Source organism: Pongo pygmaeus, chromosome 4 (assembly GCF_028885625.2).
Source record: "Pongo pygmaeus isolate AG05252 chromosome 4, NHGRI_mPonPyg2-v2.0_pri, whole genome shotgun sequence".
Lineage (NCBI taxonomy): Eukaryota > Metazoa > Chordata > Mammalia > Primates > Hominidae > Pongo > Pongo pygmaeus.
The window spans coordinates 91019129-91307486 of record NC_072377.2 but is presented as its reverse complement, the minus strand read 5'-3'; the positions used below and the strand labels follow the sequence as shown (position 1 = coordinate 91307486).

At 36.4% G+C, this 288358-nt stretch overlaps 2 protein-coding genes, 1 long non-coding RNA gene, 2 other non-coding genes and 1 pseudogene across 9 annotated transcripts; 4 read left to right on the top strand and 2 right to left on the bottom strand.

The window, feature by feature from the left end:
* Positions 1-22358: 22358 nt before the first annotated feature.
* On the bottom strand, positions 22359-22469 carry LOC129037770 (small nucleolar RNA U3; annotated as a pseudogene).
* Positions 22470-109873: 87404 nt separating this feature from the next.
* LOC129037615 (U6 spliceosomal RNA) lies at positions 109874-109980 on the top strand. The gene has a single exon (XR_008502860.1). It is a non-coding gene; the product is annotated as a U6 spliceosomal RNA (small nuclear RNA).
* A 7456-nt stretch (positions 109981-117436) lies between these two features.
* Positions 117437-144312, top strand: CCNH (cyclin H). 3 transcript variants are annotated; one of them, XM_054489781.2, is made up of 9 exons: positions 117437-117792; positions 119121-119243; positions 121104-121177; positions 122272-122482; positions 125452-125615; positions 128720-128790; positions 130969-131080; positions 135324-135384; positions 137544-144312. In XM_054489781.2, the coding sequence occupies exons 1-9, from the start codon at positions 117676-117678 to the stop codon at positions 137586-137588; spliced, it is 978 nt and encodes a 325-aa protein (XP_054345756.1). In that variant the 5' UTR covers positions 117437-117675; the 3' UTR covers positions 137589-144312. The 3 variants fall into 3 exon arrangements, with proteins under 3 accessions (XP_054345756.1, XP_054345757.1, XP_054345755.1); XM_054489782.2 differs by lacking the exon at positions 137544-144312 and adding an exon at positions 135948-136158; XM_054489780.2 differs by lacking the exon at positions 137544-144312 and having other exon boundaries at positions 135324-135572.
* Positions 138532-262370, bottom strand: RASA1 (RAS p21 protein activator 1). Of its 3 annotated transcripts, none has more exons than XM_054489777.2 (25): positions 258226-262370; positions 199383-199535; positions 198234-198373; positions 197573-197639; positions 192832-192949; positions 189626-189657; positions 184192-184244; positions 181557-181707; positions 177707-177785; positions 168088-168208; positions 167262-167418; positions 160608-160695; positions 158277-158354; positions 156142-156299; positions 155551-155627; positions 153930-154102; positions 153452-153611; positions 151947-152089; positions 150634-150749; positions 149884-149970; positions 146702-146769; positions 145074-145162; positions 143571-143648; positions 140934-141068; positions 138532-139658 (listed from the first exon to the last, which is right to left on the bottom strand). In XM_054489777.2, the coding sequence occupies exons 1-25, from the start codon at positions 258762-258764 to the stop codon at positions 139575-139577; spliced, it is 3144 nt and encodes a 1047-aa protein (XP_054345752.1). In that variant the 5' UTR covers positions 258765-262370; the 3' UTR covers positions 138532-139574. The 3 variants fall into 3 exon arrangements, with proteins under 3 accessions (XP_054345752.1, XP_054345751.1, XP_054345754.1); XM_054489776.2 differs by having other exon boundaries at positions 197573-197643; positions 198238-198373; XM_054489779.2 differs by having other exon boundaries at positions 197573-197643; positions 198238-198373; positions 258161-258951.
* LOC134739596 (uncharacterized) lies at positions 156295-161159 on the top strand. Its single transcript, XR_010126411.1, has 2 exons — positions 156295-156923; positions 158084-161159. It is a non-coding gene; the product is annotated as an uncharacterized LOC134739596 (long non-coding RNA).
* LOC129037651 (U6 spliceosomal RNA) lies at positions 228331-228441 on the top strand. Its single transcript, XR_008502889.1, has one exon. It is a non-coding gene; the product is annotated as a U6 spliceosomal RNA (small nuclear RNA).
* Positions 262371-288358: the final 25988 nt, after the last annotated feature.

The window sequence follows — 288358 nt, the reverse complement described above, 5'->3', positions numbered from 1 at the left end:
AAAGGAAAAGAAAAATCGTTGGCATACCAAAACATGAAGCAAAATAATCTCTGCTTCTATTATTAAAAGCAGGGTTAGGATGAATTTCATACTAAAATCTCCTCACCTCTAAAGAAAATGGCATTTTTCAAGAGACAAGAGAGCATCAGGACGATATTTAATAAAATATTCTTTTCTTTTTCTTTTTTCTTTTTTTTTTTTTTTTTTTTGAGATGGAGTCTGGTGCGATCTTACCTCCCTGCAGCCTCCACTTCCTGGGTTCAAGCAATTCTCCTCCAGGCCTCTGGAGGCCTAAGCCTCCAGAGTAGCTAGGATTACAGGCATGCACCACCAAGCCCAGCTAATTTTTGTATTTTTAGTAGAGACAGGATTTCACCATGTTGGCCAGGCTGGTCACGAACTCCTGACCTCAGATGATTTGCCTGCCTTAGCCTCCCAAAGTGTTAGGATTACAGGCGTAAGCCACCGCCCCCAGCCTTTTTTTCCTTTTGATTGACTATCCAGGGCTTTGAGAATCCAGGTATCCCTTTATATATTGCAAGCCAATATGTTAAATTTGTCTACCAAAAAACATTATGAAATAGGAATTAATTCAGCTAAATTAACATTCATGGATTTTTAATGGCCATGTGATACTTTTCTATGCTACTGTGAAGTGCCATTCTCATGCTCTTTTTCCATTGATTGTTCTTTGCCAGAAAAAAACAACACAATTTTCCACTTGCTTGCTTGATCTCTGCCAAATATCAAGGAAGAAATCATCAATTAAAAACTGATAAATGGTAAGAAACTTCCAACTGTCAGTTATAAAAGCAGCAAGTCTCTTTCCTCAGAAAAATGGCAGAGGCTCCACTTTGAATAGAATGCTATGTTTCTAAAGGATTATTTTTAACAGAAGATTTACTTCCCCATTTTGTAGAATATAAAAGACAAACATATGAAAAAATCATGAGACTTTCCTCTTGTTTTTGCATGTTTTAGTGACATGCTGACCTGAGTCCAAAGACAGAGATAAAAAGCTTTGATTAAGGTTCTAGGTAATAAAGACCTCTCCTGTTTTCCTCCTACTTACTTTCTCCTTACTGAGAGAAATGAAAGGATTATGGCTATATGTATCAGCTCTGAGCGAAGTTATTCATTAAAAGAAATTTCCCACTGGGGCTTCCCAGCTATCCTTTCATCACCCCTCCCTTGGTAGTGGGATACACGTTTGGTACAGCCTTTTGGGAATATCTTTAAAATTTAAAATACACATACTCCTTGATCCTGACACTTGTATTAATATTTCTGTAGGATTGATTTTGAGAAAGAGAAATCAGCTCCTGACATCCAAGAACTGGCCTGACACTTACAGTTAGGCCTTGATCTTGCTTGTCTGATGCCCATAGAGATGTTCTGTTGGACATAACGGTCTCCTAGAACACCAACATCAGACAGGGTCACTTTGTGACTGTGAAGAAATGAGATCAAAGCAAAGCAAAACAACACTAGCAAACAAAGACCACTTCTTTGAACCTTATCCAGAATTACCTAGCCACAATGCAAATTTTATAAGTCCTTCCTAACACACTCTTAGGTGAGATGGCCCTGTGGCTCCTCATGATGTGTGTGGTCTCCATTACTGCAACAAGCAATAAGCTCAACTTGCTTTCTGGTGGTCTTTGGCAAGAGGGCAAGAACAGTTATTAGAGGCAGAATTTTTTTACAACAATATTCATAATCACAAAAACTGGAGACACCAATTTGCTCAGAAATATGAAAATGATTAAATTTGTTATGGCTCATTTACTTTATGAAACAACCCAAAAAAAAGTAAGGCAGATGCTTGAGTATTATAATGGGGAACTGTTAAGGTATACGTTGGAAGGTAGAGCAAGAAAGTTAAATGTCAATTACAAAGAATAGGATACTAGCCTATCTTTAAGAAAAAACAAACTGTGTGTGTGAGTGTGTGTGTGTGTGTGTGCAGAAAAAAGTTTGGGAAGAATACACATCAAGCTCTTAACAGTGACATGGGGAAGAAACAACTTCCACATTTTAACATATACATCTTGTATTTTTCTAAATTTCATAAGATTTCATAGTTACATTTATAATTTTTAGAATGGATTATATTATTAAAAATTGGCTTCTCAGTAAATATATGTCCATATAATTAAATAATGTGTGTGTATATATATTGTACAGACTGAGTTTCCCTTATCTGAAATGCTTGGGGTTAGAAGTGTTTCAGATTTAGAATTTTTTTTATTTTAGAATATTTGCATATACATAATGAGATATCTTGGGTATGAAACCAAGTCTAAACATAACATTCATTTATGTTTTACATATGCCTTATACATATTACCTGAAGGTAATTTAATGCAATATTTTTAATAATTTTGTGCATGTTGCAAAGTTTTGACTGCATTTTGACTGCGATGGTTATTGATTTTGTGAAATAATTTTTACCATATTAGGTATAGTTCCTTTGGTTTTCTGATTCAAAAAGTCTCCTTTGAAACTTTTGTGCAGCCTCAATTAGTAGAGAACTATAAATCACAATCTGATATGGATTCCTTGCACAAGGAAGAAACAATCTCATGAACCTGAGGATACTTTTGTTTATTCAGAAGCTTTGCCATAGTCTTTCTCTATCCTGAAAAGGCAGATATAAATTTTTTACAAGTCTGTGAACTTGAAAATAAAGCCTTACCATCTGACTAATCACGCTAAAACAAATAAGATGAGATTCGACCATGCTCTGGCTTGGCATAGTGGCTCATGCATGTAATCCCAGCATTTTGGGAGGCTGAGGCAGGCAGATCACTTGAGGCCAGGAGTTCAAGACCAGCCTGGCCAATATGGTGAAAGCCCATCTCTACAAAAAATACAAAAAAAAATTAGCCAGGTGTGGTGGTGTGTGCCATCCCAACTGAGAGGGAGGATGAGGCATGAGAATCACATGAACCCAGGAGGCAGAGGTTGCAGTGAGCTGAGATCGTGCCACTGCACCCCAACCTGCATGACAGAGTGAGACTCTGTCCCAAAAAGAAAAAAAAAAGAAAAGAAATTGACCATGCTCTGTTCATAATTGTAAATTACAGATCTTCTATATTGTGTTTCCTAACACTAGCGTCAGCCACATAATTTGTAGGGCCAAGTGCAAAATGGAAATGTGGGGTCCTTTGTTCAAAATGCGAGAAAAATGTACCATTAATGGTACTAAAATAAAAACATTCTCCTTCTACAACTTTCTCTTTCTTGGCCTGTTGTAGTTTTTAATTTGCTCTTTAATTTCACACTCTCTGGAGCATGGCAATGTTCTTGAGCAAGTATAGACATTCACCAGGCACTCAGGAACTGGACTGTGATTTGGCCTGTTTGGAGCCCACTGGCTGCCAAGTCCAACAGCTGGCCAGCAGCCAGACAGAGGCTTCATATCCTCCTTCCTTAGGAGAAGGGAAGGAAAGCTAGGAATTTCCCTTTACCATAAGGCTGCTGCTCTAATCAATCACAGATGAATGAACCTGAGGATTGCAACGCTTGCCTCTAACAGATCTAACTCAAAACTGGATGGGGTGGAAAAAAGCTTTCTTCCAGGAGTCATGTGCCCCAAAGCACTATGATATTGCCAACCAGCTGCCAAGCCCTGCCCCAAGATGCCATGGGGCTCAGGTATCCAGACCCAGCCCTTCTTGTCCGGTTCCTAAACCCATGCCAAGGAGAGGGTTGTAGCAGTCTCTGACGGAGAACAGAGAGCTGGAAAACAGGCAGGGTCTGGAGAGCTGGGAGTCGGAGAGCTGGGAGTCAGAGGGCAGGCAGCTGAGAATCCATCCAAGGAGGCAGAGAGGTGGCAGGAGGCAGGGACTACATGTGACTCCAGGCTCCAAGTTCTCCTCTTCCTCTCACCACCATGCATACTCCATTATCCCATTGGACTTCACTTTTAAAATAGAAATTCAAAGAAAAATTATTATGATTGTCAAGACAGTGACTGCAGACCATTCAACCTCAAGCTTGGGGCCCTTCTGAGCACAGGACCCTGTATAACTAAACTAGTCTTCTGCCCGTGAAGCTGGCCCTGCATGGCCCTTAACACTAAATATAAAGAGATAGATATAGATATATCCACTGGGCATGGTGGCTCACACCTGAAATCCTAGCACTCTGGGAGGCTGAGGCAGGTGGGTTGCCTGAGTTCAGGAGTTTGAGACCAGTCCGGGCAACATGGTGAAACTCCATCTCTACCAAAAAAAAGCAAAAAACAAAAAATTAGCCTGGTGTGATGGCATGTACCAGTGGTTCCAGTTACTCCGGAGGCTAAGGTGAAGGGATCACTAGAGTCTGGGAGGTAGAAGCTGCAGTGAGCCAAGATTGCACCATTGCACTCCAACCTGGGTGCAGAGTCAGACTCCATCTCAAAAACAAAAAATGATATATCATGATCACGGAGATACCAAATTATTTTACAACAGAGAATATCATCACCTTAACATCGAGTCTTTTATGAAATCTGAAACTTGAAAAAAAGTGTTTTAAAGAATGCCATGTAATCCTAAAACCTGCTATTCAGGAGTATCATTAGTTCATGAAACATATTATGTAAATAGTCACTTGAATTGTACATGCCATCCTTACTTTGGAGGAATTTTTCCTTTTTTCCTTTCGTGATTCCTTAACTGAGCTGAGATAAAAACATTTATGTTAGCTTGTGTCCCTGCAGCTGCTGATATCAAACCAGTACTAAAAGTATGCAGTCGCTTTTCTGAATCTAAACACAAAAACAAATCTTTGTTTCTACCACAATTTCTCACACTTAGATTTTTATTTTTCTTAGGGCTTTTTAAAATTAGGTATAGCTGCTGAATTTTATCAAATGCCTTTCCAGCATCTCTTATGAAAATTTTTTCCCTTAATTCCTTTTCCTTTAATTTCTTCATGCATTAATTTATTTTGTTACACTTTCCTGATATGATTTTTTTTTCTGTAGTTTTTCTTTACCATCATTTTCAGGTTTTATTATTAAATTTAATGCTTTATTTATAAAATGAAATAGAAAGTTTAAAGAGTATTTTGATACCTATTATTTAAAGGTAAGATAGGATTTAGTGGTAGTGTTACAGTGGGTAGCTAGTTAGGCATGAGCAGGGCAGAAGAGGGCTTTACATACACACACATCAGGAATGTCAGGTGACCATCAGGTGATGGTCAGACGTTTATTAACTGTCTCTCTAAAAGAATCATTGGTCACAGCTGGTGCCAGAGAAAGGCTGTCTCCTGATAGATACAAAACACCTGAAAGTGGTGATCAGCAGCTTCCTGATAAGATCTCAAAAGCTGGGTAAGTGGGCTCAACCATGTGAGTGTCGACAGCCCACCCCAAGGCAAGAATCAAGAGAGAAGTGACGCAATACCCCAGAAGTTTGCTGACGTAATAAATTTCACTCCTGCTCTAAAACTTGCCTCGGTGGCTCCTTCTGCCTTATGCTCCTCAGTCAAATTCTTTCTCATGAGGAAGCAAGAATTGAGATTGTGCAGACCCATATGGATTTGCCACTGCTAACAGTGGAGCATTTAGTACCGGTATGTTTTGTAGTGGCAGGTCTTAATCACTTTTCCAGGATCTTCTGCAGTTACTGATTTATTAGTTACTTCTGTTTGGATCTGTCTTAGAGAGAAAGAGAGAGACACATACATACATACATACTAGAATTTCAAATGTTTTACAATAGAATTGCACACTTTTTTACCATTTTAATATCTTGTAAATATGTATTATATCTTACAATATTTTTTATTCATCCTTGCTTTAATTTCATAGTTGTTTTCTATTCTTTAAAGTCAACTTTTGCTTTTATTAGTTTCCCCAGAAAACTTTGCTTTTTTGCCTAATGCCTTATGATGAGTAGTAGTTTCCATTATTTTATTATTTGTGCTTTAATAATTAAGCTATTTAAGGCTAAAAAGTTTTCTTTAAGTTCACCTTTCACTGGGTTGTATTGATTTTGATATGGCTTCTTCTCTTCTTAATTTCAAGATAATTTATAATATCACTTTTGATTTCCTTTTGGATCCAAAGATTTTATGTAAGAGTATTAACTACTTTCCATGTAGTTAAGATTTTTGGTCATTTTAAAGTGTATTGATTTCTAATTTTATTTTATTTTGATCAGCAACTGAGACCTATATATAATATTCCTACCATCTTTAAGTATTGCTTTCTGATCAAGAACATGATCAAATTCTGTGAATGTTTAGGAGACATACAAAACAGTGTATTCTCTATTCAAGTAGTACAAATTTATATGCACACATAAAATCAAGTTATTGAGTATATTGATACATTCCCCTGTAATCTTAATTACTATATCTACTAGAACCTTATTATTTAGAAATATTGAAGTGCATTATTTTCCTCAACAATGGTATTTTAATCAAATTATCACTTTTGATTTATCTCTTTTTTTAAATTTAGTTTTTCCTTACTATACATGATAGCTATATTGACTAATCATAGAGTTTGATGACTCTTAAGCTGAACTTTTAAAATCACTTCCTTATGTATCTTTCTCTTCCTTAATGCTTGTAATGTTAAATTCTACCCTCTTTGATGTTAATATTGCCAGTATGCTTTCTGAAAATTATTGTTAGCCTTGTCTTTTTTACCCATTCTTTTATTTTCAGCCTTTCTTCATATTTTAAGTGTGTTTGTTTTAAACAGTATGGAATGGATTTCATGTTTAACTCAGTCTGATAGTTTCTGCTTCAAATAATGTTATACAGCTTCTTGATATTTCATATAACGTATATTACTGTATTACTTTTTTTACTTCTTGTTCTTAATTTTTACTGTTTTTTCCCTAGTTTCTATTCATTCCCTTTTTTCCCTCTTTTAATATGGAAGTTCTACTGTATTTTCTTACTCTACAAGTGGTTACTTGTCTTTCCTTGACAGTCAAACACATATTTTTCTACTATTGTAAGAAAACAAGATGTAACGTATTTTCATCACCATTGTTTCTATTTCCTTTTCTGTGTAATATGGCATGATTTTAGATTCAGTGTTCTCACTTCTCACTCTCTTCACTCCCTTTGAGAACTTTGATGGCTTTTACTTCTCAGCCTCTTCCTCTTTCCCAGCCTTATCTCAACTGTTAAACTTTGCTGAGATAATTCAGTATTTTAATTTCCAAAAATTACAAAGTTATTTTCATACAATGTATATTTTCTTTTCTTTCTCTTTTTCTTTTCTTTTTTTGTTTTATTTTGAGATAGAGTCTCACTCTGTCACCCAGGCTAGAGTACAGCGGCACAATCTCAGCTCACTGCAACCTCTACCTCTCCTGGGTTCAAGCCATTATCATGCCTCACCCTCCCAAGTAGCTAGGATTACAGGCATGCACCACCACGCCCAGTTAATTTTTGTATTTTTAGTAGAGACAGGGTTTCTCCATCTTGGCCAGGCTGGTCTTCAACTCCTGACTGCAGGTGATCCACCCATTTCAGCCTCCCAAAGTGCTGGGATTACATGTGTGAGCCACTGCACCCAGCCTTCTGTTTTAAGAGTTGGTTTTTAACACTTAGATTACACATTGCCAGTCATCCTCTCATTAACCACTTAAATATAATTTCATGTAGCATACATGTAAATATATAATATAAAATTTTATACATAATAATTTATGTTGTATGTATATACCATATACATATACATACACACACATACATACATATATAGATTTTGCTCATCACTTTTTCTCATCTCATCTTCCCCTATTTTGAAGTCTGTTCTGATTCATTTGTTGGTTAGAACCTGCATATATTCTTTAGAGAGGGTATACTAAAAGCATACTCTCTGAATCCTTGCACATTTGCAAATACCTATTTACTTTAAGTAAACAATATGTGGACTGTATATAGGATACTCAGGTGGCAGCTCTCTTCTCCCTGTAATACTTTATGTTTCTAGTATTCACTCTCACAAATAAGAGGTTTAATATCAGTTTGGTTTTCCTTATATAAAATTTCTGTTTGGAAACTTGCATAATTTTCTCTTTATCTTTAGAGTTGGAAATTTTAGTTATATATGTCTTCTTTAAGTTCTGCCTGGAAACTGAATTTTCAAAATGAAAATTTAGACTTTTTTGGTTTAAGTTTTTTCTAGCATTTATTAATTATTGATTCTCTTTCTTCTTCTGGACCTCCTAGTGGGTCTTCTTGATAGTTCCTCATAGTCCCCCTTTTTTCCCCTCATGACTTCTGTACTTTGGAATTTCTACTCTGTGTTTTGAGATATTATTTCCATTTCATCTTCAAGATCACTATCAGTCTCTTAATGGAAACCACTGTCTCAGTCAATTCATTTACCAATTTATAATTTTAAAAATCTTTGAACTTTTTTCTTAATTTCAATTTTGGGAAAATAAAATTACTATGATATATTGGAATCTCCTTAAGAGCTCTGCTTTTATCATGTTTGTCTGTTTAATAATTTTTCAAGGTAAAATTCATGTAAAAGATTTCATAGTGAACAATAGACAATTAGTACATTTACAGTGTTGTATAAGCACCTCTATGTAGTTTCAAAACATTTCCATCAATCCAAAGTAAAACTCCCCTCAGTTCCTAATAATGACCAAAATGCATTCTAACTCTGGATTTATCTATTCTAGATGCTTCATATAAATGGAATCATACAATATGTGATCTTTTGAGCCAGAATCTTTCACTTAACCTAATGTTTTGAAGCTCACCTACCTTGCAGCATATATCAGTACTTTATTCTTTTTAATGACTGAATGACATCTCATTTTAAATACATATCAAAATTTGCACATTCATTGGTTGATGGACATTTACACTGTTTCTACATTTTTACTGTCATGAATATCAAATATATGGTTTGCAAATATTGTCTTTCATTCTGTGTGTTGTATTTTCACTTAAACTGTCCTGTGATGCATGAAAGTTTTTAATTTTGGTAGAGACAAACTTATTCTATTTTTTCTTTTGTTGCTTAGCTTCTGGTGACATATCTAAGAATCCATTACTAAATCCAAGGTTATGAAGATTTACTTCTTTGTTTTTTCCTAAGAGTTTTATGGTTTTAACCCCTACATTTAGATTGTTTGTCTATTTTGAATTCATTTTTGTATGTGGTGTGAGGTAGGAGTCTACCTTAATTATTTTGTATATGATGTAAGAAAGGGGTTCAGTTTTAATCTTCTGCATATGGCTAGCCAGTGATCTCAGCACCATTTATTGAATAGGGAATCCTTAACCCCATTGCTTGTTTTTGTCAGGTTTGTCAAAGATCAGAGAGTTGTAGGTGTGAGGTCTTATTTCTGGGTTCTGTATTCTGTTCCATTGGTCTATGTATCTATTCTGATAGCAACACCATGCTGTTTTGGTTACCACCAAGACCAGCTCGGTTGTGGAGACCCTAAACCAGTGGTGCTAGAGGAATTAAAGACACACACACAGAAATTTAGAGGTGTGAAGTGGGAAATCAGGGGTCTCACAGACTTCAGAGCTCAGAGCCCTGAACAGAGATTTACCCACATATTTATTAACAGCAAGCCAGTCATTAGCATTGTTTCTATTGACATTCAGTTAACTAAAAGTATCCCTTATGGGAAACAAAGGGATGGGCTGAATTAAAGGAATAGCTTGGGCTAGTTAACTGCAGCAGGAGCATGTCCTTAAGGCACAGATCACTCATGCTATTGTTTGTGGCTTAAGAATGCCTTTAAGCGGTTTTCTGCCCTGTGGGGGCCAGGCGTTCTTTGCCCTCATTCCTGTAAACCCACAACCTTCCAGCTTGGGTGTTAGGGCCATTATGAACATGTTACAGTGCTGCAGAGATTTTGTTTATGGCCAGTTTTGAGGCCAGTTTATGGCCAGATTTTGGGGGGCCTGCTCCCAACATATCCCCCTTCTCTTATTTGCAAATTGATAATAGCAAAGGCAGCTTTGTCATGGTGAGCTACTTCTCACAGGAGTCAGGATCCACATCTGTAGACTATACTAAGACAAACAACACAGATTAAAAGCACAATCATCATTGAAATCACAGAGCTTCCAAGTGTTTTTATCCATTTTCAGCTCCTTTACATAATCCAGTTCCTGGCATTAAGGCCAGGTGTGCCTGGGATGCTTTAAATATTTGTTCTTTTAATTTTAAATCCTTATGTTAAGCTCCTAGAGTGGGCCATATCATTTGAGGTTGAGGTGCCACTATACTGCCATGGTTCTAGATAAGAAGAACTTTTGCCATACTTCTTATCATTTCTACCATCTGACCATTTTGTTCAGATCATCTGAACATAGTGTGGCTGTGGCATGCAGACTGAGAGGTGCAATTCAAACTAAACATCCCCTTAGGGGACCAATTAATAACGATTCCATAGGAATTGTTGTGCAGCACCTCTGCCTGTTCTGCAATGCAATCTTCCTAGACAAGTACATTCATTTTTTCTAACTGGGTCCAATCTTGTTTACAAATAGGTTTTTGAGAGCAGTGTGCCTCAATTATAGGAGCAGATTATTTTATGTTTTTTATTATTATACTTTAAATTCTAGGGTACATGTGTACAATGTGCAGGTTTGTTACATATGTATACATGTGCCATGTTGGTGTGCTGCACCCATTAACTTGTCATTTACATTAGGTATATCTCCTAATGCTATCCCTCCCCACTCCCCCCACCCCACAACAGGCCCCGGTGTGTGATGTTCCCCTTCCTGTATCCAAGTGTTCTCATTGTTCAATTCCCACCTATGAGTGAGAACATGCGATGTTCGGTTTTCTGTCCTTATGATAGTTTGCTGAGAATGATGGTTTCCAACTTCAACCATGTCCCTACAAAGGACATGAACTCATCCTTTTTTTATGGCTGCATAGAATTCCATGGTGTATATGTGCCACGTTTTCTTAATCCAGTCTATCATTGATGGACATTTGGGTTGGTTCCAAGTCTCTGCTATTGTGAATAGTGCCGCAATAAACATATGTGTGCATGTGTCTTTATAGCAGCATGATTTATAATCCTTTGGGTGTATACCCAGTAATGGGGTGGCTGGGTCAAATGGTATTTCTGGTTCTAGATCCTTGAGGAATCACCACACTGTCTTCCACAATGGTTGAACTAGTTTACACTACCTCCAACAGTGTAAAAGTGTTCTTATTTCTCCACATCCTCTCCAGCACCTGTTGTTTCCTGACTTTTTAATGATCTCCATTCTAACTGGTGTGAGATGGCATCTCATTGTGGATTTGATTTGCATTTCTCTGATGGCCAGTGATAATGAGCATTTTTTCATGTGTCTGTTGGCTGCATAAATGTCTTCTTTTGAGAAGTGTCTGTTCATATCCTTCACCCACTTTTTGATGGGGTTGTTTGTTTTTTTCTTGTAAATTTGTTTGAGTTCTTTGTAGATTCGGGATATAGCCCTTTGTCAGATGAATAGATGGCAAAAATTTTCTCCCATTCTGTAGGTTGCCTGCTCACTCTGATGGTAGTTTCTTTTGCTGTGCAGGAGCTCTTTAGTTTAATTAGATCCCATTTGTCAATTTTGGCTTTTGTTGCCATTGCTTTTGGTGTTTTAGACATGAAGTCCTTGCCCATGCCTATGATGCCTATGTCCTGAATGGTATTGCCTGTGTTTTCTTCTAGGGTTTTTATGGTTTTAGGTCTAACACTTAAGTCTTTAATCCATCTTGAATTAATTTTTGTATAAGGTGTAAGGAAGAGATCCAGTTTCAGCTTTCTACATATGGCTAGCCAGTTTTCCCAGCACTATTTGTTAAATGGGGAATCCTTTCCCCATTTCTTGTTTTTGTCAGGTTTGTCAAAGATCAGATGGTTGTAGATGTGTGGTATTATTTCTGAGGGCTCTGTTCTGTTCCATTGGTCTATATCTCTGTTTTGCTACCAGTACCATGCTGTTTTGGTTACTGTAGCCTTGTAGTATAGTTTGAAGTCAGGTAGCGTGATGCCTCCAGCTTTGTTCTTTTGGCTTAGGATTGTCTTGGCAATGTGGGCCATATGAACTTTTTTTTGGTTCCATATGAACTTTAAAGTAGTTTTTTCCAATTCTGTAAAGAAAGTCATTGGTAGCTTGATGGGGATGGCATTGAATCTATAAACTACCTTGGGCAGTATAGCCATTTTCATGATATTGATTCTTCCTATCCATGAGCATGGAATGTTCTTCCATTTGTTTGTGTCCTCTTTTATTTTGTTGAGCAGTGGTTTGTAGTTCTCCTTGTAGAGGTCCTTCACATCCCTTGTAAGTTGGATTCCTAGGTATTTTATTCTCTTGAAGCAATTGTGAATGGGAGTTCACTCATGATTTGGCTCTCTGTTTGTCTGTTATTGGTGTGTAAGAATGCTTGTGATTTTTGCACATTGATTTTGTATCCTGAGACTTTGCTGAAGTTGCTTATCAGCTTAAGGAGATTTTGGGCTGAGACAATGGGGTTTTCTAAATATACAATCATGTCATCTGCAAACAGGGACAATTTGACTTCCTCTTTTCCTAACTGAATACCATTTATTTCTTTCTCCTGCCTGATTTCCCTGGCCAGAAGTTCCAACACTATGTTGTATAGGAGTGGTGAGAGAGGGCATCCCTGTCTTGTGCCAGTTTTCAAAGGGAATGCTTCCAGTTTTTGCCCATTCAGTATGATATTGCCTGTGGGTTTATCATAAATAGCTCTTATTATTTTGAGATATGTCCCATCAATACCTAATTTATTGAGAGTTTTTAGCATGAAGTGCTGTTGAATTTTGTTGAAGGCCTTTTCTGCATCTATTGAGCTAATAGTAGTTTTTGTCTTTGGTTCTGTTTATATGCTGGATTACATTTATTGATTTGTGTATGTTGAACCATCCTTCCATCCCAGGGATGAAGCCCACTTGATCATGGTGGATAAGCTTTTTGATGTGCTGCTGGATTTGGTTTGCCAGTATTTTATTGAGGATTTTTTCATCAATGTTCACCAGGGATATTGGTCTAAAATTCTCTTTTTTTGTTGTGTCTCTGCCAGGCTTTGATATCAGGATGATGTTGGCCTCATAAAATGAGTTAGGGAGGATTCCCTCTTTTCTATTGATTGGAATAGTTTCAGAAGGAATGGTACCAGCTCATCCTTGTACCTGTGGTAGAATTTGGCTGTGAATCCATCTGGTCCTGGACTTTTTTTTGTTGGTAGGCTATTAATTATTGCCTCAATTTCAGAGCCTGTTATTGGTCTATTCAGGGATTCAACCTCTTCCTGGTTTAGTCTTGGGAGAGTGTATGTGTCCAGGAATTTATCCATTTCTTCTAGATTTTCTAGTTTATTTGCATAGAGGTATTTATAGTATTATCTGATGGTAGTTTGTATATCTGTGGGATCGGTGGTGATATCCCCTTTATCATTTTTTATTGCATCTGTTTGATTGTTTTCTTCTTTATTGGTCTTGTTAGTGGTCTATCAATTTTGTTGATCTTTTCAAAAAACCAGCTTATAGGAGCAGATTTATCATGGTAAATACTGAGATCAGAAAGCATATGTAATTGTGTTATAAAGTGATTATATCCAGGCATTTTTGCCAGCCAAGATTGATAAGTATGCCCAATAATTATATTTGTTCTCTGTTTCAGCCCTTGTTGAAGGAATACTCATGGCAGTGGTGATAACCACTATCATAGCTATCATTAAATTACTTGTTGTGACTGGTCGTCCTGCTTTCCTCAGATTTTCTTCTGCCATCTGTGACAGCTTCTTGATCTGTCCCCAGGTGGGTGGCTGTGTTCGATGGGTGTTGCTTGTGACAGTTGGGGTCCTCCTCAGCATCAGTCTCAACATGATTGCAACTGGGGGTCCTCAGGATCCTCCCAGAATGTCTTCCTCAGCATCTGGCTCATGTTAAGGTTTCAAATGTCTTGATGATATCCAAATTGGCTGTTGATTTTGGCCTGGAGAAATACAAGCATAACCTCTACCCCAAGTTATTATTTTACCTATTTCTGAACTTTTTGTTATTGGATCTCTCCACCAAATCAGTTGTTCTGCTTCTGTCTTTGCAACTGGTTTCTGTAGATGCTGTTCAGCTGCTGATAACATCTGGCCTTTCGGCAGCCTCAAAAAATTTAAAGTTAATAATGCTAGGTTCACTTGCATCTGTGGGGTTCCATATTCTCTGTCTCCCCCTTTCTGCTTTTGCAACTGCTGTTTTAGGGAGAGATTCATTCTTTCCACTATGGCTTGTCCTTGAGAATTGTATGGGATACCAGTAATGTATTTAATATTCCACATAGAGAAAAATGTAACTAGAGCTTGGCTAGTATAGCCTGAGGCATTATCTGTTTTAATAGAAGCTGGAATGTCCATCACCACAAAACACTGCAAAAGGTGACATTTAACACAGGCATGAGACTCTCCTGTTTGGCATGTAGCCCAGACAAAGTGAGAAAAGGTGTCCACACATACATGTAAATAAGCTAGTGTCCCAAATGAGGGAACATGTGTGACATCCATTTGCCAAAGAGAGTTAGATTCCAATCCTCAAGGATTAACTCCTCCTTAAAAGATGAGGAATGTACCATTTGGCAAGTTGGGCATCGCTGGATAATAGCTTTAGCTTCTTTCCAGGTAATGCTGTATCTGCATTTGAGACCAGAAGCATTAACATGGGTTAAATTGTGAAAGTGTCTAGCATTAGATATGGCATTAGCAACTAGGCAATCAGCCTTTTGATTACCTTCAGTTAAAAATCCTGGTAAGGATGTATGAGCCCTAATGTGTGTGATGTAAAAGGGGTGCATTCTACTTCTAACTGCTGTTTGCAATTGGGTAAATAAAGTCATCAGTTGTTCATCTGTATGAAATCATAACTGAGCATTTTCAATTAACTGTGTGGAATGAACCACGTATGAAAAATCAGAAATCACATTAATAGGCATATCAAAAGCAGTCAGTACCTCAATTACCACTACAAGCTCCACTTTTTGAGCTGAAGTATAGGACATCTGGAAAACTTTACTTTTTGAGCCGAAATAAGAAGCGTTACCATTACTAGATCAATCTGTAAAGACATTCTCAGCAGCTTCAATTGGTTTAAATTTAGATATTTTAGGGAGAATCCAATTAGTTAATTTCAAAAATGGAAACAGCTTCATATTAGGAAACTGATTATCAAGAATACTCACAAAGTCAGCTAAATGCGTTTACCAAGTAAGACTATTTATAAAAGCTTGCTGTATTTGTGCCTTCATGAGAGGGACAATAATTTTTCCAGGATCATATCCATGTAATTTAACAATCCGAGTTCTCCCAATCCCTATCATAGTAGCGATTTGATCTAAATAAGGAGTTAGAGTCCACGAATTAGTATGTGGAAGAAAAAGCCACTCTACTAAGTCCTGTTCTTGGACAATAACACCAGTAGGTGAATGCTGAGTTGAAAAAATTAACAAATCTAGAGTCTTCTCTGAATCTATTCTATTTATTTGAGCCTTATGGACTTGCTTTTCAATCAGCTGTAACTGAATCTCAGCCTCTTTTGTTAATTGGCGAGGGCTAGTAAGACTAGGATTTCCTCTAAGGATAGAAAACAGATCACTCATGGCATAGGTAGGAATGCCTAGAGCAGGTCATATCCAATTAATGTCCCCTAGTAATTTCTGAAAGTCATTTAATGTTTTTAGTTTATCCCTATGTATGGTTACTTTCTGTGGCACAATGGTAGTACCATTTACTAAGGTCCCCAAGTAGGAGTAAGGAGTAGTAGTCTGAATTTTGTCAGGAGCTATAATTAAACCAGCATGAGAAATTGAATTTTGCAAGTGATCATAACATTGGAGTAATATTTCTCGAGTGGGGGCAGCACAAAGTATATCATCCGTATAGTGAATAATGTAATACTGTGAAAATTTTTTACGAGTAGGTTCAATTGCTTGCCCCACATATGTCTGGCAAATTGTGGGACTGTTTAACATGCCTTGTGGCAACACTTTCCAGTGATAACACTTAGCAGGCTGCAGGTTGTTTACTGCAGGAATTGTAAATGCAAACCATTCACAGTCTTGCTTTGCTAAAGGGATAGTAAAGAAACAGTCTTTTAAATCTATGACTATTAAAGGCTAATTTTTTGGAATTATAGCAGGAGAAGGCAATCCTGGCTGTAATGCTCCCATAGGTTGTATAACTGAATTGATAGCTCTTAAGTCAGTTAACATTCTCCATTTGCCTGATTTTTTCTTAATTATGAAAACTGGAGAATTCCAAGGGGAAAATGTTGGAGATATGTGCCCATTTTCTAATTGTTCAATAACTAATTTCTCTAAAGCCTCCAGTTTCTCTTTACTTAGCAGCCATTGTTCTATCCAAATTGGCTTATCTGTTAACCATTTTAAAGGTATAGGTTCTGGAGGCTTAACAATGGCCACCATCAAAAATTATTTCCTAATCATTGGCAGGAATTTTGTTTTTCCATTTGAAGTGGTTTTTTCAAAATTTGCAAATTCTTTTCTAGTCCTATACTAGAGACATACCCCATTTCATGCATTGTAGGTTGACTTTGAGGGCTACATAATTGTTCTGGAATTAGAACTTGTGCTCCCCATTGTTATAATAAATCTCTTCCCCATAAATTTATAGGTACAGAAGTTATAATTGGTTGAATAGTCCCAGGTTGTCCATCAGGCCCTTCACAACGCAAAATATAACTACATTGTTATACTTCAGGGGCTTTACCAACCCCAACTATGTTAAATTGAGCTGGTTGAATTGGACACGTGGATGGCCAGTGCTGTAGAGAAATGATTGAAATGTCCACTCCTATATCTGCCAAACCTTTAAATTTCTTTCCCTGAATAGTTATTTCACAGGTAGGATGTTTATCAGTAATTTGACTTACCCAGTAAGCTGCTTTGCCTTGTTTATTTGTGCTTCCAAATCCTCCTGTTCATTTAATTTCACTTTTCCCCATTTCCACATATGGCACAATCAGGAGCTGTGCTATGCACACTCCTGGCTCTGTTTTCCAGGGAACAGAAGTAGATATAACAATTTGAATTTTCCCATTGTAATCTGAATCAATGACTCCTGTATGTATTTGTATCCCTTTTAAACCTAAACTAGAACTTCCTAAAAGTAATCCTATTGTCCCCGCTGGCAAGGGTCCACAGACTCCTGTTGGGACCTTTTGCGGGGGTTCCCCAGGCAGAAGGCTCGCAGCTTTTGTGCAGCATAAATCTACTGTGGCACTACTGGCTGTGGTGGGGGACAGACATTGTACAGGGGTGAGGTAATGGCCTGAGCTGGAAATGCCCCAGTTTAGAATGGGGCCCGGGACGGGGCCCGGGACAGGCCCCTCATGGTGTTTCCCGAAACTGGGTTCCCAGCTTTATCAAACTTAGAGTGACATTGATTAGCCCAATGTTTTCCTTTTTTACATTTTGGACATATTTCAAGCTCAACAGTTTTCTTTTTTTCCCCTATCTGGTGGCCTGACTGCATGATTTTTTCTACATTCTTTTTTAGTATGACATACTTCCCACAGTTAAAACAAGCTCCAGGAAATGGAGTATTTCCTTTATCCACTCTCAGTCCTGCCATTGCCTGTGCTAGCAGAGTAGCTTTATGCAGATTACCTCTGATATCATCACAGGCCTTGATATAATCAACTAAATGTGCTTTCCCTCTGATAGGTCACAGAGCAGCCTGGCAATCAGGATTAGCATTTTCAAAAGCTAATAACTGCAACACTATATCCTGAGCAGCTGAATCTGCAATCATCTTTTTAAGAGACTCCTGTAACTGAGCTATAAAATCAACATATGGTTCCCTTGGTCCCTGTTTTATAGCACTAAAGGAAAGGTATTTTTCCCCACTTGAAGTGATTTTTTCCCAAGCTCTAATGCACACTCTGCTAAGCTGTTCTATGGCATCATCCTGTATGACCAGTTGTGCATCTAAACCAGCCCAGCCACCAACCCCCAAAAGTTGGTCTGCAGTTATATTAATTTGAGGTTGGGCCTGGGCTTTGCAAGCAGCCTGAATGGAAGCTTCATCTGCCCACCAAGTTTTAAATTGTAAGAACTGAGCAGGAGTTAGACAAGCTCAAGTAAGAGCATCCCAGTCAGTAGGTATCATCTGACTGGGAACAGCAACATTCTTTAACAGTCCCATTACAAAAGGAGAACCTGGTCCATACTGATTTATAGCTTGTTTAAATTCTTTGAGTAATTTAAAAGGAAAAGGCTCAAATGTAGCTATAATATTTCCCTCTTGATCTGGGGGATGTATTCTAACAGGGAATTGCCAAGCCTCTAAAACACCCTCTCATCTAGCTTGCTGAATTCCTGCCTGAATAGAACTAAGAGCAGTTGCTCAAGGTGCTGCTTGAACAGTCACTGGGGCGACTACTTTTTGCCCAGTGTTCTCTGGAAAAGAAAGATCTGGAGGGTCTTTTTCTTCAAAATAATAATGAGGGGGTGCAGAAAGGTAGTGATGAACCTCTCCCTCCTTTGCCGCTTTAGCTTTAGCTGACAAATAAACATGCTCTGTAACCTCTTCTGTTACTTTGCTATACTCTTGTTCCTCCTCATCATCAGTGTGAAAAAGTTCCAAGGTGAAATGAACCAGACCCCACACTTGTCCCATTGTTACCCTGACACTTCCGAGCTCCACTTCTTACTCACCATGGGATTACTTTAAGAGTACTCAGGTGTCCTCCAGCTAGTTTTCCATTCCAACCATTGCTCCAGTGACCCTTCAACCTGGATTCGAGCCCCCATGATGGACGCCACTTGCCAAGACCAGTTTGGTCAGGGAAACCCTAACCCAATGGCACTAGAGGAATTAAAGACACACACACAGAAATATAGAGATGTGAAGTGGGAAATCAGGGGTCTCACAGCCTTCAGAGCTCAGAGCCTCGAACAGAGATTTACCCATATATTTATTAACAGCAAGCCAGTCATTAGCATTGTTTCTATAGATATTTGATTAACTAAAAGTATCCCTTATGGGAAATGAAGGGATGGGCTAAATTAAAGGAATAGGTTGGGTTAGTTAACTGCAGCAGGAGCATGTCCTTAAGGCACAGATCGCTCATGCTATTGTTTGTGGCTTAAGAAGGCCTTTAAGTGGTTTTCTGCCCTGGGTGGGCCAGGTTTTCCTTGCCCTCATTCCTGTAAACCCACAACCTTCCAGCTTGGGCATTAAGGCCATTATGAACATGTTATAGTGCTGCAGAGATTTTGTTTATGGCCAGTTTGGGGACCAGTTTCTGGCCAGATTTTGGGGGGCCTGCTCCCAACAGGTTACTGTAGCCCTGTAGTATAGTTTGAAGTCAGATAGCATGATTCCTCCAGCTTCATTCTTTTTTTTTTTATTATTTTTTAGACAAAATCTCACTCTGTCATCAGGATGGAGTGCAGTGGGGTGATCTTAGCTCACTACAACCTGACTCCTGGGTTCAAGTGGTTTTCCTGCCTCAGCCTCCTGAGTAGCTGGGACTACAGGCACATGCCACCACACCCAGCTAATTTTTGTATTTTTAGTAGAGATGGGGCTTCACCATGTTGGCCAGGATGGTCTTGATCTCCTGACCTTGTGATCTGCCTGCCTCAGCCTGCCAAAGTGCTGGGATTACAGGCATGAGCCACCATGCCTGGCCTGCTTTGTTCTTTTTGCTTAGGATTGCCTTGGCTATTTGGGCTCTTTTTTTGGTTCTATATGAGTTTTAAAATAGTTTTCTCTAGTTCTGTGAAGGATGTCAATGGTAGTTTAATAGAAATGGCATTGAATCCATAAATTGTTTTGAGCAGTATGGCCATTTTCACAATATTGATTCCTCCTATCCGTGAGTATGGAATGTTTTTCCATTTGTTTGTGTAATCTCTGATTTCTTGTAGTGGTGGTTCATAGTTCTCCTCATAGTGGTCTTTCACCTCCCTAACTAGCTGTATTCCTAGATATTTTATTCTTCTTGTGGCAATTGTGAATGAGAGTTTGTTCCTGATTTTCTTCTTGGCTTGACTGTTGTTGGTGTATAGAAATGCTAGTGATTTTTGCACATTGATTTTGTATCCTGAGACTTTGCTGAAGTTGTTTATCAGCTTAAGAAGCTTTTGGGCTGAGACCATAGTGTTTTCTCAATATAAGATCATGTCATCAGCAAACAGAGATAGTTTGACTTTCTCTCTTCCTATTTGAATGCTATTTATTTTTTTAACCTTGCCTGATTGCCCTGGCCAGAACTTCCAATACTATCTTTAATAAGAGTGGTGAGAAAGGACATCTTGTCTTGTGCAAGTTTTCAAGGGGAATTCTTCCAGCTTTTGCCTATTCAGTGATGTTGGCTGTGAGTTTTTCATAGATGGCTCTTATTATTTTGAGGTATGTTCCTTCAATATCTAGTTTATTGGGAATTTTAAACATGAATGGATGTTGAATTTTATCAAAAGCCTTTTATCCATCTGTTAAGATAATCATGTGATCTTTGTCTTTAATTCTGTTTATGTGGTGAATCACATTTATTGATTTGCATAGGTTAACCAACCTTGCATCCTGAGGATAAAGCCAACTTGATTATGGTGGATAAGCTTTTTAATGTGCTGTTGGATGCAGTTTGCAATTATTTTGTCGAGAGTTTTCACGTCAATGTTCATCAAGGATATTGGCCTAAAGTTTTCTCTTTTGTTGTATCTCTGCCAGGTTTTGGTATCAGGATGATTCTGGCCTCATATAATGAGTTAGAGATGAGTTCCTTCTCTTCAATTTTTTGGAATAGTTTCAGTAGGAGTGGTACCAACTCTTCTTTGTACATCTGATAGACTACAGCTGTGAATCTATCTGGTCCTGGGCTTTTTTTTTTTTTTTTTTTTTTGATTTGTGGGCCATTTATTACTGCCTCAGTTTCATAACTTTTTATTGGTCTATTCAGGATTCAATTTTTTTCTGGGTTAGTCCTGGGAGGATGTATGTGTCCAGGAATTTATCCATTTCTTCTAGATTTTCTAGTTTATGAGCACAGAGGTGTTCATAATATTCTCTAATGGTTTTTTGTATTTCTATGGGGTCAGTGCAATATCATCCTTGTTCTTCTGATTGTGTTTATTTGAATCTTGTCTCTTTTCTTCTCTACTAGTCTAGCTAGTGGTCTATTTTATTAATTTTAAAAAAATCAGCTCCCAGATTTGTTGATATTTTGAATGGTTTTTCATGTCTCTATCTCCTTCAGTTCAGCTCTGATTTTGGTTATTTCTTGTTTTCTGCTACCTTTTGGATTTCTTTGCTCTTGATTCTCTGCTATAATATCTTTTGGATTTCTTTGCTTTTGATTCTCTAGTTCTTTAGTTGTTTAGGTTGTTAACTTGAGCTCTTTCTAACTTTTCAATGTGGGCTTTTAGTGCTATACTTGTGTCCTAGAGATTCTGGTATGCTGTATCTTTGTTCTCATTAGTTTCAAAGAAGTTCTTGATTTCTGCCTTACTTTCATTATTTACCCAAAAGTCATTTGGGAGCAGATTATTTAATTTCCATGTAATTGTATGGTTTTGAGTAAACTTGTTAGTCTGGATTTCACATTTGATTGTGCTGTGGTCTGAGAGACTGTTTGTTATGATTTCAGTTATTTTGCATTTGCTGAACAGTATTTTACTTCTGATTGTGTAATTGATTTCAGAGTAAATTCCATGTGATGATAAGAAGAACGTATATTCTGTTGTTTTGGGGTGGAAAGTTCTATATATTTCTATAAGGTCCATTTGATCTACTCCCAAGTTCAAGTCCTGAATATCTTTGTTAATTTTTTGTCTTGATGATCTGTCTAATATTGCCAGTGGGATGTAAAAGTCTCCCATTATTAGTGTGTGGGAGTCTAAGTATCTTTGAAGGCCTCTAAGAACTTGCTTTTATGAATCCGAGTGCTCATGTGTTGGGTGCATATATATTTATGATAGTAAGTTCTTCTTGTTGAGTTGAACCCTTTAGCATTATATAATGCCCTTCTTTGTCTTTTATGATATTCATTGGTTTAAAGTCTGTTTTGTCAGAAACTAGTATTGCATCCCTTGCTTTTTTCTGTTGTCCATTTACTTGGTAAATTTTCCTCCATCCTTTTATATTGAGCCTATGTGTGTCATGGCATGTGAGATAAGTCTCTTGAAGACAGCATATAAATTTGTCTTCATTCTTTTTCCAGCTTGCCATGCTGTGTTTTTTAATTGGGGCATTTAGCCCATTTACATTTAAAGTTAGTATTTATATGTTTGGATTTGATCCTGTCATCATGATGTTAGCTGGTTATTTTGCAAACTTGTTTATGTGGTTGCTTTATTGTGTAACTTGTCTGTGTACTTCATTGTGTTTTTGTACTGGCTGAGTAATGGTCTTCCCTTTCCATATTTAGTTTTTCATGCTCCACGTATCCAGAGAAATTTCTCTAGGAATGAACTATAGAAATGATCCCTGAAAGTTTAGTCTTTGTAAAAAGTTTTCAAATCAGAAAATGTGAGTCCTCCAACATTATTCTTCTTTTTCAAGATTGGTTTGGCAATTAGGGGGCACTCACAATTCCATATGAGTTTGAAAATTAGCTTTTTCTTTTTAAAAAAATAGGTCATTGGAATTTTCCTGGAGATTGCATTGAATATATAGATTTATTTGGGTAGTATGACATCATAGCAACATTAAGTTTTCAAATTTATTAACACTAATATATTTCAATTCATTTAAGTATTCTTAAATTTATTTCAGTAATGTGTTGTAGTTTTCAGTGTACAAGTCTCTCACACCTGTATTAATCAGGGTTCTCCAGAGAGACAGAACCAATAGGATATACATATATAGAAATATATAGAAAAAGATTTATTATGTAGCATTGGCTCACACAATTACTGAGGCTGAGAAGTCTCATGATCTGCCATTTTCTAGCTGAAGACACCAGAAAGCTGATGATATAGTTTCATTCCAAATTTGAAAGCCTGAGAACTGGAGGGCTGATAGTGTAAGTCCCAGTCTAAGTCTGAAAGCCTGAGAACAAAGACCACTGATGTCGAGTGCAGGAGAAAATGGATGCCCCAGCCCAAGCATAGAGCCAATTTACTCGTCCTCTGCCTTTTTTTCTGTTCAGCCTTCAGTGGATTGGATGTTCACCCACACCAGTGAGGATAATCTTCTTCACTCAGCCTACCACTTCAAATACTAATCTCTTCTGAAAACATCCTCACAGACACATCCAGAAATATTTTATCAACTATATGGGCATTGCTTAGCCCAGTAAAGTTGACACATAAAATTAACCATCATAATCTACTTGGGTAATTTTCAGGGGGCACTTTATTCCTTTGGATGCTACCATAAATTTAACTAATTTCTTAATTTCCTTATCAGATTGTTTATTGGTGCTGTATAAGAGCACAATTGGTTTCTATGCATTGATCTTGTACTCAAAAACTTTGCTGAATTTGTTTATTAGATTTAGTAGCTTTTTTATGGATTATTGGGATTTTCTATTATGTCATCTGGAAACAGATAGTTTTACTCTTTTACTTCAACTTCAATACATTTTGTTTCTTTTTCTTGCCCAATTACTCTGGCTAGAACTTCCAGTACAATTTTGAATAGCAATGGTCAAGGCAGCCTCCTTGTTTTGCTCCTGACCTTAGAGAAAATGCTTTTATTCTTTGATCATTGCATAATGTGCATAGCTGTGGGTTTTCCACAATACCCTGTATCATATTGAGGAAGTACCCTTTCATCTTTTGACTTAGTTTGCTCTTTGTTTTTTCTAATTTTTAAGATGTACATTTAGGTTATTGATCTTTACTTACATTTTAAATTTAAGTTTTCATTTGTTTCTTCCAGCAGTTCTTTTCTTCTAGTTTTTTCTTTCTTTTTTCTTTTTTTTTTTTTCTCACGAGTGCTGTATCCCCTTAAGTGATTTGGTATTCTTCTTTGACTACTCACCAGGATTCAGCCAGCCACAGGGCTACCTTAGGCAGTGTCAATTCTAAGAGTGGTGGTAATTTCAGTGGCCTTTACCTCAGTGAGCTTAGCTGCAGAGCAGCCAGCAAGTTACCAGTATTCTATCTGACAATGTAAAGAAATCTCTCTGCTTCTAGACTCTTCTGTTTGAAAGACAAGTTTTCTAGCCATTCTATCTACAAGGTAGAGAAAACTCACTAGCCCACTTAATAAGATTCCCTGTATCTTCTCAGATCCATCAGGCTTGAATACATCCCCTAGAGATAGTCACAAGAGTCTCCATGAGCCAAAATTAGTCTAAACATTCTCCCCACTTGTTGCTTCAGGGTTCTTTGCTACTGGTGCACAATCTATTGTCTATTCCAGGAGGACAATTTCAATATGTCCTCTCTTTCCAGACCTGGAAAACCTCAAGGCTTCTAGCGTCACATTTCCCCATACCTCTGCCTATCAACATAGCAGCTGCTGGATCAGGAAATGGATTTATCTAAACTGTAATTAAGAACATACATAGGACAACAGTGGTATATTTTAGCTGCCATCTTCCCAGTAATTTTAAAAATTTTATATATAGGGGCCAGGCTTGGTAGCTCATGCTTATAATCCCAGCACTTTGGGAGGCTGAGGCAGGTGGATCACTTGAGGTAAGGAGTTTGAGACCAGCCTGGCCAACATGGTGAAACCCCCTTTCTACTGAAAATACAAAAATTAGCTGGGCATGGTGGTACATGCCTGTAATCCCAGCTACTCAGGAGGCTGAGGCAGGAGAATTGCATGAACCCAGGAGATGGAGTTTGCAGTGAGCTGAGATCACACCCCTGTACTCCAGCCTGAGCAACAAAGCGAGACTCCATCTAAAAAATATATAAATATAAATATAAATATAAAATGTATAAATAGGTAATTATTTTTTAATTCTAAAAGACAGTTTTGTTATGTCTTGTAGCCATCATTTATACATTGGAATAGATCTTAGAATTTTAAATGGGAAATATGATTAACATACAAAAATTTCATATATGGATAAATTTTCATGTATTCATCTCAATTATTCATCTACCTTATGTAAATAATCACCATGATCCATAAAGAAATAGATATTAGTATTTGTTCCAGGAAAATAAATTTCATTTTGTGCTGTAGCCAAATTATTTCTTTTAACCTATGAGTAAACAAGCATACTATACTTTGGAAGGCTGATTTGCTTTAGAGTTTTCAAATACTTGTTTTTATTTTCTTAGTATGCTCATTTTTTGACAAATAAGAGAAATGAAACTATTCTTTAATTATACTAGTGAACCATGACAAGAAATAAGTGGGAAATTTTGCTTGCACAATTACATGATGTTCAAATTAACTGATTCTATATTTTAAAAGGAAAAGATACTATCAGTTTTATATCTTTGTCATTATCTATACATACTTTTAATAGCTTTTTAAAATACCAGTTTTATTTCTTATTTGAATAGCTTGCCAATACTTACCATCTGAACAACATTTCTCTGCTTGCAGCTGGTTTTTGCTTACAACACTGTAAGGTAACATATTGTGATTTGGAAGTGCAGCTGTGACTAAAATTTCCAGTGCACTACTCATGCCACATTTCACAATGAATATAGTGCAGATAGTTGCACAGGATTCAAACTTCATTCAAAGATTTATCCAAACTGTGTATCAGCCACACATATTCATAACCCATGGACAATTTTATTTTTAATAACTTTTAACATAATAATAGTATTTTTTTGAAATTTTGGGAAACAAGAAAAATTATGAAGAAGCAGCTAATGTTCATGAGTTACATCTACCACTAACTTTACATTTCAGTGTGTATCTTTTTATAAATATATACTTAAAGTCTCCCCCTAGTTGAGATCATACTATACATATTATTTTGAAGACTACTTTCCATACTAAGTATAATACACAATGTTTAAACATACTGGGGATTTATCTTTAAATTGCAATTCTTCTGAGGTATAATTGTAACTAGACCATCATTCCATGCTCTGAATAGTAAATTTGTTTCTTACAGATACCCAACTACTCCTTGAATTTTGCCTGGGTACTTATAAGAATCTACCCTCTCTTTTAAATAATTAATAAAAATGAGTACCCTGATGGCTAAAATTCATAATAGGTATGGCTTATACAACATAAAAAGTCTCTTAGTAGTTGTATTTTAATTATTAAACTCTAAATTGTATTAGCATTTTCCCTTTTTTATTTTTTATTTTTTCTTATAACTTCAATATTTTTTTAAGATTCAGGGAGCACATGTGCAGGTTGTTACATGGATATATTGCATGATGCTGAGGTTTGGGATACAAGTGATCCTGTCACCTAGAGGGTGAGCCTAGTATCCAATAGTTAGTTTTTCAGCCCTTGCCCCCCTCTCTTCCTCTCCTGTCTAGTAGTCCCCAGTATCTATTGTTGTCATCTTTCTGTCCTTGAGTGCCCAAGGTATAGCTCCCACTTATAACTGGTGGTTATCTGTTCTTGCATTAATGCTCTTAGGATAATGGCTTCCAGCTGCATCCATGTTCCTGCAAAGGACATCATTTCATTCTTTTTTCATGGCTGTGAGTATTAGCATTTTAAAAAATGTAAGAGTCTGTGAAAAAGCTGAGTCGAGCTACTGTGTATGTGAGATTTTTGTTGTTGGTAGGTTTTTTTTTTATTAAGACACATTTAGGAATGTTATTCTAAATGATGAAAAGTATTTAATACTTTAGTAATTTATGAAAGTTAAAAAGCACCATTCCTAAGTAGATAATTTTTTTGTTTTGCATCCAATTTACTCAAACACATTCTTTTGGAAAGGTCACTTAGAAATTAACTATGAACCCATTAAGGGGCTGACCTGTGTGTTTCTCTTCATCCTCAGTGCCTAACACAAAAATTTTTGTTTGTTGCTGCTACTACTGCTTCTACTGGTATTGATAAAATTGGTAAGAAAATTATATTGCTTTCTGCTTTACTCTATTGCTCATCAATAATTTGAGAGAGTTAATGAATACTTAGGTAACCTCCAAGACGGAGTTCAACAAATATGAAATAACAAGGCAAAAGAAATCTAAGCTTTATCTCTTGGTAGAAGTATTAAAAAGACTTTGAAACTGGGGTATAAAAATGGATTTGGGAGGATCAATTATGTGCCCTGATCCATAGGCAAAGATCTTGCAGTGAAGAACTCACATCTCCCTTATTACTCTGGCCTTTCTCTCCATTCTTGCACACTAAATAATGCCCTCGGTCCTTTGCCCTTTACAGATAATGTATTTTATGACAATTACTACTGCTCTTTAAGCACCCTGCATTTTTAGCAATAAACTATATTCTTAAGATTTAACATATCAGCTACAAGGCACCAAAATATTCTGGTGTTCAACTTATTTATTGGTGTTTGACATTAGGGAAAACAAATATGATCTGAATGGTATCCCTGGAGCCTAGATACGGAAGTCCTCCAACATTTAAGTGTGGATTGGCTGGAGCTATCAGAGGTCACCATCTACAATTCCTCAGAGGATGGGGCTGCTAAAAACAATATCTCTAAATTGGAAATAAAGTTTTTATTTGCAGGCTTTCTGTTTGAATGCTTGATAATGATGAGAAGGCTACACTGGGTGGCAAAGTGAAGACTGCTTCAATAGGGAAAGAGCCTTAGTCATTAAAATGTTTTGTGAAACTCTTGAGTGCTCAGCTTCTTACAATTACATAGTATATTTGCCATGATTCCATTGTATGTCATGAGGTCAGTAGGTTTTATCAGATTCTGTAAATCTAACACTTAAGGCTTTATCGGATTATCCCTATGACTTCATAAATTCTAAGTTTACATGAGTAGAGAAGTCTCAATACCAATAATACTGTACTTACCTTAAATTTCTATTTAAATTTTTAATACTTATAAATAGATTGATGCTTAAAATAAATTTATTTCCTTATTTTTAATGTTTGCATTAAAAACAAATAAGCTCATAACAATTCCTGCAGTCTAGTGTGTGGTCTATCTCTTCTTACAACAGATTTAGATAATGCGGTCTGGAGAAACATGGAGGTGATGACAGAAGGAAAATGTCATAGATGGAGGAAAAAAGATAACTAAAACTGATTGAAAGAACTCCATAAACATAAAACTTCTCTGTATATTCACTTTCTTATACCATTTATGATTTAAATCAATGATTTACTACAAAATATTTTTATTGACTACTTGAAATTTACTTCATTGGCATTTTTTCATTAAGGTTTTGACAGTGAACTGTAAACCCTAAAAATAGCCTGTCTTCATTTGCTTCATTCTTAGAAACTCTCGTAATGTAAGAGTTTTGCTTTCTTGCCCCATTCCAGCTCCATCAGCATTTCTGTCTATATCAAGCACATTTATGCATATAGTCACTTACTATTATCTTCTCTATCTCTTTTTGGTTTGCATGAATACAGCTTAAGTAATTTAAAGATCCCAGATATGTGCTAATTAGAGTGTCCACCCTAAAGGTATCAGTAAATCAGACTGCTGCTAATCTAGCTTCTCAATGTATTACTTTTAAATGCCCTAGGATGCATAAGGGTATTGAAAAATATCAACCCCAGAGAACAAAATTTATCACCTCTGTCAAATAATACTCACACTGATGAATTCTGACATTCACCTCAATATAAGTCAGAATCCACTTATTATTTAATTAGCCAATTCTATGTAATGTTTGCCATTATGTTTGACAACATATGCAGCTTCTTTCTTTTCTCATATTATGGTACAACGTAACATGAACTAAAGAGGAATCTAAAATTGAGAGTTCAATCTTCAAAGTCGTGTATTCTTTGACCTGCAGTTTGACATTCTTTCAGTGATATTAGTTTTTGTGAAGAATTAAACCCTGTTGTAGCATTGTAAGTTCTGTGACATTTTTAAAATGCAACTTCTTGACATCAAATTGAGAATTATTTCTGGGTGTAGCTTATGGGTAACATAATGACCCATATGTTTTATCTGAAATATGATTGTTGTTATTCAAGTAGTCTTCGTCCCAAATATACATTTATTGAAAAACTGAGCCAGATTTTCTAATCATATGGAAATAGTGGTATTTGCCTATACAATCAAACGTGCGTCTAATTCCACTTCTTGTATAGGTGGTGTAGCTAGATCTCTAAGACTAGCGGGAAGCTGGATGATCATTCAATTAAGCACCTCATTGCCCTAATCCTCATTCAAGAAAAAAAAAAAACCTCACCAAAATCCTAGTGTCTGGGAATGCTTGCATGATATAGTGTATAGAAACTGTTCTGTTAACCAGCACTCTGCCCCTCATTACGTTATTCTAATAACAATATCCTCTTCTTTTGTGGAATTTCTCCTTCCCCATTCCATCCATGTGTTTCTAGTGGGGACTGTCATTAGTATACCACTTCACTAATCAGAAGTTGGGTGAGTCCCTGACTCATACTGAGACCAACTTATTGCCTCATTCCCAAGGCCACAGTGATCTTCCTAACACCAAATGGGTGACTCAGGCTGAACCAGAGGACATCTTAGTGATACAGGATTTTTCTTGGCTTCCTTATCAGACTTGCAACAGGGGTGAGCCTTTACTCTGCCCACGGCCCTCAACCCCATGCAGAAACGAGCACGTGAGTGAGTGAGTGTGGGACCCGGATGGCCACTCTGGGTGCTGTCACAGGAATAGGCTCCATGCAGGGCCCATAGCAGGCCAGACCAGGCATGAGAGAGTGAGTGCAGGATCTGGCCAGCCAGCCACTCCCGGTGCCAGAAGAGCAAGCTCCCTGTGGGGCCTACGACCAGACCAGGTGTGACTGAACAAGTGTGGGATCCGGCCAGCTGCTCCAGGCACCAGCAGAAGCAAACTCTGGGTGTGAACTGAGCCGGTGCCTAGGTGGGGGTGCCTGCAACTCTGAAGCCCCACAGGGCGTGTTACAGTGCTCTCTTAGCTCCACTGTCTGTGGATGCTTGTGTGTTAACAACTCAGTTGGGCTCTTGCCTCCTCATGTGGGGCAACTGCCCTCCACCAGTGAGGGCGAAGTGCCAGTGTGACAGCCTTTATGAGTACCTGCACTTGGTGGGCCCCGAGCTGTTGTCAGAATACAAGAAGAATAAGGTCAGGCAGACACTTGAAGGATAGTGAAGGTGGAGAATTTTATTGAGCTATGGAAATGGCTCTCAGTAGAGAGGAGAGGGGAGCTAGAGAGGGGAATGAATGGCAGGTAGTCTTCCCTGATGTCAGCTTGTCTTCTCCCTGAAGTTTGGCTGCCTCATCCCCAAAGATAAGCCATCTCTCTTCCCCAGAATTTGGCAGTCTCTCTTCTCTGCTGACTGTGTCTGGGATCTTTGAAGACACAGGATCAGGGTGGGGCAGGCCATAGGTAGTTTTGGAAAAGGCAACATTCAGTTTGCTCTTTCTGAATAATGCCTTTTTACCAATCAGGAGAGAGTGGGCAAACAGAAATAGAAGTTCTCACTTTGGGCTGCAGGTTTCAGACTTTTCGGCTTGAAGGTAGGATTCACTGGGAACTGCTCCTGTCTGCCTAGAATTTCTCTACCTCTATCTTTAGTAGGATATAACTGGAAATTCTAAGAATCTCCTTTTTGCCTCTTGAGCTAAATAGATGGGAGGTTTTTAGTCTGGAGTGGTCTAGAGCCATAGTCCCAATTCTGGAGAAATTTATCTGGAATAGGAAAATCTGATATGCAGAAAAAGATCAGAGATAAGAATCAGTGAAAGGAAATAACTGGGTGAAGTTTATAAATTCTGTCATCTCTGAGTCCAATTCTACACTTGGATTTGTTGTAGATGTTTATATTAGACAATAAATTTCTCATATTTGCCTAAGTTAGTTGAGTTGAGGTTTTGTCACTTGCAACTATAAGAAATTTAAATATACTGGAATACCTGGAAGTCTTAGTGGTATTTTTCAGGATGTCTAGCAGCTTCTGATAAGCCTTAAAAGTGTTTAAAAGAAAAGCAAAGTTGCATCTAAACAGATATGATATGCAATATACACAAGATACATAGTGTTATGGAAACATAATAACTGCTTTTAATAATCTGTCTCAAGGAGGAAGCACATTTATAAAGATTTTTAGATCATGAGGTCTTCTTAGATAATCTGAATCCTGGTTATGCTACATCCCAGCTGTGTGGATTGGGCAATTTATATAAAGTCTTCAGTCTCTGTTTTCTTATCTGTAAAACAAAGATGATAATACATATCTCATTTGATTGTTACAGTGTCTGGCACATATAAGGTGCTCAGAAATAGTATCTATGATTAATATCTCATCTATACTATTTTAGGCACTTAAGGTATTCTAACCAAATATCTTATTTAGCATAATGAGTCCAAAAACTTTAAGTTATAGTATTTACTACCTGTAGAGATAAATAAGGCTTATAGCTTTCACTTATAGAAGTTACTGTTTTATGCGAGAGAGCATAAATATGCATATGTTGTAGAATTCCACCGAGTGGGACACTTAGTAGTGTCTTGGGAAACAACACACATTATAGAATTATTGTGTCTAGAAATTCACCTTGACAGAGTTACCTAAGCAAACTGTTGTGAGTGCTCTTTAGGATAGGTTTACAGACAGATTTCTAATCAGAAACTGTAAAAGCCAGAAGATGAAAGAACATCTTTCTTTCTTTTTTAAAAAATATATTTGGAGGGCATAAGTGCAGATGCTTTACATGCATATATTGCATAGTGGTGAAGTCTGTGTTTTTGGTGTACCCAACACCAAAATAGCATCATATCCAATAGGCAATTGTTGAACCCTCACCCCTACCTTTTGTTGTCTTCCATGTCTATTTTTCCACTCCATATATCCACGTGTACCCATTGTTTAGCTCTCACTTGTGAAAACATGCAGTATTTGACTATTTGTGAGTTACTTCACTTAGTATAATGGCCTTCATTTCCATCCATGTTGCTGCAAAAGACAAGATTTTATTTTTTATGGCTGAGTAGTATTCCATAGTGTGTGTGTGTGTGTATGTGTGTGTGTTTAGCTCACATTTCCTTTATCCAATCCTCTACTGATGGACACGTAGGTTGATTCTATATCTTTAATATTGTGAATAGTACTGTGATGAATATATGAGTGCAGGTACCTTTTTGATATAATGGTTTCTTTCCATTATATAACCAGTAGATAACCAGTAGTGGGATTGTTGGGTCAAATGGTAGTTCTATTTTTAATTCTTTGTGAAATCTCCATACCGTTTTTCATAAAGGCTGTACAAACTTACATTCCCACCAACAGTGTATAAACATTCCCTTTTCTCTGCATCTTCACCAACATCTGTGGTTTTTTGACTTTTTGGTCATAGCCATTCCAACTGATAAAAGATGGTATCTAATTGCAGTTTAGATTTGCATTTATTTAATGACTAGTGATAATAAACACTTTTTCATATTTTTGCTGCTTATATGTCTCCTTTTGAAAAATATATGTTCATATCTTTTGCCACTTTTAATGAGGTTATTTGTTCTTTTTTTCTGATTGAATTGAGTTCCTTATAGATTCCGGGTATTAGCCCATTTTCAGATACATAGATTGCAAATATTTTTTCCCCAATCTGTAGGCTGTCTGTTTACTCTATTGATTGTTTCTTTTGCTGTGCAGAAGCATTTTAAATTAAGTCTCATGTGTTTTTGTTTCGTTGTGTTTGCTTTTGAGGACTTGGTCATAAATTCTTTGCTTAGCCAATGTCCAAAAGACTTTTTCCTAAGTTTTCTCCTTTGATTTTTGTAATTTCAGGTCTTACGTGTAGGACTTTAATCCATCTTGAGTTAATGTTTGTAGGTGGTGAGAGGCAGTGGGTCCAGTTTCATTCTTTTGCATATGGCTATTCAGTTTCCCCAGCACCCTTATTGAAAACAGTGTTTTTTCCCCAGTGTATATTTTTGTTAACTTTATTGAAGATCAGTTGGCTTTAGGCATGTGGCTTTGTGGGTTCTCTATTCTGTTCAATTGGTCCATGTGTCTATTTTTGTACCACTACCATGCTGTTCTGGTTACTATAGCTTATAGAATAATTTGAAGTTAGGAAATGTGATACATCCAGCTTTGTTCCTTTCTTCTTTTTGCTTAGGATTTCTTTGACTATTTGAGTTCTTTGTTGGTTCCAGGTGAATTTTAGGATTTTTAAAAATTCTATGAAAATTTACATTGGTAATTTGATAGGGATTGAATTGAATCTGTAAATTCCTTTGGATAGTATGGTCATTTAAATGACGTTGATTCTTCCAACCCATGAGTATGGAATGTTTTTTCATTTGTTTGTGTCATCTATGCTACTTTGTACTTCTCCTTGTAAACATATCTTACCTCTTTGGTTAAATATATTGTAAGGGTTTTTTGTAGCTATTGTAAATGAAATTGAGTTCTTCATTTGGTCCTCAACTAGATCATTATTGGTGTATAGAAATGTTACTGACTTCTGTACATTAATTTTGCATCCTGAAACTTTACTGAATTCATTTACCAAATCTAAGAGTTTTTTTGGCAGAGTCTTTAGGGTTTTCTAGATAGAAGATTAGTGCATCAACAAACAGGGATAACTTGACTTCCTCCTTTCCAAGTTGAATGTCTTTTTTTTTTCCCCTGGTCTGATTGCTCTGGCAAGAACTTCCAGACTATGTTGAATAAGAGCAGTAAAAGTAGGTATCTTTGTCTTTCTTCAGTGCTTAGAAATGCTTTTAACTTTTCCCTGATAAACATGATGCTGCCTATGGGTTTGTCATATATGACCTTTATTATGTTGGAGTATGTCATCCATTCACATTCAAGGTTAATATTGATATGTGAAGCTTTGTTCCTATCATATTGTTGTTTCCAATTTTTAAAATAACTTCTTTGTTTCTTTATCTGTCTTTTTGTCTTCATAATTTCATGAAATTCTGTCATGTTACCATTTGATTGCTTTCTCTTACTCCTACTCCATTGTGTGATTGTTTTATAAGAACTGTTAGTTTTATATTTCCATGTGTTTTCATAATAGTGAATATCAACCTATCATTTTTTCCATGTTAAAACTCTTTTGAGCATTTCATGTAGGACTGGTCTAATGGTGACAAATTCCCTCAGTGTTTACTTATCTGGGAAAAAAATGATTTCTCCTTCATTTAAAAAGCCCATTCTGGCAGGTTATAAAATTCTTGATTGACAGTTTTTTTCTTTCAGCTTTTTGAAAATGCCATCCCATTATCTTTTGGCTTGTAAAGTTTCTGCTGAAAATTCCACTGTTAGTATGATGGGGTTTTCTTCATAGGTGACTATATACTTATCTTTGATTTCTCCCATAGGGGAAAGAGAGAACAAAGTGAGCATCCAACTTACCTATCCTTTTGAGATGTTGCCAAGAAAGCTGCCTCTCACCTCACCCAGAACACTGAGGGAATCTACACAACTATATCAGCTAATCTGTCTGTGGCCTGTTGGGCCAGCTGACCCCAGTAGCCAGACAACCCATGGACTTTGACAGCTGGTGTTCCACATACCACCACAGCTGGAACCAGTACATTTCCACAGTGGGCATGCAGACCTCAGCATCGAGCAAAGCCCTCAGCAGATGTCTCAATTTTGCAGGATTGAAAGAAGGTATGCAACCCTGATACTGTTTCATCAGGAGGGAGGGAGAGAAATGGAGCTTGAACTCATCATTCCAGCATCTTGGCATACTACCCTACAAAAAGGAGGCAGATTAATCTTAGGGCTTAGTATGGGTCTTCAAGTGAGCAGAAGGTATGGAATCCTAATAAGTCTCTTTCAGAAGAAAGAGAGAGAAACGAAGCTTTTTCCAATACCCAGGTGTATTAGTCTGTTCCCTTGCTGCTAATAATGACATACTCATGAATGGGTAATTTATAAAAGAAAGAGGTTTAATTGACTCACAGTTCCATATGGCTGTGGAGGCCTCACAATCATGGTGGAAGGAGAATGAGGTGCAAAGTCACATCTTACATGGTAGCAGGCAAGAGAGAGTTTGTGTAGGGGAACTCCCCTTTATAAAACCATCAGATCTTGTGAGACTTACTCACTTTCACTAGAATGGAACAGGAAAGACCCACCCCTATGATTCAATTACCTCCCATCAGGTCCCTCCCACAACACATGGAGATTATTACAATTCAGGATAAGATTTTGGGGGACACATAGAGTCAAACCATATCACCAGGCATTGCAGAACACTGCCCTAGGGAAAGGAAGGAGCATCCAGGATGGTTCTAGCATGGATAAAAATCACATAATCCTAAATCTTTTCCCTCAGAAGAGAATGAAAAAAGTAGAACAGATGCATCCAATAAAAAGTTTGAGAGGCTCCCCCATAATCCTCAGCTTGGCTGACTAATGAAGGCCTTTCATTGCTAAAGCTAGTCTAAAGACTGAAACAGATAATAAACAGCAACACAAAAGCATATTTAAGGCAGAATTAGGTAGTACTATAATGGTGATACATAAATAACTTTTAACCCTAATACAAGTGCTACAAGATAAAAGTATTAAGAGTAATTATAGTTGCTGGGTGTGGTGGCATGTGCCTGTAATTCCAGCTACTGAAGAGTCTGAGGCAGGAGAATCATTTGAGCTCAAGAGTTTGAGACCAGCCTGGGAATATAGTGAGAACCTGATTAAAAAAAAAAAAAAGGAAAGAAAAGAGAAAAAGCAAAATTCTAGCCAAAAATATTTGTTAATAAATACAGAATATAAAAAGAAGTAAATTCAGACATTAATAACATAAAAGTGTGTAGTTTTTATATGCAATTGAAGTTAAGTTGTTGTCAGTTTTAAAAAGACTTAAACTGTAAGATATTTTAAGGGAACCTTAAGGTAACATCAAAAAAAGAAAAAAACAACCCTATAATAGAAACCAAAAGGATAAAGAAAAAAAAAGTATATATATAATCACAAAAATTATTAAGTCACAAATGAATACAGTGAGAGACAAAGAGAAGAACAAAAGAGCCACAAAATAGACACAAAACAATTAACGAAATGGCAATGGTATGTCTTTACCTATCAATAATTAATTAAATAGTGGTTAAAGTCACTAATCAAAAGATATAGAGTGGCTGAGTGAACAAAAAACTATGATGCAACTACATGTTGTCTATAACTCACTTTATATTTAAGGACACACATGTCTAAAGTAAAAGGATGAAACAAGATATTCTATGCCAGTGGTAAATAAAAGAAAGCAGGTAGCTATACATATATCAGAGAAAATAGACTAAGTCAAAAACTGTCAGAAGAGACAAAGTAGGTGATTATATAATGATAAAAAGTCAATTCAGGAAAAAGACATAAAAAGTATAAATGTATGTGGATCCACCATTGGAGTACATAAATATATAAAGCAAACATTGATTGATGTGAAGAGAGATATACAAAGCAACACAATAATAGTACACACTTCAATATGCACTTTTCACATGGATAGATAATCCAGAGAAATAACAATAAAGGAAGCAGCATGCTTCAACCATACTATAGAGCAAATGTACTTAAGTCAGATGCATGAAAAGTCCACCCAAAACCAGAAAAATACACATTCTTTTCAAGTATACATGGAACATTCTTCAAGATACATTACATAGATCACAAAACAGGCCTTAGAAAATTTAAGAAGATTGAAATAATATTACATTTCCTTTCCAACCACATACAATGAAACAAGAAATCAATAGCAGAAGGCCCAGGCCTGATAGATCACACCTGTAATTTTAGCACTTTGGGAGGCCAAGGTGGGCGAATTACCTGAGGTCAGGAGTTTGAGGCCAGCCTGGCCAACATGGCAAAACCCTGTCTCTACTAAAAATACAAAAATTAGTTGGGGCATTGGTGGCTCATGCCTGTAGTCCCAGCTACTCAAGAGGCTGAGGTGGGAGAATTGCTTGAGCCCAGGAGGTGGAGGATTCAGTGAGCCAAGATCCTGCCACTGCATTCCAACCTGGGCAACAGAGTGAGACCTCCAATCTCAAAAAATAAAAAAAGTAAATAACAGAAGGAAAACTAGAAAATTCATAAATATATAAAAATTAAACAACACACTCTTTAAACAACTATTGTATCAAAGAAGAAATAGAAAGGGAAATTAGAAGATATCTTAAGACTGGCCAGGCACAGTGGCTCTCGCCTATAATTCCAGCACTTTGGGAGGCTGAGGTGGGCGGATCACCTGAGGTTGGGAGTTCGAGACCAGCCTGACCAACATGGAGAAACGCCATCTCTACTAAAAGTACAAAATTAGATGGGCATGCTGGTGGGCACCTATAATCCCAGCTACATGGGAGGCTGAGGCAAGAGAATTGCTTCAACCCAGGAGGTGGAGGTTGCAGTGAACCAAGATTGTGCCATTGCACTCCAGCCTGCGCAACAAGAGCGAAACTCCATCTAAAAAAAAAAAAAACTTCAGACAAACAAAAATGAAAATGCAACATACCAAAACTTATGTGATGCAGCAAAGCAGTGCTAAGAGGGAAGTTTATAGAAATAAAGGCCAACATTAAATGGAGAAGAAGGATCTCAAATAAACAAACTACATTTCAAGGAATTCAAAAAAAAATAACTAAAACTAAAGAGAGCAGAAGGAAGGAAATAAATATTGGAGAATAAATAAATGAAATAGACAATAGAAAAACAATAGACAAAAATTGAGAAAACTAAAAGTAGGTGTTTTGAAATGATAAACCAAATCAACAAACCTTTAGCTAGACTACTAAGAAAAAGAGAGAGGAAAAAACTCAAAAAGATAAACTGAGAAATGAAAGAGAAGACATTACAACTGATATAATGGAAATTAACAAGATAATAAGAGACAATTATGAACAATAATAACCAACAAATTGGCCAACCTAGAAAAAAAAAATAGATAACTTCCTAGAAACATACAACCTTCTAAGATGGAATCAAAAAGTAGTTTAATGCCTGAAAAGACCAATAACAAATCCTTATTTAAACTAGTAATCAAAAACTTTCCAACAAACAAAAGCCCAGGACCAGGTGGCTCCATAGGCAAATTCTACCAAATATTTAAAGGAGAATTAGTACCAATCCTTTTTAAACTCTTTCAAAACATAGAAAAAAAAAGACTTCTGAACTCATGTTAGGAAGCCAGTATTACCCTTATACTAAAACCAGACAAAGACACCACAAGAAGAGAACACTGCAGGCCAATATCTCAGGTTAATATAGATGCAAAAATTCTCAACAAAATATTAGAAAATCAAATTAATCAATACATTAAAAGGATAATACATCATGATCAAGTGGGATTTATAATAACCCTGGGATGCAAGGATGATTCAACATATGCAAATCAATCAATATGACACATATTAATAGAATGAAGGACCAAAATCATATAATCATCACAATAGATGCTGAAAAAGCATTTGACAAAATCTAACATCATTTCATAATAAAAACTCTCAAAAAAGTAGGTATAGAAGAACTCTACCTCAACAAAATAGAGGCCATATGACAAACCCATAGCTAAAATCATACTCAACAGTGACAGTTGAAAGCTTCTCCTCTAAGATCAAGAATAAGATAAGGATGCGCCCTCTGAGCATTTTTGTTCAACATACTACGGGAAGTCCTAGTCAGGCCAATCAGGCAAGAGAAAGAAATAAAAGTCATCCAGACTGGAAAGAAAGAAGTTAAATTTCCCTGTTGGCAGACAACATAATCTTACACGTAGAAAACCTTAAAGACTCCACCAGAAATTTATTGGAACTAATAAATAAACTTAGTAATGTTGCAGGATACAAAATTAACACACAAAACTCAATTGTTTTCTATATATTAACAACAAACTATTTAAATATAAAATTAAGAAAACAATACCTTTAGAATAGCATCAAAAAGAATAAAATACCTAAGAATAAACATAATCAAAGGAGTGAAAGCCACAAGACAGGAGACACTAAAAAAATTAAAGAGGGCAAGGATAAATGGAAAGATAGTCTGTGTTCATGAATTATGTCTTAATATTGTTAAATGTCCCTGCTACACAAAGTGATCTACAAAGTGATCAATGCAATTTATATCAAAATCCCAGTGGCATATTTTACAGACATAGAAAAACCAATTGTAACATTTATTTGAAAACACAAAAAGTCCTCAAGTAGCCAAAGCTATTTTGAGTAAGAAGAAAAAGCTGGTGACATACACTTTCTGATTTCAAAATATAGCACAAAGCTACAGTATCAAAACAGTATGGTATTGGCATAGAAACAGATATAGAGACCAATGGAACAGAATAAGGAGACCAGAAATAAGAATATAAAATAAGAAGAATAAAGAAATAAGAAATAATGTAGAGTCAACTAATCTTTGACATGGAAGCCAAGAATACACAATGGGAAAAGGATAGTCTCTTTATTGGAAAACTGAATATTCACATGCAAAAGAATGAAGTTGGACCCTTATCTTACATTGCAGAACCCCCGACCAAAAATAAATCCAAAATGAATTAAAGACTTAAATGTAAAACCTGAAACTGTAAAACTCCTTGAAGAAAACATAGAGAAAAATCTTGACATTGGCTTTGGTAATGCCTTCTTGGAAGTGACACCAAAAGCACAACCAATAAAAGTAAAAATAGACCAGTAGGATTACATCAAGCAAAAAAGCTGCTGCAAAGAAAAGGAAACAATCACCCTAATGTGAAAACAATCTATGGAATGGAAAAAAATTTGCCAACCATATATTTGATAAAAGGTTAATATCCAAAATACATGAAGAACCCTTACAACTCATTAGCAAAAACCAACCAAGCAAATAACCTAATTAAAAATGGTCAAAGGACCTGAATAGACATTTCTCCAAAGAACACAAAAAAAAGTCTAATGGAGATGCTCACCATAGACATCATTAGGGAAATATAAATCAAAACCACAATGAGATATCACTTCATATCACTTTGAATGGCTGTTATTTTAAAGATGATAAATGGTGGCAACAGGTATAGAGAAAGGAGAACTCTTGTGTATTGTTGGTTGGAATATAGATTACTACAGCCATTATGAAAACAGCATGTAGCTACTTCCAAATATTAAAAATAGAACCATGATATGATCCAGTAACCCCATTTCTTGGTTCGTATTGAAAGGAATTGATAATATCCTAAAGAGTGTATTCCAACATGGTTCCATTCTCCCCATCACTTTCAGGTACACCAATCAAACATAGATTTGGTCTTTTCACATAGTCTCATATTTCTTGGAGGCTTCATTCATTCCTTTTCACTCTTTTTTCTCTAATCTTGTCTTCATGCTTTATTTCATTAAGTTAATCTTCGTTCTCTGATATCTTTTCTTCTGCTTATCGATTTGGTTATTGATGCTTGTGCTGCTTCACAAAGTTCTTGTGCTGTGTTTTTCAGCTCCCTCAGGTAATTTATGTTCTTCTCTAAACTGGTTATTCTACTTAGCAATTCCTCTAACCTTTTTTCAAGGTTCTTAGCTTCCTTGCATTGGGTTAGAACATGCTCCTTTAGCTTGCAAGAGTTTGTTATTATCCACCCTCTGAAGCCTACTTCTGTCAGTTCGTCAAACTCATTCTCCATCCAGTTTTGTTCCTTGCTGGTGAGGAGTTGTGATCCTTTGGAGGAGAACTGCCATTCTGTTTTTTAAAATTTTCAGCCTTTTTGAGTTGGTCTTTCCTCATCTTCATGGATTTGACTACCTTTGGTCTTTGATGTTGGTGACCTTTCGATGGGGTTTTTGAGTGGACGTCCTTTTTGTTGATGTTGGTGCTATTCCTTTCTGTTTGTTAGTTTTTCTTCTAACAGTTCCCTCTGCTGCAAGTCTGCTGGAGTTTGCTGGAGTTCCACTCCAGGCCCTGTTTGCCTGGGTATTACCAGCGGAGACTGCAGAACAGCAAACATTGCTGCCTGTTTCTTCCTCTGGAAGCTTCGTCCCAGAGAGGTACCCACCAGATAACAGCCGGAGCTCTCCTGTATGAGGGGTCTCTTGGCCCCTGCTAGGAGGTGTCTCCCAGTCAGGAGGCATGGGTGTCAGAGACCCACTTAAGGAGGCAGTCTATCCCTTAGCAGAGCTCAAGTGCTATGCTGGGGGATCAGCTGCTCTCTTCAGAGCCAGCAGGCAGGAATGTTTAAGTTTGCTGAAGCTGTGCCCACAGCCGCCCCTTCTCCCAGGTGCTCTGTCCCAGGGAGATGGGAGTTTGATCTATAAGCCCCTGACTGGGGCTGCTGCCTTTCTTTCAGAGATGCCCTGCCCAGAAAGAAGGAATCTAGAGAGGCAGTCTGGCTACAGCAGCTTTGCAGAGCTATGGTGGGCTCCGCCCAATTCAAACTTCCTTGTAGGAGAACTTCTCCAACCTAGCAAGACAGGCCAACATTCAAATTCGGGAAATGAAAATGACAACACAAAGATTCTCCTCGAGAAGAGCAATCCCAAAACACATAATCATCAGATTCACGAAGGTTGAAATGAAGGAAAAAATATTAAGGGCAGCCAGTGAGAAAGGTCAGGTTACCTACAAAGGGAAGCCCATCAGACTAACATTGGATCTCTCTGCAGAAACCCTACAAGACAGAGAAGAGTGAGGGCCAATATTCAACATTCTTAGAAAAAAAAAGAATTTTGAATCCAGAATTTCATATCCAGCCAAACTAAGCTTCATAAGTGAAGGAGAAATAAAATCCTTCACAGACAAGCAAATGCTGAGATATTTTGCCACCACCAGGCCTGCCTTACAAGGGCTGCTAAAAGGAAGCATTAAATATGGAAAAGAAAATCCGGTACCAACCACTGCAAAAACATACCAAATTGTAAAGACCATCAACACTATGAAGAAACTGGATCAACTAATGGGCAAAATAACCAACTAGCATCATAATGACAGGATCAAATTCACACATAACAATATTAACCTTAAGTATAAATGGGCTAAATGCCCCCAGTTAAAAGACACAGACTGGCAAATTGGATAAAAAGTCAAGATCCATCACTGTGCTGTATTTACAAGACCCATCTCACCTGCAAAGACACACATAGGCTCAAAATAAAGGGATGGAGGAATATTTACCAAGCAAATGGAAAGCAAAAAAAAGCAGGGGTTGCAATCCTAGTCACTGATAAAATAGACTTTAAACCAACAAAGATCAAAAGAGACAAAGAAGGGCATTACATGATTGTAGAGGTATCAACACAACAAGAAGAGCTATCTATCCTAAATATATATGTACCCAATACAGGAGCACCCAGATTCATAAAGCAAGTTCTTAGAGATGTACAAAGAGACTTAGACTCCCATACAATAAAAGTGGGAGACTTTAACACCCCACTGTCAATATTAGACAGATCAACAATACAGAAAATTAACAAGGATATTCAGGACTTGAACTCAGCTCTGGACCAAGTGGACCTAATAGACATCTACAGAACTCTCCACCCCAAATCAACAGAATATACATTGTTCTCAGCACTACATTGCACTTATTCTAAAATTGACCACATAATTAAAAGTAAAACACTCCTCAGCAAATACAAAATAACAGAAATCATAACAAACAGTCTCTCAGACCACAGGGCAATCTAATTAGAACTCAGGATTCAGAAACTCATTCAAAATGGCACAACTACATGGAAACTGACCAACTTGCTCCTGAATACTACTGGGTAAATAACAAAATTAAGGCAGAAGTAAATAAGTTCTTTGAAACCAATGAGAACAAACAGACAGTGTACCAGAATCTCTGGGACACAGCTAAAGCAGTGTTTAGAGGGAAATTTATAGCACTAAATGCCCACAGGAGAAAGCAGGAAAGACCTAAATTTGACACACTAACATCACAATTAGAAGAACTAGAGAAGCATGAGAAAACACATTCAAAAGCTAGCAGAAGACAAGAAATAACTAAGATCAGAGCAGAACTGAAGGAGATAGAGACAAGAAAACCCCTTCAAAAAAAATCAGTGAATCCAGGAGCTGCCTTCTTGAAAAGGTTAACAAAATAGACTGATAGCCAGACTAATAAAGAAGAAAGGAGAGAAGAAGCAAATAAAAACAATAAAAAATGATAAAGTGGATATCACCACTGATCCCACAGAAATACAAACTACCATCAGATAATACCATAAACACCTCTATGCAAATAAACTAGAAAATCTAGAATAAATTGATGAATTCCTGGACACATACACCCTCCCAAGACTAAGCCGGGAAGAATTCGAATCCCTGAATAGACCAATAACAAGTTCTGAAGTTGAGGCAGTAATTAATAGCCTACCAACCAAAAAAAAAGCTCAGGACCAGACAGATACAAAGCTGAATTCCACTAGAGTTAAGAAGAGGAGCTGGTACCATTCTTTCTGAAACTGTTCAGAACAATAGAAAAAGAGGGACTCCTCCCTAACTCGTTTTATGAGGCCACCATCATCCTGATACCAAAACCTGACACAACAAAAAATAAAATTTCAGGTCAATATCCCTGATGAACATTGATGCAAAAATCCTCAATAAAATACTGGCAAACAGAATCCAGCAGCACATCAAAAAGCTTATCCACCATGATCAAGTCAGCTTCATCACTGAGATGCAAGGCTGGTTCAACATGCGCAAATAAATAAATGTGATCCATCACATAAACAGAACCAATGACAAAAACCACATTATTATCTCAATAGATGCAGAAAAGACCTTTGAGAAAATTCAACACGTCTCTCAATAAACTAGGTATTGATGGAATGTATCTCAAAATAGTAAGAGCTATTTGTGACAAACCCACAGCCAATATCATACTGAATGGGCAAAAGCTGGAAGCATTCCCTTTGAAACCAGCACAAGACAAGGATGCCCTCTCTCACCACTCTTATTCAACATAGTATTGGAATTTCTGGCCTGGGCAATCAGAAAGAGAAAGAAATAAAGGGTATTCTAATAGGAAGAGAGGAACTCAAATTGTCCCTGTTTGCAGATGACATGATTGTATATTTAGAAAACCCCATCCTCTCAGCCCAAAATCTCCTTAAGCTGATAAGCAACTTCAGCAAAGTCTCAGGATGCAAAATCAATGTGCAAAAATCACAAGCATCCCTATGTACCAATAACAGTCATCTGTTTGGCAGAGAGCCAAATCATGAGTGCACTCCCATTCACAATTGCTACAAAGAGAATAAAATACCTGGGAATACAACTTACATGGGATGTGAAGGAACTCTTAATGGAGAACTACAAACCACTGCTCAAGGAAATAAGAGAGGACACAGACAAATGGAAAAACATTCCATGCTCATGGATAGGAAGAATGAATATTGTGAAAATGGCCATACTGCCCAAGGTAATTTATAGATTCAATGCTATCCCCATCAAGCTACAATTGACTTCCTTCACAGAATTAGAAAAAAACTGCTTTAAATTTCATATGGAACCAAAACAGAGCCTGTATAGACAAGACAATCCTAAGCAAAAAGAACAAAGCTGGAGGCATCACACTATCTGACTTCAACTATAGTACAATGCTACAGTAACCAAAACAGCATGGTACTGGTACCAAAACAGATATATAGACCAGTGCAACAGAACAGAGGCCTCAGAATAATGCCACACATCTACAACCATCTGATGTTTGACAAACCTGATTAAAACAAGCAATGGGGAAACCATGCCCTATTTAATAAATGGTGTTAGGAAAACTGGCTAGTCATATGCAGAAAACTGAAATTGGACCCCTTCCTTACATGTTATACCAAAATTAACCAAGATAGACTAAAGATTTCAATGTAAGACCTAAAACCATAAAAACCCTAGAAGAAAACCTAGGCAATACCATTCAGGACATAGGCATTGGCAAAGACTTCATGACTATAACACCAAAAGCAATGGCAACAAAAGCCAAAATTGACAAATGGGATCTAAATAAACTAAAGAGTTTAATTATACTGGATAAAGAAAATGTGGCATATATATACCATGGAATACAATGCAGCCATAAAAAAGGATGAGTTCATGTCCTTTGCAGGGACATGGATGAAGCTGGAAACCATCATTCTCAGCAAACTAACACAAGAACAGAAAACCACACACTGCATGTTCTCACTCATAAGTGGGAGTTGAACAATGAAAACACATGGACACAGGGAGGGGAACATCACACATCGGGGCTTGTTGGGAGGTAGGGGCTAGGGGAGGGATAGCATTAGGAGAAATACCTAATGTAGATGATGGGTTGATGGATGCAGCAAACCACCGTGGCACATGTATGCCTATGTAACAAACCTGAACGTTCTGCACATGTATCCCAGAACTTAAAGTATAATAAAAGAAAAAAGAAAAGAATTGAAATCAGGGTCTTGAAGAGACATCGGCACTTCCATGTTCATTGTAGCATTGTTCACAACAGCTAAGACACAGATGTAAAATAAATGTCCATCAATGAAATATTATTCAGTCTTTAAAAAGAAGAAAATTCTGCCATTTGCAACAATACAGATGAGCCTCAAGGACATTATACTAAGTGAAATAAATCAGACGCAAAAGGAGAAATACTACAAAATCTCACTGATACAGGGAATCTAAAAGAGTCAAACTCATAGAAGAGAGAGTAAAATTGTGGTTTTCAAGTGCTGGAGGAGAGGGAAATGAAGAGATTTTGGTCAAAGGATACAAAGTTTTAGTTTTGCAAGATGAGTAAATTATTTAGATTTATTGTACAGTATAGTCCCTATAATTAACAATACTGTATTATATACTTTGAAATTTGCTAAGAAAGTGGATTTTACATTAACCATTCTTATCACAAAATAATAATAATAAAAATGGTAAAAGGAAACTTTGGAGGTGATAGATATGTTTATGGTATTGATTTTGGTGATGGTTTTATAGGTGTATACTGGTCTCTAGACTCATCAAGTTGTATGCATTACATATGTATAGATTTATTGTATGACAATCACACTTTGATAAAGTGTTACTTTAAAAAAGAATTTGAGGTGACATAAAGTCTGTTTTATGAAATAAAAGCTGAGAAATTTGTCATTAGAAGACTGACTGATATGTAATGATATATTAATTTTTTCAGGCAGAAGGAAAATGGCACCAAATGCAAAACATGAGCTTACACATAAGAATAGAGAGCACTGGCTGGGCACAGTGGCTCACGCCTGTAATCCCAACACTTTGGGTGACTGAGGCAGGCGGATTGCCTGAGCTCAGGAGTTCACGACCAGCCTGGACAACACAGTGAAACTCCGTCTCTACTAAAATACAAAAAATTAGCCGGGTGTGGCGGTGTGTGACTGTAGTCCCAGCTACTCAGGAGGCTGAGGCAGGAGAACTGCTTGAACCTGGGAGGCGGAAGTTGAAGTGAGCTGAGATCACCACTGCACTCCAGCCTGGGCAACAGAGTGAGACTCTGTCAAAAAAATAAAATAAACAAAATAAAATAGAGAGCACTAAAAATATTAAACATGTGATAAATGTAAAAGACTTTCTTATTTTGTTTTTTAAAGGATGGTTGATTATTTGAAGTACGTTATTGGGGTTTTGACACGTTTAAAAGTCTAAAATTTAACAAAAATAGCCCAAAAAGCAGAAGGAGAGGAAAAATATAAAGTATACCGTTTTAAGATTAATATGTAACAAATAAAGCAGTATGATATGATTTTAGGGTAGATTGCCATAAGTGAAAGATGTCATAAACCCTAGTACAACACTAAAAAACAAAATCAAGCTAACAAGTCAATAACAGACAAAATAAAATACTAAGAAGTACCAAATTAATTGAAAAAGACAGAAAAATAGGGAAAATGAACCAAGAACAAATGGGACAGTCAACAGATAACAAGGTAGTAGATTTAAACTCAAGCATACCAGTGTATACATATGGTATAAATGGTTTAAACACACTAATTAAAGGCAGGATTATTATACTGAACAAAAAGTCAAGATCCAACTGTATACAATCTTTAAGAAAATGATTTTAAATACAGGTATACTTTAAAAATATTGTGGGTTTGGTTCCAGACCACCACAATAAAGTTAATATCACAATAAAGTGAGTCACATAATTTTTTTGGTTTCCCAGTGTATGTAAAAGTTATATTTGAACTCACACCTGTAATCACAGTGACTTGAGGCAGGAGGATTACTTGAAGTCAAGAGTTTGAGATCAGCCTGGGCAACATAGTGAGACCCTATCTCTAAAAAGCGTTTTAAAAACAGCCAGGCTTGGTAGTGTGCCTATAGACCCAGGTACTTGGGGGGCTGAGGTAGAAGGATTGCTGGAACCCAGAAGTTCAAGGTGAGGTGAGCTGTGATCATGCTACTTCACTTTAGCCTTGGTAGTAGAGTGAGACTCTAACTCTTTAAAAAAAGTCATATTTATACTGTACTACAGTCTATTATAGTATATATAGCATGCAATTATATTAAATCTATTTTATACACTTATATGTTATATTAAGTCTATATTATATACAGTGTGCAATTGTATTATGTCTCAGACAATGTACATATCTTAATTTAAAATACTTCATTGCTTAAAAAAAATGCTAATGATCCTCTGAGCATTCAGCCACTTGTAATGTTTTTGCTGGGAGAGAGTTGCCTAGATGTTATAGCTGCTCAAGGTGGTAGTTGCTGAAGATTGGAGTGACTGTGGCAATTTCTTAAAGTAAAACAGCAATGGGAGTTTGCTGCATTTACTGACTCTATCTTTCATGAAAGATTTCTCTGTAGCATGTGATGCTGTTTGATAGCATTTTACCACAACAGAACTTTCAACATTTGAGTCAGTCCTCTCAAACCCTGCTACTGCTTTATCAACTAAGTTTATACAATTTTCTAAATCCTTTGTTGTCATTTCAACAATGTTCACAGCATCTTCACCAGGAGTCAATTCCATCTCAAGAAACCAATTTCTTTGCTTATCTGTAAGAAGCAACTCTTCATCTCTTCAACTTTTATCATGAAATTGGGGAAATTCAGTAACATCTTCAGGCTCCACTTTTAATTCTAGTTCTCATATAAAACCACTAAGAACTAGCAAGAGACCAGCCTGCAGACTCAAGGCAAGTATAGGAGAAGATAGATATGTTACCTTCACGAGGATGTTACTTGAGTACCTGTCCACTTATCAGTGCTTATACTTGTGAAGTTCTTGCTTGGAAACTTCCACTGTCTTTATTAACTAGGTTATGTTCTACGGGCAAATAGGAAGGCATAAGGCAGATAAAGATGATTTGAATAATCACCAAAAGACATGAGAGACAGGCATAAGAGACTGGGAAAACAGAAAGATGAATTAGAAAGATTGCCATGCATATGAGTTTTTAGTAACACTAGTCTTTGCTATTGTACAGTCCTCTCCATAAGCACTTGGCTGCCTAGATGTTGAGGAAGGAAAGCTGACAACAAGATCCAAGGTCAGTGTTTTACCAAGCAGAGCAATGACAGAGCAGAGAAAACTGTGGTCAGAGAACAGGGATGTTAGAATCTAAAACTTTAGATATCTCTCTCTTCCAGATGTTGACAAGGTCCAGGGGAAAGTGTGAAGGAAAGCTGATGAGATGAGGTGAAGGCAAAGACTCTTGAAGATGAGGAAATTAAGGCTTGGAGTTTGCAAGAGGAATGCATTACTTACTGTGTGTAGTGTTTAGATGGCCGTGATTGCCAAAACTTGAATTTACATAGATTATATCAGCTAGGAATTATAGCACAACTATGAAGTAAGTACTTTTATTTCAATTTTCCAGTGAAGATGGAATCTTAGAAAGTTTGAGTAACTCGCATAAAGTTACACAAATGTTAACAGTAACAAAAACAAACATTTTGTAGCAATTTACTGTATGCCAGGTATTGTTCTAGGAGTTTTACATTGTAAGTGCTCATAAAATTATTGTTATTATCACCATGTTAGAGAAACGCACAGAGAGTTTCAGTAACTTGCTAAGGCTACATGGCTAATTAGTGACAAGAGCCAGGACTTAAAGCAAGTATCAGAAATAGGGTATGAATAAAAGTTGGTGTTACTTCAAAACCCATGTTTTAGCTACTCAGAAATAGCATCAATTTATCATTTTAAGGGTACATTTTATTCAACAAACTATTAAAATCTCTTCCAAGAATACTAATAAAGATTTTAATCAGTACAAGATTAAAAGTTAGGCATAATTAAATGGATAAAATGAAGCTAAAATTCAATTTATAAAAAATAAAACAACAGAACATTTGAAACTAACAGAGGAAGATGGAAGAAAAGTCAGAAATAGGAAGGAAAATGAGATAAATGTCAGAAGTCACTGGAGAGATCTCTTTGTTAATTTTTCCTACCCAGGAAGTATAAACAAATTTTTCCTACTGAATTAAAGGTAAAATTTGGGTTTCTCATGAGCATGGTTGCATTTTTCTTTAGCTCACAACTGACATGCGATAAAGCTAAGTGTAGTTATTTTCATTACTATACACTGGAACTTCCAGGAACGAGGGGATATGGCAGCCTCTTTGGTAATCAGCCATCATTCTTTTCCACAAGTCCACATATACCCACCTGTGAGAACTAGCAGCTGGATACCAGCCTCTTCCATCTTCCTTTCTCCTCAATGGTTACTACCTTCTCCTTCACAACTACGTATAAAGATAAAAGTCAAAGTTAAATTTGGAAAATATACAAGAAAGTACTAACTAAGCATAAGAAAGCTGGAGTGACTATGCTAATATCAAACAAAGGAGACTTCAGAACAAGAAATTTTACCACTGATAAAAGGGAAATTTCACAATCATCAAGTAGTTTGTTAACCAGGATGACATAGTAATCCGAAATGTGTACACACCTAATAACAGAACTGCAAAACACAGAAAACAAAAACTGATAAATCTGAAAGAGAAACAGACAAGTCCACAATTGTACCTAGTTATTTTACCATTCCTCTTAGTAACATATAAAACAAGGAGACAGAATATTAGTCAGAATATACATGATTTAAATAGCACCATTAACCAACTTCATTTAACTGAAATAAATATAACTCTATACCCAGCAGTTGTAGAACACACATTCTTGTTAGATGCACATGGAATATTTGTCAAGATAAGTCATATGGAGGATTAGTTTAAAAGGATTGAAATCTCACAAACTTTTTCTGTTACTATAATGAAGTTAAATTAAAAATGAAAACCAGAAAGATATCTGGAAAATTCCCAAATATTTGGAAATTAACAACATAGTTCTATATAACCCATGGACTCAAAAAGAAATGAGACAAATTATAAAATATTTGAACTTAATTAAAATAAAAATATATTAAATAATGTATATAGCTGAAGCAGTGTACAAAGTTAAATCTACAGATTTGAATTCCCATATTAGAAAAAAAAGAGAAATATAAAATCAGTTATTCCAGTTTCAGTCTAAAGAAGGAAGAAAATAACGAGCAAATTAAAACCAAAGTAACTAGAAAGAGGAAAACAATAAAGATGAGAATGCAAATGAGATAAAATAGAAAACAGCAAATAATAGAGAAAATCTGTAAAACCAAGAGCTGATTCTTTGAAAATCATCAATAAAATTACTAAACCTCTAACTAAAATGATCAGGAAAAAAAGAAAAGACATAATTTTTCAATATCAAGAGAGAAAGGGAGGATTACTAAAGATCATATAAACATTAAAGTGACAATAATAGAATATTGGAAATAAATTCAACAACCAAGATGAAATAGGTTTCTTAAAAGACACATTTTTCCAAAGTTTACTCAAGAAGTAACAGATAACCCTAATAGTTCTTTTTTGATTTTTTAATTTTTTTGGTTTGTATAACAATTGTTTTTTTTCTTTCTTTCAGATTTGTTTTTTATTATTTTACTTTAAGTTCTGGAATACATGTTCAGAACATTCCGGTTTGTTACATAGGTATACATGTGCCATCGTGTTTTGCTTCACCCATCAACCCATCATCTAGGTTTTAAGCCCTGCATGCATTAGGCATTTTTCCTAATGCTATCCCTCTCCTTTCCTCCCAACCCCCAACAGACCCCAGTGTGTGATTTTCCCCTCCCTATATCCATGTGTTCTCACTGTTAAACTTCCACTTATGAGTGAGAACATATGGTATTTGGTTTTTTGTTCCTGTGTTAATTTACTAAGAATGCTTAATCCATGCCCCTGCAAAGGACATAAACTCTCTCTTTTTTATGGCTGCATAGTATTCCATGGTGTACATGTGCCACATTTTCTTTATCCAGTCTATCATTGATAGGCATTTGGGTTGGTTCCAAGTCTTTGCTATTGTGAATAGTGCCATAATAAACATATGTGTGTGTGTGTCTTTATAGTAAAATGATTTATAATCCTTTTGGTATATACCCAGTAATGGGATCACTGGGTCAAATGGTATTTCTGGTTCTAGATCCTTGAGGAGTTGCCATCTGGTCTTCCACGATAGTTGAACTAATTTACACTCCCACCAACAGTATAAAAGTGTTCCTATTTCTCCACATCCTCTCCAGCATCTGTTGTTTCCAGACTTTTTAATGATTGCCATTCTAACTGGCATGAGATGGTATCTCATTGTGGTTTTGATTTGCATTTCTCTAATGACCAGTGATGATGAGTTTTTTTCATGTTTGTTGGCCACATAAATGTCTTCTTTTGCAAAGTGTCTCTTCATATCCTTTGCCCACTTTTTGATGAAGTTGTTTGATTTTTCTTGTAAATTTGTTTAAGTTCCTTGCAGATTCTGGATATTAGCCATTTGTCAGATGGATATAAGGCAAAAAATTTTCTCCCATTCTGTAGGTTGCCTATTCACTCTGATGGTAGTTTCTTTCACTTTGCAGAAGCTCTTTAGTTTAATTAGATTCCATTTGTCTATTTTGGCTCTTGTTGCCATTGCTTTTGGCATTCTAGTCATGAAGTCCTTGCCCATGCCTATGTCCTGAATGGTATTGCCTAGGTTTTCTTCTAGGGTTTTTACGGTTTTAGGTCTTAAGTTTAAGTCTTTAATCCATCTTGAGTTAATTTTTGTATAAGGTGTAAGGAAGGGGTCCAGTTTCTGTTTTCTGCATATGATTAGCCAGTTTTCCCATCACCATTTATTAAATAGGGAATCCTTTCCCCATTGCTTGTTTGTGTCAGGTTTGTGGAAGATCAAATAGTTGTAAATGTGTGGTGTTATTTCTGAGACCTCTGTTCTGTTCCAGTGGTCTATATATCTGTTTTGGTAAAAGTACCATGCTGTATTTGTTACTGTAGACTTCTAGTATAGTTTGAAGTCAGGTAGCGTGATGCCTCCAGCTTTGCTCTATTTGCTAGGATTGTCTTGGCTATACAGGTTCCTTTTTGGTACCATATAAAATTTTAAGTAGTATTTTCTGATTCTGTGAAGGAAGTCAATGGTAGCTTGAGGGAAATAGCATTGAATCTGTAAATTACTTTGGGCAAGTTGACCATTTTCATGATACTGATTCTTCCTATCCATGAGCATGAAATGTTTTTCCACTTGTTTGTGTCCTCTCTTATTTCCTTGAGCAGTGGTTTTAATTCTCCTGGAAAAGGTCCTTCACATCACTTGTAAGTTGTAATCCTAGGTATTTTATTCTCTTTGTAGCAATCGTGAATGTGAGTTCACTCATGATTTGGTTCTCTGCTTGTCTATTATTGGTGTATAGGAATGCTTGTAATTTTTGCACATTGATTTTTTATCCTGAGACTTTGCTGAAGTTGCTTATCAGCTTAAGGAGTTTTTGAGCTAAGATGATGGAGTTTTCTAAATATAGAATTATGTCATCTGCAAACAGAGGCAATTTGACTTCTTCTCTTCCTATTTGAAAACCCTTTATTTCTTTCTCTTTCCTGATTGCCCTGGCCAGAACTTCCAATACTATGTTTACTAGGAGTGGTAAGAGAGGGCATGCCTGTCATGTGCCAGTTTTCAAAGGGAATGCTTCCAGCTTCTGTCCATTCAGTATTATATAGCCTATGGGTTTGTCATAAATAGCTCTTATTATTCTGAGATATGTTCCATCAATTCCTGGTTTATTGAAAGTTTTAGCATGAAGGGCTGTCGAATTTTATTGAAGGCCTTTTCTGCATCTATTGAGATGACCATGTGGTTTTATCATTGGTTGTTTATGTCATGGATTACATATATAGATTCGTGTATGTTGAACCAGCCTTGCATCCCAGGGATGAAGCCAAATTGATCGTGGTGGATAAGCTTTTTGATGTGCTGCTGGATTCATTTGCCAGTATTTTACTGAGGATTTTTGCATTGGTGTTCATCACGGATATTGGCCTGAAATTTTCTTTCTCTTTTTTTTTTTTTTTTTTTTTTGTTGTGCCTCTGCCAGGTTTTGGTATCAGGATGATGCTGACCTCACAAAATGCATTAGGGAGGATTCTCTCTTTTTCTATTTTTTGAATAGTTTCAGAAGGAATGGTACCAGCTCCTCTTTTTACCTCTGGTAGAATTCGGCTGTGAATCCATCTGGCCCTGGGCTTTCATTTGCTTGGTAGGCTATTAATTACTGCCTCAATTTCAGAAATTGTTTTTGGTTTATTCAGGGATTCAACTTCTTCCTGGTTTAGTCTTGGGAGAGTGTATGTTTCCAGAAATTTATCCATTTCTTTTAGATTTTCTAGTTTATTTGTGTAGAGGTGTTTATAGTATTCTCTGATGGTTGTTTTTATTTCTGCGGAATCAGTGGTGATATCCCCTTTATCATTTTTTATTGTGCCTATTTGATTCTTCTCACTTTCTTCTTTATTAATCTGGCTAGCAGTCTATGTATTTTGTTAATCTTTTCAAAAAACCACCTCCTGGATTCATTGATTTTTTGAAGGGATTTTCGTGTCTTCATTTCCTTCAGTTCTGCTCTGATCTTAGTTATTTCTGGTCTTCTCCTAGCTTTTGAATTTGTTTTATCTTGCTTCTCTAGTTTTTTTTAATTGTGATGTCCAGGTGTCAATTTCAGATCTTTCCTGCTTTGTCTTGTGGACATGCACTGCTATAAATTTCCCTCTTACTTCTTTAGCTGTGTCCCAGAGATTCTGGTACATTGTGTTTTTGTTCTTATTGGTTTCAAAGAAGTTATTTATTTCTGCCTTAATTTTGTTATTTACCCAGTAGTCATTCAGGAGCAGATTGTTCACTTCCCATGTAGTTGTGTGGTTTTGAGTGAGTTTCTTAATCCTGAATTCTAATTTCATTGCCCTGTAGTCTGAGAGACTGTTTGTTATGATTTCCACTCTTTTGCATTTGCTTGAGGAGTGTTTTACTTCCAATTATGTGTTTGATTTTTAGAATAAGTGCATGTGGTTCTGAGAAGAATGTATATTTTGTTGATTTGTGGCGGAGAGTTCTGTAAATGTCTGTTAGGTCCACTTTGTCCACAGCTGAGTTCAAGTACTGAATATCTTTGTAAATTTTCTGTCTGGTTAATCCACTGTTATTTTGTGGGAGTCTAAGCCTCTTTGTAGGTCTCTAAGAACTTGTTTTATGAATCTCGTTGTTCCTGTATTGGGTGCATATATATTTAGGATAGTTAGCTCTTCTTGTTGCATTGATCCCTTTACCATTATGTAATGTTCTTCTTTGTCTTTTTTTAATCTTTGTTAGTTTAAAGTCTATTTTATCAGAAACTAGGATTGCAACCTTTCCTCTTTTTTGCTTTCCATTTGCTTGGTAAATATTCCTCCATTCCTTTATTTTGAGCCTATATGCGTCTTTGTACGTGAGATGGGTCTCCTGAATACAGCACACTGATGGGTTTTGTCTCTTTGTCCAATTTGTCATCCTGTGTTTTTTAATTGGGGCATTTAGCCAATTTACATTTAAGGTTAATATTGTTATGTGTGAATTTTATCCTGTCATTATGATGCTAGCTGGTTATTTTGCCCATTAGTTGATACAGCTTCTTTATAGTGTTGATGATCTTTGCAATTTGGTATGTTTTTGCAGTGGCTGGTGCCGGTTTTTCCTTCCCATATTTAGTGCTGCCTTCAGGAGCTCTTGTAAGGCAGGCCTGGTGGTGACAAAATTCCTCAGCATTTGCTTATCAGGAAAGGATTTTATTTCTCCTTCACTTATGAAGCATAGTTTGGCTGGATATGAAATTCTGGGTTGAAAATTCTTTTCTTTAAGAATGTGGAATATTGGCCCCCACTCTCTTCTGTCCTGTAGGGTTTCTGCAGAAAGATCCACTGTTAGTCTAATGGGCTTTCCTTTATAGGTAACCTGATCTTTCTCACTGGCTGTCCTTAACATTTTTTCCTTTGTTTCAACCTTGGAAAATCTGACAATTGTTTGTGTTGGGGTTTTACTTCTCAAGGAGTATCTTAGTGATGTTCTGTGTATTTCTTGAATTTGAATGTTGGCCTGTCTTGCTAAGTTGGGGAAGTTCCCCTGGATAATATCTTGAAGTGTGTTTTCCATCTTGGTTCCATTCTCCCTGTCACTTTCAGGTATACCAATCAGTTACATGTTTGGTCTTTTCACATATTCCCATATTTCTTGGGGGCTCTGCTCATTCCTTTTCATTCTTTTTTCTCCGATATTGTCTTCATGCCTTATTTCACTAAGTTGACTTCAGTCTCTGATATCTTTTCTTCCACTTGATCAATTTAGCTAATAATATTTGTGTATGCTTCATGAAGTTCTCGTGCTGTGTTTTTCAGCTCCATCAGGTCATTTATGTCCTTCTCCAAACTGATTATTCTAGTTAGCAGTTCCTGTACCTTTTATCAAGGTTCTTACCTTCCTTGCATTGAGTTCTAACTGCTCCTTTAGCTCAGAGGAGTTTGTTATTACCCACCTCCTGAAGCCTACTTCTGTCAATTTGTCAAACTTATTCTCTGTCCAGTTTTGTGCCCTTGATGTAGAGGAGTTGTGGTCATTTGGAGGAGAAGTGGCATTTTAGTTTTTGGAATGTCTAACATTTTTGTGCTGGTTTTTCCTTATCTTCATGGATTTATCTACCTTTGACCTTTGAGGCTGATGACCTTTGGATGGAATTTTTGTGTGTGGGTTCTTTTTGTTGATGTTGATGTTGTTGCTATCTGTTTGTTAGTTTTTCTTCTAACAGTCAGGCCCCTCTTCTGCAGGTCTGCTGCAGTTTTCTGGAGGTCCACTCCAGACCCTATTTGCCTGGGTATCACCAGCAGAAGCTGCAGAACATCAATGATTGCTGCCTGCTCCTTCTTCTGGAAGCTTCATCCCAGAGGGGCACCAGCCTAATGCTAGCCAGAGCTCTCCCATATGAGGTGTCTGTTGACCCCTTCTGGGAATTCTGTCCCAGTCAGGAGGCACAGGGGTCAGGGACCCACTTGAGGAGGCAGTCTGCCCCTTAGCAGAACTTGAGAATCCTCCTGTCAGGATCCATTGCCCTCTTCAGAGTTGGTAAGCATCAATGTTTAAGTCTGCTGAACCTGTGCCCACAGCCACCCCTTCCCCCACGTGCTCTGTCCCAGGGAGATGGGAAGGGCTGCTGCCTCTCTTTCAGAGAAGCCCTGCCTAGTGAGGAGGAATCTAGAGATGTAGTCTGGCCACAGCTGCTTTGCCAAGCTGTGGCGAGTACCGCCTAGTCCAAACTTTCCAGGCTTCTTAGCTCTGTCAGGGGTAACTCCCTACTCAAGCCTCAGTAGTGGCAGGCACCCCTCCTACCACCAAGCTCCATCCCATTCAGACTGCTATGCTGTCAGTGAGAATTTCAAGCCAGTGGTTCTTAGCTTGCTGGCCCTGTGGGAGTGGGACCCACTGAGTGAGACCACTTGCCTCCCTGGCTTCAGCCCCCTTTCCAGGGGAGTGAACATTTCTGTCTCCCTGAGGTTCCAGGCACCACTGGGGTACAAAAAAAAATTCCTGCAGCTAGCTCAGTGTCTGCCCAAACAGCCGCCCAGTCTTTGCTTGAAACCCAGGGCCCTGGTGTGTAGGCACACGAGGGAATCTCCTGGTCTGCAGATTGCAAAAACCACGGGAAAAGTGTAGTATCTGGGCCAGATAGCACAGTCCGTCATGGCATCCCTTGGTTGGGGGAGGGTGGTCCCCCGCTCCTTGTACTTCCCAGGTGAGGGGACACCCTGCCCTGCTTCTGTCTGCTCGCCCTCCGTGGGCTGCACCCACTGCCTAACCAGTCCCAATGAGATGAACTGGGTACCTCAATTGGAAATGCAGAAATCAACCACCTTCTGTGTTGGTCTCTCTGGCAGCTGCAGACCGGAGCTGTTCTTATTCAGTCATCTTGCCCATCCTCTAATAGTTCTTTATCAGAGAATCTGAGTCTCTACTTTAAAACTTTCCATAAAAACAAAATAAACTCCAAGCCTATATTGCTTAATTGGTGAATTCCATCAAACATTTGGGGAAAAAATAATGCCAATCCTGCACAAAGTCTTTAAGAAAACAGAAAAGGAAGGAATACTTTCTAACCAATATGATAAGCCATCATTAACTGAAACCAAAATCAGATACAGACATTCCAGGAAAAGATAATGGCACACAAATATCTCCCATGAAAATAATTCCCCAAAAACCATGAATAGAATAGTAACTAAAATAATACAGAAAATATATAAAAATAATTGCATATCATGACCAAATAGGTTTTATCCTAGGAACACAGGTTAGTTAACATTAGAAAAACAATCAATATAGTTCATATTGAAATAATAAAATAGGCCGGGCGCGGTGGCTCATGCCTGTAATCCCAGCACTTTGGGAGGCCAAGGCGGGCGGATCACAAGGTCAGGAGATTGAGACCATCCTGGCTAACACAGTGAAACCCCGTCTCTACTAAAAAAAATACAAAAAATTAGCCAGGTATGGTGGTGGGCACCTGTATTCCCAGCTACTCAGGAGGCTGAGGCAGGAGAATGGTGTGAACCCAGGAGGCAGAGCTTGCAGTCAGCAGAGATCATGCCACTGCACTCCAGCCTGGGTGACAGAGCGAGACTCCATCTCAAAAAAAAAAAAAAAAAAAAAAAAAGAAATAATAAAATAGATCATATGATCATCTCAATAAATGGAAAAAAAGCATTTTACAAAATTCAACACCAACTCATGATTTTAAAAAACTCTCAGAAAACTAGGAATAAAAAAAGAATCCTCAACCTGATAAGGAACACCTACAAAGCACGTATCAATAACTTTATCCTTAACAGTGAAAGACTGAAGCTTGTTCCCTTAACAGGAGCAAGACAGGAGAGTCCTCTTCCTTTTAATGTTGTACTGCAGGTTCTACCCAATACAAGGAAAAGAAATAAAAGACCTACGGATTATAAGTGAAAACTGCTTTTATTTGCAGACACATTTTTTTTAGGTAGGAAGTTCTAAAGAGTCAACAAAATAACATACCAGGGCTAGTAAACACTTTTAATAAGTTGCAGAATATACTAGGCCAATACACAAAATTCAATTATTTATATAAGTTGCAATGAACAATTAAAAACTAAAACATGAAAAACAATATCATTAATAACAGCATGCAAAAACCTGAAGTACTTAGGAATAAATTTCACAAAGTACATGCAAGAACTGTACACTAAAACCTGTTTAGATAAATAAGACACTTAATAATACATTACTAAATTCATTTTTTTGTTAATAAGAATACTAAATACTATTAATTTGACAATTATCTCCAAATTGATCTGTAGTTACTTTGTCCAGTATGGTATCCATGAGCCACATGAGGCTACTAAACACTTGATATGTGGCTAGTCTGAATTAAGGTGTGCTGTAAGTATAAAAACACACCAGATTTCAATGACTTAGTACAAAAAAAGAATAAAATATCATATCAATGTTTTTATATTGATTACAGGTTGATGTTTTCATATATTGGGGTAAATAAAATAATTATTAACATTAATTTAATGGGTTTTTTTCTTTTTAATGTGTCTACCAGAAATATTTAAATTACATGTGCTTACATATTTTGACATGCATTACATTCCCATTAGTCATCATTTATCTATAAGTTTAATGGAATTCCAATCAAAACTGCCACAGGGCTTTTGCTAAATCTTGACAAACTATAAAATTTATGTGAAAATGGTAAGAACCAAAAATAGCCAAAAGAATTTTTAAAAAGAACAATGTTGAAGGACTTATACTCCCTTATTTAAAGATTTATTATAATGCTACAGTAATCAAGACAGTGTGGTATATGGCAAAGAGATCAATGGAACAGAATGGAGAATCCAGAAATTGACCCACACACATATCCTCGATTTTTAACAAGATATGATAGTAATTCAATAAATAAAAGATACACTTTTCAATAAATAGTGTTATAACAACTAGATAGCCACATGAAGAACAAATGAACCATTACCTTTGTCTCATGCCATACAGAAAGGTTAATTTGAAAGAGCTCAGAGAACTGTTAAACAAAGTGGAAGAGAAGCCATTGTTCAGGGCTGAGGCTGTGCACTAGGCCCCAAAAGACCAGACAAAACCAGAATGGAGTCGCTCCTGTTAGGTGCCACATAATGAAACTGAATTTCAAAATGAGCCAGTATTCAAAAAACCAAGAGATTCACAGCAATCAATCAGAAAGGGCCTGGTTTACCTAACTAAGGGAATCTCTGTTTTAATCCTATAAGGAAAGCAATTTCGAAATAACCAATCTGCTTTTTGTTCCTTATTTCTGCATTCAGCTCCTTGTTCTCTACTTTCTTCAGGAAAGCCTAATTCGTCAATCACTGATGGAGGTCCCTTTTCCTCCATCTTGTTCTTAACTTTCCCATGAAAATATTTTCTCTCACTTTGAGATTTTAGTTCATCTCCCAATATAGCAACAATATTAAAATAGTCAAGTTTTGGAGATCCAAAAAATTAGGAAACAATTTGAACACAATGGCATAAACCTCAGAAGTTTATGCTCATTAACCATTGTAGAATAATTTTGCTATAAAGAAGAAAGAAAAAAATTTCCTTCAGAGTTCCAAATTATTGATGGATATCTATAATGGAATAGTTGCTTTTTTTGTTTGTTTTGTTTTTGTTTGTTTGTTTGTTTGTTTGTTTGTTTGAGATGGAGTCTCTCTCTGTTGCCTAATCTGGAGTGCACTGGCGCGATATCAGCTCATTGAAACCTCTGCCTCCCGGGTTCAAGTGATTCTCCTGCCTCAGCCTCCCAAGTAGCTGGGATTACAGGTGCCAGCCACCACACCTGACTAATTTTTGTATTTTTAGTACAGACGGGGTTTTGCCATGTTGCCCAGGCTGGTCTTGAACTCCTAATCTCAGGTGATCTGCCCATCTCAGCCTCCCAAAGTGGTGGGGTTACACGCATGAGCCACGGCATCCAGCCTGAAAAGTTGCTTTTATAAGATAGTCTGATAAATAATTTCCTGCCTGCCAAGTGCTGTAGCCTACATACTATATGGAAGATCTTTATGAAAAAAATGAAAAGTATATCTGTAAGACAAATTATTATAGTGATTGTCTTTTTTTCCACAAGAGAAAATCAAGTTATAGAACCTCAAGTCATAAATACATGAATCACAGCTTGTGAATTTTGTAACATTTTATCAACTATAAAAGAAGTCTGGTGAAGGTAAAAATGTGCATTTTTGGTTACTCTTTTATGCTATCCTCAAACTATTATTTGTCAGTAGCCAAACAAAACTATTCATGCTAACTGGAGGTGAGAAAGTTCAACTTGTTTACCAAGAGAGAAATATTTTGTTGCTTATGTTTTCCACCTTGAAGCAAACTGATATGGCTTAAAGAGGAAACTCACTCATGCTAGGAATATGATAAAAGGAATTATCCTTAGCATTAACCTTCCTTCTTGACATGGGCATAAAGAATAAAATTTTCAAAATGCATTCTTTTGCTTTGCATGCTAGCAGTTCACATTTTAATACATTTAGCAAATAAAGAATAGTCCAAAATCTTCAAACTGTGCTAATAGATAAATACAAAAACAAAATCAAAAACATGTGTGTTCTTGTCATTTTTTTTGCTTATAGGTCTGCAACCTTCAAAAGTCCAATTTGAACTGTAACCATAGTTTTGCCCCAAATCACAATGTGTCTTTGGGGGAGTTCCTTCATTTCTCTGTGTCTTACATGTATATCTGATAAGATAAAGGAATTGAAGTAGACAATAGCTAAAGGTCTTCTTAAAAACATATAGGTAAGGATGACTTCATGTCCTTTGCAGGGACATGGGTGAAGCTGGAAACCATTATTCTTAGCAAACTAACACAGGAACAGAAAACCAAACACTGCATGTTCTCACTCATAAGTGGGAGTTGAACAATGAAAACACATGGACACAGGGAGGGGAACATCATACACTGGGGCCCGTCGAGGGGAGGGGATGGGTAGGGAAGGAATAGCATTAGGAGAAACACCTAATGTAGATGACGGGTTGATGGGTGCAGCAAACCACCATGGCACGTGTACACCTATGTAACAAGCCTGCACGTTCTCCACATGTATCCCAGAATTTAAAGTATAATTTAAATAATTAAAAAATAAATAAAAATTTAAAAGAATATAAATAGAAAATAAAGTGATTCAAATAAAAAAACATATAGATAATAAAGGTCAAATGCTTTCTAGTTCCATATTCAGCTTGTGAATGTTCTGTACATTATTAATTATTCCAATTTAGGATAAATCTCATTGTGTTCACCATAACTAAATACTTTTTATTATTTTTTTCTTCTACCATCTACCTATTGATGTAACATTGACAGGTTTTCATTTCTGCAGTGGAAACCACTCTTCCCTCTCCCTGTTCTTTGATGAGAATGCCAATACTCTATTTTACTCAAAAGAAAATAACAGAAACCTTTCCGAGTGGGTTATATTCCATTCATGAGGCTGTTCACAAACTTCTCTCTATTTCTTATGTTTTAGTTCTGATTCTTGTTCAAGATAGCCGACTAGCAACATAAGATACCTGCCCTCTCCAGGAAGAAAAACCAAAATTATGAACACATAATCAAACTTCAAATACAACATCTAGGACTAACACTGGAGTCCAACAGAGAAATCATGGGAAGCGCCTGAAGCAGAGAAGAAGAAGGAAATGAGTGGCCAGCTTGGAAGAAGGAAATGAGTGGCCAGCTTGGCTGAGATTGGCTGGGAGCCGCAGTGAACTTGTTATTGTGAGGAAAGGGTAAATAAGAGAACTTCAGAGATTCACATCCCCACCACAGACTGCTACAATCCAAACCACAGGAGGGCTCCTCTACCCACACGAACCCTGATGCTAGCACAGAAGCATTCACTTTGGAAACCAGCACAAGACAAGGATATCCTCTCTCACCACTCCTATTCAACATAGTATTGTAAATTCTGGCCAGGACAATCAACAAAGAGAAGGAAATAAAAGGGTATTCAAATAGAAAAAGAGGAAGTTAAATTGTCTCTGTTTGCAGATGACATGATTGTATATTTAGAAAACCCCATCCTCTCAGCCCAAAATTTCCTTAAGCTGATAAGCAACTTCAGCACAGTCTCAGGATACAAAATCAATGTGCAAAAATCACAAGCATTCCTATAGACCAATAACAGACAAATCATGAGTGAACTCCCATTCACAATTCCTACAAAGAGAATAAAATACCTAGGAATCCAACTTAAAGGGATGTGAAGGACCTCTTCACAGAGAATTACAAACCACTGCTCAAGGAAATAAGAGAGGACACAAACAAATGGAAAAACATTTCATGCTCATGGATAGGAAGAATAAATATCATGAAAATGACCACACTCTTCAAAGTAATTTATAGATTCAATGCTATCCCCATCAAGCTACCATTGACTTTCTTCACAGAATTTGAAAAAATACTTTAAATTTCATATGGAACCAAAAAAGAGCCCACATAGGCAAGAAAATCCTAAGCAAAAAGGACAAAGCTGGATGTATCATGCTACTTGACTTCAAACTATACTACAAGGCTACAGTAACCAAAACAGCATGGTACTGGTACCAAAACAAATATATAGATGAATGGAACAGAACAGAGGCCTCAGAAATAATGCCACACATCTACAACCAACTTCAACAAGGCTGACAAAAACAAACAATGGGGAAAGGATTCCCTATTTAATAAATGGTGTTGGGAAAACTGGCTAGCCACATGCAGAAAACTGAAAATGGACCCCTTCCTTACACCTTATACAAAATTTAACTCAAGATGGATTAAACACTTAAACATAAGACCTAAAACCATAAAAACCCTAGAAGAAAACCTAGGCAATACCATTCAGGACATGGGCATGGGTAAACACTTCATGACTAAAACATCAAAAGCAATGGTAACAAAAGCCAAAATTGACAAATGAGATTTAATTAAACTAAAGAACTTCTGCAAAGTGAAAGAAACTATCATCAGAGTGAACAGGCAACCTACAGAATGGGAGACAATTTTTGCAATGTATCCATCTGACAAAGGGCTAAAATATCCAGAATCTCCAAAGAACTTAAACAAATTTACAAGACAAAAACAAACAATATCATCAAAATGTGGGCAAACGATATGAAGAGACACTTCTCAAAAGAAGACATTTATGTGGCCAACAAACATGAAAAAAAGCTCATCATCACTGGTCATTAGAGAAATGCAAATCAAAACCACAATGAGATACCATCTCATGCCAGTTAGAATGGCAATCATTAAAAAGTCTGGAAACAACAGATGCTGGAGAGGATGTGGAGAAATAGGAACACTTTTATACTGTTGGTGGGAGTGTAAATTAGTTCAATCATTGTGGAAGACAGTGTGGTGATTCCTCAAGGATCTAAAACCAGAAATACCATTTGACCCACGATCCCATTACTGGGTATATACCAAAAGGATTATAAATCATGCCACTATAAAGATACATGCACACATATGTTCATTGCAGCACTATTCACAATACCAAAGACTTGGAACCAACCCAAATGCCCATCAATGATAGGCTGGATAAAGAAAATGTGGCACATATACACCATGGAATACTATGCAGCCATAAACAAGGATGAACTCATGTCCTTTTCAGGGACATGGATGAAGCTGGAAACCATCATTCTCAGCAAACTAACACAAAAAGAGAAAACCAAACACTGCATGTTCTCACTCATAAGTGGGAGTAGAACAATGAGAACACATGGACACAGGGAGGGGAAAATTACACACTAGGGCCTGTCAGAGGGTGGGGGCCCAGGGAAGGGAGAGCATTAGGAGAAATACTTAATGTAGATGACAGGTTGATGGGTGCAGCAAACCACCATGGCACGTGTTTAACTATGTAACAAACTGGATGTTCTGCACATGCACCCCAGAGCTTAAAGTATAAAAAAAGAAAATCTCAATCCAAAAAAAAAGAAATATTTCACATAAGAATCTAATGATGCATCACAAGGAACTCGAAAAGCAAGAACAAACCAAACCCCAAATTATCATAGAAAAAAATAAAGATCAGAACAGACCTAAATGAAATAGCGACTAAAAAAATATATATAAACAATTAATGAAATGAAAGGTTGTTTCTTCAAAAAGATAAAGAAAATCAATGTCACTAACTAGACTAGCCAAAATAAAAAGAAAACCCAAATAAAATCAGAAATAAAAATGAGACATTGCAACTGATACCACAGAAATATTAAAGATTATCAGAGACTATTATGAACAACTATAAACTAACAAACTGGAAAACCTAAAGAAAATGGATAAATTTCTGGAAATTTACAACCTACCAAGATTGAATCAGGGAAAAAGTAGAAAACCCGAACAGACCAATAATGAGTAGCAAGATTGAATCAGTAATAAAAAGTCTCCCAACAAAGGGAACACCAGGACTAGATGGATTTACCACTACATTTTACCAAGTGTCTCAAGAACTCATACCAATTTTCCTGAAACTATTCCAAAAATGTGGAGAGGAGAGAATTTCTCTAACTCATTCAACAAGATCAGCATTGCCCTTAATACCAAATACAGATGAAAACACAACAACAAAAAATAAAACTACGGGCCATATTTCCTGAGAATCATAGGTAAAAAAAAAAATAAAAAACAGCAAACAGAATCTAACAACATATCAAAAAGATAATACACCATGATCAAGTGGGATTTATTCTAGGGGTGCAAGGATGATTCAACATGTGCAAATCAATAAATGTGATATGTCACATCAACAGAATGAAGGGCAAAATTTATATAATCATTTCAATAGAAACAAGCATTTGACAAAATTCAACATACCTTCATGATAAAAACACTCAACATACTAGGCATAGAAGGACTATTGCTCAAAATCATAAAGGCCATATATGACAAACCCACAGCTAACATCATACTGAATGGGGAAAGAACTAGAACAAGAATAGAATGCCTACTTTCACTTTTTCTATTTAACATAATACTAGAAATCCTAACCAGAGCAATCAGGCAAGAAAAAAAAAAAGAAAAGGCACACAAATTGGAAAAAAAAAAAAAAGGAAGTCAAATTGTTCCTCTTTGCGGATGACATAATCTTATATTTAGAAAAATTTTAAAACTCCACCAAAAAAACTCTTAGAGCTGATCAACAAATTCAATAAAGTTGCAGGGTACAAAATCAACATCCAAAAGCCATTAGTATATCTATAAACCAAAAATGAAATTGCCAAAAAATAAATCAAGAAGGTAATCCCATTTAGAATAGCTACCAAAAAATAAAATAACTAGTAATAAATTTAAGGAGGCAAACGATCTGTACAAGGAAAACTAAAACACTGATGACAGAAATTTAAGAAGATACAAAAATGAAAAGACTTCTCAGGCTCATGGATTGGAAGATTTTATATCCCTAAAATGGCAATGCTGCCCAAAGAAATCTACAGATTAAATGCAATTCCTATCAAAATACCAATGTCATTTTTTACTGAAATAGAAGAAACAATCTTAAAATGTATATGGAACCAAAAAAGAGGCTGAATAGTCAAAATAACCGTGAGCAAAAAGAACAAGGCTAAAGGCATGACACTATCTGACTTCAAAACATATTACAAGGCTATGGTAACAAAAACAGCACAATATTGGTATATAAACAGACACATAGACCAATGGAACAGAATACAGAACCCAGAAATAAATCCACATATTTTCTGTCATCTGATCATTGACAAAGTTGCCAAGAGCGTACATTGGGAAAAGGACACCCTATTCAATAAATGGTGCTGGTAGAAGTGGATAACCATGTGCAGAAGAATGAAACTGGATCCCTATCTCTCATTGTATACAAAAATTAACTCAAGATGAATTAAAAACTTCTTACACATAAGACTCCAAACTATAAAATTACCAGGAGAAAACATACGGAAAATTGTTCAGGACATTGGCCTAAGCAAAGATTTTACGGCTAAGGCCTCGAAAACATGGGCAATAAAAACAAAAATAAATATACGGGACTATATTAAACTCAAAAGCTTCTGCACAGCAAAAGAAAAAATCAACAGAGTGAAGAAACAACCTCTTAAATGGAAGAAAATTTTTGCAGATTACTCATCTGACAGGGGACTAACATTCAGGATATAAAAGTAACTCAAACAACTCAAAAGTAAAAAATGAACAAATAATTCCATGTAAACATGGGCAAAGGACATGAATAGATATTTTTCAAGAGAAGATATACAAATGGCCAATAGGTGTATGAAAAAATTCTCAACATCATTAATCATCAGGGAAGTGCAAATCAAAAACCACAATGAGATATTATCTCACCCCAGTTTGAATGGTTATTATTAAAAAGAAAAAAAATAACAAATCTGGCAAGGATGCAGAGAAAAAGGAGCTCTTATCCACTGTTGGTAGGAATGTAAATTAGTACAACCACTATAAAAAAATTTGTATAGAGATTTCTCAAAAATTGAAAATAGTACTACCATACAATCCCACTACTGAGCAGCAGCCTCACTACTGGGTATCTATCCAAATGAAAAGAAATCAGTAATCAAAGAGATAGCTTCATTTGCATGTTTATCATAGCACCATTCACAATAGCAAAGATATGGTAAAAAATAATGTGATATATACACACAGTGGAATACTATTTGGCCATAAAAAAGACTGAAATCCTGTCATGTGCAGCAAAATGAGTGGAAATGGAGGTCATTATATTTAGTGAAATATGCCAGGCACAGAAAGACAAATACCACATGTTCTCACTCACATGTGGGAGCTAAAAACCTTGATCTAATGGGCACAGAGAATAAAGCAATAGATACCAGAGACTGTGAAGTGGGTGGGTGTGGGGGTGATAAAGAGATTGATGATGGGTACAAACATACAGTTAGATAGAAAAAATAAGTTCTTAGGTTTGAAAGCAGACTAGGTTGACTATACTTAGCATCCATATTATATATATTTTAGTAACTAGAAGAGAGGACTTGAAATGATACCAACACATAAAAATGATAAAAACTCCTTGTCAAAGATCAGTTGACTGTAAGTACTTGGGTTTATTTCTGGGTTCTCTGTTCTGTTCCATTGGTCCATGTGCCTATTTTTATACCAGTACCATGCTGTTTTGGTGACTATGGCCTTATAGTATAGTTTGAAATCAGGTAATGTCATGCCTCCAGATTTGTTCTTTCTGCTTAGTCTTGCTTTGGTCATGCAGGCTCGTTTTTGGGTGATACGAATTTTAGGGGTTTTTTTCTAGTTCTTTGAAGAATGTGGTGGTATTTTGATGGAATTGCATTGAATTTGTAGACTGCTTTTGGCAGTATGGTCATTTTCACGATATTGATTCTACCCATCCATGAGCATGGGATGTGTTTCATTTGTTTGTGTCATCTCTGATTTCTTTCAGCAGCGTTTTGTAGTTTTCCTTGTAGAGGACTTTCACCTCCTTAGATATATTCCTAAGTATTTTATTTTTTTGCAGCTATTGTAAAAGGGGTTGAGATATTGATTTGATTCTCAGCTTGGTCGCTGTTGGTGTATAGAAGACCTACTGATTTGTATACATTAATTTTGTACCCAGAAACTTTACTGAATTCTTTTATCACTTCTAGGAGCTTTTTGGAGGAATCTTTAGGGTTTTATAGGTATACAATCTCATCATCAGCAAACAGAGACAGTTTGACTTTCTCTTTACCAATTGGGATGCCCTTTATTTCTTTCTCTCGTCTGATTGCTCTGGCTAGGATTTCCAGTACTATGTTGAAGATAAGCAGTGCAAGTGGGCACCCATGTCTTGTTCCAGTCCTCAGGGAATGCTTTCAACTTTTCCCCATTCAGTATTATGTTGGTTGTGGGTTTGTCATAGATGACTTTTATTACATTGAGGTATGTCCCTTGTATGCTGATTTCACTGAGAGTTTTAATCATAAAGGGATGCTGGATTTTTTTCTGTGTCTACTGAGATGATCATGTGATTTTTGTTTCTAATTCTGTTTATGTGGTGCATCACATTTATTGACGTGTGTATGTTAAACCATCCCTGAATCTCTGGTATGAAACCCACTTGATCATGGTGGATTATCCTTTAGAAATGTTGTTGGATTTGGTTAGCTAGTATTTTGTTAAGGATTTTTACATCTATATTCATCAGAGATATTGGTCTGTAGTTTTCTTTTTTGGTTATGTTCTTTCCTGGTTTGGGTATTAGGGTGATACTGGCTTCATAGAATAATTTAGGGAAGATTCCTTCTTTCTCTAGATTGTGGAATAGTGTCAAAACATAAAGTGGGGAAAGGACACCCTATTCAACAAATGGTGCCTGGATAACTGGCAAGCCCCATGTAGGAGAATGAAACTGGATTCTTATCTCTCACTTTCTATAAAAATCAACTCAAAATGGATTAAGGACTTAAATCTAAGATGCGAAACTATAAAAATTTTAGAAGATAACATCAGAAAAACCCTTCTAGACACTGGCTTACGCAAGGATTTCATGACCAAGAACCAAAAGCAAATGCAATAAAAATGAAGACAAATTGCTGGGACTTAATTAAATTAAATATCTTTTGCATGGCAAAAGGAACAGTCATCAGAGTAAACAGACAGCCCACAGAGTGGGAGAAAATCTTCACAATCTCTACATCTGATAAAGGACTAATATCCAGAATCTACAACAAACTCAAACAAATTACCAAGAAAACAAACAAGCAAACCCATCAAAAAGTGGGCTAAGAACATGAATAGACAATTATCAAAAGAAGGTATACAAATGGCCAACAAACATATGAAAAAATGTCAACATCACTAATGATCATGGAAATGCACATCAAAACCACAATGTGATACCACCTTACTCCTACAACAATGGCCATTATAACAAAAAAAAATAGATGTTGGCGTGTATGCAGTGAACAGGGAACACTTCTATACTGCTGGTGGGAATGTAAACTAGTACAACCCCTATGGAAAATAGTGTGGAGATTCCTTAAAGAACTAAAAGTAGAACTACCATTTGATCCAGCAATCCCACTACTGGGTATCTACCCAGAAGAAAAGAAGTCGTTATATGAAAAAGATACTTGCACACGCATGTTTATAGCAGCACAATTCTCAGTTGCGAAAATGTGGAACCAACCCAAATGCCCATCAATCAACAAGTAAACAAAGAAATAACACAATAGACTTAAGGAACTCAGGGAGAAAGTGTGGAAAGAGGGTTAGGGATAAAAGACTACAAATTGGATTCAGTGTATACCGCCTGGGTGATGGGTGCACCAAAATCTCATAAATCACCACTAAAGAACTTACTCATGTAACCAAATAACACCTATTCTCCAAAAACCTACAGAAATTTAAAAAGATAAAAAAATGATAAAAAAACTCAAGGTGGTGAATATACTAAATACCCTGACTTGATCACTACACCTTCTCTGCATGTAACAAACACTCACATATATGCAATAAATATATAAATTATTATATATCAATTAAAAAGAAAATACAATTTAATAGAATTTCAGTTCCAAATGGAATATTTAGCAAGACATACAAAGCATAGTGGTGATTTTATTCTAACTGATAGGACAATTGATAATCAATGTGGAAGAAAAATGGAGCTAAGTCCCTACCTTATACCATACCTAAAAGTCCATTACTAAAGGAATAAAAATGTAAATGTAAAGGATAAACCATAAAGTTTTTAGAGAAAAAAAAATATATATATATGCCCTTAGGATAGGGAAAGATTTTTTAAACAATCTATGAAAAATAATCATAAAAGAAAACACTGCTAAGTTCAACTATATTAAAATTAATAATTTCTATTCATTAAAAGACAAATAAAGTAAAATGGTACTACAAACTGTGAGAAGATATCTGCAAGAAATACAGGCAAAAATTGAATTTTATCTCAGTACAGAAAAAGCTCTCACATAAAAAAGAAGACAAAAGACTCAGTAGAAAAGTAGGCTAAAAAATTAAAAGAAAGCATTTTGTAGATGAGAAATATGAATGGCTCATAAACATAAGAAAAGAGGCTCATTAGCAATTATTAGTTGTCAGGAAAATGTAAATTAGAAGCACAATTTGATATTATTTGGCACCTACTACATTGGCATAAATTTACAAGCCTGTATTGTAATTTACAATACCAAGTATTGGCCACAATACAAATTATTCAGGAGTCTGAGACACTATTGATGGCAACATAAACTGGCATTACCACTTTGGAAAGCAATTTGTGAATAGTGAATCTGTAAATAATCACATTCCCCACAATCCAGCAATTCCAGACCTGGGTATAGAGCATCTCTCATACATATGTGAAAGAGATATGTGCAAGAAGAGCAGCATAGTTAATAACAACAATAAAAAAACCTGGAAAAAAGCTAAATTCTATCAACAGTAAATGAACAGTCATGTATATGTATACTCACCTAGTGGAATATTATACAATAGTGAAATGAATGAATTATACCTAGCTGCTTCAGTATGAATGACTCTTAAACACATAATGTTGAGAGAAAAAGCAAGTGCATAAAACTATACAAAAAACTGCTATTTCATAAAGCTCAAAAAAGTAATGCATTGCTTAAGTATATATTCATATGTCTTTAATCTATTAAAAAGTAATTGATAAACGAAAATCAGAATAGTGTTTACTTTCTTGAAGTGAAGGAAGAGGATGGAAGAGGAAAGGAGAATACAACTGGTTGCAAAGGCTTTTATATGGCTCTATTTCCACACTGGATGGTGTTTTCATCATTACTATTTGTTTATATGTATCAAACACTTTGTAACTAAACATTTAAAGTTACATGTGTGTTATAGGCTGAATTGTGTGTCCTCCCCAAATTTATATGTTGAAGTTCTATGAATGTATTTGGAGAAAGTGTTGTTAGAGATAATTAAGTCAAAATGAGCTTACTAGGGTGGGACCTAATCCAAGATGACTGATGTCCTTGTAAGGAGAGGAAATTAAAACACAGACATACACAGAGGAAAGACCATGGGAAGACAGAGGGAAGAGACTGCTATCTACAAGCCAAGAAGGGCCTCAGAAAAAATTAACCCTGTTGACACTTTGATCTCAGACTTCTAGCCTCCAGAACTATGAGAAAATAAATTTATCTTTAAGCCACCTAATCTGTGATATTTTGTTACGGAAGCCCTAACAAATTAATACAATGTGATTCTATAAAACAGGATAAATTATATGTTTTACTTAATTTTTTTAGTTATTCACAAACTTAATTCATTTTTGTTAACTAGGAAGCTAACTACTAATGACATCATTTACATCATTTATGATGTTATTTCCATTAGGAAATACAACACTAGGTTTTAAAAACTTGACTTATAAATTAACATTTTGACTATAATTCATTCACATACACAAGGTTCAGACATTCTCATCTCAACTTTCTATTGAGGGGCCTGATATGAACTCTTTAGTCACTCTGGTACTCAACCTTGATTTCTAAAAAAAGTACATAATCCTTTTTAAGAATGGTGAAATGCATTTCCTTCACAAAGCAGAGCCAGGGATAAGGACTTGGTTTCAGGTGGTTTATTTGAGAGGTGACTCCCAGAAGCAGGAGTGAGGGAGTGAAGAGTGAAACAGGGAAAACGAGAAAGCCAATAAAAGGGAAAGCCAATGGAGCTACTTTGTGTTGCAGACAACTGGGGCTCCACAGAGCTGGGAAACCTGTAAGCATCCATCAACTTCTTTCCTCCACTAGTTAAGAATGTCTCCCAGAAGCATTAACTGCCCCCACGATTCCATATTACCTTGCTTCTGGCTGAATGGTCCTTGGCTTGCAAAAAATATATAGATATAGATATATAGATAGATACAAGTATATCTATAAAATAGATATAGATATATAAGCAGAAAGACCTGATAGGCACTTGAAGTGGGGCTGTGGTACTACGCATAAAAACTGTCCACCACAGCTTGTAGCTCAAGTCAGAGGCAGGCTGAGGGGAGGTAAAATGGGGTACAAAAGGTATCTGTTACCAAGATGTGTTTCACCAATCTAAAAACAGTGTCTGTGCTCTTCACAGTGGCAAGAAGTGTCTTAGCCTATTGCCTATTAGCCTATTGCAGGGAAAATGACTTTATTGGGAAAGCAAAACCAAAAAAGAACCCCAAATATTAGGACTAATGATATTACCAAGGAAGACAAATTAAAAAGAATTCAACACCTACCTGGCTGCTGTCCAGGCTTGATGCAATAAAAGTGCCAAAAGGTTAAATGTTATGAATTACATATAGTCAAGCCATGGACTAATGAAAATAAAACTAATTGAATACTCATTAAACTGGGGGGAAGGGGTGGAGGAAGTTTAAGTTAAACTTATAAGAAATCACAAATAAAAATATCTGTACGTCTGAAACAGATAAAATGTAGTAAAACATTAGATATAAAATATAGAGCCAAAATTTATGTTTTTAATTAATAACAAATTATGATCATATTATTTTAACTTCTCTTTTCCATTTGATTTAAATAAATTTTGCTTTTCTGGCTAAAACAATGACGCTAATGTCAATATTGACAAAAATCATGAATGAATTAATGAATCTGACTCCCTGTCATGGTATAAAACTTGAGAAACAAGTACATGCTTGTAATTTGCAAATAGAATGATTTTACTGGGAGCTATGATCAAAAGAGACTCCTTAGTTTAATAGACCCTGAACTGTTGCTGAGAAACTACACAGAATCACCTTAATCAATGTTGTAAAACTTCTTTCTATTCAGAATATAATCAGCAAACAAAATGCAAAGCCATATATCACCACTTCCCATTCAGTTCTTTCCTGTAAGGCCATGTGCCGTGGCTCATGACTGTAATCCCAGCATTTCTGGAGGTCGAAGTGGGCAGATTGCTTGAGCTCAGGAGTTTGAGACCAGCCTGGGCAACATGGTGAAACTCCATTTCTACAAAAAATACAGTAATTAGCTAGGCGTGGTGTGCACGTCGGTATTCCCAGGCAGAGATGGGAGGATCGCTTTAACCCAGGAGGTTGATGCTGCAGTGAGCTGTGATTTCACCACTGCACTCCAGCCTGGCATGACAGAGTGAAACCCTGTCTCGAAAAAAAAAAAGGAAAGAAAAAAGAAAATTTCTGTAATCCCTCAAGATCCTTGCTTTCGTTAGTACTTTTTCTACGTAAATGTCTTCCCCTATTTTTTTTTTTCAGCTAAATACTTCCTATTCATTAAGAAACAGCTCAAATCTATTTTCTTGGGGAAGCTGCTTTGTCTCCTTTCCTGATTCCATCACCCCCAGTCCTGGGAAACAAATCTCCCTTGCCTCAGGTCTCTCAAAATTCTGGAGCTTCCATTATAGCTATTTATGATCTCCTTCACCCCCACTAAATTATGAAATCTTAAGTGCAGAATCTACATCCAATTCATCTTTGAATTCCTACTGCATCTAAGAGGAGTAATTTGCATGAAGTATGAGTTCTAAAAATATTTATTGGCTCAATAAGTTAAATAAACTATAAATTATTTGTTGCTTTTTGCTTCTATATCTTACAAGCCACTTGAATCTCTACACATATAGAAATTTAGTTCTTTCATTAGTCTGATCCATTTAATAACAGATACTTTTCACATTAATTCACAAATTACTTATTGTTAATCATTGGCAATTTGAACTTGTTCAAGTTTATCTAATGAGAATAGATTCTCAGAAACTTCTAGTTGGGCCAATGATAGGATTAATAAATGATAAGGGACAGAATTTTCAAATGAAACACTTGTCTCAATTTTTTTGAAAATAGAAAGCTTATAAATGAGTTTGTGAGCACACATAATAGTTCCTTATTTATCCTAGATATGTTTGTAATTATGATATCTTCATCCATAGAAATTATTGAAAATTTAGTTGTGATTCTTGCTAGTCAATCTTTCTGAAAGTGATTTCTAAATAGTACAGGGAATTGGGAGAGAAAGAAATTTGCTTGACTCAGCCAGTTGGCAGAAATAAAACACTCATATTCTTCTTTCTCTATTTCTTCTCTGTAATGGCATTCAGAGAAAGCAAGTATCACTCCGTAATCAAGGAGACTGGAATGAAACCTCTTTTTGAAAAATGTATGGTTTTCTCGGTTTAGTCACTCTGAATCCACACCATATGTTTACATTCCAAAAATAATGGTTATAAAGAAAGTCCGTAAAGAGCTGGTTTCTGTAAGATATTCTTTATTCTATTATGCTAATACAACAACCTGGAATGCTAAATCTGCAAAGAAGTTTTTCCAAGAATGTATAAAAAGGTATGAACAGAATTAGCTAAGTTAGCCACTGTTTTCTAGTCTCTACAATCATATTATTATCAACTTAATTATGGACTATAAGACAAATTTCAGAAAGGTTTTTATGAACATTTAAGCATTTTTTCAGGAGGACCTAATATTGAATCTAGAAAACATTGCCAAGCTTAAACTTTTCCAGACATTTCAAATGATAGATTTTTGTATAAGAAAAACAGTATTTCTTTTTTTTTAAAAAAGTAAGAAAATATAATTAAAAGCAATTAGAAATCACAATGACGTTATACAGAGAATATAAAATAAGAAACTTGGAAAATCTCATGGGGCAATTGCCAAGAAATACTTGAAAAATAAGCATAAGATAGAAAGGATGGAAATCTGATGTGATACACAAACACACACAGATACACACAAACAACATTTTAAAAGTTGTGGTAATTAAAATAATGTAGCTTTGAAGCCTAAGTTAACCAATAAAAGAGTAGAATGGAATAATAACAATCATGGTAATTATAGATAAAAGCACGCCTTTTACTGTCAAAATTATTAAAAATAGTAACAAATTAAACGTAATTCAAGTGTTTTTTTTCTTTTTTTTCTTTTATGTATTTATTTATTTATTTATTTGTTTATTTTTTTCTCCCCCCTCCCCCCACCCCACAACAGTCCCCGAAGTGTGATGTTCCCCTTCCTGTGTCCATGTGTTCTCATTGTTCAATTCCCACCTATGAGTGAGAATATGTGGTGTTTGGTTTTTTGTTCTTGCGATAGTTTACTGAGAATGATGATTTCCAATTTCATCCATGTCCCTACAAAGGACGTGAACTCATCATTTTTTATGGCTGCATAGTATTCCATGGTGTATATGTGCCACATTTTCTTAATCCAGTCTATCATTGTTGGACATTTGGGTTGGTTCCAAGTCTTTGCTATTGTGAATAATGCCACAATAAACATACGTGTGCATGTGCCTTTATAGCAGCATGATTTATAGTCCTTTGGGTATATACCCAGTAATGGGATGGCTGGGTCAAATGGAATTTCTAGTTCTAGATCCCTGAGGAATCGCCACACTGACTTCCACAAGGGTTGAACTAGTTTACAGTCCCACCAACAGTGTAAAAGTGTTCCTATTTCTCCACATCCTCTCCAGCACCTGTTGTTTCCTGACTTTTTAATGATTGCCATTCTAACTGGTGTGAGATGGTATCTCATTGTGGTTTTGATTTGCATTTCTCTGATGGCCAGTGATGGTGAGCATTTTTTCATGTGTTTTTTGGCTGCATAAATGTCTTCTTTTGAGAAGTGTCTGTTCATGTCCTTCGCCCACTTTTTGATGGGGTTGTTTGTTTTTTTCTTGTAAATTTGTTGGAGTTCATTGTAGATTCTGGATATTAGCCCTTTGTCAGATGAGTAGGTTGCGAAAATTTTCTCCCATTTTGTAGGCTGCCTGTTCACTCTGATGGTAGTTTCCTTTGCTGTGCAGAAGCTCTTGAGTTTAATTAGATCCCATTTGTCAATTTTGGCTTTTGTTGCCATTGCTTTTGGTGTTTTAGACATGAAGTCCTTGCCCATGCCTATGTCCTGAATGGTATTGCCTAGGTTTTCTTCTAGGGTTTTTATGGTTTTAGGTCTAACATTTAAGTCTTTAATCCATCTTGAATTGATTTTTGTATAAGGTGTAAGGAAGGGATCCAGTTTCAGCTTTCTACATATGGCTAGCCAGTTTTCCCAGCACCATTTATTAAAAAGGGAATCCTTTCCCCATTTCTTGTTTTTGTCAGGTTTGTCAAAGATCAGATAGTTGTAGATATGTGGCATTATTTCTGACGGCTCTGTTCGGTTCCATTGATCTATATCTCTGTTTTGGTACCAGTACCATGCTGTTTTGGTTACTGTAGCCTTGTAGTATAGTTTGAAGTCAGGTAGCGTGATGCCTCCAGCTTTGTTCTTTTGGCTTAGGATTGACTTGGTGATGCGGGCTCTTTTTTTTATCATTTCAAATGATAGATTTTTGTATAAGAAAAACAGTATTTCTATAGCATCAGTATGTTAACCTATGGAACTGACTCTCAAATGCCCTTGGTGATATTTTATGTTCTAGATCAATATGTTAGCCACAAGCCACATATGGCTATTGAGCATTTAAAATATGGCTAATCCAAATTGAGGTATGCTTAAATTTAAAATACAGTCAGATGTTAAAAGACTGGGTATGAAAAAGAGTAAAACATCTCATTAATAATTTTCATATTAATTGAAATAATAAAAATGAAAATATTTTAGACATATTTGTTTTTCTTTTTTCTTTTTATAAAAGATATTTAAAAATTTAAAATTAAATATGTGACTTATCTTTGTGACTCACATATTTTATCGGATAGCATTGCTCTATACTTTTACCTAGTTTTGCTCAAATTAGAAATTTTTTTTCAGGAATATACAACTATTTCTTTTTAGTGCTCAGGATTTCACTAACTGTGGGTAAGTCAGGAAATTTAAAAAAACAGTAAACAATGACTGACTATTCAAAGGTGGGCCAGTGTTTGAGAGGTACTAGTTTGGAAAGTCATCTTTTCTTTTATCATAGTTGCTTTCAGATAGTATGAAAATATTTTTACTTAACCTGCATTCAGTACTCAGATACCAAAATTATGCCTGGTTGTGTAATATGAAATACACATAAATGTTATGCAATGCTGATCAGCAACTATGGAGAGCCATATTTAGCATGCCATTTCTCATTTCACAAATAATGACTAATAATCACATCAAAGCATTAATACTGTAACATGAAGATAACACAAAAATAAGTGAAGAATTCAGAAAAGAATAATTTAAAGTCTTTAAAATAAGATCACTATAAAGAACTAGAATGAAGTTACTAAATTAGAGTGATACTCTTACCTTCTTATCATATAACGTAATCTACAAATTGTTTTTTAGTGACTGATGTAGAAGGATAATTTTTAAACATTAAAAATATAATGGGAATTTTTAAATAAGTTTTTAAAACCAGACTTTTGCAAGTCCTTTGCCTGCTTTGTCTTTGTGAGAAGTAACTATTTCCCAGTGTCACCTAATAAACAGTGCAAAAGCAATGGCACACCAATAGGAAACAGATAGTTTTGGAGGTGCCTATCAACATACAAAAGTATATTGCACCTTCATCAAATTTCCAAATTCGTTTTTAGACAGTGCTTGTTTGCTGTAATTTCATCCACTAGAAATGATTCAGAATCAGATACTTAGCATTCAGATCCTCTATCTGTGTTATTTAAACCAGAGGAAAAGAGCCATGAGCAGTAGATAAGTAGTGTGTCTCCCTCTGCCTGGCTATTGTTGCTAGGGAAACCACTTTCTTCTAATCCTTATGTTCAGCTTGTCCATCCCACTATCTGGCATCATTGCCCCTCAAGAAGGACAACATCACAGCATGGCATAAGAACAGGAAACAAAAAAGACAAAAACCAGTACATTATCCTGCTGCACACAGCATTTCTCAGAAAATCTGCATGGCAGTGACTTCTGGGAAATGAAAAAGCAGAGCCAGTCCCTAAAACTGCTATATGCACATGTGCTGGTGGCTACAAGGTACTGCATTCACACATACAAGTATGTAAAAACACCAATTTCCAAGTCACACTTATGATTGCAGAAGAGAATATAATGTGTCAGGCCTGGACAGGACAGGGCTTGGCAGATCAGCATCCTGGAGCATGCTGGGTCAGTAATGGAGCCCTGTGATCTTTCTAAGAGGAAAAGTTTCTGGCTGGCAGCATGATCAGTGAAGTGACTTTGTAGCTTCTGAGAACCAGTCCAAGGAGAACTGAGACCCCGTAGGTCCTGGGGACAGTATGAGGTGTAAAACAGTCCAACTAGCCAAATACAAGCATCATTATGACTGAATAAAAAGAAAGCCGACCAGTTCTGGTTAAAAAAAAAAAAAAGAAGAAGAAGAAGAAGAAAGAAAAACAAAACCATAGCCTACAAAGGCAACTGTTCTCATAAATCAAATATTGGCTTCCTCCTGGCTATCTTAGCAACCTACTCACAGACCCAAACTGGCTCTACAAAACAAATAAATGAAACTTTGGAAAGCTATAAAACACAGTAGCTCATTTGAATTAATGCAATTAAAATCACAGTTCTACTCTCATCTGTATATAAGACACCAAATAGTCAGTTCCTCTACTGTTTTTTGCTTTACTCTGCTTTTCTAGCATTTATTACATGTGTGTACTGTAAACGTTTGTTAAATTGAATTGAATATACAAGATCTAGTATGGCAAAGGGTAAACAATGTCTACCAAATTCTGAAGTCAGTTGGCGATATAAAAAAGCTGCAGTCATAGCAGATAATTATGTGACTAACTCTGCTATAAGACTGAAAAAATAAAATATTACACTGATATGAAAGAACCATAACTCAAAAGGTGCTTACTGTGAATCAGAAGTACTAATGGGTACAGCTTGGTATAAGACCATATTCAAAAACTCTATTCAGGGACAGTCAGTTTCCTTTATTCTTTAATAAACCAGACCACATGAGACTTAACTCCTTTATAATGTATATATATTTGTGTCTTCTTCTTGAATTATAATAGAGGATAGACTCTGAACATTGCCACTATAAAAAGTGCTTCCTCAGATAACAATACAAATTTTAAAAGTTGTTTTTCTCAGACTCTCGAGAGTATCATTCTGTGCAATCGTATAATACAATCACCATAATGCTGCCTCAAAATTAAACAGCAATTTATCTATAGACTAAATGAAAACAGAAGCAAGTTGTCTCAAGTTCTATATCACTGAAAGCCAAATTCACCCATTAGTTTCTTGACTGCTTTTATAGGCAGTGTCACAAAACAGGAAAATGCCTGCTCTCCTTTAGCAAACATATCCAAACTGTCACCTGAAACTCCCTTTTTACATATTTACATCATCGGTTTTGAGAGTTTTAGATATAACTAAGATCTCTAAAAGAAATCCAAATTCATTTTTAAAGGATTATGTAGAAAAAAAAGAGTAAATTGCTTTGCTCATATTAATTTTAATTTCCTTTTTTTCTAGATAGACACTATCTTCCCTGTGATCCAAGACTAAATACAGGATTTCCTTCCTCAAAATTTGAGAAGTTAGTTGCAAATGCAATGAATCTCTAATCCCCATGCAATGTAGGAGCTACTTAGTAGGTTATGCCAATAGAAAGAAAGAATATGAGGGAAGCAATATTCAAAACTGTCTCATTGTTACTCGTGGCTGCACTCCCAAAATGCAGTTTTGGCACTTTAGCACCAAAGACAGAGTCAAAAAGACAAGTTGCTTTTTCCAAAGTTGTTTGCTTTTATTTTACTCCGCAATCTAATGTAATGGCACAGCCCTTTGTGGTGTTCTCTCCCTTATACTCATAATATTCCTAACATGAGTATGAAGTTTCATTTTATTATTAGGCATGAAACATAGATACAATTTAGTAACTTAGTTCTGATAGCCATCATGAAATATCAACTCTGTTTGACCAATCAAGACATTTACGCATTCCAAGGGCTTGAATTAACTTGCAGTTTGTTTGATTGGTTCAAATGTCAGTCACTGATCCCCAGACAATAGTACTATTTGAGAAGACTGCATATATAGTGGAGTTATATTTGATATGTTTACATATCAAATGGGATTAGAATATCCAATGTGTGGAATGTATACCCTTTCCTGCACCATCCTTCTGCCCCATCCCCATCCCCCAAGGAGACTGAATTTGGGAATGTCCCATTTAACATCTCTTGTTCCCTGCTCTCTGAGAGAGACAGCGGGCAGCGCAGGTGTCTAAACTCATTCAGGCAAGTCTTGAGGGAACCACTAAAAGCCAAAGATGAACTCCCATTCACAGGAGGCTGAGTGTGGTGGGGAAGTGGTGAAGTGTCTGGCAGGCTCCATGCAGGAAAGTGCAGCATGGTGGAGAGTGGATTTCGAAAACATAAGAGGCTAGAGAAGAGGAAGCATATGTGAGAAAAGACCAGAATCTCCATTTGGGGTGTTCTTCTTGAAATGCCATACTAATGCAAAACTACATCCTTAGGGTATTCATTTTATAAGCATTACACAAATAGTAAATATCAGGTAAATATGAAATATATGATGTTCAGGTTTTGAATTTCTTTAGATAAAATTCCTTAAACCCAACGTTTCCTCTAAAACAAAAAGGCTAAAGAAAATCACAAACAATCTTATAACTTGGAAGAATCTGTAGTAAGATTATGTTTATGTGCCACCGTCAAGTGTACCTTATCTCCTGGTAGGATGGCACCCATTCAGTGTGCATAAGATCATCCTTGCACACTCAAGCCACAACTTGGGTAGCAGCCAAGGTTAACTAACATGAGAGCTTCCTCCAACCTTCCCTTGCCTTTTACACTTTTCTTTCTCTTCGAGTAGCCCAAAGCCACATTTTAAAAGTGACCTTCAACAAGCAGATTAATTTCTTCAGCACATGGGTACATTCAAAAGCTTTGGAGGATTTAGCTGTAATAAGTAGTCCTAGCAAATAAATGGACTTATGAAGCCTTTGAAGTCTCTAAAAACTTCCCTTAAATAGCCTCAACTGAAGGTTTGGGATAGATGATTTACAGATCTTCTTGCAAGGCAAAAATCCTATGATTCGAGATCCAGCAGAACTGGCTGGATATTACAGCTTAGTGCTGTTAATATGGCTTTCCCATCTTTGAGAATACTTTTGGATCCAAAACAGGCAGCTTGAATTGTTCAGTGATTAACTACTAGTTAATGTCCAGTGTTCACTGGGATAGCAACAAAACCAAATAAGGCAGAAAGCTTTATTTCCCCAGCATAAAGAATGATTCTATAAACATTTTTCATTAAATGCAATTAGAAAACATTGCACAGTATTGCAAAGTCACAGATATTTTCTATGACTCTAGATTGTCACTTAGCACACTCAGGGTTTGTATTTTTCCTTCAAGAAACTCCTGTACTTGACATAAAACTCATACCCTCCACATCTATTTGTGTAATTTTATAAGCAAGTTTGAAAATAATGTAAAAATATGTTCTTAATATCTAATTTTTCAGTTAGAGATGTAAAATATCACAGAAATTTTCTCTGGTTGGTGAATAGATCAGATTTCTAATCAGGTTTTCACTAAGTACCTTTTTTGATGTTTTTCAAGGAGTTTTTATACTAATTACTGCCTTTCAAAATGGTAATTGCATACTTAATCATGTATAGCATCTGGGGCATGATTTTTGGAGAAATTAAATTTTAAACCACCATCACAAATAATGAATACATAAACAGAATAATAATCAACAAAACTGTAGAAATTCATAGAAAATCAATCTACTAAAATCAATTAGTTTGACAACCTATTCCTGAATGTTTGACCAACTTTACAAAAAAAAATTCTAAAGGATATTCTAAAATACATTCTTAAAATATTCTTTTAGAATACATATATTTTACATTTCAAGTTTTATTTTAGATACTGGGGGTATATGTGCAGGTTTGCTATATGAGACTATTGTGTGATGTTGAGGCTTCAAGTGTGGTTCCTGTCACGTAGGTAGTGAGCATAGTACCCAATAGGTTGTTTTTTAACCCATGCCCCTTCCTTCTCTCTCCTCTCTAGTAGTCTGCAGTGTCTATTTTTTTCCCATATTTATGTCCATGTGTGCTCAATGTTTAGCTCCCACTTATAAGTGAGAACATGCAATATTTGATTTTCTGTTCCTTCATTAATTTACTTAGGATTATGGCCTCCAACTGCATTCATGTTGCTGCAAAGGACATGATTTCATTCTTTTTTCTGGCTTCATAGCATTCCATGGTGTATATATGCCACATTTTCTTCGTCCAATCTACCTTTGATGTCTTGCTATTGTGAATAGTGCAGCGATGAACATACGAGTGCATGTGTCCTTTTGGTAGAATGATTTATTTTCCTTTGGGTATATACCCAATAGTAATAGGATTGCTGGATCAAATGGTAGCTCTGTTTTAAGTTCTTTGAGAAATCTCCAGACTGCTTTCCATAGTGGCTAAACTAATTTACATTCCACCAACAGTGTGTAAGAATTCCCTTTTCTTTTTTTCTGCTAAGTCCCTAAAAGCAATTGCAACAACAACAACAAAAAACAAACAAACAAACAAAAATAGACAAGTGGGACCTAATTATAAACTAAAGGGCTTCTGCACAGCAAAAGAAACTATCAACAAAATAAACAGGCAACCTACAAAATGGAAGAAGATATTTGCAGACTATGCATCCAACAAAGACCTAATATCCAGAATCTATGGGGAACTTAAATAAATCAACAAGCAACAAACAAATAACCCCATTACAAAAAGTGAGCAAAGGCCATGAACAGGCACTCCTCAAAGGGAGACATACAAGTGGCCAAAAAACATATGAAAAAATGCCCAGCATCACTAATCATCAGACAAATGCAAATCAAAACCATAATGAGATACTATCTTACATCAGTCAAAATGGCTGTTATTAAAAAGTCAAGAGAAATAGAATATATTTAATAAAAATAAATCTTTTAAATATATCTACTTAATCGAATATTTTATTTCCCAACATTTATTGGGGACTTAAAATATGTTAAGCACTATTTTATGTGTTTTATATTAGTTATTTGCTCTTCACAAAATCCTATGAGGTATATTTTATTATTATCCCCATTTACAAAGAAGGAAACTGAAGCACAGTCATGCTGAATAACTTATCCAAGTTTACACAACCAATAAGCTACAGAGTTTGGGCCACTGTATCATGCTACTTCATAAAATGACACTCATCGAAATTATATTAACTAATATACTTAGGAATATAATAAATATATCAGAAAATAAGGAGATCAAACCTTGTTGTTACTCAGCTTTCAAATGTTTGACTATTTTTTAAAATACTAAGAAGAATATATACATTAGATAAATTGATAAAATTTAAGGAGAACATATTCACATTTACTAAATGTATTTAAGAATATTCACTAAAACATACCATCACTTAGGATTTATTCTATTCATTAGAAAGAAGTCACCAAATCCAAGAAGGAGCAGAATTAACCTCCACCTCTTGAAGGAAGAGTCAAATAATTTGTTGACATAATTTTAAATCACTATATGAGAAAATTGTAATCAAGGGAAAATTTCAAATATAGATTTTCTGTGAGGATTTCATAAGGTTAAGTTTAGAAATATAATAGGTTAGATGTCCTATGAACACTTCATTGAGATTAAGGGTTTTCTTTTTAAATATTTTTTAAAAAACAGAGTAAATATTTGGTTCACTATCTGCTTTACATTTTTCCAATGCTGAAATTCCTGAAGCCCCAGTCAAAGACCTGGACTACTTAAGGCAAGGAGCTTTTATTTGTGCAATATATACAAAGATACAAAATCTACTCCTTAATTACATTATTAATTTGTTTCACTGATAGCCCCTCAGGCCAATTATATGGGGAAGTAGTGGTTCTTACACTCTTGAGTCATGTCTCCGTAACAGGGTCCTCAGGTTTCATGAGGTGATTTAAATCCTAATCTGTTTTGGAGTGTCTATAGGACATTCAGTTTATTTGTCCCCTCTTAATTCTCTTAAATCTATTATTAAACTTAGTTATTAGGGCCCCACATAGAATTGCATTAATCAACCTGGCAGAAAATTTAAGAATAGGATTATATATCTCTTTCCAGTGTTTATTGTAAAGATGATTGTGTTACCCCTTACATTATGTGGTATGCTCTTCATTAAGACCTATAGGTTTTTCTTAATCTCAGTATCAGAAAAATGAGTTTCTCTTAAAGAATTAATGAATTTTTGTCTTGTAGACACTGCAAATCACATTTTCATCTTTGCATTGGCAGTTAGTTTAGAACCATGTTTGCACCTACTTCTAATTCAGTGTATAGAATTTTGTGACATGATTTTGGAAACAGCTTTCTCCTGCTATATCATTGTCCCCCTACATTCATTCTTTTTTCCACGTTTCTTCATAATTTGTTTTAAATGTATGTTATTATTATACAGGACACAGTTGTAGAGACTGATTCAGTTATACCTTAGAACAATTTGAAAAATAGATAAATATATAGATGTACCAGTCAAATCTCTTATTTGTCATTGGAACACTTAAAACATAGTTTTCATCTAACTTTTCCACTGTTCACCTAAATACAACCATTCTTTAATAAATCCTACTTCAAATATCTCACACTGAATTTTCTGCTAGGGTATCTCATCCACATGCATGTCTTCAGTTTGCATCTGTACTAGATGTGACAACCAGGAAGGTGTGCCATTCACATCTCTCTTCAAGAAAGGACTTGTCATTCAGCAGTAAAGAGGACTGTTAGGCGACACCTCCACTGCAGTTCTTTCTGGATTCACCACAGTGTTTCAGCTAAGACCATACTTTCTTGGCAAACACTCAGCCAATGACTGAGCACAGTGGGTGTACTAGGGCCTACCCAGTCTGTCCAATGACAGACTTATTAAATGGCCAGTCTTTGGTCTGGGGATCACAATTGAGTTGGCCAGGACTCTGTCATATTTACATCACAGTTTAAGGCTCTTGCTGCCCAATTCTGCTCCTTTCCTGTTTGATGTCAGATTAGCACCATGGTCTGATAGCTTCCCATGCCCAATCATGTTTTCTCCTTTATCTTTCTCATAGGTATTATCAACCTTCTACATCTCTGACCAATAAACTTCTTGCACTCCTAACTCCAAATCAGCATCTTATTCTGGTTTGATATAATGAATAAATGACATAGCAGATAATACACAAATGAATAATTCCTTGTTCTAGACCTATAAGTATATAAATATATTTAAATTCATCTCCTGGGTGTCTCAGAGATACCTTAGCTGGGACCTAGCCAAAGAGAACTCATGATCTAATTTTTTTCTGTTCTGCTGTTCCCTATCAGTTGATAGTTCTAGCTTCCATTTGATTGTGCAAGTCAAAAACCCAAGAGTTATCCTTGACATTTCTTCTTGCTCATCCCACATAGCCAATTTATCACCAATTCATATTGTTCTTACCTACTAAATATATTCCTCCTTCTATTATCTCTCCAGGTCCACTGCAAAAGTTTTTGTCTAGAATACCATCATCCTTTGATTTTATTCTCTACTGGCCTCCAAAGATCCATATCCACTGTAACCACCATCCAATACATTTTGTCCATATTACCTCCAGAATTATTTTCAAAAGACAAATCTAATCATGTCACCACTTGGCTTAAAATACCTTCTGTTGTTTCCCATTGCTCTTACAATAAAGATAAAACTCTTTCACACAGCCTACAAGTCCCTGTAGTCAAGTTACAGACTCATTTCCCATTCCCCTGACCCTGCCATATTGTAATTCCACTATGGCAAGGACCGTGCCTATTTCATTGATCTCTCTTATCTCCACTGACTGCTTGAGTACCTGCTATGTGCCAGGTGCTCACTATATAGTTGTTTAATACACAATGAAATGACTGAGTGAGTAAATTAATTGATTGAATGGATCTGTTCACAATCCACTGAGCACACACAATTTTCTATTGTAGCTCTTTATTTCAGAGTTGCCTATCTAAATCTCTATTCTATAATTCTCAGCTCAAATGTCACTTCAACCAAGAGGGTTTGCTTGACTTATCTAGCTGATAATAGTTATGCTACCCTATTATAAACTTCTATATTCTTATTATGTATGATGCTTAATATTTAATCATCTGATTAAGAGCTTTAAGATTTAATATAACTAATATATGCAATTAAACTCTACATTTCTTGAAGGCAAATGTTGAGCTTATTGTTTTATGTATTCTGCACGTGACCTAACATACACATATGTGTATAACTGTGTGTGCTTTAGTTGAATGAATGATTTGATTGACTGATCTGGCAACATCTGGATGATTTTGCCTGCCACTACAGCAACACTGTTGTGATATTACAAAGAGTAGATGAGGCTAATAAAAATGTGATGGCCCAGTAAAAATGTTGGTAAGGCAATTTATCTCTTGAACCTAACATTATGTATCAACAATAGGAGACTCACTTGGCCTACAAATTTTTCTTGGTTTTCTAAACTCAGATATTATAAAATCTGCTTTGTAGCTACCAAATGTGCAGTGGCTATAGGCATTTAAGAATTGCCAAAGCTTTATATTAGAAAAATTTTTCAAAATATTAATATGTGTACTATTGGGACAGAAAAGTATGTTTAAGACAGTTGATTTTTAGAGACAAGCTGTCTTTAAAATTTTTGTTATGAATATTTTAATGTATATTAAAAAATAAAGTGCACTACCACATTGTGGTATTTCTCACAACATTTCAAACATTTTATTATTATAATATCTGTTATGGTGATCTGTGATCAGTGATCTTTGATATCACTATTGTAATTGTTTTGGGGCACCACAAACCACACCCACAGAAGACAGCAAACTTAATCGGTGAATGTGTGTGTTCTGACTGCTCCACTAACCAGCTATTCCCCATCTCTCTCCCTCTTCTCAGGCCTCCCTATTCCCTGAGACACACCAATATTGAAGTTAGGCCAGCCAATAGCCATACAATAGCATCTAAGTGGTCAAGTGAAAGGAAGAGTCACAGGTCTCTCACTTTACATCAAAAGCTAGAAGTAATTACACTTAGTGAGGAAGATATGTCAAAAGCTGAAATGGGTAGAGTCCTCTTGTGCCAAACAGTTAGTCAAGTTGTGAATGCTAAGGAAGAGATCTCGAAGGAAACTAAAAGTGCTACTCTAGTGAATACACAAATGATTAAAAAAAAAGTGAAACAAACTTATTGACAACATGGAGAAAGTTTGAGTCGTCTGAATAAATAAAACCAGCCACAACAGCCCCTATGCCAAATCCTGATCCGGAGCAAGGCCCTAACCATCTTCAATTCTGTGAAGGCTTAGAGAGGTGAGGAAGCTGCAGAAGAAAAGTTGGAAACTAGCAAAGGTTGTTTCATAAGATTTAAGGAAAGATGCTGTCTCCATAGCATAAAAGTGCAAGATGAAGCAGCAAGTGCTGATGTAGAAGCTGCAGCAAGTTAGTCAGATGATCTAGCTAAGATCATTGATGAAGGTGGCTACACTAAACAACGGCATTTCAATATAGATGAAACACCTTTCTATTGGAAGAAGATGGCCTCTAGGACTTGACTAGTTAGAGAGGTGAAGTCAATGCTCGGCTTCAAAGGACAGGCAAACTCTCTTGTTAGGGGTAAATGCAGCTGGTGACTTTAAGTTGAAGTCAGTGCTCATTTGATATTCTGAAAATTAGAGGGCCCTTAAGAATTATGCTAAATCTATTCTGCCTGTGCCCTATAAATGGAACAAGAAAGCCTGGATGACAGCACATCTGTTTACAGCATGGTTTACTGAACACTTTAAGCCTCCTGTTGAGACACACTGTTCAGAAAAAAAAAAAAATTCTTTCAAAATATTACTGCTTTTTGACAGTGTGCTCAACAGCTCTGATGGAGATATACCAGAAGATGAATGCTGTCTTTGTGTCTGCTAACACAACGTCAATTTTGCAGCCCATGGATCAAGTAGTAATTTCAACTTTTAAGTCTTATTATTTGGGAAATACACTTTGACAGGCTATATCTGTCATAGACAGTGATTCTTTTGATGGATCTGGGCAGAGTAAGTTGAAAACCTTCTGGAAAAGATTCACCATTCTGGATGCCGTCAAGAATATTTATGATTCATGGCCAGAGGCCAAAATGTCAACATCAACAGGAATTTGGAAGAAGTTCATTCCAACCCTCATGAATGACTTTGAGAGGTTCAAGACTTGAGTGAAGGAAGTAACTGCAGATGTGGTAAAAGTAACAAAAGAACTAGAATTAGAAATGGAGCTGGAAGATACAGAATTGCTGCAATTTCATGATAAATTTGAACAATGAGAACTTGGTTCGTATGCGGGAACAAAGAAAGTGGTTTCGTGTGAAAGAATCTGTTCTTCGTGAAGAGGCCATGAATATTGTTGCAATGACAACAAAGAATTTAGAATATTGCATAAACTTAGTTGATAAAACAGCAGCAGAGTTTAAGATGATTGACTCCAATTTTCAAAAAACATCCTATTGTGAGTAAAATGGTATTAAATCACATCTTATACTACAGAGAAAACTTTTGTGAAAAAAAGAGTCAATCGATATGGCAAAATTTATTGTTGCCTTATTTTCAGAAATTGCCACATCCACCCAAACTTTCAGCAACCACCACTGTGATCAGTCAGCTGTCAACACTGAGGCAAGACCTTCTGCTAACAAAAAGATTTTGACTCATGATGATCATTAGCATTTTTCAGCAATAAAGTATTTTAATTGTTATGTACTTTTTTAGACATAATGCTACTGCACACTTAATAAATTACAGTATAGTTATAAACAAAACTTGTATGTGCTGGGAAACCACAAAATTCATGTGACTTGCTTTACTGTGGTAATCTGGAACCAAACCCACAATACATCTGAGGTATACCTGTAATATGTGATATCAGATATGGCCAAACCAATGACTAAAGTTTAAGAAGCATTGTTTTTTTGTTTTTTTGAGATGGAGTCTCACTCTGTCGCCCAGACTGGAGTGCAGAGGTGCGATCTCAACTCACTGCAACCTCCGCCTCCCTGGTTCAAGCAATATCTCTGCCTCAGGCTCCCAAGTAGCTAGGATTACAGGCGCCCACCACCACGCCTGCCTAAATTTTGTGTTTTTAGTAGAGAAGTAGTTCCACCATCTTGGCCAGGCTGGTCTTGAACTCCTGACCTCGTGATCCACTCACTTCGGACTCCCAACATGCTGGGATTATAGGCGTGAGCCTCCGCGTCCAGCGAGAAGCATTGTTTTTAAGGACTGAAATATTATTCTAGCTCTTTATTGAAAACTAGGTTCTTACCACTATTTAATAATTGTGTCTGCTAGCTTTCATTCAGCTGTCAGATATTTATAGAGTACTGCCTATATGTAAAGCACTAGGTTTAGAACTACAGAAATAAAATAATTAAGAAAGTTTCTTCCCTCAAGGAGCTCATGACACCAAGGGGAAGGCACTGTGGAATAAATAAATAAACCCAGTAGAAATTCCCCAGTAGAGGCACATCTATTGAAAGGTTACTTATGGAGGAAAAAAAAAAAAGTAGGAATGATCAGCTGTGCTTGCTGAAGGTGGTGTCAACAAAAGGGGTCAATACAAGGGCTGCATTTGGGATGCTGAGTAAAACAAGTGTGGTCGCATAATTTCAGGTGAAGGCAACAGTCTTTGTCAATCCACAGAGGCTAATATGACAGCAAGTAATTCCAAATGTCTGGAGCATGGGATGCAGCATAGTGGAGACTGGAAACGGAGGCAAAGCAAGTAGAGGCCTTCTATGCCATGCCAAGGTGACAAACGACCAATACATAGGAGAGGCATATGATCAGCCTTCTATTTTAAAATAAATAATGTCACAGGAATTTTGTTCTTTATGAATTTCAAGGCAAGAAATGTGAAAAGTGCTTTTTCTACAAAGATAATTTTAGGAATAAATTGTTTTCCAAAATTTCCAAAAGTGAGATTTGGAGAAGATACCCAAACTGAAGTGAGGTGAACAGACTTAATAAACCATGAAAGCTTTCTCTCTAAGCTCAAGAATAAGCCAAACATGCCCACTTTTGCCACTTCTATTCAACATAGTACTGGAAGTCCTAGCCAAAGCAATGAGGCAAGAGAAAGAAATGAAAGGCATCCAAAGTAGAAGGAAGATGTTAAATTGTCCCTATTTTCAGACAACCTAATCTTAACCATAGAAAATCTTAAAGATGCTACCAGAATACTGTTAAAACTAAGTTTTTAAATTCAGTAAAGTTGCAGGATACAAAATCAACATGTAAAAATCAGTAGTATTTCTACACACTAATGATGAACTATCAGAAAAAGAAATCAAGAAAACAATCCTATTCACAATAGCAAAAAAAAAAAATTAAAGATACTTACTAATGAAATTAAGGTAGAAGATGAAAGGCCCATACAATAAAAACTATAAAACAATGATGAAAGAAATTGAAGGCAGAAATAAATGGAAAGATATCCCATATTCATGGAAGGAAACAATTAATATTGTTTAAATGTCCAAATTGGCCAGAGCAATCTACAGATTCAATGCAAGTTCCATCAAACATTTGATGACATTTTTCACAGAAATAGAAAAATCCTAAAAATGTGTATGGAACCACAAAAGACCCTGAATAGCCAAAGCAATCCTGAGCAAAAATAACAGAGCTGGAGGCATCACACTATGTAACTTCAAAATATTCTACAAAGCTATTGTAGTCAGAACAGCACGACATTGGTATTAAAAGTAGACACATGGGGCCAGGCGTGGTGGCTCACGCCTGTAATCCCAGCACTTTGCGAGGCCGAGGCGGGCAGATCACGAGGTCAGGAGATGGAGACCATCCTGGCTAACACGGTGAAACCCCGTCTCTACAGAAAATACAAAAAAATTAGCCAGGTGTGGTGGCAGTCGCCTGTAGTCCCAGGTAGTCAGGAGGCTGAGGCAGGAGAATGGCGTGAACCCAGGAGGCAGAGCTTGCAGTGAGCTGAGATCTCGCCACTGTACTCCAGCCTGGGTGACAGAGTGAGACTCCATCTCAAAAAACATGTACCCTAAAACTTAAAGTATAATAATAACAAAATAAAATAAAATAAAAGTAGACACATGGACCAATAGTACAGAACAGAGCCCAGAAACATATCAACACATTTACAAACAATTGCCAAAAACACACAATGGGGAAAGAACAGTCTTTTCAGTATATGGTGTTAGGAATACTGTATATCCACATGAAAAACTGAAATTAGACCCCTAACTCACATACAAGGATCCACTCATTATGGATTAAAGGCTTAAACATAAGACCTGAAACTGTAAAACTACTGGGAGAAAACTCTTCAGGACATTGTTTTGGGCAATGATTTTTTTGGAGACAGCCCCAAAGCACAGGCGACAAATGCAAAAAAGACAAATGGGATTACATCAAAGTAAAAAGCTCTGCACAGCAAAGGAAATAATCAACAGAGGGAAGAGACAAATCTACAAAATGGGGGAAAATATTTGCAAACCATACATCTAATAAGGGATTAATATCCAAACTATATGAGGAACTACTACAACTCATAGCAAAATAAATAAATAACCTGATTTTTTTAAATGGTCAAAGGTCCTGAATAGATATTTCTAGAAAGAAGATATACAAGTGTCCAGGAGATATATGAAAAATGTTCAACATTACTAATCATCAGAGAAATGGATATTCAAACCCAATGAGATATCACCTCACACTTATTAGAATGGCTATCATCAAAAAGATGAAAGATAATATGGAAGGTGAGGATGTGAAGTGGGAACCCTTCCACAGTGTTGATGGAAATGCAAATTAGTAGAGCTATTATGGAAAGCAGTGTGGAGTTTCCTCCAAAAATTAAAAATAGAACCACCATATGATCCAGCAATGCCACTACTGGGTATATATCCACAGGACATAAAATCAATACTTTGAAGAGATATCTGCAGTCACATGTTTATTGCAGCATTATTTATAGTAGCCAAGATATGGAAGCCACCCAAGTGTCCATGAACAGATGAATGGATAAGAAGATGTGGTATATAGCACAGTAGACTACTATGCAGCCTTAAAAAACCAAAAGGAAATCTTGCCATTTGGGACAACATTGATGAACTTGGAGGACACTATGTTATGTGAAATAAGCTAGGCACAGAAAGACAAATACTACACGATCTCACTTACATGTAGGATCTAAAAATGTCAAATTCATAGAAATAAAGAAGAAAATGGTGTTTCTCAGGGGCTGAGGGTGAGGGGAAAGGGTGGAGTTGGGGAAATGTTGGTCAAAGGACAAAATTTCGTTAGGTAGAAGGAGTATGTTCAAGAAATTTATTGTAAAACACAGTGACTGTGGTTAGTAACTATTATATTCTTGAAAATTGCTAAGAGATTTTAAATGTTCTCATTATAAAAAATTATATGTATGTGAGGTAATGCTTATGTTAATTAGCTCTATTGAGCTATTCCACAATATATACATATTTCAAAATATCATGTTGTATGTAATAAATACGTACAATTTTTGACTATTAAAAATTAATAGAGTGAACAAAATCAATAAAAACAAAAGTACTTTATAAATGATATTTCCAATTATGAGTGTACTTATATCACATGATATGAATTATGGCATTCCGTTGAAATCAAATCAAAGATGATAAATTTTTATTTAAAAAAAAGGAAAAGAAAAAAGAGACAAGGCAAATAAATGTAAGTGAATCTTTGACTGGATCCTGATTTTAAAAAAGCAGCTACGAAGGATGTAATTGGAGTGAGTGGAGAATTTTGAAAAAAGATATATATTATCTGTGCATTATATAATTATGATGTTATTGTTAAGTTAAATTTCCTTAGTTTGATTTTTTTTCTTTTCTTTTGAGATGGAGTCTGGCTCTATCTCCCAGTCTGGAGTGCAGTGGCACAATCTTGCTCACCGCGGCTCACTGAGGCTCACTGCAACCTCCACTTCCTGGGTTTAAGGGATTGTGGTGCCTCTGCCTCCTGAGTAGCTGGGATTACAGGCATGCATCACCACGCCCGGCTAATTTTTGTATTTTTAAAGTAGAGATGGGGTTTCACCATGTTGGCCAGACCGGTCTTGGACTCCTGACCTCAATTAATCCGCTCGCCTCTGCCTCTCCAAGTGAGCCACTGCGCCTAGCTTGTTTTGTATTCACATGGAAAAATGCCTTTGTTCTTAGGAGTTACATGCAGAAATATTTGAGTATAAAATTGTATAATTTGAGAGTAAGTTATTCTCAAATGTTTCAGAATAAAAAAATATTAATACGTACATAAACAGTGAGGTAGAGCAAGGAATGTGAGCGTTGATTTATTATTCCTATAGATGTTCTGTAGGTTTGATATTTTTACAAAATAAAATGTTAGAAAATAATTGATTCCTGAATCCCACCCCTAAAATTTCTGATTTAATTAGTTGGAGGAGTAGCCTAAGCATGGGGATTTTTTTTAAGCTCCGTAGATTTTGCTTAGGTTGAAAACCACTGCAATAGTTCAAAATTGTATTTTACAACTATCTGGGGTGTAGAGAAATCACCGCTCCTTCAGATAGCAATTCTTGAGCTTTGACTTTAGGACAACATCTTTATAGGTGCTTAACATATATTAACTGGCTACATTTGAATAGCATAGGGTATAGGCTTGGATACTTGATTTTAGTCTTTTATTCATTTTTACAAGATATATCTGTGAGTGATTTACTTTGTACCAGAAACCCACCCATTTCAACCCATAAATAAGGCCAGACCATTGAAAATAACATCTGCTTTGAATATGTAAACTACTAGACCAGAGAGTTAAAATTTGAGAATGTTATGTGAAAAACACTCAAAATTATATGCAGTCAGGATATATATCACTGAAGGGCAAGAGTTTTCCACACACACAAAAATATATTAATGCAAGAAAAGATGTGATAAAATATGTATGCATTTATTCCACACTGAATGACAAGAAATATAAATTTCTAAAAATCAATAGCTGAGTAAAAAATAAAAATTCAACTTTACATCTGACCTTCATCCAGAATAAAAGACTAAAGGTGAAAGTCTCAAATTTAGTTATATTTTATGTAACATTTTTAAAAGATTTAACGGATGATATACTATCAAAGGAACTTTATATCTCTATGGCCAAGTATAAAATTTGGATTTCATTTGGTTCTGATTTCAGGGATTTGTTCTGCTTGTTATAGGAAAATTAGACATCATCTGAAGCTATAATTATATCTAACTTTTGCCCTGACATTTGCCAGCCAGTCAATGTCCTTGCTCTTTCCATGTTTTTGCATGTAAAAAAAGTAAACAAATTAAACAGTAATATTTCTATAAAAGGGAAAGTTACAAGAAGAATGAAAATAAATACTCTTCAATATAACAGAATCATAGACAATCTCTAGGCTTTGATAGTCTCAAACAACCCATTACTTCTTTATCAATAATTAAATCTGTCATTAAACAAAAGTTTATCCTTTAAGAAAGTGCACATAATTGGTCTATCTCTTTGCTATATTTGTGTTAGGTGAGCTCTAGTTGCACAGCCAAAATTCCATATCAAGCTTAGCAGTTACCTTATGCTCTTAAGCACACAGTGTCTTTATCTTCTAATCCTAAAAAACAAATTTTATTTGACCATTACTTCAAACATTACCCCCATATGTACATTAAGCAAAGAAATTCAGTTCTATAATTGTTTACTAGAAAAATAAAATATATTCCCCTCTCTTTGCCTCTTCACTAACATCTGCCACCAAGATCAGAAAAGAGAATGGTGCATTATTTAAGAGCAATAATGTATACACTTTGGTTTGGTCACATACAGCTAAGAAAGCAGGTATAATGAGACACCTGAACTGGTTATTTACTTTATACCCAGTAGCCTTATGAGATGCAATTTGGAAATGAGGAAGTAAATGAAAAAAAAATGTTAACACCACCAGAACAAACTTTGGATAACAGTGGCCTTGAAAATTATAGGGAAGAAACTTGTTTCTCTTCTTCCTTATGGATTTAGTCTTTCCTGTCCCTGAACATTATTTGCCCAGAAGAGAGATGTGTATGCATTTGTGTGGTGTGTGTGTGCATGTGTGTGTGAGAGAGAGTCTGTGTGTGAAGAGAGAGAGGGAGTGTGTGTGTGTGTGAGAGAGAGAGTGTGTGTGTGTGTGTGTGTGTGTGTGAGATCCAACAGCTACCCACTGAACACTAAGATTAAGGATGCCCATCTGCAACTCACACCATTGGAGAGACTTTTAGAGATGAGGCTTGTCAAGGCCACACCCATTCTAGACCTTTCTCTAAGACTTGGAGTGTGAATGCCAAATTTGCACTGTCCTTCTTGAGCCCCCATGAAATTATTCCAACTCATACTTGGGAGAATATACTTCCGGGAGGGAGGGAAATAAATTCTAGAGTAAGACTAATTTGTAGATAAGAAATAAAATTTCTAACAGTAGATAAAGAAACTGACAAGGAGAAACTCTTACAAACCTGATGATAGAATGAGGTTAGAAACTGGGACACCTTCCTAAGAGGCCTTGCAGGAACGGTAGAAATTTTGGGACAGTTTCCCTTTGGACCATGGGAAAGCCACGTCACTCTCATTTACAATTCTTTCTCCATTGCTTTGTGTTTTCTTCAATCTTTTAATAAATTCAGCATAATTTAATAACTGTTTGTGGTATTTGTGATGTAGAAGGAAGGAACAGGGCCATAAAGACAGATTGGACCTCTAACACTTTTACCACACACACTTCTGCAGAGGACTTTGGCAAGCAGCACCATTTCTCTGAGAGGCCTTGAAGTTCATGAACATGATTTATTTTTTTTAAAAAAAGCTTTTTATAAAAAGATTTTACATCTACTTTTTTGTACCATACTCTATTGCCCTGCTACATCTCTTTTTCCTGTGTATTACATTAGAAATTGTGAAAAAGTATTTTTGAAACTGAACTTATATCATCAAAAAAGAAAGAAAACAAAGAACTAGAAAGGACTTGTGTAAAATGTTGGATTTCTGTTCCCAGAACTCATTGAACTTACTTCTCCCTCAACCATCTATAGATGAACATGGGCTATCATAAAATCATAGTTAGAACCTTAGAGATTTTGATGATAAAAGTCTACTGTCAGAGAAACAAGTTTCAAGTCATTTCAAGAAGAATACTAAATGATTTTCATTTGGGAAATTCTGGTTTAAAAAAAAACAAACATGTTGATGTGGGTCCAAATGAACTCAATGTAGGTACAAGACTTGACCACATCACACAAGCAGTAAACAGCAAAGTAAGAGTCTGCCTAGTTTCGTCTAACTCCAGAACTCTTGCTGTTCCCCACTATGCTGCGCTGTCCCCTAGCTTTATAATGTCAGCCTGCACACCTAAGCAATCATTATGAATCTATCAGTTCCTTGGGATCTCGTAGAATGACAGGAAGCCCTTTTGGAACCCTAGGAGCAAGGTATGACAGCATCACTTCTTTTGAAAATGGGGAAAACTGTTCTGCTTATCAGTTACCAACCACATAAGGATACTAATCTTTTTGTTCTTTATTCGGAATTAAGAAAGGGACATGGGGGCATCAAATCTGACATGCAGCAAGATTCTTCTGCCGGCGTCCCTGAGAAGCTGTGAAATTTAGGTAGTTAAAAGGTGACTGGCAGAAGGATCCAATCCGTTGTATTCTCTGCATTGACACGTATATCATAATGTCGGGTAACAGTACAACTCTAAATGCAGAATATAGATTTCTTGTCATATATCATGTGTAAGAGATGTATTTAATATTCACTATTGAATATTAAAACTATATTCCCTTGAAGCAACAGAGGCATCAAGAAAGAAAGAAAAATGACATGTTATCTTTTTTGACATGATAAACATCAAAAAGACTCAGAATAAATATTATCTTAATCATGATAGGTATGCCTGGGGAAAGAACATGGTAGTTGCTGGAAGCACAAGAGCATCAGATGAGTCCAGCAAGCCCAGTTAGTTCTGTTCATGACTGTGACATCAAATATATAACCTTTGACAACCTTAAGTCCCTCACCTTAGTTTCCTCATCTATTAAAGCCAGCTGTTTACATGGCCTGTATCTACCTATTAGCTTATTGTGAGGAGTAAATAAAATAATGGGGATGATCACAACAAACTTCTATAAAAACAAAAGTTTGTCTAATACTTTGATAGGATAATACATCTATTATATGCAAATTTTACTTAACTACAGAATTATTTTAATTAGCAACTACAGATTTGTTGAGTCACCCATGTAAAATTAGAAAATAGAACTATTAAGTATACATATTTAAACAGGAGTGTGGGAAACATTGAAGCACTATTTATTGAGTGTAGTTTCTGGTGTGATTCAATTCTCATCCCAAAGACATAGAATGTCTTTTGTTTTCCCGGGTTAAATATAGTATCTTCGGGAATTATTGACATTTAAAAAAAAAAATTTCAATTAATATCAAATTCTGAGTGGTGCAATATTTTGAAAGAGGAAAGAGAGCAAAGAATAAACAAAAGAAATTGATTTTCAAGTCTAAAAGTTTAAAAACATAAAAAGTAGAAATTAAAATATTAAAATGGTGGTGTCAGATGTTGGATAGGCACAATGTCTTAGTCCATTTAAACTGCTATAACGAAATACCATATACAGGGTATGTTATAAACAACAGAAACTTATTACTCACAGTTCTGTAAGGTGAACAGTTCAAGATCAAGGCATCAGCAGATTCAGTGTCTGATGAGGGCCCCTTCTCTCATAGATGACATCTTCTAGCTGTGTCTTCATGTGGTGGAAGAGGGAAGGAACAAGCCTCATAGTGTCTCTTTTATAAGGACAGTAACCTTTTATCTGGATGCTGAGGAGACCTCATGACCTAATTGCTTCCCAAAGGGCCCCACCTCCTGATACCATCACGTTGGAGATTAGGTTTCCATCTTTGAATTTTCAGAGGACAAAAGCATTCAGACTATAGTACATAGGCCTGCATATTTCCAGTTCTAGAAGGATCTCACACTTTGGAGTGTTTTTCTCTACATTTTCTATAGCCTCCTCTATGCCTGGTAGTGGCTAGACCAGCAGTGCCATCCAATCAGGGCTCTCCAAGCTCAGATCATAAAACACAAGGTCTTCATTGTCCATTTCTCCACTAAGGTATCTCTGCAACCCTCTTTCCAGGACATGGGTTCTACCAAATGCCCATGGAACCCTAGGGCTCATGCGGATGGGATTGTCCTGAGACCCCTGCCTGGCCTCTAATCCAAGAGAGCAGACTGAAGAGTGGTAACTCCCAATGTCAGCACAAAATTTCTTTTTGTGGGACCACACAAGGGTGAGTTTTCAGAATGGAACCAACAAGCAGCAGATGTTGGCCGACTCTCTTATCGATGTAAGACAAGTTCAGGACTCAGAGCTACAAAGAATCTACTGCTAAAACTTGAGCTTGATCTGAGTGTGTGGTCTAGAACATGGGCTCACACTCATCTCTGTTGTGACCACAGTACTACCTTTGATCCAGCACTGAAGAGTATTCTTTACCCTATGTACCCTTGGCCATCCCTGTGGCAGATACCTACCCCTTCTTTAGGTTCCATGCCCCATGTCTGGCAGTTCTCTGGGATTTGATCATATTATCTACTCTAAGGAGTACCTTTGAGTCTATATCTACTCTGGCTATTGATCACTGTGGTAATGCCATGCTTTTGTAAGATGGACTTCCTCACACAAATTGGACCATTCTTTCCCTATCCCATTCCCCTTCCCCTTAAACTCCTCATCTATTCTCTCCTCTGGTGGCAGTGTATAGAAGGAAGACGGAGTTAACTTTTAAGAAGATCATGTTTTATGTATGCAGTGATTATAGCCTAAGGAGTTCAAGAGAAAACATAGTTGGAAGTCATGTTGTTCTATGCTTATGCATTAAAATTCAAAACAACAAATTTAACATGAATGGAGAATGAATTGTTGTTCACATGTTTCTGCATAGTCTGGGTAAGTTTACATTTCTGTTCATCATCATCAAAACATAGTAACAACATTTAAGAGAGTCTTTGGGGGCCAGTAATCATGGAAGGCACTATGGATGATACAAAGTCATGAGCAATCATGTAACCAGAATTAAATAAATGGTATTAGGGAACTGCAGAGGCAAGATCTATATTTTTCAATATAAGCAGGTTCCAGCAAGCCATGACCTTATGAGTAATAACAATGTTAATGCCTTTTTCTTTGAGTAAGAGATATAAAATTAGCCAGGAATGGTACATTTTACAAAAAAGAAGAGAGGGCTCCTGTACCTGAACAGGAAAAGATGATACCTGGATACTATTAGAAAATGTCATCTGCCATGGGCCTGATCAGGCTTGCACATTCTTGCTCTGTGTGCCAGATTACTAGCCTTATCCATCCCCTGTTACTGATCAGGGGCACATAGGCACTAAGTAAGTCAAAGTGACCACAATAAGACTCCAGGTTTGTAGCAGGAGGGGTCTGAATGATTTGCTACCTGCTGCAACATTTTGTAGCTTGCTCAGAGTCCTGGACTCTTGGGACCCCTACTTTAATGCAACTCACTGCATGTACAGGTGTCATCTAAGCCCATTTCATCAAGCCCTGATACTTGGCAAGGAGAACTAATGCAAATATGCTGATGCTCACGCTTTTTGCTGTACTGTGAGCAATTAAATCTTTTGTCTTTGACCCAGGAGTCTCCTGTTTTTTTGCCAGTATCCTCGAAATAGTAACAAACTAACTTGTTAGATTGCATTAGGGTAAACTCTCAGAACCTTCACAGTTTTTGGCAGATACTACAAAGAATCCCTTCTCAACTCATTATTCTAAATCACCATCAACCTATCACTATAACTCACATGGGCATGTGAATTTCATAACACATTTTAAAATCAAATTAACCGAATAGACAGGAGCCTGACAAAAAGGTTTTGCCCTGTACTCTGCACACCCTATGGATGGCCCTAGATAGGTTCCCATTATTTGAATGGCTACTTATGTCGTAAAGTAGAAAATGTACCCAAATTTGCTTTTTGTTTTGTGAAACTGAGAGTCCAGAAATAATTTAATAATCAAAGCATGTTTGTACAAGTAATTAAGAAAGATAATAATTTTAAAATAACTTTTTATTAAATTAATATATGCCAGACAGTGATCAAATATTTGAGGAATCTAATCTCTCTCCCCAGCTGCAAGACCCCATTGTAGTGGTTCCTATACCTATTACTGTGAGCCTCCCTTGAATAAAGTCTGTCTTTCCATCTTTAAGAAAAAGAAAAAAAAAGCTAAGCACAATGGCGTGCACCTGTAGTCCTAGCTACTTGGGGGAGGAGCTCTTGAGACCAGGAGTTTGAGTCCAGCCTGGTGTGATGTCTCATTAAAAAAAAAAAAAAAAAAAAAAAAAATCACTTCTTGATCTTTTGGCTAAGATCAAGTGTGAATGTTTGATATATATTATCTCATTTAATCCTATAATTCCATTATCCTCAAATTTTTCTACCAATTAACAACATGTTTGAAGTTTCATCCTTAGTTAATATATTAAAGCATTCTACTTAAAGGAATGGATAAATGTAAACTTAAGATAAGGAGGGTCTTAAAAAAGAAGGCGGGTGTATTTGCAGATATTTTTAAAGGACACTGGATCAGCTCATAGATTGAACATGAATGACCAAGACCAGGAACAACAAAAATTAAGGTTCTTGAGGACCTCAGGAATTAGAACTAGAAACATGAAAAACCTTTTCAACATTGTTTCTTGTCTTCTTTTCTTTGGTTCCATCTTGTCTTTTATTCCTCTGTCTGCTTAAAACTCTCATTCCAAGGTTGAATCACTACCACTAGTGAATGCTGGATTAATATCCTTACATCTTTACCATCTGAGATAGAAGGGCTCATTCCTCTAACTCAAGCTTAAATTCATAAGGAAGAGTTTATGTCATGCCAGTGACATATGTCTGGTGCCCACTCCTTGGACTAATCACTGCGGGCACAATGTACTATGATTAGCAATCTGTACTAAAGGTAGTCTATTAATCCCAGAAGGAGGAAAAGATGCTGGGGAAACCAAGCAAAGTAATATCCAAAATAATCGTTTAAACAATTATGAGTTTACCTTTACTTTAAAATTATGAACGAACCATGTCAATATCATTCATTTATTTTTTGATAGAAAGAAGAGTTCTTATTCAAGTCCACAAACTGAATGCCATCTAGGGAGCCAGAACCCACACAGCTAAGAGATTCCTACTATTTATGAACATGACACTGAAGTTTTTTTTTTTTTTTTTTAAAGATGCTCTATGTAGCCAAGAAAAGTATTCTAAACACATTGTAGTTATCAAGGATCATCAACATTAAAATGTTACTATCACGGAAAAGGGATTCCCTGATATGGCCAATACAGGCAGTAGGGCTTACTATTTATCTTTAATAAAGAATTATATTAAACCTATTCAATGTCATAGAAATGCTAGTTAATTAATTCAACAGCATGTTTGAATTTACATTAGAAAAGCAAAACCACTTGTTTTTGAATATGTGCACCATCATCCACATGCAAGCTTTTTTTGAGTTAATTTTTGTATAAGGCGTAAAGAAGGGATACATAAATGTCATTCATATTCTAATCATGAATTTTGAGCACTTTGCAATGAGTAACATTTTCAAAAACATTTATTTTTATAAACTTGAAAACTTTGGCAACCTCTTTCACTAGAGGGCATTTGATAAGACTGATTCTAAGAAAATCTGAGTATAAATGATAGGTCACTATGATTTGTATTACTATACCCATTTCTACTATTGGCACCTTTCCATTAAGACAACATCAAGATGTATCTGTTCGATATATAGACCAATGGAACAGAATAGAGGCCTCAGAAATAACACCACACATCTACAACTATCTGATCTTTGACAAACCTGACAAAAACAAGCAATGGGGAAAGGACTCCCTGTTTAATAAATAATGTTGCGAAAACTGGCTAGCCATATGCAGAAAACTGAAAATGGAACCCTTCTTTACACCTTAAGCAAAAATTAACTCAAGATGGATTAAAGACTTAAACCTAAGACCTAAAACCATAAAAACTCTAGAAGAAAACCTAGGCAATACCATTCAGGACATAGAGGCATGGGCAAAGACTTCATGACTAAAGCACCAAAAGCAATGGCAACAAAAGCCAATATTGACAAATGGGATCTAATTAAACTAAAGAGCTTCTGCAAAGCAAAAGAAACTATCATCAGAGTGAACAGGCAACCTACAGAATGGGAGAAAAATTTTGCCATATATCCATCTGACAAAGGGCTAATATCCAGAATCTACAAGGAACTTAAACAAATTTACAAAAAAAAGAAAAAAAAAACCATCCCATCAAAAAGTGGGCAAAGGATATGAACAGACACTTCTTAAAGGAAGACATTTACGCAGCCAACAAGCTTATGAAAAAAAGCTCATCATCACTGGTCATTAGAGAAATGCAAATCAAAACCACAATGAGATACTATCTCACACCAGTTAGAATGGTGATCATTAAAAAGTCAGGAAATAACAGATGCTGGAGAGGATGTGGAGAAATAGGAATGTTTTTACACTGTTGGTGGGAGTGTAAATTAGTTCAACCATTGTGGAAGACAATGTGGCGATTCCTCAAGGATCTAGAACGAGAAATACCATTTAACCCAGCTGGGTATGTACCCAAAGGATTATAAATCATTCTACTATAAAGACACATGCACACATATGTTTATTGCAGCACTGTTCACAATAGCAAAGACTTGTAACCAACCCAAATGCCCATCAATGGTAGAGTGGATAAAGAAAATGTGGCACATATACAACATGGAATACTATGCAGCCATGAAAAGGATGAGCTCATGTCCTTTGCAGGGACATGGATGATGCTGGAAACCATCATTCTCAGCAAACTAACGCAGGAACAGAAAACCAAGCACCGCATGTTTTCACTTATAAGTAGGAGTTGAACAATGAGAACACATGGACACAGGGAGGGGAACGTCACACACCGGGGCCTGTTGGGGGCTGAGAGCCTAGGGGAGGGACAGCATTAGGAGAAATACATAATGTAGATGACAGGTTGATGGGTGCAGCAAACCACCATGGCATGTGTATACCTATGTAACAAACCTGCACGTTCTGTACATGTATCCCAGAACTTAAAGTACAATAAAAACAAAAAGATTTTTAAAAAAAGATATGTCTGTTCAAAAGGAGTAGCTTTGACATGCTAAGTGACTCACTTGGATATAAGAAAGGTACATGCCAAGTGAAAAATCAGGTTGAAGGTATGATTACAGGAACATTCTAAAGTTGTTTGATACGTGAGTACAAGCAACTAACTCTACTTCTCCTGGGAAGGGGGTGGGAAACCGTATTGAGATAGATACTGATGATCTGAAAATAAAGACCAAGATAACTTACTACCTGCTATCAGTATTACATCATCTGGCAGGCACATCTGAGGAAACATTTTAGGGCTGAAGGTCTCCTCCCTAGTTTTCCTGAAATGAGGGCCACATGACTTTCCTGGGCCCTAGCTGCTTTTGCCTTCATGGCCAAAATACAACAGAATTACAAATTGTATTTTATCACTGTGTTGACATAAAGATGACTATATTACTATTTTATGTTAAAACATTTTCTTTGATGCAAAAGGGTTTTTTTTTTTCCTTCTAACTTAAAGGACATTAAAACATGATCGTGGGCCGCTAAAAGCACTGTGGTCCCTGGGCACTGCACCTACTGTGCCTAGTGGAGAAGGCGGCCCTGGCTAAAATCACAACACTTACTCTTCCATAATATCCACTCTTGAAAATCCAGTTCAATTAGGGTCTTGGCAGTTTTAGGATGAGAACTATTATAACGTCAAAGATTCTAGATGACTAGCTAGTGAATACGAGCATCCACTAATTTAAAAAGAATATCTGCACCATCATCCACATGCAGGCAGTCCATTTTCTGTTGACTGAAACAGAAATGTTAGAGTTGAGAATTTTAGATTGAAAAGAAGTACAATGTAAAAGCAGCTGTTTCTAAGGAAGTTTCTGACGTTACCTTTGAATTCAATAAGTTGGCAGAAAACAGTGTCTTCTTTAGAATATAGTTAACATCTGTTGGTTGATCTGGTGCCACGTTCTGTACTCTAAGCCACCGAAAGGCAAGCAAACACTTGAGAGTTGTTTGACAAAAATAAACATCCCTATCCTAAATAAGAGGAAGCCATTTTAGAGTATTCATCTAGTCATTCAATAAATATTGATTAGTGCCTAGTGTATTAGTTGCTAGAGTTATGAGGCAATTCTGGAAGTGTGAAAATGCCTGGTAAGTTTAGAAGCCTGCCAGCAATTCTTTAGGCTGGAACTCTGCATGTGCTGCGGGGTGGAAGATGGTGGTGATTCTAGAAAAGCAATAGTCAGATGTTGAAGGGGATTGTTTGCCTTGTTAATGAGGTTGATTTTATCCTAAAGTTGATGAGGAGCCAATGAACAATTTTAGCTGGAAGAGTGGTGTGATTAGACTTATAATTGAAAAAGGTGTCTACAGTGGTAGTATGCACTGGTTTGCAACCTTGCTTTCAGGATAGAATCACACATGGAGACTTTAAACATGTGCCAATGTCCAGACTCTACCCTGCAGACTGCTGCTTAATTAGCCTGAGGTAGGGCCCTCAGCACGAGGGTTTGCAAAAATTGCCCAGGAGTTACCAGTGTGCAGCCAAGATTAGCAAATCAATGCTATAGAAGACAGACTGGAATAGAATAAGACTGTGCTCTGCTACAGTGCGAGGTAATAAGGAACTAAACTAAGAGAACCAGAGAAAACTGCGTGCAGGAAGAAGAAATTTGGTTGGTTGGATTTATCACGAGTTATTACAAAACGATGAGGATAATAAAATTGGTGTCTCCAGGATCTAGCCACATGGCTCCACCATGTGGATAAACTGTGATGTGCCAAGTTGGCTCATTGCTTTTTTTCCTTCTGATCCTGGTTGCTGTTAACATGACAATATTAGTTTAGAAATAAATTTTAAAAAACAAAAGTAATGTGCTGATTAGCAGAAAAATATGTATTCATACCTGAAAATGTTTAGAATTCCAATACTTTATTCAAACCTGATACAGTACTTACATGTGAAATTCCTTTATAATGTTTCCTTGAGTACAACATTTATTTTTAAAAATGTACTTATTTGCATTTATTAAGTCCCAAATGTATTAAATAGTGAAATTATCATATTTATTTTGAGGTAAAGGATATAAAGAATATTGCTTTAAGAACTCAAAAGTTGGCCAGGCGCGGTGGCTCATGCCTGTAATCCCAGCACTTTTGGGAGGCCAAGGCAGATGGATTGATCATCTGAGGTCAGGAGTTTAAGACCAGCCTGGCCAACACGGTGAAACCCCGTCTCTATTAAAAAAAAAAAAAAAGACAAAAACTAGCCAGGCATGGTGGTGGGTGCTTGTAATCCCAGCTACTCAGGAGGCTGAGGCAGGAGAATTGCTTGAACCAGGGAGGTTGCAGTGAGCCCAGATTGCACGATTGCCCTCCAGCCTGGGCGACAGAGTGAGACTCCATCTCAAAAAAAAGGGAACTCAAAAGTTCATAAAATGCCAAACATTTATAACTGCTTTTTATATCTATCTATAAGATTCCTTGAAAGCAGCTTCATATTCATACTACTTTTATTCTTGGAATATACTAAAATAGTTCAGGTAGAAATTTTAAATTGATTAGAAGAAGAGCAAAGTAAATTGGCTAATTTTTATGACAGCAGAAGTTTCTCATCTTATTTAATTACTCACATAATTCTCTTCAAAAGCTGGAATGTGTGATTCTTAATGGCAAAATAAAACATTTTCATAGTCTGTAAACTTTCATACATGATTGGCTATTGCAATTTATCAATACCTCTTCAAGCAAATTCTGAAAATGAAATTATTAAACTAGTGAAATTAACATTGCATTTCTAATTCTCCAGCCTCCAGGCAATTTGCACAATAAGCAGTTTTTCAGTTCGTAATTAAGGTGTACTTTTCATCTCAAGGCTTGAGACAAGTTTAAATTTCAATTCTATAGCCTGATTTAATGTATTAATCCAAAGATTTGTATTTTACTTCAATACTATCTTTCGTTCAGGAAGAATAATTCTTATCACTGAAATTTATCAATAATATTAAAGAGAAAAATGAATTAGTTCTAACAATGTATCAGTGACTAAGAATATCACTTCATGTACTGTGATGATGTACTGTTGATTTAACTATATCCTCTCTAGGTGTGGAACAGTAATTAATTTAATAACTGTCTTGAGAATACCTTCTATATGTAAGGTACTATGCAAGCATAATAGGTAATAGATGTCTCAAAACAGAATATCTAAACTTTAAATCTTTTGAAGGAGTTAAGATAGTCACACATTAAAAAGTCAGGCCAGGCATGGTGGCTCAAGCCTGTAATCCCAGCACTGCAGGGAGGCTGAGGCAGGTGGATCACCTGAGGTCAGGAGTTCGAGACCAGCCTGGCCAACATGGTGAAACCCTGTCTCTAATAAAAATACAAAAATTAGCCAGGTGTGGTGGCAGGCGCCTGAAATCCTAGCTACTTGGGAGGCTGAGGCAGGAGAATCACTTGAACCCTGGAGGCGGAGGTTGCAGTGAGCCAAGATTACACCATCGCACTCCAGCCTCAAGGACAAGAGTGAGACTTTGTCTCAAAAAAAAAAAAAAAAAAAAAAAGTGCAACAACTAGGGAACACAGAATACATTTAAAGCCTAAAAATGTGAAACAAAGTAAGTACAACAAGGAAGAGGAGTTCACAATAAGATGAAATAGTTTGGAGAATAAATAGAAGTAACAGGATTTAAGTTCGATGAACCTAAAGAGAACCTGCATAGGCAAGAGTTTAAGGCATTATAGTTAGGGACTATGAGAAGCACAAAAATTGAGAAATAGAATGTACAGTTTTCAGTCTAGCAGCACTGACCTCACCCAGGAGCATGATAGTGATGGAGAATTTTGGCTATGACCTACTGAATCTGAATCAACAATTTAACAAGATCCCCAGTTGATATGTACATATATTAAAATGTTAAAAGCACTCTCTTAGAACATTGGTGAGCAAAATTTTTTATTGTAAAGAGTCAGATAGTAAATATTTTGGGCTTTGCAGGCCAAATGGTCTCTGTTTCAGCTCCTCAGCTCTGCTGTTGTAGCTTGAAAACAGCCAAAGCTGACAATATGGAAATGAACAAGTGTGGCTTTGTTTCAATAAAACTCACTAAACTGATGGTTAATTTTATATGTTCCCTTGACTGGAACACATGGTGCAAGGTATTTGGTTGGAAATTGTTCTGGGTATGCCAGTAAGGACATTTATAGATGAGATTAACATTTGAATCAGTAGACTAAGTGAAGCAGATTGCCCTCCACAATGTGAGTGGGCCTCCGTCAATCCATTGGAGGCCTCAATACCACAAAAGGTGAAGTAAGGGAGAATTCACTGTCTGTCAGACTGTTTTCTTCTCCTGCACTTCAGCTGAAACCTCTACCATTGGTTCTCGTGGTCCTTAGCCTTGCACTGGAACTATAACACTAACTCTCCTGAGTCTCCACCTTGTAGAATGCAGATCCAAATCATGAGACTTCTCAGCCTTCATAATTATGTGAGCCAATTCCTTATAGTAAATATATACATAGGGGCACTGATAGTCCATGACATGAACTGGTAGCAAAGATACACAAAATACCTGCACTGAACACTCCTAATCAACCACTTACAAGAACCAACGAGTTGGGTGGCTGTGTATATGGTACTTCCAAGCTTGTTTGGAAAACTAATCAATACAAATAAGATTGACTGGTTGTTCTACTGTTGCTGGACAAAGTGGTGAAGGAAAAGAATGAGCTCAGGGATTCAGATTCACAGCTTGAGCACCACATAAATGACCTGAGTTTCTATCTGTGTCCTAAAGGAGACCCTTATCTCCTATAGCCAAAGGGCTAGGTTGAAAATCGGATGCAGAATACCATCCCGAGACTAAATTACAATTTAATTTCTTATAAATTCCCAGCCTTGTCGAATGTCTGCTGTTAAAGTGTGGGATTGATTGGGAAAGAATAAGATTTAGGATGAGGATGTGTGGGAAGACCTTGACAAAGCTGAGGATATTTTGTCTCTAAATGTTGATGTCTCTTTACCAATGGAAGAGGCCTCTCCACTCCCAGAAGGCATGCCTCCCCATCCCCTGTGGAAACAGCCTCCCCATGCCCCAGTGTTAGTGGCCTCCCCACTACCAGTGGCATCAGCCTTTTTAATCCAGTCTGAGATTAACCCTGCATTGCCTGAGGAAAGTTTAATGGCCTCCCATGAGACAGTTGCCATGCAAGACAACGCTGACTGTCCTAAGACCCACCTCTCTTTGTTTCTAGACCTATAGCTAGACTCAAGTCCCAGCAGGCCCTTAAAGGTGAGGTAAAAAGTGTGACTCATGAGAGGGTTCACTATATGTCAACAGAATTGCTTGAGCTTTCTAATTTGTACAGACAAAAGTCCAGGAAACATGTGTGGGAATAGACATTAAGAGTGTGAAATAAAGGAAGATAAAGTTAGATCAGGCTGAATTTATTGATATGGGCTCACTAAGCATAGCCTGCATTCAGAGTTACAGCTCAGAGAGTTGGAAAGGGCACCATGAATTTGTTCAGTTGGTTGGCTGAAACATGTTCTAAAAAGTGGCCCACAGTAAGTGAACTGAAAATGTCAGACTTGCCTTGGTATAATGTAGAGGAAGAAATTCAAACGCTTAGGGAGATTGAAATGTTAGAGTGGATTTGTCATGCAAGACCTATCCACCCACACTGGAAGGATGCATAAAACAAACTTTCACCAGTACTGAGAGAAATAAATGTGTGAGGGGGGCCCTGGCATCCTTGAAGAGCTCTTTGATGCCTCTTCTCTGTAAGCAAGACCACCTTAAGTATGGATTTGCATGCAATGCTTCTGCCAAAACTGTGATCCTGGCCTTACAGAATGCCTTATCCATGGGCACAAGATTCCACAGATTCCACACAGCATTGCTTCTGATTAAGGAACTCACTTCACAGCAAAAGAAGTATGGTAATGGGTCCATGCTCATGGAATGTATAGGCCTTATCATGTTGCCCACCATCCTGAAACAATTTGATAGAACAGTAGAATGGCCTTTGGAGAACCTAGTTACAACACGAGCTAGATGGTAATATTTTGCATTGCTGAGGCAAGCTTTCTCCAGAAGGCTGCACATTCTCTGAATCAACATCTAATATATAGATAGAGCTGTTTCTTCCATAGCAAGGACTCATGGGTCCAGGAATAAGGGGCAGAAACAGGAATGAATTTATTCACTATTACTCCTTGTGACCCCCTAATAAAATGTTTGCTTCCTGTTCCCATGACCTTATGCTCTACTGACCTAAAAGTCTTAGTTCCTGAGGGAGAAATGCTTCCACTAGGAGACACAACAATGAAAACTGTGCTCACTTCAGCAGCACATATACTGAAATTGGAACGATACAGAGAAGATTAGCATGGCCCCTGTGCAAGGATGACATGCAAATTCATGAAGTGTTCCATTGAAAAATAAATTAATTAATAAAAACTGCTGCCCAGCCACTTTGAATTCCTCATGCCTCTGAATCAACAGTCAAAGAAGAGAGTTGTGGTGACTGATCAGAACTAGCAAGGGGAAATTGGACTGCTACTGCACAATGGAAGTAAGGTTGAGTATGTCTGAAATGCAGTAGAACCTGTAGGATGCTCCTCTGTACTACATGTCCAGTAATTAATGTCAATGTAAAATTACAACAACCCAATCCAGGCAAAACTCCTAATGCCCCAGATCCTTCAGGAATGAAGGCCTGGGTCACTTGACCAGGTAAAGAACCAGCTGAGGGGCTTGCTAAAGGCAAACAAACAAAAAAAAACCAGGATAGTTAGTGAAAGAAGGTAGTTATAAATATCAACTACAACCATGTAATCAGTTACATAAATGAGGACTATTAGGAGTATTTCCCCCTTAGTTTGTTAAGAAATATTTGTGTGTGTATAGTAAATACCTTTTTCTCCCTCTCTTATTCCTTCATTATGTATTATATAATGTATTGATTTATTAACATAGTATTTAAGTATTGTTCAATTTATATCATAGTATTTTTTAAGTTACAGGATGTCAAGGAGAAGAGTAAACATCAAGAACTTTACCTCCTTTTCTGGGGATTGGGTAATGCATATTCAGTTGTATGTGGGATAGTTGTATTATGTAAAGTGGAGTTATGACCTTGTTATTGTGTTTATTTGGAGATTAAATATGATTTAAAGAGATGTGAATGAATGCCAAGCTGAGAAGGGATATATTTTGTAGACTAGGACAATGGGGTGCCCAGACATTTGGTTGAACATTGTTTTGGGTGTGTCTGTGAAGGGTTTATAGATGAAATTAACATTTGAATCAGTAGGGCGAGTGAAGCAGTTTGATCTCACCAACGTTGGTGGGCCTTATCCAATGTATTGGAAGTCTAAATGAAGCAAAAGATAGTATAAGGAAGAATTTTCTCTTGGTACCTGACTTTTTTTGTGATGGTGCATTGATCTTCTCCTGTACTTGGACTGGAACTTACACAGTCAGCTCTCTTGGGTCTCCAGCTTGCAGTCAGCAGATCATGGAACTTCTCAGCCTCCATAATTGTGTGAGCCAATTCCAATATCCAAAATATTATGTATTATATATACATATGTATATGTACATGCACACACACACACACAGACACACAACTCCTATTGGCCTATTGGTTCTGTTTCTCTGGAGAACCCTAATACATTTATAGACATCAATATTTGAATTTTGTATAATTTTCATGAGTCATGAAATATTACTCTTCTTTTGATTTTTTTCAACCACTTAAAAATGGAAAGGCCATTCTTTGCTTGTGGACTGTACAAAAATAGGCATTGATCGAATTTGGTCTGTGAGCCCAATTCACATTTTACTGACCCCTTCAATAGAGAAACCAAAAAAAAAAGTATCCTTTCAATTATCTTTATCATCTGAATTCTAGACTTTAAAACAACAGAAGAATAACTAAAGTGGTTGATAATTTTTATTACTCTACAACAAAAGCATATTTCAATCCAACAGTGAGATAATACATTTTTTCTTCACCTTTTATTTATCCAGTGAGAATGTTATTAGTCATTTTTTTTCAAATGGATATTAAATTTCACCACGGTCATGTTGTCTGGATAAGGCCAACAAATGACTAAGCATCCTCCATTTTTTTCTCTTAGGTAACAAAGAATAAAAGTATGGTTTTGTTCAACCTAATAGAAAAGGTGAAGATTCTTAACAATAAGGACACCATCATTCTCCCCATTACCCAGGCTATAAAAATCAACTGGAGTAGTGGTTCTCAAACTGTGGTGGTCCACGTTCCAAGTATTACGTGGAAATTAGTTAGACACACAAATGCTTGGGCCCACCCAGGACTGGCTGAATGAGAAATTCAGCAATCTGCTTTTCAACAAGCTTTCCATATGAGTATGATGAACACTAAAGCTTAAAAATCACCAAACTCAAGGTAACACTTAAGGATCCAGATTCTTGGGGCTTCATTCCAGACCTATTGAATTGGAATCACTGATTTATATTTTAACATGATCCAGATGATTGATATGTTGATTAATATTTGAAAGTCACTACTTTTTAGAGTTGCCGTTCCTCTTTCATCCCACCACCTTATCCGTCCTATTTGCCAAGTCCTGTAAATTTTACATTTGCAAAAACTTTCAAACATGATTTTTATAAGCCAAAATTCCTAGGCTCTACTTCATAATTTCACACAAAAATATATTATATGGATTGGTTACATCTCATAGGGCATATGTTGTATGATATACATGATATACTACCTATCTCTCTATCTGGAGACATAGTGAGGAATTCCCCTTTATAATCCTGAATCTCATGTAGCTAGTTCAAGAACACAGGCATTTGGGTATCACTTACAGACTTAATCCCCTGTTCTATTTCAATTATTTTAATGATGGCTTTATAAAGTCCTCACTATCAAAAGAGTCACAAATAATTTCCAGATTAAAGTAATGCAACTCTGATCATTTCATTCTCCAACTGAAAAATTTTGACATTCAAAGCCCTCTTATTCTCCAACCAATCAAGCTATTCTACTTCCTAGTCTTTGGACACACCCTGCACATTGTGCCCTTTTGCCTTTACTCAAGCAAATCCTATCCACCAACAGTGCCCTCTCCCTCAGTATCAATACAAATTCACAAAAATGTTATATCTTCTGATTAGCCTATGCCACGTGTCAATGAAGTAATAACTAACAATTTAAAACATTTTATAGAAGCCAGCCAGTCTGCTATATCCTCATATGTATTAACTAATTTAATCCTCACAACCACTTTATGAGGTAGCTACAACTATTTTCTTCACTATGCAAGAGATGAAACTTAGGGCAAGAGAGGTTGAAGTGACTTTCTCAAAAATGCTTTATTAATGACACTTGTGAAGAATGGTGAGACAGACCTTTTCAAAGTCAGCTATGGAGACAGGTTTCAGGACCACTGCAGTAAGGTCTTGCAGTGGGGGAGTGAGATTGGACTCAATTCTAAAACCAATAAGGACAAGTGGGAATTTATAACCAAGAAGCAGGGTGGGGAGCAATGGATGGAAAATTATTAAGAGGAAACACCAAGGATAAAGGATTTCTGGCTAAACTGACCTGATAGGATTATTGCTGAAGGCAGGTCAGGGTGATAAGATATTGAGGGTGGTCTGATACCAAGGGTGGGGGTTATTCATTAAAGTGACGTGTCAGGATTCTTGCTCCAACTGGATTCTACAGATGGTCTCCAACTTACAATGATTTGATTTTATGATGGTGCGAAAGCCATACATATTCAATGGAAACACTTCCAGTTTTGAATTTTGATCTTTTCCCAGGTGAGTGATTTACAATACAATACCCGCTCCTGATGCTGAGCAGTGGCAGTGAGCTGCAGCTCTCAGTCAACCATGTGGTCACAAGGAGCATGTTTAAGGTAGGCTAGGCTTGAGCATGTTTAAGGTAGGCTAGGCCAAGCCATGATGTTCAATAGGTTAGGTATATTAAGTGCACTTTCCACATGGAATATTTTCAACTTATGATGGGTTTCTTATTTGCATCGTAACTTCATCCTAAGTCGAGCAGCATCTGTACTAGAACAGAGAGGAAAGCCCAAGATCAGGTTTAGTCAAGCAGAGGACTCAGATAAAAGCCTGATTAAAGCTTTGGTCAAAGGAGAGAGTGTGTGTCAGCCCTATCCAAGGTTACTGTCATTGAGAGGGGATTGTATTCGTACATGCCATAATTCTACTATAGTCCAAGGATCCTGGGACAAGAACTATGAGATAGTCATTTTTGTGACCCCCATCACCGTATCACTACCACTTAACAATTAGTACTAGGCCGTGTGTATAGTGATTTACTAATTTTTGCTCAATTGAAGATGGCTTTATAGGATTTTCTCTTTAGTATGTTGTCATGTCTTCTTTATGCCTTAATTTGAAATAGTCTTAAAGCAAAATAAAAAACATTTCAATTTTGAGGGGGTCACATATAGATCAATGATATTTTTTAAATGCTATTTCTTCTTATTATTTCTTTTCCTTTAGTAGTATTCTGTTTTCTAGAAACTAGGTACTTGCTTCAGGTGACTCCTTTTCTTCTCTTAGTTGTAACTTGACATCTGAGAATAAAACTAAGAAAGGATTTTGCAGCCAATGCTGCAAATACAAATTTGTTAATTGTGTATTAACCAAATACAATTGCAAAGGGTTATTAAATACTCATTGTAAAGCTGTATTTTAAATGTCAGAAATCCATGTCAGTAGCTGAAGGCATACAGTTTTATGTTCGATTTTAAAGTAAGAAAGATATCGTGTGTTTTTGTGAGCATAGATGTGGTTTAGTCTCTTCTATCCCTTTTGTGTGTGTTGTGTGTGTGGCCCTGCAATCAGAAGTGGTGTGAACGTGAGTATGCTGATGTGTTTGGGAAACGAGGACTATAAATTAATCTGGCCACTTTATAAGATGTTTTATATTAGACTGCAAAATTATTTCCGTTGCAAACATATTTACTGGTCACTCCCACAACCTTTTAATTCCCCTTTTCTTCCTTTTCTCCTAAGATCAGGCAATATGACCTTTTTACTTTTATTTTTCCCTAAACATTAAGATCACTAGGTAGAGCGCGAAGAAGAAGGAAGACTGTCCCGAAGCAAGAGAAAGGAAATCCTAATACTCTTATGGGAAAATTTGGAATAGCATGTAGATAAGTACAGGACATTTCTGTGGTGGCCAAACAGATGACACCTGCTTGGCATCACCTAATCTCTGATTGGTAACCCTTAGTTTACAGGTAATGCCTGCAAGTCAAAATATTTGGAATTTGTCTACAAGTACATACCATAGCACAATTTAACAACTGCAGCACAATAAAAGAGATTGTATTTACTTTTAAAAGTCATTGAAATATTTCTTAACATTTCACTTCTGAGTAGTGTCTAATGAAATAGTGATATCTTTGTCAACAAGCTGTGAATTTCCCTATGTCTTCTAGGAAGAATAGGTTCTGTCTGGTCAGTTGGTTTGTTGTTGTTTGAAATATCTTCATTTAGTAGCAGGGACATTGTGATTTAAAACTAATGGAGTTGGGAGGCCCAGGCAGGTGGATCACTTGAGGCCACGAGTTCTAGACCAGCCTGGCCAACATGGTGAAACCCCACCTCTACTAAAAATACAAAAATTAGCTGGGCATGGTGGCATGAGCCTGTAGTCCCAGCTACTCAGGAGGCTGAGGCTGGAGAATGGCTTGAACCCAGGAGGTGGAGGTTGCAGTGAGCGAAGATTGTGCCACTGTACTCCAGCCTGGGTGAGAGAGCAAGACTTTGTCAAGAAGAAGAAGAAGAAGAAAGAAGGAGGAGAAGGAGGAGGAGGAGGAGGGGGAGGGGGAGGGGGAGGGGGAGGAGGAGGAGGGGGAGGGGGAGGGGGAGGAGGAGGAGGAGGAGGAGGAGGAGGAGGAGGAGGAGGAGGAGGAGAAAAAAAAAAAAAAAAAAAACACCTAATGGAGGTGTGGGTGGAGGGTAGAAGGGAACTGGTCATGTATTGATAATTTTTGAAATGTGTTTCTCTGTATTCTTTATATTTGAAATTTTCCATAAATAAAGTAAGTAAAAATAATAGAAGTGAAGAGAAACACTTGCTACTTTTTAGTTGAAACTAGAAATGGAAATAGGTAAAGGCACAAGTTCTGCATTCCAGTGTGCCTCCTGTGGTAGCAATAGCAAAGAAACACTGTTGCACAACAGGCTGAGTAGGAGACTGTCACAGCGTCCAGTCCGCTTACTTTAATAAGAAAAACCATACATGAGCCTTAATGTTAGGGCATCAGCAACAATTGTATTCCTCAGACAGTTAATTTAGACAGAGCCCAATTCCTATTACATCTGAAAAATAAGATCAATGTCAATTTTCATGGACTAAAATTTGTTCAAGGTTTAAAAAAAATTACACCAGCAATGCCAGGTTTTTCATATATTTTTCCTAAATGACATTCAGAAATTTTACTCATATCTCTGTGGAAATCACAGTCTGCTAACTCTTTTAAATGCCTATTTTTATTTTCCTTTACATAAAACTAAGGAGTTGTCAAATATCTTTCAGAAAAACAAAATGAAAAGAATTTATATGATATATATAACTGTCATGAGTCTAAGACTTCATATAGACATTTAATTATCTAGAACACTTATTTTCCTATCTTTTGAACCATTATGTTTTTCTCTTTTAAATTATTCTTTCCCCAATATGCAACATTTTAGGTTGTTCACAATTCATTGTAATCAATTTGCCATGCCCTTCGATCTTCTCTCTTTTTCTCTCTTTTCTTAACCAATTTATGAGACCAGATTAGCCACATATGTTGAGTGTGTGGATCTCCAAAATTATAAACCACAAATGGCATAAGTTTGAGGAATTCAGATAACTGTGGCAAACTCTAACCTCAACTGTACCCAACAAAAATGAAAAAGAAAAGACTTTCTCTTTCTTAAGCCTCTAAAAACATTTTCACAGAAAGCAGAGTTAAAGTCATCCTGCCACTTCTTTTTACCTGTGTGGGATTCTCAAGACCTAAATTCTCTAGGTCTCATCATCTTTCTCTTTCTTTTTATTTATTTATTTATTTTTTAGAAAAGCTATTTGCCATAGGGAAATCCATTTTTCGGATTGGATATATAATAAATACATGAGAGAATAAGATATGCCTAAATGGGACAAACCAGAATCAATGTAAATTTTGAATCTCACCTGCAATTTTGAAAGTCCTATTGATTTAAAAAATAGTAAATACCTTAATTTTCATGATAGCTTACTGAAAGGCTCCCTAGAGGCAATGAAAATGGGACTCTCAATAAAACGAATACTACCATACATCCTGGCTTCAGAGATGAAAACAGAGGAGAGGATTGGCTAGTTATCAACAGAAGGGTAAGGAAAAAAAGCACAGAGAAAGAACAGACAAGGCAACAAAAGTGGCAGAACTGTAAGGGCCAATACACATCCACTGCTTCAAGTTTTTCAGCCATGTTCCATTCTCCGAGATTTCTGGTAGTGCTTCAAGAATACTGGTCTCCAAACTCTTCCTGAAAAGGGCTAGGAATGCTTCTGCCTGAAGATCTTACCTATTCTTTCTGGGCCCCGTGATCTCCCTACATGATTGATCAACCTACTATTTCAAGTCTTTCAAGCCTTTTCACAAATGTCAACTTCAGTGAGGCCTCTATTTAAAAATGAGCACCCTACGAAGTCCTTTCCTCATTTCTGATTAGCCCCTGTGAATTTACATCAGCCTACTCCATACCCTCAGTTTATGCCCCTTGAACACTCTTGCCGGGCGCTTCTCCTTTAAATCTTGCCTGGAAGGGGCGGAGCTATGTCCCAGGCTCACTGAGAGGAGCGCTCCCTAGGCTCCGCCCACCTACGTCTCAGAGGGCGCCCCAGCGAACCCGGGATATGGTCTCTTCCTAGTCCGCTCCGGAAATGCAACTGCGCACGGGCTGGCCACGTAATCGTGACGTCAGCGAGCCCGCAGCGGCTGGCCGGACGCCCTAGGCTTCCGCGAGATCTTCGGTGGGGGTACGGGTGCTTTACGCCACGAGGCTGATGCGTTTGGGTTCTCGTCTGCAGACTCTCTGGACCTGGTCACGATTCCACAATGTACCACAACAGTAGCCAGAAGCGGCACTGGACTTTCTCCAGTGAGGAGCAGCTGGCAAGACTGCGGGCCGACGCCAACCGCAAATTCAGATGCAAAGCCGTGGCCAACGGGAAGGTGAGGTTTTCCCAACGGTTGCCCAGTTGCCCGATCACTAAATTCTGAGCAGCTGCGGGAGCTCTTCTGGCTCCCAGGACAGTCTGGCTCCCTCATTTCTCTGCCTCTGCGGCGCGGAGTGCGTTTATCTATCAAAATAAGCGAGCACCTTGCCAGGTTCCGTGGGTACAAAGACGAACAACGCCATCCCCGTCGTCGAATGGCAGACAAGTAACCAGTCTTTGTAACGTAGTGAAGAAGAGAGTAAGTAATGTGCTAAGGTCGTGCGTGGCAAGAGCCGTTCACTTGTCAAGAGGTGATGTTGGGGAAGGTTTTTCCCAGTAGCCAATGCGGAGAAAATGGGAAAGGACGTTCCAGGCAGTCAGAACTACCGTGCAGAGTGGGAGGGAGGTCACAAGTTACAGGGCTGGTGCGTGGACGTGTTTGTGGTCGTATGTGGCCGAAGTTGAGTACCTGTGCAGGAATGGCTGGGGAGGGTAGGAAGGGAACTTGTAAGTGGAAGTGAGGCGTTTAACATTTCCACTGAAAGGATGAGGAACCTTTGAAATATTTAAAATGGGAAGCTAACCTTATCAGATTTCCGTTCTGGAAACAGCGCTCTAGCAACCTCGTGGTGAATGGGTTGGATGAGGGAGGGAGACCAGAGACCAAGTACAAACCAAGTGACTGAAGATGGTTTGGACTATGGCCCGCTAGCCAAGTCCTTTCTGTTACAGCTCTCGGACTGGTTTAATCTTTCCTACAAGCTCCACTCCAGCAAGTGTTCAGTGCCTCCAAATTACCGATACTGAGTTACTTTACTTTCTACCTTTAATTCACATCTATTTCATATCACTGATTTTAGCACCTGAATTAGTTTCCTAAGGGTTGCCTTAAAAAAAATAACCACCAACTGGGTAGCTTAAAATAACAGAAATTTATTGAAACATTTGCCGTTTTTTTACAACTTGTGACGTAATGACTGACCGAGAAACGGATGTTGGAAGCTTTCCAATCATATTAAAAAAAGTCTGTCTACTTTTTAATTTATAATGATATCACAACTATGAGCATGTGCACACAGCCTGTCATGATTGTTTATACTTTAATGAAGCAAAGGTCTAGCTGACATTCCGAAAAGTCGTGAAATGATGGTACAGTTTTAGTTTATTAAATATTTTCCTACAGCTATTTTGTGTAATGATTAGCGAATCTATAAAGAAAACGAGGCGTGATATATACCCTTCGTTGGATATATAAACTAAATTTAATCTGGATAGAGAAAAATGTTTTACAATTGTTTAATTCATTGAATTCATTGAACTTGTGTTGTAATTGTTGATCTAAAGGTTCTTCCGAATGATCCAGTCTTTCTTGAGCCTCATGAAGAAATGACACTCTGCAAATACTATGAGAAAAGGTTATTGGAATTCTGTTCGGTGTTTAAGCCAGCAATGCCAAGGTCTGTTGTGGTAAGTTACAGTAGTGATGAAATATAATGTCCTTTAGTTGGCTTGTGAAGTTTGACCTCTTCTAAATTCCCTGTCCACTCAAGTCTTAAAAATTCACCTTAGTTACAATTAATTAGTTTTTGGCACATTTTATATTTTTCAATACAGGCCTTAAATCATGAGTTGCTGCATCATATCTTCAAAAGTATTTCAAGTCTCACTTTGTGGTCAGAAAAAAATTTGAGGTCAGGTAATGTCATAAAGAAAGAAAAAAAATAAATTACTTTCCTCTAAGTTCTCAACTAGTGAGCCATAGTACTGGGACTAGCACATAGACTACTGCTTTTCCAACTCTGTGACACCCAATAAATGTTTGAAATAATGCATTCATTCATCATTGGTCAACATATGCCCCAGCTGAAACTGATACCATAAGATTTTTTTAAGCCTTGATTAGTAGAAGCTGGAGTTTTATCTTTGGTTAAAAAGATTGTCTTATTGTTTCAGATGTATGGTTCTGAGGACCTATTTGTTTTTTGCTGGGGTGGGCAACCGTGAGGAGAAACAGGTAGCTGAGATTAAAAAGCAGAAAGATAAAAAAGCTAGAGTGGGAGGGTGTTCAAAATGTTTTTACATTATTATCTCACAGGTTTGTTGTGAAGACCAAATATAAAAGTATATCTTAAGTAAAAGTCTGTTAAGTTTTAAAGTTATACAGTGTGACTAGCTTACGACCCAGTAGAGAATAATTTTCTAGGAAATTATCTCCATTTTTATAGTTGAAAAAAAATTGAAGTATGTTGAAAATATTAAGTCCATAGAATTTATAATTTTTTTTTCATCTGAGATATCAAAGATTCAGAGAGAGTTTTAGGTATACTCGATTAGTTTATATCTTCAGATTTGGCTTATTCTTACAAAAGAACTGTAAAATGAGGTAGTAAATTTAAGTGATCTTATCAAATGAAGAAAAAATCCTTTAATGAACTTCTTTATGGAATTTATTTTTAAATAACATGTTTATCATTGGTGAATAATTTTTTGTTTTACATAATGACAAAACTAAACTTTTAAAATACTTAAAAGGAAATATTCTTTTTTCTATCATAAAATAGATAAGTGGTTATTTCATTGGTTCCAGCCAAATGATATAATGGTTAAAAGTACAGGCAGGTCTTACTTGAATTCATTCCTGTTCCTTATTAGCTGTGTGACCTAGATAAGTCAGTTAACCTCATTGATACTCAGTTTCCTTCTCTGTAGAGATAGTAATACTTCACCAAGCTGTTGTAAGGATTAAAACACGATGATAGTTTTGTGCTTAGCACAGAGTCTGGCACATGGTATACATTCAGTAAATGGTAGTGCTGCTTCTGCCATTCAGTTGGCAGCAGTGATCACAAATCATGGAATGGATACATGGTTATATCACAAATATGGAGTGGCTTTAGAGAGAAGGCTTATTGCCTTGCCCATGTTTTTTTGTCAGTAAGTATTTTTATAAGATTGGTTAATCTGTGAACGTTTGTATTTTTCTTCCTGAATTTATCTAATTCAGGACATTTTTGATACTCTGAATTCTAAAACACACACACATACATACACACACACACACACGTATTTTTAAATCGAGTGACCATAGGAAGGATTAGCCAGAGTAGGCTGGGGATAGACAAGCAAAGGAGGGAAAGAATCTTTTGGCTATGGCATTTCTGTAGTAATTCATCACAATTTATTTTGATTAAAGAAGAATTAATGAGTATTAGTATTTTTCTGGGTAATCTCTACAAAGAAACCTTTCCATAAATAAGTTCTGTTTCACAAAATTAAACATTTAAAATTTATGAATAGATCCTGATGATATATTTTTTTAACCCTTAGGGTACGGCTTGTATGTATTTCAAACGTTTTTACCTTAATAACTCAGTAATGGAATATCACCCCAGGATAATAATGTGAGTATGTCTGTCTAATATATTGTTTTCATTTAAGAAGACCTTTATACTCTTTTGAGTATTTTTTGGGAGGAGAGAATTGTGAGAGAGAGAGAGAGAGAGAACTGACTTCCTAATACAGGGTAATTTAGACTTGAATTCTTTTTTTTTTTAATTCAGAACTTGAGATCTCTCTTTACCTGTACTTCAGTAATTCTGATGGCATCTGAACTTCAACTTGTCCAGATTCAAATTTTGTTTTTCTCAAATTAGCTACTTCTCTAACGTCTCTTCCTATTAGACACCTTTGTTCTTCCAGTTGTTCAGACTGAGAATCATTTGTAGGGGCCCCTCCCACGTCCAGTCAGCTTACGGATCCTATAGCTTCATACTCATTTCAGTTGAACAAAGGTCTGTTGTTGCTGCTCTCTGCTGAGCGCTGTGTCTGTCATTAAAGATGAAATTAGTATGAAACTCATCAAAGAGTTTGCTCTCAATGACATTGTACCTGTTTTCTCTTTTTGATTCCCATTTCCGCCAGTCAAGATTAGGCCCTTGATCTCACTGCCAACTGTTTTTTACAGTAGCTTTCTGTTTTCTCATACTGAACAACATGAAGTGGCCAGGTGAATTTCACACGTTTGTCCCTTAAATAATAGTCCCTTATTCAGATGCCCTTAGAGACTTCTGCCGATGGCCTTCCACAATGTTTCTTTAACCTACTTTTCTTCCCATACTTAACGTGGTACATATGTGGGTACTGCTTTATTTTTAACTCTTCCATCTACATTATACAAAGTACTCTTACTCCTCAGTTAATTTGTTTTTCCAGATATTTAGGTTGTACTGCATAACACTGTCATTGAGTCAGTGATGTTTGAATGCCATGGCAATATTGGTTTGACCTAATTTTATAGTTGTCTTATGTCTCCTAATGAAGTGTGAACAGGAACTGTCTTTTAAAAAACAATTCTTGCAATGTCTAGCAGTCACTTTTGAATATTAGGCAATTATAGAATATACTTTTAGAAATAAATTATTTAGATATAAAAGTATATGCATGTTCTTCCACCCCACCCACCCCCTGCCTCCTGCCTCCTTATTTTTTCCTCTAGGCTCACTTGTGCATTTTTGGCCTGCAAAGTAGATGAATTCAATGTATCTAGTCCTCAGTTTGTTGGAAACCTTCGGGAGAGTCCTCTTGGACAGGAGAAGGCACTTGAACAGATACTGGAATATGAACTACTTCTTATACAGCAACTTAATTTCCACCTTATTGTCCACAATCCTTACAGACCATTTGAGGGCTTCCTCATCGACTTAAAGGTAAACTTGATGTAAAATAAACTAATACTACATTCTCCTTTCCTATTCTTTAACAAAAAGAATCCAAAATTTTAAAACTCATAATCATCCTCGTTGTTATAGCATGGATACAACTTGTGGGTCTGGCCTGGTCATCTAGGGCAGTTGTTTTCAAACTTCAGTGGGCATCATCAGTCATCTGGAGAAATTGTTAACTGAGATTGTTGGGTGGGACTTAACGTTTTTCTGATTTAAGTGATCTGCAATCTGATTTAAGTGATCTTCATTACGTCCAGGGATGTAATGAAGACCACTGAGAGTTTAGAACGGTGCTTATTATAAAGGCTTAAGATAACTCTTCCAACTTTGAATTATATTGTCATGGATCTGGGCCTGATTTAAACCATAAAAAATTCTTAAACTAGAAGATTGCTAAGTGACTTATGTTTTTAGAGGTTTGTGAACTAGAGTCACTATGTAGGCATCAATAATATACGTAAACAAACATTGAGAAAAGCAACTTTTAAGTTGTTTTGTTTGGCTCTAAAAGAGAAGTTGGATAGTCTGAATCGAATCAAACAAATCAGGAACTGGTTCATTCATATTAGATCAGTGGCTCAATTTGGGTACCTTCTATGTGCCAAACTTTGTACTTGAGGATGTAACCAGAAATAGGACAGGCACAGTCTCAACTTTTGTGAACCTTACAATCTAAAGGTTTTAGACAATCATATATCCAGTGTGCTCAATGATACAGAGGGGAAAATATATTTTAGAGGGAGATAACAGATTAAGGAGTAAGGAAAGCATTCTGAGAACGTATCATTTAAAATAAAATTCAAAGTAGGAATAGGAGAGAGAAGAACATTCCAATCAGAGACTTACCTGGTAAAAAGCTCAAATTCAAGAAACCATTCCGTGCTAAAGAGCCTGAACAGAGCCTAGCAATGCAGGGGGAAGAGATCACAGACAGCTGCTGCCAGAGTGGAAGGCAGAGTCTAGACTGTGGAGACAATGTTACAGATTCTGAATAGAGCAAAGAGAAGCTAGTGAAAAGTTTAAATTTAGAGAGTGGCATGATTAGATTTGCAGCTTTAAAAGATCATGTTGGCAACCTTCTGGATCAGGTATTTATTGCGCATCTGTATGTGTCAGGCATAACGTGGAGAATGGATTAGAATAGATTAAGTCAATAACAGGGTACCGTTAAAGGAGTCCAAGCAAAAGATAGTGCTGGGCTTCGCTTGTATGAAGGTTTTGGATACAGAAAGAGCTTCTTGGGCTTCAGAGATACAAGATGAGTATCCCTTATCTAAAAAATTTGGGACTAAAAGTACTTGGGATTTCACTTTTTTTTTTTGATTTTGCAATATTTGCATTGTGCTTACTGGTTGAGCATCCCAAATCCAAAATCTGAAATGCTCCAATGAGAATTTCCTGAGTGTCATGTCAGTGCTCAGAAAGTTTCAGATTTTGGAGCATTTCGGATTTTGAATTTTTTGGATTTGTGATGCTCAGCCTGTAGTTAGGTAGAATCAATAGAACATGAGGATTGATTGCCTATAGAGATGAGGACAGAGGAAGAACCCCCAGGTTTCTGACTGGGTGAGAGTTTTTTTGTGGTTGTGTTTTGTTTTATGGAAGAGACTGGCGCGCATTTAAATACTGAGGCAAAGAGCTAGTAGTGAGAAAAAGATGAAATACAAAATAGTCTCTGTGGAGTAAGATGGAAGGGGTTGGCATAAGATTTGGAAGCAAGGTATAAGAACTGGCCTTAGAGGGAATAATAGCTCTTTCTCTTAACAGTGGAAAAGGGGAAATTATGGGTTAGGATACTGTTATGCCTCAGGATTTGGTGTTGACAGGAAATAGCGCCTTTCTTTGGTAAGAGAGAGTTTTCTGAGAGTGATGGAGTTTCTGAGAATTATCAAAGACATTAAGACAGATGGAAAATATTTATGCAGTCACTGAAAAATAGGAGAGTAAATTGTCTGTGGAAATACTATGGTTGCTTGGCAGTGTTTAAGAGCCTTGCTGAGGTCAGTGAACATGAGTTTATAGTAACATTACCAGACTTCTGCTTGTATGGTTTTCTCTGGCAGCCCTCAGAAATCTTGGTATAGTTGCAAAGCGAAAGTTTGTTGGATTCAACCACTGTTCAATTTCTGGTTTTGCCAGAAATTTGTTGGCAGCATATTGGGGCAGGGAATTCAGGAGAGAAATAAGGACCAGAGGACACTGGTGAGTGGGAGCAAGTAGAGGGATAAGTGAGCAAAGGTTCAGGGGAGGGAGAACAGCTGTGAAATAAATGAGTAAATATATTAGAAAGGGAGGCATTGTGGTCAGAGTAGTGGGTCTGAATTTTCTCATATCACAGGTGAGGCATTTTTGCACAATTGACTCTGAATATTTTGTTTCAGAGTGTAGAAAAGCTTTCTTACTGCTTTAGGTGTTGAATATGGATATCTGAGGACTTAGGATTTATGGTTTATTTTATAGGGTATGAAGAACTGTCAGGAAATAGGAGGTCTTCCACATCTCTTGGGCATACTCTAAAACTTTTTCTGTGGGAATTTGAAGTCTAGTGTGTTCTAATCAAATCGAGATTAATTTTTATTTACTTCTTCCTGAAAGCAAATTTTAAGTAGAAGAAATTTCATATAAAAATAAGGTGTATTCCTAAATGTGGCCTTACATTTGAATCACCTGGGTTGCCTGAGAGAAGCATTTACCTGGGAATATGTATTTCTTGGCCCTACTTTAGACTCAATGGAATCTCTAAGAGCTTCCCTTCCCTCCCCTTCCTACTCAGGTGGAAAAGGACCAAGAGAAGGGATTAATGTAAATTGAGGACAGTGTCAAGTACTGTGCTAGGAACTTTAGATATGTTATAGCACATATTTCTTAATAGGAGTTGTGTAATTTTTAAACTGTCGTTATACTCCATTTAAACCCTCAGAAATGGTAACATTTGCAAACTTTCTTTCTAGACCCGCTATCCCATATTGGAGAATCCAGAGATTTTGAGGAAAACAGCTGATGACTTTCTTAATAGAATTGCATTGACGGATGCTTACCTTTTGTACACACCTTCCCAAATTGCCCTGACTGCCATTTTATCTAGTGCCTCCAGGGCTGGAATTACTATGGAAAGGTATTAATTAGTTTTTTAACTTAGGTCAAATTCAGTCACTGGGTTTATTTATTCATAGAATCATTTCTGACTGTACTCTTTAATATTCCTTGTGGCTGGGATGGTTGGTGAAAAGAAGAAATGAAATTGCCTTTTGAGGAAATCTTTAAACATCATGAAAAATATTGTTGAACTAAGAGGATACATTTAGGATTAAAGTAGAAGTAAACCAGGTGATCCTTGAAAGACTGATACAGCTATCAGTATATGACAAATTTAGAAGTTCCTGTGAACTGGTGAGCAACTTGAGTGCAGCAAATGTCTGCCTTGTTTTATCTTTATTCCCCTTCTGTAGAGCGTGTATGACACATGGAAGTTAAATATTGTTAACTAACTGAAGCACAAGCTAGCAGCCAATTAGACATTTTTAGTTTCTATATTAAGTTTCTCAATTTATGACCTTTGAGGTTCTGCTTGATTTCATTCCTAGAAATAGCTGAGGAAGAAAGATGATAAAACTTCCTAAAGTTAATTAAAACTATTTTACATGATTATAATCCCTTATCCATAATTTCAGAATCCATTTCTTAAGGTGGCAGCAAATAGAGCAGATTGTATTTAGTTTTTATTTCACTTAATAGGAATATTTGTGTTCCCTTGCAGAAATCTTAATATTCCTGATTACAGACATCACTTGGGTATTTCACATTTCATAATATATACACCAGATAACTTTTCTAAGACATGAATACTTATTAATAAGAATTTCACAACACATCTGCATCTAGGATAAGGGATTGTAGGTTTATATTTTATTTATGATATGCCTCTTCTCTGCCAACGCAGCTTACCAACTGTATATAAATGTATACATTTAATCCCAAAGTGATTTATATCTCCACTTATTTACTAAGCAAACATTTATTAGATACCTTCTATGTACTACTATGCACTGTACTACACTTTAGGAATATGAATAAGATAAATCTCTGCATTAGGAAAGATGGTCATGTAAATTATTGATGTATATGGAGTTAAGATGCGGACTTCCATTAATTTTGCAGGGGTTGGTTGGTTATTTTTTTTTGAGACAGCATCTCACTCTTACCCGGGCTGGAATGCAGTGGCACAGTCATAGCACATTGCAGCCTCAACCTCCCAGCCTCAAGCGATCCTCCTACTTCAGCTTGCTGAGTAGCTGGGACCACAGGCACACACCACCACACCTTGGCTAATCTTTTTGTTTTTTTGTAGAGTTGGGGTTTCCCTATGTTGCCTAGGCTCATCTCAGTCACTCCTAGACTCAAGTAATCTCCTGCCTAGGCCTCCCAAAGTGCTGGGGTGACAGGTGCACACCACCATACCTGGCCTGCGGACTTCTTTCTGTAAGGGAACAAAAGTCCTCTTTTCCACAATTCAAATAACCAAAAGTTTGATTAATCTTGAAACATTGTATATAGTGCATCTATAAATTCTTCAATGATGAGATTTTAATTATATAGAGCGGGATGACGCATCCTAAGGTCCAAATGAGTTTATTTCATCTTAGAAGTTAATTCATTATAATTCCAGGAAGGCAAAATTGAAATTGCCATACCTTTGGCTCCTTGCAAATTTAATAGGCTTTCGTAACATTCCCAGAGACTAGACATTGGGCCTTTTTTTTTTTTTTCCTTTAGGGAAATGCTTTCCAAACATTTTTAACTTACAGCTGATTTACAGGCAAATTTTTGGGATATGTGGAAATGAACTTTACATTTATTGCTGATTTCAAAAGGGAAAGCCCCTCTGCTGTTGTCATAGTCTGGATAATGCCTCAGATTATTAATCATAGGATTATTACCGTTATTTCTGGGTTTTCTTCTCTTTCTTGCAGATTTAGAGCTTTATTTTTCATCTGCTACTTTAGGTATTCTTATTTGCCTGTGGATTTTATTAAAACACCACAATATTAAAGTTCAAATTCAAAATTTAGGTTAAGAGTTGCTAACTTCACAGAGATAATGAGTCTAGTCAGCCAACTCTTAGCACCAAACCTATGACCCTTATGCTTAAGAAATCAAAAGGAAATGAGAGTAAAAATAAAGGAAGATGACAAAAATGGGAGGAATTGTAGGTAGGAAAGGGAAAGGAAAAAACTAGTTATTTTGAATTACTGGTAACCGGAAATGGATTAGTTGTCAGGAGATTTCCTGATTTTCAGATCCAAAATTTATTCCCACAGTAGATGATGATGATGTAATATCAAACAGTTATCAAAGGTTTATAATAAAATTTAAATAAATCTGGATAAAGACAGCAACAAGAGTTCTTAAAGCGTTGCTTTCTATTTTTCTAACTATTACCCCCAAGAGAAAAATAAGCTTTTTGCATTTGTGTTTGAAAAACTATTTAGCACTTTGAGAATCTGTTCATTTGGGCTTTTATCAATCATAGGTGAAGTTCAAGTATGTAAAACTTCAGAGTAACTGAAATTTTAATATATAAATTATATTTTCATACTGTCAGTGGCTCTGAGAAAAACAGGTAATTTGGGTTTTATATCACATTGATAAATAAGTTTAACACCTTTGATTTGGACTTGATGCAAATAAGATGTAATAGATTTATAAAGCATTAGGTGATAGTCTTGTTTTTTTGAATGTCTGTTACTCCACAAAAGTGCAACTATAGATAAAATGGCTTTCATGTTAAGGGAATAGAGAATCCTTACTAGTGCCAGATTCCAGTTTTGCTGCTTCCTAGCTTTATTACTTTGGGCAAGTTACAAGATCATGACTTGTTCATCCCTGTAACTCAGATTCCTCATCTGTAAAATAAGGTTAGACTTATTGGGCTTCTATATGAAAAGATGTAAATGTTATAAATACTGGCTATTACTGTTGCTTTCATACTATTTTCCCTCTGAAAGGTTGTACCTGAATGTCACTAAACTTAAAGGAACAATAAACATCTTTTAATGTAAGTGGTAATAACTCCTTAAAACATAGGAGTTACAGATTATACATTCATAAATTTAAAATATTTTTTAATTGCCTTTGATGAGCATGGAGGAAAATAATTTATGATGTCATGTTTTCTCAATGTGCTGTATGTTTTCAATAGATTTTTCTTTTCTTTACTAGTTATTTATCAGAGAGTCTGATGCTGAGAGAGAACAGAACTTGCCTGTCACAGTTACTAGATATAATGAAAAGTAAGTAAAAGAGAACACTTTACAAAATGTTCTTCCAATACAAAGCTCCTTTCCAAATAAATATCTTGGCGTTTAACTAGAAATATAACATAGATTTTTGTTTAGATTTCTTTTCATTGAATTACTGTATTATGGAAGCATGAAAGACACATTGGTCTAGAACAAATAGAAGGTACATAGAAGGAAGTAGTGTTCATATATATGGAACTTATGCAAAGAGTGAAAATAGAGTCAGATTTAGAAAGGATTTAGAGATTGACAACAGGATCCTTTTAAAGAATAAAGAAACATACTAGGCACTGAAAAAGATGTAATGGGAAATAAGGATAATGTTTAAATTTGGAACTTCTGTTTTGTAGATAAATTATTTTTTTAGGAGAAATGTAGAAGGAGATTTGACACACTCAGAGAAGGCACTGTTAAGACAGCAGAGAAAGACTTAAAGATGCTTGCCTTGAAAATTGGAGTGATGTGGCTGCAAGCCAAAGGAAGCTGGCAGCCATCGGAAGCTGGAACAGGCAAGGAATGGATTCATCCCTGGAGCCTCCAGAGAGAGTATGGCCCTTCCAGCACCTTAATTTTGGCGCAGTGAAACATTTCAGACTTCTGGGCTCCAGAACTATGAGAGAATACACTTCTGTTGTTTTAAGCCACCACTTTTGTGATAATTTTAATAGCAACGTCGGGAAACTAATATAGCCCTGCGTAACCAAGACTTATCCAGCCCAAAAAGTCATTAGTGCTGGTGTTGAGAAACCCTGTCATTAGTGCTGGTGTTGAGAGTTGAGTAGAATCTCTACTTAACTTATTGGCTGGATTAGCCAGTATTCTCCATTCTTGACCGTGGCACACTTGGTCATGGCTGCTAAGCTACTCTTTGGGGTTAAAAGTCGATCATGTTTGTTTCCAGACCTTCTTGTGTAAATTGTTCTTGTCAATTAAATGTGTATTGTAATTAAATATTAAACCAGTAGAATATAAGATTGAAATCTTGATCTTCGGACAGTAAATGGGTATACGTTTTATATATTTTGTGTTTTAAAATTTAAGATGCTTCAGGGCATCTATGTATCATTTCACTCTGCTCGAAGTGATCCTGAGGGCTTCCTTCTTTGAGAATGATGGCTGTGATTTATGAATTATAAACTGTAGGTCTTTAGTTATGCCACTAGGGGGTTCACTTTAAAAGCTAATTGTGATTTGACTGTAGCTGTTAGGATCATAGAATTTAGTAGGTAAAGGTCTTATTCCATAGCTTAGTTTTATTACTGATTTCTTCTCAATACCTTTATTTTGCTCCACTTATTTTAAAATGAAATAAAAACAGCGCTTCATAAAACACTCAGAAGTTTAATGCTACTAAGATATTTGTAATTTTTGGAACATAGATACTGTCCTAAGGGTGTTGAGTTACAAGTATTAATTCAGTTAAAAATACTGCTTTGTTTGCATTATGAAATAGGTCAGTAGTGTAGTCATTTGGATCACATGGCTGGCTAATAGTAATAGTAAGCCCATTGGATCTCTCATCATTCCCCTAATCTTGAAATTTGTATTCTTTGGTTTATTATAGTTGAATAACAAGATCAGCTAGAGGATGCTTTTGCAATTATAAAGTTACTGATATAGTAGTTTGCTTTTAACCTAAAGTGAACATTTTTGTATAGGGTCTGCATTTTGTTAAAGCAAAGGATTATTAACAAATTTTTACTAAGCATCCTCCCTTTATTGCATGTTGTGTAATAACAGTTTCCTTTGAAAACAGGAAGTATACTCTTGGCCCACTATCTATGGAATAGAATACTACGAAGATGGTTAGTGATAGAGAACAAAACATGTTCACTAAATCATTTAGGGATTTTTTTTTTTTAAGTTTTAAAACTGAACAAGAAGTGACCCCAGTAGGATTTGCCAAAAATTAATACTAGATTATACAGTGTGCTTTATGCTGTATATGATATGGGCTAAACAGCTGAGAGCCATAATTACTTGAACTAAACATACAGTGCTTATTGGATTTTAATGTAGAATGAAATGCAGAATGATGCAAATCCTGAGAATAACCATGTCATTTGAAGAGTGTTGTTTCCTATGACAAAATGGAAAAGTAACCAGCTCCCTTACTATGAGAAGGAGGTTTGCTTACTCAGTTTAAATTCTTTTTTTGTATCCACATAGGCATGAGAAACTTAGTAAAAAAGTATGAACCACCCAGATCTGAAGAAGTTGCTGTTCTGAAACAGAAGTTGGAGCGATGCCATTCTGCTGAGCTTGCACTTAACGTAATCACGTAAGTTAATGTGACAGTGTTAATCAATAGACATAGTTATCCAGTCCAACTGGTTCATAAATCATTTTATTGATGTTTGCTCATTTGAGGAAAGCTGACTGATCCATTAAATCAGATTTTCTTTATTGAATGGACATTTCTAATGAGATTAAGGTAATAGTTCGGCATTCACTGTGCAGTTCTGATCCTGCTGTGTTCTTTGGCTTGCAGGCCCTGTCCTGTTCTGTTACTTCTCATGGGATTTCAGGGGTCAGGGTCTTCCTAAGGAGTCCTTTTTACCTTTTCCTGTCCTTTTAATCTTTCGTCTCTTTGAAGTTGTGATATCTGATCTGAGGAACAAATATGCTGTTCCAGACTTCTGTTAGCTAGAGTAGAGAAAGTTGGCATACTTCTTTTTTTTTTTTTTTTTTTTTTGAGATGGAGTCTCGCTCTATTGCCCAGCCTGGAGAGCAGTGGCGCGATCTCAGCTCACTGCAAGCTCTGCCTCCCGGGTTCAGGTCATTCTCCTGCCTCAGCCTCCTGAGTAGCTGGGACTACAGGCGCCCTCCACCACGCCCGACTAATTTTTTGTATTTTTAGTAGAGATGGGGTTTCATCGTGTTAGCCAGGATGGTCTTGATCTTCTGACCTCATGATCCGCCCACCTCGGCCTCCCGGCATACTTCTTTCAGTGACAAACTTTATAGTGACGACAAAGCCAATAGGAAAAGAGGCCGTTTAATTTCTTCTTGTGGTTAGCCATAAGAACACCTTTAATGTCTCTTAATTGATTTGTAAGCTGAATGTGAAAATCACCATAAAGTTGGCAATTTGTGCTTTGCAAATTGAAAGATCCACTGAAACTTTCTTTTTTGGGTGTTTAAGCAGTTGGGAATTTGGACAGGTACTAGGATTAATGAAACTGCCATTTTCTATTTCCTGTGGGATGCATTTTGTTACTTAAAGTTATACCTTATTTGTTAAAATTTAATGGGAGTTATCTGTGGCATCTTATATTTAAGATGTGTTTGAGGTATTATTTCTGTAATTGGTGAATATGTGCTGCTGGATACCTATGAAAAGCCAGAACAGCATTCCAAGGCCTTTATGTCAAATACACATGACTCAAATTCCTTACCTATACAGTTGTAGTAGGGGAATATCTACGGACTTAGGAAGTGTGCAGAATATGAGGTTGTTTTATTATAGCTATAACGACAAAGCATGGTTTAGCATAGAACTTGAAATTGGTGGATTTCATTCACTCCCGGGTTTCAGTAGTAACAGGAATTTTTCAGAGTGGTTACAGAGAAGTAATGTTGGCTTTAATGAATAAAAGTATTGCAGCACTGATTATGTTCTTTTTGCATTGATTTTGAAATGGGATTAGACCAGAGGTTGGCAAACTGTGACCTACCAGGCATATCCAGCCCACTAGCTGTTTTTAGAACACAGTTTCTTGGAATGTAGCACACCTATTTGTTTATGTATCACCTATGGCTATTTTCATGATACAGCAGAAAAGTTAGGTAGTTGAAACAGAAACTGGTTATAGGGCCTGCAAGGCCTAAAATATTTACTGTCTCTTTAAAGAAAAAGTTTATCCACCCCTGGATTAGACGACTGAACTACTAATCCTACCCTTTCTAGCTAAGTAACTGAATGGACCATAATCCAAAATTCTTAACTGCCATAGCTTACATTTTCTTCCAGATTGCCATCTGCCTTGTACTAGGCCAAATTCTGAATATCTATGAGTACTTGAGGGGTGCTTCTCAAACTGTGAAGGACTTCTAAAAAAAAAATCACTAGATGTATACTTTTGTAAAATTCAATAAAAAATGAATTACTAGAAAAGACAAAAACATAAGCTCAAGTTTTATTAGATTCAGCAGTCATAAAATTATTATATCAAATTGCTATTAAAAATTTCTAGGGCCGGGCACAGTGGCTCATGCCTGTAATCTCAGCAGTTTGGGAGGCTGAGGCGGGCGGATCACCTGAGGTTGGGAGTTCGAGACCAGCCTGGCCAACATGGCGAAACCCCGTCTCTACTAAAAATACAATAATTAGCCGGACGTGGTGGTGGGTGCCTGTAATCCCAGCTACTTGTAAGACTGAGGCAGGGAGAACTGCTTGAACCCCAGAGGGGTCGCAGTGAGCCGAGATCACGCCATTGCACTCCAGCCTAGGCAACAGAGCAAGACTCTGTCTCAAAAAAAAAAAAAAAATTTCGAAACACAATTCCTATACTTAACTCACTACAAACTGGAAACCGTTCATGGACCAGCTCTGGTACTCGCTACCATAAGTAGTGCTACTTTAGGACTAAATATTTGTTTTCCTTGATCTTCAAAATTATTTTACATTTATTTTTCATGACACAAAAACTGTTTTGTCATTGTCAGTCAATACAAGTGAAACCAAAGTTCCCTTTGATCAAAACCCAAATCTGTCATGACCTCAGAAGTTACTTAGCAGTTGTTTACCTTTGCCAGCGTTTTCTCTGCACGTATATCCATATGTGTATATTTATGAAATAAGTCGCTTTTTTTCTTCTTTGCATTTTTCATACATATTGTACAACGGGTAATTATCAATGCTTAGCTTTTGCTAGTCTGGGTGAAAAAGTATCACATTGGTATTTTAATTTGCATTTTCTTGATTATGGGACATTGAACTTTCCATATTTAACAGTCACTTATATTTCTTCTGTATTGCTTATTTATCCCCTTTGCCCAATTTTCTGGCTTTTTTGTTTGGTTGGTTTTTTTTGAGATGGAGTCTTGCTGTGTCACCCAGGCTTGAATGCAGTGGCGTGATCTCACTGCAACCTCTGCCTCCCGGGTTCAAGCAGTTCTCCTGCCTCAGCCTTCCAAGTAGCTGGGACGACAGGCGCATGCCAACACGCCCAGCTATTTTTTTTTTGTATTTTTAGTAGAGACGGGATTTCACCGTGTTAGCCAAGGATGGTCTCAAGCTCCTGATGTCATGATCTGCCCACCTCAGCCTCCCAAAGTGCTGGGATTACAGGCATGAGCCACCACACCTGGCCACATTTTTGTGATTTGTAGTGCTTTATAGATTCTATATACAGTCATCCTTCAGTATCCATGGGGGATTGGTTTCAGGACTTTCTGCTGATAACCAAAATCCAAATGCCCTAATACAAAATGGTGTATTTGTATATAACCTATACACATCCTCCCATATACTTTAAATCATCTCTAGATTACTTATAATACCTACATACAATGTAAATGTTATGTAAATAGTTATACTGTGTTCTTGAGGGAATAATAATAAGAAAAAATTCTGTACATGTTCAGTACAGATAGAATTTTTTTCCTTATTTTCAATCCGCAGTTGGTTTAAGTCCACAGATGTGGAACCCACAGGATACAGAAGGTTGATTGTACTTAATGATATAGTCTATTGTTTTTCACAACTTTTTTCCAAATACTAATTTTTGCCCCAGCTCCCACACCCCGCTTTTTTGAGAAAAAGTCTTCTCCCTGTCATCCAGGTGGAGTGCAGTGGCTCGATCTTGGCTCACTGCACCCTCCGCCCTCTGGGCTCAAGTGATCTTCCCACCTGAGCCTCTCAGCAGCTGGGACTACAGGTGCTCAACCACGTTGGTTAATTTTTTTATTTTTTTTTGTAGAACGAGGTTTCGCCACATTGCTCAGGCTGGTCTCAAACTCTTGGGCTCAGGCGATCTGATGCCTTGGCCTCCTAAAGAGCTGGGATTACAATTGTGAGCCCCTGTGTCCAGCAGGTCCCAGCTTATTTTTTATTTCATGTTTTCCTAGTTACTTGAAACACTTCTTATCACACATTAAATTCGTACTTCTGCATAGTTATTACTTTGCTTATCTAGTCTGATCATTGATCTGTTTAATATCTCACTTTTATTACCGTAGCTTTTGTAGTGTGCTTTGAAGATGACTGGGACAGGGTCCTCCAACACTGTTCTTTTTTATATTCTCTCCTATTTTTTCCACACTCTTTCCTAGGTCAGTGTTAGACTTGATAGATTCCATGAAAAATTTTATTGGGGTTTTAATTAGAATTGCATTTAATTTAAAGATTGATTTTAAAAGTATCATTTTCCCTACCCCATAGCTCTTTATCTTTTTCCATTTATCCAGGCCTTGTTTTTCAGTAGATACATGATATTGCCTATAGTCTTGCTAGTTTATTTTACATTTTATAGTTTCTGTGACTGGTATTGGATTGCTTACTGATAGTTGCTTAATTATAGGAAGAAGAGGAAAGGCTATGAAGATGATGATTACGTCTCAAAGAAATCCAAACATGAGGAGGTATGTTTTACTCCAAAGATGAACTCTAAGTCATTTTTGTTATACATTCTGATGTGACTATACTGTTAAGATTTATTCTCCAAGAGTACAAGCATTATAGAGTTGTGGGTTTTTTCATTTTTTGCATACTTCCTTACGTACAGTACTGTTGTCCATTATTAAAGGAATTTTTCTCTCTTCTGTCTTTACTTAATGAAGAATCCTTCCTGTGTTCATAGAAAGCAGAAGCAATACGCATACATACTACATTTTTGCTTTATTTCTTATTCTCCAAGGATTTTTCCCTTACCCCGTTTTAAAAAAAATTTTGTATCTGTCAAGTCAGATAAGTGAATAATCAGAGGCAAAAGGTCACAGCTGTAACCTTTATTCCTCACTGGAGGAGTCTGGTGAGACCATGCCAACATTACTAACAGTGAACTATTACAAAATTTCCTGGTTTATCTTTTGTAATGTACATGGGTAAAAGGAGGAGAACATTTTCTTAAAGGGAGGTAAGAGGTAAACAAACAATACTGGTTATGCTTCAGTGTTATCCTTACCACACTTTTTTTCCTTCTTAGGAAGAATGGACTGACGACGACCTGGTAGAATCTCTCTAACCATTTGAAGTTGATTTCTCAATGCTAACTAACTAATCAAGAGAAGTAGGAAGCATATCAAACGTTTAACTTTATTTAAAAAGTATAATGTGAAAACAAAATATATTAAAACTTTTCTATTGTTTTCTTCCCCTTTCATAGTAACTTTATGTAAAATAAACCATCTTCAAAAGAGCTAGAATAGCACCTGTTTTGAATATTCTTATTCCATCATGACTAATATCAAATTAAAGCTGCAACTCATTTGCCTAATTTTTTAAGCAAAATATGATAGGCAAACCTATGCTTTTTTAAAAAAAAAAAGGCACCACAAAAACCAAAACTTAGTAGCCAGCTTTAAAAGTGTTAAGGAATGTGTTTTGCCCTCTAGAAACCTTTATAAATGGCTTTTTGAATGCCATCCTGATATATTTAGCTATTTGTCTATTACTATTAAACTGCAGAAGATATTTCAACTGTTACATGGTACTGAAAGCCAGTCGTCTGGGTAATGAATATTATTTTTCTTTACTTACCCGAAAACATTTCCAAATGGGTTTTTAAAAAAACCAGGTATATGATTTTGAATAGCTGTCTACATCAAACTCTTAGGCTAGTATAGATAAGTAGGTAGCAGCAAATTGTATATTCAGTTGTGGTTTTTTAATTTTGTTTTGATGTAGGGTCTTGCTGTGTTGCCCAGGCTGTCTCAAACTCCTAGGCTCTAGTGATCCTCTGCCTCAGTTTCCTGAATAATTGGGACTGCAGGCACACGTCACCACAGCCTTATAATTAACCTATTAGATCCTATAACTGAATCCGTATAAGTAGATTATAACAGTTACTAGGAATTTTGCAGATTAAATATGTTCGAGAAATGTAATTCAAATTGAAATGAGTCAATATAAAAATATGAAAGCACAGACTATTACAGCAAATTACTTAGATATGAATCATGGCCAGCTGTATTTCACTATGTGACCTTGGTAAGTTATTAAACCTCTAAGTAAGTGCCAGTTTCCCACACTGAAAATGGGGAAGATAAAAATGCCTACTCTTCATAGGATTAATTAATTAGAATAGTACCTGCATACACTAGTATTCAGTAAGTGTTAACTATTATAATTGGAACCAAACTGTGGACGTCTGTTTATCAAGCCAGATTTTTTTTCAGGAAAACTGGCTTGAAGGAATTCCGAGTAATTCAGGTGTCCTGAATCTAATTAAATTGCACAAATACACACACCACCTCAGTCTCAGTACATCTCAGGCTGTACTTTCCGGAAAGGTAGGTACCATTATAGTTAACATCTACTTTAAGGCAATACTTACTATATGCATATTCATCTCTCTAACAATTCTTTACACTGTAGGCTTGAGTTTTGTGGTTTTTTGTTTGTTTTTTTTTCTCATGCTAGAGTGAAAGGAATAAAATTTGTGATTTGAGATTTTTACAAAAGCAGAGTGGAAGAAGCCAAAAGTTATAAATCCTCCATCGCAGTCCTAGTTAAATACATTGCTGCTAGGCTCTAGACAGAATTACAAGATGTTCACAATTTGTCTCATTTTCCCTTTCAGATCGCCAAACTTTGGCATCAGAGCAAGGTCCACACTTATCACTGAAAATTTTCCCACCCAGCCCCATTAAAAAAGTTAAAGTGTGAGAGATTTTATTTCAACACTGACAAGCTAGTTACTACAGGGCCTACAAAGGTAAGTAACAAGTTTCCATTTCAACTTGAGAGAGAAATGATGTTAAAATATAAGAAGCAGGGTAAGTCAGGTTTGTGATTTTAAATAAAAGGGAGAAGGATTTCAGACTGAGGAATGACAGGTTAGTATGGCTGAAGATTGAGGCGTGATTAGTGGGAGCCAAAGTTCACAGCAAAAATATCTTGACTAGTCCATATCCTCCCTGTCTTCTATCATGTAACCAAGGAAGGAGACCACCTGGGATACTATGTTGGTCCAAGTCCAGCTAAAAAACAGAAGGGATGGAAAGGAGAGTACTTTGATAAAAGAGCCAAGAAGGGAGAGAATGGAATGAATTGAGCTGATTTCAAGGAAAAAGGAGCATGGGACATGTTGAGATTTTTGGTATCAGTGTTAAACGGTGATTGAAGCCACATAGGTTAGCAGCCCCCATAGAAATAATTGCCTTTTGTAGCTTGGAACTATTAAGCAGACATCTTTTAAGCCCTTAGCATTTTTTTTTTTCCTGTATTTTATACATTAGAGGAATAGCATAAAGTGTTGCTCTTGGAATTTAGGCCTTTCCTTACTGTGGGAACACCTCCTTGGGTTCCTGTCTCACTCACTTTGATTACCAATGTCATTCTGCCACGTATGTTCCATATGTCCTATCTGCCCTGCACAATTATGAGAGGGAAGGAATTGTTGCATATCTAGAATCCTTTTCAAAAGAGGCCATTAGCAAAAATACTAATCTAAAGCTTCAGCTTCTCCCTGGGCCTTGCTCTGGTGCTAAGGTTTAAACTGCCCCTGAAGGAGGAAGAAAATAAATAAATTAAATGCTTAGCTCTATTTAGACAGAAGTAATCAATTATGCAAGATATCCCTTGGTTTTATTTTAACTTAACCTTTGTGAATACTTCACAAAAATACACATACAGAAGTAAATAAAACTATACAGTTGAACTAAATATCCAGCAGATACAACAAGTAGTCAGAAGTTCAAAGATGGATAAGTTAGGCAGCTGATGAGGTTGTCTGCATAATCAAAGGGGTAGCACAAATAATGAACAAATAACTTTTAACAAAAGCATTCTAGTTAACATAAAAGAAATTGGTAGTCTATAAAATGGTTGAATGGGTAACATGCGTTGATCAATACAACAACCAATAATATTTACTGAATTCAAACTATTTACTTGTAAACATTTAACAAAGCATTATGAGATCTAAATACAGTCTTTGACAATTTCAACAAAATAAGTAGTATGTTTAAAAAATAAAGCTGATGAGCAATAGATCATTCTATATATTTTCTTTCAACAGTTCCAGCAAGAGAAATAGCAGAGTATTTTTTAAAAGTATACAGCAAAGATTGTTCCTATTATAATGACAAACTCTGGAAACTGTAAATACAAATAATCATTGAACAGTCAAATGGTCATATTCCTAATCAGGAAGTAGTTACAGTAAGAACAGTCTGCAATCCAGTTATACACAATTGTCAATAAGAGAATGTGTTTCTTGTCAGTTGATTTCATAGTTCTTTCTCTAAGAGACAGCAAAACTTTGGCAACTGGGTGTACTGAAAATATATTTTGAAAGTTCAAGATATCAAGATACAGTCATAGCATTTCGTTTTGTGAAAGGTGATCTGTTGATCTGTACACCAAGGCTCAGAGGTGGTTAAAGACTGATTCCATGTGGAAATAGTGCAAATATCCTGCACAGATAGCTTACAAGGTTGCTGGCATAGTTATTCACCAGCAGAATCTTGGATTTTGTTTGCATAGCTCACACATCACTGGAATGTGGAAAAGTGTGCTATTTTTTGGCAAGAGCAAAGGAGACATTAAACTGAAGTGAATTACCATGTTGGGCATGCTGAATCCATGCAGAACACTGGGGCGAAGGCTGCTACCTGACATCATTGGTTTTTGTATACTGGTTTTGTTTTTGTTGAAGCAGTTCCGTTATAGCCAGAAGCTTTTTCAATACGTGCTAGACAGAGAGAAAATGGTATGAAAATAAATGAAAGCTCGGTCAGCAATTTCAGGATGGGAACCTGGATTTGAAAAAAACTGTATCAAAGCAAAAGGATGCATAAAATATTACCACAATTCCACTCAAAACGTAAGTTTCTGTTATTCAGTCATTGGCTGAGTATTTCTGGTCATAACTAAGAGAATTTTTATACCCTAAAGTGAACAGAAATTTGTTTGTGTTTTGCATGCTTCTACATTTTAGGCCAGAACTATCACACTATCACATGCTGTCAGAAGCAGTTTACCTCTCTTTTAAAAAAGGCTTTTATTTTTTATTTAATTTAATATCTAAGGCAAGTCAAGTCATATTATTAGTTTTGAAAGCTGCGGGGGGAGGGGCGGGGAGGAACAGGTTTTGAGGATTCTAGAATCTCAGATTGTAGAGAACTCAGTCACCAAACTCAATGCTTTAATCTCTTCTACAAAATCCCTGCCAGATGGGTTAGCCAGTGCAGGGACAGCATTCACTATCTCCTGAAACTACATTAGAAACTAGTCAAAACTGTCCCTGTGGTCACTTCCTCTCAGTAGCCCTTATGTCAGCTGAGGACATTCAAAATGTAACTCATTTTGTTCTGTATCTCCAATATCTTAATTGACCTGCTATTAAGTCCCTTCAAATTCTGGTCTGGTCTTTGAATACATCCTAATCTGTATCTGTTTGGTGCAGATGGCAGAGAGAAGTCTATCGATGTAGTCTACTGTTTCTCAAAGTGTAGGCCATGGTTCACTTGCATCAGAATACCTATAAATTCCTGTAAGAGTTTGTTAGACGTGCAGCTTTCAAGGCCACACTTCAGAATCTCTGGATGTGAAATGTGACAAACATCCCAAATAATAATCATTTGTTTCACAACTGGAGAATCACTTTGGCCACGCACTGTATCTGTATGTGACAGAGAAAAGACAGAAACTGAAAGAAAAAAAAATAAAATCAATATTGACTTACTAACTAGCCATTTTCACATATGCCACCAAAGTATTGTTACACTGTTTTCCAGTAGAATGAACATTCAGACTCGAGCAAAACCTGATGTTTTTCAGTATTAAATGTACATCATTTTAGTCTGGGCCCGTTATTTCTGTCTGCTGAGATCTTTTGTAATATGATGCAGAGTCTCAAAAATTTAATGTAACAAGATAAAAATGTTAACCAGAATTCAGCTGTTTATTACCTCTCAAAGTGTTATCCTTGAAACAACATTGTTAATGAAGGCTGGCGAAAGCCTACCTGCTGGGCACCACGCTCATTACTGAGCGTTCGAAGTTCATCTGAATGAGCCACGCAAATCTCATGCAATGCTGCTAAATCACGGGACAGGTCCGTTCTAGAATGCTCTGTAGTGTCCGGAAGTTCAGGTACATTCTTTAAGGAAATCGTAAAATTGCATTTAGAAATACAGATCTCTTTTTTTTTTTTTCTTTTGAGACAGAGTTTTGCTCTTGTTGCCCAGGCTGAAATGCAATGGCATGATCTCAGCTCACTGCAACCTCCGCCTCCCGGGTTCAAGCGATTCTCCTGCCTCAGCCTCCCAAGTAGCTGGGATTACAGGCACCTGCCACCATGCCCGGCTAATTTTTTGTTACAAATACAAATCTTTCTTTATAGTCTCATGTGAAAAGATTCTAATTGGGTATATTAGATAATTTTTTTTAATACTCAAATTTCTCTTAAAATTCTAAAGATTCTTATTGAAATATAATATTCAGTATTAATGATGGTAAAATATAGACTTTGTAACCTTTGTATTCACATGAAAGCCAGATTCCATTTTTTTCCGTAGCATGACAGATGTGGTACAATATTATTGCTATTCTAAAAATAAGGGGCGGGGGGTGTGGCTTCCTAACAGTTAGCTTTATATCTGATACCTAGAAATATCTGAAATCTAGAACATATGCCAAATAGTGTAGGTTAACTGCTAATCTGGATTAAATGCAGCCTAAACTTAAAATTCCTAGATGAAATTTCATTATTAAGCTCCTGTAGTTTGTCTAAGTTGATAACACATGTAAGTAGGAACTGCCCTATGAAAATGCAATGAGAACCTGTCAGGTTTGCAATTATCTGTGGACTATGCTCAGAATACTTGTTAATGTGTGGGAATAATCAGTGTTAATAATGGTACTTTCAGATAAGGTTCATAAAGTAACTTAGTCACTATAATTAAAGTTTATAGTGTAGGTTGAATATCACCCAAAATGCTTGAGACTAGAAGTGTTTCAGATTTTGGAATATTTGCAGTATACTTGCCAGTTGAGCATCCCCAATCCAAAAATCCAAAATTGGAAATTTTCCAAATAGCATTTCCTGTTGGTGCTCAACAAGTTTTGGATTTTTTAGCATTTCAGATTTCAGGTTAGGGATACTCAACCTGTACTTTATTATCAACACTAAATGCCAGTGTTATTTTAAGCCTTGGAATAACATTTAACAAGGGCTTGGATTACCAGTAAAACGGTGACAGCATTTGCTTTACATTGCTAAAAACTGCAAAACAATGTTTTCTATGGGATAGAGAAACACAGTTACTTGGAATACATTCAGTGATTAAAGGATTATAGCGATGAAAGACACCATATTTGCCTTCAGAGAACTGACTCTAGTAGAAAGGACTTTAGAAAAGTAATTATAGCAACACAGAATTATATATCACAGATATGCAGGAGATGCTTAGGAGGTAAAACAAAAGTTATTTTATTCATGTTTGGGGTTCAGCAAAAGCTTCCTGAAGGAGATAATAATTGAGGTGGGTCTTCAAAAATAAATTTGGCTTATACAGGTGGTGAAGAAATATAGTAGTATTATATTTGGATTCTAAGCAGTATGAAATCCTAGATTGTGTGGCGTAACTTCTCACACAGTTCCTTAAACATTATAGTAAAAATGTTTTCCAATGATTGACCAACTATATCCCAGTTCACATATAGAAGCATGATGGACTTTTAGCATTTTTGTCAATTTCACTATAAATTTCACTATAAATATGGAGCTATGCCATAATTTTTCATACACTAGTTTTTATACCTGAGGTTGCAAACTAGTGACTCACGGTATTCCTGATTTGTTTGCCACAAATTGTGGTGGTCTTTTTAACTGAATCTGAATACATTAAGACAGAACATGGACACCTCAACCTCCAATCCTAGCACTCCCTAATGCCATGCCTTATACCTGGCTCTATTCACATGTACATGCACCTTCCTGGTTTCTCTATATATGAACTGAATTACTAATAAGTTTAGTTTAAAACTGACTCAGTACCTGAAAATCTGTTCAATCATGAAAATTTAACTTGATTAAGAAAGGCAGGGTCCTAGAAATTATAAAATACCCTCATTCATAATTTTGTAATCACAATTTATTTTATTAACAGGGCCCAAATGAGGCACAGATATTCACACTGAAGGAAGTGTAACACCAAATCCATGTCTTTTATTCCTAGAAAAGAAGACTTTTCAGTCTATTTACTTATTTAACCTAGTCAGAACTGTGTCATCGTCTTGCTTCAAGCCCCACATAGTAGCAGCAAAGTAAAAAAGCTGAGGCGGCAACAGGATGTCATAGCAGTCAGATGTGATAGCTTTAAAAGGATATGAAAAGCAAGACAGACCCTAAAAAATGATGGAAGTAGTCTAAAAGCCACAATAATGTATGCTTTGGTGTAAACTATTTAGTGTAAGAATAAATGGTTTTAATTACAAACAAAAATGCTGTTTTTTGTTTAAGACGACAGACAAAAATTTGCAGGCTTTTTGTCTTTTTAGTTTTGGATAGAAAATCTTTCTAAAGATTGCTGCTTAAATGGGTTAACTCTGCTATACCAACTATAAGTTTTTAAAAAGTACCTGAAAACTATATACATACCCCAAGTTCATCTAAAAACATGATCATACGATGTTTGTTGCTTTTGATGAATGGATTGACACCTTCCATGTAGGGCTCCTGAAAAATAAAATGCTACTATTATATGCACCAGAAACAAACCACTGTTTGACCTATTAGGTTGGTGCAAAAGTAATTACAGTTAACAGCAAAAACTGCAATTACTATCGCACCAAATTAATATAGCAAAACCCATACATGTAGCAATACTTCTTATAAATTAGGTGTAGCAGCAGCAACACATTCACAAGAATTAATTAAATCATATAATGACAGTATTTTCCTTCTAGTATATAAGCAAATGGCTATACTGAGGAGTATGGGTATTTTTAATGAAAGAAAATTCTGGACCCAAGCACAAATTGTAACACATAGCCTGGCAGACACAAATTCTTATATATAAATTCACTCAAACATGGCCCCAAATCGTAGGTTTGAATCCAGCAGAGATTACAGGGAATTAAAATACAATATAATAAAGACTGCAATAGGAAAATATCTTATTTGTAACCTGCCTCAAGATTCAGATGAATTCAAAACCTAGGCCATACACGTAGTTAACTGCTCATCATACTAAAATCCTGACTACTTAAAACCATGCTATAAATAGGGAAAATGTTAAGATTAACACACACTTTCAAAATCAGTAAGAAACAATGAGATAAGGACCTCAATAGTCAATTCCAAAGATAAAGACATGAACGTCTCTCTAACAGTAATAAAATAATGAAACACAAAATATTATGCCTATCAAATTGGCAAAAAAGAAAAAAGTATAGTACCCAATGAGTTTTGGCAAGGCTATGAGGAGCAACAAAAGTATCTTAAATTGCTGACAGGAAATCTTGTAACACATAGCAAAAGCCTAAAACATGTATTTACTTAGTAATTTTACTCCAAAGTTCAGCTAATAATTGAACAAGTATGAAAGGAAATGTATGCAAGGATATATGTTACAATAATAATAGGGACAAATGGAAGCCATCTAAATATCCATTATTAAGAATAGTGAAAGAGTTATCTATTTCCACATATGGCAAGAAGTCTCTCACGTATTAGGTGACAAAAGCAGGAGGCATGATATGATCCCAACTGAATATTAGTCATTATCCTTAGTACAATTACATGTAGGTGTTTAAAAAAATAAAATCTTGAGTTTTAACATTTACAGTGAATGCAAAATAAATTTTTAATGAATTTTTGTATTAAAATGTACTCATTGATTATGTTTAAAAGTGGGAGAATTTGAGTACACTGGACCTTGAAAAATTTGTTTTCTATAATGGCTAAAGTGGTGTTTTTTAAAGTTCCACTCTTAAAATGTAAAATTTAAACAAGATGCTTTAAAAACAAACATACCAACAAAAATAATCTTTCATTGCTAAAAATTTCACTGCTAAAAATTTACTTAAGCCACAATTTATGGCTTTATCATGTCAAACTTGCATTCATAAATTACATTTTAAAGTATCAAAATGTTTTTACCTTAGCTCCAAATTCCACAAGATTTGCTAAGTTCTGCACAGATTTAGCCACTAATATCAGTGTTCTTGCAGCAATAGGAGATGGAGAATCTGTAAGAGAATTGGGCACAGCTAATGACACCAAGTCCAACAGCACTTCCAGCTAAACCATTATAAATTTAGCACTTTAATATTTCTTTACTGTTAAGCTACTACCCATTCTTCCACTCAGAACTCAGAATGTTTTTTCAAAAATGTTTTTTGAAAAATTTATGATCCATAAAATTCAAAAGAACTTGAGTTAAAAGAGAAAAACTGAATGTGCTTATCAGTGCTCTAGGCTTGCGAAAAGGGTACTACAAAACTCAGCAGTTTCCAATAGTTGATACTATTTCAAAGGACCTCAAAGCTTTACCTTTATCACTAAAAAAGACTGTCACTCCTCACATCTTTTGTAACAGTTCACAAAGCTAATTTCAACCTACTCAGGTTAGCAATCTGAGCAATTCCCTGCTCCCAACATTATTTGCAGTCCAAATAATTCGCTTAAAGCTCAAGAAGCAAGATAAAGTCTAGGGCCTCTGCTTTATTTTGAGGAGAAAAACATGAAATTTAATAAACTTTTAAAATATTTTAAAGGTAAGTCAGGAAGCATTTCCCCGTGGAACACAGATAGTAGGATGTAAATGAAAAGTATTGGTGTCTATTAAATATAAGCTCTGGAACTCAATTATTTAACAGTAAAATCCCATAGATAATAATCTACCTGACTGCCTAGTTTTAGATAGTGTTGTCTGAGGCGAACATTCAGATAAATCTCTCCAAAAGAATTTCAAACCCTTCATCTTAATAATTTATAGATTTAACCACTTTAGTAGCAATAAAAGATAATTACAGAGATGTGATGGCTATATAGAAGTAAAAATTAAGACATTCCACAACATTTTTAGTACAATTTTGAGCTTCAGATTATTAAGGTAAAAATGGTTCCAGTTCCTACTGTTTATAATGGTTCATTGTTAAATTCAAAGTCACAAATATCCCTGTTATCCTTTCTTTGAAAGAAGCTTGTAACACCTGAAAGTCATCTCAAAATGGATATATGGGTAATAAAACTGGATCAGGTTTACTGAAGTTTAAAATGGCCAATTTACACTATATAACTGGTGACTTTAAAAATCTCTAATGGGAGGAACCAGGACTGCTTTCTTCATAAGTACTCACAGAATACTATTCCAACTGTAGATATCATTTAATTTGATCTTGAAGATCTAGCTGGCAGCAGTCTAGCAATGGGCTAAGCAAAGCTCTTCCCAACTTGAAAAAGCCAAGTTGCAGACTACAAGAAGTCATTTATTATAAAGGTCTGAGACACAAATAGGGGTAGAAAAAAGGTGGAATGTGTGTAATCATGCCATCTCAGACCAGATATGAGATGGAAGAAAAGAAACAAAAAGAAAAAAGCCCAAGAAGCACAAGCACAAGCACAAGGAAGGAAGGAAGGGTGCTTTGAATACTTTATGTATGCCATGACTAGAATTGGATAATCAAAAAAAAAAAAAAGATTTAATTTAAGAGTATTTTTACTAAACAGTATGAAACTGTTAATTCTAACATTTTGAATTTCAAAATTTATCAAAAGCTGATTACCTGAGATGATATTGAACATCCGTGGATTCAGGATGGCAGGACAGATGAGTCGAAGAAAAACAAAACCACTGAATGGGAGGGAAATTTTTTTTTTTTTTAGAAAACACCTATATAATGTGTTACATTAAAACAATACATATAAACAATTTTTAGTACTCATAGAACCATAAAATTCACTCTAAACCAATAAAAGAAAGCCCAGACACAGAAAGCTTTAAGAAAACACTAAGCCAAAGCATCGTATTTTAAGAATATATATACCTACTTCTTGAATGTATTACTCACTCACTTTTCCCAATTTAGAATTTGGATTAACTTCGGGAAAATGTTGTTTATCTGTAGTATTTACTGTCTTGCTTACTATTTATTATTCCAGGCTAGTGGTCATTTGATACTTAGAGAAAGTAGTATCCTCAGGAACCCTAAGAATTTCTGAAATACCACAGGAGTAGAAATAAACTTTTTATATAAGCATAGTTCTGTACAATTTTAGAACTTCACACACCCTCATTTCTTAATTTATTTAAACAGAACAGCCTAAGTTGGTTGCATTGATTTTGTTGATGATTCACATAAAAATAAGAATCCACTGCACTAGAGAAAAAGTGACTTATTGATAAATGAAAATGTCTGTAATAGAACACTGGAAAGGTTTTCTTTTTTCCTTTTTTCCTTCTTTTCTTTGAGATAGGGTTTTGTTCTGTCACCCAGGCTGGAGTGCAGTGGCCCGCAATCACAGCTCATTGCAACCTTGAACCCCTGGGATCAAACAATTCTCTTGCCTCAGGCTCAGAGCAGTTAGGACTACAGGTGCACATCACCATACCTGGCAAATTTTTTTTTTTTAATTATTTTTGTAGAAAGCAGAGTCTCGCTACGGTGCCCAGGACAATTTCAAATTCCTGGCCTCAAGCAATCCTCCTGTCTTGGTCTAAACATGTTGAGATTACAGGTTTGAGCCACCATGCCCAGCCTGAAAAACTTTTAAGGCAAGACATTAGGAATTCTAAAGTTTTAAAAAGTTGTCAAATTATAAAACAATAATAGCAAAAGCAAAAATTATACTAACAGCTGTCATATATGACTTTATCTGCTAATTTTACTTTGGGACAATGTCAGTGTTAAAGCTTGCATAGATACTCCTATTCTGTCTCCTTTAGTCACTGGTAGGGAGGATACGTTGTCATGTAGATAATTTCTCTCTAATTTCCTTTTAAGAAGAATCCACACTAATAATTAACCTCTTACTTGCCTCATGTAAAGACAAACATTATTCCTAAAATAATGAATTATGCAATTCCTTCTACAGATTGATAGACATAATCCATGTAAAGACAAGCATTATTCCCAAAATAATGAGTTACGCAATTCCTTCTAGAGATTAATAGACACAATCTCTGTTCTCTGTTAGAGTGGATTACCCGATTTCTTAGCATTTACCTTTGAACATGTACCTGTTTGCTAATCTTTGGACTCTTAGAAAGTAAAGATGTTACTTCTCAAACAGCATTTATAGAAATTGTAATATATTGGCTGGGCATGGTGGCTCATGCCTGTAATCCAACACTTTGGGAGGCCAAGGTGGGTGTATCACCTGAGGCCAGGAGTTCAAGACCAGCCTGGCCAACATGGTCTAACCCCATCTCTACTAAAAATACAAAAATAGCCAGGTATGGTGGTGCATGCCTGTAATCCCAGCTACTTGGGTGGCTGAAGCATGAGAATCTCACTTGAACCTGGGAGGCAGGGGTTGCAGTAAGCTGAAATCACACCACTGCACTCCAGCCTGGGCAACAGAGCGAGACCCTGTCTCAAAAAAATAACAATTAAGTCTTTAATTTTGAACTTCCCAAATTTAAAGAATCTTGTAAACTTTACTTGAAAATATTGTGATAATTATACATAGTAGGTCTATTAGCCTGAAACCTAACCTTGGCAAAAATGCCCTAAAACACCCTCTTGCATGAAACAGTTTACAATTTCCTGCTGTGTTTGCTTAACAGTTATACTTGTTTGAAACTTACAAATTTATAGAACAGTTTTAATTTACATCCCACACATAACTGTGCTGGAATATTATGCTTGTAATTCTTTTCTATTCCTCCCAATCACCACTAATGCCAAGAAAAACAGAATCTGTAGTTCTTAAATATTATGTCATATCATAACCAAGAGAAATTTTACCTGCCCCCCCAAAAAAAGAAATAGAAGCCCCTTGACAAAATTAGGTTGGAAGCAGGATTAACACACATTTTCAAAACAAACTGTGTAATAATGGTGTTAATGGTTGCCTTATTATTTTACATATAGCATGACATGACAGTGTATATTCTAAATAACAAATTATATTATTAGAAAACTGCTGTATTCCATGATGCTTTTGCATTAAACTTCCATTTGCCTGGAATTAGTTGGGGTATTGGTTGGAGTATGCTTAACAAAAGCAAAAGCTTACAATAAGACTTAAGGATATCAGATTGGGTCTTAGAAAGTTACCTTTAGTTCTGCCTTAGCCACCAGCTTTCTATAAAACCTTAGTTCAACTTAACCTCTCCAGACAGATCTGCTTCTTCATTGGAAAAATAAGTTAGAATAATGATAATGAAGTAACTTTACATAAGCTCCCAAATTCCATGATTTGCCAAAGCAGTTCTTCCTATAGAATAATGATAATGAAGTCCCTTTATATAAGCTCCCAAATTCCATGATTTGCCAAAACAGTTCTTCCTAATTATGGTACAATGAGCAGACTGAAACACAGCTTCAGAACTACATGTTCTGGTTACAGATTAGCTCAGAGTCACAAACCAATTAATATCTAAATCGGTCAATTACTGCTCTTCTCTCTCACTGCCAATCAATGTGTGTGTGTATGTATGAAGAATACTATATGAAGTTAGCTACAGATTTTGTTGTATAACTTTTAGCCTCATCTTGTAAGGGTTTAAAAATCCCTAATACTTGACTATAAATGAATGTTCATGTTTTTAGAAAATGCAAACGGTAGCTAAATCTCATAGTAACTTTAAGTTTAGGAGCCATCCGGACTTAGAAAATATGCAACAGGGCTTTGACACAAAAGCCAAAGAAAAAAGCATTGAATTGTATACTGTTATTCTTCAATTTTTCACAATTATCCACCTATTAGTATGTGATTTAACAAATGAATTGATGAGCCTTACCTAACAACTCTTGTTCTCATGGTGGTATTTGTAGGCCACTTATGCTGAACAGATTTCTGTAAACACCCATAAATATATCTCAATGTCCTGCCAAAATAACACAATCATCTCAACACAGAAAGCAAGTGAAAACACTGATCTCCTAGCAGTCAAAAGCTTAATTTACCCATATACACCACAGTTCAATAAAACTGGCCTTTTCCCCCAAAAAAGTATTTTGCCACAGGTAATGAGACATTTAGCAAGGGGTAAGGAAAACTTTATCCACTAAGTTTATCATCATCAATTTATTCAGTCAACTTCCTGACATTTACTTTCAGATACAGAGAACTAACCAGCTGCAAATTCTGGGGGGGAAAGATTTAGACTTAAGTTAACTTCTACCTGAACAAGTGAGTTCACTAATACTGGAGGCCTACAAGCATATTAAGAGTGATCAGTCTATCAAGTATAAACTAAATGGATAGACAAGATATCTTTTACAATCTCAAATCTGAAACTATAAACCTCTATTCACTCCCCAAGCTACTATAGTACAAACCAGACATATTGGCTTGTACAAAAATAATGGGTGGTTTTATTAAGACAGTTATTTTCTTTAAATACAATTCATCTTATAAAGATTAACCATGACTTTTTCAGAGTATAATAATATTAGGACAACAGAAAAGCTTTCACATGTTTTAGAAATAGAAATTTCTCAAGACATAGATACACAATTTCTTGTCAAATGAAAATTTCACCACTTACGGTGGAAGTATTTCTGAAGCCATGAATATTTTCTCCACAAGCTCTGAAAGTATGTTCAATAGGTGTGCTAAATTAGTGTTCACATCTTCATTTTTTTCTAACTTTGATGGACTTAACTAAAAGAAGGAATAAATCAATATAAATGCATGTTGGCAATGACAAATGCAAATGAATAGAGGAAAACAAGTAGTCGTAGTTTTCAAGGTTGTCTATTTTTTGGTATCTCTGTGTGTACTGATCTTTTTTCTTTGTACAAATGGGAATTTTTAAGTAGTTTTCTCTATGGAACTCCTCCTGGTAGGTTTGTTACCATTTATTCCCAATTAGCCAACTGAAAAGCAAACAGTGGTTAGTCAGTTCTATTTATTTGAGGGGAAAAAAAGCTGATTAAAAGCTTTTCTGAATGAGGCTTATTTAATGGCTAATAAAAATATCAAATGTCTTAGGCAGAATCACAAACCTTTCTCAGAACTTTTCCTGTAACCCTTCTGATCTAGTGTCAGCAGAGTACATTTATCTATGGAAGTCGGAATTCCGTAGCCTCTCTCTGAAGTCCAGAGACTCCCTACCTATCTGCTGCACTTCTGTGTCATCCTTATGTTAGGCCAACTATGGCACTACCCCACATTTCCAACATTAAATCACTAATTTCTTCAAGTTATTAGTACGAATTGACACCTTCGTGCAGGATTAACATTTGCTAGGTCCCAGTGTCCATTGTCAAAAACAATTCCTTAAACTGATTTTTGTATCAGACCTAAAATATATTATTTCTTTGTAGTTGCTTTACCATTAAAATGAGAGAATGAATATGTATGTGAGATTCCACTTACTGTCTTAATAGTTTATTATGAATTTATACTGAAGCTTTAATAATCCTAAAAAGATTTTTTTGTTTTAGTTGAGGTTATCTCGTAATACTCCTCTCGCAAAAAAAACCTTCAAGGACAAACCAAGATGTAATGAAGTGCTACATAGGTTATATAATGAGTCACTAACAAAACCTTCAATTTATCTTATGCACGCTTTCTGTAAGTCGTATATAGATTATTAGTACAGTAGAGGAAACGACAAAGTATTTTCATGAATTTCTGGTGCAACTTGATGATTTTTAATCCCAAAATAAAGTACATCTTTTTTAAAAAGTCCATTTTGCAGAACATTTTTATAAATGTATTACAGACAGGTGTAACTGCTATGAGGAATAATTTTAGAAATTTAATGTATTTTCCTTAAAATGTAATTGGCTACAAATTATTACCTATTAAAATATGTTCTTTGCAAAAATACTTCTTAAAACATTAAATTCTTACCTCACAAGACTGCTTGCTTTCCATTATCTTTAAAATAGAGTCTTTCAAAGCATGATGAACAAACTGTGTAGCAGTGGCTTTCATATACTGCTCCATCAAGGTGCTTGCAAGTGTTGTGGCTCGAAATAGGGTAGTGGCTTCATCTACACAAATATTTACATTAGAAGATTATTTGTAAAGGACTGACCTAATGTGACCAAATTGGAAATTAAGTGAATTCATTTTACCTCAACAGGAATAGCCACTTAAATGTACTTTTTGCATGCAGCGTTGAAGTACTAATTACAATGACATCCTGTACTTCTACAGACTGAACTCTGTAAGACTTTCATATGTATTACCTCATTAGATCATAAACAGGAGAAGGGATTAACACTGCCATGTCATATGGAAAAATGAAGACTCAGAATTGTTATATGACTTAAGATCAATTAGACAGCTAATGACAAAATTAGGACCATAAATCACAGCTTTGCTGCCCATTGACCCCATGCTTTGAAATTTTAGGGTTTATTTACAATTAAGGATATAACACAAAATCCCAGTATAGATTAATTTATTAGCTTAAAACGTGTCTACTGAGTTTCAGTAAAATTTTAATGAAATACAAATGCTGTCAGAAAAGATAAACTCAGTGTAAAATAAGGACCACCATTTTATCTATTCCTTGACAAATCTATATTTTGTGATGAGGAGGAAATAGTTCTAAACTTTTACTATTTGGGGAACCTAGAAGCAAGAACTGTTAATGAATCAAAGTGCTTGGTGGTGTGTGTGGGCAGGGGGAGGAGGGTGGATTATTTTGTAAGCCATTAAAAGCACTGTGTCCAGCAGCTTGGGAACTACCTATCTATAAAAGTTAGAAATAAAATGCAGCTAACACCCAGCTTCTGTGTAATGAAGAAGTAAACATTAAACAAGATCTGTAACCCCGGCACTTTGGGAGGCTTGAGGCAGGCGGATCACCTGAAGTCAGGAGTTCAAGACCAGCCTGGCCAACATGGTAAAACCCAGTCTCTACTAAAAAAATAAAATAAAAAATTAGCCGGGTGTGGTGGCATATGCCTGTAGTCCCAGCTACTTAGGAGGCTGAGGCAGGAGAATTGCTTGAACCCGAGAGGTGGAGGTTGCAGTGAGCCGAGATTGCGCCACTGCACTGCAGCCTAGGCGACTGAGACTCCATCTCAAAAAATAAAAATAAAAAATAAACAAGAGAATACAGTTAAATATGCCAAACAGTCAAGCCATTGATGTAGACACAGATACCACCTTCTTGTGGCTTCTAGTACTTATCTGCCAAAACCTACATTAGAAATAGCAGCTCCCCATAGTAACCAACATAATCAGAACTGACATGCAACTGCAATTTTTAAGGAGGGAAAACAGAATAACTTATTTTGCAATATAATTTAACAATTTAGTATATTCAGAGATAGAGTCCATATATCCTTGATATAAAATCTAAACCCAGTTTCTTGTATCACACTAACATAGCCATACCATACCTTCCATGCTTATTTCTCTGTCATTTAGTGTGCATAACAACAACGATTCAAGCTTTTCGTGAAGAAAAATCCTCAGTAGGATGCTGGCCAGTAGTGTTCGGTCTTGTCCACATACATGTGATAAAGCATAGACTACATGAAGTTCCTTTTGCAGTATAAGCTAAAATGACATTTTAAAAGACTGTTTAAAGTATACAGCATTATAAGCATGCTCCATGAGACTAACAAGAAATATGTTCTTTCACAAGTTCTTATATTTAAAATGATGTCCCATTGAATAAATTTATTTAAAATAGAATGAATTCGTAGTCTACCTATTTCTACCAAAATTACAGTATAAAACAAGGTTTTAAATCTTCTCTGGCGTCAGTGTGCTACGAAGCTATGAATTACTATGTTTAGCTTAATGGATCTTTTATTAAATGTTAAATGTTTCTGTTAATTCCAACAAAAACAAGACTGATAAATAATTTAATACCTCTTTAAATTCACTGTACTCTTCTTCTGGCATGATTTTTTCCATAGAGTATCGTGCTCGAACACGCAGGGACCCTGGTTCAATACCTTTTAATGGTATATGGGAGCTGAGCAGAAACCATTCATCTGTGGCATGCCCTTTCTGTAATCGGCTCAACTGGCAGCGCATAAATACTTGGGAAGAAAAACAAGCAATTACTGTCTAAAAAGATAACACGATAATTAGTCATGCAAGTAAATTTTCCTGATGTTCAGTCTTCCCTATGGTGTTAAATGCTTTTCATTAAAGGAGTTTTCAAGTAACATCACAAATTCAATATTTAGTTGTTTCATTCATTTACTGAATGTCTACTGTGCACTAAATTCTGATAGGTAGAGAGTATAGAGATGATTGAGATGTGGTCTTTGAGTTGCATAGAGGTCAGTTTAGTCAAGAAGGCAAGAAATCAATTATGTTTCAACATTGATAAGTGCTGTTAACAGTGGTGAATGCTATTCGAGTACAGAGAAATAATATCTAATTCAGCCTGTGGAGGTGAAAACTCCACTTTAAACAGGTAACCGTTGAGCTGACAAGATCTGGAGGTGTAGCTAAGAAGAAAAGTAGTGAAAAAAGAAAAAAGAGCACTTCAAATATAAGGTATGGCCTTCCTTCTGTGTCATTACTATGGGGTTTGGATTTTATTGTAAAAGTAATGGAAAACTAAAATTACTACAAAAAAATTACAGAATAAACATTTTATAGAGAAATATTCAGGCTTTGATCTGTTAAGATATATCACTTCCTTCCCTAAGCCTGAGTTTTAAGAAGGTATTAACCTAATTCACCGTGATGTGAATTGGTAAATCCCACTGTCAACTGTTTTAGCAGCAGGATGGAAGGAGTTGTGCTGCTGAGGACAGGAACTGGGAGCCTTTGACTACCAGAAGTGAATAAGTGACATATTCAAGTTTAAGGGAAATTTTTAAATAGAATACTTTTTTACTTATATGCTAATGTAATCCCAGCACTTCGGGAGGCCGAGGCAGGCAGATCACCTGAGGTCTGGAGTTCAAGACCAGCCTGGCCAACATGGTGAAACCCCGTCTCTACTAAAAATACAAAACTTAGCCAGGCATGGTGGCGGGCGCCTGTAGTCCCAGATACTCAGGAGGCTGAGGCAGGAGAATTGCTTGAATCTGGGAGGCGGAGGTTGCAGTGATCCAAGGTCACACCACTGCACTCCAGCCCGAGCAACAAGAGCAAGACTCCATCTCAAAAGAAAAAAAGAAAAAAAAAAACAGGAAAAACCTAAAAAGTAGAAAGAAGGGATGAGGGCAAGCCCGACAAAAAGACCACTGTAATCATTTCCTTATTCTTCCCATTCATTGGAGAAAGGAGGGTGGCTAAATATTTTAATCTTAATTGCTTAACAGTATGTACAGTTGAACCGTGTTGGTCTTTTTCTATCTTAGGTATATTCTTTCTTGATAATCAATACTTTAAGAAGTACAGAAAGAAACTATCTCAAATTATACTACTTGCATTTCTGTTTAATTTCTATTTTAAGACTTTCATTGTGAATTTTAAAAGTATATAAAACATGCTTTTTCTATTTTAGAAAGTTTCTGTATCAACTTACAGATATCAGGATCTTTGCTTTTCTTTGTTTTATTACTAAGAGTTATTTCAAATCTATTGATGTCAGGAGGAAGATCACTAAAGGAGCAAGGAGAAAAAGAATTAACAAAATGTTTTGGCATCAAACTACCTTATTTCTTCAGTTCTAGTATCAAATAAACCCCCCGTTTCTGCTTTAAAAAAACAGTGAGTGTGCTAGACCTAAAACCAGATTCACAACATATTTTATTATTTGGTATACAGAAGACATGCAAATTACACACTTTTCCTACCATCTTTAACCTCCTAAACTAATAATTCATTCAAATAAGTACTGGAAACCCTAGTAAATGTTTTGTATGTGTGGGTTAGTAAATGTTTTTTGACTTGCTAATTCATGTTAATAACTAAGTGGAAAAACCAAGGGCATATCACTTCACAAAGGTGAACAAACAGAACAGAAAAAAAAATATATATATATATATATATATGCTATTAGAACACCCGGATATGGTACCTTGTTCTGATGGTTTAGATACAGAGACCAAAAAAATAGAAAGAAATGCAATATGGTAAAAGAAAATGATTAATGTAATGATAAAATAAGACTTACTCAAAGACAAACTCTTCTGACCATACTGGGTTTTGCCCTTCCCTTGCATGAGTTTTTGCTACTTGGACACTATTCAGGTAGATGTTACAATATGGATTAGTAAAATGTTTTACTGGGAGTTTATGGGCTTCTTCAATATGTAAAACAAGGCTGCTGACCTAAAAAAAAAAATACATATATATTACCCCAGATTTCTAGAATTGCACTACATTTCAGAAGCAATTACTCTAAGATACAAAGCCAAAAATAATGACTTATTTTCCCCTTTTTTTCAGAAAATGTGAGCTTTGGTTATATATTTGTATATGACATACTTAAAACATTCAAACATTTAAAATAATTCTTCCCACCTAAAAGATAAAACAATGCAATTTTATTTTACAAGTTATTTCTCCCAGTATATTCCTGGAGAAATAATGAAATACACCTTTTCTATCATAAAACAATGATAAAGAGAAAATGAAGTTAAGAAGAAAATTCTTTATTAATATAAGTAAACAACTGTCACTACTCAAATTAAAATCCCATATGTTATATAATACTTATCTGGAAGATTCTATTTCTATAAAAGAGTTCCACAGCTAAAAATTTTTAAAACACTGACTTTACCTTCTTATTTTACAGGAAAGGATACAAACCTAAAGAAACTAAGTTATTTGTTAGTTTGGATGCCAAAACTTAGATCATCCACCTTCTAGTGTCAGGTCCTCTTTCTCTCTTGCCATATACTGCTTGTGTGGCCTTGGACAAATCCGTCCCTCTAAGCCTCGTCTTTCTAATATGTAAGTATAAAGTCTACACTACAGGTTGTAATAAGGATTTCAAACTAGTTATCCTTCAGTATCTGTGGGGGACTGATTCCAAGACCCTCCACCTCTCTGTCCTGGCAGATAACAAAGCCCAAGATGCTCAAGTCCCATATAGAAAATGACATAGTATCTGCATAAAATCTATGCATGCCCTCCTGTATGCCGTAAATCATCTCTAGATTACCTGTAATACCTAATACAACGTGAATGCTATGTACATAGTTGTTATACTGTATCTTTTTATTGTATTTTTTTCTGAATATTTTTGACCCACGGTTGGTAGAGTCCACTGATGCAGAGCCCATGAATAGAAAGGGCCGACAGTATATGTAAATCACTAAATCGCACTGCCCACTGATAATAAAAAGTGCTTGAGAGATGTTAGCTATGATTATATTAAACCTGCAAATGTCAGTTTAATGGCTCAAGTTTCATGCAAAATACAACTTGCTCTTATTAGCAAAAATCCAATCTGATTTTTGATAGCTTACAAAATGTTACAATGTTATGAAGACATGGCGATTGTGTGTATACTTAAATTTCCCTGGGGAAGAGCCAGACTTTGGGTTACAGGGACTATTTAGTCACCTAAATATCAACCATTATCCACTCCCAGTAGAACAGTATGTTAATCACTCAGCTTATCAGATATTCACACAAAGAGAACAGGAGACACTTTGGTCAGTAAATAAATATTGTACTAAACTTTCTTTAAAACCTTGAGAATGTCAGAATTTGCCTAACTTCTTCCAATTATACAGGGATTACTAAAAAGAAAAAAGCCAAGAAATGGAGGTTATAAAGTTACCCTTGTGAAGGCAAAAAAAAGAGAAAGCCTAGCTTAACTCTCCACAAATTAAAGTATAGGGCATGTTACAGTTTCAAATAAGATTAAATATTTCCTAAGAGTTAAGCAGTAGGTTTTAAAAGCTGTTCTTCAAAATGAAAATCCCAAAAAAGTTTATTGGGATTAGTGCTATAAATCTGATGATCTTTTCAATGTTCTACTTTTTTGAAAGAGGCCAAAATAATTTTTTGAAGGAAAATTAAGTGCCCAACAGAACAGTTTCTGCTGTGTTGGTTTAGTGTTGTTATTTAAAGTGGAAAAATAATCTTTCTTATGTTTTTAACAGTTGGAATTTTGGACTAAGAAAGAACATTCTCTTTCGTAAAGAAGTAACGTTTTCCTGTTACTGAAGCAAGTGGCAGCATGGCTTAACCCCATAAGATATGATGTCCAAAACAGTTCAGATAAAAATAAAATAAAAAGAGCGAAGTGTTAGAGCAAAATGTGACAATTAAAAATCCAAGAAAATTAAGCTTCACCTGACGAAGGCGTTTATTGGATGTCCCTGGACTACTTTTCCGTAAATTGCAAAATGCCTGCAGACCTTTCATCCAATCCTGCAAAGAAAAACAGCATTTCAAAGAAATATACACTAGTTTATTTGGTTTCCAAATCATCAGTTAGGTTTTTTTTTTCCAAATTCAACAATTCTTTCCTTCTCTAGACTGCCATTTCTATTCTCAGACTATACTGTACTTTATAACAATAACCAATAATAAAATAACAAAAATAACAAATAACAACAAAAATAACATATAATAAAATAACAATAACAATAATAAAACAACCAAAACAATTGCAATTCTGTATAAATCTTTTTTTGAATTTATGTATTAAACACATCGAGTGGCCATTAATTAGCCAAAAAATCAAATTTACATTAAAGAAACTATTTCTCTCAAACAGATACTACCTTGGGGAAATTAACGGTTAATGTATAATTAAGCTGTTAAACTTCAGGCAAGCTTAGGTGGAATTGAACTTGGTACACTTTGTGAGAGGGGGAGAGGGCTGATTGTAAAACCAACTGATAATGTGATGACTGATCCCATGACAAGCATACTATCTATACTTTAGACCATGATACAGGTAGAAATGTATAAGGGGATTTGGGTTATTTTTAAGCTTCTCAAATATAACATTAGATTTTAAAAATCATTTTAGCCTAATATTCAAATCAAATTGCAGCCATATTTTTAAAATGTTTATCTAGTGCTTTGGGGAAAAAGAACTGAGGTTTATTAAAAACAAATCTAAATATTCACTTTGGTTTTTACATGTTTCTGGAAAGCTGTGTACTATTGCTTTATTCAGTTATGTCTTTAGTTTGTTGGCTATTTCAATGAAGCTGAACTTTATTAATATTTAGAGACTGTCTTTATATTACAGCAAATTAAAACCAAATCAGTTACCATAGCTTTTTGAAATAGAAGAGAATAACCAGAGACCCCACAGCCCAACAAGTCAACAAAAACTGGAAATATCATTTATGGAAATACAGAAATATTATGTATAAATATATTAAAAAATGTTCTATGTCAGGCTTGCAAAACATGCTGAAATGTCATTATGGTATGGGACACATTTTTATTCAGAAAGAGGGACCATGGTAAAATAATTAGAAAATAGGATACTGAAGTTTAAATTTCTAACTCAATTTCTAACATTTAAAAAAATCATGTAAGTTACCAAAATGTTTTGAGCACTATCTTTCTCGTCTAAAAATTAGGGATACATAGCTGTAAAATTTTATGTGCATTACATGTGAAATGAGCATTTAAATGAGATATTTTATAAAGATGTGAAATATGACGTTCAGTTATAAGCTCATTCAGGTTTATTCTGTGAGTCTCATGCTAGGATCTAGTTTTAAGAGCATCTTCCTCATATCTAGGGTTGGCAAATTATATTTCCAACAAAGCCACTTTCACTTCTTAACCACCCTTTAAGTTCCTTCGTTAGAGTATAAGCAGAAATTCAGCCGTATTTGTATAAAATACAACCATATACTCCAGAAATATTAGGGTTCAAAGAACGCAAAAAAATTTTTTAAGAGACAGTGTCTCAGTTTGTTGCCTAGGCTGGGGTACAGTGTCTCGATCTTACTCACTATAACTCAAACTCCTTTGCTAATGCAATCTTCCTGCCTCGTTCTACCCAGTGGCTGGGATACAGGCATAAGCCAGAACACCCAGCTAATTTTTTACTTTTGTTATAGAGCTGGGGTCTCCCTTTGTTGCAAAATATTTTTTAAAGAGTGTTTTTTTAAAAATACTATTTCTTCACACAATTACTTAATAGAAGCTATAAGAAGGACCGTGCACATGGATCAATAGCTAATCTAAAGTAGACATTATATCTCGACTTGGCTTAGAGAATAGATTCCTAAAATATCTTTCCTTGTGTTGACTGACTTTTATTTTCAGACATGGAGTTCAAACAGTGAAGAATAATAATTAATGCTTGTTAGCAAAACTAACTGGCTTACCTTTGGCTTATACTGAGATTATCTATAACCTTTATGCAGAGAGGATTTTAAATGAGCATTCTCAGTTGGCCTCAACATCATAGAGTATTTAAAGGTCAATTTAAAATGGAGTTTTCATTCCTAATAACCCTTCACTGTGTTTGTTTTTGCATTTCTTTCTGAAAACTTTTTACATATGAAATCTCATTCCTTAAAATAAGAGATGATTAGATTTCAGGCCTTCTATCACTTTATCTTGAATGCAATCATTTTCTATTCCAGTTAATAAGAAAACATGGGCTAACATAAAAGTATACAGTAGTTTGAGAAACAGTAATCTTACCTCTGCTTGCTCTGGAGTTTCTCCTGCAAAGTAAAAGATGTAATGTTCTTCACTAAAGTGCTGAACTACTATCTGAAAACAGTTTGGCCTTTAAAATAAAAACAAAAATTATTAGGAAGCTTAATAAAAAATAACAAAATATTTATACCAGCTTCCAAAACACAATAAATAATTAACATAAAATTATAATTCTTAAAGAAATAATACTCCATTGTACCAGATGATTACTAAAAAAAAGGTCAGCTACATATATTTTAGAAAACTTTATGTCAGCACTATTAAAATTTTATTAGTATTTCAAAGTGTAAACTAAAATTTCAATTAATTGTAAAAGACATTAGAAATAAAGTTACAAACAAATTGAAGCTGAACTGCTAGAACTGCACACAGCTAATCTGAAAAGTTTTATATGCACTGGAAAAAGACTAGAAATGTTCTTAGACCAAAAATGTTCTAAGTAATTATCTCTAAGGAGATTGTAGGTGAGTCTGTATTTTCAAATTTTTCTAAACTGATCATTTTTCTTCACCTGTTAAAATGGAAACATCATCTCCTCATACATATGCTTGTTCTAGAGTTTAAGTAAACAGCTGTGTACAACAAATGTTCTTTTCTTGTCTTCCTTTAGTATTATTTTAAATCATTTGATATGTAAATACAATATTCGGTAATAATTTATATCACTTTTGGAAATGTGCTGTCTTTCCAACTAGACTTGAAAATATTGATAAAATCTTTATTAAGGGCCTGCATGTTTTTGGAACTCAATAAATGTTACTTCTGTTTTCTGCTTTAAACAAAGATTTTATATCATGCTAATGTTAGGAGGCCATAGCAAAAATACACAGAGGACAAGCTTAACACTTATTAAAGATAAAGACTATCTTTTCATGCTTTGAGAATGTCTTAAAAGTAATCATGGAAAATAGGAATTGGAAACTTCCAATCCTAAATGTTGCCTGTGTCAGACTAACCACTCTAGTTGGATAAAACTTAAAATAGTAATACAAAACAGAAAAACAACTGTTTGAAAGCACTGGAGAACAACCAAAGCAGCTAAGATTTGAGGAGCCAAGATCATACTATAATTAACCCGACATTCTCCACATCTTTTCCGTTCAAGGCAGTTGCCAGTTCCTAAGCTGTGTAGCTGAGACGCTAAGCAGAAAATAGTTGCTAAAAGGCTAAAAAACTAACTACAAATCCAGTAGTTTGATAGTGCTAGGAGAAAAAAAAAATGAATTTCAGGCTTTCCATTGAGACCCCTGAAGGGCTGTGCCTTCATGATAAGGGCAAACCAGAAATAGAACAGCCTTTACAAGATGTACTATCCCTACACCATCCATAAGAACAATTCTTTCTGGACGCAATAACATTATCATCCATAGTTTCCATAGTTTTTCATGTACAATGTCTACCACTCAAAGTAAGTAGACACTACAGGCATCAGGATTAAATGGCTAAAAGTTAAGATGAAAAACCAGAAAGACATACATATAATCCAGATACTGAAGACAGATAAGACTTTCAAGTAATTATAATGTTTAAGAAAATAGGTAACAAGAATTTTACCAGAAACTGGATCTTTAAAAAAATGGAAATTCTAAATTGAAAATAATGTAATAAAATGAAGTCCTGAAAAAGTGGATTTAACTGCAGAATGGAAGATTAGTGAACTGAAAGATCAGAAGAAAATATGTAGGTTGGTACAGAGGAAAAAAGGATGAAAAACACAGAAAACAGCATGGGAAATAGTGCAACTTTTTTTTAACAGGACTCCAAGAAGAAAAAAGAATGTGGCAGAACAACTGTTTAAATTAGATACTAACCATTTAAATAGATACTAACCAAAAGTTTTCTAAAACTGACAAAGAACATCAGGTCTCAGATTGATGAAGCACTACAAACCTAAGGATAATTTTTTTTTTAATTTATAGTAGGTACATTTTAGTTTTACCGCTAAAAATATAAGGAAAAATCTCAAAGCATCCAGAGAAAGTTGTGTGAGATACATTACCTCTAAGAGAAAAGACAAAGATATATTACCTCTAAAACAGAAACAATTTGAATGACAACGAAAATGTTGGAAGGCAGAAAACCATCTTAAAAATGGCAAAATAACTGCCAATCTTAAATTTAATATCCCGCAAAACATTTCCGTAAATAAATGTAAAGCAATAAATACCACAGTGAGATCCAGCTAAGAAAGATGGTGTAAAAATTAATTACCACATGGATATTCACTAGAATAACTTTGTATCACTAAGACATCTTTCTAAGTAATGCAGTATTAAAAGTCAGAAGTTTAATACAAGGAAATGGAGTGCTTAGAGATCTCTTAATATTGAAAATAATCTGGAAAAATTGCACAGCTGTGCAACTAAAGCCATGCAAGAAAACAGCATTGCCATCCAACATTCGTTCAGCATCAGGCTGAGCATGCGCACTAATCACCTACTGCACAAGGTGGCTGTTAACTTTCACATTAGTCTTCATCTAAATGCTAAAGGTCAGCATATCAGGTTCTGTGTGTACACAAAGCAGGAAATGTTCAATGCCTGGCATTAATTTGATAATAAAGAAAAAGATATTAACATTCATCTATAATTTCCCCTTTTGTCCTCTGGTATTTGCATCCTATGGTAATACATAATTTATCAACCTATTTTTCTACTTGTCCTATTATATGGTAGATGTCTTCTCATTTCCTTGAAATGTACTTTGTTAATGCTATTTGCCTTGGCATTCAGTCTTTCTCACTAAGTGCTTCTCTATTTCACAGGAAGGCACTTTAAAAAAAAAATAGTTAATAATAAACTAGCATACTTTGAAAAAAAAATTTTTTATTGTTTTTGGTTTAGTTTTGTTTGAGACAGGGCCTCACTCTGCCGTAGGTGTAGTGGTACAGTCAGCTCACTGCAACATCCTGGCAGTTGTGAGCCTGGGCTCAGACAATCCTCATACCTCATTCTCCTGAGTAGGTAGGACCACAGGTGTGCACCACCACACCTGGCGAATTTTTTAATTTTTTAAAGAGACAGGGGTTCGCCATGTAGGCCCAGGCTGGTCTCCAACCCCTGGGCTCAAGCGATCAGCCCACCTTGGGCTCCCGAAGTGCTAGGATTACAGGCGTGAGCCACTGCGCCCAGCCTTAAAAGAAAAATCTAGATGACGAGTTGGTGGGTGCAGCACACCAGCATGGCACATGTATACATATGTAACTTACCTGCACATTGCGCACATGTACCATAAAACCTAAAGTATAATAATAATAATAATAATAAAAGAAAAAAAAGAAAATCATAAATGAGATTTTTACAAAAAAGAAAAAAAAAAAAAGAAAAATCTGTTTTCTAAATGAGAGACTTGAGTTTAGTTCTCATGAACATAACTTTTTCATACTAGGTTTCAGACCTGGTATCGTTAAATATAATTCATGACAAAGACTTTTTTTAATGTCTTCAAATTCTTTTAAGTCACCTTCAACAAGAAACTGTACAAGAAGCAAGCTACAACCTTACAGCAAGTGGTAAATGTATATTTATTGCTTTTCCCCCTACCAGACAGAAACTCCTTTCTCGTTACTAACCAGAATAGGAATCATTCACAATCTTCAACTTGTGCTTCAAGGATCTGATCCTTCTTTTTACTCTAGCAATTCTTTCTCTTTTACCGTCAAGTGTAATGTGGACCTTTCTTTTGATTGTGCCAACAGACTTCCAATCTAACTGCATCTGTTCATATAAACTATATCAAAATAATGCTAAAGCTTTTCTTCAATCTTAGATATTGCAATATTCATCTTAATACTTCCTTAAGATTCATCTAATTCCAGTTGTAAGTATCATTAGTGAATCATTTTTAACCTCATTTTTCCAAGGTTGAATTTCTGCCTTAAATCCATAAACTGTCAAAACACATATCTTTTTGTATTGTACATATAATTTGACGAAGTTTACTCATTCTTCAGTAAATCTGCAAAATGAGAATCATTCACCAAAAGTTTTTCTCCTGTAATCATAAACTTTTATTCAAAACTTTTCTTTTGGACAGGTAACATACTTCAGCAACCAACAGTAGGTATTTTGATTCCATTTCTCACATAAAACTGAAAACACATGCAACTGAAGCAGCTTAGATTTTATTACAGCCTCCATTTCATTATATTATTTAATATGGAATTCAGGTCTACAGACAAACATATATATAATCTTGGCATAAAATCTTTAAATGTTCCTATCATGAAGCCTCATCATCACTCATAAACTTAACTAGCATTTCCATAGGACCTTCTTTGTTTTAAAGTATTAAAGAAATATTTAGCAATTAAATGTATTTCTTTCAGGTCCTAGTAAGTGAGTTACATTTTTTTTAAATTATTTTTTATCTTGTGAGTCTAATGACTTTCCAATGTTAGTCACTAAATTGCCCTTATGGTGGGAAAAATTAGTATCTGTACATTAAGGCTAATTATAAAGTAGGAAAAATGAAAAATATATCAAATTCATTATGTTCTTTTCAAGAACCTCCTTATATATTTTACGATAATTAAAACAATTTTAACTTCTCTGTTAATCGAAAAAAGGTAAGAAGCAAAATGAGACATTTCTGCTTGAACATAAAAGGTAGCTTCATAATGAAGCTGTGAATAAAGTAATATTCAGAGTACCTGGATGACTGAACAAGAAAGTAGGAAGTACTGAGGTATAGCCACTATAAAAAGCTCTCTGTCTCCAAGTGTTAACGCACCAATTCTTTTGCCCCAATAAAATAATGAATTAGAACAGTTTATACAGGGATCATATGATTTCAAGTGTTATAATTTTTGAAATATAAAACATTTGTTAAATATCTGTACTACAATAGGATTTTACAGCCACTGGTATCTCAAGAGACACCTATACTGATTAATGGAACACTGGTTAGGAAGCTCTGCTCAACTATCACCACTGGTATCTCAAGGGACACCTATACTGATTAATGGAACACTGGTTAGGAAGCTCTGCTCAACTATCCAAATGAATTCATACCCATCCTCCAAGAATCAAGAGCTACCTATTTCATATTACTGATCTCAATAAAATTGTTCCCCAAATATTCTACTTTTACTGTTTTAACTGTTTTCACGATAATAAACTACATTTAGTAGTGAATAGTGTTGTCTCTCCAACATCCATTTCACCCATACATATGGTAAGTAGAGCAGCCTCACTATTTGGGTGAGATCATTTCCAGCAACATATCTGGGCACAAAAGGGCCTCCTCATTCTATCAGGATAATCCCATTCCTTTTGCTACCTCAGTAACCCAGAACTAAAAATTGGTTGAGAGGTGGCTCAATAGAATATTTTCAAGATTTTTTAATAATTATGGGAGTGAATGCTTACAGCCCTTTCTCTGGTGCTGTTTGCTACCTTGCTACCACGTAGGGAACTGGTTTGAGGAAGGATTCAACCCACAAGAAGGGTGCAGAGTAGAACTAAAAAAGACAGAGGCCTGAATCAACCACATTTGAAGGTTAAGATTCTCAGGCTGTTAAAGAGGGGCAGAAAAATCTCAAGAAATCCTGTCTCACCCAATCTTTGTGTTTTTTGGAACAACTCTTTATGAGGTATCAGTGAGTATTCAGGGGGAAAAAAAAGGGTATCTTTGTAAAATGAATTTATGAAGTAATTCATACTGTTTTACAGATTCACAATATAAACACTAGCTAAGGCTACAGAAAGCCTTGCTATAAGTAAAACTATTTGTTCAATCAGCATTTCCCAAACCTATTTGATCATTTTAAAAAACTGTCAAAATCACAAGTAACACTAATGTGATCTTATAAACACACTGCAAAAAGAAATGACAAGGCTATATATTTTACAGGTATTTCTCTTAAAGAAGACAAATATTTCAACAGGATAAAATGTAGATTTGCCTCAGAAATGCCATCCTGCAGCAGAAAAACAAGCTGTTGAAACATTTGTTTTAACTATCTTTTCTCTTACTAATCATAACAATAGGTAATAAAAATGGTAAGTACATCTAAAAAGACTGGGATGGATTACTGATAATACTAATGGTGAAAGGTAAAGGCCATTGTTCTTGAGAAAAAATCCAGATGTAATCAAGAGCTGGATTTGTCTTCTAATGTCAAGGATTCAGCTTATACATTTATATTCATTTTTTTAAAACCAAGAAATCAATGTAAGAATTTTTTTTAATTTCAAATACATTTTTCCTATCAAGACAATTTTAAGATTATTTTTTAACATTAACTTTCTTAAGAACTTGCTTATAGTGTTAATAGCAGAATTGAGTGCACCTAGTACTCTTGGCTACACTGAGTTAAACCATGTGAAAAAATCAGAGGAAAGGTGACGAAGACTCAAAGTCAGTCACTCAAAAGATTGCTGGTGGGGGGCAGGGACAAAACATGCTTTATACTACAGGAAATGTCATGCCAAAGATTTCTGTGCAACACAATGGAGTAGACTTTATGTATATGTTAGTCTAAAATTAAGCAAGGAAGGCAAAAATCACCTAGAAAGTGCATCTGCTACTTTTAGAAGATGATTTTAGGGCTCTCAAAATTGGTTTGCTTTGTTTATACTCACTATTTTATTATTAAGACAATTCCGAAAGAAAAATAGGAAACCAGTCTCTTACCTGCCAAAGAGACTATCATGAACGACATAGACAGAACATACACTGAGATCTATTAATCCTTTTGGTTTGGTAGCTCGTTTTTCGCTTTCAAAATAAATAAGTTGGGCATCACTACCCTCTAAGATAAAATATAAATTTTTCCAACGTTTTCCTTTGCCTGTTTAAAAAAAAAAATTGTTTTCTCTTAGCCAAACAATTGTGAAATCCTACATATTATTAAAATGAGTGTTTCTAAAAATATGAATCAATTTTTATTCCAAAGCTTATGTAATATGCCAATTCTTACATAATGAGAAAATGCCTGTAACAAATCTGTACAAAAATGCCTTTTGTTATATTACTTGTTTTGATCACAGAGTAAATGCTGAGAATACCTTAACTATATCTTCAGAGATTTCATTATGATAAAATCGTCAGAATTCTTGTTTTGGAGTAATTCTTTAACAGTCTTAAGGAAAAAACTCTTCCACTAAAGCATACCGCCACCCACAATTCCCCAAAATGTCTTTATGTCAAATTGAGGTAAATCTGTAAAATATCAATACTATGAATGTACCATGTGCCATAAGGAGTTCCTCAAAATAAAAAAAAAAAGAAAAGAACGAAAAAAAGAAACCATGGGTAGAAAAAACATTCTGGTTGAAAATGTAGACTTTTAATATACCTACACTCTAAATTTTGAAGAATGCTTATACATGGGCTCTAAACAAGTGTCAATTACTAATAACTCATGTCAAAACTTATTAAATATATATCACAGTAAGTTCAGAGCTCCATATTTACAACGTCTCTATCAAATGGGTTAATGATAAAAGTCTGAACTTACCCTTTTTCAGAAGATAACCTTTCTTAACAATGTTTTTATAAAAGGCATCCTTTGTTTTACGACGGATGGTATTATAGATTTCCTTGCCATCCACTGTGTCATTGAGTACTTGTTCTTGATCCTGAATTTTAAAAAACATTAAAATTATTTCATACATTCTTGATGGAAATGAAGTAAAAATCTATAAAATTACCAATTAAAAGCCAAAGTGCTTAAAATACTAAAATCTAGATACACATAACACATAAATGATCTTTTGCTTTCCAAAGAAATTCTCAGAAATGTTTCCTTATAATTTCAAAGAACACGGACAACAATGTTCACAGAAAGGTTTCTTTGCCAATCCCAAGAACAACTAATAAGTTGTCTGTTTCCATGGATACCTAATAAGCTATTTTCAAATACAGTCAGTTATATTTTACAGCAAATAATGTTTTAAAAACATAAACTTGTCCCAGCATAACTGGTATATTAGGACCCAATATAAGCATAAAGCAAATTCATGTTTGCTTATGCACAATTGTGTCTGTGAGAAATGCTAGGTGAATACAGACAGCAGTACCAGGTGAACTAAGACATGAGAATGAACAAAACATACACATTTCAAATACCTAACAGTTCCCTCAATCCACTAAGTGTGTCACGTGCCACACCCATCCATCCACAGCTGGTGTTATAACCGTGATTTCAGATAATCCTTCTCTGCCACTCTGCAACATTCCCATGCTTCAACTCTACCAATGGCCATTTCCTCATGTAATGTACCTCTTTTTTTAAGGTAAATTGCCATATTTATTGTAGGATGTACATATTTCTTAAAAAGAAAATGTATAAAACTAAGCAACATATTTATATTAGGTTCTTTCTTTCTTAATGTATCCCTGATGAAATTTCTAAGTGTTACACCCCTAACCTCACTTTTCCCAAAAGCCCTGTGGTTTTGACTGCCTGATTTTGCATCATGCTATGATTTTTAGGAATGCATATGTTACATTATAGCAGAACTTATATTAATTGCTAAATCCCCTGAGGAAAAGAATTATATCAGGATGCCTTTATCATGATGTTTCCAGAATAAATGAATCTTCAATTTTACTATTAAGGTCAACTGGACTCAGTTTTAGTTTTTTGGTTTCCTTTTTGAGTAGTTCTTACTATTTTGCAAGGATTAATATTTTATGACTTTTAGTCCATCTTACAAACTTCATGGATCCATTCAATCCTCTTATAAATCTAAGTTATGCTGTGGGATTTTCATAATCCTCTCTCTATCTTGAAACATTATGCTGTTTCATCATCCTAGGAACTATTTCATCATTACTCAGAATTATTCCCAAGTTAATGCTACAAAATTACTAAAATAATAAGAAAATAGAAGAATGAATTGCTTACAGCAGGGTTGACAAACTATGGCATGCATGCTAAATCCAGTCCACCACCTGTTTTTTATACATAAAGTTTTACTGGAACACAGCCATGCTCATTCCCTAACATGCTGTCTGTGGTTGCTTCCAGATAAAAAGACAGACTTTAGTGGACACACTAAATGAACTGCAAAACCCTTTACAGAAAACTTGCCAACCCCTGGCCTAGAGGATGATATAACTGAAATAAATAATCTCTATTGCATCACTCTGGGTGTGTGTGTATGTGTGTGTGTGTTTAACTGTGTTGCAAAGTATTGCAGCGTCTTTTGTAAAAACATAAAAGGCCATCTTTGCTGTATTTTTAGCTTTGATTGAACGTACTTAAAATATTCAGAACTCTTTATTTTCTGCTCATAAATGATAAAGAGAAAAAAACTGATCCAGGAAGATGTTTGACAATTACAAAAATCAGAAAACGAATGCAAAGAAATAGCAGCACTCTAGACTCTATCATGATGGCAGAATCGATTTTGATAAACAAACCTCAGACTATGATATTTCAGATGATGATATACTTGAATTTTCTCAAACTCAAGAATCACTGAGTGAACCATATTACTTCTCTTATCCTGTTTTGCTAAAAATAAATGAGACTATTTAAATTTTTGTATGTACATCAAAATTTACTTAATATGATTTGTGAATGGGCAAATATTAAAGGGCCTTTGTATAAAAAATTACTGAAAGTAAACATATAACATAGAAATTTTAAAATTCACTGGATTGATCACTCTTATGAACATCAATGTTAACTTGTGTTTTAAAATCTAAACAAAAATATTTTACAATTATGGAGCAATGGACACTGTACTCTCCAAAAAAATTATGAGCCATCAGAGTTTTCAAAAGTACTGCATTTTGCTCACGCCTTTAATCCCAGCACTTTAGGAGGCCGAGGCGGGCAGATCATCTGAAGTCAGGAGTTCAAGACCAGCCTGGCCGACATGGTGAAACCCTGTCTCTAGAAAAATACAAAATTAGCTGGGCGTGGTGGCGCGTGCCTGTAATTCCAGCTACATGGGAGGCTGAGGCAGGAGAATTGCTTGAACCCAGGAGGCGGAGGTTGCAGTGAGCTCACGCCATTCCACTCCAAGCCTGAGCAAAAAGCAAAATTCCATCTCAAAAAAAAAAAAAAAAAAAAACCACTGCATTTTGATAATACAAAAACAAGAAAGAATAAGCTAGATTCCAGTAGTGATGTACTTAAAATCTGGAATTGATATGATAGATACAATGCAAGAAGAACCAAAGTAATTACAAATAGAACTTATTAGACAAGTATCTGATTTCAAACCTGGAATCAGAATTTACAAGATGGCTGTGTTCCAGGTCTGTGCACGAAGGGTGAAGAACTGTTAGTTGCATTGAAAAGACTGTCCATTTCAGGTACGTAAGCCTTTCTAGACATGAAAACATGGAACAAAAATTTGGGTACGCTACATTTAAATTCTTACTACATTTTCCAGTGAAGTTGTTTTTGGATTATACCCTTAATCTTGGTGATGCGAATTATTTGTAAAATGACTTAGGAATATAAAAAAATTAAAAGGGTACACTGGACCATGATGTTACAACAGTGATGACTTTACTTTCCTGGTAATACAGATTTGTATTTATCAAATCTTTAGTTCAATGGTGATGGCACTTAGTATTAGCTGCAGAATGGAACATTCTTGGAGTCTGTCATTTAAGATGTGTAACCACACTAATATTTGGATTTAAATACTTGATTCCAAGATGCTCTATATAGGTCTTTTAAAAATCATATTAAAGTGGGGACTAGCCCACAAATCCTAAAGGATTCCAATACACTAGAAGATGCTATGGGCAAAAACACAACTTCACTTTTCTTTTTTTTTTTTTTTTTATTATTATTATTATACTTTAGGTTTTATGGTACATATGCGCAATGTACAGGTAAGTTACATATGTATACATGTGCCATGCTGGTGCGCTGCACCCACTAACTCGTCATCTAGCATTAGGTATATCTCCCAATGCTATCCCTCCCCCCTCCCCCCACCCCACAACAGTCCCCGAAGTGTGATGTTCCCCTTCAAGTCCTAGTCAATGAGAGGAGAAAGGCTTCTCTGCGTGTTCCTTTTCTCAGCCCAAGAGATAGTTCTTAGATTTTTTACATTCCTCCCAAGGAAATTCAGTAATCTGATTGGTGAGAGTCTAACAGCCATTGAACCAAGCTTTTCCCTAGAAGTTACATGTGTAAGCTCCTGAAGGCAGACTTAACTTGCAGATCCTAGCTTTGTCACTTAATGTAGGAAAACACCATTTAATATATTAATTCAATAAATGTTTGTTGAGTCTCAGGCACTGTTGAAGTTCTTGAGAGACGTCAGTGAACAAATCAAAGACCCCTATCCTCATGGAACTTATATTCTAACCAGGAAAAGATTAAAAATAAACATAAATAAATAAATTGTACTGTATGTTAGAAGGTAAGTGCTCTGCAGGGTTGAGCAAGTTGCAGTGTTAATTAAGGTGTCTAGGTAAGTGTCATTTGCTAATTTGCTAAATTTTGAGCAAAAACTTGAAAGATGTAAGAGTGAGGCTAGTGGATATCCAAGAGAAAATAATTTTGGACACAGTGAACAGCTACAGCAAAGATCCTAAGGAAGGAAAGAGTCTGGCTTATTTACAAATAATAGTACAGAAGCAAGTATGAGTGAAAAAGAGTGGCAGGAGGATAGTAGGAAGAGACGAGTTCAGAAAATTAATGGACTGCCACTGTTGGGTCTTGTATGCCATTCTAAGGACTTTGGCTTTTATTCTGAAAGAAATGGAGAACATTTTCAACTATTAAAACAGAGGAGTAACACGATCTGACATTTTAAATGGATCCCAGTGACTGCTGCGCAGCATGCAGCATAAGGGGACAAAGCTAGAAACTAGCAGATGAAGGCAGGTTTCTGGTGGTGGTCATATTCTAGACATATTTTGAAGGCAGAGTCAGTATGATCTTCCTGACAGGTTAGATATAAAGTACAGGAAGAAAAAAGAGAAGAATTGAGGATGATTTAAGTTATTAACCTCTCAGCTCTCAGTTCCCTTATCTTTGAAATAGGCATCATTATAGTGTCACCTTGGTAAAGTTGAAAAAATTAAATGAATGAATATGTATAAAAAACAGTGCTTAACATATAGTGCTCAAAAATGTAAGGCATTTTTATTATGGGGTATATTGTCTCAAAAGGCCCCTTTTTGTCTAATGCTTGCCTCACAAAGTGTTAATAGTTCCAGGAAGTAAGCAAACCTAGCTAGGACTCTGCTGTTTCTTAGCCTTTGCCAGCATCTTAGCCTGAGTGTGGGTACACAGGATCACCTCATTGGAAGATGAGGTGATTTGCCAGCTAATCAATTTGGCAATTAGTAAAAAGATAGTACTTCCTTTTGTACTAATAGTTAAAATCCTGCTTGAAGAATGAGTTTTATTATTCCCCAAACTTCTACTAAAACCTACTTTTCATCACCCCATGCTCCAAAATAATAGACTACAAATAGCACTTAATAGTTTCTGTGCAGCAATCAGTCAAATTACTTTATAATCAGCATCAATTATTTCTGAAGTATTCAAAGCATTATAGGCACTTTTGCAAAACCATTGGAGGTTTGTTCAGTTATAAAACTAACACAAGAGCGAGGCATATTATATATCTCAAGTAATTCTTAAAGCAGTCTTATAACACATACTGCAAGTTTATTAGATGCCATATACTATTTCTTTTTCTTTTTTTTGAGATGGAGTCTCGTTCTGTCGCCCAGTCTGGAGTGCAGTGGTGGAATCTCGGCTCACTGCAACCTCCACCTCCCGGGTTCAAGTGATTCTCCTGCCTCAGCCTCCAGAGTAGCTGGGACTACAGTGGCATGCCACCACACCTGGCTAATTTTTTGTATTTTTAGTAGAGATGGGGTTTCACCGTGTTAGCCAGGATGGTCTTGATCAAAACTTAAATTAGAAAATTCTAAGTACAAATTCAGTATGGGGAAATGTATGATTTAATTTGGGGTCAAATAAAATTAAAATCACTAACTCAAAGAGCCAAGGGGAATTAGAATTGAGGATACAGCAATGGAACTATATGGCAGGATCTGTCATCTGGAGGCAAAGGCACCTCTGATCCTGAAAAAAGATCCTAGCCATGGTCTAAAAAGCACTCACCCATATTATTTAAAAAATACACATATATAAAACATATATATATTTTTATATGTATGTGTATGTTATATGTTCTGGCTACCTTCTCTTCCAATTACTTTGCGGTAATAAAAAAAATTACTCAAAAAGCGAAACAAGATGGATGTTAAAATAGTATTTAGATAGGCAGCGAGGAAGACTGACATGGTGATAGGAAGGAGCACATTGAAGTGTAAGACATTAGTAACAATACAGGCAAGGATAAAGTAGGTATTTCTTGCTGGAAAGCAGAGAATCATTCATTCAATCAATATTTATTGAATATCTAATGTCAGGTACTGTTCTAAGCACTGGGAATCTCTGTTCTCATAGACCTTAAATTCTACTAGGAAAGCATGCAGGAATGAAGGAAAATATAGGCATACCTTGGAGGTATTTCGGATTTGGCTCCAGACCACCACAATAAAGCCAGCCATACGAATTTTTTTGGTTTCGCAGTGCATGTATAAGTTATGTTTACAACTATACTGTAGTCTACTAAGTGTGCAATAGCATTATGTCTAACAATGTACACGTGTTAATTTAAAAATATTTTATTACTAAAAACTGTTGGGGCAACCAAGGTGGCTCACAACTGTAATCTCAGCATTTTGGGAGACCAAGGCTTCTGCCTTGGAATTCAAGACTAGCCTGGGCAACAGAGCAAGACTCTATCTCTACAAAAAATATTAGCTAGGCATGGTGGTGTACACCTGTAGTCCTAGCTACTGGGGAGCCTGAGGCAGGAGGATTGCTTGAGCCCAGGAGCTCAAGGTTGCAGTGAGCTACAGTTGAACCACTGTACTCCAGCCTCAGCCACAGGGCAAGACCCTGACTCCGGAGGGGGAAAAAAAAAAAACTAACAATCATCTAGGACTTCAGTGAGTCATAATCTTTATGCTGGTGAAGGGTCTTGCCTTGATACTGATGTCTGCTAAGTGATTAGGGCAGTGGTTGCCAAAGGTTGGGGTGGTTGTGGCAATTTCTTAAAAATGAAGTCTGCTGCATCAATTGACTCTTCTTTCACAAAAGAAATTCCCTAAAATGCTGTTTGATACCATTTTACCCACAGTTGAACTTCTTCCAAAACGAGGCATTCCTCTCAAACTCTCTTGCTGCTTTATCAAGTTAAGTTTATAGAATATTCTAAATTATTTGTTTTCATTTCAGTAGTGATCACAGGATCTTCACAGGAGTAGATTCTATCTCAAGACACCACTTTCTTTTCTCATCCATAACAAGCAACTCCTCTTTCACTCCAGTTTCATCACAAAAGTGGAGTAATTCAGTCACATCTTAAAGCTCCACTTCCAAATTTAGTTCTCCTGCTACTTGTACCACATCTGCAGCTACCTCCTCCTCAAAGTCATCTTGTAGTCTTGAGCCCCTCAAAGTTATCCGTAAGAGTTGGAATCAGCTTCTTCCAAACTTCTGTTAATGTTGTTATTTTGGCCTCTGCCCATGAATCACAAATGTTCTTAATGGCCTCTAGAATGATGAATCCTTTCCAAAGGGTTTTCAATGTACCTTGCCCAGATCCATAAGAGTCACTACTTTTTGCAAACATAACATTATGAAATTATTTCTTAACTAAGGATTTGAAAGTCAAAATTACTCCTTGATCCATGGGCTGCAGAATATAAGCTGTGTTAGTTGGCATGAAAACAACAATCTCCTTGTACATCTCTGTCTGAGCTCTTGATTGTAGAGTTGCATTGTCAGTGATCAGTAACATTTTGAAAGGAATTGTTTGTTCTGAGCACTACGTTTCAACAGTGGCTTTAAAATATTCAGTAAACCATGCTGTAAAGAGATGGGCTATCATGCAGGCTTTGTAGTTCCATTGACAGAGCACAGGCACAGTAGATTTGGCAAAATTCTGATGCTCCTAGGATTTTCAGAATAGTCAATGATTAATTGGTTTCAACCTAAAGTCACCAGCTGCATTAGCCCCTGAAAAGAGAGTCAGTCAGCCTGACCTTTGAAGCTTCGAAGCCAAGCATTAACTCTTGCCATGAAAGTCCTAGATAATATTTTCAGATAGAAGGATGTCTTCTTTACACTGAAAATCTGTTGTTTCTTCAACACTTATCTTCTGGATAACTTGCTAGTTATCTTCTGGAAAACTAGCTAGATGTTCTGGGTAACTTGCTACAGTTTCTTTGCTTCACCTTACACTTTTATGTTATGGAGATAGCATCTTTCCTTGAATCTTATGAATCAATCTCTGCTAGCTTCCAACTTTTCTTCTGGAGCTTCCTCACCTCTATCAGCCTTCACAGAATAGAAGAGAGTTAGAACCTTGCTTTGGATAGGCTTTGGCTTAAGGGAATGTTATCCCTGGTTTAATCTTCAATCCAGACCACTCAAATTTTCTCTATATCAGCAATAAGGGTGTTTCACTTTATTAATCATTCATGTGTTCAATGGAGTAGCACTTTCAATTTCCTTCAACAACTCTTCCTTTGCATTCACAACTTTGCTGTTTGGTGCAAGAGACCTAGCTTTCAGCCTATTTTGGCTTTCACCATGCCTCCCTAGGCTTAATCATTTCTAGCTTTTGACTTAATGTGAGAGACATGTGACTTTTCCTTTCACTTGACCATTTAGAGGCCACTGTAGGATTATTAATTGGCCCAATTTTAATAGTGTTGTGTCTGCAGAAATAGGAAGGCCCAAGGACAGGAAGAGAAACAGAACCAGCCAGTCAATGAAGCAGTCAGAACATACACTACATTTATTAAGCTTGCAGTCTTCTTCAGATGTAGTTCATGGCACCCCAAAACAATTGCAACAGTAACATTAAAGATCACTGATCACAGATCAACATAACATATAATAGTGAAAAAGTTTGAAACATTTTAAGAATTACCAAAATGTGACACTAAGACACATATGAGCACATGCTTTGGAAAAACAGTAGCAATAGACGTCCTTGTTGCCACAAACCTTCAATTTGTAAAAAAAACTATCTTTGAAACATAATAAGGCAATGCACAATAAAATGAGGTGTGCCTGTATGTTAAAATGTGACAAGATTATGATGATTCTTGAATTTATATTTAGCTTCAGATTAATGATTCCTCACCCCCCACCCCGCCCCCCACCAATTAACTGCAATAAGTAGTAGCTATAGCCATGTGAAATGAACTTGTTAGGAGGAAACATCAAGAAAGTAGGCACACTACAAATCACTGTACAATTGCAGCTGGGTACCCAAAACCCTTAATAATCCTTTATGTCCCTAGAATAACAGTACCTCCATTTTCCACTTAGGAAAATTATTAATCCGTCTTTTGAAGCACCTTTTTCTAACCCCTGTTATACCATTTCCCTACCACACACTTCAGAAAGTGCAATGAGGAAGAAACAGAAGCTAATCACCCTAAGCGTTAATCAACTAATATTTAACAGGCGCTCTTGCTCAAGGCCAATCTTTCCTTTTATGTTCTAGATTCTATTCATTTTTGTCTAGGACCCTATCTGTAAGACACTGCCACCACCCATCTCCCCATACAACATCACTCTCCTCTTTACTACTATACAGTTTTTACTCAGAGTATACAGACATTCTCAAATTCTCTCACTGTAAAACTACAGGCAAATAAACAAAGAAAAAGTGTAAACCATTTTTTGCTCTAATCCTCTTCTATCAGTATTTTTTATTTCCTTTTATTACTCCCCAGGCTTTAATAAGCTGGCTGTGGTTAATCCCTGCTGTCTCTACTTTTGCCTCCAAAAAACTCACTCCTGGACCTACTGCAACTTACCTTCCTCCACGACTGCTTCTAATCTCAAAAAGCCACTAGGTTGTTCCTGATTACCTAAAATCAACATAGATAAAAACTAAAAGATTCTTACAGTTTACTTTCTAAAAAATCTAAATAATCTGTAGTTTTAAGTTGTATCCAATTTGAATTGTACAAATGTGTGCAAAAACATACCACCAAAATGCATTTTAAAATAAAATGCTAATTATTGCAATATGAAATGCAACACTGACCTGCATTGGTACAGGTTCCTTAAGATAATATCCTTCAACAATCTGTTCTTTTCGATAGTGATCTATGATGTCCCCAATGCTGTTAAAATAAAAATTTCTAATATTAATCTGTCTCATAAAAATGCAAAATCTTTAAAAATATGTGTAAACTTTCTTACCAAGGATTATCTAATTAGCAAATTTTTTTCAAAGCACATAACACAAATACATTAATAGAATAAATGATCATAACATTCATATTATTTTAGAAAAACCAGAATGTTCTTAATATAGATTTACAGGCCAGAATACATGGCCCAGATTCTGATTTTCCATACCCATCAAGTGGGCAGCCAGGTCAACAATACCATATTCAAAGAGTCACCATAAATGAGGAAATGATTAAAAGTCTACCTTTTTTTTCACCCCCAAGAGTACATATGAGATACTAAGAATGAAGAATTCACAGAAACATGGCATTTATTTAAGAAGCAGAGTTCAGGTAAATTAAGAATTTTTATTATCACATTTACACATACTGGTTTTATATCAGAAACAGGTCATAAAACACATGAAAAGCAGGCAAAAAGAAGAAAAAAAACCCCCAGCTAATCTTACATGTAGGATTATCACTATAGGGAGAAAAGCTTATTATTTTGATTAAAAGTGTTACAAATTGGGAAATATTGGGAAAATATTACAAAAAAATAAAATGACATACTGTATTTTAATATAAATTTTAGTGAACCACATATATTTTTAAATATAAAGTTGTTTCTCTATAATCAATAAGATCATTCTATTGTCCTGAATACGGAAATCTTGGAATTTTAAATCTTCCTTTAATATACTGGACAAATGGGAACTTTTGAGCCACCTAGGAAACACTTCTCCAGACAGATTTTGTTTAACCTACTATATATATATAATTAGAATATGTGTGTGTGTGTATCTTCAAGTATGTTATCTTCCCTATACTACAAAGTTAATTTAAAACAAATATAATAATGTTAAAAACCAAAACAAAAGGACCTGAAAAGTTAACTAGTAGTGTATGAATGAACTTAATACCAGAAGCAGCATTTAACACAAGCCACAGAGGGGTGTGGTGAAAATGAGATAAATAAAAGCATTATTAAAAGAACAAGCAAGGTTTTATGTTTTTAATAAAAAATCTAATACCATATAAATCCAAAATTGTTAAAAGAAAAATGAAAATCAGAAAATATATTTGAAGATAGCTAGATTCCACTAAAGAGATGACTATGTGTTTTAAAGCAAAAAGCACCAAATCTATGAAAATCAGTAAACATTGAAGGTTTTTGGGTTCAGTCACTGTAAAATACAATCAATCCACTGTAGCACCTCAATGTTACAATATAATTGTTTTCCATAAACTGAGAGAACAGGAAACCATGGGGAAGTACAATTCAGATTGTCCAGGAGCAAATTTAAAAGTGTGGGGCAACCAATCAGATAGGTTTTTACCAATGAGCTAGACTTAAGAGTTTTTTCAAAAATTACTCTTCCATTTATACTCTACCCAGAAACACCAAAATAAACCAGAATTTTCTAGACATTCATGTAAGTTCCAGCCATGAAATCAGACAGATTTACATCTCAGAAAACTAAAACATATTCAATGTAAACTTACTTTTGAAATAAGTGTGAGTTTCTAGAGACACTGTGTTCTGTACTTTAATTTTTGCAATGCATTTAGCACATAAAACCATGTGCACTCTTCTTCTTGAAGTCTAGATAAATGTTAATATTGTCTCCTCAAGGTCTAGCCAAAATCCATTGTCTTCCTTCTCACCCCCCACTGAACTCTCATCTACTGATTCCCATGCATTTATATATCCCCTGAATTTATCACAGTCTGCATACCATACTTTCTTTTCTAATAAACCTGAGCACTAATAATGAAGAAACTTTATCTTTTTCTTTAATGTATTTACACAGGATTTGTACAGTATATTTCACAAAGCAGATAAGTCGATAAATGGCTGCTGAATTAAATTTGCTATTAAATGCCTCTTCTGCTTTTTTTAAAAAAAAACTCTGAATATAGGAACATTAAAGTTATGTCTTAACAGTTTCTAAATGAAAGACATAACTACTATCCCTCTTTATCAAGGTCTCATGTTTAGTTAATGGGGAGATGGGACAGCAGAGTATGGCTGTGTTTGATAGATTTATTGAAAAATCTTTCTTTATACATTTATATCTAACAATAAACAATAAGCACAAAGATTTATCTTCCTAGGAATTATTTCTGACATTACTGACATTAATGCTGAAATGAAGTATATATTTCCAAAACAATTACAAAATCCTTAATTTTCACAGCACCTGATTCACATAATTTGGGGCTTTTTAAAAAAGTTTAATGTTAAAACTAGAAACAATAAGATGAATTTATAAACAAATTCACAGGGAAGAAAAATTATAAAAATCAAAGTTCTGGGGGAATGGTCAAGGCCACTAAATTAACATATATTTAACTTTTTTTTTTTAATCCTCATTTTGAAAACATAATATTGCAATAATTTGGACAGAAATCTACTTAAAATACTTCTTTTTTCATGTTCCATCATGGTGTTCAGCAACAAAAAGCGACCACCTTTACATGTTTTACCGACTGCCTCCAGTATGTAGGAAGAATTTCCAGTTTTGTGTGATGTATCATAAGGAAGTTTAAGTTAGTAACAAAACGAACTTCAAAAAAATAAATTCATGTAAATTATTTTATCTTTAAAAAGGATCTCAATATGGACATTTATTCAGTTAAGAAGATGATATGTTTTCAATGCATTATTTTGTATGTTCTAAATCTCCAGAAAACTGGAATTGGGAAAAATTACATTCTTAAAGAGCTCAAATTGCAGCTAGCTGTATTTTCAGTAAGGACATCTAGAACTCAGATTGTCATGTAGAAAGTACTCAAGCAACCTGTATATGAGGTAGGCAAAAGGGTACAGCTGCCTAGACTCACATCTTACATTTGATGTCTTTTAACAGTCAACTGAGCTTCCAGCAATCAACTAGAACTTGTTTTTGTTTTCTGTTTTTTTTTTTCAGATAAACAAGCTACAGAATCTCTATTCACTCAAATGTCTAGTTTGACAAATTCTAATTTGGATAGAGAATGCTGCTGTGGTACTGAGGGGTTAAACTAGGCAAATACAAGCATTTTAGAACAAGATTATGCCAGCCTCTGAAATAGGAAATAGAGAGTTATTAGGTATAGGAAAACCTTTATGTTCACAAATGAAGATTATTTTCTATTTGACAGAAAAATTGCTGACATTCTATCATACTGGTTTCTTCTATTAACTTATTTTCCTAATCAAGTAACTATAATTCATTCTGAGTTTTGGGACAAACAATGAGTTTACTTTGAAAGTGAGAAGTAAAAACCAACAATCACATATAAGAAATGTCAACTTGAGAACAACTCAGTTACATGATAACATCTGTATAATAAGTCTCAGGTATCTTTAGAAACTTTTTTTTTCCTACTAAAGTATCTCACTGATAAAATAATGTTGATATATTTTCTTTTCCTAAGATATTTTGCTCCTCCTACAGATAACACATGAATTTAGTAAATTTGTTGCAAATAGCTTATGTCTAATTTTTAAAATCACAAAAATTGTTTGGAAGGAAACAAAGTATAAGTTACTAATTTGTATTCATATTTGACACTGTCTAAAGAATTCTTGGGCATGACTACTATGAAATTATATTGAAGGTCTTATAATTTTTAGAAGTTAGAAACTTTTATATAATTTTGACTCTGAATACTATATTATCAAGATTTCAACTATTTTTGCCAAAAGTAAAAGATAGCTAAAAAATTATGATTTACCTGTTATAATACCGGCCTCCCATCATAAACTGATTGTTTGGCGTTGGACATATTTTAAATCGCTGAATATTTTCATTGGTCCGGAAATAAAGTGAATAATCACCAGGAGTATTATCTGAGGGCCTCACAAGAAAACTGCAGACTTGACCAACTGTAAAAATTAAGCTGTTAGTTTTTCCCTAATTATCAAATAAAAAAGAAAAGATGTTAAGTAGTATTATTACAAAGTGCATTCAAAGTCATAAACATATGTAAATTTTCACCAGGAACTTGTTTTTTTTTAAGATAATTTCTTTCAAATTTTCCAGTTTATGATTCACAACCATCCACATTGCTTGTCTGCTATCTCTCTGGTGTATCTTACCAGCTTTAATACATAAAAATAGACAGCAGAAATTTTGCAGCAGTAACTTCTGGTCAGTAATATCTACACCTGTCATAATTTGGAAGGAACCTAAGCACAGTTAGGGAATACTGGCTAAAACTGCTAAATTCTGTATGTAAATCTTCGTAATAAGAAGATTCTAAAAAGTGAAGACCAGTTTGCTTAAGAATACTCTGTGCTTAATCAATGTTCTCAATTAATCATTAAGCAGTAATGACTGTGCCAGGCACAGTGGCACATGCATATAATCCCAGCTATTCAGGAGGATCACTTGAGCCCAGGAGTTTGATACCAGCCTGGACAACACGGCAAGATCCTGCATCTTAAAAAAAAAAAAAATTAAAAAGTAATGACTGTAATAAAATAGTACCAAAAGCTTTTTATAAAGGTAAATTCAAAACAACTGAAATATGTGTATACATTATCAAAATCAATACACATACACTATATTTTATTCAATAGGTATGCTCCTGAAAGGAATTATAGAAGCAAATTATCATATATTAAATATGACATATTAACTTTAGAGAAGTATTTCTGATATCTTTGACTGGCAGTGACTCATAATACTTAGATGCTCTGCCTTTTCTCCATTTAAGTCCAAATGATCCAGAAAAGATCAGGACTTGATTGTTTTTAGGAAAGCACACTGAATGCTTAGATTGTAAGATATAATTTGAGGGGTAAATTACTAATAGTTCCAATCATCCAGTCAAGGCACTTATGAAGTAACTTCATGTTCAGTAAAAAGAAAAAAATAAATCTCCTTAAACTGAATCTTCAAGGCTTAATACATAAGTAAACATAAAAATTACAGAAATTGATTGTATAATATGGGCTAAAATGAAAGTGTTTCTAAGTTGATACAACAACTCTTAGTGACAAGAATCCAAGATACTCTCTAAATTTCTTCTAGAATATGATAGGAATTTCATGCAAGACTGTGCATGCAAGTGCTTATTGGTACTTCTCAGGAGAGAATATCCCACCAGATCCTCAAAAGAGCACATGACACAAAGAAAATGCAAACTAATGTATTAAGGAAATTAAGTTTAGCTCCTTTTCAACCTTGTATGCCTTAAAACAAAAGTACCTCAAGTACTTGGTGGTTCACGTTCCAAAAAAGAAACATATCCAAAATTCAATAAATTCACTAAACTACGTATTTTTGGTTCCACACTGAAATAGCTGACAGAATGTCATTTTGGTGTAAAATTTCTTCTCTATTACTATCATATAGCATTATCATAATCTTTTTTAACTTATTTTTTGAACCTACTTAACCTACATCTTCACAATAAAATTGAGTACTTCAAAAACTATCTCAAATCTTTCAAAAGAATAAAGTATTAATTTAGAATGCAATGCTTTATGGATTAAAACAATTCAGATTACCTCTTTAATTAGTGTTATCACCACAAGAATCTATTTCACCAAATACAGAAACTATTGAATAGTCAACATTTTTGAAGAACTGAAACTTTTAAATTACATACTAAAGCTTAAACTTGTCTGAAATCTTTATAAGATGTGGTTTGCCGAAGAAATGCTTGGTATTTAAATTAATTCAGCCTTAAATATTTAGTAAGAATAAACAATGACAGGATGGTTAAAACCACAATACAAGTCAATTTTTACTTTGTATTTATAAGCATAAGAGTTTTGGGAAATGTTAAAATTAATACATAATAAAGCTCAATCATATAATTCCACAAGTATACAAAGATAAACACAAGAATGTCTGCTATAGCTGAACACCAAAAGAATAAAAACTATACAATATCGTTCTACTGAAGACTAGTTAATTATGGTATTTATATAATGAAAAGTTTAAATCCATAAAAGAGAGTAATGAAAATTTTTATCTGCAGATACAGAATCATCTCCCAATATATATCTAACATGAAAAAAGTGTGTTGCCTGTTCCTGTCTGTGTATGTGTAGGGGTGAGAAAGATTCACAGAGACACAGAAAACTTCTAGAAACATATGGGAAAAAAAAACTGTCAGTGTTACTTCTGAGGAAGTTGACAGGGGCCTGGGGGTAAAAGAAAAACACACTTGACTAAATTTTATAACACATGTATGTTTAAAATACAAATAAAAACACCAGCTTCTTAGTACTGGACACGAAATTATAACATGCATAAACAGTAACTGAATGCTAAAGGCAAAGCACATGATAAATGGTTTGTTCACTTTTTTATTCTCTTTAAATAGACATTAGAAAAGCAAGTAAATAAGTAAGTACCTGTCATTAGTAAATTATAAGCTTCCTGTTTGGAAATCTTCCCATGGAACCATCTTAAAAAGAGAATAAATTAGATATATAAGTAAAGTCCTTTTTGCTGTTATCATATGATCAAAATTAAACAACCAATATAGTAAGTTTAATTCAAAGTGATAAAATAAATGCAATTAATCAAATCATGTCATTCTTATTACATTTTAATACATTTTATATACATATTATATTTAATTTCAACAAAATGTAGTAAAACTAGAAACTATCAAATATAAACTACAATTTTCATTACCAATACAAAAATGGCAACAATTTTTAATCCTGATAATAACAGACTGTTACAGGTCTTTTTTTTCTTTTTATGGGGTAAGGGGAAGGAGGAGTAGTACAGATAGAGCCTACTCCAGAACTTCCCTGAGAAAATTAATGAATTCATTTCTGAATTTTCCTATAACATCTGATAAATTCTCTCTTCAAATAAAATCAAGATATTGACTCTTACTTTGCTGAAAGTCAGAATATAAGATTGAATGATAAGAATGAGTGGATACCACCATCGAGAACTGAAAGAAAAGAAGGACTTAGTGTTCCCAACTCTATTTGAGCTAACAGCCTATCAAACTAGGTTGCTATGTATTTAATATTCTGTATTCTTAAATTAAGCCTTTAGAAATTATTATAAAAGGCATCATAGTCAAGACATAGAGCATACAATAACCTAAGTATTTAAATTTTACCTTCAAATAAAATGATATATCTGATTTAAAAAGTAATTACTAGTCATCAAAGTACATAAAATCACCTCTTATTTACCTGAAGGCCTATTATCTATCTTGCTGATTAACACATCTTAATGCCAGGCTGACAATTCCCGATCACTTATCTACTACTCTGTGGGATCTTCTTAGGGTCTACAAGTATTTTTAATAATAAAGACCAAGCTGGAAAGTAAACATACGACTAAAATATATAAGTGCTCGAAAGTCCAATGTGACAGGTTAAGAGGTCATTCACATTGTTTTAAATGATCCATACAATTATTACTGGTGAAGTATGAAAATATAACTGAATTTTTAAATTTTCACATGAATGAAAAGGTAAACTTTTCTTTAACACCATTCCAAGCATTAACTCACTAATTCAGATCTCCTGGTGTTCCCTGTGTAAATTGTGAATAATATAAAGCAATAATACAACAACTAAAACAGTTCAGACTACAAGTAGTGAGGTTCTATACTGCATTCAAGTATAGGCTAAATGACCACTTACTACAAATGCTAGAGCAGGATTTTTATATTCTGGAGGAGAGTCAACTACATGACCTGACCTCCAAGGCTAATCCTCTACTTCTACAGTTTGAAAAAAATTCAAAAAAAGAAGGGTAAAAAAATGATAGGGTTTACAGATGAACAAGATTATTTAGCATAAGCACAGTCTGAAGCCAAAGTGGCAATATCTCTTTCTAAAGAGTTTTCATTTCATTTTTCAGACATTTATTCCCATATAAAATTTATATATTTCAACCACATGGTTTGCAACAGTGATAAAAAGATGAGTCCCTGCTCTTATGAAGTTCCCACTCCTAGGCCAGGCGTGGGAACTGGGATCACACCTGTAATCCCAGTACTTTCGGAGGCCAAGGCAGGAGGATCTCTTGAGCCCAAGAGTCCAAGACCAGCCTGGGCAACATAGTGAGACCCTATCTAACTATAGAAACAATGTAGAAACTATAATAAGCACAGTGATAGGTATTGCCGAAGGCATTCTGGGAATAACAGAGAAAGGTACCAATACTGTTGAGTGTGTAGAGAGGAAAATAAAGGAAGATTTTCTAGGGGGAAGTGATGAATGAGCTAAGTATGAATGGAAGAATTCTGGCCTAGGAAGCAGCTTGCGCAAAGGTATAAAGAAAAATAGCTAGGAGCAATGGCTCACACCTGTAATCCCAACACTTTGGAAGGCCAAGGTGGGAGGATCATTTGAGGCCAGGAGTTTGAGACCAGTCTGGGCAGCATAGTAAGACCTCATCTTTACAAAAAAAAAAAAAAAAAAAAAAAATTACAACATTTGCCAGGTGTGGTGGTACACACCTGTAGTCTCAGCTACTCAGGAGGCTCAGGCAGGAGGATCACTTGAGCCCAGGAGTTTGAGGTGAACTATGATAGCGCTACTGCACTCCGGCTTGGGCAATGGCAAGAACCTATCTCTAAAACAATAAAGAAAAAAGTATTATGCATTTGAAGACCTACATGCTGGAGATTAGGAAACTAGTGATGATAAGTACTAGGAACAGTAAAGGACAAAATAACCAGATAACAGATCATTTTTTAGGCTCTGCTAAGGTAAAGGTGGAGAATCAGTATAAGATTCAATTTTTTAATTTTTATTTTTTCTGTTTTTATGGGTAATGTATACAACTATTTTGTTTATTTTTATGGGGTACCAGTGATGTTTTGATACAAGCATATAATGTTTAATGATCAAGTCAGGATAAATGGGGTATCCATCACCTCAAGCACATATAATCATTTCTTTGTATTAGGCATATTCAAATTCCACTCTTTTAGTTATTTCTAAATATCCAGTAAATTAGATCTTATTCATTCTATCTAGATGTATTTTTGTACCTATTAATCAGCCATATTGTAACCCCTCTTCCCTGCTACCCTTCCCACCTTTTGGTAACCATCATTCTACTATCTATCTCCCTGAGTTCAATTTTCTAATATTTTGCACTCATATGAGTGAGAACACATGGTATTTGTCTTTCTGTGCCTGGCTTATTTCACTTAACATGGTATTTGCCAGTTCCATTCATGTTGCTGTGAACGACAGGATTTCATTCTTGTTTATGGCTGAATAGTATTCCATTGTGTGTATGTACTATATTTTCTTTATCCATTCATCCACTGATGAACACTTAGGTTGATTAAACATCTCGGCTATTGTGAATGGTGCTGAAACATAGGAGTGCAGCTGTCTCTTTGATACACTGATTTCCTTTCTTTTGGATATATACCCAGCAGTGGGATTGCCGGATCATATGGTAGCTTTATTTTTAATTTTTTGAAGAACTTCCATGCTGTGCTCTATAGTAACTGCACTCATTTACATTCCCACCAACAGGGTACAAGGGTTCCCTTTTCTCCACATCCTCACCAGCATACATTATAGCCTATCTTTTGGATAAAAGCCATTATAACTGGGGTGAAATGAAAATCTCATTGTAGTTCTGATTTGCATTTATCTGGTGATTAGTAATGAATGGTGAGCATTTTTTCATAGACCTGCTGGCAATTAAGGATTTTAAGTGAAAATGTGATTCAATCTAGATAGATTATTCCAGCTACTGGATAAAAGGATTTGATGAGGCTAAAGAGTCAAGGGAGATCAACTTGGAGGTTACTGCTATATCAAATCCTGGCAGGAGATTTAAAAAGGCCTGAACTAGAATGTAGTTATTTAAGATTTGAGAAGGCAGTAAACATTTAAGAAATACTTTAGGAGATAAAATCATCAGGACTTGGTGCCTATATCATGTAAATAGGGAGCTGGAAAGAAATTCAACCAAAGTTATACCATCTATTTAATCTCAAAGGTTACTTGTAGATGTTACTGAGGACACTTTAAAGAATTTAAAGTACTGCCACAGTCCCTATATTAGGAAATTAAAGGGAACAAACATACACATAAAATAAACCAACAATGCAAATTTAAGTTATGCTAAATACTAATTAAGAAATTACATAAAGTTAAGAAAAATGTAAGAATGACAATGCTATCAGATAAAAAGACTTCCGAGTGAAAGTGGGATTTATATTTTATACTATGAGAAAATTGATGTAGCTTTAAATGTTTACTGGCATTTAACCTACATTTTTAAATTTAAAATTCCATTGCTATTATCTAAAATAAAAAAACCTAGATTTATGGTCTTTTTTTGAAAATCAGAAGGATCTAACAACACTAGACTCACATTCCTACACATATCAACTAGACAACTAGACAGAGTGATTACCTTACAATAGGCAAACACTTTCTAGTTTTCTACTTCCCACAGTTTTCCCTAACACCATGAGTGAATATTAGTTGCCATTTATTACCACACGTACAGTGTTGTTTTTTGATAGTAGGGACATAGTTCCATGTACCTTGATCTCTAGCAAAGAGGGAAAATAAGAAAGACCAAGATTATTGTGTCTAAAGAAAACTGGGAATATATATACTTGACCCGCTTCACTTGCTTACATTGTCTGTCTGATTCTTCCAAGCATTAATTAGAATTTGCAACTCCTAGCCAGGCACAGTGGCTCATGCCTGTAATTCCAGCACTTTGGGAGGCCGAGGCTGGTAGATTACTTGAGTTCAGGAGTTCAAGACAAGCCTAGCCAACATGGCAAAACCGCATCTCTACTAAAGGTACAATAATCAGCCTAGCGTGGTGGTGTGCGCCAGTGGTCCCAGCTACTCAGGAGGCTGAGGCAGAGAATCGTTTGAATCCAGGAGGCAGGGGTTGCAGTGAGCAGAGATCGTGCCATTGCACTCCAGCCTGGGCAACAGAGCAAGACTCTGTCTCAAAAAAAGAAAAAAAAAAAGAAAAAATAACAAAAAAAAGAATTTGAAACTCCTGATATAGGTAGAGAGGAGACTTCAAACTAATACAAACAGCAGGGTACAGTCTCACTAATGGAGTCTATTTTGTAGCTACAAGAAACAATAAAAATGAACTCAGAATATATCTTACATATTCCATTTACAAAAGGGTGAAGCATTAAACAAGGTGACTGCAAATGGAGTAGTCAGTTGAATGTTTTTATATTCTAATGGTTAGAAAACAGAAAAAGCAAACACTTGAGGCAAGCCTCAAGTTCCATCCCTAAATGCTGAAAGATAAGAAAAAAATGTTGTACTGAAAAGATATTAGGAGATGAATAGTCTATTAAAATGTGAGTAAGAGAGAATTGGGATTAATGGTTCAGATCTTCAAAAGAAAACTTACATATACATAAAATCAGTCTGAAGATTATGAAAAAAAAAAGACCTTGCTGAATTTTATTAAAATTGTGAAGAACCGTTATTTTGGGGGGATAAAAGATATGGCTATAAAACAAGAAATACTATTAATAACCAAGAAATACTATGAATAATTTTAAAATGTGCCGAATTGTGACATTCATAATGTTATAAATGTAGTGTTTATTCAAAGTCTTCAGTGTGGTGATAAGAAGAGTTATATTTAGTTATCAGCTACCTTTTATTTAAAAATAAGACTTTATCACTAGATCCTTAAGAAAATATTTAGAAATCAGTTCCCTAAGCCAAATTTAAAAGTTAAGTCAGTCCAAAAACTTAAAAAAAAATTTTTTTGGCCAAAGTTTTCCAATTAGTAAATTTACAATATAGATTTATTTTTTCATTTTAATAATTAACACAAACTCACATTTTTCCTTCATGTGGATCTTCTTCCCGGCCCTAAAGGGAAGACATTAAGACAGTATTTTATATAATTAACTATTAATCTACTTTTATTAAAATTCATGAAAATCATATCTTCAAACATATCCCCACACTATCCTTATTTATATGTATATAAAAAAAGATGTTTCTGTTCAGTAAATACCTTTCAATACCTCTCTTAATCTTTTCTTGTTGCCATTACCCTAACTCAGGCCCTCTTATCGACTTTTCTTAAACAACAGCCCAACTAATATAATTATGTCCTACTCCACCACTCTAATCTGGATACATCAGTTTCAACAGCAGCTTTGCCCTACATTAAGAAAAACCAAACAAAAAAAAAACACCTCCCTACTGCCTACAAATTTCTTGTTCTGCAACTGAAGTCATTTACCACAGGACTCAAGTCTACATTTCCTGTCTCATACTACCAATTGTTTTTTGGTTCCTATACCATGGTCACACATAACTTCCTATTTGCCAATCTCCCACCACTGTAGCGTGTACTTTTTGTTCTTAGAATGTACTTTCCACTTTTTGCTTTCTACTTGTTAGATAAATACCTAACCAATCTGGGAAGGAACTATCTCAAATGCTACCTCTTCAGTAAGACATTCTGAGCCCGTAAAAAGTGAACATCAACTTCTACTTTGAATACAAAAGACATCCCCCTTTTACCATGTTTTGAACTTTATTTTATTCTATATTCCTCTGATTTAAGATACAATAGTGTTACTCATTCCACTATTATGGAGAAAAATGGTCTAACTACATATGGATTTACTTCCTCACAATTTGGTCCTCACTCATTAAATATCTAATCAAACTAAAATTACACACTCACTGAATGCTACTATATCCAAGGGAGTAGGCTAAAAAAAAAAAAAAAAAAACTATAAAAATGATAGCACTATCATTGTGTCACTGCCCAAAAGGAGTTAATCTCTTGTAGAAGAGGTTTACACAATAAATTAATTTTAGACAGTGTAACAGAATGCAGAATTAACAAGGTGCTATGGAAATACAGAAGGAAACAATTTTGCCTAAGAGACTCCAGAAAGGCATAAATCCTCTGTGAAACAGGGATGACATATGAACTGAGCGGATAAAGATGAATCAAATTTTACAAGGCAAACTATCAGGGCAGGAATGTCAAGGAAGAGGGAAAACTATAAACATAGGAACATTCATTTACTCAACAAACATTTACTGAATGCCTACTAATGCCAGATACTATTCTAGGCAATGGTAATACACCAGTGAATCAGAGACAAAAATCCCTCCCCTCAGAGAGCATACATTCTAGAGTTAATACATAAAGTATAAATGTGTCTGGGGAACTGTAATTAGAATTTTAGAAGGAGAAATTCCTTAAATCTAACCACTAACTGAATGCCCGAAACATCTTCACAGACTAGACAATGTCCAAATGGTTGTTCAATCTACAAGGAATTCACTACCCTCTAATAAAGCCCATCATGAAAGTTATTCTACATATTGGAGTGAAAATTGTTTATAACTGACGTGGAATTATTCCACTATTAATTTATAATGTTACTATAGTCATTTTTAGCAACCACATCACATTATTCACTCATACTGAGTTGCTAACTTTTTCCTTGATCCCTTGTACTGATGTGAGGTCATGTCTCCTTATTCTAGTTTGGGTTGTTATTATTATTTTTCTGTATACATTGAGTAATTTTCACTTTTCTTTAAAGTTTATCTTGTTAAATTTGATCCAGAATTCCAAGAGCTCAAGAAAAGTTCAACTATAGTGCAATTCCTTTAAGTAATCAGGATGGGGAAGATGGTGGTACATCAAGGAGAGGGAAACCCAAACTAAAAGTTGTAACTAACAAATTTTATAGGAAAGCTATCATAGTAAGATGCTTCAGTACGAATACCGTTTGCCTATATGGAATAAATATCTCTTTTACTGTAGAATACAGAATACTAATCTAGGAATTAGGAGTCCTAATCCTAGCTCTTTCACTAAATAACTATATGACTATGAGTATGGACTGTATTACACCATTTCCTCAACTTTTTCCTCCTCTACTCAGTATGTTTTACTTCTATGGATCAAGATTCGGTTGCCAGAATAGGCAGGTAAGAGAATTAATAGGAAAAAACAATATTCTCCACTGCAGTCTTCCAAGAGCAATACTATTCAGAATATTATCAGGTCTGTGGCATAATTTAAAAACAGTAGCTCTGAAGGCTGTAAAAGACAACAGAAAGCCACTCCATCTCGCTAGAAAAATCTAAAAGGAAAGGGACAATTCCAAAGTTATAATGTATAATATATTTGATACTGAGTATTGTCTCTGAAATATAAAAGCCGTTCAAATGCTGACCTGTTATTAAAAATGCACCTGGTAATTGATATCATATGATAACGTATTATATGATGGAAACAAAAACAAGGACGAGATTCAAAATGTAGAACCATGTGATAATATATGTATAATATAAATGAATTCTTCCAAGTTTACTGGAAAATTATACATATATTTGAAAGGTAATCTAAAACCAAACATGTGTAACCAGTTGAGGTTTCATGATCAGATTGATATAACTTCATTTATGAGGAAGAAAAAGACGGCAAAAAAAAGAATAAAAATAAGCACAAATAGGCTGAGCATGGTGGCTCATGCCTGTCATCCCAGCACTTTGGGAGGCTAAGGCGGGTGGAACACTTGAGGTCAGGCATTTGAGACCAGCCTGGCCAACATGGTAAAACCCCGTCTCTACTTAAAAATATATATATATATATAAATTAGCTGGGCATGGTGGCGCATGTCTGTAATCCCAGCTAGCTGGGTGGCTGAGGCACAAGAAATGCTTGAACCTGGGAGGTGGAAGTTGCAGTGAGCCGAGATTGCACCACTGCACTCTAGCCTGGGTAACAGACCAAGACTCTGTCTCAAAAGAAAGCAGAAATGTTAATATATTTTTAATTCATAGAAACTCATACAAGCTTTCTGAATATTGGCAGCTATGTATTATAATATGCTAGCTTGATTATGTTCCATACTAACAAACAGCACTTATAATTCTTGTACTTATCAATTAAGTTCTTTTATAAAAGAAATGTATTCATAGCTGCTTTCTCTGATTATGGACAAGATCCAAATTTATAAAATATTTAGAATCTAGAATTGAGAAGAAAAGAACAAAACTTACCACCTCTTCTACTAGGTCTTCAACAATAAGGCCTTGTTCATCTGTTCTTAAATTTGTAACCCACATCCATCCATCTTCTAATTCATTATGAACAATGAACATATCTCCTTTTAAGAAACTGAAAATAGAAATTTTAAAGTTGTTAAATTTAAAAATTTTAAATACAGAGATTAGAATAGTCATATACCACAAAATAGGATAGGGATAGTATTATATTGAAAAATGCAAGGAATTAGAGTCAAACACCCTAAATTTGTATCCTATTTCTGGCATTATCTACATGTCGATTCCTGAAAATAATAAATAATCTGAATTTTAATTACCTCATGAGTAAAATGGGTTTGATAATAGTATCCACACTAACTATATCACTGAATTATTGTTAGATTCAAATTACAACTTCTGTTAACAGAAACTGATTATACATATATTGAAGGTTTTGGGGTGTAACTACAAGAAAACTGAATTGAAAAACTTATGTTTCAATGTTATTACTCTTTCAGATGCAGGGTAGATATAAAATCAAAACACAAAATAAATATAATTAACACATTATACATACATAAGATATAGAGTTACTTCAGAAAATGTTTATTTTAGATAAGCATAATGCAGATGCTTATGTCAGTTAACATTTTTCTTATAAAAAAACTAGGGCTTGTTTAATTCACCCAGATACCCATCATCCAATGGGTACAGCATTCTTTCTCTGAAAGTGGTAGGTACCAAGGGATATATTATGAGAAAGGAATGTATGTTTTTTTCTGTTACCAATTTAAGAGTACAGAGATGCATATACGACTTAGTTTCCTTTTACTGAAACCTAGATGTTTTCAACCTCCACACAATTACGGAAACAACAAGTTTCTGATGTATTTCATCAATATAAAACCATTAGTAATTCTTGAATTTGTGCTTTCAGGCTTAAAAGAATGTGTCTGAACACAAAGTTTCCAGATTTGTTGGATGGTACCATTAACCCTGTATCTATAACTGTATTTGTCTTTTTTTCAGCAATTTTCCTTTCAGTCTTAATATTCACAAACCAAAATCTATTAAGTAAATTTAAGTAAATCTCTTCTCCTATACTTGAAAGCTTTAACTGCTTTCTCTATGCTATCTCAAGCTTCATCGTATCTTGGACAATGTTTCAGACAACAGAACTTGTATTATACAACATTTAATTCAATATTTGAATAATCATAGAATATTGTATTCTATCTTGATTCTACAATCCCTCTTAATCATGGCCAATATTTCACTAGCTGAATGGCAGCAGACATTACCACTTAACCAATTAAACTATTCCTTTCTAGAACTACCTAAATAAGCACATTAAAGAAAATCATTATGAGTAAAAGGAGGGTGCACGTGAACTGGTAAATTTCATTTCTTAGTTAAAAGTAGTCATAAGAGATATTTCTAATTTCAAGTTTCATTGTTGTTGCTATACCAACTTTTCATGGTGCAAAAACCAAAAAAATGTTTTAAATAAGCTTGTTAGTAGTAATACAATCTAATCATAACTCATTCTGTATTATTTTGTGTTATCCCCCCTAAAACAGGCTAAAGTGCTTTATTAAATCATTAATTTTTAAGGTATTTTTATTTTAAAATTCACAGGTATGCATAAACTTTTTAAAAGACTCATATATCCAAATTTATATCATCAAAGTATTATTTAAATTCCCATCTTCCTAGATCAGCTATTTTGTTTTTTCTTTTTGGTCTCCCAGGACCTCTTTACACTCTTAAAGATGACATCCTAAATGGCTTTTATTTATATGGATATCTACTGATATTTACCATATTCAAATTTAAAACAAATGTTTTAAAATATTCACTAATTCCTTTAAAAATAGTTCATCAAAAATATGAAAAAGATACTTTTACAAATTTAGTGAGAATATCACTATTTTATAATTTTGCAAATCTCTTAATGCCTGGCTTAACTGAAAACTGCTGAAGTCCCATATCTGCTTCTGCATTAAATTTGCTGCTATATGATTTTTTTGCTTAAAGCATATGAAGAAAATCTGGCTTCACCTAAGAATGTAGTTGTGAAAAGGATAAGTATTTTAATAGCCTTTTCAGATAATTATAGATATTCTATGAAATTACACCAAAAACTCAACGAGTGGTACTTTCTTGAAGGTTAGTTGTAATATGGAATCTGAAACTATTTATCAGTGAACTTTCTTTATGCATTCCAATAACATCTATTGGTCTATCTTGCACTTTAAATGAATATTTTACCCATGCATAATTTTGTAACAACATGCATTGACCTTTTAGAAAATATTAGTTCACTGAGCTATCTATATCTTCTAGTTGTTAACACATTATACACTATCAAAACCTCTCATTCTTGGCCAGCCACGATGGCTCATGCCTGCAATCCCAGCACTTTGGGAGGCGAAGGCGGGCAGATCACCCGAGGTCAGTAGTTCAAGACTACCCTGGCCAACATGGTGAAACCCCATCTCTACCAAAAATATCAAAATTAGCCAGGCGTGGTGGCAGACGCCCATAGTTCCAGCTACCCAGGGGGCTGAGGCAGGAGAATCGCTTGAACCCAGGTGGCGGAGGTTGCAGTGACCCAAGATGGCACCATTGCACTCCAGCCTGGGTGACAAGAGCAAAACTGTCACACACACACAAAAAAAACAACTCATTCTTTATTATCACCACCTATCTCATCAGAAAAGTCATTATTTCAGAAGCTGTCAAACTCTTGATGGCCAATACAGAATGTCTAAAATTCAAATTTTTACTCGAAACTCAAATTTTGTCATTGGCAACAAACACTAAGTTTTCTCCCTTGAAATAATAGACTCACTTTGTTCTTCTTCAAAAAATGTCAAACATTCTCTCAAGTGAAAATGGTGTGCACAAAAGTAACAGCTAAGCCAGGTGCAGTGGCTCAAGCCTATAATTCCAGCACTTTGGGAGGCCAAGGCGGGCAGATCACTTGAGGTCAGGAGTTCGAGACTGGCCTGGCCAACATGGCAAAACCCCATCTCTAATAAATTACAAAAATTAGCTGGACTTGGTGACACACGCCTGTAATTCCAGCTGCTCAGAAGACCGAGGCATAGAATCCCTGAACCCAGGAGGTAGTGACTGCAGTGAGGCAAGATCGTGCCACTGCACTCCAGCCTGGGTAACAGAGCAAGACTCTGTCTCAAAAAAAAAAAGAAAAAGGAACAAACTAGTTCAGCTCTCAACTCACTGCTTTTCCTCATGACACTGATAAGTGTTTTATACATACTTCCCATTTCATCATACAGATTAAAGTTGTGTGGTCACAGGTTGAAATTTAATAAATATTTTTTACTCCCTCATCAACAACACTCTTAAATGAAACTGTCTTTAACTCCAAGTGTGTAACAGTGAAGAATACAGTACACTTTTGTGCCACAGCCTTGATTTCTATTAAGGCACCGGCAGTTTTACCATCCATTGCTTTTGTACCATCATTGTAAAATTTACAGTGAAAAAGGCAAGTTGTGTCTTAATATGTTATGAAAATAATCTGATCTCATGGACTGTGATGGCTAATTTTATGTGTCAACTTGGCAGGGCCGTAGGGTTCCCAGATTAAACACTATATTTCTGGGTTTCTCTGTGAGGGTGTTTCTGGATGAGATTAGCATTTGAATCAGAGGACAGTATCCTGCCATCCCCAATGTGAGTGGGAATCATCCAATTCACTGAGGGTCTAAACAGAACAAAAAATGGAGGAGGAAGAAATTCTTCCCTTTTTGCTGCCTTACTGGTTGAGCTGGGACATCTCATCTCATCTTCTCCTGCCCTCAGACTATGATTTACACCATAGGCTCCCCTGGTTCTCAGGTCTTCAGATGTAGATTGAATTATACCACTGGCTTTCTTGGGTTTTCAGATTGCAGACAGCCGATTGTGGGTCTTTACTGTCTCCATCTATCATTGTGTAAACCAACTCTCCATAAAAAATCTCCTCTAGAGAACACTGACTAATACATGAACCTTCTAAATGGATCTCAAAGATCCCCATAGTTACATGAAACACACTTTGAGAACTGCTGTCCTAAATGATCCCACTAAAAATTTTTTAAAATTACCTAAATTCATAAATTTGTAATTCATCACTGTTCTTCCTTAATATATGCATTTTTTCCTTTGTCATTTATAGGCCTTTCCAGTTTACATTACAAATAAAAATGTGTCAATAAGAATTAAATGAGAGAATTAATGGTAAGAAACAAAGTTTCCACTAGAAAATTAAATAGCTTATAGAAAGACATAGATAATTTGATTATCAAATTATATAATTATATAGAAATAAAACCACAAACTAACATGTTACATAGTTCTATAACATTCCTAAGGTTTAAAATTAGTCACCCATTACATAAAGTAGAAGCTTATCCTTTATAGCTGTGGCATAAATGTCACATGGTAACAAAAATTTACATAGGATATAGATTGAAACAGAACTCTCCTTACTTTGTGAGAGACAGTGGAATAAAACCTAATTATTTCTCCTATCATATTCACTGAGGCCACCCTGATCCAAAACCACAGTCTGAACAAATAAGCCAACCCAGAGGTACAAGACCAACAGACCCAATATCAAAAGCTCTTTCACCTTGCTGTATGCCATTTCTTCAAATTTCAAAAGCTTCCTAGTCCAAGAGTAATAAATCTTCGAAGTCTAGCTCTTTCAAATGCCTATACATGAGAACAGATTATAAAATACCTTATTTCATCAGTGTCTGGTACTTTTGTGTAAGGTAGAATAGCTCGTACACGCCTTCTATCTTCTACTGGCTAGAAACCATAAAAAAAAAGATTTAAAAAGATAGTCTTTTTATCTTAAAGTCAAAAGAGGTATATCCACATATATACCATGGGATCATTCAAATAAATTTTTACTTGGACTATAAATACTCAGTGCCCAGAAAGGCTTTTTTGTTGTTCTTGTTTTTATGGAAATTATATTTTAAATACAAGCAGTATGCTTTTATAAGGTAATATGAATGATCATTTCATTTTAAATATACTACATGAAACACATACATTAACCTTTCATTGATGATACACAAGGCATTTCAGAATCTTGCAGCAAAGTCAGGGTTAGTACTATGAAATCAGTAATTTGTTCTCATACATTCAGAAATATTTGTTAGACTATCACCATACAGAATTTTCTTTTAATCTGGTTACTTAAATACAAAATTATTGAAAAATATTTTTTTTTTCAAAGAAGTTGTCCATTTTGTTCTGACATTATAACCCGAATTAAAATTTAATACAACAAATACTTCTTGAATTATAATAAACATAAGAAACTGAGCAATAGCTAAAACCATTATTGTACTGAAAAAATAAAGTTTTGAAAGACATTTTATTCATTTTACTTGCCTCTGGTGGTGCAACTGGGTAAAGTAATTTTTCTCCTTTAAGCAAACAAGAAACATGACTGTAATAACCTATTAGGTCTGACAGTGAAGAAAAACGTCTTCCACCAATGTAGTAATCTCCACACATAGCAATAATCCTATTTGAACAGGAAAAAATACAATATAAAAAAATCTTTACAGCCAATTTTAAAGATTAAGTTTTATAAAGAAATTATAAATCCATAACTTCCATACTCTTTTCCTTGTAACTATATCCTTATACTAAAATACCACTTATTAGTATCTTCATCACAGCAAATTATTTGGGGCTATTTCTCTTACATATATATACATGCATTTGATGTGAAATACGTATCAGGCTTATAAACCTCAATTACAGAATTCCATCAAATATTTGAAAACTCACCCTCAGACACCTCTTCTCACTTTCCATATTTAAGGCTGAATTAACAATTTTAGTAAGTTTTCTCTGGCTAAAAGGAGCTCACGGATCTCTTGAAATATTTACACAAAGTACAGTAATAATTTCACATACTACATGTGGTATCATGGTACTACTGAACCTTATTTTAAAATCTAAAAACCAAGGGTACACAAACATTTTATCATTTAACACTACATGCATTAGATGATTTTTTTCAATTTCTTCTATAAAAATTAAATAGAATACAATATGGGTAAATATGTTTATATATACAGAATATTTGTACTTGAAAATTTATATGCCTGTTTCACTGAAGTGCATGTCTGCAAAGAGTTTTAGAATAGTGAAGCTAAAATAAAGGACACAAAATTTGAGTTTTAAACAGGGTTTCCTACACTTTTTGTTATTCTGCAGTCTAAAAGTATACAATTCCTTTATTTTAGCCTTACCACTCAAAGTTTATTTGTAATTCTTTATACTTTAAAAGCTATAAATATATTTGAGGATCAGCACAGTAATGCCCAACAATATTGTTTTTAAACAAAAAATGTAAACATTCAAAAGAATCTCTCTAAATCACTGATTAAATCATTTGACTGAAAACAAGCTTCCTTCTCTATTATTTGTTACTGAGTCATTCACCTTTATTATACAGGTATATTTATGAATATTATATCAAAATAGCTACATCATTTGGCTTCATAATAGGAATAAAGACTTACCTAAAATGGTTGACAACATTCATCTGGCTAAGAAATGAAAGTACAAAGGACCCTGGCCTCCGATCACTCTCTCTTATAAGATAACTGCCAGACTTCCCTGCCTGCCTGAGGCGTTCTTCTGCTATCGTTCTGTCAAGTTTTCCGTGATACCACCTAGGGGAAAAAGAGAGAAGATATTACAATATAAATAGCAAGTGTAAAATTTCTATTGATACTTGAAAAACATACTACTAGAGGTTTTAAATGCCTACATGTAACTTAAAACATTTACATTTTACTCTGAACCAGTTATTCCAATTTTAACTCAATTTAACCTGAGTCTCTCAAAAAATACTCATTTACTTGGTCTTTAATTTGTTCTAACAGCTCAGTCCTAGTCATCTCATATATAAACCTCTTCCATTTCTACCCATCTCCCTACTTCCAGGATTGCCTGCTATTCAAAATATAAACACTACTGCAACCAAATCCTTACTTAGAAAAATAAAAGATAGACAAATGGAAATAATTAATTTACTACCTCGATCTTATACTGAGGAACCATGACTTCACAAGGCACATGGAACCTATGAGAATATAAAATGTTTTATTCCATTTAGTGTTTGTGCTCTGCGACAGGAAAACAGAATTACACTGTCTAAAGGATGCTATTTTAATTTCCTGTTTGAACGTGAAGCTGATTAATCCCTTTGGCTCTAAGATAACCTACTCCATGACTATACATTTTACATTTGCACTCAACTTTCCAAATTTATGTAACAAACATGTGGGGGAATAAATAGCACCTTTGTCCCTTCACCCTTCTTGCTCTCTGTTTAACTGTATTCTACCTACATACTATCAAATGATCTACTTAAGAAACTGGCTGTAACTCTAGCATACCAAGTATGCCTATAAAAGCCTCATGGACTGATATAAACAGAAACATGCTTAGAAATATACTAGAGGCATCATACAAGCATGGTAACAAATCTCCAAAGTAACTGCTATAAAATATTTTTACATTTGATAGTTTAGCCAAACTCATCCTTAGATACTTACAGCCTAATTTGAAACATTCAGAGAAAAACAATAAACATTCATATTACATTGATATATTCAATTATGTAACATAATACAGTACTTCAGCTTTACCAAAGTTTATTTGTAATCTTATATTTGTAATAATATATGTATTTTATATAATATATAAGCCAATGATAAAAGCATTATGTTACTATGACTATTTTTGTAAGCTTGTTGTAATAAAAGCTCATTATTTTTGATTCCTTAATTTTTAAAAATAAAACAAAAACACAGAAACTTAAAACTTATGGAAAGAATTACTTTTAGTTTTCTTCTAAAACCAACCTATTTATTTAGAGCCCTATGCATAAGGCTGAAAATAATGAACTTATTTATAGCGTTCCATTACAACTTAACAAACAAAATATAATTGTAACCTGTTAGTATTAGAGGAAGAAGGGAAAGAACGATCAATACTGCATTCCTCTAAAATCCTAATCTTAGTTCAGCCATTATCTTTGAGACAAACGACAAGTAAATTTAACTTTCAAGAGCTCAGGGACTTTTTAAATCTGAAATGGAAAGTTTACACCAGAGATCATAAACGAATCCTGAGGAACTATAATTTAATGACATAAAATTTTGAAATTTCAGGCTATGAGTTTATTTAGTTGTGAAAATATATGGGATATCCTTAGGTTATCCTTAGAATATGAAACTAGTGCATTCCTCATTACTTAAAGCAGTAGAACTATCCCAGAGAGCAGATTTATATACCCAACAAAGATAAAATTATGGACAATTTTAAGAAAATCTCTATTTTTGTATACTTGTTATTTGTTAATTATCTGTTACGTCTTAGGTAGTAGTGTCAAGATGAAAAAGGTTTTTATTTAATCTCCTTCATCTTTTGAACTTACCATGAAATGATATACAGAGATACATGAGGCATTACACAATTACTACTTTATAAGAAATATCCAACTTACGATTTTAAGTGATATATATGTTTATTTGTGGTTTTTAGTTGTTTTTGTTTTGTTTTGTTTTAAGACGGGAGTCTCACTCTGTCACCCAGGCTGGAGTGCACTGGTACGATCTCAGCTCATTGCAACCCCCCACCTCCCAGGCTCAACCCCTCAACCCATCTTCCCACCACAGCCTCCCAAGTAGGTGAGACTGCAGACACATGCTACCACATCCAGCTTTTTTTTTTTTTTTTTTGGAGAGACAGAGTTTTGCCATGTCACCCAGGCTGGTCTCAAATTCCTGGACTCAAGTGATCTGCTCACCTCAGCCTTCCAAAGTGCTAGGATTACAGGTATGAGCCACCACACCGAGTTGATTTTTTACATCTATGTACTTTCTAAGATCTGAGCATTAAAATGGATAAGTCAGTTCAGGAGAAAGACATTAATCTAAATAAGTAACTATTTCCTACATGTTAGCAATTTCCTTTCATGTCGAAAGGTCATAAGCTTCAAACACATAAAGCAAAACATGTCAATTCTTGATTATGACTATAAACTGCAATTAAATTATCCAGCCATCAGCTTGTAAACATTTATGTAGTGGATTTGATCCTTAAATGTTTTATAAATAAATCACAACAAATCCAATGTTATAAGATTTGATTCAGACACCTTACAGATTTCTAGAACCTAAGTAAAATACTATATAACCTTTAAACACCAGTCCTTGGGTTTACTCAAAAACAGTATTTCTCAACCTTTTTTTAACCCACAATCTTTTATATAAATATGAAAATTTTACCCTACTGAGAGATTCAGAGTCCCTAAGGTGGCTGTCCTGCATAGAGAATCATATATTCTAATTAGCCCCAGTAGCCAAGAAAATGCTGTCTACCTTAACTTTCTGAAGTCTGTAATTCTTTTTATTTCAGGTGGGATATGGCTTTACAAAACATACTCTCAATAACAAAGATATAACATTTCCCAAGAGTGAACACTTTGGGAGAGGTTATTTGTCTAAAATACTCAATTTTTAAAAATGCTACACTTTCTGCCTCTAGAAATAGTCACAGCAATAGAATTACTAAGAAATACAAGAAAACATATTTAATCAACCCCACTATTACTCTTAAGTCTTCACAGTCAAAGCCTTATTATATCTCTTTAAAAGTAGATTTGCTGGTGACCATTTTCAAATAAGTTTTAAAAAAAATTCAGCTGGAATCTAGAATACCTCAAAGAAACATAAGCATAAGAGTCATACTGGTGGTATGAGAATACTCTGAGTATAACATGAGATTACTAAATAATAGCTCATCACCAAAGTTAAAGTTTATAAATCTGCTCACATTTGTGGCAATTATAACACAGCATATACCTGGCACATAGCAATAATAAGTTTTAAAAGTATTTGTCCAATGAAAGAAGTGTTGACTCATAAAACAATGTTGAAAAATACTTTATAAGTCATCGAGTTGAACCATCATGCCAACGTAAAAAACAAAACAAAAACCTCTTTTTTAACGTCCACATAGGAAGTTCTCTCCCTTTTTTTTTTTTTTTTTTTGGAAACAGAGTCTTGCTCTGTTAGCCAGGTTGGGGTGCAGTGCCATGCTCTTATGGCTCACTGCAACCTCCGCCTCCTGGGTTCAAGTGATTCTCCTGTCTCTGCCTCCCAAGTAGCTGGGATTACAGGTGTATGCCACCACATCTGGCTAATTTTTGTATTTTTAGTAGAGACGGGGTTTCACCATGTTGGCCAGGCTGGTCCCGAGCTCCTGACCTCAGGTGATCTGCCTGCCTCGGCCTCCCAAAGTGCTGAGATTACAGGTGTGAGCCACTGCACCCAGCCAAAAATTCTGACATGTGAAAAGAATGTGAAAACAGTTTAGGCTGATAGAACTCAAAGAAGGATGATTATGCTGACACTCCCTGAGCTTGTTCAAAAGAGACAATGCATACTAACAGAAGACCAAGACTTAACAGAAACACAAGAAACCTCCAATCTATGGCGATGCCACCCTAAAGATACCAAACCTCGTCAGAAACTGTCTCCACAGTTATGGCCAAGTCTTTACATTTTCTATGTTGTTACCATCACTTGTAAATTAGGGAAATTAATTTCTATCTCAACCTCAGAATAAAATTAATGACTTGTCCTAAATTCCTTTAAAGAAAAATACAAAAATGAAAAATACTACATAGGCTTTATAGTAGAACGGTTAAAAGACTCTAGAGTCACTGTCTTTGAATCCCAGCTCTGCCACCTAGCTGCACAAATGTAGGCAGATTACTTTATCTCTGAGCCTCAGTTTCCTCATCTATAAAAGGAATATAATAGTGTCTACCTCAGAGAATGTTGGCTTAATATTATTATTAAATGAGCTAACACATATAAAGTTGCTTAGAAGAATACCTAATGAGTACCAAGAATCCAGTAAATATTAGCTTAATTAATATCAAACCAGTATCACAGGGGAGTAGAGGATACTCAAAGGATATGTGACTGATTAATAAACTTCTTCAAAAAAACTAACAAATTTTATTACTGTTGCATAATGGGTGATCAATCTGTGAATCATCTTAGTCTCAATTACCTATTTTCCAGTCTTGTTTACTTTCCATCTAATTTGGGGAAAAGAACAAGAGAAACCAATCTTTTTTTCTACTAAGGCATTAATTTTAGGAGAAAATGTTCTCAAAACTTTTTGAAGATTATAGAGTATTCAAATTAATTGGGGCTGCAAGTGCCATACTATTAATAAACTAGAAATTCTATTTCACCTGGCAATTCTAGATGGAAATCCCCAAAGAGCCCCCATTCTTTTCCCAATGTGTGTATATTTTGGGTGTTGGGGGGCAATATAAAGGATAGTATGTACTTGAGATACTATGACTTAAAACTGCTTAATATAACACGTTAATAATAAAGCATTTAATGTTCTCCTATTTTAAAAGTAAATTTCCCTCTCTCCTCTTCTTTGCCTCTCTAAGGAAGATGGGGAAAAGGAACAGCAGGAGGAAATTCAAGAAGTACATATGTGTCTTCCCAGCTAGCTTTGTAAATTTTTGTTGAGAAATCTTACAGGTAGATATGGAGTCCCTTAATTTCATATTTTTAGAAATACAATACAATATCATACATCTAAGATGAAACTGCATGTTAAAAAAGTGAACAATTTTTAAAAAGTCACAGAAATCACTCTATTTTAAATTTGGAATCACATGAACATTTTTTATAAATGTGTGCTGTGGCCAGGCGCAGTGGCTCACACCTTTATAGACCAGCAATTTGGGAGGCTGAGGAGGGGACTGCTTGAACCCAGGAGTTCATGACCAACTTGGGCAATATGGCAAAACACCACCTCTACAAAAAATACAAAAATTAGCCAGGCATGGTGGCACATGCCTATGATCCCAGCTACTCGAGAGGCTGAGATGGGAGGATAGCTTGAGCCCGGGAAGTCAAGGCTGCAGTGAGACAAGATCGTGCCACTGCACTCCAGACTGGGTAACAGAGAGAGACCCTGTCACAGGGGAAATAAAAAAGGGGGTGGGGGGCTGCTGCATATTGCTGGAACACATTTGAAGGGCCTTAGAGGGGCCTTTGTGTTTTATAATCTCACTTGATCAGAGAAAAATACGGAAATTTGTGCAATGAGAAAATATCCTAGTGTGAATACAGAAAGGCATTTCATTGAAACTATACAATTATTTACAACTAACTTGACAATCCCAAATGAAAACTGTCTACTACACAACAGAAAACCATTAAAACAGTGCTAACATCAATAGACTTCCTTTTATAAAAAGAAAACTAAATTGAAGTTACCAGCAGATCACTTTTACTTTCCACTTTGTTTTTCCTTTTCCACTTTGTTTTTCCTTTTGGTTATATTACTGACAGGCACCAAAGTAGCTACAGAGAAACATACATGCAGAAATCCAATTGCCAAGAAATGTTTTGCATCTGAATCACTTGGGACTCTGTGTGCCTGATCATACTACAAACTTCTGAAGTTATTCTACAAGTCTCAAAATGCTAATCAGACTTTGTTACACATGCTTGTGTCTTCTAAAACTAAATTGGTGATTTTAAGTTGGTATGCATTTGCTAAAACATAAAAATCTTCTTAAGCTCCCATATTTGTTTGTAACAAATACATTCTTACTGTCTGTGATATGGTTTGGCTGTGTCTCTACCCAAATCTCATCTTGAATTGTAGTTTCCATAATCCCCACATGTTGTGGGTGGGACCCGGTGGGAAGTAACTGAATTATGGGGGCAGTTACCCCCATGCTACTGTTATTGTGATAGTGAGTTCTCACGAGATCTAATGGTTTTATAAGGGGCTTTTCCCCCTTTTGCTCAGTACTTCTCCTTGATGACACCATGTGAAGAAGGACATGTTTGCTTCCCCTTCCGCCATGATTGTAAGTTTCCTGAGGCCTCCCCAGCCCTGTGGAACTATGAGTCAATTAAGCCTCTTTCCTTTATAAATGACCCCATCTCGGGTTTGTCTTTGTTAGCATCATGAGAATGGACTAATACAGTCTGCTAAAGGTTAAAAAAAAAAAAAAATTTAAAAAGCAACTGATTTCTTAAAGTGAAGAGGAAAGTAAAGAAAATTTATCTCATACTAAGTGACTTTACTTGGCCTTTTTTTTCAAATCACTATGATAGAGACTAAAATTGGGTCACTGGTAAATTCACTTGAACAACCACTAGGCTAAGCAAAACAGGTGTAGTACCCCTTAGACCAACTACACATCACTTAAACTTGAGGAAGGGGAGAAGAGAGCGTGTTTATGTTAGCTATTCTTGGGTATATTTGCATATATCCAGATAACTAGAGTGTGTATGTATGTGTGTGTGCATATGCGTGCATGTGTGTATGCATTTATCTCAGATCAAGTTAGTTCAAAGTAAGGGCAGAAATGCTGTTTCCTTTTTCAACAGGTAACATATTTACAGAATCCAAGAGATTTTAGTTTTGAGAGAGCATTTCTAAAGAAACAGCACTATCATACATTCTGTCCACCCAAAATTCACTAAAAGACTAATATACAAAAGGTGAAAATACAAAAGTTTACACTGAAATGCACTCAACCATGATTGTGAAGTTTTTACTACCTTTAACTCCCATCACCCTAGTAAACAGATAACAAAGGGAAGAAAAAAAACCACACCTCTCCAAGAAATGTTATGCACTAATCAAATGTTGAAAGAGAGGAGGAAAAGGGAGGGAAGGCTAGCACAATACCTACTAGCAGGAGGCTAGTATCAGTTCCTACAGCACATTTTCCATTTCTTGTATCTGTGTTCTTTAAATCCTCAAAACAGCATCAATTCTTATAGTTGGGTTTTTCTTAGAACTTCAACAATTATAGTATCATACCATTCAGCACATGAAGATAAGAAATCACTATGTCTGAAGGTTTAAAGTAAACTTTAGTCTAACATTGTCTCTTATTTAGTTCATCTCCAACAAACTATATGCCAAGCATTGTGCTACATGGTAGAATACAACAGTAAATACGACAGAACACCATGACAAGAAAGTTTAGGATCTAGTAGAGAAGACAGACAAATCAAGCAACTGTAATCTGGTATAGTAAGTAGGAAGATACACAAGGATACAAAAAAATACCTGTCTCAGTCTTAGAATTTTAGCATACATTTCCTGAAAGAACTGATGGCTAAACTGAGACCTAAAAGATGAATGACAACTGATTTGGAAAAAGTGAGGGACTGAGAAGGAAAGTGAGAAAAATAACAGGCAATGGGAAAAAGCACAGGCAAAAAAAAAAAAAAAAAGAATTGACTTACCAAAAGATATATAGCCATAACAATACCCTAAACATTCTTTACAATATACTTTACAAATCTAATTCCCACCAAATAAAATAGAAAGAATATAAGCTTATATGCAGACGTGTTACCTTACTTGCTGAATACAGACATACTACCTTACTTATGGAATTTCTTTCAGTTCCTCAAACTGAAATATGCCTCAAAGAACATTTTAGAAGTTCAAAATATTCTCAGATCTGTCCTTTCATCTGGTATCAGCAATAATCCTATGAGCACAGGGCAGGGGAATAGGCATTATCCACTCTATCCCTCAAAAGTTCTCCACAATATGCCCATTTTTCTACTATACATAGGCTTATATCCCAAACAAGTTACAATTATTCATTCAACAAAGATTTTTTTTAAGCTCTTATTATGCGTTAGGCAATGTTTTAAGGCATTAGTTTTCTCCCTCTGTGCTTTCTCAAAGTGTTTCTCCTATTTAACTTTTTTTAAAAAATAAGGGTGAAATATTACACAATTTACTCAAAAGTCATCCTAAAACTAAGGCATTTTCTACATGCCTTTTCCTCAGAATTTTCCATTTCTGTATTTATTCACAGTCATGGAAATATCAGTTATCCAACAGCTCAAATTATAACCTCTATGAGAGTGATCCCCAAATTTCCCTCTCTAAATCTAACTTCCTTCCTAAACGCCAGGCTTAAATTAACAAAGCCCTCCCAAGAATCTTCAACTTAAGGTGACTATATCAACATCTTAAAAAACTGGCAAATTTCTCCACAAACACACAGACACAGACACACACACACTCTCACACTTCTCTTCCTCTTTATTAATAACACCAGCATCCTTCCTAGTGTCCAGACCTGGAATTTCAAAAGCAACTTTGATTCCTTCTTGTGGTGTTATTTATGTATGTGGTTGTGTTTATATATCTATATTTTTAAAAATAGGTTTTCATCCACAGTTCCTGGCTTATAACTCCCATAAGCCCTTTGTGTTAGTCTGTCTTGAGACTGGGTAATTGGTAAAGAAAAGTGGTTTATTGTGGCTCATGGTTCTGCAGGACTATAGAGGAAGCATGGTGCTGGAATCTGCTTTCAGTGAGGCCTCAGGAAGCTTTTACTCATGGCAGAAGGCAAAGGGAGAGCTAGCGCATCACATGACCAGAGAGAGCAAGAGAAGGGGGGAGGAGCCAGGCTCCTTTAAACCAGTAGTCCCCTACCTCTGGCACCAGGGACTGACTGATTTAGTGGAAGACAATTTTTCCACAGACGAGGGGTCAGGGGAGATGATTTCAGAATGAAACTGTTTCAGCTCAGATCATCAACCATTATTTTCATAAGGAGCACACAACCTATATCCCTCACATGAGGAGTTCACAATAGGGTTTGCGCTCCTGTGAAAATCTAATGCTGCTGCTGATCTAAGTTCTGCTGATCAGAAGGTGGAGCTCAGGTAGTAATGCTCACTTGCCTGTGGCTCACACCTCCTGCTGTGTGGCCCAGCTCCAAACAGGCCATAGACAGGTACCGGTCCATGGAGTAGGGGTTGAGGACCCCTGCTTTAAACAACCAGCTCTCACCTGAACTCATTACCACAGGGGAGGGTAGCAACCCATTCATGAGGGATCCACCTTTATGATCCAAACACCCACCAGACCCCACTTCCAACAATGGAGGTCTCATTAAATACGAGATTTGGAGGGGACACACATTCAAGCTATATCACCCTTGTTATAGACTTTTATTACAATGTTTGGTGTGTTAGGCCTCAGGAAACAATATCCCTGACCTTTTCCTGTCCTCCTTTCATCTGCACCAAGGCAGGACTCTAATTTTCCTCCACTTTTCTCACTGTGGGTCATAATGCCTTCATTTCAGAGAGGGTCCTATGGGGGGCCTTCCCATTGGGGAAAGTGCTGATGTCATGAAAATTCCATAAAAAACCAAAAGGACTGGCTTCACAGCTGAACATGTGAAGGTGGGCAAGAAGGTGAGCAAGAACTCATCCACTTGCTGGGAGAGTGGCATACCCTAACTCCACGGAAACAGAGGCTCCTACATTTGGGACCCTTCCAGACCTTGCCCTATGGCATCCAGACCTTGCCATATGGCTGTTTACTTGTATCCTTTAACATATCCTTCATAATAAACCAGTAAACATGTTTCCCTGAGTTCTGTGAGTAGCTCTAGCAAATTAATCCAGCCCAAAGAGGGGGTTGTGGAAACCCCAACTCGAAGCCATCTGGTAGAAGTTCCAGAGATCCAGACTTACAACCAGTGGGAAGGAGGGCCCAGACCCCAAGACTGAGCCCTCAGCCGTTGGGATCTGACACTATCTCTAGGTAGTGCCAGAAATGAATTGAAGGCCATTTAGCTGGTGTTCACTGTAGAACAGATTGCTTATTTGGCAGGGAGAAATACCGTGCATTTGGACACAGAAGTCCTCTGTGTTGATTGTTGTGGTGTAAGGGCAGAAGAAAAACAATTTGAGAGTTTTTCCTAAACACTTCTTATCTTCCTAGCCATAAAACTACTGCCAACTTGTATACTGCACCTCCAGTATCATTAAAATTATTCTCCAGTTTTCCATTCCTTCATTCATTACTACCCTCTCCATATCATACTGTTCCAACCCTTCCTACAACTAGGGAAAGATTTATCTCCCTAATAGGCTCTTTCTTCCTAAACCACAGGCTTAATCATTTCACTCTAATAGCTCAGAAGTGTACAAATTGCTATTCAATAACAAATAAAGCACAAACTATTCACCAAGGCATTCAAAAGCCACCATGAAAGGCTCCAGCCTCTCTTCTAGCCAAATCAGACTATGTTTAACTCTACAAATACTACCTTGTTTCACCATGTCTTTTCACAATGCAGTCATCATCCGATTTCTGCTTGTCAAAACACTACGTTGAGTTACAGGGAAAAGTATACTTGCATAAAGCCATTTTTAATCCCCTTTAACTGAATACATTACCTCCCTCTGATATGGTTGCTCTGTATCCCTACCCAAATCTCATGTTGAACTGTCACTCCCAGTGTTGGGGGAGGGACCTAGTGGTAGGTGATTGAATCATGAAGGCAAATTTCCCCTTGCTGTTCTCATGATAGTAAATTCCCACAAGCTCTGATGGTTTAAAAGTGTGTGGTACTTCCCCCCTTTACTCTCTCTCTCTCCTGTCACCATGTGAAGACATTCTTGCTTCCCCTTTGCCTTCTGCCATGATTGCAAGTCTTCTGAGCCCTCTCCAGCCATGACTCCTGTACAGCCTACAGAACTGAGTCAATTAAACCTTTCCTTCATAAATTACCTAGTCTCAGTTCTTTGTAGCAGTATGAGAACAAAGTAATACAGAAAACTGGTACCAGAGAAGTGTGGCACTGCTATAAAGATACCTCAAAATGTGGAAGCAACTTTTGAACTGGGTGATAGGCAGAGGCTGGAACAGTTTGGAGGGATCAGAAGAAGACAGGAAGATGTGGGAAAGTTTCAGACTTCCTAGAGACTTGCTCAATAATTGTAACCAAAATGCTGATAGTGATATGGACAGTGAAATCCAGGCTGATGTGGTCTCAGATGGAGATGAGGAACTTATTGGGAACCAGAGTAATGGTCACTCTTGCTATGATTTAGCAGAGACTGGCAGCATTGTACCCCTGCCCTAGAGATGTGTGGAACTTTGAACTTGAGAGATGATTTAGGGTATCTGGCAGAAGAAATTTCTAAGCAGCAAAGCATTCAAGATGTGACCTGGTTTTTTTCTAAAAGTATATGCTCATATGTACGAAGAAAGAGATGGTGTGAAATTGGAACTTATGTTTAAAAGGGAAGCAGAACATAAAAGTTTGGAAATTTTGGAGCCTCACCATGCTATAGAAAAGACAAACCCATTTTGGGGGGAGAAATTCAAGCCAGTGGCAGAAATTTACATAAATAACAAGAAGCCAAATGCTAATAGCCAAGACAATGGGGAAAATGTCTCCCAGGGCATGTCAGAGATCTTCATGGCTGCCCCTCCAGTACAGGCCTGGAGGTCTGAGAGGGAAAAATGGTTTCATGGGCCAGTCCCAGAGCCCTGCTGCTAAGTACATCCTTGGGACTTGGTGCCCTGCATCCCAGCCACTCCAGCTCCAGCTGTGGCTGTGGCTAAAAGGGGCCAATGTACAACTCGGGCCATGGCTTCAGAGGGTGCAAGCCACAGCCTTGTTGGATTCCACATGGTGTTGGGTCTGTGGGTGCACAAAAGGCAAGAGAAGAGGTTTGGGAGCCTCCACCTTGATTTCAGAGGATGTATGGAAATGCCTGGATGTCCAGGCAGGACTCCGCTACAGAGACAGAGTCCTCATGGAGAACCTCTACAAGGGCAGTGCAGAGGGGGAAATGTGGGATTGGAACCCTCACAAAGAGTGCCCACTAGGGCACTGCCTAATGGAGCTGCAGGAAGAGGGCCATCATCCTCCAGACCCCACAAGGGTAGATCCACTGACAGCTTGCACTGTGTGACTGCAAAAGTCACAGGCACTCAATGCCAGCCCATTAAAGCAGCTGTGGGGGCTGTATCCTGCAGAGCCATGGGGCAGAGCTGCCAAAGGCCTTAGGAGGCCACCCTTGCATCAGTGTGCCCTGGATGTGAGACATGGAATCAAAGGATATGGGAGCTTGAAGATTTCATGACTTCCCTGCTGGGTTTCAGACTTGCATGGGGCCTGTAGCCCATTTGTTTTGGCTATTTCTCCCATTTGCAACAGGAACATTTACCCAATGCCTGTACTCTCATTGTACCTTGGAAGAAACTAACTTGTTTTTTTATTTTACAGGCTCATAGGTGGAAGGGACTTGACTTGTCTCAGATAAGACTTTGGACTTTTCAGTTAATGCTGGAATTAGTTAAGACTTCGGGGGACTGTTGGGAAGGCATGATTGTGTCTTGACATGTGAGAATAATATGAGATTTGGGAGAGGCTGGGGAGAATGATACGGTTTGGCTCTGTGCCCCTACCCAAATCTCATGTTGAATTGTAATTCCCAGTGTTGGGGAGGGGACCTGGTAGGAGGTGATTGGATCATGGGAGCAAATTTCCCCTTGCTGCTCTCGTGATAGTGAGTTCTCACAAGATCTGATGATTTAAAAGTGTGTGGCACATTCCCCTTCACATGCTGTCTCTCCTGTCACTATGTGAAGATGTGCTTGCTTCCCCTTTGCCTTCTACCACGACTGTAAGATTCATGAGGCCTCCCCAGCCATGCTTCCTGTACAGCCTGCAGAATTGTGAGTCAATTAAACATCGCTTCTTTATAAACTACCCAGTCTCAGGTAGTTATTTATAGCAGTGTGAAGACAAACTAATACACCCTCCTTTAAGATCCTCTGCATTTAGATATCAACCTTCCTCTATCTTATTGTACTTTTTTACATGTTCCCCTATACTTGCCATAAACTCCTCCTCTAACAGGCCAAATTTTGCTGATTTTTATATCCCCTATAGCTTCTTAGTACAGTGCTTTGCATACAGTAGGGAATCCACAAATATTTGTGGGGGTTATAATAGAAACTCAGGTAGAACTGTTCTCTGGATTTCTATATGATATATGAAAGCACGCTTCAAAATGCCAAGAACATCTTAGCCCAGCAATGAATCTCAACCTAATGGTAGTACCATTACTCTAAATATCCTTTAGAAAACTGTTTCATTACAACTATCTATTATAAAGGGGGGATATTTGAAAAAGCAAAGCTCTAAAAGAAATGGGAAAAAATGAGCTTAAGAGTGTGAGAAAAACGGCCGGGCACGGTGGCTCAAGCCTGTAATTATAGAAATTTAGGAGGCTGAGGTGGGCGGATTGCTTGAGCTCATGAGTTCAAGACCAGCCTGGGCAACATGGCAAAACCCTGTCTCTACAAAATGTACAAAAATTAGATGAGTGTGGTGGTATGCGCCTGTAATCACAGCTACTCAGGAGGCTGAGGCATGAGAATTAATTGAACCCAGGTGGCAGAGGCTGCAGTGAGCTGAGATCGTGTCACTGTACTACAGCCTGGGCAACAGAGCAAGATTCTGTCTCAAAAGAAAAAAAAGAGCATGAGAAAAACAGTCTTATTAGGGAAGAAGGTCATCTTTTCCTTAAAAACAGAAGAGACAAAAGATAGGTGGAAACATAATGTCTACAATCATGGAATAGCAAAAGAACAAATACACAGTTGCCTCACAGTAAAAAGTAGAGAAAATTATTTTAAGATGAAATATCTGGGATGGAAAAAGCTTTCAGATATCTAGTCTAATTCCTTAAGGTCACAAAATAAGCAAAGTGATGAGTGAACTTGAAAATATGTAATTTTGATTCTCCCTATAAAGTAGTAATCGAGGCCATCTAATGAGGAAGAAGATAGGCCTTAAGCAGTGTGGTAAAATGGCATAGCAGAGCAGCTAAGGGGAATTTATTAAAAGTCTGGAAGGCACAAACAAAAGGACTGCAATAAGAGCACCATGTAATAAAAGTACAGATGAAGTTAGCACAAATTTGTGGTATCCGCCAGGCGCAGTGGCTTACACCTGTCATCCCAGCACTTTGGGAGGTTAAGGCGGGCAGATCACATGAGGCCGGGAACTTAAGAACAGCCTGACCAACAAGGTGAAACCCCAACTCTACTAAAAATACAAAAATTAACTGGGTGTAGTGGCACACGCCTGTAATCCCAGCTACGCGAGAGTCTGAGGCATGAGAACTGCTTGAATCCAGGAGGTAGAGGTTGCAGTAAGCCGAGATTTCGCCACTGCGCTCTGGCCTGGGCAACAGAGCGAGACTCTTTCTCCAAAAAAAAAAAAAAAAAAAAATGTGGTATCCAAGTAGCAGAGTCAGGCGACTTTTCCCATAAACTCAGATTCTTGGCACTTTAGAGCCGCTTTAATTTCCAAAGCTCTTTTTCTCACATGGAAGAAGAAATCACTGAGTCCACAAGTTACCAGAAAACAGCTTTGTATCTATAATTGTGAGAGGCTTTGACAGTTTATGTGCAGGAAGTTCCCCAAAACAGGGATGCTGAGGCACAGGGTATTAAAAACAGATACAGGAAGGACCATGCAACTTCCTTACTCCCACTCTCCATGTTCTCAATTCTCAAGTCTCTGTGGGACAGGTCTAGAAATTTCAGAGAAGAAAGATATTTAGATAGTGGCAATCCTGACACATGAAATAAAATGCCATGAAATTTGAGGGAAAGAGGTAGAAAATTTAAGGATGAGAAAAATGAAGAAGAACCTTTGCTTTTGAAGTATTTTTGTGATTGTCCATTTAACTGTTTATCTACTGATAACCTGGGAATCGGAATAAGCTATCCATTACCGTCTTTTGAAAAGCTAATTATTTTTTCCACAACTATTTTTCCCATTTTCTAAAATGCATTCTGAAACCAACTGGCCCTCAATAAGATAACTATAGTAACCAGGCAAAGAAGGAATTATCTTCCAGGTACCATAGCAAGAACATCTTAGAGGGCACATCTATTACAGGCAACAGAAGCCAAGGCACAAGTTAATCATTCGTCATATTTGCTTTAAATTTATACTCGTAATTTGCCTTTTCAAACAAACAGATCTGGTCTCAGAGCATTCTAGCACAAAAAAGTTAAACATTAATAGTTCTGAAAATTATCCAAAAATGTCAGTTTAAAATGTATCACTTGGTATACAGATTTTAACATAGTGTCCATAATCTTTTTAATTTTAATGAAATTACTAATAAATTGAATTACAAATTACTGAAGAAACCACAGAAAAATTTTTATTGCAATTCCAAATGACTTTCAATAATTAAAAAAAAGAATCAGCCTATATATCCATTTTTTGAAATTAAACTTTTTTAACCTGCAGTGTACTTTAAATCAACATTGTTTTTGAAGTAAAACAAATGACCATAATTCCTAGGAAGTATTTAATCTGCTTGATTACTAATATACAAAAATAATGGAAGCAGACTATTATTTGCAAGGTGCTACTTATTTAATAGCACATAAAATAATCTTGACAGCAGTTGTTCAACCCTCTCCCATATTAAACATTCTAATATGAGATTATTAAATAGTATTCTATATTTACTCTAGGTTGAGAGGGTCTCTGAAAATCCCAAAAGATAGCACACTTCTTTAAAAACACAAGATTTTTTACAAGGAAACTGCTATGATTTGAATGTGCCCCCAAATTTCCTGTGTTAGAAACTTAATCCCCAAATTCATACATTGATAGTAGTTGGTGGTAGGGCCTTGGTGAGGTAATTAGGATTAGATAAGGTCATCAGGGTGGGGCAGGCCCCCATGATGGGAATGGTGGTTTTTATAAGAGAAGGAAAGACCTGAGCTGGCATTCTCCTGCCCTCTTACCATGTGACTACCTGCACTTTGTTATTATGTAGCTAGAAGGCCCGCGCTAGATGCCAACCCCCCTCCCCAGTCTTGGACTTCCCAGCATCCAAAATTGTAAGAAATAGTTTTTTAAAATAAATTACCAGTTTCAGGTATTCTGCTGCAGTAACAGAAAATGGACTAACACTGAAGTTTTTGCCTGCTAGCCATTAATAGAAGCTGTGTTGTAATTCTGTACTTCTTTATGAACATAGTGAATATGACAATCAGAATAATATATCCATTTTAATATAAAACTCATTATACTTTATATAACTTGGAAACCACATTCTGCCTAGCTCCCAAATATAATGCCCTCAAAAAGGTGTAATATTAAAAAATGTTTTATTTAGGATCTCTGAAACAAACTTAAAGATGGGGTTGTTACTTATATAATAATCTAGGTCACATATCTGTCATACTCATCCAGTATCACAATAAAGAACATTTAACAATGTAAATAATTCCTAACTCTCCCATCAACCTTAAAGACAGAATTGCATTTCCACCAGCGAATGGATCTTTCAATCTGGATATCTCAACTAACAACTAAAACTCAACACTTTTTTTTTTTAAATGACCATCATCAGTCTTCCCACAGCCTTTCTCTTTACCTCTCCTCTCTCCTGTTTCTCATCTTTACTTGCCATTAACATCAATCCAGATATCCAAGCTATGAGCTGAACCATCTGTTGCTGGTTTTTTTAAGACCAAAAAATTAAATACAATTCAACCTGATGGTCCATGCAGTATCAGTCTGACCTCTGGAGTCAAATAGATGGAGTTACTAAAGTCAGCAACGTGGGCACTTTAGACCTTCATGAAAGATACCCAAAAAATCCCTGGACACCAAGACTCAGGTGAGTTCTCCTGGTTGGCAATACTTGACACGTGTTGTCACATACTGCTGCTGTGAGCAGCAGTTAAGCACTGTCCCTATGACTCCCCTGGGAGAGGGCAACTGGAAGCTTGCATCTAATCTCTGCTGGACTCTGCCCTATGCACCTTTTTCAATTGCTGATTTTAAACTGTAGCCTTTTGCTATAATAAACTATTATTACTGTGAGTATAACAGTTTTGCCATGTTCTGTTAGTCCTTCTAGGAAATCACTGAACCTGAGGGTAGTCTCAGAGACTTCTGACAACCATCAATCTCATCAGAAAAGTCATTAAGTATTTGGGAAACCCTCAAAGTCACAGTTGTAGATACAAAGCCTCCAAAATTCTAATTTTTGCTTGAAAATTTAAATATCGCCTGAAAGCACCAGAAACTGCCAGTTTTTTTCCTTGAAGTGACAGGCTCACTTAGTTCTTTTTCAAGAAAATGTCTGCCATATACTGAAATCTAAATAACCATAGTTTGCCAGTTATTTTTTAAAGTAAAACTAATGTGTCATAAAAGAAGTGGCTAGTTCAGGTATCGACTCAATAATCGCATAACTATTTTTTCTCAAGACATTGCACGTCAGAATATAGTATTATGTGTTCTTTCCATTTCAACCCACAAAATACTAAAAGGACATATACTCAAGGACTGCAACATAATAAAATAAATAATTTTTACTGTTCTATCAAAGACATTCTTAACTGGAACTGGCTTTATTTTTTTCTGCAGCTATGTGGCAGCAAAGAATACAATAATTACTAGTATAGTTTGATGCATAAATCACTTGATAATGAATTATTTGGTACATTAATGCAATTACTACATTAATTTATACTAAGGTATCAGAAGTTTTTGCTTTGTACCATAGTGCAAATGTCAAGAAACTGAAAATGGCAAATAATGCATTAGTATTATGAAAATTATTTGACTTTACAGACTTCTTGAAAGGGCCTCAGGGAACCCGATGGTTTGGAACTCTAGCGAAAGCAGACTAGAAGAGACTATCAATACTAGGAAAGCCATTCCAACCACTTTCTTGAACAATCTTAACTAAGTCTGTCAGCGCTTACATGAAAAACAAGACCATCACGAATATTGTAACCAAAATTTTAATTCCTTCCTACTTCTTTATGCAAAGCCTACTCAGACTCCATTGGTTGTAAATTTTTGGTGGCCATTGTTTTTAAATAAGGTCAACTCTATCACAAAAAATAACTCAGGAAATAAGTTATTTGTAAATAATTTCTTAATTTAACTCTCACATTCTATTGACATATTTCAGATTTAACTTACTAGCTTTGCATCTTTCCTTTGCTTACAAATATTTTGATAAATTCTAGTCTCTTTTGATTAGTAATTTTTCTTTAGATGAATCACACATCTATGGAATTCTTTTTTAAAATTCCTTATTTTCTTCTTGATAGTTTGCTATGATCCTCATCTTTAACACAATTTCAGAAATTTAGGAATGTCTTACATATAACTTAAAGTTATTCACAAAGAAATCAACCTCAAAGCAGTCAATTGATCTTCAAAAGCAACAACAAACTGCTTGACATTACTTGCCCCAACCAACAACAGAAGTCTTTCCTGTAATCAAAACATTACATTACCTCTCTTTCTTCTTTTTCCTGGTAAAGCCCTGCCTCCAAGTCACCCAACAAGTAGAAGAGCTTTCAACTAGCACATACACATAAATCCTAAAAAAGGATCTTATCACATATAAAAATTTAATGTATAATAGAGAGCATATCACAAAAAATATTCAACAAATATTGATACAACATTCAGTTAGATGCTTGGAAAGTTATCAACTTAGAATCCCAAACCATGCCAAATTAAATGTTAAACAAGTTAAAGTATTTTTTTAATACTATAAAAACTATAGGTTTATATATAAAATACTGATATATGATAATCTTTGCTTAAAAGCCCAAACAAAAACCAAAAATCAAAGAAATATACAAAGACTGAGATTTGACAGTACAAAATGTATGAAAGCAGGCAAAATACAAGATGTGCAGGTGCTCACATAACACAAGAAAGGATCATCACTGTGGCTGTTTACAGTATCATAAGACTAGATAAAACTTAATCACCAGAGATAAAGAGTAAATAAATTATGTACATCCAATAGAAAATTATGTGGTTACTTAAAAGAGTAAGGCAGTTTAAACATTCAGAAGTACACAAACACACTGTGTGTATTACCATATACTTATCTTCAAGTCTTTGCACAAAAATGTCACTCAGTGAGTCCTATACTGACTACCCTATTTAAAATGGCAACTTCTCCTCTCCAGTGCCCTACTATCCTGTCTGATCGCTTTTTTCTTTTTGCCATAGCACTTACTACCTTCTAGAATTCTATACTATTTATGTACGTATCATATTTATTGTATGTCTCCTCTCTGCAAAATATTACCTACAGAGCAACAGTCATCTTAATCTGTTTATTCATGTATCCTAACCACTTAAAATAGTGCCTGGGATAAGACAGGTTCTAAAAATTTCATCCCTTAAATAAACCAATATACACAGAATTGGTATTGACCTTAGAAAGTCTAACTGGGAAACTGAGAGCCAGTGGCAGAAAGGGATCTTTTTAATTAAAGAGTACCTTTTTTAATATGTTGTATTTTTTCCCTCTGTGAAAATATACATTGCCTATCAGAAAACTTAATCTTATGCATTGCTTAACGACAGGGATACATTCTAAGAAATTTATCTTCAGGCAATTTCATCGTTGTGTAGACATCATAAAGTATACATACACAAATCTAACTGCCATGGCCTACTACACATGGTATAGCATATTGTTTCTATGCTACCAACCTGCACAGCATATTACTATACTGAATGCTATAGGCAATTTTCACACAGTGGTATTTGTGTATCTAAACATATCTAAATATAGAAAAGATACAATAAAAATATGGCATTATAATCCTATAGGACTGACCAAAATGTCATTATGCTAACATTACTGTATGTTACACACAGGTAAACGTATACTTACGTGTTATACAAATGCATGTACATTATACATATACATACACAACAGCAATGGTTACTACCAAGAACAGTGAGATTAGGGAGGTATGAGTAAAGACTTTTTCCTATATTGTTCATTATTTTGTTTTTTAATGATAGTTATACTTGTCACATTACTTGCAGCAGAATAATCTCCAATCGAGAACTTCTAGAAAACACAAATAAAACACAAAAAATAAAAAATAAAAAGATCAGTCTGTTTAAATCATCCAAGAGCTCAATATGGAGGCAATCAGAACTTAAGGAACGAACATTTCAAAAAAAGTAGAATCCTAAAGAAGGTGCCATTCAGCAGCCACTCTGCCACTTTTTCTCTCAAACTATTTATTTGCATATTGTGGTCACAAAGCAAGAGGCTGAGAATTCATGCAAAAGACCCAGGTCTTCTGTCTGGGTCTTTCGCATGAATTCTCAGGAGGAAAACAATCCAGCAGAACTTTCAACAGTCTCACAAAGCTGGTGAGACAAATATTAAGAGACTTGAAGGACCAGGATTCTGGTCATAAAAAAGAAACAGAGAACTGAACCACAGGCTTAACTATTTTCCTCCAGCGATATCTACTGAATTGTGAAGCTACACAGATAAGAAGCTAAGTAAAGACTGCATAGCAAACTGCAGTATTCAAAAGTTTTGTGATTAAGGTGATCTAACTGCATTCTATCTGCCTAACACAGGAGTGGCTAAGCCATCCATCCTCTACAGCAAATGATCATTCAGATAACCTATAAAATTGTCAAACACAATGTCTGGCATTTAATTAAAATGTAACGCACGCCGAAAGAGTATACAAGAAGACAAACAAGTAAATAAATGAAACAAAGATATAAAACTTCAGAAAAAAACAAAAGTTGGTTCTTGGAGAGACTATTAAAGTCAACATTTTGTTAAGACTGATCAAAGAAGAAAAAGTCACAAATTATCAATTTCAGACCCAAAAGGGAATAAATTTTAAAATTACAGACAGAAGGCTGTAACAGTTATTCAAGAAAATATAGGAAAAGACAAAATAACGATAAAATTTGAATATTTAAAAAGTAATCAAATTTGTAAAATTAAGAGCTAAATATAATATTAACAGCAGATTAGGCAGTTTTTTGTTGTTGTTGTTGTTTTTTTTTTGAGATGGAGTTTCGCTGTGTTGCCCAGGCTGGAGTGCAGTGACGCGATCTCGGCTCACTGCAAGCTCCGCCTCCCGGGTTCACACCATTCTCCTGCCTCAGATTAGGCATATTTTTAAGAAGCTAATAATTTGAAAAGTTTCACAGAAAATACACTTACTAGAGCGTAAAAAGAAAACAAGGACAGAAAATACAGAAAAGTTATACCTGTCAAACGGTAATGCAGAAAAAAAGAAAATACAGAGAAGAATACAAAAGATGAATGGGACATCATTTTTTAAAAAGTGACTAACAGGCTGGGCAAAGTGGCTCACACCTGTTATCCCAACACTTCCGGAGGCTGACGAGGGAGGATCCTTGAAGCCAGGAGTTCAAGACCAGCCTGGACAACAAAGCAAGACCCCCAACTCTACAAAAAAGATTTTCTAAAACAAATATGCTGCGCACACTGGCGCACACCTATAGTCCCCAGCTACTCAGGAGGCTGAGGCAAGAGAACTGCTTGAGCCCAGGAGTTCAAGTATGCAGTAAGCTATGATCGTACCACTGCACTCCAGCCTGGGTGACAGAGTGAGACCCTGTCTCAAAAAAAGGGGAGGTGGTGGGGGGACGTAGACATACATGTACAGTACCAGAAAGGAGGCAATAGAGAATAGAACAAAAGCAAAGTATGAAGAAAAAATGGTCAAGAATCTTCCAAACTCAATGAAAAATGTTAAGGCAAAGATTCAAGCATTCTATATACCCCAGCAAGTTTTTTCTTTTTTTCTTTAAAAAAAGGCCACATCTAGGCATATCATAGTAAAGATGCTAAACATCAAAGGCAAGACTGAATTTCTTTTTTCACCTTTTAAGTTCAGGGGTACATGTGCAGGATTGTTACATAAGTAAATGTGTGTCATGGGAGTCTGTTGTACAGATCATTTCATCACCCAGCTATTAAGCCTGGTACCTATTAGTCATTTTTCCTGATCCTCTCCCTCCTCCCACCCTCCACCCTCCACCCTCAATTAGGCCCCAGTGTGTTTTGTTCCCCTCTATGTGTTCATGTGTTCTCATTATTCAGCTCCCACTTATAAATGAGAGCATGCAGTATTTGACTTTTCTCTTCCTGCATTAGTTTGCTGAGGATAATGGCTTCCAGCTTCATCCATGTCCCTGCAAAGGACATAATCTTGTTCTTTTTAATGGCTGCATTGTATTCCATGGTATATATGTACCACATTTTCTTTATCCAGTCTATTATTGACAGGCATTTAGGCTGATTCCATGTCTTTGCTACCGTGAACAGTGCTGCAATGAACATACATGTGCATGTGTCTTTATAATAGAGTGATTTATATTCCTTTGGTTATATACCCACTAATGAGATTCATGGGTTGAATGGTATTTCTATCTTTAGGTCTTTGAGGAATTTCCACACAGTCTTCCACAACAGTTAAACTAATTTACACTCCCACCAACCGCATATAAGCATTCCTTTTTCTCCACAACCTCGCCAGCATCTGTGATTTTCTGACTTCTTAATAACACCCATGCTGACTGGTGTCATTGTGGCTTTGATTTACATTTCTCTAATGATCAGTGATGTTGAGCTTTATTTCATCTGATTCTTGCCTGCATGTATGTCTTCTTTTGAAACATGTCTCTTCATGTCCTTTGCCCACATTTTAATGGATTCTTTTCCTCGTAAATGTGTTTAAGTTCTTCTAGATGCTGGATATTAAACCTCTGTCAGATACGTAGTTTGCAAAAATTTTCTCCCATTCTGTGGGTTGTCTGTTTACTCTGTTGATAGTTACTTTTGCTGTGCAGAAGCTCTTTCATTTAATTGGATCCCATTTGCCAATTTTTGCTTTTGTTGCAATTGCTTTTGGCATCTTCCTCATGAAACTTTGCCCAGGCCTATGTCCTGAATGGTACTGCCTATGTTGTCTTCCAGGGTTTTTATAGTATGGGGTGTTACATTTTAGTTTTATTTCATCTTAATTTTTGCATATGGTGTAAGGAAAGGGTCTAGTTTCAATCGACCTGCATATGGCTAGCCAGTTATCCCAGCACCATTTATTGAATGGTCCTTTCCCCATTGCTTGTTTTTGTCAAGTTTGTCAAAAATCAGATAGTTGTAGGTGTGAGGTCTTATTTCTAGGTTCTCTATTCCATTCCATCGGTGTATGTCTCTGCTGTTGTACCAGTACCATGTTATTTTAGTTACAGGAGCTCTGTGGTATAGCTTGAAGTTGGGTAGCATGATGCCTCCAGTTTCGTTTTTTGGCAAGACTAAATCTTAAAAGTAGTCAAAACAGAAAGACATTATATTCAAAGAAACAGATAAAAAATGTTTGCTAACTTTGCAACAAAAATACTGGAAAGCAGAGAGAATTGAGTATCTTCAAATTTCTGAAAGAAAGTAACTGTGAATCTAGAATCTAATGCACAGAAATGACATCCTTCAAAAACAAAAACAAGTACGTTTTCAGATAAATACGAAGTATAATTTGACAACTGACGTTTACCAAAGGAAAAAAAAAAAAAAAAAAAAGGACTAAAAGAAGTTCCATAGGCCAAAAAAAAAGTTAAGAAGTTCCTAACCTACAGGAAAGAATGGAAATGCAGCATAAAGTGAAGAGCATCATAAAGAGTAAATACATGTGTAAACAAACGCTGACTGTACAAAGCAGTAATAGCTAATGAATATTAAAACGTGTATAATAGGCCGGCACGATGGCTAATGCCTACAATCCCAGCACTTTGAGAGGCAGATGCAGGTGGATCACTTGAGGTCAGGAATTCAAGACCAGCCTCCCCAACATGGTGAAACCTCATCTCTACTAAAAACATAAAAATTAGCTGGGTATGGGGGCACACACCTGTAATCCCAGCCACTTGGGAGGCTGAGGCAGGAGAACTTCACGAACCCAGGAGTCAGAGGTTGCAGTGAGCTGAGATTGTGGCACTGCACTCCAGCCTGGGCAACAGAGTGAGACTCCATGTCAAAAAAAAAAAAAAAAAGTGTATAATAAACATGCAGAGCAATAATGTAAAAAGCAGAAGGATAAGTGAAGTTCAGATATTCTAAATTCCTAGCATTGTTAGGGAAATAGTAAAAGTAAATATTTTCAGTAGACTGTAATAAGTCAATGATACATGTTGTAATCTTTAGGACAACCACTAAAAGACTAAGATGTCAGGCTATATGAAACAATAAAACCCACTTATAAGAGATGTATCTTAAATATAAGAATACAGAAATGTTGAAAGTAGAATACAAAATGCTTTACCGTACTAGCACTAATCAAAAGAAAACTGATGTCAGACAAACTAGATTTTAAGACAAGAAGTATCAGCTGGGTGCAGTGGCTCACGCCTGTAATCCCAACACTTTGGGAGGCTAAGGCAGGAGGATCACCTGAGGTCAGGAGTTTGACACCAGCTATGGTCAACATGGTGAAACTCTGTCTCTACTAAAAATACCAAAATTAGCCAGGTGTGGTGGTGGGCGCCTGTGGTCCCAGCTACTCGGGAGGCTGAGGCAGGAGAATCACTTGAACCCAGGAGGTGCGGTTTGCAGTGAGCCGAGATCACGCCTCCAGCTTGGGTGACAAGAGCAAAACTCTGCCTCAAAAAAAAAAAAGAAAAGACAAGAAGTTTCAAAGATAAGAGACATTTCATAATAATACAGTAATCAATTCATTAGGAATTGGTGTATGCATATCTAGAATTATGAATTATATATATACACCTTTCAAGTGAACATACAACATTCATCCAAAACCATATGCTGAATCAAAAAGCAAGCCTCATTTCAAATGACTGAATTCATTCAGAGTATGTTCTCTCAAGGGAACTAAATCAAAAAATTACTAACCCCTAAAAAACTGTAAAAGTTGACATCTATTTGGAAATATGTCTTTACAATATGCTAGTGAAGAAATCAAATGCAGACAGGTCATATAACAATTTGTGACACGTAGCTGAAGTTATGCTTGGAGGGAACTCTGTAACCTTAAATGATTATATTAAAAAAGAAGAGTGAGAAGAATTATTTAAGTATCTACCTCAAGAAATTAGAAAAGACAAAAAGGTAACCTGAAAAGACAGAAAGAAAAATAGGACACAATTAATGAAATCAAAAGCAAAGGTACAACATAAGACTTCAGGGAAAAAAAGGAAAAATTAGTTCTTGGAAAGATTAACAAAATTGGTAGACTGGAGGAAGACTGAACAAATGAAAAAGGTCACAAAGTATCAATTTCACTAGTGAAAGAGAGACAGGTCCTACTGAAGAACAATTAGTCATGCTATTATACATTGAGAATTAATGTAAAGATAGACAAGTAGACTAATGGGACAGAAGTGAGATGTAACAAATTCACACATGTATTGCCACTGATTCATGACAATGATGTGTCTGAAAAATATGAGCTTTTTACTTGATGGAAATGGGTCAACTAGATATCGACATTGTTTTTAAATGAATCTTGACCTCTTCCTTGCTCCATTCACAAAAATCAATTCCATATGTACGTCTAAAAGAATAAGATAATAAAGTATCTAGAAAAAAACACAGGCAAATATGTTCATCTCCTTGGAGCATGCAAAGATTTCTTAAACATGACTCAAAAAATCTCAACCTGTTTATGATTCAATGTTATTATATAAAGCTGAAAAAGTCAGAAATAATCTGGGATGTGAGAAGTTAGAATTCTGTTTATTCGGGAAGAGGTAGTGTGCGTATTAGGCAGAAAGCAGGCCCAAAAAGATATCTAGGATGCTGATAACATTCTGGGGTTCTTTAGGTATGTACTACATAGGTACATCCACTTGTTAAAACTCATTGCGCTGAACACTTAGAATACTATGCTTTAGTATAGTATACTAAATATACTATATAGTATAGTATACTATAGTATAGAATACTATGCTTTATGTGTGTTACACTTCGACCACAAAGAGGAAAAAAACTGATAAAATTAACTTCTGTTAAAAAAACAACAGTGCGAAATTGAAGATTTCTATAAGATATATACTCATCAAAAGACTCATAGCCAAGACAGAGAATAACCAGAAATAAATACAAAAAAAGAAAAACCAATAGAAAACTGGACAAAAGACTTGAAGACTTGAACTATAACCTCTTCATGGAAGAGGTTATAGAAATGACCAATAAACACATGAAAAGATACACACTTCCGTTAGTCATCACATCAAGAAAATAAAAATTAAAACCACAAGAGCTATTACACCACCAACCCACCTCCATCACTACAATGAAACGGGTAAACAATAGTAAATGTTCACAAGAATTTAGAGCAACTGAAATTCTCACATGTGGCTACTCAGAATTTAAATGGGTACAAACACTTTGCAAAACTATTCAGCAATCCCTACCAAGCTTATTATATGAACATCCTATGACCCAGCAATTCTAATCCTAGGTGTATAACATAAATGTCTATACATGTTCATCAAAAGTCATTATCAGAAAATTCATAGCAACGCTATCTGTAATAGTCAAACTAGACACACCCTAAATGTCATGTCCATCACTAGTAGAAAAGGATAATATACTGTTGGTATAGTCACAATGTAACACAAGCAATGGAGATGAGTGAAATAGTGTCACATGCAACAACATGAATAAATCTCATAAACATAACAAAGTAAACACAAAAGAATAGATATTAAAGGTTGAGTATCTCTAATCTGAAAATTGAAATCCAAAATGCTCCAAAATCTGAAACTTTGAGGACCACCATGACACACAAAGGAAATGCTCATTGGAGTATTTGGATTTCAGATTAAGGACGCTCAACTGGTATAATGCAAATAAAGCCCCCCAAAAATACGAAATCTGAAACACTTCTGGTCCTAAGCATTAAGGGAAACTCAACCTGTATATGATTCAATTTTATAATATAAAACTCAAAAAGTCAGAAATAATCTAGGATACAAGAAGCTAGAATTTTGTTTTTCAGGAAGAGGTGGTTGTGTGTATTAGGCAGAAAGTAGGCACAAAAAGACATCTAAGATGCTGACAATATTCTGGGGTTCTTTAAGTATGGATTACACAGGTACATCCACTTGTTAAAATTCATTGTGCTTAACACTTAAGATACTATGCTTTATATGTGTTATACTTCAAGAAAAAGTATACCCAAGAAAAAAATGTAATTCTAAATACAGAAAAACTCTATACTAAAACTTTCATTTCAACACTAAAGGGAGCATGCTTTAAAATTAGTATGTGCATATATATATAATTATGCATATACATAAATAAAACATTAGACAGTCAAAATTATATCTACACTAAACACCTTATAACAACGCGTTGTCCAGCTGTTACCCTCTCCCTCATCTGTTATATTATCTTGGACTTAATCTCCCTTAACCCTCAATACTGCCAAATGTTTGTAGAGGCCACAACAGTGGTAACTTGAAAATTCACTTATGTCCTGTTCAGCAGCCTAAGACTAAGTGGTTGGTACTAACAGCTGAGTCAATGGGTGACTCAGAGCCAGGACCGAGCCCTGCCTCATCTTTTCTGCCTTTCCATGACTAATGCCTCATGCCCACTAAGGTCAGAGACAGGACAGAAATTCATGCATCTGCCTCTTTGGCATATGTAGTTTTATACCTCTCAGGATTTTGTCACCATTTTTCATTTTCTCTGTTCATTAACTATGTGAATTTTAACCATATAATCATCTTTTAAACTTTTTCAATAACAAAAAAACTGAATATTTTCTTTTCAAATAAAAAGCTCTTCTATCCCCAACTATTGTATGCATTATTCTAAAACTCATTTTAACATCCTTACAACAAAATAATTAAATTGTAGACATTACCTTATAAATAATTGCGTAAGATTTCATCCAAAACTTTATTCTACCATGTTTCAACTATATTTCTGTCATTAGTAACTAGGATAAACTTACAAGCTAGGGAAGCTTTCTTGCAATCCATCTAACTCTTTTTATTTTAATATTTTTTTGAGACAGGGTCTTGTTAGGTTGTTAAGGGTGGTCTCAAACTCCTGGCCTCAAGCAGTCCTCCCACCTCAGCCTCCCAAGTAGCTGGGATTACACGCAGAGGCCACCCTGCCCAGCTTATGAGACAGATCTCGCTTTGTCATCCAGGTGAGAGTGCAGTGGCAAGATCAGAACTCACTGCAAGCTCAACCACTTGGGCTCAAGTGAACTTCCTACCCCAGCCTCCCAAGTAGCTGGGACCACAAGTGTGCCACCATGCCCTGCTAAACTTTTTATTTTTATTTTTTGTAGAGACAGGGTCTCCCTATGTTGCTCGGTCTGGTCTCTAACTCCTGGGCTCATGCAATCCTCTCTCCTTCGGCCCCTCAAAGTGCTGGGATTACAGGCATGAGCCAACTGCACCCAGCTCCCCGCTTAACTCTTAATAAGCAATACTAAATATCTATTGTTCTTGTTTTATTGGTCATCTCTTCACTACATATTATAGTGTCCAAAGGAAAAAAATTATAAGAAAATAGTATAACTCCTTAGCACTGTTGCCTCTACATAATGTTAACACACCATTCCCTTGCATACTGATTTATTCTTTCAACATCTATATAGGTTTCTGACTCCTGGAACAATTCACATCAACATCACACCTACCACCAGAAAGCAGGTGTCAAACATTCCCCTTCTTTGTAAGAACCATATACAGTACTCACTTCTGCAGCACATATACTAAAAATTGGAATTATAATAGAGAAAAGATCAACATGACCCCTGCTCAAGGATGACATGCAAATTTGTGAAGCATTCCATATTTTTAGGCACTCTTACCACACACACACACACACACACACACACACACACAAACGGTTAACTATGGGAGATGCGGGATATGTTAATTTACTTGACTGTAGTAATTACTTCACTACATATATGCATATCAAAACATTATGTTGTGTACCTTACATATAGACAATACAAAAGAAAAAAGAACCATATACAAACCTTATATGTAAGTACTTTATTATAGCCTTTTTGGTAACTATAAAACATCAGCATCACTGTGAATTAGAAATGGAGAAATGTTACTATATTTTACAAAAGGAAACAATCATGAGGAACTTAAATTAACTTTTCCAATATAGTGATTCACTAAAAGCATTAAAAACCACAAACTCAGGTTTTCCAAAGGCTAAACTTGGGTTCTTCCTCTATACTACTCCCACTGTAAGCACCAGGTAGACAGAAACTTAACTACTTGCTATTACTGTTTCTCAAAACACGCCCTGCAAAGAATGATCACTAAGCACGTAAGTTTAGAAAAAGCAGAGTTAAACAAGAAAGTTTGTTTAGTATATTAATGACTCATAGGCCTCCTGTATTTATGTCTAAGGTTGCAATTTTTTGAGTGTGAAAAATCAGACCTTGGCGATGACTTTGACCAGTAGGATATAAAGAACTCCCAGACGCTTAGTGTTCCATTAATGGAACACTAGGCATAAATAAGTTAATGTACATTCTGGATTTCCAAGAGCACAGGCCCAAAATGCAGAAGTTCTCAAATTATTTAACTGTCAAAAAGTCACACAACGCCAATTCCTTTAACTGAACAATGCAGTGCACAATTTAGGAAGTGTTATGCCATGCTTATAAAACAGCTGACACTTGTTAACTGGCTAGTAATTCGCTCTCTTTGTTCAAAACTGCTTTCTTCTGATACAATGTCTATCTCAATTCTCTAGGTTTTGATTAAATACATCAGCAAATATTGAAAATAAAGCATGATTTACTTTCAAATACACTAGGGTAAAAACAAAAAATCCAACCTCAATGATTGATTTATAAAATAGCTAAATATTTACTATTAAGAATAAAAAACATTATCAAATATTATCTTTTGCTATTCTGAAAAAACTACTCCCCTTAATTTGCTATCCCCTCTAACTACTCATTCTCTGAAAGGATGTAGCCTCCAAATTCCCACAAACCAATCCCTTTTTAACCCCTTTAAAACTTGTAACCTTTAAGCAGGCTTTAAGCCGCTGTCTGTCAGTTTCCTGTTCCTTCCTGTTTCTTCTTTTTTTTTTTTTGAGACGGAGTCTCGCTCTGTCGCCCAGGCTGGAGTGCAGTGGCATGTATGATCTAGGCTCACTGCAAGCTCCGCCTCCTTGGCTCACACCATTCTCCTGCCTCAGCCTCCCAAGTAGCTGGGACTACAGGCGCCCGCCACCATGCCCGGCTAATTTTTTGTATTTTTAGTAGAGCAGGGTTTCACCATGTCAGCCAGGATGGTCTCGATCTCCTGACCTCGTGATCCGCCCGCCTCGGCCTCCCAAAGTGCTGGGATTACAGGTGTGAGCCACCGTGCCCAGCCTCCTGTTCTTTCTTTACATGTAAGAAGATTAAAAGTCACTACTCCATCCTAACAAGTAAAAACCTGAGCAAACTGAAAAACCAATAGCTGTAGTTAGACCCTTCAGAGAAGTGAGGTCACAGGGCAAACCACCGTTCCCCAAAATTGAGAGACAGGCAGGCAGATAGAGAAAAATCTCAAGTTATCAGAGCAGAAACTCATAAGCAGAAACTTCCTTGGGAACCAGTGCCAGGGTAAGAAAGCTTCAACTATAATGACAAATTGCTGGAGACTCAGTGCAAACAAATGACAATTAAAAACTCCAGGAGGATCCAGTCATGTGAGGCCCTGACACTCTTGTGAATTTTACCTCCAGGAGCTCTACTAGGCCGTTACAGTAAATATTAGAGAAAAATCCCTTTGTGCTTCTGGTAGGGGGAAGGAAAAAAGAAAAATTTTGAAATATGCCAGAACAATCAGTTCTTAACAAGGCCTGCCTTGAACAGAAACTAATTTACCAGAGCCTAACCTACCTGTGGGTAAAGAAGTACTGTGAACAACTCCAGTTCACTTCAGCCTTTCACAAGAGGGAAGGGAAATACCAAATTCCAGCCCTTTCTAGCCATTCTGTCCCACCTAAAGGTAACAGGGATAAGGGTGGAGGACTGAGAAACAACGGTTATGTTCACAGTCCAGGAGCACAGGTTCACCAAAAAACTGGGACCTAATACTAGGACTACACAATGCCTCCCTTATAACTACATCACTAAAGGCCTATTTGCAGCAGTTCCTTTTACCTAGCACATCATGTATACCTTTCAATAAAAAATTACAAGACATAATAAAAGGCAAAAAACAGCTTGAAGAGACAGAGCAAGCATCAAAAACAGACATGACAGGAATTCTGGAGTTACCAGACCGGGAATTTTTTAAAACTATGATTAATATGCTAGGTGCTTTATGAAAAAGGTAGACAATATACAAATACATAGACAATGTAAGCAGAGAAATGGAAATTCTAAGAAAGGATAAAAAGAAATGTTAGAAATCAAAAGCAATGTAACAGAAATGAAGAATGTCTTTAATGGCTTCATTAGTAGACTGAACATAGCTAAGGAAAGCATCTCTGAGCTTAAGGGTCTAACAACAGAAACTACTTCCAAAACTGAAAAGCAAAGAAAAAAAAGAGAGGAAAAAGAAAGAGTAGAACATTCAAGAACTGTAGGAAACTTAAAAAGGTGTAACTTACACACACTGGTAACACAAGGAAACAATAATGACTAAGAATTTCCAAGTTCATATCAGACACCAAACCACAGATCCATAAAACTCAGATAACATTAAGACTGAGGCTCCTAAAAACCTAAAAATAATTTTTAAAAATCTAAGCATATCATATTCAAGCTTCAGAAAATCAAAAGCAAAGAAAAAAATCTTGAAAGAAACCAGAGGAAAAAAACACCCTGCCTACAGAAGACCAGCTTCTCCTTAGAAACAATGCAAACAGGAGAGTCGAATGAAATACTAAAGTGTTGACAGAAAAAAGAACATGAACTTAAAAATTTATACCATGTGAAACTATCCTTCTAGAGTGAAAGAAACAAAGACATTCTCAGACAAACAAAAATTGAAGAGATGTGTTGCCAGTACACCTGCCTTGCAAGACACATTAAAATAATTTCATGAAAGAGAAGGATAATGATATAGGTCAGAAACTCAGAAAGAACATGAGAAAACAAGCGAAGGTAAAATAAAAACTTTTATTTTTCTTATTTTTAATTCAGCTAAAAGGTAACAGTTCAAAATAATAGCAATGATGTATCTGCTTGCGTATGCCTATGTATAAGTGAAATGAATGACAAGATAGAAAAGGATGGAAGCAAGGAAACAGGAATATTTTGTTATTATAAAGTACTTACACAACCCATGAAGCAATACAGTATTATTTGACAATGTGCTTGGAAAAACTGTAAATGTATATTGCAAGCTCCAGGGCAAACACTTAAGTTAGGAAAAAAAAAGAAAAAAAAAAAAAAAAGGCCGGGCGCAGTGGCTCACACCTGTAATCCCAACACTTTGGGAGGCCAAGGCAGGCAGATCACTTGAGGTCAGGAATTCAAGACCAGCCTGGCCAACATGGCAAAACCCCGTCTCTACTAAAAACACAAAAATTAGCTGGGCGTGGTGGCGCATGCCTGTAATACCAGCTACCCAGGAGGCTGAGGCAGGAGAACTGCTTGAATATGGAAGGTGGAGGTTGCTGTGAGCCGAGATGGCGACACTGCATTCCAGCCTGGATGACAGAGCAAGACTCCATCTCAAAAAAAAAAAAAAAAAAAAAAAAAAAAAAGTAGAGGACAGGCGTGGTGGCTCATGCCTATAATCCCAGCACTTTGGGAGGCCAAGGTGAGTGGATTGCTTTAGCCCAGGTATTTGAGACCGGCCTGGGCAACATGGCAAAACCCTATCTCTACAAAAAAAAAGTACAAACAGTAACTAGCCAGGCATGGTGACATGCATCTATCGTCCCAGCTACTCAAGAGGCTGAGGTGGGAGGATCACTTGAGCCAGGGAGGTGGAGCAGTGAGACAACATCACGCCACTGTACTCCAGCCTGGGTGATACAGTGTCTCAAAAAAATAAATAAATAAATAAAATAAAATAAATATATATATATATAAAACTGATGTGCTCAAAAATGAGAGAAAAAATGAAATCATATAAAATACTCAATTAAATCACAAAAGACAGAAAAAGTACGTAACAAAAAGTTACAAAGAAATAGGGCAACAAACAGAAAATCGTAAGAAATATGGTGAATATAAATTTAACTATATCAATAACCACTTTAAACATCAAGTCTAATATACCAATTAAAAGACACTGTCAGAGTAGACCAAAAAACAAGATCCTACTATATGAACAAGAAACTCATTTTAAATAAAAAAACACATACAGATTAAAAGCAAAGGGATGGAGAAAGATACACCATGCTAACACTAATCAGAAGAAAGTGGGAGCAACAATTATATTAATTTCAGACAGAGCCAACTTCAGAGCACGGAAAGTTACCAGGGATAAAGAGAGGCATTAAGTAATGATAAAGGGATCAATACCTCAAGAAGACCCAATGATCCTTAATATATATGTACCTAACAATGGAGAGTAACAATAAAAAAAAAATTAAAAAAAAAAAAAACAGAACTTCAAGAGGAAATACATAAATGCACTATTAGAGTTGAGATTTCAACATGGCTCTATCAGGAACGGGCAGATCCAGCCAGCAATAAATCAGTAAAGACATAGTTTAACTCAGCAGCACTTTCAATCAACTGGATATGATTGACATCTATAGACTACTTCATCCAACAACAGCAGACTGCACATTCTCTCCAAGCTCGAATGAAATATTTACCAACATAGACCACATTCTGGGTAATAACACACCTTAACAAAGTCATAAGTATAGGAATCACATAATGTCTACTATCAGACCAGAGAATTAAACTAGAAATAAATAACAAAACATAGGAAAATTCCAAAGTACTTCTAAATAAACACATTAATCAAAGAGGAAATGTGAAGAGCAATTTTAAAATACTTTAAATTAAAATGAAAATACAATTCAACACTTCTGGGATGCAGCAAAAGTAGTGCTTGGAGGAAAACTTATAGTGTGAATGCACATGTTAAGAAAGATAAAAAATCAGTAATCAGAGCTTCAGCTGGGAGCACCAGCACACACTTGTAGTCCCAGTTACCTGGGAGGTGAAGGCAGAAAAATAGATAGAATCCAGAAGTTCTGGACTGCAGTACATTATGCCCAGTAAACCTCCACGATTAGTTTGGTATCAACACCCCTGGGAACAGGATACCACCAGGTTGCCTAAGGAGGGGTGAACCAGCCCAGGTTGGAAACAGAGCAGGTCAAAACACAGATCAGTAGCGGGATTGCACCTGGGAACAGCCACTGCACTCCAGCTTGAGCCACATAGCGAGACCCTGTCTCTTAAATAAAATTTGTATATAATAATAATAATCTAAACTTCATCATAGAAAGCAAGAAAGAAAAGCAAATTAACTCCAAAGTAAGCAGATAAAGAGAAATATAGAAATTACAGCAAAAATCAATGAAATTGAAAACAGGAAATCAATAGAGTAAATTAACAAACCCAAAAGTAACTTTTCTGTAAAGATCAATAAAACTGATAAGCCTCTAGCCAGACTTACAAAAAAAGACAGAAGACAAATTACTAATATCAGAACTGAAAGAGAAGATCTTTACTAATCGCTACTGACCCCAAAGTCATTAAAAAGATAATAAACTAATATTGTAAATAAATCTATGTCCACAAATTTGCAAAGCTAAATGAAATGGAGCAACTACTTAAAAGACATAATCTGCCAAAACTCACACAAGTAGAAAAAAACAATCTTGAATAGACCTATATCTATTAAAGAAACTGAATCCATAACTAACTTTCAAAAACAGAGGGAACCAAATCCAGATGGGTTCACTGGTGAATTCTAATAAACATATAAAGAAGAAATAATACCAATTCTCTACAATCTCTTTCAGAGACATAGCAGTTACTTCCTAAGTCATTCTGTGAGGGCAATACTAACCTAATACCAAAACCAGACAAAGACATTACAAGAAAAGAAAACTACAGACCAATCTCTTATGAACATAGATGCGAACATCCTCAACGAAATATTAGCAAATTAAATCCAACAATGTACAAAAAGAATTACACACCATGATCAAGCAGTATTTACCAAGACTGGCTCAACGTTTTTAAAAATCAATGTAATCAATCACATCAGGCTGAAGAAAAATCACATGATCATATTAATAGATGCAGAAAATCCATTTGATGGTATCCAATATCCAATCATGATTAAAACGCTGAGCAAATTAGGAATAGAAGGGAATTTCCTCAACTTGATAAAAAAAAAAAAAAATCTACCAAAAAACCTACAGCTAACACCATACTTAATGGTGAGAATGTCGAAGCTTCCCCACCAAGATGGGGAAAACTGCAAGGATGCCTCCTCTTACCACTGTTTTTCAAAATCATACTCAAAGTCCTAGCTAATGCAGTAAAACAGGAAAGGGAAAAATGTATACTTATTGGAAAAGAAGAAATAATACTGTCTTTGTTCTCAGACGACAGGATTGTCTAGGTAGAAAATTCTAAAGAACTGACAAAAAACCTCATGGAACAAGCAAGGTTGCAGAATACAAGGAAAGCCACTGGCTTTCCTGTTTGTACAAAAGAAATTTAAAACACATTACCATTTACATTAGCAACCAAAAAATGAAATACTTAGGTATAATTCTAACAAAATATGTACAGGATCTATAAGAGAAAAACTACGAAACTATGATGGAAGATAACAAAGAACTAAATAAATGGAGAGATACTGCAAGTTCATGAATAAGACTCAATATTAACATGTCTGTTCTTCCCAACTTGATGTACAGATTTGGCACAATTCCAATCAATATCCCAGCAATTATTTTGTGGATATCAACAAACTGATTCTAAAGTTTTTATGAAGAGGTAAAAGACCTAGAATAGCCAACATAACAATGAAAGAAAAAGTCGGAGGGATTGACACTACTAGACTTATTATAATGCTATAGTAACCAAGATAGTGTGGTATTTCGGAAAAGGACAAATAAATCAATGGAACAGAACAGGAAACCCAGAAACAGACCCAAATAAATATAACCAATTGATCTTTGAAAAAAGAGCAAAGGTAAGATAACGGAGCAAAGACAGACTTTTTAACAAACAGTGCTGGCACAACTGGACCTCCACATGACAAAAAAAAAAAAAAAGGAATGTAAACACTCACCTTACAGCCTTCACAAAATTTAACTCAAAATGGATCACAGACCGAAATTAAAATGCAAAACTATAAAACTCCTAGACGATAACAAAAAAGAAAATCTAATGACCTTGGCTATGGTGATGACTTCTCAGACACAAAAGTCACAATCCATGAAAGAAAAAATGAATAAGCTGGATTTCATTAAAATTAAAAACTGCTCTGCAAAAAGCAACTGTCAAGAAAATGAAAAGACAAACCACAGACTGGGAGAAAAATATTCTCAAAAGACACATCTGGTAAAGGACTGTTATCCAAAAACATACAAAGAACTCTTCACAACAGTAAGAAAACAAACCTGATTTTAAAATGGGCAAAAGACCTGAACAGACATCTCACCAAAGAAGATATAAAGATGGCAAATAAACACATGAAAAGATGTTCAATATCATATGCATTAGACCATTCTTGCATGGCTATAAAGAAATACCTGAGCCTGGGTAATTTATAAGTGGTTTAACTGGCTCATGGTTCTGCAGGCTGTGTAGGAAGCATGGTGTCAGCATCTGCTCAGCTTCTGGGTAGGCTCAGGAAGCTTTTACTCATGGTGGAAGGCAAAGCGGGAACAAAATATTACATGATGTTTTGTGAAAGCAGAGCAAGAGTGAGTAGCGGGCAAGGTGCCACACTTTACAACAACCAGACCTCGTGAAAACAAACTCACTATCAGGAGGATGGCAGCAAGCCATGAGGGATCCTCCCCCATGACCCAAACCCTCTCAACAGGTCCCACCTCCAACATTAGGAATTACATTTCAACATGAGATTTACTTATTTATTTATTTATTTATTTAGGAGACAGGGTCTCACCCTGTTGCCCAAGTTGGAGTGCCGTGGCACAATCATAGCTTACTGCAGGCTTGACCTCTCAGGCTTAAGTGATCCTCCCCGCTCGGTCTCCTGAGTAGCTGGAACCACAGGTGTGCTGACCACCACCTGGCTAATTTTTTCTTTTTTGTAGAGACAGAGTCTCAGTCTCATGTTGGCCACGCTGGTCTCAAACTCCTGGCCTCAAGCAATCCTCCCACCTCAGCCTCCCAAAGTGCTGGGATTATAGGTATGAGTCACCACCCGGGCCATAACAAGAGATCTAGAGGAGTCACATATCCAAACCATTATATATCACCATATGTGATTAGAAAACGGCATATTCAAACAGGATATCACTATACACCTTTTACAATGGCCAAAATCCAAAAATCTGGCAATATCAAATGCTGGCAAGAATGTAGAGCAACAGGAACTGTCACTCACTACAGGTAGGAATGCAAAATGGTGCACCCACTATGGAAGACAGTTTGGCAGTTTCTTCCAAAACATACTTTTACTATACTATCCAGCAATCAGGCTTCTTGTTATTTATCCCAATAAACTGAAAACTTCTGGCCACAAAAAAACCTGCACACAAATGCTTATAAGCACCTTTATTCATAATTGCCAAAATCCACAAACAACCACTAGCTGACTTGATAAATTATGGTGCATTCAGACAAAAAGAGAAATTAGCTATCAAACCATGGAAAGAAAGAATGAATCCTAAATGCATGTTATTAAGTGAAAGAAGCCAATGTGAAAAGGCTACATACTGTACAATTCCATCTATACAACATCCTGGAGAAGGTAAAACTATGGAGACAGTAAAAAGATTAGTGACCGACAGAGGCTAAGGGGGAAGGAAGAATGAACAGACAAAATATACAGGATTTTTAGGCAATGAAACTATTTTGTATGATACCACAATGTGGGATACACGTCATAAAACATTTGTGAAAACCTACAGAATGTACAATGCCAAGAATAAACCCTAATGTAAACTATGAACACTGGTGACAATAATATGCTAATGTAAGTTCATCACTGGAAACAAATGTGCCAGTGCGCTGGATGTCAATAGTGGGAAAAAGAGGGGTTGGAATATGGCAACTCTACTTTCCCCTCAATTTTGCTATAAAGCTAAAAGTGCTCTAAAAAATAAAATTTATTAATTTTTAAAAAGTGAACTAGGGGAAATAAAATTTTTGTGCCTATCTAGAAGTATTCACCATTTTACTCAAACTGCATTCCTGTCCCTTATACACCACCTTTAACCATTAAATCCAATGCCTTTTTTGATTTTGCATCCTCCTTGTCCTCATTGCCTTGAAATAAATCACTGTAAAAATGGAATACAAATGGGTAAAAATGCAAGGCAGAACGGTTTCACCCAGAACAAGCTATGTAACTTGCTAACTGTCACGAAACATCATTAAATAGCAAAAGTCAAGACGACTGCTCCAGGATATACAACTTAAACTCAAGTGAGTCAACTATTAAGAGTTGATGGGATATAAGGTTGTTGATCCATTCTAACAAAGCTCAAAAGTGACTAATATAGAAACCACAAGGACAATTTATCTATTAACAACAACGACAAAATTAAGCCAGGCACGGTGGCTCATGCCTGTAATCCCAGCACTTTGGGAGGACAAGGAGGGAGGATCACTCAAGTCCAAGAGTTCAAGACAAGCCTGGGAAATTGGTGAGACAATACAAAAAATTTGTATAGACAATACAAAAAATAAAGCATTAGATGGGCATGGTGGCATGCACCTGTAGTCCTAGTTAATAGGAAGGCTGAGGTGGGAAGACCGCTTGAACCTGGGAGGTTGAGGCTGCAGTGAACAGTGATTACATCACTGCACTCCAACCTGAGCAACGAAGCAAGACCTTGACTCAAAAAATAATAATAATAAAATAAAATACATGCATGCCTGCATGTATCTCTACCCAGCCTAATCTCCCCTACAAGCCTACTAAGTGGGGAGCCAAACTGTAATCCTAAGATTCTCTAATGAAGATTGCTAACTAATAAATTTCAACGAAATTACAAATAGAGGGAAAAACCACCATTTTACAGTATCATTACAAGAAAATAAATGATTCAGGTAAAAATAATCAATGGTTATTAAAACCAATGGGTACTTATTATTTATTAATTATAAAGGGAAAGGTATCTTTCATAATAGCAAAATCTGGTGGAACCCACCTTAACCAAGGTCAAACTTAGGTACATCATCAATAGTATAATTGACATCATGTGCCCCTATGTACTGAGAACTCATGACCTATGGCATATCTCTGCCAGTAATGGTTAATCTAACTATGAGAAAACAATCAAATACAAATTGAGACACATTCTGCAGAACTATCCTAAACACTTCAAAAATGCTAAAGTTACAAAAGAAATAAAAAGCAAAAAGGACTGTTCTAGATTAAAGGAGACAAAAAAGACATAACAATTAAATGCAGTTCATTAAAACAGACAAATATAAACGACACTATAGGAACAACTGACGATATATGAATAATATATTAATGTTAAATTCATTATATTTGGCTTTGTAGGCTATTGTCCTTATTCTTGGGAAACACATGATAATATTTCAGTGGAAAAGAACAAGATCTCTGCAACTTTTAAACAGTTCAGCAAAAATAATATATACGTGTGTATAAAGAGAAAGGGACAAACTAAGAAAGGGACAAACTAAAATGTGACAAAATGTAAAGTTACTCAGTATTCTTGCAACTTTTCTGCAAATTTCAAATTTTCCAACACAAACACTTGGGGTAAAGTTGAGCATGCAATTTGGACCCAAAAAAAAGCATATATCTAATAAAAACATTTACATAATTACAAGAATAACTCCACCAGAAACAGGTTCCATCCTTGGGCTAAAAAAAGCCCACTCACTTGAAATTAGATGACACCTGACAAGCTAACCCTTAATAAGGCTCCATTTTACATGAGTCCATTATGACCACATCGTTTGCTACAATCCCTATTATTTAAATAAGCCAGTATTACCAAGCAGGTACTGTCAGGTCTTTCTAACCAGAAAACTTGTGTAATTCATTGCACATTGATTTAATTGATTTCGTGTGGTTTAATTCTCTGAGAAAACAATTCTTTCCAAGTTGGTTTGATGACATAGTTGCTGCCACTGTTTGCAAAGGAATCTTTTTTTTGTCATATTACATCAACTTCAAGAATGTCCCAGCTGTATTCAGAAGAATAAATGAAAGTCTGTCATGTAATCAAGGTAGGGAGAAACGTGTCCCAACAGAAGAAATAGTAAACAGAGAGGCATAAAATTGCTTCTGGTGTATATATATATATATATATATATGGTGTGTGTATATATATATATGGTGTGTGTATATATATATATATGGTGTGTGTATATATATACACGGTGTGTATATATATACACGGTGTGTATATATATAGTGTATATGTATGTGGTGTATATGTATGTGGTGTATATGTATGTGGTGTATATGTATATGGTGTATATATATGGTGTATATATATATGGTGTGTATATATATGGTGTATATATATGGTGTGTATATATATAGTATATATATATGGTGTGTATATATATGGTGTATATATATGGTGTATATATATGGTATATATATACATGGTGTATATATATGGTATATATATACATGGTGTATATATATGGTATATATATACATGGTGTATATATATGGTGTATATACATATGGTGTGTGTGTGTGTGTGTGTGTGTGTGTATACGTTTATGCATATGTGTATGCTGGGTCACAGGTGTAAAATCTATTTCTTTTAGTGAGTCATGATCAAAATTATATCTGAAGGCCACTACTCTGTAAACAATAGATCCACAAAAGGGTTTTAAGAAAGTATAAAATTTGTCTTTACAAGATTACACTGAAAGTAAAATAAAGCAATTTTTCAAACTGCTGGGAGTTTCAAATTCAATTTAGTTGCTTTCTACCAGTAATTTTTAAGTAGAGTATAACAGAATTAAAATGAAAATAGAATTGTATCACAAGTAGTAATTTAAAAGGTTATTTTTCATTAAACCTTTGCGGGGGCGGGAGTTTTTTAAATTTAAATATAAACATAAGCTCTGTGTCACAATGTATCAGGAATTTCTTAATTTTTACTTGGGTTGAAGTTAAACATTTTGAAAGCCAATAATAAAGAGTTATCAATTGGCTGAGGAAGAGATCAGTAAAAGGGAAAAAAGTAACAGACCATTCTAATAGGAGAAGAAAGAGAAAACGAGGGTGTGAATCAAAGTAAAGGAAATAAAAAAGAAATGTTAGATCCTTTTGGGAGACCAAATGCGAGTGGATCACTTGAGGTCAGGCATTCGAGACCACCCTTGCCAACATGGTGAAACCCTGACTCTACTAAAAAAATACAAAAATTAGCCAGGGGTGGTGGCACGCGCCTGTAATCCCAGCTACTCGGGAGGCTGAGGCATGAGAATTGCTTGAAGCGGGAGGCAGAGGTTTCAGTGAGCCAAGATCATGCCACTGCACTCCAGCCTGGGCTACAGAGTGAAACTCCAACACAAAAAAATAATAATAATAATAATAAAAGAAAGATGTTAGATCTATTTCGGAGGTAGAATAGAACAATCTAGATAACTGGTTAGAGTGGGAAAGGAGAAAAAGAGACCGACTGGCCGGGCATGGTGGCTCAGACCTGTAATCCCAGCACTCTGGGAGGCTGACGCAGGCAGATTACCTAGGGTCAGGAGTTCGAGACCAGCCTGGCCAACATGGCGAAATCCCATCTCTATTAAAAATACAAAAATTAGCTGGACGTGGTGGTGTGCGCCTATGATCCCAGCTACTCAGAAGGCTGAGACAGAAGAATCGCTTGAACCTGGGAGGTGAAGGGTCGCAGTGAGCCAAGATTGAGCCACTGCACTCCAGCCTAGGCGACAGAGCGAGACTTTGTCTCAAAAAAATAAAAAAATAAAAAAGAGACTGACTGAAATCTTAAAAAAATTGTTTTTAAAAGTTAAGAAGAGAATTGCATTACGATTCCACATATCTACACTACAATGCTATGCACAAGCCATTACCATAGCATTCAAAGCATAACACAATTTGTCTCCTATTATATTTAAACTTTTATTCCACTGTACTCTCTCAAGGGCCCTGTGCACTAGGAAGATAATACCATTTCCACAAAAATTAATTAAAAGGTACACCATTGCTAGGCGCGGTGGCTCACGCCTGTAATCCCAGCACTTTGGGAGGCCGAGGAGGAAGGATCACGAGGTCAAGAAATCAAGACCATCCTGGCCAACATAGTGAAACCCCATCTCTACTAAAAAATATAAAAATTAGCTGGGCGTGGTGGCACTCGCCTGTAGTCCTAGCTACTCGGGAAGCTGAGGCAGAAGAATCGCTTGAACCCAGGAAGCAGAGGTTGCAGTGAACCGAGATCACACCACTGCACTACAGCCTGGCGACAGAACAAGACTCCATCTCAAAATAAATAAATAAATAAATAAATGGTACCATTATCTCCGCAGCACTTTAAAAGTTTTATGATTTCTGACACTAACTTTAATGTTAAATGTTATTTTATAACATAGATAAGGTTCTTAAAAAACAATGTCAAAACAAAAATATTAGGTTATTTCCTATTCACTTCTGTTATAATTTCAAAAACAGTTTCATGATAAAAAGATTTTGATCCCAATGATCATACAAAAGGAAGATATTCAGGAATCCTAATATTAACTAGAGGATATGATTTCCTGTTAGTGTGAGGTTTGTGTTCCTTTTTTCCAAATTTCATGAGAAATTAATCAGATTTATGTGCTAACCAAACACAAACAAATACAAACAAACAATAGTTATATTCTTTTTAATTACCAATGATGACAAATGTGGAGAATTACGACATGATTCCAAAGAACTACTAAATCTAACTGAAATTTTATTTCTTCTACCACCAGCATTAAAGCATTGCAGTGTCCCCTAAGTCTAAGTAGAGAATAGTTCCACTCCAGATACCTGGATTAGCTTTCTTCATCAACGAGGAACTAAAAGACAGTAAAATATTCCTAAGTTTTCATATGGTCACTACTTAATGCAGTGATTAATAATTTCTTCTAAATCCATGCTTTGGCAGCCACCCTAAAACCCAACTGATGTGAGTGAACAACTAAGCTTACCATCTGCCTACCCACCTGTCTGTCTATATAGAGAGAGAAAGCAACCTATAGTCACTTAAGTGACATAATGTATGAAAGAATTCCTATACAGTGGCTGTTCAATAAATAAGAAAGTTAACAATGGTTCAATTAAAACACTACAATTACATCCTCACTTTATCACTGATAGGTTCTTAGAAACTGCAGCCTTAAGAAAACAACATACAAAAGGTCCTCAAATAACATAATTTCATTTTAACACTGATAAGAAAAAAATTGGGTTTCGTAATATGTTGTTTCATATTTCTGCATTTGTCTTGAAAAAAGATTTAAAAATCTGTCAAAAAGAAAAGGCCTTCAACCTTAAGGGGGTATTTGTTGATACAAATATCTCTAAATAAATGCATATACAGAAGTATCAAAGCTCATTTCTCTATTGCCTGAGATAACCTCCAGAATGCATGCAAGTACATGAATATCCATAAATACTGAACTACCCAAAATAAACACTGTATTAAGTCCCTTAAGATGGCTATAACACCCTAATTCCTCCTCAAAGAACTTCATTCTCCTACTGAAACAATTTTTCTGAAGCATTAAGGAGGAAAAACAGAAGCAGGAATGTAGCATAGTAGTTAAATAGACTTAGGGGTCAAAAGCTTGGGTTTGTATCACTTGGTAGGCTCTGTGACTTGGGAAAGTTACCTAAAACCCTCCACATCTCAATGTCCTCATATGTGAAAATGTTAGCTATAATCATATTTAGGGGGATAGGGATATATACAGATGTATTTTAGATATATATAATATACCAAAACTTAACAGTGATTATTACCTTTGGTAGTAAAAGTAAGGATTGGTTTTTCTTCATATTTTCTAATCTCCAAATTTTCTATAGTAAACATACATTAATCATATTTAGGGGAAAAGTGATTATTTAAAAATTATCTAGAAGCCAAAATGTCCAACATACAATCAAAACTCACCCATCATACCAAGAACCAAGAAAATCACAACTTGGATGAGAAAAAGAAAATAAACATGTTAATGTTGATGTGTATTAGATGTTGGAAAGGTTTTTAATTTTCAATCAGCTATCATTAAAAACACTTCAACAATCAATTACAAATTCTTTTAAAACAGATTTAAAAAACAGAAAATTTCAGCAAAGAAAAAAGTTGTAAAACCAACCGAATGATGATAAAACAAGCTATAATAACAACCAAAAAAAAAAACACACACACACACACAAAACAAAACTTACTAGACAGGTGAGGAAATGTTGATCAAAGGAGATAAATTTCAGTTAAGAGGAATAAGTTCAAGAGATCTATGGTACAAACATGGTGTCCATAGTTTATAATAATAATTTACTACATACTTTAAATTGCTACGATTGTGTTTTCAGCACAAAAAAAAAAATGCTCAGTACATAAGGTAACGCAGGTTAATTAGCTCAGTTTAGCCATTCCACAATGCATACATATATCAAAATATCTGTTGTACACAACACACATACACAATTTTTGTCAATTTAAAAATTATTTTTTTCAACTTAATGGGCTCAATAGTAGATGACAGAAGACACAATCTGTGAACTTGAGGACCAACAGATCAACAGAATTTACCCAATCTGAACAACAGGAAGAAAAATGACTAAAAAGAAGTTAAAAGTCTTGAGGATCTGTAAGACAGTAATGTAAGATGTAACTCCGTATCACTGGAGTCCCAAAGAAAAGAGGATGGAATTGAAAGGGTATTCAAAAATAATGGCTGAAAACATCCATATTTGGAAAAAAACATAAACCTACAGATCCAGGAAGTGATCAAATCTCAAATAGGTAAACCCACAGAAACCCTGACATATCACTAAACTTCTGAAAACAAAGATAAGGATTTTGAAAGCAATTACAGAGAAAAGACACATTACTTTATAGGGGAACACCAATTCAAGTGGCAAGAGATTTATCATCTGAAACTACAAAGGACAGAAGAAAAGTGGCACAAAATTTTTCAACTTCTGAAAGAAAAGAATTGTCAACTGTAAACTTTATTTGTGGTGAAACTATCTTTCAGGAATAATGGTGAAATAATGACATTCACAGGCAAAAGGAAAACGAATAAATTGTTACTAGCAGACATACCTTTAAAGAATAAGGAAATTCTTCAATAAAAGAAGGAATCTTGAAACACCAAGAAAGAAGAAAAAACAATGAGAAAAGCAGAAATGTAGATAAAAACAATAGACTATCCTTCTACTCCAGAGGTTTTCAAATCATAGTTGATGACTGAAATAAAACTTATAGGCAACAAAAGAAAAAAAACAAGCTGGAATTCATCAAAATTAAATTAAATGCATCAAAAGACACTATCAACAAAACTAAAAAGTAGCCTGTGGAATGGGCAAAAATATTTGCTAATCATATAGCTGATGGGGGATTAATACCAAGAACATATAAAGAACTCCTACGAAAACAAAAAAACTCAACTCAAAAATAGGCAATAGGCTGGGGGCGGTGGCTCACACCTGTAATCCCAGCACTTTGGGAGGCTGAGACTGGTGGATCACTTGAGGTCAGGAGTTCGAGACCATCCTGGCCAACATGGTGAAACCCCATCTCTGCTAAAAACACAAAAATTAGCCAGGCATGGTGGCATGCGCCTGTAATCCCAGCTAGCTGGGAGGCTGAAACAGGAGAATCGCTTAAACCCAGGAGGCAGAGGTTGCAGTGAGCCGAGATCGTGTCACTGCACTCCAGCCTGGGCAACAGAGCAAGCCTCTGTCTCAAAAAAACAAAAACAAAAATGGGCAATAGACATTTCTCCAAAAAAAAGATATATATACAAATGGCCAATAAGCACATGAAAAGATGCTCAACAACACTAATCTTAGGAAAATGCAAATCAAAACCAGTTACTACTTCACACCTACTAGGATAGCTATTATTAAGAAAATAGAAAATAAAAAGTGTTGGCACTCGGGAAGCTGAGGCAGGAGAATCACTTGAACTCAAGAGGTGGAGACTGCAGTGAGACGAGATTGCAGTGAGACGAGACTGCAGTGAGACGAGACGCGCCATTGCACTTCAGCCTGGGCAACAAGAGCGAAACTCCGTCTCAAAAAAAAAAAAAAAAAAAAGTGTTGGCAAGGATGCAGAGAAATTCTAACCCTTGTGCATTGCTGCTGGGACTATAAAATGGTGTGGTCACTGTGGAAAACAGTATGATGATTCCTTAAAAAATTAAAAACAGAATTACCATATGATTCAGCAATTCCACGCCTGGGTATATACCCAAAATGAAAGCAGGCACTGGAACAGATATTTATATACCATGTACACACTGGGAACCATAGCCAAAAGGTGCAAGCAGCCCAAAACTTCAATGGATAACTGGGTAAACAAAAGGTGATATATACATGCAATGGACTATTATTCAGCCTTAAAAAAAAAAAAAGAGAAATTAGCCTGGCATGGTGGCAGGCACCTAGAGTCCAGCTACTCAGGATGCTGAGGCAGGAGAATGGCATGAACCGGGGAGGTGGAGTTTGCAGTGAGCCGAGATTGCACCACCGCACTCCAGCCTGGGCAACAGAGCGAGACTCTGTCTCAAAAAAAAGAAAGAAAGAAAATTCTGACACATGTTACAATATGGGTTGAACCTCTTGAAACTCAACAATTTAAAAAAGTCCAATTTGAAAATGGGCCAAAAACACAGACATTTCACCAAAGAAGGTATACAGACGGAAAAAGCACATGAAAAGATTTTTCAGCTGAGCGAGGTGGCTCATGCTTGTAATCCCAGCATTTTGGGAGGCTGAGGCAGGTGGATCACTTGAGGTCAGGAGTTCAGGACCGGTCTGGCCAACATGGTGAAACCCTGTCTCTACTAAAAATACAAGAATTAGCCAGGCGTGGCGGCAGGTGTCTGTAATTCTAGCTACTCGGGAGGCTGAGGCAGGAAAATCACTTGAACCTGGAAGGTGGAAGTTGTAATGAGCCATTATCGTGCCACTGCATTCCAGCCTGGGCAACAGAGCAAGACACTGTCAAAAAAAAAAAGAAATAAATAAAAAGATTTTCCAACATCATTACTGTGGTGGTTAATATTAGGCGTCAGCTTTACTGGACTGAGGGATGCATTGATGGCTGGTGAAGCATTGTTTCTGGGTGTGTCTGTGAGGGTGTTTACAGAAGAGACTGGCATGTGAGTCAGTGAATGAGGAGAGTAAGACCCACTCTGGGTGGGCACCATCCAATCCAATCGGCTGCCAGAACAAAGTAGGCAGAAAGAGAAACAGAGCCAGCTTGCTGAGTTCCCCACCCCCTTCTAGTGAGGGATACTTTGCTTTTGCCCTCAGGCATCAAACTCCAGGTTCTTTGGTCTCTGGACTCCAGGACTCAGGCTAGCAGCCTCCCTGGGGGTATCAGGCCTTTGGCCTCAGACTGCCAGCTTTCCTGGTTTTGAGGCTTTCCAACTTGGATGTGGTACCAGCTTTTCTCATTGGCTAGCTTGCAGATGGCCTATTGTGGGATTTTGACTTTGTAATGGCATAAGCCAATTCTCCCTAATAAACACCCTTTTATATATGCATGTATCTTATTGATTCTCTCTGGAGAACCCTGACTAATATAATTAGACATTAGAAAAATGTTAATCAAAACCACAATGAGATATCAGTAAAAACAGAAAGGCTAAAATAAAAAATGATGATATCATCAAATGCTGGTTAAGACACAGAGAAACCGGATCTCTCATAAGTTGCTGGTGAGAATGTAAAAATGTATAGTCATTATAGAAAATGCTGGCAATTTCTTATAAAAGTGAACATGCAACTATCATACAATCCAGTAATTGTACTCTCGGGGACTTAAATGACAGAAATGAAAACTTATGTTCACACAAAAACATATATACAAATGTTTATAGCAGTTTTTTTTATAATACCCAAAACTAGAAATGACCCAAATGTTCCCCAATGGCTGAATGGTTAAACAAACTGTGGCACATCTATACCATGGACTACTATTCAGCAATGAAAAAAAGGCAAAATATTGATACTTCAACTTACACGAACTTGACAAATTATGCTGAGTGACAAATGCCAATCCCAAAAGGTTACATACTATTTGATTCCATTTTGAGGCAGGGTCTCATTCTGTCACCCAGGCTGGAGTGCAGTGGCACAATCATAACTCACTGCAGCCTCAACCTCATAGGCTCAGGTGATCCTCCCACCTCAGCCTCCTGAGTAGCTGGGACTACAGGTGTGCAACACCACGAACAGCTAACTTTTGTTTTTTTTGTAGAGACAAGGTTTCGCCATGTTGCCCAAGCTGGTCTTGAACTCCTGGGCTCAAGCGATCCAACTGCCTCAGCCTCACAAAGTGCTGAGATTACAGGAGTGAGCCATTGCACCCAGCCCACATAATCTTCTTTAAATGACCCAAAAAAAACAAATTAGCAGTTACCAGGGAATAAGGAAAGAGGAAGGAGACTCTGGTTATAAAAACACAGCACGAGAGATCCTAGTGGTGAAGAAACTCTTCTGTATCTCTAGTATGGTAATGATTATACAAATTTACATGTTATAATACTGCATATAACTAAATACTAAATATATCACACACCCATGCATGCACACACACAAATGAGTATATGTAAAACTGGTGAAATGTGAACAAAATAGGTGGATTACAGCAATGTCAATGTCCTGGTTTTGATACTGCACTATAGTTATGCAAGATGTTACCACTGAGGTAAAATGGATGAACAAGTACATCTCATTTTTTTTTTTTTTTTTTTGAGACGGAGTCTCGTTCTGTCGCCCAGGCTGGAGTGCAGTGGCATGATCTCGGCTCACTGCAAGCTCCGCCTCCCGGGTTCATGCCATTCTCCTGCCTCAGCCTCCCGAGTAGCAGGCGCCCACCACCACGCCCAGCTAATTTTTTTTTTTTTTTTTGTATTTTTAGTAGAGACGGGGTTTCACCGTGTTAGCCAGGATGGTCTCGATCTCCTGACCCTGTGATCCACCCGCCTCAGCCTCCCAAAGTGCTGGGATTACAGGCGTGAGCCACCGCACCCAGCCCATCTGTCTTATTTCTTAAAACTGCATATGAATCTACAATTATCTCAAAATAAAAAGATTTAAAAATTAGAGAAATGAATCAATATTTAAATAGAAAAGAATATAGGTGAGATATGGTCTATCGTTACACAAATGTCTAATATGAACCCAGTTTAGCAAGTTATTCCTACAAAAAACACTTAAAAGAGGTGAGGGAGATCTCTAAGTCTTTCCCTAAGTCTTTTCCCATCTGAGACAGATGTATTAGAGAAAGGAAATTTTTAAAGTAAAATGTTACAACAATGAATACACATTGAATACAGAAAATTTGCTGGAGTAACAGCTTATCCATAGGATATTCCATGGCTACCATGGTCATGTGTAGGATCTTTCCACACTATAATAATCAGACATGCATTTAAATATGCTTTCTATCTTTCAACAGAAGTACGGCCAAAAAAGATAAAGGTCACTGACTAACAAAGAAAGAGGTATAAGTAAGGCAAGATTTTCTCTCCCACAGTGAAAGAAATTAAAAGAACGAGGACCTTATTTCTCAAGCAGCAGACATGAATTTAATCTGCTCCAAAATAATCCAAATCCATTTTTAAAGATGTAGAGTTACCCATGTATTAGTCAGTTTGGGCTGCTATAATGAAATACCAGAGTCTGGGTGGCTTAAAGAACAGAAATTATTTTTTCACAGTTCTGCATGCTGGAAATTGAACTATCAAAGTGCTGGCAAGCTTGGTTTCTGGTCAGGCCTCTCTCCTTAGCTGACACATGAAGGCCTCCTCACCATGTCCTCACATGACCTTTTCTCGATGCACTCATACTCCTGGTACCTCTTCTTATAAAGGTACCCGTCCTATAGGATTCACGAGTCACCCTTATGACCTCATTTAACCTTAATTACCTCTTTTAAAGGCTGCATATCCAAATACAGTTACATTGGTGGTTAAGGCCTCAACCTATGACTATGGGGGACAGGGGGGAACTATTAAGTCCAAAATGCCAGTTACTGCCAGCCCTGAAGTACGTTAAGTTTTATGTGGGTGCATATATGTGTGTACATTCTATGTAATGGAAGGGGGCAAGACAAAATAAAAAGCATAGTATTTACATTAAAATTCCAGCTCTATCACTCAGTTTTCTCAACATGAGGATGATGCCCATTCTCACTATATCATTGTAAGAATTAAATAAGATAATCTATATAAAGTACCTGACATATAGCAAATGATTAGCAAATACTGAGCCTTTGCTTCTAGTCCCCTGTAAAATTAAAACAAATGAATTATAAATATTACCCAAATCTAAATATATGTGAAACATTATGAGAATTGGATTCTGTCCCAGTTCTACCACTACCTAGTTATATGAACTTAGCTAGGGTGTAGGGTAGAGAGAAGCAAGTCACTCTTCCTAAGGCTACTTCTGTATCTAAGCAGAGAAGCTTCCCTCTGTAACTAAAACTCTACGTTACACATAACAACTTGACTACAATTTGAAACACAAACACTACAAAAGTTAATCACACTTTCTCACTGTAATAATCCTAAACGAAAGAATGACACTGAAATTTCCTTCAAGAGAATTATGGTATGAAATTTCAATATCATTCTTTCATTTACTTTCATTCTTTCACTCTTTGGCAACTATCCTCTCAATTTGAAAAATTTACCTGTACAACGTATCTGTAGACTACTTTTATCATCTTATTTCCCTATCAGTAATGCCTCATCTTCCAACGACTGTAGAATTGTATATTTCTTTTTGTGCCCCATACTGTTCATTATTTTACTCACTAAATCACATAACCTCTAAAACACCTAAAATCATCATACTCTAAATCCTGTAGAGATGTGACAAGACATACATAGTTATCAATAAGTTGTATCTAATAACAACAATTTTTAACGTAGCACAAAACTGAAATGTACTGCCAGTGATTTCAAGGTAACACAGAAATACCTGCATATTCAAACAATAACCAACATCCGTATTCAGTATTTTTGGTTTAAAATTAAGGTAATGGTACCCAAAAAGCAACATCTATTGTGGAGAAATTTGACTCATTTAATGAAAGACAACTAAGCTTGCTGGGCCTGAAGGAAGAACTCATAAGTATTTGCCCTATCTCCCACCCTGTCCCTCACTACTAGTATTCTATTATCTGGTATTACATGAAAATAAGTAATACACATGGTACTGTTACTTTGGTGCCCCGAGGAAAGCTCAACTTGCTGTATTCATGCCATTTTATAGTCCCCTCCCATATTTAATGCACACTGGGTTATGTGACCAGCACTCACCATTGGAACATTAGCAAGGATGAGGAACACAGAAGCTTGATAAATACCAGCACACTAGGGCTTGGAAAGGTCTTTCACGGAACTGCCATAGCTGCCATGCTGTGAAGAAGGCCAAGCTGGCTGGGCACAGTGGCTCATGCCTGTAATTGCAGCACTTTGGGAGGCCGAGGTGGCAGATCACGAGGTCAGGAGTTCGAGACCAGCCTGGCCAACATGGTGAAACCCCATCTCCATGAAAAATACAAAAATTAGCTGGATGTGGTGACACACACCTGTAATGCCAGCTACTTGGGAGGCTGAGACAGGAGAAACGCTTGAACCCGGAAGGCAGAGGTTGCAGTGAGCCATACCACTGCACTTCAGCCTGGGTGACAGGGCAAGACTCCATCTCAGGGGAAAAAAAAAAAAAAAAACAGAAGGCCAATCTTCTTCAAGTGGAGAGGCAACATGGGTAGGAAGAGAGAGGGAAATGCCCAGCTATCTACCAGCTGCTCCAGCCGTCCCAGTTGAGGCACTAGATTTATGAGTTAAGAAGCCACAGTGGACAGTACAGCCAACAGATCACATGTGGAGAAGTCACCATAAAGCCATACACAAATTTTAGAATCAAGGGCAAATACACAATTGTTTTAGCCACTATGTTTTGGAGTGCTTTATTATGCAGCAATAGATAATCGAAACAATACAAATAAACCAATTAGAACTGTTCCTGTTTGGCAGTAAGCAACAACAACAACAAAAAATGTCAGTGGTAACCATTGTTATAGTTAATAATCACCATAAAAAATCTTCTCCCCAAAAGGTACTTTTTTGGGTATTTAAGCGTTCTTAAAGGGACTCTGTTCATTTCACCAATGGCCAGTAAAGAGAGAGAAGTAAAGCAACCAGAAAGTCTACCCTTCATTTTTCCTTTTCCCTTCCTAATTTATGCCTGTCCTTTTTAGCTTTTCCAGTAATGTCTGCCTGTTTTCCCCAAAGTGGCTAATCAATGATCCATACCGATTCCAGCATTCAACTGTGCTCTGTACCTCAGTCACTACAGACATCACTGTCAACTTCCCTCCAGACTACAGGTAACTAAAAGTTCTGTAGACCAGACTCTTCACTAAGGGTGAAAAGTTTAAACTCATCTAATTCATAATTATGTTTTCCTGATAGAATCATTAAGCGAAGAGCATCAGAACCAATAACCTCTTGCTCAGAAAATAAATTAAGTAGCAGGAAAAACATACCTACTATTTTTCCTCAAAGAATTTACTGATCCTAATTACATAAATTTCTTTTTCTTTTAACCCTCATGACCTTTGCTCATACTTCACTCGTGATATTTATCTTAACCTAGCCTGAATCACAGTAATTGGTTTACTTAATTTCCTACTAGATCTAATACTCCCTTTTCTCCCATTGAGAAAAGGGGCATTTCACTCTTGTAACTCTTGAAGCACCTACTATACTTCTCTGCTACTTATACAAACACAGTAAAAAATATGAGTTCTGGTCATCAATCATTGTCCGTAACTAATCTTAGCAAGTCTCACCCCCATTTTTATTAAGAAACAATGGCTCACCCATATGTATAATGCAATCAGTGACAAAGTTAATGAATGCTACATGTTCTAACATTAACCTTCACCAATTATTTGACTTAATAAGAATGATTTTATTTTTGTAGAGACAGTAAAATGATTTTTTAAAAAAAGAGAGGTACTATTTACATTTCTTATTTTCTTTTCCTTAAAGTTTCAGACTTGAGAAGTCTGAATATTAGGTTCAGCATAAGATCCAGGCCAGATGCCAGGCAAATACTGCAATAGCAAAGGCAAAGCAGACCTGGTGGAGACCGCAAATGGAGACCTCAGTACCCACCTAAAAGGGTCAACCGCTACTCAGCTCCGGCAATCTAGTCTCAAGCAGGAATGGCCACCAGGTATAGCCAAGTCCAGTGGGTTTTCTAGAGATGCTAGAAGTTGAGACTTCTTAAATATGAAATCTTCCTATTGGCCGCGAGGTGGCTCACACCTGTAATCCCAGCATTTTGGGAGGCCAAGGCAGGCGGATCACCTGAGGTTAGGAGTTCGAGACCAGCCTGGCCAACAGAGTGAAACCCCGTCTCTACTAAAAATACAAAATTAGCTGGGCATGGTGGTGTGTACCTGTAACCCCAGCTACTGGGGAGGCAGAGGCAGGAGAATCGCCTGAATCCGGGAGGTGGAGGTTGCAGTGAGCCAAGATCACACCACTGCACACCACCCTGGGTAACAGAGCAAGACTCCATCTCAAATAAAAAAAAATAATAATAATAAACAAAATAAATCTCTATTCTTAAATGGTGACAATTGCCAAATATTCCAAATACCCTAAGAGCAAGCAGTATATATCTGTGGGTTGGAGTCTCACCAATGGCCACTTGCTACTGCAGACTCACAGTTAAAAATCTCTACGTATAATTGATGGTGCACTACACAAACAATATACCTTTACCACCACTGCCCCTAACCCCGCAGAAGAAAAAAATGAGAACCATGAAAAGAAACTCCAAAAAATTATGTAGTGACAAACTTCTTTAATTTAACCTTTTCGCTCTCGAAAAAGAAATCTGTTAGCAGTTTTAGATATAGAAACTTTTATAGTAGAAAAACAGAGAGGAAGAATTTTTTTTATTTTTATAATTTTTTCCTCAAAACTTTGAAAAAAGAAAATATTCAAATAAATAGTACAAATTACATAAACATTTCCAGCCTCAACCAAACTAATGAAAATGCTCAGTAATAAAAATGAGACTAATGATTCACCACGTACACAAAAAAACAAGGTACAAAATACTAATTAATAGTGTTAATTTATTTGCACTGGTGTATCTACATATTGTCATTTGACTCTTTTGTGATCAATAGCACAAAACTAACTGGGAACAAAGTTGAACTAACTTCCTGACCATGGAACACTCAAGTAACAAGCCACTTGTGGACTCAATCCTGTGACCTAAACTCCCTTAATACCATGCTATCCATAACTAAGGGGACCAGTTACTCATAGTCAGTATTTAGTCCAACAACATTTCTTCAATACTTTTACAAAAGATAAATATTATTTGAAAATGTCTTTAAGGCTTTTCCTTCCACTTAAAAATATGAATATCTACATTCAGGAATAGGAATTTATAGAGAACACTTGAATTTCACCTCTAAAATTGCTTAACCTACTGCTAGAAGCCCTTATAAAGTTAAAATAAAATTCTTAATATAATTAATCATGGTAGGCTTGGAGTTCAAAACATTCTCTAAAATAGTCATTTAACAAGGGAGACTCTAACCAAAAGAATTAGTAGACAATTTAGTGACAGTAAAATATTACAGTTATGGGCACAGGGGACTATGTATTTATCGAACACTTACTATGCCCAAGTTTTGTGCTGAATACATCAAGGTATTCACTAAATCTTAAAAAAAAAAAAATCATATGAGGAAGGTACCATTCCTATCCCCATTTTACGGATGGGGAAACTGACCTTTCCAAGAATACCCAGCTAGTAAGTGGCAGAGTCAGGATTCCAACCCAAATCTTGTCTAACTTCAGAATCTGCCTGCTTAACCACTACACTGCATTGCCTCCAGTGACTCTGGGTTGATAACTAAGATGAAATAAGAAGGAAATTTGTACTTCTCAGTGGCAAATTTTAAAAACATATTAGAAATGGAGGGTATTTTTTAGAACATGAACAAGTTTCATATACACAGTCATACAATTTTTATTTCCAAATAAATGTAGTAATGATGAAAATCCCACACAACGAATTTCTCACAATTTTTCATAAGTACTCAATCATGGTGTTTTTTTTTTTTTTAGACAGGGTTTCGCTCTTGCTGCCCAGGCTAGAGTGCAACGGCAGATCTTGGCTCACTGCAACCGCCCCCTCCCTGGTTCAAGCAATTCTGCCTCAATCTCCCAAGCAGCTGGGATTACAGGCGCCCGCCAACATGACTGGCTAATTTTTTTTTTTTTTTAGTAGAGACGGGGTTTCACCGTGTTGGCCAAGCTGGTCTCGAACTCTGACCTCAGGTGATCCACTCGCCTTAGCCTCCCAAATTGCTGGGATTACAGGCGTGAGGCACCACCCCCAGCCCAATCATGTTTATTATTAAAAATTTAATGGGAACACCTGTATTTTCCCCTCAATTTTGCTGTGAAGCTAAAACTACTCTAAAAAACAGTCTATTGGGCCAGGCGTAGTGGCTCACACCTGTAATCCCAGCACTTCGGGAGGCAGGTGGATCACCTGAGGTCAGAGTTCGAGACCAGCCTGGCCAACATGGCAAAACCCTGTCTCTACCAAAAATATGAAAATTAGCCAGGCCTGGTGGTGGGCACCTGTAATCCTAGGTACTCGGGAGGCTGAGGCAGGAGAATCGCTTGAACCTGAAGGCGGGGAGGGGCGGGCCGGAGGTTGCAGTGAGCCAAAAACACGCCACTTCACTCCAGCCTGGGCGAAACAGCGAAACTCCATCTCAAAAAAAAAAAAAAAAAAGAAGTCTATTAAAAAAAGTTTTCTCCAACTACAATATCCTAAATATACCTAATTTTTAAATTATAAACTAGCATAAGACTAGATTCTTTCAGTATGAAAAGTTGCACTGTTTTTCATAACCATTGTACCAAGTATGCTGTTAGCATTTAATAAAAATTGAACCATTTTTTCAAAAACAGTGCTGTAACATTGTTTTTTTGTTTGTTTGAGACAGAGTTAAGCTCTTATTGCCCAGGCTGGAGTGCAATGGCGGGATCTCGGCTCACTGCAACCTCCGCCTCCCGGGTTCAAGCGATTCTCCTGCCTCAGCCTCCTGAGAAGCTGGGATTACAGGCACCGGCCACCACGCCAGGCTAATTTCGTATTTTTAGTAGAGAGGGGGTTTCTCCATCTTGGTCAGGCTGGTCTCAAACTCCGGACTTCACGTGATCCACCGGCCTCGGCCTCCCGAAGTGCTGGGATTACAGGCGTGAGCCACCGCGCCCAGCAAAATTGGAATTAACACTCCCAGAATACTCCCAGGGACTCTGTATTACAAAGACATTAAAATATGAAAAAAACTCTGACGAAAGACTTGAACCCTTTATTGAGGAATATAAAAAGTTGAATACTACATCCCGTTGGTTGGCATAAATATGACTAACTTTACTTTTCCACTTTAAGTATCAAAAGATGTAGCCTTAAGTCAAAAATGGATTAGGGTAACAGAATCTTTTCCTAATTAGTTTCAGAACTTTCTAAATGCGCCAAAGAAGCTTATCCAAAAAAAAAAAAAAAAAAAAAAAAAAAAAAAAAGGCCGGGCACCGTGGCTTACGCCTGTAATCCCAGCACTTTGGGAGGCTGAGGCCCTGAGGCCGGCGGATCACCTGAGGTCAGGAGTTCGACACCAGTTTGGCCATATGGCGAAATTTCGTCTCTATTAAAAATACAAAAATTAGCCAGACATGGTGGCACGCGCCTGTAATCCCAGCTACTAGGGAGGCTGAAGCAGGAGAATCTCTTGAAACCGGGAGGCAGAGGTTGCAGTGAGCCGAGATCACGCCACTGCACTCCAGCCTGGGCAACAGGGCGAGACTCCGTCTCTGGGGTGGTGGGGAGGAGAAAAAAAAAAAAAGAAACCTCTGAATTGTCCAGAGTGACTGTCAACATATGAACCAAATCTTTTTTTCTTGATATTCAACAAAGTTGTCAAAATTCTTTTTTTTTGAGACAGAGTCTCGCTCTGTCACCCAGGCTGGAGTGCAGTGGCACCATCTCGGCTCACTGCAACCTCCGCCTCCCGGGTTCAAGCGATTCTTCTGCCTCAGCCTCCTGAGTAGCTAGGATTATAGGCGTATGCCACCGCGTCCGGCTAATTTTTGTATTTTTAGTAGAGACAGGGTTTCACCAGGTTGGCCAGGCTGGTCTCGAACTCCTGACCTCAGGTGATCCGCCCACCTCAGGCTCTCAAATTGCTGGGATTACAGGCCTGAGCCACTGCGCCCGGCCGGTTGTTAAAATTCTAAGGGTCAATTAAGAGTTATATGAGAAATCTGTAACAAGTTTTACCTAATACCACTTCCCATCTCAACATTTTCATCAAGGTCCACCTTTATGAATAAACACCTAAGTTCAATTAAGACAAGTGAGGAGGAGGTATTAACTTACATTTTAAAAAAGTCATTATCCTCTATATTCTACAGACTGTAAAACTTAATTTTTAAATAGAATACTATACTGGCCACCAACAAAAAATGTTTAAGGGAAGCTCTATTAATTTTGTTTTGCCTCACTGTTGTACTTCCAAAGTCTCGACTATAAAAGCAGTGCGTTAATATTAAGTGGCAAGCCTATGGAAGAAGATACATTGTTGGAATATAGGCTCTCAATCACACCTATAATTCACAGAATTCCTTTTCTTTCTCTCTGACCCACGTTCTCATTAAGTGACCCAGACTCTTCTGCATCACTATACTTTCTCTAATCAGAAGCTGGGATGTGCACTGAAACAAAAACATTGTAACCAATACATTTTTCAAATTATTAATATAGTACTCGTTTAAACACTTGTATTCAAAGCTTCTCACTAATCATCGAGCTTTATCAAGTAACACACACAGGTTAATATACACTATGACTGCCTTGGTAGCCGCAGTTTGACTAAATCCTGGGACACCACCTCAACTTGGAAGGGACAGAACCATATCCGGTTCTCATTAGATACACATTTTCTCATGCTTTCCATCTTAAAGACTTTACACTTTCCCAGAGAAGCAATAAATGTAGGAAGACGCCAGGTAGCATGCCTGTAAGGAAGATAAGTGATCAAATTAAATTCCTACGCAAGAAACCTGAAACTTCAAAAACTTTTCCTAACAAACCACAGATGAAAAGGACAAAGTATGATTTACCCCTTCATTTCCACTTCTTTTCTGGAGCCAGCTTCCCAAATTCCTGAACAGCAGTCTTAACTTACTGGTTAGTTGGAGGAGCGGTCAACGGTATGGCCACCTCTTCCTCCTCGTATTCTGGTCCATCCAGAGAGTCACCTTCGTCCACTGTCCCCAGGCCCGCCCCCAAAGGGGGCAGGTAAGGGGGAGGGGGCAGAGGGGGAAAACCGCCGCCCGGCCCGAGAGTCTCAGCAGGCAACGAAGTGGGCAGTTTGGTGAGAGCCATGTCTCCACTAGGTCCAGCGACAGCAGCACCGGCCACGCCAGCAGCAGCACCAGCTACGCCAGCAGCAGTACCTCCCCCTGTCAGTCCGGCTCCCCCCAGTGCCCCTGCCACAGACCCGGCTCCTAGGAACCCTGACCCCAAAGCGGCTCCGCCACCCAGAGTTCCAGCGACTCCGGTCTCCACCAGCCCAGGATAGGGGGCGGCTGCCACAGGCAGGGCCGCGGGTATCTTCACCCGACACACTGCGGGATAGGCACTGGAGCCCGCTGCCGCGCCGCCTCCTCCAGCTCCGGCTGTTACCGGGCCGCCCTCCTCACTGCCGGCCTCGGCCGCCATCATGTTGAAGCCCGCTCTACTCTGCCCTACCCTGCCCGCCCGGGAGCCCCAGGGGCCACCAGGCCCGGGCTCCGAGCCGCCCCACCCAGACGCGTCTCCCCTTCAGCTCCCCAGGCTGAGGAAACAACAACAAAAGGAGAGAGCCCGCCGCCGCGCCCCCTCCTAGGGCCACAGCCCAGGCTCCGGAGCTGCCTGGGTTACGGGAAGCCAAGTGGGCAAAAAACCCAACGCCTGCACAAACGCCACCCAAACCTCACCGCACACACCCACACTCACGCACACAAACACATGTACAGAAGCGAAAACTTCCTCGCTGCACTAAAGAGGAAAAGAAGCACAGGGAAAGAGGCTGAGGCTGCTACCGCTCCTTCAGCCGCCACCACCGCTTCTTCACCACCCCAGTTCCGGCCACCCACACCGCAGCCACCGCCGGTGCCGCTGCTGAGGCTGGGGCCACTGCAGCCGCTTCATCCTCCACCAGGCAGATGAGAGGGGTGGGGGCAAGAGAAAGGGGGGCGGGGTAACGAGGAAATCGACTGAACTGCTCACTACCTGGAGCTCTCAGTGAGTGAAACGGGAGAGAGAGAAAGGAAGGCGGGGCAAGGGAGGAGGGACGGAGGGAAGGAAGGGCGGAGAAGGGAGAGGGCAGCTTGTGCGCAGGCGCGTTCCTGGAGCGGGGGTGGGGGGCCGGGCCGGGAGGAAAAGGAAGAGTCCAGAGGGAAGGAAGCGGCGGGGACGCGCGGTGCGTGGTCGCGCTTGCTGTCCTCCTCCGGTTCCAAGTGTGTGGCGGCGCGGCCGCATCTCCTGTTGGCGTGGCCGGCGGCGCGCGCCTGTCTCCCGGGGCTTTGTTTGATGGGCGGGAGAAGAGGGAAGGGTACCTGAGCACGCGGGTGCTTGGCGCTGTGAAAGCCGGAGAGACCAGAGGGGGACCAGGAGGCGATGGAGAGGAAGGAGGGGGAAAGGGAAAGGAAAATGCCTAGAAACTAGTTCCGTACGTCCTAACCGGTGGAAAAAACAGCCTTAACCAGCAGCGCAGAAACCAGGCAGGGGTCAGGTAGCTTTGAAGATCGGGGCGGTACTATTAATGTTTTCTTTTTCGTTGCATGCTATAAATCACTATGACTGTCTCACACACACACACAGATAAAATAGATTCTGAAACTCCAAAACGAAATAAAGGGCACCATATGAGAAGGGTGGAGAATTTGGGTAGAAATACTGGTTATGAAGTAAGATTTCTACCAGTATATGCATACGTTTTTCTTTATCAACTGTCTCATATACTTACCTATGCCATTATAAGTCTGTTGGATACTGATGAGGAGGAGGGGGTGCCACAGAAAACACTAATCAATGCACTTTTGTCCTCGTTTGTGTGCAAAAGACTCCAGGACGTGATCCACAATGCAAGCACCTTCAACAAGTCAAATGACAAGAATGTCCCAGAATGCTAATTATAATTATATATCGTTTCAAAAAGTAGCAATAAACTGAAAACTCATTTCTAATACAATTAAGGAGAAGGGTGTTATTTTGTCTTTTACACTAAAATGTATACAAACTGTGCATTCATGTAGAGGGAGCTTCTCATGGTTTGAAATTAACAGTATTGTTAAATTCTCCCAGGAGTGATCCCACATTGAATACCATTGGATATTGATCTTTGAGATCAATATTTTCTGTGCTAAGGATGATCAAACCAACACTCAGGATGGCAAGTGGCTGTGATAGAAACCCAGGAACAAGAGAAAAGACCACTAAAAGAGGTGACAAGATACAGGCAATGCATTGTCTTTGTAAGTTTGCATAGGCCTATTTACCTAGGCAATGACAACAATCCAACTTGATTAGGTGTAGTCCTGGGGCCTCCATTACGCTTATCTCTTAGGCAGTGTGCTACCTGGGAGAAGGAAGATGGACCAGTCACAGGAGCTAGAGTTCTCAGAGTGAATTCAGCCCAGCAACATCCTTGGAATTCAGAAATGCCACCTCAGACCTTCTGAATCAGAAAATGTGCAGCAATCCATTTTAACAAACCCTCCAAGTGATTGTTTGCACACTTAAGTTTGAGAACCACTATATTAATGTATAGTATACTAATCAAGAAGGAGGTATGCAATACCTAAAAACGGTTCTGAAAGAAATATTAGATGTCATTCATTAGATGGGTAGGTAAAATAGGTGGGTTTTGAGTTGCTAAGCTCTGTGCTGTTCTAGAAATGAGAATGAAGTAGTTCCATAATACTTAATAATGAAGTACTACCTATGGTGGCCTCCCTGAGAACAGTTTTCTTTTAAACTTAGACCCTCAGTTAGACAAGACTATCAGAATACCTACTCTACTTACTGTCTGCTGTGTGAACACCAAGTGCAACAATCCCAACAAATCTTAATATAGCCTGTGCTTGAAAACCTCCAGTGTGTTAGCATCCCAATCCTCCAACATTCCTGTCCCAATCACCACTGTCAGCCCTTGAATGCAGGACATTGGACTGGCAGGTTATCACCGGCTCTTGGTTATCACTGATCTCTAAATGTTCACACACCCTCTGTATGTTGCCTGGGAGTCCAGGTGAGGCTCACTATTCTTACTGCAGAATTACCTCCTCCTTTTTTGACAATTCTTTAGCACTTTTAAAGGTCAATATTTAATGCAGTCTAACACCTATCAAACGCTCAATTAAATGTTTTCTAGACTTTTAGGTGTATGTACCTACAAAACTGTACTGCAAATACAACCTGTGGTCTATTCTACTGCCTAGCCCAGTCCTACGCAACCTCAGTATGCTACTTTGAACAGATCTTCATCGTTTAACAAATACCAAATTTGATCAGCTCCTATCTTTGGAAATCAATTTCTTAACCAGTAGGAAATAACTAGTATGTCTATTTGTAAATCAGCCTTATACCAATATCTTACCTAGTTTATGTTTAGCCTTAGAGTTAGCCCTGTTCTTTTCCTCCAAAGAAATTGCCACATATTTTTATGAGGTATTTTCGGATATTTAATATATTTCTATTATTGGATAGATCTAGGCTGTAATCTTTACTATTGCTTGTGTACTTTCTGAATCTCAAATACGTTCTCTATCTTTAATTTATTTGCATTTTTTCCAAAAGGATTTAATGTTTCTACTTCCTTTATTTTTGTCCATTGCCTTTCTTTTCTACCCACCTTAACTTTCTGCCCAGTTAACAAAGGAAGTAAACTATCTTAATTAAATTCACAGATATTAAACAGGGAGGTATTGAAAAACAGAATAGTACACAAAAGAAAGACAATTCAAAATACATTTTACCTTTAGTAAAATAAGCTATTATATCTGTGGTTTTAGAAAAGTTACTCTAGATTTTGAAACATAGTATTTAATGAAGACTAAATAATAAAAAGTGCTGGACAAAAACTTACGTATGAAAAGAAACTGAAAATTTAAGAAATGAAGTTGGCTCATTCTGGTTTCATTGGCAACTGAAATATGAATGTGGCTGGGCGCGGTGGCTCACGCCTGTAATCCTAGCACTTTGGAAGGCCGAGGCAGGCGGATCACGAGGTCAGGAGATCAAGACAATCCTGGCTAACACTCCAGCCTGGGTGACAGAGCGAGACTCTGTCTCAAAAAAAAAAAAAGAAATATGAATGTACTACGTTCCAAAATATTTTATAGTTTTGATATCTTGAGTATGTGGAAAGGTAATTCTAACTCAGTAACGTAACTGTAATTTTAGAGGACCTTAGAGCATATGTATGAATAGTTTCTGATGGGAGGACTAACCAAGAAGTAATAAAGAGCTTACTGCTGTGTTTGAAGAATGCCAAATTGTGATCCATGCCCTAGTACCTACTGAGTTACACGAATAGCCTTCCAAATTTACCTAAATAGTATCAAAAGGTTTCATTGACCCAATAATTTTGAAAGAAAGCCTTTACTTCTAACCCTAATGTCCCCACTGCATTTATTGACTTTATCTTAAAACCCTCCAGAGCACAAATTTTTTTATTAGAAAGATCTTTTGAGAAAATAACATTGAGGAGATACAGGTTAAAGGAAATACTTTGATGAAAAGGTAAATAACTCTGCAGAGATTACAATATGTGGTATAATAACTAAGATTTATGAAAATTATAAATACCATAGAGAAATTGAAGAACTGTGTGATGATCTCTGAGGCTGTAAAATAAATTCCAAGGTAAATTATCCAGAGCTCTCTCAAAACATTCAAACCAATATATGAGTAAAGATTAGAACAGTTAGATCTAAATATCTCTTCTCTTAAAATATAAAATAATAGAAAAATATATTTATTTTTTGTTATATACTTTATTCCTATTTTGTCTTTATATTGCAGATACTTCATTATTTTTTGTCAGAACCTTTCCTGCTTCATGATTTCTAGTCTCTTTTTCTTTACCTATTATTTTACTCTGACCAAGCGCATTTATGTATTTTCCTTTCTTTGCCTGGCTCCTATATATGATAGTACCCCATGGTAGAAGTAAAGGAGAAAAGGGAATGGAATGGTTTCAAGGCAAAGAATGTGGGAGAGTCGGGTGGGTAGGACTTTGCCATATTTCCCTCATTATTACGCTCCCATTTTTCACAGATAATATTTTTTGAATATGCCAGCAACAATTTAAATAGCACCTGAAGCACAGTCATGAAATCCAACTAAGCTTTAGTCTTTTCACCTCAAGAATCCTGCAAAGTCTCTAATTCAAGTTACATTCTTTGGTCTACCTGAGAGTCTTCCAGGAATGCTTTCACTTCCAAATTCAGTTAGTATGACAATACACACTGCTCTTCAAAGTAACTATACAATGAAAGGGCTAAGTGGAGCCTTGAGTCAGATAATTATCATAAATAAGGTGAGAGCTTTAACTACTGCAAATGCACTGTAAGTAGCGTAACTCTACTCAGCTAAAAACAGCTTTCTATTTCTAACTATAATTATTTCTCAATCCACGTGCTCTTTTGAAGACTTTTCAACTTCACTTGTTATCTTACTAGAACTCTTATTTTTCAACTTCCTATTCACTGTTTATCTAATTGTTTTTAAAAAGCAATGAAATATGACATGTAAATATAATGGTATGCATCAGTGATTTTCAGACTTCTGGGTTTTATGGACTACTAAAGTTTCCACAAAAATTGAGAGACTACAAAATTGCCAATTATGAGTTTGCCAATGTTGTGAAGAGAGAAGTATTTTGTTGTTACAACAAAACTGCCATTTCCTGCTGCTTTATTTCATAAAAGGAAAGGACATTTCAAGGCAGGGAGAAAGAGGGAAGGAGGAAAGGGAAAGGATGGAAATAATTTTAGAAAAAAAAGGAAAAGTCCTTAGAATTACATAAATTTAGCTTCATGAAATATTCATCATATATTATGTTCTTATTTTATCTTTTTCCATGGATGCATTAAAAATTGGCATTGAAGGCCAGGCATGGTGGCTCAAGACTATAATCCCAGTACTTTGGGAGGCCAAGGCAGGAGGATCACTTGAGCCCAGGAGTTCCAGACCAGCCTGGGCAACATAGTGAGACCCTGTCTCTATGAGAAATAGAAAAAATTAGCCAGGCGTGGTGGTACATGCCTGTAGTCCCAGCTAATTGGGAGGCTTAGGTAGGCAGATAGCTTGAGCTCCAGAGGTTGAGGCTGCAGTGAGCTGTGATTGTGCCACTGCACACCAGCCTGGGTGACAGCAAGACCCTGTCTCAAAAACAACAACAACAAAACAACAACAACAACAAAAAAAAACAAATAGCATTAGTTTGACAAAATATCTTAGTTTGGATTTCCCCAGAAGCAGACTTTGAGACTAGTACTTGAGTGTTAAATTTTTTACTTAGGAAGTGATTCCAGAATACTTCAGTTCAAGAGCAAGAAAGGGGAGGGGGCCAATACAGGGAATGCTAAAATGAGCAGGTTGCTGCTATGGATAAGTAGGGCACTCCATTCGTGTGAAACTCTGGGACACAGCACAGAATCCACCTGACAGTTGTTATACCTAAGGGACAAAGAAACTGTGTTTTATCCATCAGTTCTCATTTGGCATTGGTTGAGGGCTGCTCCTGAAAGCATCTCCTCTGCAACACCTCCAGACTGCCTTGTGTGCAATTTGAACATCTTCATGGCTAGAGAAAGCCCTCAGGTAGAGAGCTACTGGTGCATGCAGTAAGAGACCATTGGCATGCACAGAACAGGTGACTCCAAGGGGGTGTGGACTTGACACTGACAGTAGCTACTGTACCAGGATTTCAGAACCCCTGGATTAAAGAACTTATTTCTGTTAAGTACAGATGCTCCTTGACTTAGATGGAGTTACATCCTGACAAAACCCCATTGTAAATCAAGGAGCATACTGAATGCCCATCACTTTCATACCATCATAACGTACAAAAATCATTAAGTAGAACCATTGTAAGTTGGAAACTGTCTAGATACTTTGGAATGTCATTGTATTTCAGCCATTTTATATTTATCTTACTCTATAAAGCCTTAGTGTGCTAAGACTATTTAGCACACATGGTTAAGAAGCTTATTCAGCTTGGGTGTGGTGGCTTATGCCTGTAATCCCAGCACTTTGGGAGGCTGAGGCAGGAGAATCCCTTGAGCCCAGGAGTTTGATACAAATCTAGGCAACATAGGGAGACCCCATCTCTACAAATATTATTATTTTTTTTGAGACAGAGTCTCACTCTGTCACCCAGACTGGAGTGTAGTAGCACAACCGCGGCTCACTGCAGCCTTTGCCTCCTGGGTTCAAGCAATTCTCCCGCCTCAGTCTCCCAAGTAGCTGGGATTACAGGCACCTGCCATCATGCCTAGCTAATTTTTGTATTTTTTTAGAGATGGGGTTTCACCATGTTGGCCAGGCTGGTCTTGAACTCCTGACCTCGGGTGATCTGCCCGCCTCAGCCTCCCAGAGTGCTAAGATTACATGTGTGAGCCACCACACCCAACCTACAAATTTTTTTTTTATATTAGCCAGGTTACAGTGGCTTCTGCCTGTAGTCCCAGCTACTCAGGAGGCTGAGGTGAGAGAATAGCTTGAGGCCAGGAAGGTCAAGGTTGCAGTGAGCCATGATCATGCCACTGCACTTCTAGCCTAGGTGACAGAGCAAGACCATATCTTAAAAAAAAAAAAATTCAGTGTTAATGGTGTGACTGAGACAGGAGCTCCTAATTTCTCAGTGATGCATTTTGTCACTAGATCAGGGCCTGCCAGAAGTGGTTTTCTAAGACTGTTTAATTATTGCTTGCTTCCAAACATATTCCATGTCTCTTCTTTTTATTTAACATGTTTTTTGAGCTAGAAAATAGAAGCATGGTCCAAAGGTCATGACTTAGTAGAAAATTTTAAAGTTTTCAAAGTGCTTCTTTGTACATTGACTCTTTCACAACTCCAGAAAGTATGACAGTATTATTATCTTCAACTGACAGATCTGAAAGGCTTTTAAGTTCCAAAGGTGTGGCCAGTTCACCTCAAGTGACGAAGGTTTATTATAAGGATTCCTGGGGGAGTAAGGCAGGACAAGAAAACTGTTCCACAACAAAATGTCTAGTGTCATAGGGAACCATAATAGTATTTATTGTTCAGGATTCAGAAGCTGCTGCAGAGAATGAACAGGCGTGCCTGTGTCATGTCTGAAAAATAAGGACCAAGTTATTATCTCCTTCGGGTGCTGCACCATTCCCATGACTCAGGTGCTCTGACACTGCTTCACTCATTGCTCTCCCAACACAGTCACTGCTTCTACTGATTCTGAATCTGTCCCCAATACCAGCCATCCCTCTCTCCACACCTCTCTAACTCATGATTTTTGCTTACTCGTGGCTCCCACCACTTCTCTGCTTCCACTTACAAATATTTTTGAAGTGCCAGGGAAACAATAGTATGCCAAAATAGGTACGGTCTTTGCTCTCATGGTGCATACAGTTTAGAGAGAAGAGAGGCAGACATTTAATCAAGTAACCACATAAATAAATGCAGCATTTAACACTAAGATAGATTATGTTAAGGAAAGAAAAACTAAACTAACTTGAAATCTTTATGGATTTTGTAGTCACTTGACAGTCTTTGTTGGGTGTTCACAGAGTGTTACAGTGTAATAATATAGACATAGTAAGTTAGCCCCAAACCTAGAATCCTGCCAGAGATAGACTATGTTTGATTGGCACCTCTGCCGCTACTAGCTCCATAACTTGGCCAAGTTAATTAACCTGTCTGAGTCTCAGTTTTCACATTTGTTATATGCATGGAAAGCAACACCTATTGGCTTAGGTTGGGTTCCCCCAGAAGGAACTTGAAACTAGAATTGGGTTGTAAATTATGTATTTGAGAGGTGATTCCATGAAGCTCCATTACAGAGAGGAGAAATGAGATGGGAAAGTGAAGGAAGCCAATAAAGGGTGTATCATCAAACAATAACTTGGGGCAATAAGTTAGGGGCGCAGGGGGGTCAGTCCCATGGGGGAATTATGGGAGACCATGTAAACATGTCTCAGAGTTAGCCCACATGAGGAGTGAGGTAGCTGGAGGTATTTAACCTCCAACACCCTTCCATCTTTGGTGAAGGCTGCTTTGTAATTCATTAACTCCCTGTATTCCCAAGATGTCTCATGCTCACAGTGGAGAGAAAGATGGGTAGTCACCAGTTAGACAGATTCTGTAGCCATGCACTAGAATGGTGAGTGACAAGGGAATATGAGTGGGGCACTAATAGTTGCTACACCTACTGTATTAGGGTTCTCTTAGAGGGACAGAACATATATATGAAGGGCAGTTTATTAAGTATCAACTTACACGATCACAAGGTCCCACAATAGATTGTCTGCAAGCTGAGGAGCAAGGAGAGCCAGTATGAGTCCCAAAACTGAAGAACTTGGAGTCTGATGTTTGAGGGCAGGAAGCATCCAGCACAAGAGAAAGATATAGGCTGGGAGGCTAGGCCTGTCTTGCCTTTTCACGTTTTTCTGCCTGCTTTATATTTGCTGGCAGCTGATTAGACTGTGGCCACCAGTTTAAGAGTGGACCTGCTTTCCCCAGCCCACTGATTCAAATGTTAATCCCTTTTGGCAACATCCTCACATACACATGCATGATCAATACTTTGTATCCTTCAATCCAATGAAGTTGACACTCAGTATTAACTATCATACCTACCTTTAGGAGATTTTTATGAGGATTTGAAATTAGGAAATAGTGGAACAAAGTAAGAGCTAAATGAATCGTATCTATTATTATATCTATCTATCTATCTATCTATATATTACCATTGATAAAAGTCGTATTGAAATGAACTATGCACTCATGAAATAGTAACATCATATACTATAATGTAAAATTCAATATATAATTGTTAACATGAGCAGTATAGATTACTGCAAGTGACAGTTTAGAAAGTCAGATAATTTGTGTCCTGGAGTAAAAGGGAAATATTTTCCTTTGGCTTCTATTAACTTTCACTGTTGACTCCTTCAATAGTGAAAGAAGGACTGATCTCCCAGGCAAAGACGTAAAGAAAGGTGAGGAGACAAGATGAACATTCTTTTGTGGTAGAGAGTGAAGAAGCCAGCCTTACAAGAACAGAGACTTTAATCAGAAAAAAAATACAGAAGTGTAAGTTAGGACAAGGTTATGGAAGTTTATTAAAGCTAGTCAGAGGCATTAGGATTTTATCTTGAGGCAAATATGCAGCAGCTGAAGATTGTTGAATAAGGAAGACGGTCATGAAAATGAAAATCTAAAGATCAGCATCAAGTCTTAGATCTTGAAAAGGAGACCTAGCATAAGTCCTACCCATACAAAATACTCTTCCAGAAAGTCTGTAACTTGGTGACAATTTGAACATTTTCAGTGATTCAGTGTTCATAAGAAATGTCAGAATGTTAGAAAGTGGTTTCCTTTATTGATTAGAAGTGTGGTTTTGGTGACTTCCTCACATTGGTCTCAGTGCATATTTCTAAATCTATAGTAAATATAGAGCCCGTAAAATACTCGAAGCTAACTAGTAAGTCCTCCAAAAAACTCCTCACATGAAAAATTCTGGTTCCTTTTCTCATATTTCAAGGGACCAGCTATAGACCCCTCACCATCTTGCTCCCGATTCTCTTGACATGCTCCTATTGTCACTGTCATTTGATCATGATACCCTACACAACAGTAAAGATATATTTTGACCAACCTAGTAAGGAACAGAAATTATGTCCCTCATCATAAGCTTTCACTAATAAAGCCTAAGGTTGCATATATCGTTATCATAACCTTCAGCAGCATCTAAAAGTTCGTCCCTTCTCGCTTCTAAATAGAAACTTTTCTAAATTGGCTTCCAAAAATATCACATTCTCTTAAGTCACTCTCTCTCTCACAGTTAATTTGTCAGCATGTTCTGTCATCTCTCTCTCTCTCTCTCTCTCTCTCTCTCTCTCTCTCTCTCTCTCTCTCTCTCTCTCTCTCTCTCCAGGGTCTTACTATGTTGCCCAGGCTGGATTTCAACTCTTGGGCTAAGTGATCTTTCTAAGCCTCCTAAGTCTTCACATTGTGTAAGGGATGAGCTATCTCTCTGGGCCCTCTTTTTTAAGGACACTAATCCCATTAGGTCTTCACTCTCATGATCTAATCAACTCTCAATGGACCCATCTCCTAATACCATCACCTTGGGGGTTAGAATTTCAACATATGAATTTCGGCATTCGAGGACAAACATTCAAACCATAGCACTGTATTTGATCACATTTCAATCTTGATTGCTACCGCTTCCGTCTAAGCCACCATCCTCTCTTACCTGAACTTCTATAATAAAATCTAGCAGTCTTCCTGCTCCCACTTTTACTCCCACTGTCTATTCCACACACATTAGCCCGAGTGATCTTTTAAAAATGTAAATCAAATCACCTCCCATCCCTTTTATGAATTCTCCCACGACATATAATAAAATGCAAACTTCTTCCTATGATCTAGAAGGCCCTCCATGACATGGCTACTGTCTTTGTCTTAAACCTCAGCTTCTACCACTGATCTCCACTTTTCAGTTGCCTTTGATACCTCCTGAGTGTGACACTTCCTGTCACACTAATATCTATTTACTGAATGTTCCAAGAATCCTACTACCTCATAGCCTTTAGACTTGCTATACCCTCTAAGCAACATAATCTTCAACAGAGCTTTGCCTGGCTAACTTCTTCTCAAATGTTATATTCAATGTTATATTCTCATTAAGTTCTTCACTGACCACTCAAACCACAAAAAGACCTCCATCTACACCGTTTGGTTTTTCTTTGTAGTGCTTTTCAGTGCCTGAAGTTATGCCATGTATTTGCTTACATATTTATTTGTCTTAATTTAATTAGAGTGCTATAACAAAAATACAATAGACAGGGTGGCTTTTAACAACAAACATTTATTTCTCACTGTTAGGGAGGCTGGGAAGAATAAGATCAAGACACTGGCAGATTTGGTGTCTGGAGAAACTCGATTCTGGTTTATAGATTATTGTTTTCTGTATCCTCACATGGTGGAAGGGGTGAAGGCACTAATCCCATTCATGAGGGCTCCATCCTTATGACCTAATCACCTCCCAAAGGCCTTACTTCCAAATACCATCACGTTGGGGATTAGGTTTCAATATATAAATCTGGGGAGAACCCACACTTTCAGTCTACAGCAATCATCTACCTCAACAAATAGTGTGAAAGTTTCATGAGTGCAGGGATTTATGCCTTCATTATTAACTACTATATTCCTCTTGCCCAGGGCAATGCCCACCACAGAGTAAGTGCCCTATAAATCTCTATGGAAGGAAGGAAGATGGAAGAGGGAATGAGGAAGAGAAGGAAGAAAGGAAGGAATTGGAATTCTTGGCAATTCATATCCCACTGTTGAAAAACATTGAGTTTACAGCAATTACTATTGAAACATTTTCCCTGTGAATGTGCATCAAGTCACATTTTTCCAGTGCTGTGTTTGTGTAATGCATAATATTTCATGTGGTGCATTCTTTTGGTTTGTATTTAACATTTCAAGCTTCTAAGTTTTAAATACTATCTAGGTGTTTCTGTGAAAGTATTTTGACGATGCAGTTAATATCTATAATCAGTCAACTTTAAGTAAACATTACCCTTGATAAAGTGGGTGGGCCTCATCCAATCAGTTTGCCTTAAGGGCAAAAACTGAGGTTCCTTGGAGAAGAAAATTGTGTCTCATGACAGCAGTGTCAACTCCTGCCTGTTTAAGCCTGCCATTCTGCCTTGCATATTTTGAATTTGCCAGCCACACAATTGTGTAAGTGAATTCCTAAAAATAAAAAAACTCTTATAATATATATCTAAATATATTTACTTATATATATTTATATATACTTATATTTATATATATTTATATATAAATATATAAGTATGTATTTATATATAATTATATATATTTACTTATATACCCAAATATATATGGATATATACTTATATATGGATATATGATATATATTATATATTACCTATGTATATATATTTATATATTTATTTATATATTATATATTATAAATAATATATATTATATATCCAAATATATATCTTTTATATATATTTTTGGATATATATGTGTGTAATATTTATTTTGGTACATTCTTTTGGTTCATATTTAACATTTCAGGCTTGTAAAATTTAAATACTGTATATAGTATATATATAATCATAAAGTGATCATCACATCTGTAAGTTCTTTCAGTAGCCTAAGGTGTCATTTTTATTAATCAGATTATTGGAGTTCATACTACACATCTTGCTTGAGATATATATATATATATACACGTGTGTGTGTGTGTGTAATCTCCTGTTGGTTCTGTTTCCTCTGGAGATTTCTGACTGATACAGTGCTCAATTATGTGAAAAGTAAATCATCAATATTATCACTTAAATTCAAGACTTCAGGCTGAGCACAGTGACTCACTCCTATAATCTAAGCACTTTGGGAGGCAAGACAGGAGGATCACTTGAGCCCAAGAGTTGGAGACAAACCTGGGCAACATAAGGAGACCCCTGTCTCTACAAAAAAATTAAAAAGGTAGCTAGCAGTGGTGGCACATGACTGTGATCCCAGCTACTCAGGAGGCTGAGGTGGGAGGCTCACTTGAGCCCAAGAGGTCAAGGCTGCAGGGAGTCGTGATTGTGCCACTGTACTCCAGTCTAGGTGACAGAGTGAAACTCTGTCTTAAAAAAAAAAAAAAATTCAAGGCTTTAGTAATACAGTAAACAGAATAAATACAAAGTTAGCAACCTGTCCATGTGGATGTACATCCACTATCCATTATCCAATATTACTTAGGTATATTTGATCAATAAGCAATAATTCTATTAGCCTACCTTTATTTTATTCCCATGTATAAGTGATTTTGAAAAGCACCTTGCTAATTCCAAAAATAATGTTTATAGCATTTTTATCAATTTATTATCCTTATCAAAAAACCAAAACAAAATTAAGCAGTGCTTGGTATGTCTTGTATCAACTTCTAACTAATCATTTTTTCCATTCTACCCTCAGAATAAATTGGCTAATAATCTTTTCTAAAGTTTTGTTAGACATTGGCATATGTTATGCATTTTGGGAAATATTTTTAACAGAGGAAAGAAATAATATTTTAAAATTCTACTGTTGTCATATGTCATCTCATTTAATCCTATCAATGACCTTAAGGAATAGATAATAATGTTCTCATTCAGTAAATGGGAAAACATGCTCCCAAGTTTAAACTACATATTTGCCAAAGTCATGTTATACCACAGTATTCTTCTAGTCAGAACATGTGTCCAATATCTATCTTTTGATTTCTCATGTGATTATTACCACTTATAAAATTTACCAGCCAATCCATTGTCACATCTGTAAATCTTTCAGTTTCAATTAAACCTAAGATATAATTTTTATGAATCTAGTTTTTGTAGCCCACTCAACACAGCCATCTTCCCTCCTAGGATTCTCTTACCTGCTTTGGGTCACAGATCTTTTTTAGGTTGTTCTCCAACCCAGCAATACGCAGAGGAAAAATTGTAGGAAATTGTGACTGACTAGATGTAAGAAGCAAAGAAAGACTTTTTTTTTTTTTTTTTAAGATGGAGTCTCGCTCTGTCATCCAGGCTGGAGTGCAATGGTGCAATCTCAGCTCACTGCAACCTTGGCCTCCCGGGTTTAAGTGATTCTCCTGCCTCAGCCTCCTGAGTAGCTGGGATTACAGGCACCCACCACTGCGCCCGGCTAATTTTTGTATTTCTTTTTTAGTAGAGACAGGGTTTCACCATGCTGGTCAGGTTGGTCTCGAACTCCTGACCTTGTGATCCGCCCACCATTTTTTTTTTTAACGACTCCAATATACTAAGCCTATGAGGATACAACCAATAGGTCCTGTATTCACAATCAGCTTGTTCCATGTTGATTTGTAAGAGTATTATATATCCCTACCCACTGCCATGTAACTTGCAGTGCCACCCCATCAGTGGAGTATACTTTTCTACCACATTGTTCAATGATATGTATACAGAAAGTAATATGTCATCATGTCATCACATCTTTCTTTTTTTTAAGTGGGGGGCAAATTATTATTATTTTAAAATTTGATTACAACGAATTTTGTTGGCATTAAAATTAGAGGCATTAAGCTAGAATGTATATATACCAAAAGCCAGAAACTGAATTTGGCAAAAATGGGAATAGGAGTTTTCCAGTAATTTCAGATTGGAAATCAATTTAGAGAAACAAACCCCATGTTTCTTTCTTTCTCTTTCCTTCTTTTCTTCTCTATCTCTGTGTCTCTCTCTCCCCCCTCCTCTCTCTCTCTTTCTCCTTCTCTGTTTGCCCACGCTGGAGGACAGTGGCAGGATCATAGTTCACTGCAACCTCAAACTCCTGGGCTCAAACAATCCTCCCATCTCAGCCTCCTGAGTAGCTGAGATTACAGGCACAGACCACCACACCTGGCTCTCATGGATATTTCTGCCAACAATCTTGCTCTTATCCATTGCCATAACAATAGCATATTCCAAACAGAGACTATTCCTTTAGTTAGGTTCCCATAATTAGAAGATACATGGAGCAAGTCACAGGCAAACTTGGCAGCCAACATGTAACATGAGAAAGGAATAAGCCATTGCTATTTTAGGTAACAGAATTCCAGGATCATTTGTTACTGAAGCAGAGTTGACTAATAAAGGCAATGGGTCTATAACAAATAGAATCAAATATACTGAAAAATATGATAATTTATGATTGTGCTAATGGAATGGATAATATAGACTAAAATCTGAATTATCAAAAAGCTTTTGCTACCATTTGGAAATAAACAAAAATATCTTCCATAAGATATGAAGAATTATTGAAGAAAGAAAAAGCTTTTGTTATGGTTGAGTGTATGTATCCCTCCAAAATCCCTATGTTGAAACATTACCCCACAATGCGACAGTACTAGGAGGTAGCATCTTTGGGAGGTAACTGGGATTAGATGAGCTCAGGAGGATGGATGCCTCATGGATGTGCTTAGTAGTCTTATAAGAGCTTTGCTGTCCACTATGTAAGGATATGATAAGAAGTAGACAGCCTGCTACCTGGAAAAAGGCCCTCACCAGAACTTAACCATGCTGGCACCTTGATAGATATCCAACCTCCAGAAAAGTGAGAAATACATTTTTATTGCTTGTAAGCCACCCAATCTGTGGTAATTTGTTGCAGCAGCCTGAACTAAGACAGTTTTAGAATCTGCATTATTTGGATAACTGTTTACATAGACACAGTTAAGTAAAAAATCTTTGACTTATCTACAGATTTTGAGCTACAGTGATAGCATAGATAATGAGGTTTTTGTTTGGGGATGAGGATTCTTTATTCTTTTGGACTGAGATATTAGAATTGATTTTATATTTTCATTTTTACCATTTCTCCATTTGCTTTGTTTATTGATAAACCCTAAGGATGATGAGAGTTTCGAATTTGTACTTTATTTGGTATAAATATTTTTTATATCTTAGTTAATAAAAAGGATATCTATTAAGTTTCTATGCTTTACTGAGATGCTTGAATCAACTAGAAAAGCGTGTTAAGAATTTTTGGTTTGAAAATCAAAACAAATATAGTAGGTTAAAAAATACAGCAACAAATTATTTTTCTAGTCACCTAAAAATGTATGACTTATGCACATAGCCTGACTGGTTTACAATTGTACTTTCCTTAAATAAAATAATCAGTCTTTTAAGACTTGGTATTAATCAAAGCATGAGATTATTTTGGCCTGAAGTTTCTTAAATGAATTATGTATTGATGTTCTTATTTCCTGAGCCTTCCAACAGAGGTCATGTATGATATGCTGCTTATATAATCTTGGTTCTTAGGCAATATAAGCCTGTTTAGCTCTTTTGTTCCACAAAACCAATCATCATAGCATCACAGGAATAAATTCATCTAATTAAATAATTATTGAAAGATTAAGTGGTTATACTTATTATTTCTTTCCTTTTTTTTTTTTTTTTTTTTTTGCTTTTGAGATGGAGTTTCACTCTCATTGCCCAGGCTGGAGTGCAATGGCACAATCTTGGCTCACTGCAAACTCCGCCTCCCAGGTTCAAGCGATTCTCCTGCCTCAGCCTCCCGAGTAGCTGGGATAACAGGTGTGCACCACCATGCCCGGCTAATTTTGTAGTTTTAGTAGAGATGGGGTTTCTCCATGTTGGTCAGGCTGGTCTTGAACTCCTGACCTCAGGTGATCCGCCCGCCTCGGCCTCCCAAAGTATTGGGATTACAGGCGTGACCCACCGTGCCTAGCCTATACTTATTACTTCTTTATATTTTGCAGCTATAAAGTCTTTATATTATATCATTGATTCATTTGATATAAATAAAGATATAAGTAAAAGTTTTATTAAAGGAATAAAACTCTGTGATTCATTTTCATCTGAAACAATTTTCTGTCCCTTATGGAAAATATTTTTATTTTTAAATTGAATTTTTCTTTTTTAATAAGTTAATATATATTAACATTTTCTTTCATTTTACATGGACTACACAAACATGTTTTCTATAACTGTTTAATATGAATTCATTGTTCCATAACAACAGTACATATAATTTTTTGTCATATTCTATAGTAGCAAATATTTTATATCTTATATTTTCTGATTGTTTTGATATATTAGCATTCATTTTTACTGAAGTAATCAAAACATTGAAAGATAAAATCAGGCAATGCACTTATAAGAGTAGTCCCAGCTACTCAGGAGGTTGAGTCAGGAGAATCACTTGAATCCAAGATGCAAAGGTTGCAGTGAGCTGAGATGGTGCCACACTGCACTCCAGCGTGGCAACAGAGTGAGACTTTGCCTCAAAAAAAAAAAAAAAAGAATTCTACAGGGAAATAACACAGTGATTATAGAAGATTCTGTTAGTTGCTTATCCAGAATCCTCTTCTCATCTCCTTTCTTGCTAACTAAACTTTTCCCAGCTAACCTTGCAACTAAACGGCCATGTGATCCAGTTGGGTTCCTTCATGGCTTCTAGACTTGTGTCATAGTTAAAAACACCTCCATTACAAGACTATTTTTAGAAACTCTCTCAAGTTATCTTCTGGTGCTTTTTTAGTTTCAATTTTCATGTTGCTTAAATATTTGATTCACCTGGAATTTATTTTGGTGTATAGTTATCTATCTTTTTCCCCCTTTATATAACTTTATCCTTTCATGCACTTAGTTATTATCTTTGCTTTTTCTCCCATTACCCAGTTATTCAACTTTAAACAAATTTTTCACTCTCAGCAGTGAGATATTATTAAAAGGAGGAAATAACATTAGGACTTTCATATTTTAATTATCTCTAGCATTCAGGAAAAGCTTTTGTTATATTTAAAAGTTTGGGTAATGACAGATCAAGAACAACCTGCTTGAAATTACTCTCTCTTTCTCCACCCCATACAAACATCCACTTTGGAGCGAAAATACCAAGGTGGAAAAGAGAAAACTCCACAAATATATGAGAAATATAATGATCTATCCAAAATTTGATTAAAATCTTTTTTTCTCATCGAAGAAATTTCTAGCTCTACAACTTTTGAAAAGTTAAATGCAGGCCTTCTGTAGTTAAACTTTATATAATATATATAAATTTATATATATATAAACTTATATATAAATATATTATATATATTTTATATGTATATATATATTTTATATGTGTGTATATATATATATATATATATTTTTTTTTTTTTTTGAGACAGAGCCTTGCTCTGTTGCCCAGACTGGAGTTCGGTGGTGTGATCTCAGCTCACTACAACCTCCACCTCCCGGGTTCAAGCGATTCTCCTGCCTCAACCTCCCGAGTAGCTGGGATTATAGGTGCCCACCACCATGCCTGGCTAATTTTTGTATTTTTAGTAGAGGTGGGCTTTTGTCACATTGGCCAGGCTGGTCTCAAACTCCTGACCTCAGGTGCCACCCGCCTTAGCCTCCCAAGATGCTGGGATTACAGGCATGAGCTGTCGTGCCCAGCCTAAACACTATATTATTTAAAGAAGGAAGGAATCACTTCTCTGGAGGAGATACACTTCATTTATCTCCTTTTCCTCTGAGTAGATGATGATTCTCTTTATCCGCAGACATAGAACACAACTACTTAAAGGTATGATCCAAGTTAGCAACATGGGGTTATAGGAAGATCTGCTTAAAATACATTTGAGAAGAGATAATTTATTATAAAACTGACAAAATATTGATACTTGTTAAAGCTAGGTGATGGTACACAAGGTATTCATTCTACCTTTTCTGTATGTTTGAAAAAATCCCATAATAAAAAGAGAAATGCTTTAAAATTTTGTTGGTCATTTATACCTGACTTTGTGTAAAGAACCTTAGACAAATCAGAGAAAAGTTTCCAGCGGGAGGTGAAGACGGCTCACCTCAGAAAGATTCATTCAAATCAACCAACAACTGGTAAAAAAAAAGTTACCAATTCTCAAGTATTTGGAAATAACTCATGTCCAGCCGAAGAGAAGGAAAAGCATGAAGGATAGTACAAACTGGATCTGAAGACGTCTGCAAAATATTCCAGAAAACAGAATGCCTTTCCGTTAGAAGTCGAATCACAACACCCTATTAGTGTGGATGACTAGTTGTTACGAGTCAATATTACATCCCAAATTTTGGGACATTATGTCATAGTTTCATAGCTATTTATTATTTCTTTTGTTAACAAAGAGTCTTTCTCTGCACTATAGTTTTGAGCTGTTAAAGCAAATTTAGATTTTAAAAACAGCATGGCATTTAGATTAGTAGGGACCAAAATAAATAAACAAACCTAATTCCCATTTCAACTCTAAGATTCAAATATTCCTTATTTGAAGTGAGCTAAGACTGAAAAAGCTTGATGTTCATTAAAGCCGTAGTTGTATTCAATTCTCACTCAGATTTTTCCAATCATATAGCTTTATTTTCACCAGGATTCACTTCTACAAAAGTATAATTAAATGAACAAGAGCAAAGGTTTCAGAGAATGTGATGTGCTTTGTTCCCAACCAGATCCTTCTTGTTGGTAATTCAAGCCAAAAGTTAAATCATGTTTATTCTTATCCCATTCTTCACACACACACACACACACACACACACACACACACACAAAAATCAAAACTTGTTTTCAAGCACTTTGCAAAGATGTAAATGAAAGAAACTGAATAAGACTGGCTTGCTTTATATAATAAAGAGAGGGCAGCGAAGGAAGAAATAGAAGAAAAAACAAGCTAAAGGTGGAGAGCAGCGTTGTGTCTTTTTATTGTTGTTTTATTTTGGTAGGCAGGAGAGAAAAGAAACTCTGGTAACAAGATTATAAAGATGATTTTTACAAAGTTCTGAAGGGTAATTAGAATATATATGATTAGGTTTTACAGTCATATTTGTATTTATTTGGGATGTGTTTCTAAATTGACACTGATCTGAGGTTGAAATAAAGTAAGCCCAGTTTTATTCAAGTTTATTTCTATATAAACTTTATATAAGTTAACCTAAAGTATGTGTATTAATGCTGTTCCTTAAGGTCACCATTATAAAGATGTTATTTTATTAATGACTCAAATATTAAGGTTAAATGGAATGATTGGCAGGAGACATATATTAAATTCCCTCATTGCTCATTATTTTTTTCACTAAATTCAAGACAAAGTGTAATAAAAAGATCATAGGCATTGTTTTTACCTAGAACAGCTTGTGATTCAGATCTAGCATGCAGAGTGGGGTGATTTTAGGCAAATAAAACTTAATGAACTTTTATTTCTATCTATGTAGTTTTAATGACTTTTTTTTAGTTCTAGAAATTCTATTTGGTATTTTCTCAATATTCCCTGGTATCATTTGAAAATATAATGTTCTTTTTTCCATTTTTTATTTCATATCTTGAATCATTTGAAACATACTCACTTCGTAGTTAATATCTAATAATTCTATTTTCTAAAGTTTTTTGGGGGGGTCTAAACATGTTGTTTGTTGTATTTATTGACTTTACCTCACAACGGACTATTTCACATGTTTTGTAACTTTGGATTGTGAGTACATTTTAACCACAGTGTTATCTGTTTGAATCCTGCATGGTGTGTCCTTCTAGAATAGTTTATACTTCCACATCTAAGCAAGATGAAAAAAACAGGGACTGGATTTAGCCTTCTGCCTGAAACAACAAAAAATCTGGACAGAATATATGAAACAACTGTTTTTAAAGACAGCCAACATTGAGCAAAAAAGACAATGATTCCTGAGAGATAGGAACATAAAAAGAGCTCCAAGGAGAGATGGGAAACAAATGAGGATTTCCAAGAAAAGGGTGCACAGAAAGAGACTGCCAGGTTTTCTGAGGTGAGGAGATGGAACTGGAAATATGGAAAGGCCAAGGAACCAGAGTTTATAGATCAGAGTATTAAGAAGGAGAAAGCTATGTAAAAAGAGAATTCAAGAGATCTATAGAAGGTCCCCCTGAAGTCAACACCCTAATGACAAGGCACAGATTAACAGATTGGACAAAAAAGCAAAATCCAACTATATTCTATCTACAAAAAAACCTACTTTAAATAAGGCATAATTAAAAAAGAAAAGGATAGGAAAAGATATACCCTGCCAATACTAATCAAAATAAGGATGGTAAATGAATTTCAAAGCAAAAATATTATCAGGGCAAAAGAGGGTCACTTCTTAGAGTGATTTGGTATTTGCTTCTACAAGGCTCCCTGTGAGTATTATTAGCTTTCATATTCATGGACACAAAGAGAGGAGAGTAAGCCTAAGAATAAGAGGTAGAGACTTGGTACTGAGACTGGAATTTCTTGGCTTAAAGGTCTTCAGGCCCTATAGAGAGTGTAAATTCTAATCTCAAATCTGAATGCTGCTCTGAGGTAAATTCTAAGAGGAGACTGTTTTCGGACCCAGAATGTAGTAAGATGAAAAACTTTCCTGCCCCCGGTGTCATGTGTTTTTTTTTTTTTTCCTTACTTCACACTTTAACTGGATTCCAGTGAGTCCATCTTTTTTTAGAGGGCCTCAGTTCTAAGCCTCTACCTTGCCTCATCCGAGCTTCACCTCCCTGTATATCTATGTGAATGAAAACACATCCTTTGCCCTACCCTAAGACAAGTCCAGCACCAATTCACATTTTGAGATCTAGTTTTTAGTTTTATCTTCACGTTTGACCTCTGAGGATTTCCTTACTCTCTTGCAAGCTCAGCTATGCATTTAAAAGTAGGTTTGTTATTTTTATCCAGCAATGTTTTGTTGTTTCATTGGAAGTTTTTCAGATATAGATTGCACTTTGCTGGTAATGGAAGTCTGTGTTTCTCCAAGTGAAGTAGGAGTAAAAGTGGCTACTGTAACATGAGGGTAAGGTTTGGAGATAATATTCACAAAATACTGAGCAGAGTGCCTGGGCCAAAGTTAATGCTCAGTACGGATAATTATTATGGGGTGACTACAGTGTCAAAGGCATAGTGCTTTGGAGATACAAAACAGGAGAGAATGCACTTTGGAGAAAACAAAAATACACCGGATGGAGGTCTTGTTATTTTTGTAGACTTTCTGTATAACTTTCATCAAGACATCTTTTTTTAAAAACTTGCTATTTTGGGTATTAAGTAATAGCAAATGTAAATTTTTTACGAGTTTTCACTTTTCAAAAGAAAATTTGTATAGAAAATGGTTTAACTATATGATAATGACTTGTCTACAGGGATTAGTTATTAGACAGGAAACTGATTCTGAAAGAAGGAAAATTCATTCATGTATGTTAAAGTCAGGGTTGTGGGTAATGAGACACAAAATAAACAGTTTTTGCTCCTAAAAGAGCTGGGGATCTGGTCAAGATATTATTCGACACATACGTACTTACAAAAAATCAACTGCCTATATTATCAGATAATATGTGCTTTTTTTAAAAAAAAAAGTTACAAATAACAAGTACTGTGAAAGGTGAGAAATGGAAAAGCATCTTGGGTTGAAATAGGAAAGACTTCACAGCGGATGTGAGATGATACTGATCCTCCATAGCTGAGTAGTAATTAGGTAGTGGGGAGAAACGTAGCCAAAAGAAGAGACGTAAAAAAGATAGGCACAGGGCTGGACACGGTGGCTCACGCCTGTAATCCCAGCACTTTGGGAGGTCGAGGCGGGCGGATCACGAGGTCAGGAGTTCGAGATAAGCCTGGCCAACATGGTGGAACCCCGTCTCTACCAAAAATACAAAAAAATTAGCCGGGCGTAGTGGCGCGTGCCTGTGATCCCAGCTACTGAAGAGGCTGAGGCAGGAGAATCGCTTGAACCCCGGAGGCGGAGGTTGCAGTGAGCCAAGATCGCGCCACTGCACTCCAGCCTGGGCGGAAGACTCCACCTCAAAAAAAAAAAAAAAAGCCAGGCGCGGTGGCTCACACCTGTAATCCCAGCACTTTGGGAGGCCAAGACAGGCGGATGGTGGACCACGAGGTCAGGAAATCGAGACTATCCTGGCTAACACGGTGAAACCCCGTCTCTACTAAAAATAGAAAAAATTAGCCAGGTGTGGTGGCACGCGCATGTAGTCCCAGCTACTCAGGAGGCTGAGACAAGAAAATCGCTTGAACCTGGGAGGCAGAGGTTGCAGTGAGCCGAGATCGCACCACTGCACTACAGCCTGAGCGACAGAGTGAGATTCCGTCTTAAAAAAAAAAGGCACCGGCATGGAAGTGATGGCAGCTGCTGGCCGTCTGATGTGGCTGCTGCCATCACGCTGGGCACGGCAAGAGGAGGAGGTGTACAGCCCACCTTCCGCCCTCCCCATTCCCTGCAGCCCGCTACCTTGGGGGCCGTGGTGATAAGGCCCGGCCTGGTTGCGCTGAGCTCACGGGCGGTTCTCCAGCCAGTCCCTGAGCGCTGGGACACAGGGGTAGCTCACAGCAACCTCGCCCCTATACCAGATGGCAGCGCAGGTCAAGGGATGACCTGGAGCCCCCGTCCCTGGCTGCCAGGAGGTGCGGCTGGGTGCCCACTGCGCCAGTGGGAGCTGGGGACAACCGGGAGCCCTGCTCTTTCCAAGTTGGCCAGGCGGGAGCTCCCCAGGTGCAACTGCAGCCACCCAAGCGGGCTGCATTCTGGCCCCGGTGCTCTTGGGAACCCAGAGTAGCAGGAGCCCCGCCCAAGAGGCGGGGCATCCCTGAACTCTTAGGAGGTCTGGGAAGGCCCCCCTTGCCCTCGCAGGCTCAGAGGTACCTCCTCCAGCTGCCTGGCCTCTCCCCACTCCCGGCGCCAATCAGATCTCCGACCGGGGTTGGGGCTGAGCTAGGCTGCTGTCACGTCCCCTCCGGGTGTATGCACGGGTCAGCGGTGACACGTCAGCCCCCTGCTGCCTCAGCCCCCTCCAGACTTTGGGCGTGGAGAAGCGGGAGGGGAAGCTGAGGGGGAGCTGAGGGTATCTGGGCACTGCAGGTTCCCCTTGGTGCCAGCCAAGGATGCCAGGGGGAGCAGACATGCTCCTGGGCAGAAGTGGGTGGGTGACCCGTGAAGCCCCACCTTCAGGCCGGGGCAGGCCTCAAGCCTGGGGGCGGGTTGGCCAGTCCTGCTGATGGGAGGGGGGAATCATGGTGCTCTTTCCTGGGCCCGCCCCTGGCTGCCCATGGACCAATCAGCATGCACTTCCCCCCTCTGAGGCCTATAAAAGCCCTGGGCTCAGTCAGCGCAGGACAGAGGACCAGATGATCAGCTGCGTAGACCAGCTATGGTCGTCAGGAGTTCGAGACCAGCCTGGCCAATATGGGGAAACCCTGCCTCTACTAAAAATATAAAAATTAGCTGGGCGTGATGGCAGGCACCTATAATCCCAGCTACTCGGGAGGCTCAGGCGTGAGAATTGAGAATCCCTTGAACCCTGGAGGTGGAGGTTGCAGTGAGCCGAGATGGGCCACTGCACTCCAGCATGGTTGAAAGAGCGAGACTCAGTCTCGGAAAAAAAAAAAGAGACGACCTACCCTCTCTGCCATTAGAGTGGACAAGACGACCAGCTGCAGGGGAACTACCCTCTTCAGGGCCTCCTCTGAGCTGTTTTAACACTCAGTAAAGCTCCTCTTGGTCTTGTTCACCCCACTGACTGCGAACCTCATTCTTCCTGGATGCAGGACAAGAACTCAGGCAAAGGTGCCACCAACCACAGAGGTTTCTGGCAAGAAAAGTGACACCGCAAAGCTCCTGTAACAGAAGTAGTAAAAGTAAGTATTGAAAAGGGGAAGAGCCCACACTGGGGCCTGCGTGGGGGGACGGGGGGTGGCACGGGGGGTGGGGGGGGACGGCAGGAGACCATTAGGATAAATAACTAATGCATATGGGGCTTAATACCTGGGTGATGGGTTCATAGGTGGAGCCAACCGCCATGGCACACATTTACCTATGTAACAAACCTGTATGTCCTGCACATATATCCCGGAACCTAAAATAAAATAAAATTTTAAAAAGAAAATAATAATCTAATGATAATAATAAAAGAAAAGCGGAACTAAAGGGGATAATTTGTAAAAAGAAGTAGTGGAAAGGAGGGAAAAGCAAATTGAGGAAGGCCCTCAATTTGTTAAATTTGTGACAATTTGTTATATAGCAAAAGAAAATTAGCACAGCACCTATAACTTTATTATAATCTGCAATCTTTATCTTATATATTAAATATATAAGAATTTTTAGACACTGATACCCTCAATCAATTTATATATTTTTTGGCCTTAATTATCTAAGTCTTAGGTTTAATGGCCTCTGGTATGGATTCGTTGATAAATTGCATTTGGGTTATCATTTTAATTTTTTAGAATAACTTATTAGAAGATTAATTATCACTGACAGACCATAACCTTTTCCTCAATCTTAGTTAATCATATAATTCAGTTGAGAATGCTTTTGGTTACATGTTGAAAATGCAAATTGATGTTCGGATATTAATTATGAATAATCATCTTTGGTACTGCACATAAAGGTATGAAACCATGGTGTGTGTGGGCATGTGTGTGTGTGTGTGTGTGTGTGTGTATGTGTGAGACAGAGAGATCTATAAGTTATAATTTGCATGCTTTTAAATTTCAAATGGGTATTTAATACTCTTATTTTTTCCTGAAGTGCAAATTGATGTTTGGATATTAATTATGAATAATCATCTTTGGTACTACACATAAAGGTATGAAACCATGGGGGGGTGTGTGTGTGTGTGTATGTATGTGTGAGACACCTAACTCTATAGGTTATAATTTGCATGCTTTTAAATTTCAAATCGGTATTTAATACTCTTATTTTTTCCTGAAGTTTTAGCAATAGGTTTAACAACCTTTTAAATGTTAATTTTCAGTTAATCAACATTTTAGATAATGACAAATTAATTAAGTGGTTTTTTTTGGTGGTGGGATGCATGGTGCTTTAGTTTTACTTTTGAATACAATTTTGTTGATATATGCACAGAAGTATACAAATCATAATGTACTGCTCAATTGATTTTCATAAAAGAAGTGCTCCCAAGAAATCAGCACCAGGTCAATAAATAAAACAATGACAGAATCTCAGAAACTTCTTTCCAGTTCCTACCTCACTTACCCCAATGGTAATCACTAACCTGACTTCCAACAACAGAGATTAGCTTTGCTTACTTCTGAACTTCATATAAATGGACTCATACCAAATATTCTCCTTTGTGTCTGTATTCTTTATCTCAGTACTATGTTTGTGAAATTGATTTCTGTTGTCGTAGCTCATTCATTTTATTGCTATATTGTAGTTTATTGTATAAATAAACAAGAGTCTCTTCTGCGGTAGATAGATGTTTGGCTTGTTTCCAGTTTCTGGCTATTACAAATACTGCTGCTATAAACATTCTTACCTATGTTCTTTGTGGAACATATATATATGTTTTTGTTGGGTATTTAGTTAGGGTTAACATTTCTTGGTCTGGGTGTGGTGGCTCACACTTGTAATCCGAACACTTTGGGAAGCCAAGGCAGGAGGATTGCTTGAGCCCAAGAATTTGAGATCAGCCTGGGCAACATGAGAAGACTCCATCTCTAAAAAAAAAAAAAAAAAATCTAGCCAGGTGTGGTAGCATGCACCTGTGGTCTCAGCTACTCAGGAGTCTGAGGTGGGAGAATTGCTTGAGCCCAGCAGGTCAAGGCTGCAGTGAGCCATGTTTGTGTACTGCACTCCACCCAGGGTGACAGAGTGAGACCCTGTCTCAAAAAATTTTTTTAATTAAGAAATTGCTTGAATTTATGTTATACATATTCAGCTTTACTAGATATTGCCAAGTAGTTTTCTAAAGTGTTGTTTCAATTTACAGGCTCAGCAACAAACATGAGTTCCAGTTTCTCCACATCTTCTCCAGCACTTGACATTGTCTCATATTTATTTTATTAAATTTTTTTTTAGAGTTGGAGTTTTGCTATGTTGCTCAGGCTGGTCTCAAACTCCTGGGCTCAAGCAATCCTTTTTTTTTTTTTTTTTTGTGGAAAATACAAGAGGTCATGAGAGTTGCCAGATCAAAGGGAAATTGTAAGACCATGGATAATTTTTGTTTAATATTCTTTAAATAGTAATCTTCTTACTGACAGCATATGTAGCCCAAGCCCAATTTAATGTTCAATTAAATAACAACTATTTTAGACATTAAAATTAACATTTTGCCTTCTTCTTTTTATCATTTTATTTTTTTATTTGTGTTTATTCAACTTTGTGAATGATTTATGTTAAGTCACCTCAAATCCTTTTTGAAAAGCAATGATGTATAAGTAAATACTGTTAAGACCATCAAGCATCTTCTATACACTACAGAAGCCAAAGTATTTAAAAAGCACGACACATTATTTTTTTTACTGTTCCTTCTGGTTCCTATAACCTTACTTTCTATGTAACATCATGACATCCATGCTGATTTTTCTTCCTAACCATTTAGTCAAACTTTAATTGGTGAATTTCTGAAATCTTATACACTGATTTCTGAGAACACTGATTGTATATTTATTTGAATCTTTTCCAATTCTATACACCATATTTAAAAGGAAGATAGGGTAAAGTTCCGAAGTATTAATTGCAAGTCCAACCATAAATTTAATAGTATAGCTATTCTAAGTGAAGTAAATTATGTTTCATGAACTAAAAATGTAAGTATTAATGATATTCTTCCTACATTCAAAATAAATTTGAGGTGAGTTTGTAGACTAATTTACTCTAAGCTTCTTTCATTTAAATGTAAAATATTAATGCAAATTATATATAATATACATTACACATGCCTTTTTCATGTATTATTAATATTTTTATTTTAGTATTTTTTATTTAAAGATGACATATTAATGTCACATGAATGTATATAAATAATACAAGATATGTGGTTATTAAAACTATCCAGAACTTAATTCTAAAATCACTAGTTTCATATTTTGCCTTACTTATAATTATCTTACCTTTACCATGTAACATATCAAAATTTCATTCATTCATTCATTCATTCCACATATATTTATTAAATGCCTACTATAGGACAGGATATCAGTTTTGTTTTTTTTTGTTTTGTTTTGTTTTGAGACGGAGTCTCACTCTGTCACCCAGGATGGAGTATGGTGGTGCAATCTCGGCTCACTGCAACCTCCGCCTCCTGGGTTCAATTGATTCTCCTGCCTCAGCCTCCCGAGTAGTTGGGATTACAGGTGTGTGCCACCATGCCCGGCTAATTTTTGTATTTTTAGTAGAGATGGGGTTTTGCCATGTTGGCCAGGCTGGTCTCGAACGTCTGACCTTGTGATCTGCCTGCCTCAGCCCCGCAAAGTGCTGGGATTACAGGCATGACCCACCACGCCAGGCACAGGATATCAGTTTTCTATTGCTGCATCGCAAATTATCACAAACTTAGCAACTTAAAACAACACAAATTTACAAACTCACAGTTCTCTAGGTCAGAATTCCAGACGCAACATGACTGGATTCTCTCCTCAGGGTCTCATCAGGCTGAAATCCAGGTGTTGGCTGGGGCTGCATTTCTCACTCTGGGCTCAGGTTTCTGTCCAGGCTCGTCCAGGTTGTTGGCAGAATTCAGTTTCTGGGATAGTAGGACTGAAGTCTCTGATGTCTTGCTGGCTGTCAGCTGGGGGCTGCTCTTAGCTTCTAGAGGCTGCCCACCATTCCCTGCCATGTGACCTTGTCCACAATATGGCAGTTCCTTTCTTCTGAACGTGTCATATGCTTCTCTCTGACTTCTGAAATCAGCAGAGAAAAACTGAGTTTTTAAAGACTCATGGGATTAGGTCAGGCCCACCAGGATGATCTCCCTTTCTTAAGGTCAATGATTTGGAACATTAATTACACCCCTAAAATCTCTTCACAGCAATTCTTAGATTAGTGTTTGAATAAGTAGGAGAATACATCAGAGGCTGGGAATCTTGGAGGGCCATCTTAGAATTCTTCCTAAAACTGCCAGATATTTAACTATGTGTCCTGTTACTTAGGACCCATTAGTGAAAAAACAGATAAAAACTCTAGTCCACGTGGAGCATACATTCTAAGAGAGTTTAAGGGGAAAAGTGTCTATACTGTTTATTTGTATTGTCTTATCACTTCAGGAGTTTTAGGAGATAGCCAGATATAAATAGTCATCAGAATAAGCAAATACACCTGTTTTACATTTTTTATCCTCAGCTAGTATTCAGTTAACTATTTTTAACAGATGGCATTTTTTCTCTGTATGTGCTTATAAATGTGTATATAATGAAAATGTCCGAATTGTGTTGAGCACTTCTTTTTTTTTTATTTTAGTCTCATGGAATTTCCAAATGGGGGAAGGGACCTCAAAGATCATGCTATATTTTGTTAGCATTTAAGAGTAAGGCAGTCAAAAAGAGACTTTTCTTGTTTATATTTAACGAAATGCCAAGGTGCTATTAGATGTTTCTTGAATATGTATACTTCTTTTCAAATGATCACAGATGTGACCGTCCCTAATGAGTGCATTTCTTGAAATGGAGCAGAAACTGAAATAACAAGAATGGGCAGGATACCAAGGAAACAGACTAATCAGGCAGATGGTGACTATTTCGTAGGGAAAGTCTGAGTAAGCCAATA

Bases quoted from the DNA above. Each gene is read 5' to 3' on its own strand.
- CCNH (XM_054489780.2), top strand. From the start codon at position 117,676: ATGTACCACAACAGTAGCCAGAAGCGGCACTGGACTTTCTCCAGTGAG. The intron at 119,244-121,103 runs GTAAGTTACAGT...TTTAACCCTTAG, and splicing joins CAATGCCAAGGTCTGTTGTG to GGTACGGCTTGTATGTATTT. The intron at 122,483-125,451 runs GTAAACTTGATG...CTTTCTTTCTAG, and splicing joins GCTTCCTCATCGACTTAAAG to ACCCGCTATCCCATATTGGA.
- RASA1 (XM_054489777.2), bottom strand. From the start codon at position 258,764: ATGATGGCGGCCGAGGCCGGCAGTGAGGAGGGCGGCCCGGTAACAGCC. The intron at 177,786-181,556 runs GTAAATCATAAT...TTATTTTAACAG, and splicing joins GGAGGCCGGTATTATAACAG to CATTGGGGACATCATAGATC. The intron at 168,209-177,706 runs GTCAGTGTTGCA...TTTAAAATTCAG, and splicing joins AGGAACCTGTACCAATGCAG to GATCAAGAACAAGTACTCAA.